This window comes from Xenia sp. Carnegie-2017, unplaced genomic scaffold, assembly GCF_021976095.1.
Source record: "Xenia sp. Carnegie-2017 unplaced genomic scaffold, XeniaSp_v1 HiC_scaffold_22, whole genome shotgun sequence".
Taxonomy (NCBI): domain Eukaryota; kingdom Metazoa; phylum Cnidaria; class Anthozoa; order Malacalcyonacea; family Xeniidae; genus Xenia; species Xenia sp. Carnegie-2017.
Window position 1 is genome coordinate 1,347,380 of NW_025813485.1, and position 274,630 is coordinate 1,622,009.

The 274,630-nt window shown below is 31.9% G+C and overlaps 30 protein-coding genes and 11 long non-coding RNA genes across 52 annotated transcripts; 18 read left to right on the plus strand and 23 right to left on the minus strand.

Moving 5' to 3' along the window:
- Positions 1-30,535: 30,535 nt before the first annotated feature.
- Positions 30,536-62,861, minus strand: LOC124445721 (rho guanine nucleotide exchange factor 11-like). Of its 5 annotated transcripts, none has more exons than XM_046996466.1 (63): positions 62,527-62,861; positions 62,020-62,091; positions 60,522-60,626; positions 60,375-60,424; positions 60,175-60,277; positions 59,587-59,648; positions 54,354-54,422; positions 54,098-54,148; positions 52,211-52,267; positions 51,025-51,207; positions 49,668-49,763; positions 49,218-49,415; positions 49,010-49,061; positions 48,873-48,928; positions 48,541-48,639; positions 48,314-48,362; positions 47,851-47,914; positions 47,374-47,471; positions 47,227-47,299; positions 47,084-47,152; positions 46,898-46,955; positions 46,614-46,730; positions 46,386-46,494; positions 46,189-46,274; positions 45,853-45,889; positions 45,512-45,562; positions 44,880-44,931; positions 44,760-44,783; positions 44,623-44,644; positions 44,342-44,392; positions 43,629-43,699; positions 43,417-43,466; positions 43,160-43,170; positions 43,004-43,063; positions 42,677-42,728; positions 42,527-42,579; positions 42,193-42,286; positions 41,976-42,055; positions 41,826-41,909; positions 41,126-41,167; positions 40,938-41,055; positions 40,652-40,701; positions 39,277-39,327; positions 39,071-39,148; positions 38,926-39,001; positions 38,258-38,361; positions 37,954-38,011; positions 37,233-37,320; positions 37,084-37,130; positions 36,523-36,722; positions 36,174-36,252; positions 35,360-35,461; positions 35,212-35,285; positions 35,001-35,033; positions 34,119-34,150; positions 33,667-33,695; positions 33,505-33,590; positions 32,411-32,464; positions 32,223-32,257; positions 31,706-31,833; positions 31,593-31,642; positions 31,370-31,456; positions 30,536-31,263 (listed from the first exon to the last, which is right to left on the minus strand). In XM_046996466.1, the coding sequence occupies exons 2-63, from the start codon at positions 62,042-62,044 to the stop codon at positions 31,228-31,230; spliced, it is 4,458 nt and encodes a 1,485-aa protein (XP_046852422.1). In that variant the 5' UTR covers positions 62,045-62,091; positions 62,527-62,861; the 3' UTR covers positions 30,536-31,227. The 5 variants fall into 5 exon arrangements, with proteins under 5 accessions (XP_046852422.1, XP_046852423.1, XP_046852424.1 ...); XM_046996467.1 differs by lacking the exon at positions 62,527-62,861 and adding an exon at positions 62,203-62,221; XM_046996468.1 differs by lacking the exon at positions 44,342-44,392.
- Positions 62,862-63,434: 573 nt separating this feature from the next.
- On the minus strand, positions 63,435-72,775 carry LOC124446155 (serine/threonine-protein phosphatase 2A 65 kDa regulatory subunit A alpha isoform-like). The gene is made up of 24 exons (XM_046996978.1): positions 72,757-72,775; positions 72,479-72,580; positions 72,276-72,366; positions 71,414-71,460; positions 71,203-71,256; positions 71,059-71,109; positions 70,880-70,970; positions 70,673-70,763; positions 70,365-70,431; positions 69,718-69,798; positions 68,940-69,047; positions 68,802-68,849; positions 68,232-68,346; positions 67,970-68,040; positions 67,215-67,300; positions 67,067-67,115; positions 66,561-66,612; positions 66,345-66,466; positions 65,965-66,025; positions 65,819-65,892; positions 65,139-65,219; positions 64,282-64,424; positions 64,052-64,143; positions 63,435-63,771 (listed from the first exon to the last, which is right to left on the minus strand). Exons 2-24 carry the CDS (start codon positions 72,554-72,556, stop codon positions 63,764-63,766), a joined length of 1,761 nt encoding a protein of 586 aa, XP_046852934.1. The 5' UTR covers positions 72,557-72,580; positions 72,757-72,775; the 3' UTR covers positions 63,435-63,763.
- On the plus strand, positions 68,764-70,195 carry LOC124446157. Of its 2 annotated transcripts, XR_006948353.1 has the most exons (3): positions 68,764-68,992; positions 69,296-69,385; positions 69,471-70,195. It is a non-coding gene; the product is annotated as an uncharacterized LOC124446157 (long non-coding RNA). The 2 variants fall into 2 exon arrangements; XR_006948352.1 differs by lacking the exon at positions 69,471-70,195 and having other exon boundaries at positions 69,296-69,386.
- LOC124446158 lies at positions 72,666-75,256 on the plus strand. The gene is made up of 3 exons (XR_006948354.1): positions 72,666-73,145; positions 73,368-73,546; positions 75,068-75,256. It is a non-coding gene; the product is annotated as an uncharacterized LOC124446158 (long non-coding RNA).
- Positions 73,589-75,824, minus strand: LOC124446156 (glutathione S-transferase 4-like). The gene is made up of 5 exons (XM_046996979.1): positions 75,571-75,824; positions 75,110-75,211; positions 74,715-74,833; positions 74,253-74,348; positions 73,589-74,002 (listed from the first exon to the last, which is right to left on the minus strand). Exons 1-5 carry the CDS (start codon positions 75,707-75,709, stop codon positions 73,823-73,825), a joined length of 636 nt encoding a protein of 211 aa, XP_046852935.1. The 5' UTR covers positions 75,710-75,824; the 3' UTR covers positions 73,589-73,822.
- Positions 75,825-76,540: 716 nt separating this feature from the next.
- On the minus strand, positions 76,541-87,307 carry LOC124446837 (A disintegrin and metalloproteinase with thrombospondin motifs 12-like). Its single transcript, XM_046997717.1, has 21 exons — positions 87,168-87,307; positions 86,753-86,895; positions 83,282-83,365; positions 82,662-82,972; positions 82,417-82,497; positions 81,870-81,953; positions 81,558-81,682; positions 80,850-80,990; positions 80,621-80,777; positions 80,388-80,483; positions 80,117-80,256; positions 79,922-79,988; positions 79,513-79,594; positions 79,165-79,283; positions 78,442-78,574; positions 78,263-78,340; positions 77,909-78,060; positions 77,534-77,681; positions 77,182-77,218; positions 76,905-77,115; positions 76,541-76,803 (listed from the first exon to the last, which is right to left on the minus strand). The coding sequence occupies exons 1-21, from the start codon at positions 87,305-87,307 to the stop codon at positions 76,645-76,647; spliced, it is 2,688 nt and encodes an 895-aa protein (XP_046853673.1). The 3' UTR covers positions 76,541-76,644.
- Positions 81,560-82,187, minus strand: LOC124446503. The gene is made up of 3 exons (XR_006948458.1): positions 82,052-82,187; positions 81,870-81,953; positions 81,560-81,682 (listed from the first exon to the last, which is right to left on the minus strand). It is a non-coding gene; the product is annotated as an uncharacterized LOC124446503 (long non-coding RNA).
- Positions 86,811-94,119, minus strand: LOC124446776 (calpain-15-like). Of its 3 annotated transcripts, none has more exons than XM_046997653.1 (13): positions 93,348-94,119; positions 91,479-91,714; positions 91,181-91,377; positions 90,821-90,890; positions 90,071-90,184; positions 89,792-89,936; positions 89,077-89,149; positions 88,721-88,846; positions 88,412-88,564; positions 88,008-88,169; positions 87,718-87,883; positions 87,436-87,611; positions 86,811-86,895 (listed from the first exon to the last, which is right to left on the minus strand). In XM_046997653.1, the coding sequence occupies exons 1-11, from the start codon at positions 93,994-93,996 to the stop codon at positions 87,802-87,804; spliced, it is 2,007 nt and encodes a 668-aa protein (XP_046853609.1). In that variant the 5' UTR covers positions 93,997-94,119; the 3' UTR covers positions 86,811-86,895; positions 87,436-87,611; positions 87,718-87,801. The 3 variants fall into 3 exon arrangements, with proteins under 3 accessions (XP_046853609.1, XP_046853608.1, XP_046853610.1); XM_046997652.1 differs by lacking the exon at positions 86,811-86,895 and adding an exon at positions 87,256-87,314; XM_046997654.1 differs by lacking the exons at positions 86,811-86,895; positions 87,436-87,611 and having other exon boundaries at positions 88,401-88,564.
- Positions 94,120-97,454: 3,335 nt separating this feature from the next.
- LOC124445496 lies at positions 97,455-98,457 on the minus strand. Its single transcript, XR_006948177.1, has 2 exons — positions 98,329-98,457; positions 97,455-98,132 (listed from the first exon to the last, which is right to left on the minus strand). It is a non-coding gene; the product is annotated as an uncharacterized LOC124445496 (long non-coding RNA).
- Positions 98,458-98,852: 395 nt separating this feature from the next.
- On the minus strand, positions 98,853-101,862 carry LOC124445494 (post-GPI attachment to proteins factor 2-like). Its single transcript, XM_046996220.1, has 5 exons — positions 101,468-101,862; positions 100,288-100,546; positions 100,107-100,213; positions 99,847-99,954; positions 98,853-99,001 (listed from the first exon to the last, which is right to left on the minus strand). The coding sequence occupies exons 1-4, from the start codon at positions 101,597-101,599 to the stop codon at positions 99,919-99,921; spliced, it is 534 nt and encodes a 177-aa protein (XP_046852176.1). The 5' UTR covers positions 101,600-101,862; the 3' UTR covers positions 98,853-99,001; positions 99,847-99,918.
- Positions 101,863-101,876: 14 nt separating this feature from the next.
- LOC124445493 (WD repeat-containing protein 55-like) lies at positions 101,877-104,882 on the plus strand. Of its 2 annotated transcripts, none has more exons than XM_046996217.1 (9): positions 101,877-101,960; positions 102,229-102,329; positions 102,535-102,629; positions 102,868-102,955; positions 103,444-103,516; positions 103,605-103,711; positions 103,899-103,998; positions 104,071-104,240; positions 104,424-104,882. In XM_046996217.1, exons 1-9 carry the CDS (start codon positions 101,946-101,948, stop codon positions 104,668-104,670), a joined length of 996 nt encoding a protein of 331 aa, XP_046852173.1. In that variant the 5' UTR covers positions 101,877-101,945; the 3' UTR covers positions 104,671-104,882. The 2 variants fall into 2 exon arrangements, with proteins under 2 accessions (XP_046852173.1, XP_046852174.1); XM_046996218.1 differs by lacking the exon at positions 101,877-101,960 and adding an exon at positions 102,136-102,165.
- Positions 104,637-109,226, minus strand: LOC124445492 (serine--tRNA ligase, cytoplasmic-like). The gene is made up of 10 exons (XM_046996216.1): positions 108,842-109,226; positions 108,697-108,767; positions 108,170-108,253; positions 107,564-107,722; positions 107,203-107,343; positions 106,563-106,718; positions 106,174-106,389; positions 105,539-105,668; positions 105,268-105,425; positions 104,637-105,130 (listed from the first exon to the last, which is right to left on the minus strand). The coding sequence occupies exons 1-10, from the start codon at positions 109,062-109,064 to the stop codon at positions 104,870-104,872; spliced, it is 1,599 nt and encodes a 532-aa protein (XP_046852172.1). The 5' UTR covers positions 109,065-109,226; the 3' UTR covers positions 104,637-104,869.
- A 756-nt stretch (positions 109,227-109,982) lies between these two features.
- LOC124445490 (phospholipid-transporting ATPase IA-like) lies at positions 109,983-128,130 on the minus strand. 2 transcript variants are annotated; one of them, XM_046996214.1, is made up of 46 exons: positions 127,933-128,130; positions 124,322-124,421; positions 123,902-124,001; positions 123,552-123,650; positions 123,394-123,439; positions 123,003-123,043; positions 122,793-122,866; positions 122,254-122,323; positions 122,112-122,165; positions 121,585-121,658; positions 121,451-121,521; positions 121,330-121,370; positions 120,821-120,947; positions 120,702-120,740; positions 120,541-120,632; positions 120,401-120,436; positions 120,098-120,175; positions 119,614-119,702; positions 119,430-119,487; positions 119,214-119,328; positions 118,875-118,957; positions 118,264-118,313; positions 118,073-118,142; positions 117,911-117,995; positions 117,564-117,703; positions 117,448-117,495; positions 117,254-117,344; positions 116,945-117,009; positions 116,477-116,557; positions 116,322-116,357; positions 116,159-116,241; positions 115,855-115,963; positions 115,500-115,577; positions 115,240-115,350; positions 115,090-115,164; positions 113,749-113,871; positions 113,456-113,534; positions 113,304-113,365; positions 113,121-113,177; positions 112,814-112,921; positions 112,492-112,580; positions 112,278-112,338; positions 111,597-111,643; positions 111,311-111,345; positions 111,124-111,167; positions 109,983-110,345 (listed from the first exon to the last, which is right to left on the minus strand). In XM_046996214.1, exons 1-46 carry the CDS (start codon positions 127,973-127,975, stop codon positions 110,289-110,291), a joined length of 3,414 nt encoding a protein of 1,137 aa, XP_046852170.1. In that variant the 5' UTR covers positions 127,976-128,130; the 3' UTR covers positions 109,983-110,288. The 2 variants fall into 2 exon arrangements, with proteins under 2 accessions (XP_046852170.1, XP_046852171.1); XM_046996215.1 differs by lacking the exon at positions 127,933-128,130 and adding an exon at positions 125,400-125,479.
- Positions 125,834-126,653, plus strand: LOC124445495. Its single transcript, XR_006948176.1, has 2 exons — positions 125,834-125,961; positions 126,054-126,653. It is a non-coding gene; the product is annotated as an uncharacterized LOC124445495 (long non-coding RNA).
- A 2,374-nt stretch (positions 128,131-130,504) lies between the features above and the next one.
- Positions 130,505-132,043, plus strand: LOC124446203 (mitochondrial fission 1 protein-like). Of its 2 annotated transcripts, XM_046997030.1 has the most exons (6): positions 130,505-130,580; positions 130,778-130,910; positions 131,008-131,078; positions 131,151-131,256; positions 131,464-131,577; positions 131,758-132,043. In XM_046997030.1, exons 1-5 carry the CDS (start codon positions 130,545-130,547, stop codon positions 131,574-131,576), a joined length of 459 nt encoding a protein of 152 aa, XP_046852986.1. In that variant the 5' UTR covers positions 130,505-130,544; the 3' UTR covers position 131,577; positions 131,758-132,043. The 2 variants fall into 2 exon arrangements, with proteins under 2 accessions (XP_046852986.1, XP_046852987.1); XM_046997031.1 differs by lacking the exon at positions 131,464-131,577.
- LOC124446204 (probable methyltransferase TARBP1) lies at positions 131,883-138,683 on the minus strand. The gene is given in 9 exon segments (XM_046997032.1): positions 131,883-133,116; positions 133,119-133,231; positions 133,234-135,029; positions 135,345-135,670; positions 135,673-136,034; positions 136,387-136,453; positions 136,578-136,967; positions 137,049-137,285; positions 137,477-138,683. Coding segments are annotated over 9 exon segments (4,785 nt in total). The 5' UTR covers positions 137,963-138,683; the 3' UTR covers positions 131,883-132,108.
- A 151-nt stretch (positions 138,684-138,834) lies between these two features.
- LOC124446205 (E3 ubiquitin-protein ligase TTC3-like) lies at positions 138,835-151,061 on the minus strand. 2 transcript variants are annotated; one of them, XM_046997034.1, is made up of 29 exons: positions 150,981-151,061; positions 150,602-150,685; positions 150,423-150,511; positions 150,262-150,342; positions 149,954-150,063; positions 149,762-149,882; positions 149,157-149,268; positions 148,985-149,094; positions 148,790-148,879; positions 148,582-148,631; positions 148,378-148,511; positions 148,242-148,273; positions 148,113-148,167; positions 147,899-147,948; positions 145,976-146,020; positions 145,782-145,888; positions 145,410-145,541; positions 143,893-145,057; positions 142,812-142,951; positions 142,594-142,641; positions 142,305-142,380; positions 142,137-142,243; positions 141,944-142,025; positions 141,729-141,842; positions 140,876-140,947; positions 140,114-140,310; positions 139,865-139,985; positions 139,395-139,733; positions 138,835-139,186 (listed from the first exon to the last, which is right to left on the minus strand). In XM_046997034.1, exons 3-29 carry the CDS (start codon positions 150,444-150,446, stop codon positions 139,094-139,096), a joined length of 3,807 nt encoding a protein of 1,268 aa, XP_046852990.1. In that variant the 5' UTR covers positions 150,447-150,511; positions 150,602-150,685; positions 150,981-151,061; the 3' UTR covers positions 138,835-139,093. The 2 variants fall into 2 exon arrangements, with proteins under 2 accessions (XP_046852990.1, XP_046852989.1); XM_046997033.1 differs by having other exon boundaries at positions 141,944-142,028.
- A 1,122-nt stretch (positions 151,062-152,183) lies between these two features.
- On the minus strand, positions 152,184-158,504 carry LOC124446213 (E3 ubiquitin-protein ligase TTC3-like). Its single transcript, XM_046997041.1, has 16 exons — positions 158,183-158,504; positions 158,023-158,084; positions 157,808-157,884; positions 157,701-157,740; positions 157,306-157,430; positions 156,937-156,986; positions 156,775-156,856; positions 156,516-156,569; positions 155,697-155,758; positions 155,312-155,382; positions 154,970-155,058; positions 154,686-154,780; positions 153,547-153,609; positions 152,959-153,013; positions 152,358-152,457; positions 152,184-152,248 (listed from the first exon to the last, which is right to left on the minus strand). Exons 2-16 carry the CDS (start codon positions 158,045-158,047, stop codon positions 152,184-152,186), a joined length of 1,053 nt encoding a protein of 350 aa, XP_046852997.1. The 5' UTR covers positions 158,048-158,084; positions 158,183-158,504.
- Positions 158,505-160,328: 1,824 nt separating this feature from the next.
- LOC124446211 (vang-like protein 2) lies at positions 160,329-162,351 on the minus strand. The gene has a single exon (XM_046997040.1). It carries the CDS (start codon positions 162,064-162,066, stop codon positions 160,570-160,572), a length of 1,497 nt encoding a protein of 498 aa, XP_046852996.1. The 5' UTR covers positions 162,067-162,351; the 3' UTR covers positions 160,329-160,569.
- A 1,954-nt stretch (positions 162,352-164,305) lies between these two features.
- On the minus strand, positions 164,306-166,324 carry LOC124446214 (39S ribosomal protein L37, mitochondrial-like). Its single transcript, XM_046997042.1, has 3 exons — positions 165,851-166,324; positions 165,003-165,337; positions 164,306-164,722 (listed from the first exon to the last, which is right to left on the minus strand). Exons 1-3 carry the CDS (start codon positions 166,222-166,224, stop codon positions 164,406-164,408), a joined length of 1,026 nt encoding a protein of 341 aa, XP_046852998.1. The 5' UTR covers positions 166,225-166,324; the 3' UTR covers positions 164,306-164,405.
- Positions 166,325-166,384: 60 nt separating this feature from the next.
- LOC124446210 lies at positions 166,385-169,092 on the plus strand. Its single transcript, XM_046997039.1, has 3 exons — positions 166,385-167,654; positions 168,479-168,595; positions 168,678-169,092. The coding sequence occupies exons 1-3, from the start codon at positions 166,433-166,435 to the stop codon at positions 168,896-168,898; spliced, it is 1,560 nt and encodes a 519-aa protein (XP_046852995.1). The 5' UTR covers positions 166,385-166,432; the 3' UTR covers positions 168,899-169,092.
- A 601-nt stretch (positions 169,093-169,693) lies between these two features.
- Positions 169,694-174,308, plus strand: LOC124446208 (cilia- and flagella-associated protein 45-like). Its single transcript, XM_046997037.1, has 15 exons — positions 169,694-169,788; positions 169,877-169,972; positions 170,061-170,166; positions 170,461-170,527; positions 170,598-170,664; positions 170,885-171,046; positions 171,122-171,208; positions 171,293-171,556; positions 172,026-172,133; positions 172,346-172,429; positions 172,576-172,689; positions 173,032-173,111; positions 173,302-173,415; positions 173,814-173,990; positions 174,080-174,308. Exons 1-15 carry the CDS (start codon positions 169,786-169,788, stop codon positions 174,195-174,197), a joined length of 1,647 nt encoding a protein of 548 aa, XP_046852993.1. The 5' UTR covers positions 169,694-169,785; the 3' UTR covers positions 174,198-174,308.
- A 961-nt stretch (positions 174,309-175,269) lies between these two features.
- LOC124446215 (palmitoyltransferase ZDHHC7-like) lies at positions 175,270-178,353 on the minus strand. Its single transcript, XM_046997043.1, has 10 exons — positions 178,206-178,353; positions 177,811-177,899; positions 177,607-177,674; positions 177,381-177,448; positions 176,768-176,812; positions 176,607-176,668; positions 176,388-176,481; positions 176,203-176,275; positions 175,905-176,013; positions 175,270-175,737 (listed from the first exon to the last, which is right to left on the minus strand). The coding sequence occupies exons 1-10, from the start codon at positions 178,322-178,324 to the stop codon at positions 175,655-175,657; spliced, it is 810 nt and encodes a 269-aa protein (XP_046852999.1). The 5' UTR covers positions 178,325-178,353; the 3' UTR covers positions 175,270-175,654.
- A 4,209-nt stretch (positions 178,354-182,562) lies between these two features.
- Positions 182,563-199,321, plus strand: LOC124446843 (adhesive plaque matrix protein 2-like). Its single transcript, XM_046997721.1, has 17 exons — positions 182,563-182,572; positions 182,975-183,076; positions 183,493-183,606; positions 183,938-184,051; positions 186,199-186,312; positions 186,390-186,503; positions 186,771-186,884; positions 187,151-187,264; positions 187,991-188,104; positions 188,559-188,672; positions 189,122-189,235; positions 196,633-196,776; positions 197,075-197,446; positions 198,003-198,116; positions 198,194-198,307; positions 198,573-198,686; positions 198,981-199,321. The coding sequence occupies exons 1-17, from the start codon at positions 182,563-182,565 to the stop codon at positions 199,319-199,321; spliced, it is 2,337 nt and encodes a 778-aa protein (XP_046853677.1).
- Positions 199,322-202,775: 3,454 nt separating this feature from the next.
- Positions 202,776-204,330, minus strand: LOC124446218 (trafficking protein particle complex subunit 1-like). Its single transcript, XM_046997047.1, has 4 exons — positions 204,129-204,330; positions 203,257-203,327; positions 203,043-203,181; positions 202,776-202,977 (listed from the first exon to the last, which is right to left on the minus strand). Exons 1-4 carry the CDS (start codon positions 204,225-204,227, stop codon positions 202,864-202,866), a joined length of 423 nt encoding a protein of 140 aa, XP_046853003.1. The 5' UTR covers positions 204,228-204,330; the 3' UTR covers positions 202,776-202,863.
- Positions 204,331-204,546: 216 nt separating this feature from the next.
- LOC124446219 lies at positions 204,547-205,509 on the plus strand. The gene is made up of 3 exons (XR_006948363.1): positions 204,547-204,716; positions 205,207-205,276; positions 205,384-205,509. It is a non-coding gene; the product is annotated as an uncharacterized LOC124446219 (long non-coding RNA).
- A 164-nt stretch (positions 205,510-205,673) lies between these two features.
- LOC124446221 lies at positions 205,674-207,667 on the minus strand. Its single transcript, XR_006948365.1, has 2 exons — positions 207,582-207,667; positions 205,674-206,060 (listed from the first exon to the last, which is right to left on the minus strand). It is a non-coding gene; the product is annotated as an uncharacterized LOC124446221 (long non-coding RNA).
- A 2,060-nt stretch (positions 207,668-209,727) lies between these two features.
- LOC124446206 (rho guanine nucleotide exchange factor 4-like) lies at positions 209,728-214,204 on the plus strand. The gene is made up of 11 exons (XM_046997035.1): positions 209,728-210,458; positions 210,608-210,784; positions 210,876-211,064; positions 211,485-211,673; positions 211,827-212,027; positions 212,818-212,979; positions 213,053-213,178; positions 213,276-213,360; positions 213,458-213,612; positions 213,723-213,800; positions 213,905-214,204. Exons 1-9 carry the CDS (start codon positions 209,730-209,732, stop codon positions 213,550-213,552), a joined length of 1,953 nt encoding a protein of 650 aa, XP_046852991.1. The 5' UTR covers positions 209,728-209,729; the 3' UTR covers positions 213,553-213,612; positions 213,723-213,800; positions 213,905-214,204.
- A 251-nt stretch (positions 214,205-214,455) lies between these two features.
- LOC124446220 lies at positions 214,456-215,334 on the minus strand. Its single transcript, XR_006948364.1, has 2 exons — positions 215,257-215,334; positions 214,456-214,797 (listed from the first exon to the last, which is right to left on the minus strand). It is a non-coding gene; the product is annotated as an uncharacterized LOC124446220 (long non-coding RNA).
- LOC124446217 (S-crystallin 4-like) lies at positions 215,272-216,504 on the plus strand. The gene is made up of 4 exons (XM_046997046.1): positions 215,272-215,346; positions 215,693-215,805; positions 215,874-215,984; positions 216,053-216,504. Exons 1-4 carry the CDS (start codon positions 215,313-215,315, stop codon positions 216,230-216,232), a joined length of 438 nt encoding a protein of 145 aa, XP_046853002.1. The 5' UTR covers positions 215,272-215,312; the 3' UTR covers positions 216,233-216,504.
- A 1,070-nt stretch (positions 216,505-217,574) lies between these two features.
- LOC124446847 (glutathione S-transferase P 1-like) lies at positions 217,575-222,133 on the plus strand. Its single transcript, XM_046997724.1, has 8 exons — positions 217,575-217,758; positions 219,353-219,451; positions 220,208-220,323; positions 220,386-220,496; positions 220,566-220,739; positions 221,630-221,647; positions 221,715-221,825; positions 221,895-222,133. The coding sequence occupies exons 1-8, from the start codon at positions 217,614-217,616 to the stop codon at positions 222,072-222,074; spliced, it is 954 nt and encodes a 317-aa protein (XP_046853680.1). The 5' UTR covers positions 217,575-217,613; the 3' UTR covers positions 222,075-222,133.
- Positions 222,134-223,489: 1,356 nt separating this feature from the next.
- LOC124446848 (gamma-butyrobetaine dioxygenase-like) lies at positions 223,490-228,709 on the minus strand. The gene is made up of 7 exons (XM_046997725.1): positions 228,706-228,709; positions 228,600-228,660; positions 228,430-228,524; positions 224,999-225,584; positions 224,766-224,871; positions 224,253-224,446; positions 223,490-223,856 (listed from the first exon to the last, which is right to left on the minus strand). Exons 1-7 carry the CDS (start codon positions 228,707-228,709, stop codon positions 223,490-223,492), a joined length of 1,413 nt encoding a protein of 470 aa, XP_046853681.1.
- A 26-nt stretch (positions 228,710-228,735) lies between these two features.
- LOC124446222 lies at positions 228,736-229,109 on the plus strand. Its single transcript, XR_006948366.1, has 2 exons — positions 228,736-228,872; positions 229,067-229,109. It is a non-coding gene; the product is annotated as an uncharacterized LOC124446222 (long non-coding RNA).
- Positions 229,110-231,651: 2,542 nt separating this feature from the next.
- Positions 231,652-232,400, minus strand: LOC124446223. Its single transcript, XR_006948367.1, has 2 exons — positions 232,369-232,400; positions 231,652-231,865 (listed from the first exon to the last, which is right to left on the minus strand). It is a non-coding gene; the product is annotated as an uncharacterized LOC124446223 (long non-coding RNA).
- An 800-nt stretch (positions 232,401-233,200) lies between these two features.
- Positions 233,201-234,664, plus strand: LOC124446216 (glutathione S-transferase 1-like). The gene is made up of 5 exons (XM_046997045.1): positions 233,201-233,398; positions 233,595-233,693; positions 234,045-234,157; positions 234,225-234,335; positions 234,405-234,664. Exons 1-5 carry the CDS (start codon positions 233,221-233,223, stop codon positions 234,582-234,584), a joined length of 681 nt encoding a protein of 226 aa, XP_046853001.1. The 5' UTR covers positions 233,201-233,220; the 3' UTR covers positions 234,585-234,664.
- Positions 234,665-235,817: 1,153 nt separating this feature from the next.
- On the minus strand, positions 235,818-239,340 carry LOC124446854 (gamma-butyrobetaine dioxygenase-like). Its single transcript, XM_046997732.1, has 6 exons — positions 239,120-239,340; positions 237,665-238,250; positions 237,432-237,537; positions 236,917-237,109; positions 236,842-236,869; positions 235,818-236,520 (listed from the first exon to the last, which is right to left on the minus strand). The coding sequence occupies exons 1-6, from the start codon at positions 239,262-239,264 to the stop codon at positions 236,151-236,153; spliced, it is 1,428 nt and encodes a 475-aa protein (XP_046853688.1). The 5' UTR covers positions 239,265-239,340; the 3' UTR covers positions 235,818-236,150.
- A 9,149-nt stretch (positions 239,341-248,489) lies between these two features.
- On the plus strand, positions 248,490-253,875 carry LOC124446209 (serine/threonine-protein phosphatase 2A regulatory subunit B'' subunit beta-like). The gene is made up of 12 exons (XM_046997038.1): positions 248,490-249,383; positions 249,863-249,966; positions 250,216-250,318; positions 250,386-250,460; positions 250,997-251,083; positions 251,169-251,207; positions 251,685-251,802; positions 252,159-252,207; positions 252,321-252,404; positions 252,592-252,886; positions 253,012-253,106; positions 253,197-253,875. Exons 1-12 carry the CDS (start codon positions 248,919-248,921, stop codon positions 253,294-253,296), a joined length of 1,614 nt encoding a protein of 537 aa, XP_046852994.1. The 5' UTR covers positions 248,490-248,918; the 3' UTR covers positions 253,297-253,875.
- Positions 253,876-254,318: 443 nt separating this feature from the next.
- On the minus strand, positions 254,319-258,746 carry LOC124446207 (remodeling and spacing factor 1-like). Its single transcript, XM_046997036.1, has 10 exons — positions 258,501-258,746; positions 258,091-258,185; positions 257,923-258,015; positions 257,570-257,701; positions 257,175-257,251; positions 256,859-256,986; positions 256,340-256,458; positions 255,995-256,099; positions 255,785-255,864; positions 254,319-255,064 (listed from the first exon to the last, which is right to left on the minus strand). The coding sequence occupies exons 1-10, from the start codon at positions 258,724-258,726 to the stop codon at positions 254,422-254,424; spliced, it is 1,698 nt and encodes a 565-aa protein (XP_046852992.1). The 5' UTR covers positions 258,727-258,746; the 3' UTR covers positions 254,319-254,421.
- Positions 258,747-259,045: 299 nt separating this feature from the next.
- On the plus strand, positions 259,046-262,604 carry LOC124446869 (eukaryotic translation initiation factor 3 subunit F-like). Its single transcript, XM_046997749.1, has 7 exons — positions 259,046-259,272; positions 260,055-260,245; positions 260,331-260,425; positions 260,502-260,577; positions 260,899-260,959; positions 261,973-262,086; positions 262,460-262,604. The coding sequence occupies exons 1-7, from the start codon at positions 259,069-259,071 to the stop codon at positions 262,541-262,543; spliced, it is 825 nt and encodes a 274-aa protein (XP_046853705.1). The 5' UTR covers positions 259,046-259,068; the 3' UTR covers positions 262,544-262,604.
- A 188-nt stretch (positions 262,605-262,792) lies between these two features.
- Positions 262,793-263,161, plus strand: LOC124445429. Its single transcript, XR_006948149.1, has 2 exons — positions 262,793-262,957; positions 263,120-263,161. It is a non-coding gene; the product is annotated as an uncharacterized LOC124445429 (long non-coding RNA).
- A 1,380-nt stretch (positions 263,162-264,541) lies between these two features.
- Positions 264,542-274,382, plus strand: LOC124445428 (sodium/potassium-transporting ATPase subunit alpha-B-like). Its single transcript, XM_046996150.1, has 24 exons — positions 264,542-264,832; positions 264,919-265,053; positions 265,150-265,209; positions 267,742-267,945; positions 268,135-268,197; positions 268,331-268,381; positions 268,532-268,666; positions 268,747-269,133; positions 269,342-269,483; positions 269,555-269,628; positions 269,759-269,856; positions 269,983-270,367; positions 270,716-270,902; positions 271,075-271,178; positions 271,311-271,488; positions 271,647-271,748; positions 271,948-272,102; positions 272,590-272,684; positions 272,765-272,804; positions 272,930-273,064; positions 273,145-273,275; positions 273,356-273,457; positions 273,600-273,691; positions 273,756-274,382. Exons 1-24 carry the CDS (start codon positions 264,815-264,817, stop codon positions 273,782-273,784), a joined length of 3,102 nt encoding a protein of 1,033 aa, XP_046852106.1. The 5' UTR covers positions 264,542-264,814; the 3' UTR covers positions 273,785-274,382.
- The last annotated feature ends 248 nt before the right edge of the window (positions 274,383-274,630 follow it).

The following is a 274,630-nucleotide window of genomic DNA, read 5'->3' on the forward strand; positions in this document are numbered from 1 at the left end:
GAAAATGCGAATTATAGTCTTTTGTGAAAATTTGTGAAAATCGTGAATGTCTTTTGTGAAAAATTGTGAAATTTGTGAAAATCGTGAATTATAGTCTTTTTGAAAAATTGTGAAAATTTGTGAAAATGCGTGAATTATAGTCTTTGTGAAAAATTGTGAAAATTTGTGAAAATGCATGAAATATAGTCTTTTGTGAAAATTGTGAAAATTTGTGAAAATGCGTGAATTATAGTCTTTTTGTGAAAATTTTGTGTGAAAATCGTGAAAATTATAGTCTTTGTGAAAAATTGTGAAAATTTGTGAAAATCGTGAATTATAGTCTTTTGTGAAAAATTGTGAAAATTTGTGAAAATGCATGAAATATAGTCTTTTGTGAAAAATTGTGAAAATTTGTGAAAATCATGAATTATAGTCTTTTTATGAAAAATTTGAAAATTTGTGAAAATCGTGAATTATAGTCTTTTTGTGAAAAATTGTGAAAATTTGTGAAAATCGTGAATTATAGTCTTTTGTGAAAAATTGTGAAATTTGTGAAAATCGTGAATTATAGTCTTTTGTGAAAATTTTGAAAATTTGTGAAAATGCGTGAATTATAGTCTTTTGTGAAAAATTGTGAAAATTTGTGAAAATGCGTGAATTATAGTCTTTTGTGAAAAATTGTGAAAATTTGTGAAAATGCGTGAATTATAGTCTTTTTGTGAAAAATTTTGAAAATTTGTGAAAATGCGTGAATTATAGTCTTTTTGTGAAAAATTATGAAAATTTGTGAAGATGGGTGAATTATTGTCTTTGTATGAAAAATTGTGAAAATTTGTGAAAATTCATGAATTATATTTTTTGTGAAAAATTTTGAAAATTTGTGAAAATGCGTGAATTATAGTCTTTGTATGCAACATTGTTAAAATTTGTGAAAATGCGTGAAATATAGTCTTTGTATTAAAGATTTTGAAAATGTGTGATATATAGTTTTTTTGAAAAATTTGTGAAAATGCGAGAATTAAAGTCTTTTGTGAAAAATTTGAAAATTTGTGAAAATGCATGAATTATTGTCTTTTTGTGAAAAATTGTGAAAATTTGTGAAAATGCGTGAATTATTGTTTTTTAGTGAAAAATTGTGAAAATTTGTGAAAATGCATGAATAATAGTCTTTTTGTGAAAAATTGTGAAAATTTATGAAAATGCGTGAATTATTGTCTTTTTTTGAAAAAATTGTGAAAATTTGTGAAAATGCGTGAATTATAGTCTTTCTGTGAAAAATTGTAAAATTTGTAAAAATGCGCGAATCATAGTCTTTTTGTGAAAAATTGTGAAAATGTTTGAAAATGCGTGAATTATAGTCTTTTTGTGAAAATTTTGAAAATTTGTGAAAATGCGTGAATTATAGTCTTTTGTGAAAAATTTGAAAATTTGTGAAAATGGAATTATAGTCTTTTGTGAAAAATTTGAAAAAATTGTGAAAATGCGTGAATTATAGTCTTTTGTGAAAATTGTGAAAATTTGTGAAAATGCGTGAATTATAGTCTTTTGTGAAAAATTGTGAAAATTGTGAAAATCATGAATTATAGTCTTTGTGTAAAAATTGTAAAATTTGTGAAAATGCGTGAATTATAGTCTTTGTGAAAAATTGTAAAATTTGTGATGAATTATAGTCTTTTGAAAAATTGTGAAAATTTGTGAAAATGCATGAATTATAGTCTTTGTGAAAAATTGAAAATTTGTGAAAATCGTGAATTATAGTCTTTGTGAAAAATTGTGAAAATTTGTGAAAATCATGTGAATTATAGTCTTTGTGAAAATTGTGAAATTTGTGAAAATCGTGAATTATAGTCTTTTGTGAAAATTTGGAAAATTTGTGATTGAATTATAGTCTTTGTGAAAAATTGTGAAAACTTTTTGAAAATGCATGACTTATAGTCTTTGTGAAAATTGTGAGAATTTTTGAAAATGCGTGAATTATAGTCTTTTTAATAAAAATTCTGAAAAGTTGTGAAAATGCGTGAATTATAGTCTTTTTGTGAAAAATTGTGAAAATTTTTGAAAATGCGTGAATTATAGTCTTTTTGTGAAAAATTGTGAAAATTTGTGAAAATGGTGAATTATAGTCTTTTGTGAAAAATTGTGAAAATTTGTGAAAATGCGTGAATTATAGTCTTTTGTGAAAATTGTGAAAATTTGTGAAAATGCGTGAATTATAGTCTTTGTGTGAAAAATTGTGAAAATTTGTGAAAATCGTGAATTATGTCTTTTGTGAAAATTGTGAAAATTTGTGAAAATCGTGAATTATAGTCTTTTGTGAAAAATTGTGAAAATTTTGAAAATCGTGAATATAGTCTTTTGTGAAAATTGTGAAAATTGTGAAAATGCGTGAATTATAGTCTTTTGTGAAAATTGTGAAAATTTGTGAAAATGTGTGAATTATAGCTTTTTGTGAAAAATTGTGAAAATTTGTGAAAATGCGTGAATTAATCTTTTGTGAAAAATGTGAAAATTTGTGAAATCATGGTTTATCTTTTGTGAAAAATTGTGAAAATTTGTGAAAATGCGTGAATTATAGTCTTTGTGAAAAAGTGAAATTTGTGAAAATGCGTGAATTATAGTCTTTTTGTGAAAAATTGTGAAAATTGTGAAAATCATGAAAATATAGTCTTTTGTGAAAATTTGAAAATTTGTGAAAATCGTGAATTATAGTCTTTTGTGAAAAAGTGAAAATTTGTGAAAATGCGTGAATTATAGTCTTTTGTGAAAAATTGTGAAAATTTGTGAAAATCGTGAATTATAGTCTTTTGTGAAAATTTGAAAATTGTGAAAATGTGAATTATAGTCTTTTGTGAAAAATTGTGAAAATTTGTGAAAATCATGAATTATAGTCTTTTGTGAAAAATTGTGAAATTTGTGAAAATGCGTAATATAGTCTTTGTGAAAAATTTGAAAATTTGTGAAAATGCGTGAATTATAGTCTTTTTGTGAAAATTTTGAAAATTTGTGAAAATGCGTGAATTATAGTCTTTCTGTGAAAAATTTGAAAATTTGTGAAAATGCGTGAATTATACTCTTTTTGTGAAAAATTTTGAAAATTTGTGAAAATGCGTGAATTATAGTCTTTTTGTGAAAAATTGTGAAAATTTGTGAAGATGCGTGAATTATTGTCTTTGTATGAAAAATTGTGAAAATTTGTGAAAATGCATGAATTATAGTTTTTGTGAAAAATTGTGAAAATTTGTGAAAATGCGTGAATTATAGTCTTTGTATGCAAAATTGTGAAAATTTGTGAAAATGCGTGAATTATAGTCTTTGTATGAAAAATTGTGAAAATTTGTGAAAGTGCGTGAAATATAGTCTTTGTATTAAAGATTTTGAAAATGTGTGAATTATAGTTTTTTTCTAAAAAATTGTGAAAATGCGAGAATTAAAGTCTTTTTGTGAAAAATTTGAAAATTTGTGAAAATGCGCGAATTATAGTCTTTTTGTGAAAATTTGTGAAAATATGTGAATTATAGTCTTTATGTGAAAAATTGTGAAAATTTGTGAAAATGCGTGAATTATAGTCTTTTTGTGAAAAATTGTGAAAATTTGTGAAAATCGTGAATTATAGTCTTTTTGTGAAAAATTGTGAAAATTTGTGAAAATGCGTGAATTATAGTCTTTTGTGAAAAATTGTGAAATTTGTGAAATCGTGAATTATAGTCTTTTGTGAAAAATTGTGAAAATTTGTGAAAATGCGTGAATTATAGTCTTTGTGAAAAATTGTGAAAATTTGTGAAAATGCGTGAATTATAGTCTTTTGTGAAAATTTGAAAATTTGTGAAAATGCGTGAATTATAGTCTTTTTGTGAAAAATTGTGAAAATTTGTGAAAATGCGTGAATTATAGTCTTTTTGTGAAAAATTGTGAAAATTTGTGAAAATGTGTGAATTATAGTCTTTGTATGAAAAATTGTGAAAATTTGTGAAAATGCATGAATTATAGTCTTTTTGTGAAAAATTGTGAAAATTTGTGAAAATGCGTGAATTATAGTCTTTGTGTGAAAATTGTGAAAATTTGTGAAAATGCGTGAATTATAGTCTTTTGTGAAAATTGTGAAAATTTGTGAAAATCATGAATTATAGTCTTTGTTAAAATTTTGAAAATGTGTGAATTATAGTCTTTTGTGAAAAATTGTGAAAATGTGAAAATTAAAGAATCTTTGTGAAAAATTTAAAATTGTGAAAATGTTGAATTATAGTCTTTTGTGAAAATTGTGAAAATCATTAATGTGTCTTTTGTGAAAAATTGTGAAAATTTGTGAAAATCGTGAATTATAGTCTTTGTGAAAAAATTGTGAAAATTTGTGAAAATGCGTGAATTATAGTCTTTTGTGAAAAATTGTGAAAATTTGTGAAAATGCGTGAATTATAGTCTTTGTGAAAATTTTGAAATTTGTGAAAATGCGTGAATTATAGTCTTTTTGTGAATAATTGTGAAAATTTGTGAAAATGTGTAAATTATAGTCTTTTTGTGAAAAATTGTGAAAATTTGTGAAAATGCGTGAATTATAGTCTTTTTGTGAATAATTGTGAAAATTTGTGAAAATGAGTGAATTATAGTCTTTTTGTGAAAAATTGTGAAAATTTGTGAAAATCGTGAATTATAGTCTTTGTGAAAAATTGTGAAAATTTGTGAAAATGTAGTTATAGTCTTTTGGTGAAAAATTGAAATTGTGAAAATGCATGAATTATAGTCTTTTGTGAAAAATTGTGAAATTTGGAAATCGTGGTTATAGTCTTTGTGAAAATTTTGAAAATTGTGAAAATCGTGAATTATAGTCTTTTGTGAAAATTTTGAAAATTTGTGAAAATGCGTGAATTATAGTCTTTTGTGAAAATTTGAATTTGTGAAATCGTGAATTATAGTCTTTTGTGAAAATTTTGAAAATTTGTGAAAATGCGTGAATTATAGTCTTTGTGAAAAATTGTGAAATTTGTGAAAATGCGTGAATTATAGTCTTTGTATGAAAAATTGTGAAAATTTGAAAATGCATGAATTATATCTTTTGTGAAAAATTGTGAAAATTTGTGAAAATGCGTGAATTATAGTCTTTGTAAAAATTGTGAAAATTGTGAAAATGCGTGAATTATAGTCTTTTTGTGAAAAAATTTTTGAAAATGTGATATAGTCTTTTGTGAAAAAATTTAATGAAAATGCGTGAATTATAGTCTTTGTGAAAATTTGAAAATTTTGAAAATGCATGAATTATAGTCTTTTGTGAAAAATTGTGAAAATTTGTGAAAATCGTGAATTATAGTTTTTGTGAAAATTGTGAAAATTTGTGAAAATGCATGAATTATAGTCTTTTGTGAAAAATTGTGAATTTTGAAAATGCGTGAATTATAGTCTTTGAAAATTGTGAAAATTTGTGAAAATGCGTGAATTATAGTCTTTTGTGAAAAATTGGAAAATTTGTGAAAATGCATTAATGTGTCTTTTGTGAAAATTTTGAAAATTGTGAAAATGCGTGATTTAGTCTTTTTTGTGAAAAATTGTGAAAATTTGGAAATGCGTGAATTATAGTCTTTTGTGAAAAATTTGAAAATTTGTGAAAATGCGTGAATTATAGTCTTTTTGTGAAAAATTGTGAAAATTTGTGAAAATGCGTGAATTATAGTCTTTTTGTGAAAAATTGTGAAAATTTGTGAAAATGCGTGAATTATGTCTTTTTGAAATGTGAAAATTTGTGAAAATGCATGAATTATATCTTTTGTGAAAATTTTGAAAATTTGTGAAAATCATGAATTATAGTCTTTTTTGTGAAAAATTGTGAAAATTGTGAAAATCGTATGAATTATAGTCTTTTGTGAAAAATTGTGAAAATTTGTGAATGCGTGAATTATAGTCTTTTGTGAAAAATTGTGAAAATTTGTGAAAATCGTGAATTATAGTCTTTGTGAAAATTAAAATTTTGAAAATGTGAATATAGTCTTTTGTGAAAAATTTAAAATTGAAAATGCGTGAATTATAGTCTTTTGTGAAAATTGTGAAAATTTGTGAAAATGCGTGAATTATAGTCTTTTTGTGTGAAAAATTGTGAAAATTTGTCGTGAATTATAGTCTTTGTTGAAAAATTGTGAAAATTTGTGAAAATGCGTGAATTATAGTCTTTGTGAAAAATTGTGAAAATTTGTGAAAATCGTGAATTATAGTCTTTTGAAAAAATTGTGAAAATTTGTGAAAATCTTGTGAATCTCTTTTGTGAAAATTTGAAAATTGTGAAAATCTTGTGAATTATAGTCTTTTGTGAAAAATTGTGAAAATTTGTGAAAATGTGAATTATAGTCTTTTGTGAAAAATTGTGAAAATTTGTGAAAATTGTGAAAATGTAATGAATTATAGTCTTTTGTGAAAAAATTGAAAATTTGTGAAAATCGTGAATTATAGTCTTTTTGTGAAAATTGTGAAAATTTGTGAAAATCATGAATTATAGTCTTTGTGAAAAAATTGTGAAAATGTGTGAATTATAGTTTTTGTAGAAAATTGTGAAAATGCGAAATTATAGTCTTTTGTAAAAATTTGAAAATTTGTGAAATGAAGATTATAGTCTTTTGTGAAAAATTGTGAAAATTGTGAAAATGTGTGAATTTTGTGAAAATTGTGAAAATTTGTGAAAATTTGTGAAAATGCGTGAATTATAGTCTTTTGTGAAAAATTGTGAAAATTTGTGAAAATGCGTGAATTATAGTCTTTTTGTAAAAAATTGTGAAAATTTGTGAAAATGCGTGAATTATAGTCTTTTTGTGAATAATTGTGAAAATTTGTGAAAATGTGTAAATTATAGTCTTTTTGAAAATTTGTTGAAAATCATGAAATTATAGTCTTTTTGTGAAAAATTGTGAAAATTTGTGAAAATGCTGAATTATAGTCTTTTGTGAAAAATTGTGAAAATTTAAAAGCGTGAATTATAGTCTTTTGTGAAAAATTGTGAAAATTTGTGAAAATATGAATTATAGTCTTTTGTAAAAATTGTGAAAATTTGAAAATGCATGTGAATTATAGTCTTTTGTGAAAATTGTGAAAATTTGTGAAAATCGTGAATTATAGTCTTTTTGTGAAAATTTTGAAAATTTGTGAAAATGTTGAATTATAGTCTTTGTGAAAAATTGAAAATTTGTGAAAATCGTGAATTATAGTCTTTGTGAAAAATTGTGAATTGTGAAAATCGTGAATTATAGTCTTTGTGAAAATTGTAAAATTGTGAAAATGCGTGAATTATAGTTTTTGTGAAAATTGTGAAAATTTGTGAAAATGCGTGAATTATAGTCTTTGTATGCAAAATTGTGAAAATTTGTGAAAATGCGTGAAATATAGTCTTTGTATTAAAGATTTTGAAAATGTGTGAATTATAGTTTTTGTGAAAAATTGTGAAAATTTGTGAAAATGCGTGAATTATAGTCTTTGTGTGAAAATTGTGAAAATTTGTGAAAATGCGTGAATTATAGTCTTTGTATGAAAAATTTTGAAAATGAAAATGAATTATAGTCTTTTGAAAAATTGTGAAAATTTGTGAAAATGCGTGAATTATAGTCTTTGTGAAAAATTGTGAAAATTTGTGAAAATGTGAATTATAGTCTTTTGTGAAAAATTGTGAAAATTTGTGAAAATGCGTGAATTATAGTCTTTGTGAAAAATTGTGAAAATTTGTGAAAATGCGTGAATTATAGTCTTTTGTGAAAATTGTGAAAATTTGTGAAAATCGTGAATTATAGTCTTTTGTGAAAAATTGTGAATTTGTGAAAATGCGAATTATAGTCTTTGTGAAAATTTTGAAAATTTGAAAATCGTGAATTATAGTCTTTTGTGGTGAAAATTTGTGAAAATGCGTGAATTATAGTCTTTTGAAAATTGTGAAAATTTGTGAAATGCGTGAATTATAGTCTTTTTGTGAAAAATTGTGAAAATTTGTGAAAATGCGTGAATTATAGTCTTTTTGGAAAATTGTAAAAATTTGTGAAAATCGTGAATTATAGTCTTTTTGTGAAAAATTGTGAAAATTTGTGAAAATGCGTGAATTATAGTCTTTGTGAAAAATTGTGAAAATTTGTGAAAATCATGATTATAGTCTTTGTGAAAAATTGTGAAATTGTGAAAATGCGTGAATTATAGTCTTTGTGAAAAATGTAAATTTGTGAAAATGCGTGAATTATAGTCTTTGTGTGAAAAATTGTGAAAATTTGTGAAAATGCATGAAATAGTCTTTGTGTGAAAAATTTGAAAATGCGTGAATTATAGTCTTTTTGAAAAATTGTGAAAATTTGTGAAAATGCATGAATTATAGTCTTTGTGAAAAATTGTGAAAATTTGTGAAAATCGTGAATTATAGTCTTTTGTGAAAAATTGTGAAAATTGTGAAAATGCGTGAATTATAGTCTTTTGTGAAAATTTATTGAAAAATTGTGAAAATTTGTGAAAATGCGTGAATTATAGTCTTTTGTGAAAAATTGTGAAAATTGTGAAAATGCGTGAATTATAGTCTTTTTGTGAAAATTTTGAAAATTTGTGAAAATGCGTGAATTATAGTCTTTTGTGAAAAATTGTGAAAATTTGTGAAAATGCGTGAATTATAGTCTTTGTGAAAATTTTGAAATTTGTGAAAATGCGTGAATTATAGTCTTTTGTGAAAATTTGAAAATTTGTGAAAATGTGAATTATATAGTCTTTTGTGAAAAATTGTGAAAATTTGTGAAAATGGTGAATTATTCTTTTTGTGAAAATTTGAAAATTTGTGAAAATGCGTGAATTATAGTCTTTTGTGAAAAATTGTGAAAATTTGTAAAATGCGTGAATTATAGTCTTTGTATGAAAATGTGAAAATTTGTGAAAATCATGAATTATAGTCTTTTTGTGAAAAAATTGTGAAAATGCGTGAATTATAGTCTTTTTGTGAAAAATTATGAAAATTTGTAAAAATGCGTGAATTATAGTCTTTTTGCAAAAAATTGTGAAAATTTGTGAAAATGCGTGAATTATAGTGTTTTTGTGAAAAATTTCAAAATTTGTGAAAATGTTTGAATTATAGTCTTTTTGTAAAAAATTGTGAAAATTTGTGAAAATTTTTGAAAATGTGTGATTTATGGTCTTTTAGTGAAAAATTGTCAAAATTTGTGAAAATGCGTGAATTATAGTCTTTTGAAAAATTGTGAAAATTTGTGAAAATGCGTGAATTATAGTCTTTTGTGAAAAATTGTGAAAATTTGTGAAAATCATTGAATTATAGTCTTTTGTGAAAATTTGAAAATTTGTGAAAATGCGAATTATAGTCTTTTGTGAAAAATTGTGAAAATTTGTGAAAATGCGTGAATTATAGTCTTTTGTGAAAATTTGAAAATTTGTGAAAATGATGAATTATAGTCTTTTGTGAAAAATTGTGAAAATTGTGAAAATCGTGAATTATATCTTTTGTGAAAAATTGTGAAAATTGTGAAAATCATTGAATTATAGTCTTTTGTGAAAAAATTGTGAAAATTTGTGAAAATGTGTGAATTATAGTCTTTTTGTGAAAAATTGTGAAAATTTGTGAAAATACGTGAATTATAGTCTTTTTGTGAATAATTGTTAAAATTTGAGAAAATGAGTGAATTATAGTCTTTTTGTGAAAAATTATGAAATTTTGTTAAAAGGAGTGAATTATAGTTTTTATGGGGAAAACTGTGAAAATTTGTGCAAATGCGTGAATTATAGTCTTTTTGTGAAAAATTTTGAAAATTTGTGAAAATGCGTGAATTATAGTCTTTTTGTGAAAAATTGTGAAAATTTGTGAAAATGCGTGAATTATAGTCTTTTGTGAAAATTGTGAAAATTTGTGAAAATGCGTGAATTATAGTCTTTTTGTGAAAAATTGTGAAAATTTGTGAAAATGCGTGAATTATAGTCTTTTGTGAAAAATTGTGAAAATTTGTGAAAATGCGTGAATTATAGTCTTTTGTGAAAATTGTGAAAATTTGTGAAAATGCGTGAATTATAGTCTTTTGTGAAAAATTGTGAAAATTTGTGAAAATGCGTGAATTATAGTCTTTTGTGAAAAATTGTGAAATTGTGAAAATCGTGAATTATAGTCTTTTGTGAAAAATTGTGAAAATTTGTGAAAATGCGTGAATTATAGTCTTTGTATGAAAAATGTGAAAATTTGTGAAAATGTGAATTATAGTCTTTGTATGAAAATTGTGAAAATTTGTGAAAATGCGTGAATTATAGTCTTTTGTGAAAAATTGTGAAAATTTGTGAAAATGTGAATTATAGTCTTTTGTGAAAATTGTGAAAATTGTGAAAATCATGAATTATAGTCTTTTGTGAAAAATTGTGAAAATTTGTGAAAATGCGTGATTATAGTCTTTTTGAAAAATGTGAAAATTTGTGAAAATGCGTGAATTATAGTCTTTTGTGAAAAATTGTGAAAATTGTGAAAATGCGTGAATTATAGTCTTTTGTGAAAATTGTGAAAATTTGTGAAAATGTGAATTATAGTCTTTTGTGAAAAATTGTGAAAATTGTGAAAATCGTGAATTATAGTCTTTGTGAAAAATTGTGAAAATTTGTGAAAATGCGTGAATTATAGTCTTTTGTGAAAAATTGTGAAAATTTGTGAAAATGCGTGAATTATAGTCTTTTTGTGAAAAATTTGAAAATTTTTGAAAATCGTGAATTATAGTCTTTTGTGAAAATTGTGAAAATTTGTGAAAATGCGTGAATTATAGTCTTTTGTGAAAAATTGTGAAAATTTGTGAAAATGCGTGAATTATAGTCTTTTGTGAAAATTGTGAAATTTGTGAAAATCGTGAATTATAGTCTTTTTGAAAAAATTGTGAAAATTTGTGAAAATGCGTGAATTATAGTCTTTGTGTGAAAAATTGTGAAAATTTGTGAAAATGCGTGAATTATAGTCTTTTTTGAAAAATTGTGAAAATTTGTGAAAATGCAAATTATAGTCTTTTGTGAAAATTGTGAAAATTGTGAAAATGCCTGAATTATAGTCTTTGTGTAAAATTGTGAAAATTTGTGAAAATGCGTGAATTATAGTCTTTTGTGAAAAATTTGAAAATTTGTGAAAATGCGTGAATTATAGTCTTTTTGTGAAAAATTTGAAAAAATTTGTGAAAATGCGTGAATTATAGTCTTTTGTGAAAAATTGTGAAAATTTGTGAAAATGCGTGAATTATAGTCTTTGTGAAAAATTGTGAAAATTTGTGAAAATCGTGAATTATAGTCTTTTTGTGAAAAATTGTGAAAATTTGTGAAAATGCATGAATTATAGTCTTTTTGTGAAAATTTTGAAAATTTGTGAAAATGCGTGAATTATAGTCTTTTTGTGAAAAATTGTGAAAATTTGTGAAAATGCGTGAATTATAGTCTTTGTGAAAAATTGTGAAAATTTGTGAAAATGCGTGAATTATAGTCTTTTTGTGAAAAATTGTGAAAATTTGTGAAAATGCGTGAATTATAGTCTTTTGTGAAAATTTTGAAAATGTGTGATATAGTCTTTTAAAGAAAAATTTGTGAAAATCACGTGAATTATAGTCTTTTGTGAAAAATTTGAAAATTTGTGAAAATGCATGAATTATAGTCTTTTTGTGAAAATTGTGTGAAAATGCGTGAATTATAGTCTTTTGTGAAAAATTGAAAATTTGTGAAAATGCATGAATTATAGTCTTTTTGTGAAAAATTGTGAAAATTTTTGAAAATGCGTGAATTATAGTCTTTTTGCGAAAAATTGTGAAAATTTGTGAAAATTCGTGAATTATAGTCTTTTGTGAAAATTGGAAAATTTGTGAAAATCGTGAATTATAGTCTTTTTGTGAAAAATTGTGAAAATTTGTGAAAATGCGTGAATTATAGTCTTTTTGAAAAATTGTGAAAATTTGAAAAATTGTGAAAATAATGTGTGAATTATAGTCTTTTGTGAAAAAATTGAAAATGTGAAAATGCGTGAATTATAGTCTTTGTGAGAAATTGTGAAAATTGTGAAAATGCGTGAATTATAGTCTTTGTGAAAAATTGTGAAAATTTGTGAAAATGTGAATTATAGTCTTTTTGAAAAAATTGTGAAAATGCGAAATTATAGTCTGTGAAAAATTTGAAATTTGTGAAAATGCGAATTATAGTCTTTTGTGAAAAATGTAATTTGTGAAAATTTGTGAATTATAGTCTTTTAGTGAAAATTGTGAAAATTTGTGAAAATTTGTGAAAATGCGTGAATGATAGTCTTTTGTGAAAAATTGGAAAATTTGTGAAAATGCGTGAATATAGTCTTTGTGAGAAATTGTGAAAATTTGTGAAAATGCAGTGTATAGTCTTTTGTGAAATTGTGAAAATTTGTGAAAATGCGTGAATTATAGTCTTTTGTGAAAAAAAAATTGTGAAAATCATGGTAAAGTCTTTTGTGAAAAATTGTGAAAATTTTGAGATTATAGTCTTTGTGAAAATTTGAAAAATTTGTGAAAATGCATGAATTATAGTCTTTTGTGAAAATTTGAAAATTTGTGAAAATGCTGAATTATAGTCTTTTGGTTAAAAATTGTGAAAATTTGTGAAAATGCATGAATTATAGTCTTTTTGTGAAAAATTGTGAAAATTGTGAAAATGCGTGATTATAGTCTTTGTGAAAAATTGTGAAAAATTTGTGAAAATGTAATGAATTATAGTCTTTTGAAAATTGGAAAATTTGTGAAAATCATTATAGTCTTTTGTGAAAAATTGTGAAAATTTGTGAAAATGCATGAATTATGTCTTTGTATGAAATTGTGAAAATTTGTGAAAATGCGTGAGTTATAGTCTTTGTGTGTGAAAATGTGAAAATTTGTGAAAATGCGTGAATTATAGTCTTTGTGTGAAAAATGTGAAAAAATTGTGAAAATCGTGAATTATAGTCTTTGTATTAAAATTTTGAAATGTGTGAATTATAGTCTTTTGTGAAAAATTGTGAAAATTGTGAAAATGCGTGAATTATAGTCTTTGTGTAAAAATTGTGAAAATTTGTGAAAATCATGAATTATAGTCTTTTTGAAAGTAAAATTTGTGAAAATGTGTGAATTATAGTCTTTTGTGAAAAATTGTGAAAATTTGTGAAAATGCGTGAATTATAGTCTTTTTGTGAAAAATTGTGAAAATTTGTGAAAATCGTGAATTATAGTCTTTTGAAAAATTGTGAAAATTTGTGAAAATGCATGAATTATAGTCTTTTGTGAAAAATTGTGAAAATTTGTGAAAATCGTGAATTATAGTCTTTGTGAAAATTGTGAAAATTTAAAATGCGTGAATTATAGTCTTTTGTGAAAATTTGAAAATTTGTGAAAATGCGAATTATAGTCTTTTGTGAAAATTTGAAAATTTGTGAAAATCGTGAATTATAGTCTTTTGTGAAAAATTTGAAAATTTGTGAAAATCTGAATTGATAGTCTTTTTGTGAAAATTGTGAAAATTTGTGAAAATCGTGAATTATAGTCTTTTTGTGAAAATTTTGAAAATTTGTGAAAATCATGAATTATAGTCTTTTTGTGAAAATTGTAAAAATTTGTGAAAATCGTGAATTATAGTCTTTGTGAAAAATTGTGAAAATTGTGAAAATGCGTGAATTATAGTCTTTGTGTGAAAAATTGTGAAAATTTGTGAAAATCGTGAATTATAGTCTTTGTGAAAAATTGTGAAAATTTGAAAATGCATGAATTATAGTCTTTTGTGAAAAAATTGTGAAAATTTGTGAAAATGCGTGAATTATAGTCTTTGTAAAAATTGTGAAAATTTGTGAAAATCGTGAATTATAGTCTTTTGTGAATTAAGAAAATTTGAAAATGCGTGAATTATAGTCTTTGTGAAAAATGTGAAAATTGTGAAAATGCATGAATTATATTTTTGTGAAAAATTGTGAAAATTTGTGAATCGTGAATTATAGTCTTTGTGAAAAAATTGTGAAAATTGTGAAAATGCGTGATGTGTCTTTTGTGAAAATTTGTGAAAAATTGTGAAAATTTGTGAAAATGCGTGAATTATTGTCTTTTTAAGAAAAATTGTGAAAATTTGTGAAAAGGAATGAATTAATGTCTTTTTATGAAAAATTTTGAAAATTCGTGAAAATACGTGAATTATTGTCTTTTGTGAAAAATGTGAAAATTTGTGAAAATCTGTGAATTATAGTCTTTGAAAAATTTGAAAATTTGGAAATCGTGAAATAGTCTTTGTGGAAAATTTTGAAAATTTGTGAAAATGCGTGAATTATAGTCTTTTGTGAAAAATTGTGAAAATTTGTGAAAATGCATGAATTATAGTCTTTTGTGAAAATTTGAAAATTGTGAAAATCGTGAATTATAGTCTTTTGTGATGTGAAAAAATTTGTGAAAATCGTGAATTATTTAGTCTTTGTATGAAAAAAATTGTGAAAATTTGTGAAAATGCATGAATTTTAGTCTTTGTGAAAATTTTTGAAAATGCATGAATTATAGTCTTTGTGAAAAATTGTGAGAATTTTTGAAAATGCGTGAATGATAGTCTTTTTAATAAAAATTCTGAAAAGTTGAGAAAATGCGTGAATTATAGTCTTTTTGTGATAAATGGTGAAAATTTTTGAAAATGCGTGAATTATAGTCTTTTTATGATAAATTGTGAAAATTTTTTAAAATGCGTGAATTATAGTCTTTTTGTGAATAATTGTGAAGATTTGTGAAAATGTGTGAATTATAGTCTTTTTGGAAAAAATTGTGAAAATTTGTGAAAATGCGTGAATTATAGTCTTTTGTGAAAATTTTGAAAATTGTGAAAATGTGAATTATAGTCTTTTGTGAAAAAATTTGAAAATTGTGAAAATGCATGATTATAGTCTTTGTGAAAAATTTTGAAAATTTGTGAAAATCGTGAATTATAGTCTTTGTAAAAATTGTGAAAATTTGTGAAAATCGTGAATTATAGTCTTTGTATGAAAAAATTGTGAAAATTTGTGAAAATGCATGAATTATAGTCTTTTGTGAAAAATTGTGAAATTGTGAAAATGCGTGAAATATAGTCTTTGTATTAAAGATTTTGAAAATGTGTGAATTATAGTCTTTTGTGAAATGTGAAAATGCGAGATTGAGTTTTTTGTGAAAAATTGAAAATTTGTGAAAATCGTGAATTATAGTCTTTGTGAAAATTTGTGAAAATTGTGAAAATTTGTGAAAATCGTGAATTATAGTCTTTTGTGAAAAATTGTGAAAATTTGTGAAAATCGTGATTATATAGTCTTTTGAAAAAATTGTAAAATTGTGAAAATGCGTGAATTATAGTCTTTTGTGAAAAATTGTGAAAATTGTGAAAAGCGTGAATTATAGTCTTTTTGTGAAAAATTTGAAAAAATTGTGAAAATGCGTGAATTATAGTCTTTTTGTGAAAAATTGTGAAAATTTGTGAAAATGCATGAATTATAGTCTTTTTGTGAAAAATTTGAAAATTTGTGAAAATGATGAATTATAGTCTTTTTGTGAAAAATTGTGAAAATTGTTGAAAATGCGTGAATTATAGTCTTTATGTGAAAAATTGTGAAAATTTGTGAAAATGCGTGAATTATTGTCTTTTTGTGAAAAATTGTGAAAATTTTTGAAATTGTGTGAATTATAGTCTTTGTATGAAAAACTGTGAAAATGTGTGAAAATGTGTGAATTATAGTTTTTTTTGAAAAATTTTAAAATTTGTGAAAATGCGTGAATTATAGTCTTTTTGTGAAAAATTGTGAAAATTTGTGAAAATGCGTGAATTATTGTCTTTTTGTGAAAAATTGTGAAAATTTGTGAAAATGCGTGAATTATAGTCTTTTGTGAAAATTGTGAAATTTGTGAAAATGCGTGAATTATAGTCTTTGTGTGAAAAATTGTGAAAATTTGTGAAAATGTGAGATTATAGTCTTTTGTAAAAATTGTGAAAATTTGTAAAATGCGTGAATTATAGTCTTTTGTGAAAAATTGTGAAAATTTGTGAAAATGCGTGATTATAGTCTTTTTGAAAAATTGTGAAAATTTGTGAAAATGTGAATTATAGTCTTTTGTAAAATGTGAAAATTTGTGAAAATGGTGAATTATAGTCTTTGTATGAAAAATTGTGAAATTGTGAAAATGCATAATTAATAGTAGTTTGGAGAAAAATTGTGAAATTTGTGAAAATGCGTGAATTATAGTCTTTTGTGAAAAATGTGAAAATTTGTGAAAATGCATGAATTATAGTCTTTTGAAAAAATGTGAAAATTTGTGAAAATGTGTGAATTATAGTCTTTGTATGAAAAATTGTGAAAATTGTGAAAATGCGTGAATTATAGTCTTTTGTGAAAAATTGTGAAAATTTGTGAAAATGCGTGAATTATAGTCTTTTTTTAAAAAATTGTGAAAATTTGTGAAAATGCGTGAATTATAGTCTTTTTGTGAAAAATTGTGAAAATTTGTGAAAATGCGTGAATTATAGTCTTTTTGTAAAAAACTGTGAAAATTTGTGAAAATGTGTGAATTATAGTCTTTTTGTGAAAAATTGTGAAAATAAGGAAATACGTGAATTATGAATCTTTTGTAAAGTGAAAATTGTGAAAATGAAAATGTGAATTATAGTCTTTTGTGAAAAATTGTGAAAATTTGTGAAAATCTTGTGAATTATAGTCTTTTTGAAAATGAAAAATTGTGAAAATTTGTGAAAATGTGTGAATTATAGTCTTTTGTGAAAATTGTGAAAATTTGTGAAAATGCGTGAATTATAGTCTTTGTGAAAAAATTTGAAAATTTTTGAAAATCGTGAATGTGTCTTTTGTGAAAAATTGTGAAAATGTGAAAATGCGTGAATTATAGTCTTTTGTGAAAAATTGTAAAATTTGTGAAAATGCGTGAATTATAGTCTTTGTTTTAAAATTTGAAAATTTGGAAAATCGTGAATTATAGTCTTTTTGGAAAAATTGTGAAAATTTGTGAAAAGTGAATTATAGTCTTTGTATGAAAATGTGAAAAATTGTGAAAATGGTGAATTATAGTCTTTGAAAAGTGAAAATTTGTGAAAATGCGTGAATTATAGTCTTTTTGTGAAAAATTGTGAAAATTTGTGAAAATGCGTGAATTATAGTCTTTTTGTGTAAAATTGTGAAAATTTGTGAAAATGTGTGAATTATAGTCTTTCTGTGTAAAATTTTGAAAATTTGTGAAAATGCGTGAATTATAGTCTTTGTATGCAAAATTGTGAAATATTGTGAAAATGCGTGAATTATATTCATTTTTCAGACATTTGCATGCAAAAGTCAATAGTCTATGATTTTCAGACATTTCCATGCAAAAGTCTATAGTTCATGATTTTCACAAAATTTCATGCCAAAACACTATAGTTCATGATTTTTAGACATTTCCATGCAAAAGTCTATAGTCCATGATTTTTACAAAATTTCATGCCAAAACACTATAGTCCATGATTTTCATACTTTTTCATGCCAAAGACTATTGTTCATGATTTTCAGCCATTTCCATGCCAAAGACTATAGTCCATGATTTTTACACTTTTTCATGCAAAGTCTTTAATTCATGATTTTCAGACATTTCCATGCCAAAGACTATAATCCATGATTTTCAGACATTTATATGCCAAAGACTATAGTCCATGATTTTACACTTTTTCATGCCAAAGACTATTGTTCATGATTTTCACACTTTTTCATGCCAAAGACTATTGTTCATGATTTTGACATTTATTCATGCCAAAGACTATAGTTCATGATTTTCACACATTTACATGACAAAGACTATAGTTCATGATATTCTCACATTTACATGCCAAAGACTATAGTTCATGATTTTCACATTTTTTCATGCCAAAGACTATTGTTCATGATTTGTAGACATTTCCATGCCAAAGACTATAATTCATGATATTCAGACATTTCCATGCCAAAGACTATAGTCCATGAATTTTACACTTTTTCATGCCAAAGTCTATGGTCCATGATTTTTAAACTTTTTCATGCCAAAGAATATAATTCATGATTTTCATACATTTTCATGCCAAAGACTATAGTACATGATTTTCACACTTTTTCATGCCAAAGACTATTGTTCATTATTTTTAGACATTTCCATGCCAAAGAATATAATTCATGATTTTTACACATTTTCATGCCAAAGACTATAGTTCATGATTTTCAATAAAATTTCATGCCAAAACACTATAGTTCATGATTTTCACATATTTTGATGAGAAAGACTATAGCTCATGATTTTTACATATTTTCATGATTTCATGATTTTCAGACATTTCCATGCCAAAGACAATAATTCATGATTTTCACACATTTTCATGCCAAAGACTATAGTCCATGATTTTTACACTTTTTCATGCCAAAGACTATTGTTCATGATTTTCAGACATTTCTATGCCAAAGACTATAGTCCATGATTTTCACACTTTTTCATGCCAAAGACTATTGTTCATGATTTTCAGACATTTCCATGCCAAAGTCTGTAGTCCATGATTTTTACAATTTTTCATGCCAAAGACTATTGTTCATGATTTTCAGACATTTCCATGCCAAAGACTATAGTCCATGATTTTCACACTTTTTCATGCCAAAGACTATTGTTTATGATTTTCAGACATTTCCATGCCAAAGTCTGTAGTCCATGATTTTTACAATTTTTCATGCCAAAGACTATTTATCATGATTTTCACACATTTTCATGCCGAAGACTATAGTCCATGATTTTCACACTTTTTCATGCCAAAGACTATTGTTCATGATTTTCAGACTTTTGCATGCCAAAGAGCATAGTCCATGATTTTTACACTTTTTCATGCCAAAGACTATAGCTCATGATTTTCATAAAATTTCATGCCAAAACTCTATAGTTCATGATTTTTAGACATTTCCATGCCAAAGATTATAATTCAGGATTTTCACACTTTTTCATGCCAAAGACTATAATCCATGATTTTGAAACTTTTTCATGCCAAAGACTGTTGTTCATGATTTTCGGACATTTCCATGCTAAAGACTATAATTCATGATTTTCACACATTTTCATGCCAAAGACTATAGTCCATGATTTTCACACTTTTTCATGCCAAAGACTATAGTTCATGATTTTCACAAAATTTCATGCCAAAACACTATAGTTCATAATTTTCACATATTTTCATGACAAAGACTATAGTTCATGATTTTTACATGTTTTCATGCCAAAGACTATATTCCATGATTTTTGCACTTTTTCATGCAAAGACTTTAATTCATGATTTTTACACATTTTCATGCCAAAGACTATAGTCCATGATTTTTATACTTTTTCATGCCAAAGACTATTGTTCATGATTTTCAGACATTTCCATGCCAAAGACTATAATTCATGATTTTTACACATTTTCATGCCAAAGACTATAGTTCATGATTTTCACAAAATTTCATGCCAAAACACTATAGTTCATAATTTTCACATATTTTCATGACAAAGACTATAGTTCATGATTTTTACATGTTTTCATGCCAAAGACTATATTCCATGATTTTTGCACTTTTTCATGCAAAGACTTTAATTCATGATTTTTACACATTTTCATGCCAAAGACTATAGTCCATGTTTTTTATACTTTTTCATGCCAAAGACTATTGTTCATGATTTTCAGACATTTCCATGCCAAAGACTATAATTCATGATTTTCACACATTTTCATGCCAAAGACTATTGTTCATGATTTTCACACATTTTCATGCCGAAGACTATAGTCCATGATTTTCACACTTTTTCATGCCAAAGACTATTGTTCATGATTTTCAGACATTTCCATGCCAAAGATTATAGTCCATGATTTTTACACTTTTTCATGCAAAAGAATATAGTTCACGAATTTTCATGCAAAAGACTATAGATCACGATTTATTATGCAAAAGACTATAGATCACGATTTTTCATGCAAAAGACTATAGTTCACGAAGTGTCATGCAATAGACTATAGTTCACGAATTTTCATGCAAAAGATTATAGATTAAGAATTTTTTATGTTAAAGACTATAATTCACGATTTTTCATGAAAAAGACTATAATTCACGATTTTTCACGTAAAAGACTATAATTCACGATTTTTCATGTTAAAGACTATAATTCACGATTTTTCATGCAAAAGACTATAATTTACGATTTTTCATGCAAAAGACTATAAGTCACGATTTTTCATGCAAAAGACTAAATTTCACGATTCTTCATGTAAAAGACTATAATTCACGATTTTTCATGTAAAAGACTATAATTGACGATTTTTCATGCAAAAGACTAAAATTAAGATTTTTCATGTAAAAGACTATAATTTTCGATTTTTCATGCAAAAGACTAATTCACGATTTTTCATGCAAAATAATTATTCTATAGTCTTTTATATGAAAATTTCTTGATCTATAATCTTTTGCATGAAAATTCGTGAACTATAGTCTATTGCATGAAACTTCGTGAACTATAGTCTTTTGCATGAAAAATCACAATCTATAGTCTTTTGCATGAAAAATCGTGATCTATAGTCTTTTGCATGAAAAATCGTGATCTATAGTCTTTTGCATAAAGTTCGTGAACTATAGTCTTTTGCATGAAAAATCGTGATCTACAGTCTTTTGCATGAAAAATCGTGATCTATAGTCTTTTGCATGAAAAATCGTGATCTATAGTCTTTTGCATAAAAGTTCGTGAACTATAGTCTTTTGCATGAAAATGTGTGAAAATATATGAACTATAGTCTTTGGCATGAAAATTTGTTCAAATACATGAACTATAGTCTTTGTTTTAAAAATATGTGCAAAATCATGAACTATAGTCTTTGGCATGAAAATTTGTGCAAAAGCATGAACCATAGTCTTTAACATGAAAATGTGTGAAAATATATGAACTATTGTCTTTGGCATGAGAATGTGTGCAAATACATGGACAATAGTCTTTGGCGTGAAAATGTGTGGAAATACATGAATTATCGTTCATGCATTTTTCACATATTTTTATGCCAAAGATTACAGTCCATGAATTTTCACGTATTTTCTTGCCAAAGACTGTAGTTCTTGCATTAGTTGCAAAATTCCACCCTATTTACAATAAAAACTTTCAACAAACACAAACTTTTTCTTTTGCATTCTTCTCTTCTTTTCTAACAATTTCTACATAAGTTGCAACACACCAAAGTAAACTGGTCAGTTTTATTTACAATTATAACAATATGAATATGAAAGACCTTATGAGAAGCTATTAGCTTTAAACGTACAGATTTGCTAATCAGACGTTATGTAATTTGTCTCATAATATTATATATATTTCAAACTGCTCATGTTGAAACATAAAAATTCGCAGTTCACATTGGAATACTAATGCTACACCAATGAAACGCGAGAAAACTCAATGAAAAAAAGAAATTGATAAAGACTGAAGGAAGTGTATTTGCAGGAGCACTTACATAAAAGTGTGCATTGACATACGTAAGTTTTCCAATTCAATACTTACGTCACGTGAAGTCATTACTTACGTCAAGTGAAGTCAATACTTGGGTCACGTGAAGTCACTATACTTACGTCACATGAAGTACATTGCAATTTATCAGAAGTTAGATGAAGCTATAAACCTGGAATGTATCTATCTTAAAGTGTACTGTAAATGGGTACCTTGCACATAAAAAATTTAAGACAAGTATCAATAGTCAATTCTATAGATTCTTTGAAAACCAAAAGTTTAATGAAGCATTCCTGGATATATTTATGTGATATTTACAAAAAAATATATAGGTTGTAATTCACTTCGTACACTAAAGCCAAGTCCATCAGATACTTTAACATATTTATAGAGAAAGAAAATCACGAGACATTTGCCAAGAATACAAATTTTCGTACTTGTTAAAGACTTCATCTGTGAAAATGAATGTCAAAGATATTAGTGTTCCAAGCAGACCACGCACATTTGTCAAGAAAATCACATCTTTAAAATAAATTTATTTTTTATATATATAGCCCTAAATACGCTTTCCTATATTGCAATAGTGTACATATTGAGATGTTCAACTCTTTAAAAACAAAGAAAAGAATAAAGATGTAACTTATTTCCATGAAAAAGTCAATATCTTGCATTTATAACAATGGGAATTGCTAATTGTCAGATATACTAATAACAGTGTATTGGGAATTGAACCCAAAGACTAAATTGTACCGCTCTTTAAAGATACACCACAGTTGAGCTTTTTTTTTCTTGGAAAGTTAGACGACTTTGGCTATTGAACATATTTTGGATATTTTATAGTTCCAAAATTAGATCTTTGTAGAATTTTTGAAGCTCAAATTTGGTAAGTTATTGCTTGATCGTTATAGAAAAAAACAGGTCAAGAGCTTTGTCGTTCAATTACACTTCACAATTTAAAGTCACAAACAATAAACAATTATCAGCTTTTTTATACTGCCAGTTCAACATTAAAATGCTTAAATATCCAACTTTACGCCCCAAATACATGCAATTTCAACTTTCACATTTACATTACGTGTTAAGTAAATAAATATAAAAAATGATTAAACTGAAATCACCCAAACAAACTGTCCTAAAATGCAGAATTGCTTAAACATGACGCTGGTTTTTTAACGAAAGTGAAGATGGCTGTAAATTTTAGCTGATAGACCCTAGGTTCGCTCAGCTACGCATCCATAGCCTTCAAATTGCATTTCTTTTGGTTCCATGGTTGTATATGACAAGTAGTACAAGTTTAGTCCCACACCAAGGTCACTGTTTTTTTTAAAGACTTAACCGAAACAAAAAATCCCTAATGGAAAAACCTGAACGGTATAAACCAAAACCGAACACAAAGGCAAGAGAATTTGGAGAATACTGAACAGGAAAAAACCACCAGGGATTTTAGCCGAAGTTCCGCGCCCTGGGGGACCCATGTATATAAACAATAAACTTTACATACCTTTTGAAACGATGCAAAAAGCCAAAAAAATAGAAAAAACCGTGGAATTTTTTCAAAACGCACCTTCAAGTCCAAAATTTTTTGTAGTCAAAGATATACTACAGTTTCGGAAGTAATTCGCCATTTTAACGTACATATATGTAAAGCAAAACTAAACCGTTCACTGAACTGGATAATTTTCTTCTTTGCTTGAGAAAATTATATATTTGATGGGAATTTCTTGCAACGTGTGTTTTTCTTATCTAATCCATAACCAAATCAGTCGTCCCTAGCGCCACCTAAGCGTCCCTATTTTGCACTGTTTAATTCAGTGCTTTGCGCGCCCGGTGCCACTAACGCCTAAAATTGGAGCAAGCGCTGACTGTATGACATGGATTAGATCAAAGTACTTCAAGGTATCTTGTACGGTCCGACGAAATTCAATGTTTTTGAAACCACTTGAAGAAGCACACGTTAAGTTTGGTTATCGAAGAGTGACGATAATTTAACCAAACAACCGGCAGCGCTTGATTTAAGTTATGTTTTAGTTTGACAATTATCACATAGTTGACTTTGATAGAAACGCAAATGGTGAACATGGAAACCTTTGTATAACTTTTAAGTAAAATATGTGACAAGGTCTGCGGTTTGTCTTCATATTAACCATTATAAAAAACAAAACAATGTACTTTTATTAAAACTGGGTATTCTTATTGATTATTATGAAGGCATTCCGCATACTTAGACCTGGTGTGTTAATTTATTTTTAGGCCCGCTTTCGCTGTGGCTTGCAGCATTGAAATTCCCAGGAATGAAGTTTTCTTTAAAAGAAAACAAGATGTCCATTTACACATTTACAGTAATCGCCACGCCGCCCCTAAACTGTAAATGTCTTAACAAATAAATACTTTTCTCGAGTATCTATTTGTCGATTTAGGAATGAGTGACAAGATTGAAAGTTTTCTTCCAAGCATTTAAAATTCACTCATTTCTCTTGATAGTGAGGTTTATCCTTTAAAAGGTACTAAACCCCACAATCATTACCTGAGCGTAGCAACTACCCGCCGCAACTACAGCACATGCCTAAGCTATCTAAACTTCCTACCTGCGCATGACACCGGAATTCCGCCCTGAAAAGGAATGCCCCGTGATGGAGGTAACCCATCATGCCCTTAACTTAACCTAACCTAGTGCATGTTGCACCTACGGGCGACCTCCAACCGAGGTGGGTTGAACTACTCATGCATTATAGGGGATCCATGCAGGAGTGCCTTAATAGTCAATGTAGAAAGCCGTTCATGAAATTGGCCAACTACAACGACTGCATGCTCTTACCGTACTAGGGGAGAGATATTTTTCTTTCCCCCAAAACCACGATCTTCCTTTGGTCTTCAATAGGCCTTGCTCGCTTGATCCAGTCTTCAAAGGTCTTCTTACAGATGCAATTTGCATCCTCTACGCTAAGGTACCATTTGTACCCACTAACCCCAAGTTGAAGTTGCCTTCCTTGGGCCAAACTTCACTTGCATTTCCGATTCTGAGCTATGGTCCTGTCTATCCTTCTGCGAGGCAACCAACGCTGCGATCATGCGTAGCTCCTTAAAGCAGTATATTCACACAGAGGTTTTTCGAAGGTAAATTATATAGAACAACACAATTGTTGCATGCCAGTCACAGACTTAAAGTAATTGATACAAATTCACGCTTACTAAGACACAAATTTTAAAAAGAATTAATACAGCACCGATAAAAACTATTGGATTATTTAAACCCAAAGAACACTTTTATTACCTCTTAAGACTATTTTTAAAAATGCAGATGTAAATTTCTTTAAATATATATTATTTGCATTCCTGCATTATAAAAATAGCCTTACAGTGGAATATACTGAACACCAGGATTTGTTGTGGCTACTGCCCGAATTATATTAGAAACCTGTTAACAGGCCTAACTAAATAAAAGGCTTATTATTATTAAACTTACGGTTTTCGACGAATCCTTGGTAGTTCGACGACAGACTACGATTAATGACAAATCCATGCCAATTAAGAAGACGAAACGATCGGATGTTGAGCAAGGACAGCCACAAAAAAAGCCCAAAATAATTTTTTGAAGAATTCAGAACGTTGATGGTGAAACCATCGTATCCAATTCTCAGGCTACCTGACAAACATCACCACTTTTATGTCGACGATGGCAAGCACAGAAACAAGGTTGGCCATTTCTTGCAACTGTGCATGTCGTCTACGGCATTAAATCGGTGATATCTACAGCCAGTCGGAAAATTAGGATTTTTAGGTTTTTTATTTTCATGTTAAAGAAATCCATGTTTTTATTACAAAAATTTTCAATTAAATGATGTTGAAATTTGGGCGTTCGACAGCAGCGTGGTTTTATCCATCATTGCCATTGATTGACCAGTCGTGATCTTAGCAGGAAAATGCCCAAGAAAATGTTTTTGAAAAGGTCATAGTATTGACTTGTCCATGGAAACAGGCGTTAGGTTGATGGATGCATTGCTCCAGAATAGTGTTTAGTGTTTGCATTCTTTGTAGAGATGGTCTTTAGGACATTAGAAGTCACGTATTTTTCAATTTCATCAAAGTATATTGTTCATTCATCATCATTGTTCAGAAGACTTCATTAAAGTATATTGTCCATTCTTGATCATCGTTCAGAGGACTTCATTAAAGTATATTGTCCATTCTTGATCATCGTTCAGAGGTCTTCATTAAAGTATATTGTCCATTCTTGATCATCGTTCAGAGGATTTCATTAAAGTACGTATATTGTCCATTCTTGATCAGAAGGTTTCTATATAGGATAATCGAAGCCAATGTCAGTTCACACTATACTTCCATAAATGAAAAACATTGATAACATACTTACATTGAACATTTTATTCACTCGTAATGTAGTTCAAGGGAAGAAGGAAATGGTCGACAACAGCCACAATTCTCTTCAACCGCTGTGAACAATAACCACTTTCTTTAATTGTAGAGTTCACGATCATGGTGAATACACCAACATTTGTTCGTTGTTTCTCAATCTCATTTTATGACTATTTGTCGTTTAAGAGAAGAATGTCCATGTCTAAAATCAAGCATAGAGGAAACAAAAGTTACTAAGACGAAAACTTTATGGAAAGGCCACACTGCACTTTGCATTAATGAACATCACATGTAGTGTCCCAATTTAATGTTTACTCAAAGCAAAAGAACATGAAACAAGACATTTACCTGAACATTTTTTCAAAGCACTCCAAGAGATATTTCACTATGGAATAATTTCGACTTCGGCTAACTGTTCTTCGTGCAACTACCGACTTTCACGTTCAAACGGCACGTTCTGAGTCTTAGACTATGGCCCAAGTTTTACGAACCTGTTGTATTCTGATTGGTCAGTGACTAGGTATGTTGTAAACGTGTTGTGTTGTTATTGGTCATTAACTAGGTGTGTCCTAAACTGTTGTGTTCTAATTGGTCATTTACTAGGTGTGTCGTCAATTGTACATTGTGAAATCAGCTGAAATTTAGAATTTGCATGATCATCACTTAGAATTAATCCCCATAGAGCGGTAAATGCAATTTAATACAATATGAATAAAAACGTATACTTCAGCTACAGCAAATAGCAAATCCCAAACATTTAAGTCTCCTTGGGGAACAAATACAAGTTAACACTTTGATTTCTTTTAATTAGCATTCTACAAGGTGTACATAAAAACGACGTTTAGCAATTAAACTATTGTAAAATTTCAAAGCCCGATCACTGTGCTAATCTCACTTGTGCATTACATTTCCAATGGAGGAAAATCTTTTGTTCTTGAATCAACGTAGCTAACAATATTTCATGCACCTGTGGGCTTTGCGTAGTGACAGACATTGAAATTATACAAAGGTCTTCAGTGGTAAATGAAGGCTGACCAGCTAGTTTTGCACACAGCAAAGGAATGAATCGGATAGAAAAATATTATTACAATGTATTTTTTATTTTTTTATTCAACTATCAGCCGGTATTATATGTCGCTCCTTTTAAAGAATTTTCAATCTCCATGCGACAATAAATTTTCATGGCAACTTTTGTTCCGAATCTTTCCACATTCCCTTTTTTGTATGATAAAAATGAAAAAAGTTGAGCACCTTCAAACGTTCGATTTCCAGGCCGGCTGCCAAAATTTTATCTACTAGGTCCTAGTCTTCACCACTCCAATATCATTTGGATTTGTCACCACAGTCATAGCCAATCAGACTTCATGTGGAGCAATAAATATCGGCGTATTCGACTCTTTTCCAAAGCATGTTTGATATCGATATCTTTAGTGTGAAAATGGATAATGATAACATTTAGGAATTCATCTTTGGTTTCTTGATATATCTCTTCAAGATTATTAATAAAATGTTGCACCCATTGTCCCTGCCTACCGCCGACTGTCAACACAATATTTACAGTAGCATTTCTGTTCCATTTATAGCCCACTGGTGAACAAATGCCACTTATCTAAATTTTTGTCTACTTGTCTACCTCTTTTGTCTACATTTTTGTATCTAACATAGTGAAGCATCACTAAGTAAACAAATTAACTAGAACACGAAGGATGCTATTTGAAAAATTACAAGCAAATATATGTTATTATTATTTTTGAGCAGTTTAATATGTTTTTCTTGAGGTCAACACGTTAACTAAAAAATAGTATAAAATGACATTTATAAAACAAATTTCGTGAAAAAACTAAATATTATTAATATTACTATGTAGAAATTGATATTTATATTATTATTACAGAATGCATCGAGTCTCACAGTCTCAATCAAAGACATCACGCAAAAGATTCTCTAAGATTTTGGCTTCTTTAACTATCTCTCCTTTATTCACTCCTCCGTCTTTAATTAATCAACGTTATTGTTACGGCAAAACAACATCAACACCACCTTTTCTTGGATCAGATTTTGCGAACAGGTATCCCGATTTATTTCTATAAATTCCTTGAACGACAGAGAATCTCCGTAATCCTTTTATTTTGTGTCCCAGATCCTTCAAGCCAATGAAAACAGACTCTGGAATATTGTCATGAATATAATTTTTCTCATTGTAAACTGTACTTGGAAACAGTTGATGATGCAAGCATTTTTCTTTTAAACTGAATTACAAAATAATAATACGATAAATCACATCTTAAGATTATTACGGGAGACTCGACTGTATGTCGACTTCTTATGTACCATTTTCCCTATGACATACGTATAAGGAGATCAAGTACATTGATTTCTTATGTACCATCCACATTATAACATAAGTATAAAGAGATCAAATATATTGATTTCTATTGCCTTGATTTTCGAATAAGTGTAATTTACAATCTGACGCACACCGTTCTGAGAATCATCTGATTGCCATATAAATATTTGTGCTGTTTTATTTACAACAAACTATAATGGATTGAAGAATGAAATAGACTTAAAGTCAAGCAACAAAGAAAGACTTTTGTTCACATCATTATAAAGCAGTAATAAAAAGATTCAACTCACCCAAAAAATGCAATCTTATAACCTTTAAGTCATAGACTGAAACAGATTGAACATAACAGAGAAGTCGAATAAGACGATACATAGTCAAATAAAATCATACAGTAATGACGATACATGGTCAAATAAAATCATACAGTAATGACGATACATAGTCAAATAAAATCATACAGTAATGACGATACATAGTCAAATAAAATCATACAGTAATGACGATACATAGTCAAATAAAATCATACAGTAATGACGATACATAGTTAAATAAAATCATACAGTAATGACGATACATAGTCAAATAAAATCATACAGTAATGACGATACATAGTCAAATAAAATCATACAGTAATGACAATACATAGTCAAATAAAATCACACAGTAGTGATGATACCGTGATTTACTATGAAACAATTCACCTTTTAGAGATAAGAAAATTTTTCCTTTACAAATTTTTCTAAAGCTGGGATTTTAAAATACTTTCTAATTCAATACGTTAAGTTAAAATAACGAGATGTACATTCTTTACTTTGTACTAATAATTACTTTGATATGATCTACGAAGACACAAAGTTTGAAATGACGATCATTTAAATTGACGACGGGAAAGTCATAAAAAATATCTACGAAAATAGTCTTTTCACGATTCTCTTCATGATTAAGGACATGCGCGTCATGACCCAAATTCACCACATGTCAATGGATGCTATTGGACATACTTTTTTCCTCTTGTTTCTTCATGGTAAAGCTGTAAAGTATTTATTGCTTAGAGTGCGATGAGCAAGCTCTTGCCTTTAGAAATCTACTATTGGTATGATGCCGTCGAAGGCATAATTTCAAAACAAGTAATAAACTAAAGCCTTATGTGATGAAAGGCAAATGCTGTTTAGTCGAAGCACTTGATATGTGTTTATAGTCATCACATCTCTCTTGCTTGGCTGTGGTGCAGATGACGGTTTGGTGATCACTCCTTCTCGGGTTTAAAGCCGCTTCATTCTTATTAGCTTTTTGTAGTTCAATAATACGTACATAACTAAAGGTAGTCATGGCTAATGCAATTGCACCTTCAAGGTTCAAGACCGCCTTGTGTATTTCTACTTCAAAGTTGAGAAAAAGGGCAAAGATGCCAGGAAACTACTAGTATTCGTTGGTGAGGCTTTGTCTGACCTCCAATGCACGAGGTCCTTGGTTCGTCCGGATGTCGTCGTCAGTTCGGGTTGTAGATTGAGGATTGAGTGCAAGGTTGAGGTTAGGAGGGGATGTAAAAGAGCGTTCGGTTTTCCCTCTGTTTCCTGACTAGAAAAATATGACTTCCTCTGGAAAGTCATAAAAAAATTTGATCAAAAGACTTAGACATAGTTTAGACCTCGAACTTTACATGAACTGAATGATTTAAAGAAAAAAGAAAATGAGATGAACTCCCTCATTATCTTTTGTTTTATATGCATTTGGTTCATGTAAAGTTCATGTAGAGTTCGACGTCTAAACTAGGCCTTTGTTTTTTTAGGGCATAATTCTTGCAACGGACTCCCTTTTCTTTTTCTCTTTGCGAATTTTTTCCGAAAATATAGGATAATATAGAATATAAGTGTCGAAAATATAGAATATAAGTGTCGCATTCCATTCTCGTAAAACCAACAATAGAGTTGCCATACAACTTGTGTACACAATTATCTACCCTTACTTTGCCCCTGACATTCACGGTACTCGTTTATTGCAAGTCTTATGCTTAACACACCAAGCCCAACAACAACCGACTGACCCTCGAAGGATTGGAGCCCCACATCACAACCTGAGAAACCTCACTCTACACACTCGACCAGTCAGTGCGTTTAAATCTCGGATATTTTGGTAGGTATTTTGAAAGAATTTTTGTATTTGTGCGAGTGTCAGATGCGGTTCGAACCTTACATCTGTTATGAAAAAACGATTTTTAAATGACTACAATCTCTACATAACACATTGACAACATTTGACGAAATGATTACACGATCACATGACTTTTATGAAATGACGACTTTTTGAAATATCGTCAATATTAATGTTGTCATTTCATAGGACAGAGATAAAATACGTTTAATTCACAAAAAAACACAACAGGCAGCTAGCAAAGAAATAAGCTATTGAAAATTTATTTGTCAACACAAGTCAACATATTCCTGTACATTTTCTAGTATTGAATTACAAAATTGTTCTATACACGCTATAGTGAACTGTACAACGACACACAACAAATTATCATTGTTCTTTCATGTTCCAAGAATAGTAAAATACATTTAGTCAATAAAAATAAAGCAAAAATCAAAGAGATAAAATTTTGCTTGATGATTTACTGACTGGTGCAAATTGATCGTATAATAATGGTCATCACATTTGACCGTTGCTATGGAAATTAACCAAACATAAAATTTCTACATCATCAAACCACAAGCAATTACTTCACTGACATAGAATATGATGACTGAATATTGTGTGGAAATATTAACAGGTTGTCTACAACCTGAACATTTTGGTTTTTGAAAATTGCCAATATTTTTTTCAGTCTGAGTTTTTAGTCCATTTTCTTACAGATGTCAGAATTTATATGTTGGTTTAAATACTTAAATAAATTGTTTACTTACTCAAACTTGTTTTCCAGATAGGAAAATGTAAAACATAGACATACTAATAATTGTGAAATAGTCAAAGCTCACAACAATCAATATGTAAAAATATCTTTAACACAAAATACATGTAGATTGTCGCTACGTAGGGGCCTGAAACCAACGAAAACCACGTAGCATTAGATAGTTAGGAAATATCGTGATGTCATACTTCTAGTTGATCAGTAAAATCTCCAAGAGCCTGAAAAAATATGAACTAACATCAAAATCTTCGTGCCTTAAATATTTATTTATGGTGAGATTGTGTGATAACATCCATCAGATTTCTTAATTTTCCACACACTTACCAAGGAGTTGTTTATACTTCCATGACTACTTCTACTGCTTTCACTACATCCACTGAATGAGGAAGTTCTTAACTGTCTTGGTATATCCTACACAGTTAAGCAAAAAGTAAAATAAAAAATTAAAAACATGGATCATAATCTTAAATGCTTTCTGACAAAAGACCTCACGTCATGTCCTACAATCAACAAAAATAAAATGCAAGCATTATGATTGTCAACTTACATTATGGTTATTGGGCAACGCTAATCTGTCAGTTAAGGATTCCCAGTTTCCTATAAACAAAAAATACGCATTAAAACATGAACAATAATCAAATTCTCTTTGTTTTTCAGTACCATGTCCATCATAGTTTGGATAAAATGTTTCGTCAGAATGTGACAGATGTAAACCTCTTGGAGAATTTGATCGTTGTTGCTCGAGTTTATGTGCCCTTCCCTGATATTGCTGTAAGTCGTATTGGAGCCTGTGTAAAAAGTGACGTTTTGGTTTTACATTTACAAATAAAAACAAAAAAGAGAACATCCTTTGACTCCGAGACAAGTACGAATATATTAACTAAATCTTTTAAACCACAGTCCGATCGATCAATTGTTTGAGTGTGTAGTCATGAAAACGAACAACTGAACTTACTTGCTCTACGTTTGGAATATAAAGCTCGCTCAGTTACCAATTATTAGAGAAATCATCTGAACATATGTAGCCTATTCAGGCAATTGTTGAGTCGAGATAAATTGGATAAACTATCTTTCAGAGTAACTGGCTTACTTGTATTTGAGAAATCATCTGCAGTCGGTTTGACCAACTGTTCGAGTTCAACCAGTTTATTTAAAATACTTTTACAAGTATCCTTACCTTTCGCGGTTGATGTCTCTCTCACTAATGACGTTCTAAATTAAAACAAAACGGAAAAATATTTAAAAACAGTTTCTAACAGTTGACTTTTCTTGTTTTCAAGTATTCATGAAAAGTTAACGTTATTTTTTAGAATTAAAATTGGCATTTATTGGATTCACGTTATAAGTAAAAAAGCTTTTACTCACTAATAATTTCGTGAGACATTCATTCAGTTTGGCAGTCGATGTTGCCAATTGTTGCTATAATAAACATTGATAAACATTAAATAGCGCATTTGTTCTTCAACTAGTTATTAGCTGCAATTCATAAGTTTTCTATTATAAAAATATACACTACATAAACCGCAAAGCAGGGAGAGGGGCGAGGCCAAACTGCCCACTTTTTCATGGACAGTAAATTTATTTGATAAATTCAGCGTCTTACATGTCGAGAATGTCTCATGCTTCATTTCTCACATTTGAACATTACTCATGTGAAAAAGTATCTTAAAAACCTTCCCTCCCTTAAAAAAAATAAGCGATAAGAGACAAAAGTGTAAACAAATAAGTTGTAAAACAAAGATGTTTATAAAAGATCATGACTTGTCGAAGATTTTTATTAACAGCAGACTGTACTGAAGTGTTAAAACGTATTGGTAAGTCAATAAAACATTGCTTCATTCGAGTCGTGTTTTTTGTTCTTGCTATATAATATTTTGTTAGGTCTTTATCGATTGCCATTAACTTATGTTGATATTTGAAGAATGACGGCTAGTATTTAAAGGAACCTCCAGTGTTTTAATGTGTTCATTGTTCATGGCTTTACATGAAACATATGTTTTTAAATTCACTTTCATTTAGAAGTTGTGCTACTAGCCAATAACGTTGGTAGTTCATTTAAAAGTTAGTAGTTCAAAAATCTGTAATTTGTCATAATTTAAACTCTCCAGGCTACGATTAAGTACAAACTTAACAGTTTTCCTAAGTAAATAGGACATTTTAAAAATAAGATGAGTTAATGCTACATCTTGAACACATAAAGATATCAATGATATGGAATGGATTGAATTTCGATTCAATCCTACGGGATCGACAAAATCAAAAATTTCTAAGTATTTTATGTAAATTGCTACTGGTGATGAAATATGGATAAGTTTCAAAATCATCCATGTACTTTCTTTCGTAATTCATTTTGATGGAAAGTACCACAACATCCATGTTTGAAACAGCCGTGGATTAATTAAATCTAGTAATTTAAGAGATACCAATCAAATTTGAAAAAAAATGTGAAAATAGATTACCTGAGGAGGTAAAGGATTTTCTTCGTTATTTTGTGATCTTTCGCTTGGGCTTAAAATGCTAGTAACAGCGGCAGTTATATGGTTGGCTGAAATATAACAACAACTTGGTTACTTGAAAAGAAATTCAAAAACAAAAAGTACATAAAGTGTAAGATAATATACCTTCTAGTATTGATTCAACAACAAGACTTCTGCAAAGTTAAAAAATAACCTCGTAAATCATATGAAAAAAAGTAGTAGACCTGTCTTTGGTTACCGATGTCAGTGGTACTATAAGTTACTTATTCATTTTTTGGCATTTCACAGTTTTTGTAGCCTGATGATAAATGCTTTCATTCAGTTGGTAATGGCAGTATTTTTTTGTGTTTAACGTATCACGACCTCGTTAATCCGTAAGTAGTGACACCGGCAAGGTTTTTTAGGGGGGCACACTGAAAAAATTGCTCTTATATTTACATATATATTTTATTAGTATCTTTATTGTACAAAGAACGAATATAGTTGGAGGGGTAACCCCCCCCTTGCTGGTGTGGAAGCCAGAGCTGGAGTTAAAAACCGGATGTTACAAGCTCTGACAGAACAAGAAACGAAAATTTAAAGCAAAAAAGATTTACCTCGCATCTTCATTCGTATCTGTTACCGATCCCTGGAAGACAGACAAAGTTATTAATTTAACTGTCGTTCTTTTGGGATTAACTTTAAATCTACAAACCATCTAACACTTTCATAAAGTTTTAAGGCTGAAACACACTAGGCAGTCGCTTTAGTCGCGCGTCTAAAACTACCGCTTTGCGTGGTTACTAAGCTAGTAGCGTAGTCGCGTCAGCTAGTCGCTTTGAAAGTTCAACATGTTGAACTTTTGACTTTGGTCGCTTCAGTCGCTTTACACTGATTGGCCAATAGATACATTTTAACTTCCTAAATGCATATCATATTTCCTGTCATAAGCATCATACGAAATTTATAGATTATACCTTGGAAAACGAAGGCAATATATAGTGAATTCACACTGGAATCTTTCAGTTTTTATATGACTTATCAAATAGGGACAATAGGAGCTACAAACTGGAACCCTAATGCACAAAAATAAGAATAAGGTCATCCACGATATACGCGTAATGGGCTATGATCATATTGGCGTGTTTTAACTGACTTGTTCTCTTTTCTCCACATAGTAGTTTGTACTGAGTAAATATTCATATATTAGTAGCTATAATAAAGGCCAAAATAAAAAGTTTAAGTGATATCTCTGTTTGTAACAAACTAAAATTACCGCCATGTTCAATAGACGCCACGGTAAATGTCGCGATGGTCGCTGCATGTGTGTTTCTAGCGTTCAAGCGACTGACGCGTGCGCATCAATTCGCTTTGGACGCGCGACTGAAGCGACTGCCCAGTGTGTTTCAGCCTTTATGGTTTGTGCTCAATTGTAAACATTGAGTTCATAAGAGCAAGTCATTGTTTTGTTGGTCGAGACGTTCGTAGTCAATGTTTACCTTAGATACTAAATTTTCAATAGAATGTGATCCCTAAAGGAAAAAATAAAGATTGATTATGGACATTTTATAACCATATTGTAAACTTATGGGATTGTGTGAAAAGTGTGAACATTATACGTTTACCATACGAGTTGTACATTGTTCATTTCTTGAAGTATGAATGGTGATTCTACAATGCCAACTTCTCTTACAATGTGCAATGTAATACCTGAAACTCTTCAACCAAACGTGATTTTTCCTCCAGTAACTTTCTAATTTCGTCATCTTTTTGCTTCAACAACTCTAGAAAAACAAATATCATGAATTCAAGGAGTTAAAATTGAGCATGTGAAACTGAAACGATTATAGTTGCGTACCCATTACTTCCACAGAGGATCGTGATGATCGCACACTATCTTCAGGTGAATTATTTTTCAGACTTTCAGTAGTGTCTGTATCAGATCCATCTGCAACTATTGCTGTTTATAAAACAATATAAAAAATAATGAAACATTAATTAGGTTGCACTGGTTTAAAATGAATTTTGCTGCAAATATTCTATAACAGTTAAAAAACGTTAGCAGATTATTTTAAATAAAGTATCTTTTTAAGAAAGTTGTAATCTAAATGACGTATATTGATTCGTCAACAATATACTTAACAACATCGACAACATAACTCAATGACTTTATTGTAAAGCCATTATCAGAGAATCATAATATGAATTCAATATTACATTCATATTATGTATGTCTGCTTAGCTGATATAATTATAAATTATAGTAGAGCTTTTGAATGAGCTTTCAAAGTTATTATATAAACAAATATGGATACAGTTGACAAGAGAACATTAATTGTTGGTAAAATATAAGGATTCAATAAGTGGCGTAGCCAGAAAGCAAGTTTGGTCAAGCTATGTCAATATTTTTGTCGTGTTCATTCAATGTAAAAGCAAAAGATTTGTTAAGAAATAAATAATGACAAAGTTATTTACACAACACAACCAAACTTGTAGACTGGCTATGCCACTGGATACGATTCTGAAACAACATGGATACAATAAGGATTCAATTATAAAAATGATACAGATAAAAATAAGGATACAAATATGGATGCAATAAGGATACAACAGATACGACAATCTGAGTACAACGCAGGATACAATTAGAACCTCACACGTAATACAAGTACCTGAATTTGGTGGCTCAATACTCTGTTGATGTTTAAATTCTTCAACTTTTTGAGTGGGGACATTCATAGTCAGGTTATCCTGTAGAATAAAACATGAAATTATTTCAAATATAAGACGCATAAATTTTTGTACATGTAGATCGTCCAGGTTAGTAAAGTCCTGAGAAAAACTGTTAGTGTTGACTGACGTTTGAACAACCCTAGTGATCATTATCTTCAGAGTCAAGTGACAATATAAGACGCATATTCAAAAAAGTCTTTTAATACCCTATTCAATTGTTTTATAATACTATAGGCGCTAACATATTACTTGTTATAACACATTTAAAATGCGCTAAAGATATTTTACCTTTGATGAAACTTCTTTCGATTCTTCTGAATCTTTCTCCTTTTCCTCTGAGTCAATGCTTTCTTTCTCTCCTTCTTTCTTTTCGCTACCCAAGTCATTTTTCTCTTTTGTCTCGAATTCTTCTTTCTCTTGCTCCGGAACATCATCCATATCTTTTAATGAATCTGTAGTTACGACAACTGCATTTCGCCGTCCTCGTTCTAAGAAATCAATACCTCGTTGACAAAAATGAAATTCTTACTTAAGCAAAGATAAAACAAAACAAGACATCAATCGTGTTATTTTTATAAATGGCCATAAAAAGCGTAAATGATGAAGATACCTATGCGTTAAAGTTGTTACATTAATGACGAAGAATCACGTAAGACAACATAGATGGTGAATATAAAGTGTGTTTAAGTGGGGTTACATTGATAACAACAAGTGACGTAAGAGAAAATTGATGGTACATGCAAAGAATAAAGATGTAACCTAAAAAACATCACCAATGTTTTTGAATGTATAGTTACCAAATAAGAATATTATTTGGAATGTTACACAATATTTGAGGTTCCCGTTTACCTTTGCCTTTGCATGTTTCAATTGCTTCAGTAATAACTTTGAACCATCTAAATATCGAGAATACAAAGAAAAGTCAACAACGTACAGACATGAGAAAATCATTGATTGGTAGTTGACAGTCACGTGTAAAATATGACAAGATTTCTTACTGTCTTCTCTTTTCTATGGTTGCTGCAACTAATTCGTAAATCTGTGGACCTTTGTCCGACGTACCAACAATGAAAAACGCTTTCTTATCTATAAACAAAAAGAATTTCCAATCGTAAGGTGGCTTATTTTTAGATCAAATTGCAATGTTCATTTATAAAAATTCAAAAGAGTGCAATTTAACCATCATGCATTGCGTTTGTATATTTTCACGTTTCACGGTATTTTATGCTGACTTGGATAATTTCACAGGGCAGTACGTAACGAGAAAGTTTAGAGCATGGGGGGTCATGTTTAAGGAAAACATATTCGTTAATATTTTGTATGTTACAAGTACCCTTGCGTAAAGCTGGCTTAATTTGGTACATAACAAACACGTGATTGGTAAATGTGCTTCCAATAAGACTAGCGTAAAAACAGACACGTGATTGAATTCATTGAATTTAATAATAAAGCGACAGTTTTATTTTTAATTCAGCCGAACACTTTCAATTATTATTTATTAGTTTTTCTTGACTTTTACGGATCATATGAACGATCGTAATGTATGATGATTGACACTCTGCCTCTGACGTCATATACAGTCCCTATGACGTCACAAACGTCACTATTCAATATTTGATCATGAGCGGGAAGTAATACCGACGACCATAAAGTCTTGATAGTTTACAAAAACACAACAAACATAAGCAAGAAAATAGAAGCAATTTAAATATGTTTTACCTGTTGCAACATTTCTTGTCAACACAGTGGAAAGCTTTAAAACAGGACTATGTGTAGTCTGAAATTATATCGAAGAATCTTAAATTACAAAAATTGTACATTTTGATTGTTGTAATTAAGGCTTGTAGTTTAGTTTCGTGTTTTTTTTTATATGACACAAGTATTTCCAAATTAAAGCAGCTAAAATCAGGGATATGGGATAAAACATAGGTCATATATCACAATATTAAAGTAAGGGATCATTGTCTTGAATCTCTTCCTTTATAATCATGAATCCCTTACTTTATCATCACGAATGGCTTACTTTATTGTCTTGATAACTTTTCATACTCTGACATTTCAAAACATATTTGTCATCCTGTTTTTGCAACAATACGAGAAGATCTTCAAGCAGGATAGCATGTAAATCTACAGAGAAATAACATTTACATAGCGTGTAAATCTACAGAGAAATAGCATTTAAATAGCGTGTAAATCTACAGAGAAATAACATTTACACTAATTGCGTGGCAATAAATTGCATATACGTATGTAAACGTTCATAGGAAATATAATTTATCTATTAAGCGCCAAATACTTAATTTTTGAGTTTTGACATCATTTTCTGTTAACACTCTATTCCACTCCTTTTTATAATTTTTTTAACGAACAATGTAAGATGAAAAAGTTCATGATCACTTGCCATAAAGTTTTCAAAAATTGACAAATAGTTGCCTAAAATTTCACGAGAACTTAAGTTGATAAGTCGGCTACGTCGCCTTAAACAATGTTTAATTTGTCAAATAGATCAAGAAAATTTTATCACATATAGAAAAAGTCGTTGTAAATGCAGTTCTGACAAAGTATGATAATGTTTGTATTGACATTTGAATCTGAAGATGACGTAGCTACTGCTAAGTACGTCAAAACCACAGTCAATACCAAAACCAACAGTCCTTCCTAGGTGCACACTAATATAATCAAGTGTCATACCAATATATTTGCTTTGACTCATTCTCCAAGTTAAAGGTCCATCAAATAATAATTTATGCTTTGTCAGATCTAAATTCTACAAAAAAAATACAAAACTTTTAGATTGTTTTTCAGTCATAATTTTCTTTCCACACTTCTCTCATACCTTGAACTCTTCCGCTGCTTTATGGTTTGATTTTTCCAGAGGTGACTTGTCAATTTTTTTACTTAATTCGGCCAAATGCTGCAAGGAATACATACATTCATACAATGCAAACATTACTTCGGTGTTATAAAATGGCAGATCACCATCACTGTTCATCAGTGTGTACTCATGAACTATTCATTATTAATAGTAACCAAAATCAAAACCTGCTGATCTTCGTAATCTTTTACCGCTTGATTGACATATTCTAGAATTTGCTACAAAAATATGTATTTCGCAAAGTCAATTCTTGTGTATTTAAAACAATGATGTTTAAAAATTTAATGGAATACATTGATTGAGTAATGAAAAAATAATGTATGATTTAAAATAAGATTTCAGTTCGTAAGTAAAGACGTTTTGTGAACAAAGTCCCCTACAGAAGTTAAGTTGCATTGTATGACGTGGATCAATGTGCTCAGAAAAACAACTTTCGTTGCACACATAGAGAAACTGATTTCTTTCATAATGCCATAGCAAATAATGCCAACCCAAGTAATCAACATGATCCAAGCGATAAGTGTGCGATAAGTGTGAATAAGACGTTATCCATAGTTGTCAAAACCAAAAAATTTGCACTTTTATAAATTCTCTTAACCATCAGATATACGTAAGAGTATAAGATTTGTAAATAGTTTACTTCACCATTTAATGTGCAACAAATATGCAGCATATTTTATGTTAAGCATTCAAATTTTACACGGAGTTTCTTATAATGACAAAGAAATCCGTGTTAGGCCTTCCTCTTTCTGTTGCTTTTACATAATTCTTCACCACCAAGATTTTCAGCTTGTTAATGCGTTGGTGTACACAACTCTCAATCAATTCTAAATCTAACCCTCACACAGACTTCGTTTGCTGAAAATCATTTCACTATCAACATGTTATAAAAAATAAATCGGCGAAAGTGATTGCAAATCTGGTACTATTTTTTAAAATTCAGGTGACACTTGATAAATCAAGGGAGTTGACAGGTCTATCTATGGTATAAGACAAGATTTAAAAAAGTGAGTCGCATTCTTGTAAAAAAAATTCATCGTTACTTCAATAACGAGTGCTGTATTATACTTTTCTACTCATTATATACTTGTCTACGTATCTAGTGGTAAAAAGAAGTTTGTATTATACTTTTCTACTCTTTATATGCTTGTCTACGTATCTAGTGGTAAAAAGAAATTTGTATTATACTTTTCTACTCATTATATACTTGTCTACGTATCTAGTGGTAAAAAGAAATTTGTATTATACTTTTCTACTCTTTATATGCTTGTCTACGTATCTAGTGGTAAAAAGAAATTTTTACGTTTGGAAATTTTTTTGTTTTGATAACTATCGATGACTTTCTGCTTATTGTACAAACTTATCGCTTGATGTCACGTTAACTACAGACGTTTGCATTATTTTAATGACAACATGAAAGAAATAATTAGTTTCTAGATGCGAGTAATGAAAGTCAATTTCTAAGCACTTTTTAACTATTTTGTCCACGGTCTAGTAAAGACCTACTGAGATATTCAAAAAAAATATGATAGTCTGTTTTACCTTGCAAATCTTAATGGCTTTTACCAGTCGAGGGTGATCAGAATTGCTGCCTAAATGTTAAATAAAACAAAAGTAATTTGGAATTCGTTTAAAAAACTTTCAATATTTTTATGTTTACGAAGACGTGAAATTACAGTAAACAAAAAACTTTTGTAGAAATACTATAATGAGAAAAAATTTCCTCTCTAGAAAACAAGAATTTCCTGGTTTTGCTCGATCTCACAAATGTTTTGAAGGAAAGAATAATTCTGTGACAATCGCAGGTTTGTCTAAAGCATTTTATTACTTGGAGTTGCCTTGAGAAGACTATCCAAGAACAGTGGATATTTAGTAAGACGTTGATAACTGCTTGAAATAATTCCTTGAAGGGCAAGTTTTCGACACAAAGGATTACTTTCGCATTGCTAGAAATTAATAAAAAATTGCCATTTATTTCCTCAAAAAAAAGCACATTCAGCTTTCCTATGCAAATACCTGAATAAATTCATCCAGTTTTCTTTTTTCCTTTTGTTTGGCCTGAAAATGACAAGATCCATTTTCATTATCTTTTAAATTAAGAGTAAAACATACTGATGAAGACGGCCAATATACATCAATTTATATCAAATCAATAGACAATGTTGTCAGTACACAAGCGTATCCTGGATAGTATAAATTATTGTTTATGACAAACAAGTAAATCAAACTGAAGAGTAGACGATAAAACACAATATAAAAATAAAGTAAACAACAGTTACATTTACAGTAAACAACAGTTACATTTACAGTAAACAAAAGTTACATTTACAGTAAGCAACTGCAACATGAGAGTAAACAACTGCAACATTACAGTAAACAACTGCAACATGAGAGTAAACGACTGCAACATTACAGTAAACAACTGCAACATGAGAGTAAACAACTGCAACATTACAGTAAACAACTGCAACATGAGAGTAAACAACTGCAACATTACAGTAAACAACTGCAACATGAGAGTAAACGACTGCAACATTACAGTAACAACTGCAACATTACAGTAACTACTGCAACATTACAGTAACTACTGCAACATGACAGTAAACAATTGCAATACGACAGTAAGCATTTGCAACATGAGAGTAAACAACTACAAAATGTACAGCCAACAACTGTTACTTGAGCAGCAAACAACAACCATAACAAATAAACCAACCTTTATAAGTTCCAGTGCGTTATTCTGTCCTTGACAAAATTTAGCAAACGCTTCTTTTGCTTCCTCTCCAGGCTGGTCATCAAACTAAAAACGAAAATAACTCGTCAAGACAAATGTCTCTTGTTCTATTTAAATAAAAAACAACATTACCCTATTTAATAAGACATCACCAATCTCATTAACATAGCCATCTTCTCCCCGTTTATCTAACATCGCCTGTACAAGGGACTCTAAAAAAAAGAAGAAAATTATCGTAAACTTGTTCAGTTAAGTTATTTCATTACAACAAACATATCCCATTCATTCACAGTTATCATGAAAACAAAATGCTTAATACTCGATAGAAATACATAAATACAAAACTTACTGTGTATCTTAATTAATTCTTCAAGATTGGGAAAAAGAAGTTTTCCCACAGTTTCATATTCGATCTTAGCTTTTAACCAAGGTTTGTAAAAAACCTACAACATTTTGAATACATTTTTATAATTAGCTTAAAGAGTTACAAAAACAGTGTTTATTGTGTATTTTTTATAGCCTGGGGGCTACAGTACAATTCCAAAAATATGTAACCCTCCGTCTTGTTTACAAGTGCAGGAGTCACCATTGCACTCTTGTAATAACAGGAGGGCACATTGCTGTACAGACTGTTTCTAAGACATGTATAAATATTATTTTGCCGATAAGTAAATTTTTCGTACTTTGTGCAAGACTTTCAGAGTTCTAACGTGGGTTCTCTCCGTGTACACAAGCTCTAAATAGGTTTAACAAATTTACGTAACAAAATATCAACCTAAACATTTCAAACACAACATTTTCATTTACAAAAAAATATTCATACAAATTTATACCATTAATGATTTCAAGTCTTTTTCGGCTTTTGCTATTCAATGTTTTGTAAAGCTGAAATGAAATCCAATTTTGAGTCGTCGTACGTACATAATACACGCACTAGCAATGAGTTACAATAGCAATGAGTTACACTAGCAATGAGTTACACTAGCAACGAGTTACACTAGCAATGAGTTACACTAGCAATGAGTTACACTAGCAATGAGTTACACTAGCAGTGAGTTACACTAGCAGTGAGTTACACTAGCAATGAGTTACACTAGCAGTGAGTTACACTAGCAATGAGTTACACTAGCACATGCAATCGTTACAATCATCACACACACCTTCGCATCAATCACGTCTTTTAAATTCGGTATTTCTGTGGGTATTTCTAAGTCAGAATCCTAAAAGATGAACATTCAACAAGATTTAAATGAAGAAAGTAAAAAATCATCCAAATTTATTGTCTATGAAACATATCAACACAAAATCATGCTCACCTCTTCATCATCTTTCCACGTAACATAAAAAGTAAAATACATTAATTTGAAATACATTTTGGTTACTTCTACACAACTTTGTGATTAAATTTATAGCCTGAACATGTAACAATCAGAAAATTGTTTCTAACAAATACATAAACTTAAAGAACGTCAAAACAATTACTGCCGAAATACTGCCAAAGAGTGAAATCATATTCTTTAAATAATAATGACAAGATTCTTTATTGATCCTTGAAATTTCACATATTACTTACCACTCTCAATTTGAGGAGGTTCTGTTATACGATCTAAAAATTTGTCATTTCTATAAAAAAAAAACATAATCAAAAACAAGCAAAATGCAAACAAAAACAACATAAACAAACGAGATTGAGCCATATGTTTGCAAACAACAAAAACTATAAATAAATGAGATTGAACTAGAACTTAGCAAGCAACAAAACTAAAAACAAAAACATTGACTCACTTTGTTATACCAGGAATGAAAACTTCTGTTGTTTTCGATCGGCCACTAGGTCTTACACGAGCTTCATTTTTCTATAATAAGTCATTTCTCCAAATTGAACATTTCTATTCATTCCTTAGATTATTCGATAATCTATGCCCGATGTTTTAAATAATTTTATTAATAAGCAAAGGGCAACCAGTACTTGAGTGGAAAAAAGATTTTTTGCTGTCAAAGATTGATGAAACGTTGAGCCACGTATGTCAAGTAAATCTAAATACAGACATTTAGTAAATATATATAATTTATCTAAAGAAATGTTACTTCAAATGAATTATGATTTCATACTAAATGGTTATATTTAGAATTTAAAGCTGGTCAAATGTTTTTTTGACACGAATGTTGGGCAAATGTTTTTTTTAACACGAAATGTTTTTAGCATCTGTCATGCATTAACTGATCATTTATGGTATGTACGAAAAATTTTAACTATTTACTCTCAATGTCTATGAAGTTTAGTCATTGTTAAATGTTTGTGTATTAAAAATTAAAAACAAAATTTTTAACTCACTTTAGGTTCGTTAACATTTCAGAAGAAGTGGAGTGACTGGATTCTCAAAAATCAAAACGTCAAAAGAAACTTTTTGTTCTTGCGGGTAATTTTTAACATTTATACAAGTTTCATAAAAACGAACGGAAAACTCAAAATGATGATCACGTGACGTAGTTTGTACCTTACTAGTGGTCATGCTGGTCGTACGAGATACAGGGTTGGAACTTTTTTGCTGTATTGAACAAATATTGAGCAAAAAGATATTTAGACCTTCCGATATGTGCCACGTAAAGTGATGAAGGATTGGAGTACGAAATCACGAGAAATATGTCGTGATTATACTGTCGTGATTGTACATAAATACAATTTACAACAACACACTACTTTAATAATCATGATCATTCAAAGAAAAATAAACATTCCTATTTCGCAATAATTTCATTTCATCTTCAATAAACTTACATCAAATGACGACGAATTTGGCCTAAAATGAAAAAAATGCAGTGAGTTTACGTAAAAATACTTGCAAAGTAGAGTAGCCACCAATGTTATTAATGAAAATTTTATAACAGTGACGTGACCAATGCATTAAAGCTGACCTTTCTTTATCCAACTCCAGACGACTAAAATAAATGTAAATTAATATCATTTGATTGCTGTAGCGAGCAGGAATTACATTTGTATGATTCAAAACAATCAAATCTACATTTTAACTCTACCTAGGACTTGTAGGTATACCATCCACGAATTTCCCCACTTTTAGTGAATCAGCTAAACATTTCAAAGGAATTATTATGTAAATATTTCACGTGACAGAGTCATATTTTGTACTATTCCATGGCGTTTATTCTGTTTCTGTTGACAGATGATATCTTGTTACTCATAAAAATGCTAATTAAGTATTTACCTTCAATACAGTCACGACAAAAAAAAACATGAAAAACTAAAACAGCTAGATTTAGGATGATATGCCACGAGGATATTAAATAACCAGAATTATCAACACTAATTTAATTAAATGACTGAAGAGTATTGAGCAAAAGCATTGTGTCTAAGTTAATTTGACGAATTTTAACCTATAACTTGCATGGCTATAGGACAATATGATCGCACAATCATTGTAGTATAAGACTTCAGTGTTCCCATCACACTGAACTAACACCACTGTGAAAGCAATCCGAGCTCATTTTCAAGAATCAATACATATTTGGACATCTTGCTTACAAACAGGCAATGCTAAAATGATTTCTTCGGTTTGATAAAAACTAGCTGTATAAGCTAGACGCTGAAAATGACTCTTCAAAGACGTATATTCATCGCTAAATGAGAAATGGTTGTTCTGTTTTCATACCTTCTCTAGGATCTGGTGAGTGAAGTGCAGGAGCAGAATCATTTGTTTTCACTGAAAAGAGAAATAACAAACATAGATTGACACAAAACATGTTAAAGGCGCGAGTAGGTCCAACATGCAGGATACGTAGGATTATAAATTATATAAATTAAAATCATTGATAAGGCTTTTCCTTTTAGAACTTTTGCCAATGTTATACCGTTTCCATTCGTTGAATTCATATTTTATTAAAAATGAATATATTAAGCAATATCACAGCCTAATGTTGATGTGGCAATACTTCAAGTTATGTTGAATCTAAAGTCCTAGTATTATACGTCATCTATATTTTTGTAACTTACATGCATTTGCACTGCTCCGCCGTGATAATTCAGGTCTCTGATAAAAAAATTTAAGTTAAACATATGTAAATGTAAAAATATAAAATGGTTAGTCATTAATCATAACTCATACTAGCTATATCCAGTCAATCATAACTCATATGACCTATGCCCACGTCATAACTTATTCGTGTTATACGCAACGAATCGTCACTCATACGAGATATGCACAACCAATCATAACTTATTTGAGCTATGCACAACCAATCATAACTCTTACGAGCTATGCACAACCAATCACAACTCATATGAGCTATGCTAAGCCAATTAACATATGATAGAAAAAAGGCAAATTACCGTAGCAATTCTGTCCTTCTTTCGTCCAGTACAAGCTTCATCAATGGCTTCTATACAGCGTAGCTTGTGAACATTATAATCACACGCTGCAAGAATTTACACCAAGATAAATACACCAATTTTTATACCTTAAGTAGTATATCATTGGAGCAAACTACATCCTGATATTTAGATATTGTTAAAGAAACAAAGTTTACCTTGACACTGATATCCCTGGTGTCCAATCCCCCAGATTAACTGATGACATAGATTACAATAGGTCGTATTTTGATAAATCACTGGATGAAAATTATGACCCATTATCATCTAAACATTATAAATACGGCTCAACGGTCAGTGGTTAATGATAAAGACAAAGAGAAAAGTAAAAAAAAATTTTTCTTTGCAAAAAATTTTCCCTTATCTCGTGTAAACAAATATCGAACCTTTTTTCTTTCTTTGTCTTTTCTTCCACCTCTTACAATACTTGGCACATACGATAAACTATCTTTATTAACGTACGTTTTACATCTTTCTAAAACGTTCGTGTTCGGGCTTGCAGTCTAAACGTATTTACAATACAGAAAATGGATCCATATCGTCATCAGAAAATATTCGTGTGCACAGGAAAGCTACTTAAGAGTCACATAAATTTCAAAAATACAAATTTTTAAATTTCAAATAAATAGAGAATTTTTACTTAATATAATCGCTCAATAAAAACACAAACCTTAGAAGTTATACCAACATTTCTCATGAACGTTGCAATTGACCAGGACAAAGACTCGCTGTTAAAACAAAAAATAATGTATGACCAAAGAAATAATAACCAGCAATGGATATAAATATTTAATTATTACTTTACACAAAGTCATTCTATAAAAGTATATACATTAATAAATATTTCAATTGATACCTTCTAAATATTTGATTGATGATATATGCAGAAGGTTTAAAGTTGTTGGATAGGTTATCTACTTCATTTCTGTGTTTACAAAAGAGAAAATAATCAATCAACTTTAATGGCAGAAATTGATACCACATCCTACAAGTACTTACAGCAAATTATTTAAATGATGCACCAATGTTTGTTCGACAACTGTTATTTCTTTATTTCTATCCATGTGATCATCTACGTAAAAATGTCAATTAAACAATCACGCACCAGAAATCTAATTAACATTTCTGCAAATTCTCAATGAATACCCTCTAGTTGATGATCCCCAAAAAGATTTCCCAAGCCTAGAGCTCGTTTAGCACGAAAATCTGACAGCATTAATGAAATGTCTTTTGCAGCAGCTAACCTAGAAATTAGAAATTCAATTTCCAATGTTAATAAATAACATGCATGAACACAAAGACGCCAACATACAATTTACTAGATGTAAAACAAATACCTACTCTACCCTACCTTACTCTAATCTACTCTACTTTGCTCTGCTGTGCTCTGCTCTACTTTGCTCTGCTGTCCTCTGCTCTACTCTACTCTACTCTACCCTACCTTACTCTAACCTACTCTGCTCTACTGTGCTCTGCTCTGCTGTCGTCTGCTCTCCCAATCCTGCTTTACTCTACTTCATTCTACTAGTTGCAACATTTCTAACTGCATCTTGATAAATGCGATGGAAGATGCAAGTGAGCGCAAGAATAACAATTAAAAATAAAAACACATTATCAGCTGACCTGAGAGGTTTTAATAGACCTCTTAATGTTTCCTCGCTGCATTTCGCGCTCGATAAAGCAGATTCTAAGTAATGTAAAGGATTACGAAAGGTATATGAAAAAATACTGCAGATTTAAATGCCACAGTTTTCCATAAAGATATTTACAATCGAATGAAACTCATTAACCGAAAGTCGAACATGTTTATGCATGCATGTGTAATGTACTACCGTACAAAATGGAAAACAAGCATGAGGTTGTACAAACATACACTGCAAAAACGAGTAATTTTTATTTTTAGCTACTTTGATGAGATATATTCGTGACACATTTGCTTACTGAACACAAAAAATTGCAAGAAATTGAAGCAGAAAAAACACCGTTAGTTAAATCAGTACTTTTAACTTTCGACCATGGCGGTCTAGATGACAAATGAAAAACTTTAGCAAGACTTTTATTAATATTACATGATTTACAATTTTACCAATTTTCTTTATTCCTTCAGATGTCGAGTCGTCATCGAATTTCAATGGCTATAAAACACAAGAACGGATGAGACGAAAAAAGGAAAAAATAGAAATTTAATTGAGAATAAGCGTAGCTAATCTAATCAGACAATCGAAATCGTAAATCTTAAATCCAGCACTTCTACGTAACAACTCATTACACTAAATTACAAAGACAAACGTAAAGTATAAAAATTCTACTCACTGCTCCATCAGCTAAAAATGTAGAATATATTTCATAAATCCACTTTCTCATATCTTTGGAGGACCCCTCATCATATCCTTCCGTAACAAGCCAGAATAACTAAATATCAACAATGATATAAGTGAAAAAGAACATAAATGTGCATAAAAAAATACGTAACTTCCTAAAATGTCTAACCACATAACGTAATGGCTGTACTTTATTCAATCAATATTTCAACTATGTCGTTAATGTCTCAGCTATGCTATTTTAAAACAATTTGCAACTACAATAAATGACTATGAATTCCGCGCTCAAAAGCTGAACTCTGCCTTGCAATGCAAAATCCTTACCAAACTTGTTGGATCACTGTTTGAGATCAGATAATGAAGGAATACAGCCATATGAGCTAAAGCAAAAAAGAATTAATTCCGGACAGGTGATCGTAATACATAAAATTTATACTCTTACTAGCAATATTCATTCCCACCTGGTTTATGATTGAGTAAATTGAGATCATTGAATGGGCCGTGATCTTCACACTATAATAGAATCAAAAATGATGTTGTACCTTCCCATATAAAGTAAACTTTCTTAAATTCAGTAGCTTATTCTCAATATTTACATTAACTTAACGCAAGTCGACAAGGTAATAATGGATACAAAATGAAATAATCTTCTGGAAAAATAACATCTACCTTCTCATCTTCCGAAGGGAAATCATCATCATCAGGGCATATGATTGATTGTTGGTGATAAGGCATGTTTACAGCAGTGATTCCCGAATCACTCATATCAAGACTATGGCTTTCATCTTCGTTGCTTTCTTCTCCATTAATTGTAACAGCTTTAACGATATCCGCTTTGTGAGCACCAGCTCCAGGAAGGGATCTCGACTAAATAAATATATTAACAATAGCATGTCTTTCAGTCTTTGATAAGAGCAATATCTCTAAAGTTTCAAACACCAATTCGCATATAAGGTTAAAAAATACAGCAACAATATCGAGCTTAGTTAATTTTATAAGGTCGACAAATCCCACAGAATTGTTCAGATAATTTATCATGTTTCCTGAATCTGTTGTTTAGAAAAACAACACCACTTGATTATGAAGGAGTTACAAGCAAATCCCATGTTGTATATTTACCCGATGACTACCGGGACCATAGCCAGGTTTTCTAACTAATGGACGGTGACCAGCAAAACTTTCGCTTCGTTCGGCTGGCTTATTAAAATTGAGGTGCTGCAAAAAACAAGTGATTAACTGATTATTATAGTTAAAGTGATGCAAAAAGACAAATGCACCATAAGAAGCAAAGGGGAAAAGATTTTTTTTCTTTGATTGCAGAGCAAAATCATAGAAAGTTGTGTCAAAGTTAATTAATTTTGTTGTGCCACCTTGTCACGAAACAGGACATATCCCCTCTCCTGACAATTCTTCCATAGTATCTTCCTCACATTCTACTTCCAATCTTGAACTATTATTTCGTGAAAGATTACTTATTTCGAATATTAAACCTGATCTCAACAAAAACACTTTTTCCATTCCTTAGTCACTCTTCTATCCTCCCTATGATTGGCTGATCTCTCTATTACTACTTAATTTATTCATACATTGTAAATAGTGTCATTTATATTCTTATTTTGTAAACTTAGATCATCATTCTGAAGATGTCGCACGACCAAAAAAATTATCTTTTTGTTAGTTCTAATTACAATAGCAATTCATATTATTGCAATATGCTGGGCATTAATGTTCGTTATACAATACGTTTCCCGCCTGGAAAAATATATCAGAATACTAAATGTGAAATATAAACTGAAGGAATATAAGATAAAACTACAAAAAACATCATCTTGCAAATTGTTCATTTGAATTATATTAGCAAGAGACGAGATTTAAAAGCAATATTTCAAAGAACTAGGCTTGATGATTTTGAAATAAAGTGGCAATATTGCTTTTTAAATCTTGCCTCTAGCAAATATAACTTGAACCTTGAGTTTACAAGATGACGTTCTTTCGAGTAGTTTTTATCTTATATTTCTTTAAATTGTCGACTGGAAAATGTTTCTGAACTCTAAGAATTTCTTGGTTTTAACTGAAACTTTGCTATAAAAGAATCAGAGTGTATGTTATAGCTATGTACGTATACGTATTGTCAAGGAGTAAGTAAACATAACAGAAGTCAAATTTACTGTGAGCCTTAAATTTGGAGTGGTCCGGTGTACTTATATTCTACACTCGTTATGTAAAGGATAACATTGAGGTAAAGGATAATACCGGTTATTTAATACATAAAAAGTTTAGGTAAAATGTGTGATAAGATTAGTACACATATGTGTGAGTTGAGATGAGGTAAAGAAGATTGTATTTAAAGACGCAAAAATCACGAGGAAAAAGATGTCTTTGATAAATATAGGGACACAGGGAAATTAGAAAAGGGAAAACACAGGAAATTAGAAAAGACAAAAATAGATGATAGAGGTGAATATTCTTTACTTACTGATTTTGGAAAATCCCCGCTCATGCTTATATGACGATTGTTAACTTTTCGACCCTGGACATCTGGAACATTATCATATACACCCTTTGCTTCAGGTTTTAATCGCTTTGGTAGATCAACACCAAAAACTGGATCTGTCGGTGAAGTCTCCCCAGATAATGGCAAAATACTTGATCTGTTCGTCTAAAGATCAATAAATAAACAAAAAATTGACGTTAAACGCAACGAGTTTCATGACTAATCATAACATACAATTTAAAACTTAATGATAATAGGCAATATGTAAACGAACATTTTTAACTACGATCATGAATATTCAAATTATGGCGAAACAATTATGCATAATTACATAAATCATAATGTTTATAGTCTTTTCCCCATGGATTCAGGATTTTAACAATTAAATTTGAGCGAACAGTTTTCTTAAGATATTATATCACACAATGCAAATGTTTAACAAATCGTGATCTTACAATATTACCACCATAAAGGCAAATATTATACATCATATATTGCTCGGTTACAAAATAAGGTAAACAAGACTAAAATTTATGAAATAAACAATACATTATATTTATATATACAGGAAATATTTCTAAAGAAATATTAGTTCATGACAAAAGACAAGTTCTAAAACAATATACTGAAGTAAACAAACTAAAAAACTGATGAGATTTCCGGAGTGCGGTGAAAAAATTTAAATTCGATCGTTAAGTTGAGCACACGTATATCAAAACCTTATTTAAGAAATAAAAGATGTTCATCATGTTTACACAGGCTATAAAGCAAACTGAGGTGATCTTAGGGAGAACTTGACATCAGATCACATTTGCACTTCCTCGAGAGTTTTCACAACCGTCTACGAAAGTGCAATGCAAACACGAAAAACATCTTTTGTGTCTTGCATAAAATAAAAATAATGCGAAACAGTTAAATTTAAAACGATTTTTATTTTTTCCTGTAAAATGTATTTATGATCGTTTTTTAAATTCTCTCTGCTAGACTTAATTGACTGATCTCAAATGGATTTCTCACATTTGCAAAGGCTAATGTAAACTCAGATGTACACCAATCAACGCATGCGTTATACTGCAGCTTTTTCATAATAAATCATAATACATATTACATCAACACTAAAACATCTGTCAAAAACACGCAACGACAAAGATAAAATAAATATTCTTACTAATAACGCGTTAAGTTCTTGCTCTAAAGCTTTCGCTCGTTTCTTTGACTCTGCAAGCTGCAAACAAATAAAATGAAATAATTAAGGATCAATTTGGTATTTTTTCTTAATTACCATATAGTTACAGCTTGTTAAATCCACATACATTCAATTAAAACAATATATTGAACATCGTTCTCATTATAAATAGTTGATTTTAGTCGATTATATATTATCTTAAAAGAAAGAAAATATCAGTTTTTATTGATCATACATTTTAATAACATAATACAATCAAGTGTACGACATGTCGTATTGAAGACATTAAATATTTCCTTTAACTAAAGCATTTCTGGTAAACTTGCTAGTCTTTGTAACAAACAAACTGATTTTTTACTTTATCACATTATCCAGTTTAAACGCTAACTTATACACAGTAGCTAGAAACAACATAGTGACAATCACTCAAAAAATTGCAAAAAATCCGTTTTCTTCATAATTAGTAAGTCAACGTTCAAATTTCTCATACAAATTATTACAAATTGCATGCTACAGTTCAAATGGATCAATGATTAAAATCATATCAGGTTAACATGCAGCTGTCTTCCTTTGCCATTTTTTTGGAATGCAAAAACTAGCTTATAACTTTTCTCGCAACGTACTTTATTTGCTGAGTGAAAAAACAAATATAATGAACTAATATAATGAACTAATATAATGAACAAATATAATGAACTTTTTTTATAACTAAGAAATTAAAAGAACGCCAAAAAAACTTTAAATAACCAACCATTCAAATAAAATGAACGAAAACTACAGCACGCGCATAAAATATAATTTGATATAGTCTTATTTAAGTGTTTGAAAAAAATGGATAGTTATGAGAAGAAAAACCACTGTAAGCTGCATTATTGCAAACACAAACGTGAACGAAGTATATGTCAAACCAATTTTAAAGTAACAAATAATTTTATCGATTAGAAACAATTTCTGTTGCCCTAGTAAATGAAAAATATGTTAAACCAATTTTAAAGTAACAAATAATTTTATCGATTAGAAACAATTTCTGTTGCCCTAGTAAATGAAAAATATGTTAAACCAATTTTAAAGTAACAAATAATTTTATCGATTAGAAACAATTTCTGTTGCGCTAGTAAATGAAAAATATGTCAAACCAATTTTTTAATTGCGAACAAAGACGAACAAGTATATTGTTTAAAAACAATACCTGCTAGGATAGTAACGCTAATAACGATATGCTTATTTGAAAATACAACATACTTTGAATGCCGTACATTTTCAAAACAAAAAACGCATAAATTCATGCTCACGCTTTATAAAACCGTCAATTTTCAACGAAAGAGCAATAATACTCGTCACAAGACAAAATAGTTTACACAAACACATATACATAGGTAAGACGTGCATGATTCAGTAGAAATGCAAACTTCAATGATATAATTATCCATAGAGAGGTATGAAAGGGAAAATTCAGGTGTCAGCTATTGTTCAATTTTTATCCAATCTCAAAGACTGTGAAATGGCAATTAAATAATTAACACTTGATAGCTATGAAATATTCACTAGATATTCATTAATATCATTCATCAAACAAAACCCAATGCAAAATTTAAAGTACTAACATTTTTCTTATCATGGAAATAAGAAATATATAAAAAAACATACCACCAACACTTTGTTGGTTCTTATGTAGCGAAAACTTATACATTAAACTACATGAAAACAGTTTCACGATCTATTGAATCTATTACTTTCATTTTCTTTTATCATATCATCAACAAAACTTTAGCAATAACCATATCAATAGTTGTAAAAAAATTAATTTAGCGGAAACGTACAAGCATAGCGATAGCACTACAATAAACAAAGACATTAATTCATCCTTACCTCTTTTTCGAGTTTTTGACTGGGTTTCTCATCGAATTGAGACTGAATTCTCTAAAATAAATTTCTTAATGTCGTCGTAGAACAATATAATATTAAAGTAGAAGAAAAATAAAAAATGATAACAGAGTTTTCATGTTTAAACAATAAAAGTTGAATAAAGCAAGATATAGCTACAGCGTTATCCAATATTCATTCACACTATACAAAACAAAAAAAGCTTCGCATGAAATGAATTTTGTAAAAGAAATTTTCTTACATTGACGAAAATCTGTTCTTGCTCAAGATAACGACGAATGTTCTTAATTCTCTCTTCGATGTTATCCCACTGTAAAAGAACACAAACAAATAAAGTGAAAAATCTTGCTTAAGCAAAATTTATGCTTGTATAATACCAAAGGTAAATCTTATTACAATAGGTTTCACTATCGAGACGACGACAACTACAAGTATAAGATTTAATGCTAGACATTTCAAATCATGTAATTCTCATTCAGATAATTTATTATTAATAGTCACTCACCTGGTTTAAACATTGAAATATTTACATTATAAGTTTGCGTTAGAATGAATTAAATGGAAATTTATCGTTTTATTTGACGTTTATTGAAACTTTACTTTATCCCCAAATAATCCCATGTTTCTTTAGTGCAAGCAAACACGACAGCTTTAGTAATTACAATAGAAAACACACATATATATAAAAATATTATATTTGACGTCTGAATGAACAGTTTTAAACCATAACATAGAACGGCTATTTATCAGTTGGTATTATTCACAGTCAGACATGTTTTACAGAAAAAGCAAGCGCTATATGTTTACATCTTTATTCTTAAATAAATAGAAATAGTCCTTACGATTATATAATGGTGAAACTAAATTATAAATGTAGTTATAAAGGAAATTCCTATGCATAATGTCAATGATAAAGTTATTACCTGTTAGTGTTACAGTGCTGCAATGTCCTAGTTTCAAAAAAGAATCGTTCTATCTAGCAAAGAGTTATCTACTCCAAAAGGACAACAACTCGATAAATATGTTACTTGTTTCACAATTTTTCTCGTTTCGTCTTACTTGCGTACAGCATTTCACAGGTAAATAGTTGATTTGTTTACACGACAAAATAACTGGTCTTTTCATTTGTTCATAAAACGGATATGGAGCTATTCTAATGGTTTATGGTTCACATCAGGGATCATCCTCCCCGTTAACGTAAATTATATATTCAGATTTCGTTTAAGATCAAAAACTGTTTATCTTAAAGACTTACTAAATGGTTTAAGGAAGTTGAAAGAATTTAATTGAATCAAACTGTAAAACTGTTTGAATACTTTGCAAAACATTTATTTGAATAAGATAAAATAAATATTTAAATTAGATTAATGACATATCGACTGTATCGACATGTTTAGAGCAATTAATAATATTATAATGCCAAATAAACTTCTTATTCATGAAAGCCTCCTCAATTCAAAACAAAAACCTTTTCGCAAGGTGCTCCATTACTCTTTATCTTTCCGCACAAAGATAAAACTTAAATATTTTCATTGAAACAAATATTCAATTCAGTTCAAATGACTATTTTACAGATTCTTACCGAGCAAAGTACATAATATTGCTCATTTTAAATGGATATGAAACACACACAAAACTTCAATCATCAAAATATTTAAAAAATGAAACAGCGAGCGCACTATGAGTATAAGTTCTTCAAAGCGCGCACTATGGTATAAGTTCTTCAAATATGCCCTAAATATCACATCCATAATTCCAGTATATAAAGCTTAAACCTAAAAATTCTGAAAAACTTAAAAAATAGCTTTACATGGGTTCTGTGGGATAACATTTAATTATTATAAAGAAATAACATCATGAACTTATAGATAAACAAATATGTTATCCTCTCAATTACAATAACATTAACAAGAAGCTATCAATAAAGAGTGGAATATAAATATAAGACTCTGTATTAAAATATTGTTGTCGGTAAAACAAAATAAAAATCATTTTATTGTAAATGAATTCGCTAAACCAATACAATGTTACAAATATTATATAAATAGCACTAATACATTCCATTCCTCTGAAATTCCTTAGTTACAAACAACATTAGGACTTTCATCGTGTGCTTGCTAATTAATGGTATATTTTGAGAAAAGGTCAAATGCGAACATAAATTTTTGCTTTTACAATCATATATACATACATAAATTAATTTATAAGCAGCATTTTTAAATGAAAGAGGACGGATTTTTATTATATTTGCTACCAATTATGATGATACATATATGATACATATAGCAAAGCCTTTCAACAGTAAAAACCAAATAATTAATTACCTACAATGCATAAAACTATCCTTTCCACTACACGGTTGTTACAGCAAAACGGAATGCCGCTGCTGACACAATTCAAGCAAAAAATATAACGATTATTGATATTTATTTACTAACCAAGTTTCTTCATGGTTATATCTATTGGATAACTTAAGCCAATGAACAGCAATTAAAATGAAAAATTGACTATTTTAGCATGTAATTTTAGCAAATAATGTAATGGATAGTTCACACACAATGATCATATAAGTTGAATTTAAATCCAAAACAGTATTAGACCTTTATGGTATTTATTCCACAAGTTAAATGTCATTTTTTCTACATATCTTGTACAATCATGCTTTTTTGTATTATACAAATGCAATCAAAAAGACTCTATTCAACTTTGTTGTGAGACTTGTGACTCTATTTATAAATCTGATAGTAAATTTAAAGAATAATAATCTCATATTTATTAGCTAATAGAAAAACATAATATCCTGTACAATGTGAATATAATAATTAAAAAAATTACACCTTTTAACATTTTCTTTAACGTGAAAAATATTCGAAAGATTAAAAGTTTAGTTTCATTTTCAAACCAAACACGTTTTATTTTCCTAAGCAGACTGTTGACTCCTACGAAGTCCAAGAATGTTCAAATAAATTTCCAATGTCTACATATGCTCGAATATATTCAAGACGTTGAACTTTTGCGGTAGAAAATAAAAGCAAACTTGCTAAAAACCAATGTAAAATATTTCAAGTTTAATTATTTATATACTTGTGCACTTTATGTAGTCATCGTTATGTTTTGAAGAGCAACAATTAAACAAATCGACTGTATTACATGGGCAAAAAAAAAAACTGGCGAGCAAGAAAATCTCTAGCTCTCAGCCGGCCTTATTGAGAAAAGGTTGCCCTGTAAAAAGATGAATTGCATTCGAAATTAGAGAGGATTTTGACAAGAGTATAGGTTTACCCTTTCATTTTGCTTAATTGTGTAAACGTTTGAAAATTATATAGTCAAAACTTTATGATCACAGAGCTTCCTGTAAAGAGATAAATGTTCAAAAATGGAACATATAGCAGTGTTTTGTTTTCAAAAATGGAACATATAGCAGTGTTTTGTTTTAGAAAATGATAAAACGCTCTTCCTGCTCCTACAAATTGTCTGAAATTTTATGTACACAAAGAAATCGTGAAATTAAGTGTTATTAAGTTTTAGACACGCATTGGAAAAACGATTTTTCCTTCGGCAAAAGATTTTTAGACCTATGCTAAATCTCACTGTCACTCCTAAACGAGTGACAGTGATGAAATGGCTTGTCAATGACTTAAAGCCTTCTTAATTTTGCTGAATTCTGGTTATTCTCAACCAGTGATTACCAATAGACGCATTTTTAGTCGTTCATAAATGATACATTAGTCTTATGTAAACTCATATGCCGATAATTATACATCCCAGCACAATGAAATATTTGATTGGCGAGTCATAATCTAACTTGAGACATGATAACAATACGTAAATAGTAGGGGATACGATGGAGCACGTGACATCGAGGACGTTAAGTGCACAAACGTTGAGAATTTCATCAATTCCAAAAATATTTAATATGGCATAACTAACATTGTGGAAAAATGAAATCATCGCGTTGCAAAGGTCACACAAAACGCTTAAAGTGATATGGCATGCGTAACTTGGCAAACCGTTCATCTGAAAAATCAGAAATGACAAATTCGACAACACATTAAAATATAAGACACAAGTACATACTCGAATTCCAGCAAAATATACTTTACACAGAAACTCTTCTATTTTTTGCCATAAGTTGATTGACGATAATACAAGCCGAAATATGAATTGTATAAAGGTGTGATCACTATTCAAAGATGATTATCAGCTGACAAACGTTAGGTCATTCATATAGATCTTCACATATAGTCATGAGAAATGATTGTTAAATCGTTTTTACAATAAATCCTCTCAGTAATCAGGAAATCGATAACTTTCAAGGAGTTTTCAAATCAGAAACAAAACTACATTTGTGCATTAACATTTCGTTCATCCGTCGGCTAAGATGAAGCTGGAGAGATAGCACACTGCACACAAAAGTTAATCGTGAGCAGAATGCCGGCAATCAAATAAATAAAAAGATCGATGACTCGGATAAAGAATGAATTTTATCTTATGTTTACATTAGTAGAAATTAATATAGATGACGAAAATTCGATGGCAATATAGAAATAAACTAGTTGCTTTCATTGATGACAGAAACACAAGTCTTACACTTACCCACCTCAGGGTCAGTTTGTCTTTTTGAAAATCTTATACTATTCCGCCGTATAAAATGATCAAATTTACCCATCATCATACAACATATTGAATTGAATGAAACGAAGGCAATTCGCAATAAAACCAATAACAAGGAAAGGTCTCGTGTTACAGGGTGAGACACTGAACTACTAGGTATCAAATGTCAAGATAGTTTATTATCCAATAAGAAAAATTTTCATTCGTTGAATATTGCAAAGTAAAAATAAAAGTACTTTTCGTTTTAATGGAGATGATGAACTTATTTGACTGGTAAACATGGTACATAATGGTTAAAAATGTTTTGTATACAGCAACGCAAAAACGTTATGCTATCATTAAGTTGACACGTTTGATATTAGGATCTTGCTATTTTGGTCTTTCAACTCGCGATTTCACGAAGGTCTCACGCTCGCAAAAGTTTTAACTCAAATCTCACATGCTTTCATACTGTAAAACTTATAAATCATGATAACATGCAAGACTGGAGATTTTAACGCATTTAAGACACGTATTTACTTTGAACACAAACGAGTTTATACGAGTACGCGCGTGGTAATCATTTGACCGAAGGAAAATCATAATCATTGATTAGCTTAATAAATCATGTGTGAAAATCACAGCAGTAAAGATGGGTCAGCTGCATTATTATTAAGAAAAATTATACAAGTAAATATAAATTAATGTAGATATTAAATAGCAAAAACAATTGAAGTAACCAAAACAGACAAGACGTAGGGAGTTTTTAACGATTAGCTTCATGATTCATGAATGATTCGATGACATGTTTAACATAAAAAACTTGACAACGACTTGAAAAACTTTTAACAAATAATCTTATTTTATGGTATATTACTTACAGAAACAGTTGGCGATGTTGGAGATGACACAAGTGGAGTTACAATTTCTGAAAGTGGAAGCACTATGAATGAAGAAAAAAAGTTGCGAGTTCACAATTGTCATGTATAACATTTAACAACATTTACAAGGCAATTATAGAGTAAATGGAAAATCATTCTAAATCAATATAGTAATTATGAAAGCACAAAAATCAACACAAATGATAATCTACTATACATTGATCAGATGTGAAGCACCATGTTGGTTCCATATTGGTTCCATAAGTATTGAATATAAATTAAAGATAATCTACCTATTGATTACGGACACTCAAATGTTGTACTGTACACACATGTCCCCGCATAAACATTAAAACGTCTTGACATTTTTGTTCTTAGTAGGATGTAGTGTGAAATCTTGTGCCCCCTCTACCCCCACACAAATTTTTCAAGTTTCCATCACTGCCATTGATTTGGCATAAAAAGTGCAATATATCTGCTTCTATGATTCTACTTGAAAGATACATCAACTAGAAAAAGCATCTTATTTTTTCTTATTTTACACTCATAGAACAATATTCAAGATATACTAACAATTTTCAGAACTACCTGAAGGAGGTTTTCCAAGTAATGTAAGAGCAACATATGATCCAGATTTTATCAAGTCCACAACTTCTTTATGATTAGAATTTGTCACCAGCGTTCCATTAACCTTTCAAAAACAAAAGTAAATTTTAAATATATAACATCAATTTAATAAGTGCAAATCATATACAATATTTAGTCAAGGCACAGTAAAATATGTGTACTTTCACAATCTTATCTCCAACACGAACACCAGCAACATCTGCAGCACCATCTAAAACGACAAAAACAGGAGTTAGCATATTCTACAATTAACTATTTGACAAAAAAATTTCACAACAATTATAAAATTTTCTGCAATAGCACAATACCTTCTCTCACAGACTGAACATAGACAGGATTGTCACCAGTAACAGTTAATCCATACCCTTTTTGATCCCGCTGAACAATCACACATCTCTGAATCAAATTTTGACCTAAAAGTATGAAATTATTTTTTTGAGATATCAATCTAAATTTCAGAAAATGTTGCCAAACATTGTTGCTTTCAATTATGACTTGATTTCAAATTCTGTCTGAAGTTTGAAAGGTTTCTCAGAATTTGACAACCAATCAGATGTTTGAAGATCAATTGAAAGCAAATCGAATGAAAAGCAAGCGACACCTAAAATGAACTATGCAAAAATTGAATATCTGGTTCAAAATTCAAAGATTTAAGTTATCTGTGCTTCATGTTCAAAAGAAAGAGGAAATCCAAAGTATGATGATTGTCTACATGATAATATCTAATAGACAAAGACATTGACTAAAGAATGTTTTGTTCTTAAATATTTTACTGTAGTTATATACAAACAAATACAAGTCTTTTACTTAGAACATCAGCAGGTAGTATAACCATAAAACAGCTATAATATTTGATGCAGACAAATGCAATTAATGAAGGATGAAAAATACTACATTTAAAAAATACATCACCATTGGCTAAAGTATCTATAATTAGGACAGCTGAACACATAAAAAGCAGACTTCAAAGACAAAAATTGGAAGGTCTAAAATTATTTTCTATGTAAAAAATGTCTTCATATTCAAACATTAAAATATACTTCAATTCATAGACTTTTTAAAATTAAAACAAACATATAACTTCAGACAATATTGTTAATATTGATGATCTTTAAATTTAATTCAAATGAATTACTAAAGAGTTTAAAATTTAAACGGCAGATTGTCACAACATAAAAAAATACGTATAAATGAAAAGCGTACATAGTTACAAATACATACTGGAGAGGAGTATGTTTTAAGTATATGATAGAATAGTGCAAGAATTTACAATGTACCAGTAGTGTAGAAGCTCAAAATCAATAATTATAAATTAGATACAAAAAATCGAGACGGAAATTGAAAAAGCAAATGTTATATTTACGTAAGTATTTGAATAATTCAAGAAAATGCACTACGATAGTTTAAAATGTTTTCGTTATCTTAAGTTCAACGTGTAAAACAACAGACCATACGTATAATCTGCCATTTAAATAACAAATGTCGTTATAAAAACTATGTGTAGTAAACAAAAAACTCAAAACATCGCTTGCTTCTATCTGATCTGACTACGTTTGTCAGGTGTTTGTAATGACAGTTTACTTTAACAACGTTCTTTAAGAATCTCACAACAAGCAAACCAAATATCTCCCAGAGACGTATAATCATTGTAAAAAGCAAAGCGATTTGATTACGATACAATCGAAAATAACTTAAACCCCCAACGCTTTTTTTTTGTCAACATAGATGACTGACTCTACTGTACTCGTAGTTTTCCTCGTAAATCAATACATTATACAAATTACGGTTAAAATCAACAACACTCACCTGGAATTCCACTAGGAGCTTGCATGTTTCCTAACAAACAAATCTTCGACGTGACTGTCAAAACCTAGCAAGCTAAAGTATACAAAACAATGTCTTTGCATTCTGTGTCTTGCAATCTTATTTACACATGCCAAATTCATCGTGCAAGAAAAAAAAACATGAGAATAAAAACGCATTACGTACACACTATTATTTTAAAGATATCTATAAGCTCAACATTTTTTAATGGATAACTTATGGAAAAGGAAATTCTGATGTAACAATTATTAACACAATTTCAATGTTTTGTAGACTTCACTATCTTTCGTAAATATTTCAGTCTTCGAGTGGTAGACGTATGAATGTAAACAAATAACGTCTGAACAGTTGCCATAACTGTCAAAACACTTTGACATCAGGTATCCAAAAAAAAATAGCAAGTCAGGCTAAATACAATGAAAACCTTCCAGAGCGTTCATCGCAGACTTCTCGAAATAATTGAGAAGTGACGAGAATTTATTTTCTCACCTTTTATGTAGATATACAGCATTACATCACACATTTACTGGACCATCTCTTCAATCATTTCACTTTCATGACACCCAATTTATCTGCAATACTGTTCTTTCTTAACGGGTAAATAATATTTACTTTCAAAATAATAATTTACATGCAGAAACAAATCAAGCAGGTAAAAGCCGTTTCCAGTGTAGAAAACAACTTCGACTTGAACTACACTTCACATATCGTGGTAAAACATTTGTCAATAGTCTCTACCAACATACTTGTTGCAATCAAACCTTGACAAAACTATCTTTAATTCGTCAGTAAATCAAGATGGCGGTTGTTGCTCTATTAACTCAATGACTACAAAGTCACGTGACAAAAATAAAAAAGTCACACAGACACAAAGTTGACAAGTGTGCGCTTCGATAATCACGGCAACGTCCCTACGTTTAAATTAACATCACTTTGTTAGCATCTTGCTGCAAATTCCCTACACATCATAGCAGTCCTCTTTCTTGCTATCATTGAGCTGTTTCGTTTAACATTTTTATAAATTATTGTTCGGTTCTATTGTATGTAAATTTTTTCACCAAAAGCCGCTGTACCACATATTGTGTGAAATGAAAATTTTACGATAAACATGATGGAGAAAACGAGCTAACACAAGGGCTAAACAGAAAAGTTTGAAAAGTAATTTAAAGAAATTGAAGTGAAATTATCTTTTACATTTTCACACATATTTGAGTAAAAGCCAATCTAACACAGTCACAGAATACGAATTAAGAACTAACTGTAAACTCTAATCTCGATGCATGAAGTTTAAGTGGCTAACTACTTGAGACTTGCTTCTACGTTTCTCTTGATTTATTTTTACAAAGAACAACTCGTTGCAGTCTGTGTTTTATGACGTCATCAAAAGAATAATAAAATGAAAATCCCAATGCACTTTATTTACAATTGCCTCTTATAAGATAGAAAAGAAAACTGAACGATAAAAGCTTTATTAATGCCTTAAAGCAAACTGTGCAAACAAAAGGAAATTCGAAATGCAAAAAAGACAATCATTAGCACATTGGTACGGCTAGACAATGTTTTATCATAGTATCATCTGAAAATGTTTTGTCATTTTTACGAAGGTTACTCTGTTCAGAGGTCGAATATCTATAGTTATTTTTTATTACATAAGATATTTCTTCATTCTCGACATTTGTGGCAATCGACATTTGTGGCAATCAGTTGCTGCGCGTTTTTCTTCTCTTCAAAAAACTGAAACAGAAAGGTAGAAAACGCAGTAAATAAATAAAATAACATCTTTCTGTTTTCCTCTTTATGTGTGCATCATATTTATCATAAATCGATGTTTTGTGAGCAACAATAACATTTAACAAAATACAGCTCCACTCGGCCAGTTTTATGACACAAAAGAAGAAACTACGTGCTGGTCAGACTATTTCAACAAGCAACTATGTATTTGACAGATAGCTATCACTCATCAGAAATACTGCACTATAAAATTTTAATGAAAACCAAATTTCGTGTGTGTTACCTGTTAGAGCTTCTTGGGCGAAATATTTCACATCAATGTCCGCGTCACAGTTTAACTTATCTAAACAAGGTTTGACTTGGGCTTGAACCATGCTAAAAAAAATAAGAAACTTTGATTTTAATAATGACATGGCATTATCATACGATCCATTCTTTAATGAAGGAGGGCGTACAACGTTATTTGACAAGTTTAATGACTTTATACTGCATGATCTAAACATTCCATAGCACCTGGAATCAATCTTTGGTCCAATTTTTTGAAGAGTTTTGGCCACATTGAACCTAACATTTGCTACAGCATCTTGGGCAAGACTTATAACGGTGGGTAACATCAACTTTGACACATTCTCAGCAACAATGACTTCGGCTAAAACCTTAAAATTCAACGAAACACATAAATATTATACCACGAAAATGCTCAAAAACGCTTTTAGGATTACTTCATGTCGAGAACAAACTTGGCTTCAATAAAAACAAAAAAACTTCAACTAATTTAAAACCATGAAAGAAAACTGGATATTTTATGAAGTTGTCAAGTCTACCAACGATGCACATAACACTCCTTCTTCACCTTCGTTAAGAGCTCTAGAATAGGAGGCTGTCGACCAAAAGTGTATGTACGAAATGCAATTTTGTTTTAATCAGATAGTTCAATATGATCACATGAATGAATACACTATAAACTAAACGTTAGAATATTGTTACAAAGCGATAAATTTTACATATATAATCGATAATAAAAGATCAATAAGATCAAAGGAATCGGATTGGCGAACATTTGTTAACGTTACACAAACATGCAAAAACATTGCTGAAACTAACAGCAAAGTTTAAAGTGCTTCACCAATTATGATAAAAAATTGTTATCATTCAAATAAATAGTCTAATTTCAATGTTTCACGGCCTTTTTCAAAAAGCTTTATTTAACTAAACTACGTCATCAGGCATATTATGATCACATGATGTCGTGTTCATCCAATACGGGAGCTGCATTCAAGTACTTATTGTAAAACATGTTGGTTATAATGTCATTTAAGACATAAACATTAAAATTATGAGGTGAAACTCAATACAAACAAACCACTTACGTTGATTGAAAATAATGTTGTAAGACGGTGGAGATAGTTGGGATCCCTGGCCATTGCAACAATTTTGGGAATAACTTGAGTCTACAAACGGAAAAACTATGTAAAATTCGCAGATCATTTTTAGAAACGTATAGCAATACACCAAACTTATAAACTTATAATATTTGATGCAATACCAAAATTCCTTATCTTAAAACTATCAACATTGTTGGATAATGGATTTCACAACATTTCAAGAGTCAATGGACAAATAGATTACAAAGAGAGTTATATGTTCGTAGATTGAACAGAACTATATTTTGTAGAATGATGAAATGAATTTATAGCTAACGGTTTCATTGGTATGGCCAGCATAAGTTGTGCTGAGTAAATTTCAGAATATAAGCATTATCTCTTTTTTTAGAAATATTTTGTATTTACAGCAAGTGAACAACGAAATACGAAACACGACTAAACCTATGCGGGCTGGCTACGCCACTGTTATTTTTTAAATAATATTTGCCGTTGATTCAATTCTCAAAAATTAAAACACAGACTGATAAATTTCAACAGGGAGAGCAACAACTTAAGTGAACAAAGTGTTTAATGGCTTGGAGTAATAGATGATGCAGAAGATGTGGGGTGAAAAGTGATGAAGTATATCAAATAAGACCTCAAACAAAACTACATACACCACATACCGCTGCCCAATCCTGACCAAATTTTTCTACAAGTTTTTTGAGATTATTCGTTGCAGCTTCTCTAATGGCATAAACTAAGTACAATGAAAAACAATTATATTAAATATCTATTCGTTCTCTAAAAATGTACTTTTGCTATAACAAACCGTTATCAACAAGCCAAGCCATACAAAGTGCATTTAGTTTTTCGTCAAAAAATTCAACTCCCTAAATGAAGATTTCATGAAAACAATCTATTGGAAGCGACGACTTCTACTACTTAATAAAAAAATTTTTAATTAATGTTGAAAAGATGGCGTTGGGCAGAAAGTTCTGTGTCTAGATATTTTATATGTGAAGAAATTTAATTGTTAGTTCGTGGATAAGATACCGTTTTGTATTTCATAACTAAATAGTTGATTTTGCTGACAACGGTAATTTGAATTATGATATAATGTAAACACGTTTCTAGTTAAACAGACCACAAACCCTAGAAAACGACGAGTTTTTCATTATAGTTGGGTAAATACAATTACTTTATACGTACAAGTTGACCAGCGAGTAACGGCATGTATTCTATTATTGCTAGTCGGACTCGCCATTTATTATCTTCAGCTAGTTCAACGATTGCAGGAAGTAACGATTGAGACAACTGGTGAATACCGATCACTAAAAATGACATTGTAAAAGAAAAGAGAAAGAAAAGCTAAAATACCTAAACTAGAGTGCACATTCAAAATTTCTAAAATACGATAAAGTATACCTTGATTTACGCAGTCTAAATTAGAAATTATATTAAGTCGCACTTCGGGATGCTAAAAAAACAGATGTGAAAAAAGTGATAAACGAAAAAAAAACATGCATATTTCTTATCCGTTTTTATATCATTTATTATTGGAAAAACTCTTAAGTCTGATTAGTTATGACGTCATTATATGACATAAAAAAATATTTGACATAGAAGTAATAGTCTCTAATCTATCTCTTCTGTTTGCTTCGTTTGACTGCATAATTGGATTTACTTAAACCCCGTCTTCCTCAACCTTAATGTCATTTCTTCACACAATCTTCTAAATTGAACAATTCCAACTCCCCAAAATTACTGCCGACAAGACTTGTAGCAACAGTAAGACTGTATGACACCCACTAAAAATCATTTTACTCCCCTCCTAAAACATTAAAATCCACTCGAGAAAGTAAAGCTCATGTTTCATAATTTTTCTTTTTGTTACTGAACTTTAATCAAATTAAAATTACATAATGTCTCACCTCATCTTTCAACATCGTCAAGAACAAAGGAAGCAAATGTTCAATCGTGCTGAAAATATTTTCAAAATAAAGCTTCAAAATATTTTTTTAAGAAAAAAAATTTTCACAAATGAATTTAAAATTATTTAAGAGGCAAAACAGCACGTACTTATCTTTGCCAACTACTGGGGAGAGACCCATGATTACGGATGCTAAAGCAGACTTCACGTGCTGGTTAGGATCCACAACTAAATCCTATGAACAAAATAGTACAATAGCTAATCTCAACAAGACAATCCTTCGTAATAAAATCCACGCTTACATATATAAGTACGTATAAAAAAATACATTGCGAAAAAAGATCACTTTTGGACCACGCTCAAGATATCGTAAAAAGCTGCCCAAAACTGCAGCCAATCAGATTGCAGGAAATTAAAAACTATCGCTTCGCATGCATACGTAAGTATAAAATAATTATTGGTTTATTACCAGCTTGAAAGACCGGACAGAAAAATATTTTCGTGAGGTCTAAAAGCCCGAGGAGAAATATTTTTCCAGCCGGACCGACCTAAACGGTAAATAATCAATAATTATGTTTTACTAAAGGCAACAATCTTATTAGATTGCTTAATCAGATTCAATAACGACGGCCAAATAAACAATCAAAACTTTGCTCTTCGTTTAACTTGAAAACTGAAAAGTTTATAAAAATAGGTTAATACAATCAAAAGTCGGCAGATAATTTCATTTTTAAAACAAAACAAAATGTAACAAAACAAAAACTAAACAACTCTTCGCTCAAGTATTTAGCTTTAGGATTCCGGGACCACAGTCAACATATCGCAAAAACCTGAGTATATATATATACATACTTGGTACTTGATAGAAACCAAGAAGAAATATGAAAATTTCAATTTCATTTACCTTTACACACGGTAAGATGTTCGTCATAATGATTTGTTCTTGAATATCTGAGTTCAGGTTATCTGAAAATTCTGAATAAAGAAGGAAAAAGTTGAACAACATTTTCATTAAGATGTACTGCACACACACACAAAAAAAGATTAAACCATGAATGTACTTTCAAGTAACCTGCGACGAATAAAAAAGCATGACAATTCAAAACAATGGGAGTGAATCTATTCAATTAAATAAATGAATTCTTTCAAGAATTTCCACTGCGTACCTTTAACTTTTCCCGAGGCAGCAGCCCGAACCTCAGCTTCATAATCTTTTAGTAAACTTTGAAAAGCAGGCACCAAATCTGTTTTGGTTATCTCACTTCCAACCGCTCTTTGTAACTAAAATTTCAGAAAAAAATAAAAACCTTACGATAAAGGTGTTTGTAAAGAAAGTAATATTAATTTAGGGCCTGTTTATATGGAGCTGAATAACAATGCTAGTCGAGTAACACACTTAGCTAAGTATCTCTGCCATACTTGGCCATTATTAATACCTCTCCGGGTAAACCGTTTGTATGACAGATCCGAGTAACTCACCTTGACGTGAACTTGGTTTGTGTGTAAGTTATTAACCCGGCTAGACGAGAAGTCAGTATTAGTTATATGTACAAAGATGGCTTTTTTAGCTTGCCGAGCGAGTTTCTCGCCTAGCCGGGTGACTCAGCTCATACAAACAGGTCCTTACGTAGTTTAAATATGGACTTTATCTACGACGCTATTATTATTACGCACATGTAACCCTTGACACATGCACAATTTCTCGAGAATGGACAGAGAGAATGCTCAAAGTTTACCTCCGTAAATTTATTTGCGACCATATATCGTACACGCCATGATTTATCCTGGTAAGGATGAAGAGATTATACAATACGATCAGAAATTGTTCATTTAAAAAGTTATCGTTCACGCCGTAGAGACAAATTAAATTATACCTGAGCAGCTGTTCTTAACATTGGCATAACTAAAGCTTCCACATCTTCAGGAGGTAAAATAGATGCAATATTCACACAGGCTTCAACGGCCAACAATCGCACTGAGTCCTAAATATCAACAAAATTACTATTTTCAGATTCGTTTTCTGAAATTCTTTTACCTTTGAAAACTTCATAAAATATTCATTTGAACATTGAAGAGAATATACAATTACTTGTTTAAATTGTTTATCAAATATTTAATATGGACCTTCAACAAATTTATCCTAAAACTCAGTCTTAACAATTGTATTGAAAAAATATACTTCTCAAAGCAACTTTATAAACAAATATCCCAAATTATCTTTTATATTTAGGTTGTTTTTAAAACGTGGAATAAAAGGGAATGAATAGTAAGGGTCGTAATAGAAAATTGCAGAATTGTGAAAAAATTTTTTTAATATCAGGTAAGTGCAATTATTATTTTTGATAACAAAAAGTAACTTTTTCATGCAATAGAGGTTTCTCTGACTATATTTCTTCTTTTCAAAGGAAGAAAATAAAGAAAAGTATGTAGTAATTATCTCTGCGAGGGAAATGTCAAGAATGAACAAAAATATAAAAACGAAAGCAAAATGAATAAAAAAAGATTTAGCTAATTTCTTGAAATCAACACAGCAATTTCACTTTGGTATCATTAATAGACAGAGTTATTAACGTTAATTCGGTCTTTACCTATAATTTACAAACTCCTTCAAATCATGATGAATATTCAATACATATTTCTTCAAGTGCCTACCTGTTCATCTGCAGAAAGGTTTGTAAATGTGGGTATAAGATCAGATTTGACAAATTCCAGTTCCACAACTTTAGCGAATTCCTATGCAATGATAACATAGTCAGCTCAGTAAATTGTTCAACACAAAGATGGATCCACAATAGTTTTGTACAAGAGGGAGGTAATTTAGTTGGGATTAGAATTTAATAGATACTTGTTACCATAGCAACTCAGACTTCTTTGCTAAATTTTTAAACCTTTTTTTAAGATTGAGAAATTTTTGTAAGTGTGCTCCATCATACACTATTCACAATTGTTAGATGTTCCGTATATATTAATATTTTGTGTGCTCTGTTGAAGCCTTCCCTAATCCATCTCTGGTTTAGTAAATGTCCAGGCTTAGAAAGGATTCAAAAGGGAAAAGCATTTTGTTATTTGTTTTAATTTACCTGCTGCAAGATTAATGCATGAAAATATTATTGGCATTATGATAAATATTGTATTACTTTAAAATGAGGACATACATTTTTGAAAAATAACAACTGATTAAACATGAAATTTTTTATTAAAGTATTTTCAAACGAAAGGCAGAAAATAACTTTCTACCACTTTCTGTTGTATGGTTGCTACAAATAATCTTACTTAACAGCAAAATGTTAAAGACAAACCCCAAGTTTTGAAGCAGCAGCCCTTCGAACCATGGGCGTATCATCAGAACATAACGTACGAAAGTGTCTGCAAAAATATTAAGATCTCACATGTTACAAAAATAGTCAACAAGACAATGACGATGGATTTATTTCGTGTGAAAACTAATGTATTCTTGCATTTTTATATATCAGGTTTTAAATTTTTGCTTGAATTAAGTATTTGTATCATGATTCTTTTCACATGACTTGTGGTAAAAAAGCAAAATATTTATACTGTATTATTCTTATAAACTATACCATCGTTAAAGCTGATATTATTTACATACTGTCTTAATTCAGCTTTGATGTTTGCATTTACTCTAGGATAGCAAGCTGGAAATAAACCACAGGCTGATGTCCTAGATGTAAACCAATCACCTAAACAGCAATACACAAGTTTTTATTTATTTCCATCTAAATATGATCGGGGGAAAATTATTAAAATTTTAGAACATCCATTCAATTTACCTAACACTATTTCTATAATTGTTTACCTTGTGATAGACGTTTTACTAAAGGAACAAAATGATTTTCTAAATCTTGAGGTGAATGCTCAGAAGCAATATTACGAAGAGATTCTACTGCCTGTTAAATATATAAGATATAAAATAAAAATTGAATTGTCTGATGAGAGATTGTATAAATACTTCACAATAGACATATTGTGTCTTACCTTATCTCGAACAACAGTTTCTTCTACTGTGGCCAAACTCTCAAGTGGTGGCTTGATATAAGAGAAAACAAATTTTTATCATACAATTCAAATTAATTTTTTCAATTACACACCAATTAATATATGATGATAAAATTGTTATACCAATAAACAATGTACAAATTCTTGTCCCCCAACAAGAGGTGTAAATGTACCAAGCTATAAAATATGATAAAATTTATTGTTTGAGAATTGCCTAAATGCATTCATCGTGATTATTCAATAAAAAATATTCTACAGAAATAGTGCAGCACCATGTATAGAGCAAAAAATATTGCCTATAAATAATCACAACAGCTCATAAACATATTGTTACCTGTTCTGCTAATGCCAACAGAACTTCATCCTCATCATAAATGGTATCTATTTAAGATATTATTCAAGGTTAATCAAAGCCATTCAATCATAACTTGAACTTTCTTTGATCTGACTTTACACTAGAGTATTCCATACAAACCCACAATTTTATTCATAAAAATATCCACAGCAAACTATGATGTATTTGTTTTTAATCAATCAATGATACTCAGCTTATTTTGATAGGAAATGTTGTTAAAAACAAAGAGCCTGTAGCATTATTAACAACACAACCATCATAGTGAACGAATATTGTCTATTTAAATTCATATTGAATAGATAATTTTCAATACTTAAAAAAAATCTGCTTTGTTTTTCATTTCAAATGTGAAAATACAAATGTGAAAAGTATTGCATGTATTGAGTTAACTTTAAAAAACCAAATTGTAAGTCAAATGAACTTATATGAGGAAAAACTATCAACAAATCTACAAAGCAATTTAAAATTAACCTAAGTGATAGAGAGCTAAACTAACTGAGGAGTTCTCTTCAAGATAGTCTGGTTAATCTAAGGAAATGACAGATCTATTTTGAGTGTATAATGCATATAAATGTAGATTTCTAAACAAACAGTCAAACATGATCATATGAAAATATTGAATGTGATAATATTATTTCACTTTTCAAACGTGAAATTTTTGGAAATGAGTTTTTTAAGAATTCTATGATTATATGAACGTCTCAGGAGAAATTTAGACTAACTGGTCGTAAATCGTTGATAAAATCGTCTAAATTTAAAATGGTACAAAATTCAGGTGAAATTTTAAGATGTTTTACCACCAATAATCATGTACGAAACACTATGCGGCACAATGACATACCTGTAAGAAAGGGAATAAGTTCAGCACGCGTTCGCTCGACTCCAAGTGCCAAGGCAATAGTTGATAGTTTTCTGATAGAATTCAAACGCAGCTGTGGATGTTAGGACACAAAATAAAAAAGTTGGTTTAAAACATACTTAAGAAAAACATCTATTTATAAGAGATTGATCATTTTTTACGCCTAAAAAATGACCCAGATCTACCTGAACATCTTCATTGCGTAATTCATCGATAAGAACGGCTATAGGATACAAGGAATCGTCTCCAGCATTAGATGCCATGACAAATTTCTAAACGTTTCTTCTCTGAAATAATCATATGTTGATATGTTGATATTATACCAGCATTCCTTGCGCGCGCACTTTACAGTTTTAAACGCTCGCTAAACGCTCTGGAATAAGTGGAAGATAAGATAAAATTCATAAGATGCTTCAAAACAGTTTACTATGTTGAAGAATATCGACAATAAATTCGACCTTACGTTAAACATATCAATAAAAGTCGTCTAAACAGAAGGAATGAAGTGAAGACACTGACACAGAAACCACACAAACTGTTATTGGCTGTTATGTCATATTAAGAGACACAAAGGGAACCGATTACTCTCTTTTGACTAATATTATTTGGACAGTTAGACTTGTTATTTCGTGTAAATGAGACAACATTTAATTTTACCAAGGGAAATTGTGTTAGATGCTCTTCAAAAAATATCTGCCTCTGGCCTTACACGACATCACTCCAGCTCTGTTTCAGTATTTCTTCAATACTTTTCATCATTGTACACTTTTTATAATACATCCATAGAAATATACTGTTATGACATATAAATTGATTCATCAGATTGCTTCATTATGGATCAGATCTTAACAGGTATACACAAACAATAATTTATAGTATACCAGTCTTTGTGAGGTCAAATACAGCATGTGGGCCATCGACTGCTGCAAGATGTCTGACTTACAGATTGTTTAATTCCACAAGTAAATCATTCATTATCTCTATCCAAACCTCAATACTAAAGTTTTGAGTGTTTTCACTAAAGTGATCATATTCAAATGTAATACTATATGATTCCTCCAAATTTTCTTCAAGAGTCTCGCAGGTTTCTGTATGAATCTGGTTATGGTCAGGTATCGAACACCACTGAGATGAACAACAGAGGAATTAAATCAGTTATGTTTTTGATAATCATGGTGCTTTTTCACGTTTTGATCTCTCCCAATTTGCTTGCAGTTCTCAAAGACGCTGTAGGGATGCAAACGACCCCCAAGGTAAGAGCACGGATAAAGGTCTTGTAAATCATAAACGCTTACTTTTTTTAAGCTATCCTTTTATTTAATTATAAAGAAATGATAAAGTTGTCATAGCAAATGCCAAAGCATAACACATGCAGCTATGTAAAATATCACGTATATAGAGGTCTGAATTGAGATGGATATAACCATTTAAGCAGACAAATAGATACTATAAAAAATCAGATTTGATAGACATGTTTTTAAAGCTCTCGAGTTAAAGCAAAAATTGGAATAGCTGCATTACTATGTCTTTCAAATAGGCAAATCATCTGGTCTTGTTTTCAGATATTCGGCAATTTTAGGTTCCTTTTTGACGCGTTCATACAAAGCTTTAGCCAATGGAAAGTTATCGAGTTCTTTTGGTGTTTCTGACTTTCCAAAAGCCACATAGACGTCAAAAAATCCAAAAAAAGCAATATCTGCATACGTTAACTGAAAAAAATGAATGAATAGTTACCAGCACTTGACGTGATTAATAGCATATAAACGGATTTATAACTTAACAAAAGTTACGAAAAAAAGAAATTATTGAAAACAAGAAGAACATAATATACTATAGGAAAGAGATGTAAGTACAAGCAAAATAAACCAACCATAACTGTGATATAGCTAAAATGGAGCAAATTTTCTGCTAGCTGTTTATTTCACAGCTATGATGTACGATTAATTAGTTATGGTTCACCTTATCGCCAACAAACCATCCCGAGCCATTGCGTTTCAAGATTGTTTCAAAGTTTTTCAAAGTTGGTATTAGCTTCCACTTTTCTTTCATTTTTTCCTGAAAATACAAAATATGTTTTCATGTAGCCATTTTCAAATGGTGCTAGAAGCTTGATTAAAAAAACACTTCATCGCTCACATACGACTTTTTCATATACAAATGATTCATCAATATGTATTTATTACTAACAAGCTGATTCTGCCGACATTGAACTGAAAAAATCAACGTTCACACAATCCTGAGTTTATAATAAACTTTTATCAAAATTTCGGACATTTGCTTTCGAAATTTTCATTCAAATTTAATTGAATAATAAGTCCCAAATTGATCAACGGCGCCCCGTCCATTTCCATTTCCACCCTCAAGAACAAAAGCTTGTTAAAATGGTTGTACCTGATTATTTCAATAATTTCAACAACTGACCTTTCGTTTGGCATCTTTTTCTAAGAAAACTAACCAAATAAAATAATCGGTTAAATCCTGGCACTGATCAACAATACCATCAGCTAAGGCTTGTTGAAGAGAGCTTTTTGGAGCGTATCCTGAAAGATAAAATGAAAGAATGGTGATAATGAACCTTGATTAAAATTGTTAATCAAGCACATTATTGCATTTATTATTAATCAAGCACATTATATTACAATCTAGTTTTAATGAAAATTCATAAAACTAGAGTACAAACGACACTCGCCTTTCTTTTTTATTTTATTTACTTTGTTCTTTTATACATATTAATAAATTGACATGTCGATAATTCTTTCTCTTCTCTTTTATAGCCACGTCAGTGTACGAGTACAATGTAACATAATCATAATTACCATACTCTCTCCCCAAATATCTTAAAATAGTCATTGAATGTGCAATTGGAGTCCCATCCACCTCCAAAACAGGCAATTGATTGAAAGGATACTTTGAATCATCTGCATTAAATAAATACCAGAATTAAAAAGTTAGTATAAGCGTTACACTTAATCTGTGTCCTGTGTCCGTCAAATAAATTTATACCTGATTTTTAAACCATAAGGCAGAGAGTGCAAGACAGTGTTGACAATGTGTCAATGTAATGTATACATATAATTTTTACTGTAAAAAAAACAACGAACTTTGCCACTTTGCTATAATATATAGACAACTTGCCTTGTTTACGTATTGCTGGCCGGCAGACTTGATCGAGTGCTTTTGGAAACACTTACAACAATGGTATCTCTCTTAAGATTATACTGCCTGCAAGCAAAACGTAAATAAGGCAAGTCAAATATAATTTAGTTATATAACGCACCACACTTAGTCTTATTCCATTCGTCGGACCCAAATTCAAAATGTTCCTTCTCATAGCTCACTCCAGAGAGTGCCAACATTAAGCGAACTGGTTCACCTCGAGCACGTAATTTGAAATACATTAACTTGTAATTAGGCATTTTACAGCAGAGAGCTATATCTGGCTATATCTGGCCTGCTAGTAAACTCAATATGAATGCTTAGTCAATTGACCCAAAGGATTATTATGATTGTGTATAGTCTTTGACGCTATGGTTCAAAGAGTTTTTGATAGAAAATTTGCATTTTTAGTGTAATTTATTTTCCGGCCTAACCCACTATCATCAAATGAGTTGCTTGCAATTTTGCAAGAGCGTTTGGTTGTTTCCAAGATGGATTAATTTTTGGAAGCAGTTTACGTTAAGAGAGACAACTCAGTTAAAACCTTTATTCAACGTCTATTACCAAAAAAATTGTTTATTGCAATACCTAACAAGGACAGCATAAGTACCAATAAATAATCATTGCAGGAAGTCACACACTTGATCGTCAATGTTTTATTTTTTAAATATAACCTCTTAAATAAATAAATAAGTCAATAAATAAATTGTTCATGCAATGTATAATTATGTATAAATTAAAATGTAAAATATCCTCTAAAAGATAACGAACGGGAATGTTTATGAACCTGAAACTTCATTCATATTACACAATAATAATTAATTAATAAGTGTTTTTAACATTCTATAACACAACTCTACCGACGATTCATTCTTATCTATGCAGTACAGTGTTATTTAGTTCTAAACAATAAACATATAATGAAGATCTTACATGGATAGAAAGTTTATATTAAATTTTGCAAAGCTCCATTAAATATTGTTGAAATTTAGGAGATAGTCAACGTGGAGAGAAACTATGATTTTTCAAAGCAAATGATACAGGAATCAACGAAAAAAGTCTGTTACAAACTTTTATTTTGTTTATAGCTATACTCACATTTTTTTTCAGCAAAACAAAGAAAAGACAAGTCAGGCTATTAGAAAATAGTGGCCTGAAAACTTTGCTTCATGTAATCAACATTTTGCTAAGACACTTACTTTTTGCTACAGTGTTTATTTTTATTGCATGTTTTCGTTGTAAGTGGTTTCGGTGTACCATATAACAAACACACTTTCGTTGACACTCTACTCTTTATTCCTTTTCTATTAACGATTATACAAGACAGTTTTCTCGTTGACACGCCATTGTAGCACTACAAGTATTGAAAAGTTTTTTAAGTATATATTTTCAGGACAACTGATTTTTTACAAAATTATCACTGAAACGAGAGTTTATAATGTCAGTCAAAGTTACCTTAGACCACGATAATGGGACATATGATGGCGGACACATAATTTCATTACACATCTGTTTTGTTATATTTGTTGGTTTTGGGGTTTTTTTACAAGATGAATCGTTCTCAATAATCCATGCACCCATTATTTTTCGACGGCAAACAACACTCCTTTTTTGAATTCCACCTCCACATTTTTTCGAACAAATATTCCACTTAGTGACAAACCACCTACAAAAGTTACTTTAAAATTCAAACAACGAACATATGCATTTAAAAAACTAATCGAGGTTATACCGCCGGGTAAAACCACTCACTTCAATTGAGACTACAACTTAAAAACAAATTGCAACTCAATTATAAAAAATACAAACGATAGAGACAAATGAATATCGTGGTTTTTAAAATCTTGTTTTTTCAATAAACTATATCCACTTACTTAGCGTCGCATTCATTATATGTTGGACATATTTGTGTGGCATTGGGTTTTGTTTTCGTATCACAAAATTTATCACCAGCACGAGTATTATCATCTTTACGTCGACATTTCACTCTTCTCTTCATGATGCCTGAATGAACAATTTAAAAATTTCCATCTACTGACTCCTTTTATAAAAAATACTTTAAAAAAATATTCTATGCAACAAACCTCCTCCACAAGGTTGAGAGCAACCTGACCATTGAGATACTGTCCATTTGAACGAATCGTTTGATGGTTTGAGAATATTTTCAATATGCTCCATAAAGGTTATGTGTACTCGTAAATTTCTGACTTTGTCCCATATACTAGTAAAGAACTAAAAAAAAATCCATACGAGTTATGTGTCCTCGTAAATCCTTGTCTGCTTTCCATGGTATAAAATTCATGTAATATGCTTTTTCGCAAATCTACTTTGATTTAAAATAATTAAAATTCAAAACCACTGACCAACAAATTGAACTAAAGTTAGCTACGTTATAATCAAACAACTTATTGAGCAGTTGAACTTCCACTTTTCATTTCTCAATTTCTCACGATACTAACCACAAGTTCGATGTCTTCCGTTGTTGGTCCAAGAACTCGTAGTTCATCTTTTTCTCCTCTTCGAAAATAAGTTATGTATGTTCCAGCCGTTTTCACACGAACATTTCTCATTCTTGACGGAATTAACGCAGTACCTTTCATGTTGCGCACTCCTGTATAAAATTTTAAGAACACTTTTTGATTATTAATATTCAGAGAACTATTTTCGATCCCATTTGAAATATTTATGATCAATTAAGATAATTAAGAGCAGGAAAATTTCTGATCATCTACTTATCTCGATTTAAGCATGTTCTAATTTTTTCTTTGAGATTGTGACAACGCGTACAAAAGTATTTAAAAAGTCTCACTAACCAATGCGGCTCCAATAAGTGCCAATAGTTTCGTGTGCAAAAATATGTGTGGCACCCTTTTTGATAACCGTCATTTTCACTATAAAAGGATCTTTGATCACTGAACAAGCAGTTTCTTAGGGTGATTAACTTATCAAGTTGTAGGAATTATAGTGTACTGCATAACTGCACTGATCTTACCCCAGCCTTGTGGTTGACCAACTTTTTTAATGAAGTGGATAGTTTGTTTTCGGCAAGAACTACCACTTCCATCACACATACCACAGCGGTCATTTTCTTTATCAGAATGTACAACCAGATCACATCCAACAGACTTGATTAAAAAAAATTATGTTAACTTCTAGTGAGAAAAATAAATGTCAAGAAACAAGCAAACACACAAAGTTATGTAAAACATGACATGTATGAGATTTATTGTCTAGTTGTGTATACACGTTGGAAGAGTTACTTGCATATATTGGAGATTTGCACAAAACAAAACCTCGTGTTTTACATGATGATCTGTTTATTACATAAAAGGAGCGGCGTGTACAGTAAAACCCCACGTATAAGAAACAAGATTTTTCAATTTAGTCTACTTAGGTTCTTATATAAATGCTGCTCATCACAATATATGTTTTTAATGACTTTTTTTGGTTGGTGTAAGCTACATTTATACAGATCATGCCCAATCAAATGTTTACAAAAATGATCATATGGGCCTTCATACTGATTAAGACTTTACTATACAAGCAGTGAATATGCTTTATATACTTTGTTAAGGATTCGGACTGTTTGAGCTGAATATTTCAGTTTCAAATCTTAGAATGATAAAAGTAAAACCTGTTTGAAGTCTTTGTCTAAATAGTAAATAGGTACTTATATAATAAGAAAGAAGCTCATACATCATGAAACAATATATACCTGACATTTTCCCTTAATACAAACATGATTGTTTGGATCATTTTTTGCACAAGGGGTTCCATCTTCCACATTTCTTATTCCGTAAAATCTCCGGTTTCGCACACAATATAACAAACACGCTTTAAAGAATCAGACACTTCAGTAGTATTTCAATAATCGTAATTAATAATTATAGGGAGTAATCGTGAAAACAAAATCTAAATAGAATTTCGATCAAATGAACCTAGTACAGCCTATAAAATGTGAACAGAAATACAAAAAAATTCAAATTTCGCTTTTTTTTTAGTGTAAGCCCAACGTGATCCATCTATAAAAAAAGTATACAACTTTAACAGCATCAATAGTTACCTCTAGGTTTATAATAAAAAGCTCGAGGATATCCTGCAGATTTACATTGACTATCTCTGTACGAATTGCCTTTAGGACAATCCTAAATATAGTATATGGTGAAAAAATTTAAACTGAAATTACAAATCAGGTTGAAAAAACCACATTGTGCAAATGTGTTTTTATATGTACTTTGTTAGTTCATTACATATATATATCTGATCTTATGGATCACGTAAATATAGCGGCTTGAGTAGCTTTATTTTAATACGACAATGGATATAGCATAGATTTATTTTCTACAAGTGATAACAATATCAATTTTACAAGATATAATTAGCTTGCACTTTTGAGACACTAATTCACCGCTCTGTCTTTCGAGTCAACGCGCTTAGAGCTAATGAAGATAAAAATATTTTTTCACACTTACTTTCAAATTACAGACTTTAGAATATCCAACATTTGATCCGAGACAATTTTTCCCGCCATTTTTTGGACTAGGAAGATGACATAAGTTTGACTTCAACATACAAGACAGAATATAAGCTATATGATTTCCATGAAACACTTCCAGGGAAATTTGAAAGAATTTCTTTCTTATAATTATCAATTTCACCTTCATTACCTAGGACTATTACATTGTCTTTTTCTATATCGAATACCAGGACCACATGATCTTGAACATTCCGTGTATTTTGACCATTCGCTCCAGTGACCATGAATCTTAGAAGAGCCATCGTCAACACATTCACCGCGAATACACCACTTGAATAAAAATAAAAATATTTTTTCCCAAAAGTAAGAAATTAAGTAAATAATAAATAAAACATGTTTTCAGGGATTATGGTGATAGTTTTCATCAACAACTAAAAGAAAATAATTTCGTATTGTCTTACATGTCTTTTACCGCATCTTGTCCCGTCAGCGGAAGGCAAAATCAGGTAAAAGCACTTCGACCCAGTTTTAGTGCAGTACAAAGAGGAGCAGACGTGCTAAACAAGAATTAATCATCCATTCATAGCATATGACAAACTAGAAAAGATTTTATCGAAACCAAAGGTGTAACATCTTACGAATTAAGAACAATACGGCCTTCGAACAAAATCTACTGAAAATAGATTGTACAAACCACTGCAAAAGGACATTGTCTGTATCCAGCTCCAAATATCATTTCGCATTGTTTGTCAGCGTGGTAAACTTGTCCGGGTAGTTTATCACCAAGTGAAAGATGTTTTCTTTGTCCGTTGTTTGTGGGAACATTATTGAGACAACGAGAGTGAAAAGATCTGTAATAAAAATCAGTTATTAATAACACAGTTTTATAAAAAAAACATACTCGAGTACTTCAAATAACCTACTTTAAAAAAGTATTAAAGTATTTTTTTGAACAACTCGACCACAAAAACCCAGCATTTCCACCAGGTACAATTGGAGACATAATTGCAGCGTTAATAGGACAGCGAGTATTAGGAGGTCGTCCATCATGAACATAGCCAAAGCTACAAAACATAAAACCAACATTTCACTGGATTTCCCCTCTGAAATCTAGAAAGAGACAACTAGTTATCCATCAGACAAAAATTCATCTCCAAAAACATTGATGTTTGTATATAAACATCGTTTAACACAATGGTAAAGTAAAAGTAATGTAACAATGTAATAATTTGTTGAAGACTATACATGAATATAAGCCCGGTGTATGTTTTATGTTGCCAACGAGCCATAGCGAGGTGTGTTAATTTTTATACAACCCGCATCTAAAAGTATGAACGTACTTGTGTCCAGTTTCATGAGCAAGAATGAATGAGGTGCTCAAACCAGTAAAAGACACAACAGCACTCGAACTGATAGTTCTGCATAAGGTGCGAAGAGAAGCCACTCCTGTAATTGCATGTGATGTCAAATTACAAAAAGCTTTTTTTCTGTATTATTTTTTTAAAAAATAGAAAATTGTGGCAATTGACAAACCTCCTTTACTGTGTCTAAATAGAAGAAACCACAGAAGATAAGAATACGCATTAGAAAGATATTCATTGACTATCTGCAAATTATCATGAAATTCTTACGTTGTAAAAAGAATAGTTTCATCAGCAAATGTAGGATTATTGGCATTTTTTTTATTATTCACTCGAGCCCAAGCTGTAATATGATCTAGTTTACGATATCTGTTAGCTCTTTTCGCATAAGGTAGCTGAAATAAAAAAGTGAAATCAACAAAAAACCATATTAATCATGATTGAGGAAAATTTATGAAACCTAATTTAATCCAATCTAACGTAAACATCCTTTACAACATATCATTCTACTATGGGCACAGTTTTTGAAAAATGTGGAGACAAGTAAAACTTCAATGATCAAAACTATTTAGTCATATTTACAGACTGTTTATCGTTGAGAAGATAGATTTTTCGAATAACGTAATGAAGACGACCATTAGTAGCATCATACAACAAACGTGAAACCTATTCAATAACAATATAAATAATTAATAACTAAAGATGTGAGAGTGAATGTTAATGTATGAAAATGGACATAAGAAAAATAAAAAATTAGTATTTACAACATTTCCAACAGAAAGCAACAATTCCGACCAATTTATGAGTCGAAATGATTCTATAGCATATCGATCCACCACGTAAAGGACTTCCAAGAATTTGCTTTTTCTTTCATCAGATTCATCACGTTTCTTTAGCAAGTGTCCCATCTTAGCTTAAACAAGAAGAATTATGGCTTAATGTCCACCATTCCGGTCAGATGGGTTGTATTGATTAGATTAATCATATTCAATCTATTGTTTATTCCATTAAGTTTTTTCAAAAGTCAGAAAATATAGAGTAAAGGATTACCATTGATACTATCATCAAAATATGACTGATTATCTGATATTGACTTTTTCATAACTAAATGAGGAATATTGTTTCTTGCAGTCTCGTATTGTTTTGCTAGTCTCTCCGGAAGAGGATGGATCTCGAACATATGATCTTCAGGTAATGATATTATTCCTTTCTAAAAGGGAAAATAATTATCAAATAGTTAGTTGTCCTGTGGTGTTTTAAGGTATGTAGTAGTTATAGGTAAAAGTTTAAAAAGTACATCTCTTTGCGAATTGAGGCACTAGTAAAAACAAAGCAAACAATAAAATCAATGCTCTAAAAAATAAAATTACTTACTAGTCTCCCGTTATCACTTAACGCAACTTTGGATCCTGGATGTGAGATAGAGTGTCCATGGTAAAAATGCGCATGCGCATATCCAGGGAAAGACTTCGTTGTTGTACCATTACCGTGTTTCGTCACTACATGGAAGTTCGGTGCAACCAAATGCTTATTTAATGTCAATTTGAAATGAAAATCGATCCCAAATATGGAAATATTATAAAACAGTTGAGTTTTTGTTTTTAAGTCTCTTTTCATTCGAACACGATGTTTATTTGCGCCATTGTTGTTTATTGATGGGAGAAATGCAACACCGTAATCTAAAACTATACAGAATAAAAGTGAATTACTTTTACTGTCACTTATTTTTTGTTATAAATAAAATAACTATAAAATTTAGTTTACGTATGATAAATTTTCTTTTAAATAATTCTCTTAAAGTTATTTTCTTTTACAAAAAAGGTTATGAATATTTGTTTGGAAAATTTTCACAGTTTTTACAGTTTTCATACAATTTCTTGCTCTACAGTGATATTTAGAGCTTTGTCCTCACATTACAAAGCATCTTGAATAAATAATCTACTTTTGAACAAGCAAGCAAACAGACTGACGGAAAATGCAAGAAAAATTTATACCGTTGTTTTTTGTTGTACCAAAGTATTTTTGGAATTCTACTTCGTTGAAATTCAACTCAGGAACCTTTAGTATCAAAAATGGAACTAATCAATTAAATGTACAAGAAGTAGCTTAAAAAATGAAGCAAGAATTGTTCTTCATTTGCACAACAGCGTTTTTGACACTTAGACAAAGCAAACAGATACGTAGCCAGTATTGTCATGTAGACAAAGCTTATATTGTAACTACACGCCTTAAATCCTTACCGTTTTTCATAAACTTCTCCAATCGCTAAACCAAACGAAAAATGTATTGTAATGAAAGCAATAAAGAGGTAATTTTTTATGATCCAAACAAGAATCATTATCAAAGACTCTTATTTTACTTCTAAATATATCTAAATCATCAACGACAAATTAAAATGCACAATTACCTGAGTGGTATGCAATCAACAATAAGAGAAATGTCAAGATCATTTTGTCTTTGAACCAGATGAAAACGCAACGCAAGCTAAACATGAAAAAAAGTTTTACACCGTAGAATTTTGATTTTTTTGGTTGAAGTAATATCCGTGCAATGCTTTATAATTATAATTTATAATAAACTCGTGCTAAAGTTATATAAACTATTTAATTCTCTTTCGTGTACATTTTACATAACCAACGTACAAAATAATTTCTTGTCTTTGTGTCATTTATGACAGATAGCTACGTTGAATATTGTTGAATAATTTTATCTCTTACCTTCGCTAAAAAACTCCAAACTGAAATTTTTGAATGTTGAACTCAAATCTCTGCACTGCTTTACATTAAATAAGTGGTGAAAGTGCCGCAAGAATGTTGCTTAAATAATGTCTCCCAAAGCACAGAGTAAACATGTTCAGGTTCGCTTTAGAAAAACAACATAGAAACTACGTAAACATACGATGATTTATTACTAAATTTGATCAAAGGTAAAAGCCACAACGATTTTTTCATTGATACATGTTTTGGCATGTTGACATCAGTCTTCAATTTCCGATTTTAAGTGACTTTAGTGATTTTACAAAAACCTTATGTATAAATACTAAAATATTGTTTATTATTTTCTTGTTGGGGTATTCAATTCCTACATTGTATGATGAAATGATTTCATTTCTTGTTGTGACAGAATTTGTGAACTAAAAAGAAATTGTGAAGTAAAATTTTACGATGACGAGTGTTTTTACTAAATTTTTATGAATCAAACAGAAGAAAAAAGTGAGAGTTATTACGTTTAAACTACGTGTCACTTTAGGTGCATCTACGTTTTATTCATACAAGTTTTTGAAATCCTTTCCAGACGTAAATTATCACTTTGTAGACTTTGTACCATTCTTTACATTAATTTGCAACACATAATAAAACATGGATATTTTAATGCCGGAAATTTTTTGTTTCTCTACTTCAGATTAACATCAATGTGCGAACTATATTTAAACTTCCCTTTTGTATCATTTCTTCAGAAAATCAAAACCTATAGCTACAAACACTCCAAAAAGTAAAAGTTTATTTATGTTTAGAAGTACAAATTTAATCATTTGCTACAAATCTCTATTCTGTTTTGCAATCAAAACGTTAAAAATGCACCTCATTAAATAAAGAATAAAGTACTTAATTGGCTAAATTACGCTACTGCTCAGTTAGTGTTTAATGAAGGCTGTAAAGGTTATGCCAAACAAGACAGCTTTGCACAACTTAAGATAATTATACATAATTTTCATGGGCTTTGAAAGCATTTAAAAGTTGTGGGTGTATGATATAACTCACGAAGGTTAAACCAATGAACGAACTTTTTTTATCGGGTTTGTTTGACTTCATCATTGACTTCATCAAAATTTAAGTGAGAAGTCAAATATGTGGTTGACTTTCCTATAAGGTACGCTCGCACTCTAAAATTGTGGCTGTCCAGACACATAAACACCCACGGCTTCACAACCCTTTGATGATTTGGATATTTACACACTTTTATAATACAGAAATCACTGGCTACTGCAAAATAATAAAATACAAATGCAAGCCTGGACTGGTTACTAATGCATGGACAAACTTTCTGAAAAAAAACACATTTGCTCAAAAGACTAATTCTAAACTTGCTGATGTCTGAAAGCCACGCGCGTTATCAACTAAGCTAGTTTGTGGTTTGCTACTGGCATCCATAAATTTATTTTAATACATACGATTTTCTAACACTTTTTTACAAACCGTGGGCACACCATAGCTTTACCACATTATGTACTGAAACCGTTGACAAAGCTAAGATAAACATTTTTTAACGAAGAAAATTGTGCAAAACAAAGATATACAGAAATACACTGATCGTTTTGCTCAAAAATTTAGGTATAGCTACATATTTGAGAGAGAACAGCTGTTTAGGATAGTTACAGTGTACTTCATGATATTATTATACATGGAGTTACCTACGCAATCAAACATCATTTTTAAATAAATAGCTACGGACATTTTAAATTCAATATCCCGCATACGATGTCTGGTTCGAGAATAAGTTCATGAGTCTGATGTCATAGTAACGAAGCTTAGTTGCTTGGTGAGCAAGACTAATGGCTTTCAAGCTTTCAGCGATAACCAAGAGAAGTCAATATTTGATCTACACTATCTCACAACATAAATTGTCCCACAAAATCTCTAGTCATACAATATTCAAACAATGAGTTAGAAAGCAAATAAACACTAATGGACTCAATAAAATATATAGAACATTTAAGGCAATGAATAATTACAATGACTTAAAAATACGACGTCTCCACTCAATTTTGAGTAAAACATGTAAATCAATAACAACATCTTGAGTAAAAAATGTAAATCAATAACCACACATCAATAACATTACAATCATAGATTACAAAACATGCAAGAACAAGCAAAATCCCACACTACATGTTAAAACAAATGTTACGTTAAACCCCCATCAAAAGTGGTGTTTAATTAGAATCACTACAGGGTAACAAGACAGCGTAAAACTTTAACTGAGAAATTTTGTTGATGTAGCTACATGTTGAAAATATTCATTTGATGAAGTCACGAATAAACATTTCTATGGTTATGCATAGAAAATTATAAGACCACTCTCTAAAATTTGAGAATTCATAACAATGTAAAACAACAAAGAACTATTTATTTTATATGACAGTCTTGAATTGGAGAAAATAGTGCTACCAACTACAGATATAAAAACTATTCATGGACTGTAAATGGAGCAAAAATATACATTGACAAAGAATCTAGCAAACTAACAACTATAGCACCTAGCTATAAAATGAAAGAGTAAATTGAACACAAATTTATTTTCTCAATACTATCCAGTAGCTCTCAGACGGTTGTGTATTTGAGGAATATTTAAGAATGTTTGAAAATGAACGAGAAAATGCCGATCCAACAATGCTCACTTATGCTGTGTGATGTTTTAAAATGATATTTATAATGGATAGATGATTGGCCTCGGAGAATGTAAACCAATAAGATTCTGTCCCAGTTCAGGCATGTGTTGAGCACCATATTCTCCATTGCCATTACACGTCATTGTTCGAAAGTTCAGTCGATGGGACACTGAAAATCCATCGTTTCCTTCAAGTTGTGTCAAAACAACAATTACTTGTCTGCAACACGAACATATAAAAAAAATTGTAATAACATTTTACATGTGCAACATGTGAGAGAGTTACATGATGCAACTTGTCACAAACGATAATTGTTTTAAAGAACATATTTGTGTGAGTTTGTATGAAAGACGTTATATGCAAACGTTGATTAACCACTAAATATGGATTTATAGGGGTAAACATGATCACAAAGGAGATGATAAAAAATAAGGTTATTTCACGAGGTTGTTATAGTCATTGAAGTAAGCAATAAAAACTATTGTTTTTACCTGTGACAAGGAGGCAAAACATCTGTAGTACAAAGTAAACTTCTTGTTGAAATAACATTAAAGCTTCCTTCACAATCACAGTTGACCAACAAATGCATATCTTGCCGTTTGTTTTCGGCAACAACAAACAGTCCAGCCATTTCATGACTTAAATAATAAATAGTTATACCAGGAATGCCCTTAAAAATGACAATCTTTGTAAACTGTTTTACGTGGAAAAAAATTATATTTGAAACAATAAAAAAATCGTTTATGATCTTTTTCTTACCGTATGTGTCTTCCCTTTCTTAATGGTCATTAATATTATGGCATCGGCTAAAAAGAATTCTTTTGCAGCCATTTTTTCTATCATAACAGATCTTGAGCTGTGAACAGCTAAGACATATGCTGAGGAAGACATTTGTTCCATTCCATAAGAAAGCCAATAATTAAATGATGTTACAACTAGGGAGAAAATCGCAAACATCAAAAAACTTTAGGAATTAGCCAACTAAAGGGCCTATAAATTGAACCTATCATAAATATAAAAAGAAATTCAATAAAGACACACCGGCAATGTACGTTCCTTCTTCAACTAATACACTGAAAGAAACACTTCCTTTCACGCTGCGTTTACTATGACCAATAATTGAAATCAATTGTGGAGGACTTGTGTTAGGCATTGAACGATACAGAAATATACAAAGATCAAACAACAATGCTTGCATGGAGATCCTCTGTTAAAAAAGACATAATCAAAAAGTATTTCAGCAAGTTTTAAACATTTTTTATATTTTTCTGACGGTTAAATCTATTTTTACATAAATATTCAGAGACATTTATGTAAAATATTGGACTCACCTGGATGTACTTTGGTAAACACAGAGATCTATTTCAGTTGTTGAAAACGCAGCTACAGAAATCACCTCAATTGGACCCAAAGCATAAGACGGGAAAACACCATCGATTCTTGTTTCGGTCCAGTCTTCTCGCATCTTGCACACATCAACACAATCAAAATATCTAGATTATAAAAAGTTTTGCATGTCCTCAGGGGCATTGCCAGCTCGATAAGTGAGGGGAATTTTATTCAAATAATAATGTTTATGCGTATTAAGTTCCTTTGAAATTAATTGTTTCTTAGGGATCAAAACATGCATATATGAATATTGTTCCCTGAGCTGGCGACGCCACTGCATGTCCTAGTTTCGTAAAAGTTTCACTACGATGCATGTGAACAAAGGCAAAACATACAGTCAACATACAGCATCATATCTTCAAATGAAATCCAAAATAATCCTTCGTCACAACCATGTGGAAGCAATTCCTTTCTCAGTTCTGCTGTCCATAATGGCGATGTATCTGACCAATTTCCTCTCCACGAAAATCTTCCCCACGGATTGCGGAGTCGAAGAAGTCTTAAAAAATCACGATGACTTTGTTGGGAATGCAAAGTACAAGATAAACAAAGGTACTTATGTTTAAAATAGGACTAAAACTAATAGGAAATTTAAATGATGTTAAACTAAGATATAATTATAATTAAAATATATAAAAATGATAAACTTGCGTACTTGTTTCCTTGAGCATTTCTTATATCAAGTATTGAATATGCATGGCGTGATTGGAGACCAACACTAGCATAAATACCCTCATCAATATCTTGAGCATTACCTCCACAAGAAGCTCCCATCAAATACCTGAGTAAAAAAAATGATGAACAAATAAAGTTAATAATAAAATTTAATAAGTAATATTTTAAGACGTGGGCAGTTATTATTTGAGTACAGGATAATAGGAAAGGATTATCGAGAAGCAAGTAAGCATGCAAGATTTTTTATGCTATGTAAATATTTCATGGTTCATTCGCTGTAAAAACAATAGAGGAAACTTGCAGGTTGGCTACACCATTACATCAATTTCAACTCACCCCGCATTTCTGCTGCTAAGTAATTTTGCCCAAACCAAATCTTTATCGATGACTTCGTTATTTGAGCCCATACCTGTAGTAATTTAGGAAATAACATTTTAAGAATTATACAGACATTTTATAGTTAACTTCAATGTACCTTGCAATCGTGTGGTGTCACAAAGAACACCAGTAGCTAAAAATGTATCTTGTAGCCGTATGGTGTCACAAGGAGCACCAGTAACTAACAATGTACTTTGCAATCGTATGGTGTCAGAGGTAACACCAGTTAATAAAAATGTACCTTGCAATCGTATGGTGTCACAAGGAGCACCAGTAACTAAAAATGTACCTTGTAGCCGTATGGTATCACAAGGAGCACCAGTAACTAAAAATGTACCTTGTAGTCGTATGGTGTCACAAGGAGCACCAGTAACTAAAAATGTACCTTGTAGTCGTATGGTGTCACAAGGAGCACCAGTAACTAAAAATGTACCTTGTAGTCGTATGGTGTCACAAGGAGCACCAGTAACTAAAAATGTACCTTGTAGTCGTATGGTGTCACAGAGAAAATCAGTTAATAAAAATGTACCTTGCAATCGTATGGTGTCACAGGTAACACCAGTTAATAAAAATGTACCTTGTAGTCGTATGGTGTCACAAGGAGCACCAGTAACTAAAAATGTACCTTGCAGTCGTATGGTGTCACAAGGAACACCAGTAACTAAAAATGTACCTTGTAGTCGTATGGTGTCACAAGGAGCACCAGTTAAAATACATAAACCCTCAATAGATCTTCCCGCAACCAATGCTTCATAACATCCATGAAGTTTTGCCATTGCCTTTTCAATTAAAGGTACCCACAATTGCTGTCTTGCAGCCTAGAGTCAGAGATAATAAAATAAATATAGTAACTTTTAAACTGTAACTACGATTCTTCGCAAAACAAAAATTGGTGATGTGATAACATATATATCATTAGAATTGAGATGGAAAAAAAGCCATATAATTGTACCTGTGAATAAACAGGAATTCCATATTTGTTACAAGGAAGAAGATCATCTACTAATACAACAGTCCATCTTCCATCCTTGCATAACCTGATTTGATAAGCTCCTTCAGCACAGAGCTTTTGTAAACAATAATAATAGAATTTTTACAAAAATTAAAATGTGTTGAAAGTAACTACGGTGAAACGAGTTTATTATACATTTATTATACAACCGCCATAAATATTGAATAATACCTACAAGAAATTTAACAATGTCATAAAATCACAATGTCAAGATGCAACCTTGAAAATTATCTTGATGTAGTAGCAGACCTCTAATGTCGCAATTTTTTTTAATTTGAAAGGCATGCATAAAAAAATTAATCATATTAAATTTTTTAAAGATATCGAGAGTATTCAAATCACAACAGACTTCGTGTGAAATACAAACTTTGGAATACTACACAAACTTTGTAAATACAACACAAACTTTGGAATAAAACACAAACTTTGGAATAGAACATAAACTTTGGAATAGAACACAAAATTTGGAATAGAACACAAACTTTGGAATAGAACACAAACTTTGTAAATACAATACAAACTTTTAAGACACGTAATGCAAAATTCTGAAGATATTCCAACCAATAATGTCGTCAAAAATTGGACACCAAAGATGATTTTTTGTGTACAATAGAAATTGTGACAAGAAAAATACGGACATTTAGCTATCGTATATTATTGTACTAATATTCTTCATTAAGTAAGTAATACCTCTCTTGTTATGATGATTTTTTGTATAAGATTCGGACGTTCAGTAAGAACAGCCAAGGCACTCAAAAGCCTAAAATTTAGAGTAATAGGCTTCAGAAACTACAAACACATCCATGCAAAATTCGAACACAAAAAAGAATGTAGACCAATCCCCGTGCTATGAAAATTTTGCTATGTAATAAGTACATAGTCAAATTGAAGACATCAGGAAAACATGGAACAAATTCCTTGACTCATGCAAGACTGAATATATTTTGCAAAATGCAAACAACTAAAATCAAACATTTCATTATCAATCATTTGTGGCAACTAAGCAACTACAAAAGGATCCATGTTCATTACTGGTGTACATATACATACCAACAATCCCCCAACACCCCTTGTAATATGTCCGATGGACTTGGTTCACGAAAAACTTTCCAAGGTAATGATGACTGAGATGTCAATTGATGGGGTCTTAACCATTGAGATACACGAGGATTGGTTGATTCTCTTGGTTTTATGTACAATGAACTAGGGTCAGGAGGAAATGAATCATCCACAAATGACATGTTATGCTGCAATAACAATGATGTAAATTCGTTACTCTCGGTGGCATAAATTAACTTGGTAAAATTTATTTACAAAAACCAATAAAATGGCATGTTGATTCAATTACCTGTGAGCAAATATCTACAATATTTTTCCACTGTTCTTTGGCTTTGTCTTCATCGTGAATCCTTTTTGTTTCAACATCAATAGTTTCATACTTTATATGACTTTGTGAACTTGAAGGACTAAGTCCGCTGGCATTTGTTGTCAACATAAAACTATCTTTACTGGAATCGCATGCGTTACAAAATTTAACTGCATTACTGTTTCTCAAAGTACATAATGAACATATCCATGAACCATCTAAATGAGGAAACAAGACTTTGATAAAAAAAAAAACTCAATACAAAATACGTATTTACAAAGATCATTTTTAAAATTTTTTCCATCTTCAGTATAATTACATAAATAATACAAGGTTTATATAAAAGTAATATGTATCATATTTATCAAATTACTTTTACATAAACCTTGTATCATTTATGTAATTATTTACTTATACTGAAGATGGCATCATGAGATGTCGAAACATGTCTATTTTTAAAAAAATTGTGGTCTACATTAAATGCTCATTAGCGATAGTACTTCTACGAAAGTATCGTAACAAAATACGTAAATGCTGTAAAATGCATCTCCTATGCCACAGATATTTGGTTTTAAAACATCAGCGTATTATGAGTTTCAAGCAGCAGTTAGGTGTTTAATAGTTCAAAAGTATTTTTTTTTCACTCTACCCAAAATTCTTAGTGCAATGAAAAAATCTGTCATTCAACCTGAATAGTTCGTAAAAATTTTATTTTCGTTCTACTTTTTATTAGGTGGCTATAATGGTAATCATTATCAGCGTGAAATATGTCGTAATATCCATTGAGGAGTCCGTTAGGCAAGAAACTCTGTTTAGATAAAGAACTCTTCAGTTAAGAGTTTTAGAGAGTAGCGTCCTGCCTTCTTGAGGTAATTTACCATCCCATTTCGTAAAACGAGAGAGAGGCAATAGCTTTATAGGTCCATTAGCGTCTAAAAACCGAAGTTGGGGGTGATCGAGGGCATGATCACCGCAGAAAATAAGTGTTCCAGTAAAATGCTCAAAATATAGCAGTCAATCCAGTCTGCTCAAACAGCTGAGGAAAAGTTGTGTGAGAAAGTCAACAAAAAGGATGGGAAAGATGTGTAAGTGTAGCATGAGATCAATAAGAGCTGTACAAACTCCTGGCAAGTATTTCACTTTTGCCTCTGGCTCTGGCTAAAAAATTCCAGATTCAGTTAAAACAATCTTTAGCTTCAGTGAAAATTTTCCATGCCCAAAATTAATGAAACATCAAAACAATAATGAGAATTTTCTCTTAACCCTCAGACGTCAATGATGAATGATGACGAAGCTGGATTTTAGATTAACAACCCCCCCCTAAAAACAAATATTAAAAATTGAAAAGCTTGAGTTAGACTTTAAGTTGTGGGAAAGGAAGCGCTTTGTCTCAGAATCTACGTCAATATAGAACTATTGAGTTGTGAATAATATAAATGGTAATTCTGTCTGTCATATATAAAATACTCCAGTTGTGAGGATGTTTTTAATTTTGCATCTAAAATAACATTGCATTTTTGCTGTATTTTTTTCTAGCATTTGACCATTTATCTTTAGATTTTTACTAAAATTTCATGATAGGAGTTCCTGCTTTGTCTTAAACTTTGGCTTCCTCTGGTGCCATCAAAATAGGACTACTTACGGCCTTTTTACTACAATTTTGAACACCCTCAAGTTCCTACCTACATCATTTGGGTGAGAAAATAATGATGTAAAAAACAAGTATGATGGAAAACTGTGGTTGAAGTGATTGTTGTGAAAGAAGGATAAATCCAGCTAATTTAGGGGGATATACAATCATCAAAAATTGGATTGATTAAGGTAATATTCATTAAATAAAAACCTACTTACCAAACTTGGCAAACATATCCTCAGGTTCGCAGTGTTTGGATTTTTTACAGACATAACATTCATTGTTTTCTGGACCATTTAATGATGTACATCTTTGGCATTGCCATATATCAGACAAACTAGATATAACTTTGTTTTCTCTTGGCAGAGATGACTGAGGAAAAGGTCTTGGTTTAAATCCTTCATAAAAGCAAGGGGTTTTACACACCAGACAATGCAAACCTGGATTGTCAAATAATAATGTTTGACATTTTTGACACTTTAATACATCCTGTTTGTATTCTCTCACAAGATTTGAGTCAACTTCAACATTAACTATGCCCCTAGGTAAGGCAAAAGCTGCATCATTTGAACTTCTGCCATGTTTACAAACTCTACAGCACAAAGAATCTGAAGTGTTGATAAATGTACATTTTGTGCAAGTCCAACTTTTGCTTTTAACAGAAAAAGCGTTTTGTTCCGCACCACAAAAATTACATAATACAATATATTGTGGATTATTTGACCCACACTTCAAACATATCCAAAATTTAGTCTCTCGATCAATTCCACACATCTGGCATTGAGAACTTGTTGTAAGATTGTTCATAAAAGTACAACGAACACATTGCCATGAACTTCGTGTAGGCAATGAATCTGTTGTACCCATTTATGCACACATTTTATTTTTCTTAACATCTCGAATAGCTTCAATCATTATCCACAAAACAATTCGCACACCATAAAATTTTATTAAATCGAGTTTGAAACCTGCCAGCCATCATCACATCACACATACACGTCATTTCTAATTGAACTAAAGTCTCTACAACACAACTGGAACGATTAGTCGGGGTATGAATTGAAGCTAGATTTTCATTTAGTCAGTCCTCATGTTAAAAATTTCAAAAGATAACATTTTTATATTCATAAAATTTTGAAAGTAAACGTTGCGAATTCTGGCAGACCGGTACACCGTGCGTAAATTTGATCGGAATGGAACAAGCCTAAATTGTAACAAGATTATGTAAATTTTATTAAAAAATGACTTCTTAAATGCTAAATTCGCATTGTCTTTTGTCTTTAATTGACATCTCACTTCAAATTCCCATCAACAGAAAAGTCTTATTACAAGCTACAAATTTGAAAGGAAGATTACTTGGTTAATTTTGATAGAATCGTCGGGAACGGGGCATAAACAGAAGCCTAATACTTATTCTTTATCACCATGTAAAAATGATATGCTTCACTAAAGTATGCTGTCGTCAAAAAAAGTTGGATTCACATTTTTCTGATACACACTATTAAACAGTGTCAATCTCACCCATTTTTGGACAAAATACGAGTCAACGATAATCACTATATGAAAATTTGATATAAGACATTAGCAAAATTGTATATTTTTTCTGCTTTCCTTATTTTGATGACTTTGCAAGAAATCAATAATAAAAATAAACTATATTTCTATGGGTTCAAAGATTTCCAAGAACTTTTGCTATCTCCATTGATATACCTAAAGGTCGGTAACACATGTCGAAAAAAACTATACAAATAAACTTTTTCTTTTGTACAATTCTGTTACGCTTTATATTATCTCTCATAAAAATAAGAGCGTTAGAAGTTATCATTTCTTCTCATGAAATAAACCAAGCAATGTTTCGATTAACTTCTTCTGACACTTATAATTTATAACAAATATGTTTTCTACAATTTTTATTGGTTTACATTTTTCTGATTTAACTCTCTCATTTACTGTTTCTCATTGATCACGAGCACACCATCCATGGGCTTCATGGCAAACAGGATTATCTGGTTCCCTTAAAAAACACGAGACACTCTAGTGCTCAACTATCTCGGGGTATCGGGAGACATGGATCGAAAATGGGATTTTTTGTTTTCAAAATTTGTCTTTTTTCTTTCAAGAATTCTTCTCATAAAAGAAACTAGAACGTCCAAGGATACTGCAAAGGTTCAAACAACTTCTGCCGTTTTGACTTATAATTTAAACCAACTCTTAGCCTGTTTATACGTTATTTACTTGTCACCTTTTACAATGTAACTTTCTCATAACTCTCTCGTGAAGAACGAGACGTTCCTTATACAATATGACTCTTTCATCATGAACGAAAGCATCCATGGGCTTCATGGAAAAAAGGGATTATCTACTTTGTTATAATAGTTTCTACAAAGATAACATTTAATAAGCCTAGCAATTTGCATTGTCTAAATTGAACCTTGCTTTGAAACATTATGTTATAAAATTTTGATTCATTTTATATAGTAAATTTCATTTTACCATAAAATATTTTCATGATTCAATCTGGAAAGTAACTTCGCTTCTTGAGTAATTTTGCGATTAAACAGCCTACTTTTCGGATTCAAAAGAATTCTTTTGATCGCATAGAGACAGCCGTCCAATTTATTACATACCTAAGCGTATATAAAGCATTTCCAAATCTCGTAAAAATTTCCTTCACATGACCAAATTATCGTCTATTTAAACAATGTTGTAAATGTTGTAAACGATGTAATAAAAATTTACCTTGACAACTGAAGCAAACACTCCTTTTCCCAAGCATTTGCAGCACCTCAAATTCATTCTGAACTCTTGAATTTCTCGCAGGGTAGCCAAAAGGAATAGGCATCAAATCAGGATACTCATGCCCATCATAACAGCTATTTTGATTTCTCTTGAACTTTTCCATCGTCTAGCTTATCTGAAGTGATGTTATTTGCTTACACCGTGCGCCATGGATTTCGAGAGATAAAAGGATGTCCAAGAAACTGCTGTGCTAAGCATTGGTTAAGGCTCTCCGGATATAGACATCCATATAAAGTACATGATATTGAAAGACAGTAGCTATAAATTCTTCGTCACTTCAGATCTTCATTTTTCAAGTGGAAGCTTTCAGTGGAAGTTTTCAAGCATGGCTATTAAACACATATTATGAGAAGGGTAAATTTCTATGACACTGCAATTCAATGAAAAGGAACTTACATCTCCAAAACGAGCTTTTCAATGTATCCAAAGACAAACTCTTTTTCCTTGACGTTAGTTGACTTTTAAAAAAACACCTAAAATGTAACAATAGAAAACCAAAAATGTCGAAACGCGTTTACTTGAGTCATACCCTATTGGCAAAAATTAGAGAAAAAAAAACAAATAATAAGTCTTTATATATATTTATTAAGTTAAACGAAAATTGTTCACATTATTTTTCTACTTGTGAATGAACGTGAACTGATCTTTCTACAATCTCACGGAGAATCCGCCACATTCTCTGTTGGTCCTTGTATTTTCCTTTGTGAATAGCATTCTTTAGAGTACTCTTCTCACAATTCTCCATCTGTATATACAAAGTTTGTAGAGTACACTTTGAATCTTCTTGCAAATCTCTTGTGGTGATTGCTTTCTCTTTACTTTCGAAATCAGATTCTTCGTCCTAAAGGAAAGACGCAGGTAGTTCTTTTTACATACCTTCAGCAACATCATGAACAGTTCCCACTACTATATACCACGTGAGCCAACGAGCTTCCAAACTGTATATGCGATTCATCGATATTTTTTTTAGCATGTCTTTAGTAGACTCCGCGTTATTAATGAATTGCTTTTGTATTGGAGCATCGTCTTCGCTAGAGCTTTTATCGTCGTCAACATGCTTGGAGTCATTCGTGTTTTTATTGGTCAACGAGTCCTCATTCAAAACTCTCGAGCGTACGCTAGGTACTTGAACTACGTTCAATTTCATCAAGCTATCTTCAACCTGAGCGTGGTTATTTCTCCTCTGGCACGCTAGATTTTGTTTCACTGTTGGAAGTTTCATTTATAAGTAGTTCTTCTACCTCAGTCCACGAATTACAATATCTGTCATAAATATAAGAGCATTGTTTATGCACAAAATATGCAGATACAAAGCTATGGAGAAAATTACAAACATCTCTAACATTGTCACGATATTACGAGTGGTGTAACACAGCGTTGATGAGTTTGATATCCATTTGTCAAAACAAGCTCAAGAGACAAAGAGCATGCCAAAAATATATGAGTCCTCATCTTAACGAACATTATAATTCTATCAATTTATGGACACCGCGCAATGCTTAGTCATTTACTCTAACACAGTAATATAACAATTGTGAATTGGTTTCTTTTTTTCTTGTCTCCTTGTCTTTTAAAATAATTTAGCTATGGTAAATGGCATTCTGACCACAGGTTTTAAAGGCATGTGAATTAAGAGTTGAGATACACGTGCATGTAGATCGATATAAAGAAGAAAAATTCGGCCTACAATGTGAACACTAAAATACAAAAGAAAAGGTGGTGTTTATTTGTTACAAGGGACAGTCCATTCCACATAGCTGTAAATATATCATATTTTGTCGCCAAGAATAGAAGCCTTGGAGGAAATCGTTTTTGCCCCTAAGAACAAACAAACCGGACATATCAGTATGTAAAAACAACCATACAACATTTAAAATGTATTTAGCTTCAGTGGGTGCGTTAGTTTACTAAAAAACCAATGTGGTGACGATAAGCTACGGTCGGTTTCTGTTGCTGACATTAGATGACAGTTGATTATTGAAGATGATGATGGATTGCTCTCGTTGACAGTAGGCTTCCAGGGTGAAGATTGGTTAGTGTTGATGACATTGGATGGTGGTAGGTGATCGTAGGTTATAGAGGGTGATGATGACAATGTAAGTAATACATTTCGTTTCTTCCCTATTGGCGTGTTTAACACATCGTATTATAACCCAAATCGTTATGAATGACAACGATAACTTTTCCATTGCGTAACCATTTAACTGATTGAAACGGAATAAGAAGAAAAATGAATGAAAAATAATGAGTACAAACAGGCCTGGGAATAAGGATACCTAGATACTCGAAACTTGAGGAAGAAAGTGATGCAAAAAATAGTGGAATTTTGCGATATAAAGGAATTAAACTTCACATTTCTGCAAAATACAATCGGCTACACTAACCACAACTACACTTTACCTCAATATACACCATATCAGTTATTCTCTAGTGAAGAATGGATGATATATTTTGACAAAGTTCTTCGCTTCCATATTATTGGATTTTTATCTTTTATAAAAATGACCATCTGTTTATAGGCTTATTTGGTATCACACATGCCACAATGATCTTCTATCTGAATGACGATAATCCTCAATAACTAATGAATACAAATGTCCTAACAAATAGTTAGTTTGATGGTGAAATGCAATATTTGACAATACACCACAATATTCAGAGAATGCAAACAGAGTGTAAACTGAAAACATGTTAAGGAGAAAATCACTATTACTTGAAAATATTTATTGAAATATTAAAGTGACATTATTGTGAGAAAAATACTTTACTACGTCAGAATTATTTAAATGTGTCCTTGAAATATTCCTGGAAAATGAACTAATAGGAGAAAGCGTATAATTATTAAGTGCAGTAAAAATATATTAGCAGAGACTTAAATAAACAGCTATCCTACTTTTATGCACGATAAAAAGTCTCGACATAAATAAGTCAAAATTTTACGATTCATTTCATTAAATAGCACGCAAATGTCCGATTATAAAATAAAGTCCTTTCAAATCATCCACCGCAGTAGAATGAAACCAAATGTTTGTAACGACAGTGACATATTCACAGAGCGAAAAGAAACTATAAACTTTCAAAGATGTTAAGGATTTTGAAACGATACATCAATGTTTGTTAAGCATTTGGTTGTTTTAAGAATTATCAGGAATTGACGTCATAAAGTAGACCAAAAGTTCCGCGCATGTCATTCGATACGTAAGTCGAGAGCTTTAATATTCCGAGAAGAGAGAATGAAAAATGACACAATACAAGCAAACAAGGCTTAATGCCTTAAAAAATAATGAAAAACAATAGACATGTTTCAAAGAAATGTCGAAGTTTCTTATAACCACGCGAAGCCAAAGCGTGAGTTTGATAAAGCGAGTAGGCTTACATTAATTAGCACGCAAATTACGGAGAACGCTAATTAGGGGTGGGGGGAGTATTTTATGCACATAATATACAGTTCTACCGACTGATTTCTTTTGAATGGAAATTGTTTTAAAATAAATGGTTTGAACGCGGGAGTATCATTACATGTTTGTAGATGTAGATCGTCCAGGTTAGTAGAGTCATGAGAAGGACGTTGTTGTTGATGTTGACTGACGTTTCGACAACCTTAGCGGTACTCTTTGACTCTGAAGATGACTACCACTAAGGTTGTCGAAACGTCATTCAACATCAACAACAACGGTCCTTTTCAGGATTCTATTAACCTGGACGATCTACATGTGTACAAACATGGAAATTGTTACCTTCCTTCAGTAAATTGTTGGCCCATCAAATTAACGTTCTCGGTACAGCAATGATTATTAGATTCCCAAGACTAAAATTTAGTCTAAAAAACAAGTTTTAACTCTTTTCAAAATGCTTGATGATCAGAAACAAGTAACATCGATCATTTTCTTAAATATTATTTCTGTCATAAAAGGATACTTCCAGGTTCACAGTACCAATTGTGACGACAATAAAAATAAACAGCAAGAGAAAAGGAACTGTAGTTTGTTATCATAAGATAGATTTTTCTTCTAATGATTGTATTTCCTGTAAATGAAAGAGAAATTTTACTTATCATTTATTAGAGATAGTAGAAATTCATAAATAACACAAAATATCTACTTTAGAAACCACCAAGTAAATTTAGAATTTTCTATTGTCGTAAATAAGTTAGATTTAATTTTAACGTCTGTTCTTACATCGTTTGTCATTGGCGTGCTTGAAGTCCACTTGTACAAGAACGATGTTGAAAGCATGTAACTCATAGATGACAACATAAATGTAATGAATGCATTTCGATGAATTTCTGTTCAAAAAATAAAAACTTTTTTACAGTTAATTGAGATAGGCCCAGTAATTATGATATGATAGTAAACTTACGAAAATTTTCTGATGATGATACATAAGTAAGGATCAATAAAGCAAGATTTTCAATTATTGTCAGAAGAGAATTAAATGCATTTGCTACTTTGAATTTCATTGATGTTCTATCACCAAACTTGATGGTATAGTAGTTGTAATAGAGAATTGACATCATGATACGAGGAAAACAGTGAAGGGCAATACATATCCTCCATATATAAGTCTGTGGTTTAAAATCTCCAATAGATGCACTGATTGAAGGCAAATAATTTGGTACCTGTAAAGTGTTAAAAATTATTGAGCAAATTCTCAGAAAATCAGAATGAAGTCTAAGAATAAATATTTAGCCAGCCTAAATGATTATTGGTGCTCACACATTGCAAAAACAATAAAATTCTAAAGAAATCAATAATGCTAATGATGAAAAATTTACATAGCCTGACAAAATTTGCAGATTGGCTACTTCACTAAGAAAGTTTTGAGCAAGGACAGCTCCATGTGTAAACACTATTGTCATAGATTACACACTGAGCCAATGAAGAGAACAGAGGCAATTGTCTCCCCATGACAACTTGTAAGATTTCTGATAGAATCTGCTTTTGGCTGTTTCCAAAAATAAGTTTGAAAGTATATATGAATGCTTAAACATCATAAGTGAAACAGCATTTTATGCCTGAAAAAACACTAGTCACCTCTAAAGAACAGAATTTTCAAGGCTGACTTATTTTTATAACATATAGAAAGATGCTAAATTTCAATAGTATAGTCATTGTCAAAGTTTGCATAGAAACTACTTGGGCATCTACGTATCAAAAAAGAAAATTGACAAACATTACTAAACTAACAACTAGGAAGACTAGATAGATAATTGATAATTACACATAACAAGTTGATTACCACATTGCAAACAAGATTTAACATTTGTAAAACATTGATTGAATATCAAAAAGGTTATAGATAAATATAAATCAGGAGAACTGAAAATATTTATCATGTTTGTCAATAATATTCAATACAATAAGGTCAAAGTAACATTAAGGCTTGTATAGTTTAGTAGAAAACTATGTCAGCTCATAGATAGGTGATTATTTTTTAATTGAGATGCTCATTTCTACTTCACCTGAAACTTAATGACAGTTTTTATATGTTCAATAGCAAGCAAGGGAAGTTAGTATTAAAATAAATAATTGCTACTTACATTACAATGGGTTTTTGTGGATGCTTCAAAGTTGTTGACTATTGACAAAATTACACAAGAAAAAAATGCTAAGAGAGCAAATAACAATGGTATTCGCAGAATATACTTCAATTTAACTTCTAATAGTTTCATCTTTAAAAATTCTTTCAAATCACTTTAAGCACCACGGTCAGCGGTTATTAAGCATTATTTGTCAAAATCACTGGCCATCACATTGATCACAAGTCCCAACAAGTCCACAATAATAAGAAAACAAAGTCTTTGGACACACAAATGTCTATTAAGCAAACATTAAACGTTCAATGATCCATTTTGAAACTTATGTCCAAAAATCTAATCTTTTGAATCGTAAACAAACGTGTAAAATTAGTTAATAGTTCGCATAGTTTGCCAAGTGGTTGAGACCACGTTCCTGAATGGTTTGGTCATCGGTCATTCTTTTCAGGACATTTACCTTCTAGCGGTGAAAAGTTTGCCAATGGAAGATCAATTAGTAAGTATTATTTGTGGTTGATTTTGCTAATTTTCTTCCACCAAATGAACAAAATAAATGTGATTCAACGATATTAAATAAATAATGGAGAGTTCAGGAACCCGTTGCGCTGAACAAACTTGCTTCAGTGATGTAACTGTTATTGTAATTATTTACAATAAAACACTAATTTTGACTTTCGTGTTTAATCATGCCAGGCCGTGAGGTAGATCCTTTCTTTTCCATTGAATATCATCAACTGATTAAAAATTTGTTATTTTATCCTTAGGATATTAGAGACATTGAACTGCCAAGTCAAGTTTTTGATTTGAGTTTTCATCCAAATCGAAATTTTATTGCATCTGGACAAATAAATGGCGAAGTTAATGTGTTAGTACTATAATAGTTTAGTTTTCCAATATTTGTCGTAATTATGTTTTTTTGGCTATTTTCGTCCTTAGTCGATGGTTATTGTGATAAATTTCATCTTTAAATTCTGTTTTATTATTACAACATTTATAAAATGACTGTGTTGAAGGAAAAGATGTTTCCATACAAGTTTGCATGTTACTAAGATTTTTCTATCTTTTATCAGACATAGCTTTGGCAAAGAAAGAAATACCCTTTTGATGGAACTTAGCCACCACAAAAAGGCCTGTCGTGCTGTTCAATTTTCAGCTGATGGCTCATGTAAGTTGTATAATTATTGAAGGTGCTACATGTTTCCTCATAAAATTGCATTTCTTCTTTGTCAACACCCTCCGTAGTTACCTGCAAAGGGTTTCACAATATCAAATTGAAGTCACTGAATTGTAATATAGTTTGAATCATATCAATAGATCTGTACACCATAGTCTTCATGTTTGTCAACATTTAATTTGTTTGTCATTAAGGTGGTGAAAAATACCTTGAATGTCTTTAATTGCAGATCTTATTACTGCATCGAAAGATAAATCCATTCAAGCTGTTGATATGAACACTGGGAAAGTTTGTCGGACAATAAAAAAGGCTCATGAGTCAGTATATTAATTTTTATTAAAATGAAACACTTTCTTTGTTATTTAAGGCCAAGTTTAAATGGCGAACTTTACAAATAGACTATGAAATGAGGTATAACCTTTGTATCATATGTTGACTGGTTTACACTTGGTTTGTACTTATCTGAGAACAGCTTCATCAGAAATTTTCCAACTTGCTCATTTTCTAAAAGAATTCTCTTATCCGCATTTAATATACACAATGACTTTTTTTAGAATAGACATGTTTCGACATCTCATGCCATCAAAACATGTTGAAATATGTCTATTCATCGAAGCATGTCGAAACATGTCTATTCTAAAAAGTCATCGTGTATATTAAATGCGCATTAGCAATAGTGCTTTTACGAAATTATGGAAATTCTCTTATCATAGTCATATATTACCAAACATGTATCGCATTTTGTGTCCAACGAGCCTGCTTACATTATATTGACGTTATTCATGTATGATTTATCTAAATGCAGGAGTCCCATAAACTGTTTGAAAATCATAAATCAACATTTCATTGCCAGTGGAGATGATGATGGGGGAATTAAGGTACTTGGAAACTACTAGTTACAATGATGGATCCATTGTGAAAGGAAGCTCAAAAATTGATCTGAGTCATAAGTATCTTTCTTAATAGTTCTGGGACGCAAGAACTTCAAGTAGTGTAGTTGAGTTTTCAGAAAATCAAGACTATATTTCCGATATGCAATGTGATAAGAACAACAGAACGTTATTAGCAACAAGGTAGTTTAAATATTTAAGCTTTTTTAATTGAAGCATTGCATAGCGCTTTCTTGCATGAGCACAGAATAAAATGCTTATTTCATTATGGTAAATTTGGATATTATTGTAGCAATAACTATACAACTACGTATTTTACCAAAGGCACATTTTACAGATATCTTGCACGAATTTTTATATATATTTTCAGTGGTGATGGAACTTTATCAATCTTCAATATAAGAAAAAAAGAACTTGTAGCGCGTTCTGAAAATCAAGAAAATGAACTTTTATCCCTTGCAATTATAAAGGTAGCCACGTTATCATTTTGATTTGTTTCGTAATGAGAAAAGATTTCCAATATTCCGCAAATTGTTTTTTAGAATTCAACGAAAGTTGTGTGTGGTACAAATAACGGCGTTCTATATATTTTTTCATGGGATAAATGGGCGGATATGAACGACCGCTTTCCTGGTCATCCAATGTCTGTTGATTCATGCGTTGCATTGACTGAGAATGTCATTTGTACCGGATCAATAGATGGGATAATAAGGTAGAGAAAAATTCACATATACAAGTAATTTACACAAGTTATTCATGTTCAAACTATCGCTCGCATATTAGCGCAATCAGCTGCATGTAAAATTGTTGGAACGTTTTAGCTTTCAGCACATTTGGTAATAAAGTTGTTGCGAAGCTTTCGTGAGACCGAAAATGAATATTTTCTTTAATTTAGGGCAGTCACTGTGCTTCCTAATCGGTTTAATGGCGTCGTAGGAGAACACGGTGCTTATCCCATTGAGAAAATACGATTATCACCGGATAAAAATATATTGGCCAGTTGCTCTCATGATCTGAAAATTAAATTCTGGGACGTCACTGGGTTTAAAGAAAATACATTTGACTGTGAAAAAAAGCGCAAAAGAAAAAGGAAAAGTCATCAACAGTCTGACGAAGTGGAGAATTTTTTTTCAGATTTATGATTAATACGCGAGTATGAACACGCCAACTCGAAGATTATTTAAAAGAAACTGCGTTTTATCTATAATGATCACAAGAGCAGACCATATATGATAAACCTTAAGAAACATGGGCGAACAACTAAGAACACAGTTTGAAAACAACCATTCTATAGCGTCACATATTATAGAATCAGTTCGATTTCATTCATGCAAAATGATTTCATATTTTCAAATCGTCCATTTTTTCTTCCATTGGCTGTTTTACATCTGTCTTACCCTTCTTCTTCTGTTTCTTACTCTGAGCTTGTTCATCAATTGGTGCTGGATTGATAAATTTTAATGATTGCAGACTTGGTGGCATGAAGCGTTTCAATACTTCAGGTAATTCAACTCCTTCTTCCGTTTGATAGTTTTCCAATATAGCACAAATTGTTCTAGAGATTGCACACATTGTGCAATTCAACATGTGACAAAATTCAGCCTAGAAAATGTTTTTCAGAAATGTAAGTACACCAAGCAGCGTACAATGTTTCTAGTGGGGCTACTTAATGCAACGTAAGACCTTCAAAACACTGAATATAAATTAATATACATCGAATCTGAAATGAAGGTACTTGCCTTTTCTTGCATTTTCTTTGTTTGACCAAACCTAACTTGTAGTCGTCTTGCTTGATAGTCTGTACAGTTTGAACAAGATACGAGTTCACGAAATGCTCCACTTCCTGGAAACCACGCTTCCAAATCATACTTCATTGCCGCAGCGTTATTCAGTTCACCTTTGATTAAAGAAAAGTCGACTGGTAAGTAGACACGTGATAACTTAAGTCTGGTATATAGACACGTGATAACTTAAGTCTGGTTAAAACTGTTCATGACGATATGCTCCTACCTGAGACGATACTGACTATTCTGTAAGGAATTCCCAAAGATTTATTAAATTCTTCAGCATTTCCAATCATCTCGTGAAACATTTGCCATGAAATGTCATCTTTGGGAGAACATATCACAAACTGTTCCACCTAATATATAAACAATTTTTTTACACAATTTACTTTAATAGTGATACTTTGGGTTCTGGATAGTATAAGAGGAGAGATGGGTGTTTTTCTTTAAAATTCAACATAATACTGGCTGGGGCTCAGTCTCCTTTCATAACTCTACAAGATTGCATAATTTCAAATTTTATCAACCTTCTGTTTAGTTTGAATGGATTCTGTCTAGACAATATTTAGATAACAATGACTTGAACTGTTTAACGTAAAGTTCACTAAGAGTTTTGTACTTAAGTTTTAAACTCAATGTTCTATATCATAGGAAAACGATGCGCGGTAACATGGCATTCTTACTTACGTAAATAGTTTAAAAAATTTGTTATTATCAAGGGAAAACATTCCTAAAATGCAATAAATATGCTACCAATTTATTTTAACAACTGCCTTGACAGCTTTGCAACCAGCTATAAAAATATTTTATTATTAAAATTTAACATAATTGAGACAACTTTAATCACAACTGCATACATACTTTCTCAAATTGATGAACGCGAAATATTCCTCTCGTATCACGGCCATGTGCTCCTACTTCTTGACGAAAACATGTTGATGAGCCTCCATATTTTTTAGGAAGGTCATTATGATCAAGCCATTCTCCACGATGAAATGCAGCTATTGGCTGCTCACTTGTTGCAATTAAATATTTTTCATCAGCAGTTCCGTCCTCTCCAGTTCCTTTGCCAATCACCTTAATAGAATAGTTTGAACAAATATGTTAATCATAGAGGACATTTAGAATATTGCAGGTACTCTTTCGCGACAGAACGTAGAGTTGTTTTATTTATTGTAAACTATATTTACACAATAAAATTTGATAGATTTTTTAACTTTCATGCTAAGATAGAGGTTCTATTTTTATACCTTGTAAAGTTCTTCATCAAATTGACTTAACTGGGCAACCTCTTGCATAACATCTTTACGCATAAAAAATGGTGTGTAAAGTGGTGTAAATCCTTTTTCATAGAGCATTTGCATCGCATGTTGAAGTAATGCATACTCCAAAAACACCAACGGTCCCTAAATTCAAAAATATATGGAAACAATACACTAAAAGGAAAACCGCATTAACTCAACAACAAACTAGTGTACTTCTGTGTTTAATCAATTGAATTCAACAAAAAATTCAATACTATAGATACATTGAATGATGGATAAAGTTATATCTGAACATGGTATGATGATGGTTAAATTATACAACATAGGGTTTCAACATAAATCAAGTTATACACATCTACATAGATGTGAGGAAAATGATGCATAGTTTAATGAACACATACATTACATATATGCTACAAGTAAAGTCTTGAAGAAATGAAGGTTTTGTGCAAAAATATATATGTGCGGGTTCAATTAATTGCAATGTAGTATTCCAGGTCATAGTTTAAAATAAAGTGATTCTGATTGAAAACATACAAATCTTATGTGTGTGAAAAATCTAGAGACTCAATACATCTACATATGTATACACAATGACAATAACATATATATTGAAGAGACTAACTTTCATAAAATACCCTCGACTTCCAGATACGGATGCACCTCTATCAACATCAATACCATCTACCATAACAGCAAGATCTATGTGAGAATACTTTTTTCTAATTGAGCAATCTCCAACTACTCGGATAATGCCATTATCTTCCTAAATTTATAAAAAAAACATAATAATCAACTTCAATTAATTTCAAACAACATAAAATTATCTTGAGCAGTCTTGTAAAGGCAATTTAAGTGAAAACGTATGATCAACTATCAAAATATTATAAAAAAAACATTTGAAACATAACCTACTTGCATCAATTATTCATTGCATTTTGCCTGAAACATTTTCTGTACCTTGGGTGCTTTATTATAAAATTTACCTCATCATTGCTAACTGGTACATCATCATGAAGAATATTTCCAATTTCAAAGAGAGTTGAATTACGCAATTTTTCCCATTCTTCCACTTGTTGGCGACATTCTGCTATTTTTTCATCAATCAAAACTCTAATTTTCTTGATCTGAGTGACAGTCAAACCCTTAATATTGTAAAAATACTATACTCAATTTAATTAGTACTTATGAATGAAGAATATAAAGCAAAAATGAAGTTGCAATATTACCATTAGATTTGGTGAATCCAACATCCTGTGCATACAAGGATGAACACAGCCCAGACTGGAAAGTTTGCAAATTGCACAAGCTAGAGGAAAATTTTCGACAATTTTGCAGAGTGAATTTTCAACTTGGCACTGTAAATTCAGAAATTTTTCCTTATATATTAATATTTTGCTGAGAGGATTTCAAAATTTGCTCATTATAATGCAAATTTTATTCACAATTGCACAATCTAAATCTAGGTTGTGCACAACATACTTTCCAGTCTGGAACACAGCTTCAATTGGAAAACGAAAAAAAGAAACGAACAAGTCCACATGACAGTGCTATTTAGAGTTTCTGTAGTTAAGACCAACTAACGTAGCAACCTGTAAAGTTTCTGCCTTAAGAACAGACATATCACTACAGATCATTTCAGGGAGTTCATCTGTGTCACCAACAGGTTCTTTTTTCTGTTAAAAGATTCAAATGGTAAATTTAACATTTGTGACAATACATTGGGATAATTGCATTAGATAACTTAATAACATTGAGCTTGCATCACTGATAGCTAGACAACAAAAACTGCACAGTTTAAATTTTTTTGTTCAAAATTATATCAATCTACAAATATAAATGTTAAAGCTATAGTTGGGAGCAATTGCAGAATACTCGTTCACTTATAGACGTATAATATAGACTTGACCTGAACCCTAACCGTGAAGCCGAGTGCTATTCTGCAATCTTGCTGGGATCTATTACTTGGGAAAGTACGTTTTCACTAAGACTTTAGTAAGATTAGCACCAGCATTTTAGGAAAAATATAATTAAAACAAGAAATTACTGTAATTTGGTTAATTTATATGCTATACACGTTGCAATATGCCACGTGTGGTGTGTGAATGCATTCACTTACCTTCATTTTCTCTCCAATTTGTTTACTACACAAATTCTTCAGTTTGTTCCAATTGTCTGCTTGAAAACGACCTTTAAAGAACGCAAAAAAATGAAATACACCATTTATTGGGTCATTTTGTACAAAACTTTAAAATTACACCAACATTTTCGCCATTCGCCATCAGTAGTTATCACTTTATCAACCATAGATGCATCTTTATATCGTTTTCCTTGATTCTCTCGTATTTTGGTCGGATTACCACCGCGTTCCTCGCGGAAAAGATCTAAATCAAGCACCATTCTAAGTGGAGAGGTATATATTGTGCGGTATTTTACGAAAAGTGTTATTACAGACGACTGATGCAATAACACATTCAACAATCGCATTCCAAATCGATATGAAGTCAAAGATCATACGAGATCAGTCTCCGCTTAAGATCCTGGTGTCTTTTTTCGTATATTCCTCACACCACACATGACACAACCCTGGTGTTGTTTTTCGTATATTCCACCCCACCACACAATCCTGGAGTATTTTTCTTGCAGCCTCACCACCGGTCCACCACACAATCCTGGAGTCTTTTTTCGTACATCCTCAGCAGTCACCACTAATCAACCGAGTCCACCACACAATCCTGGAGTCTTTTTTCGTACATCCTCAGCAGTCACCACTAATCAAACGAGTCCACCACACAAATCAGCGTTGCGAAGTTCGGGATTTTATCACGAAATCTCACTCTCAAAAGACATTATTAATTCTTTTACTTTCTAATAAGTTAAAATGTATGGCATTATTATTGTGTTAAGAAGGATTGTTTTCAATTTTGAAAGGGGAATTTAAAAATTGATTATTTGGTAAAACGGAAGAAACCACCAACAAACGATTGTCAGTGATAAAACCTCAATATTCGTTTCTTAATTAAATGTCAAGCATGCAATATTCACAGCATAAGTCAACTTGAGAAGACCAGACTAATAACAAATGATTTTTAAATTCTTATCTATTACTTTGCCGAAAAAGTAACCAAGGAAAAAATGAGAGTACGCAAACTTGGAGCTTGAGGACGAAATTGGAAATATCGAGGTTATTTTAGAACATACTAGAGACTTTAGCAAATAAACGTGGGCAACATCAGCCATCCTATATATAAGTCATGTCATTGTTTTTTTCTTATAACAGTTTTAGGCTTTCGGTGTGTATTTTATTAGTTTCCCTCCTTCTTATCTACAATTTTTTCAATACAAGTTCCATCCAGTCGTAATAAAGAAATGTAAGTTAAGTGTTTGCAGGTTAATTAAATACAATTTATGTTGAAAAAAATTTAATTAATGACTTTAGCAGACCACTCTCTCTCCAACAGTAACATTAATTTACGAATTTACAATTTACTATAGTGTCTAAATTAGTCTAAATTAGTATATTCAAGTTAACTATCAGGATGCAATAAATATTATTTAAAATTTCAAGTCTGCGTCTCTATTCCATTAAGTATTTTAACATGATGGTTTTATTTAATAGAGGAGACTTTAATTTTATAAATTACATCAAAAATATTTTAAAGATATATGGCCAACGATCACACTTCACCTCAACATACGAGCATTCTTTCACTACTCTCCACCTCCCGGCTTTCTAAGATTCGTATCGTATCGCCTGATTAGCTGCGCCTAATTAAAAATTAGTAGAGATTATTTACTCCATAATTATATTTTGTAGTTCAGAGTCGTCGGAAGATTGATAATTGGGGGGGAGGAGAGAGGATGTGGGGGGGGGGAGGTGTGGGCTCATATTCAAATATGAATATCACAATCCGTAGTAAGCAATGTACTTAAACACGATGTTTCTAGCTTAAGACGCTTAAACAATTGTCAAATATCAAAGCTTCTATTTTTTCAATTTGAAACACCAAGGTTTAATTTTTTAAAAGAGGAAATCAAAATAAAATTGACACGATTTTTTTTCGACATTCTCGAACATAAATGCTTTAAAAATAAAACTTCAGAAAGCATGCAGAACAACAAGCGTTCATAACGAATCATGTTCATATGTTCATGTATCATAAAAATCAAAATTTGAAAGGTCAGGTACCAACAAAAAAATAAAACAAAATAAATCATAAATATAAATTATAAATAACTTTTCCCTACAAAGAAATGTAGAAATCTCATATTAAGACAATTATACATTGTACAAGATACATTTTTTATTACAAATGTATCAATAAATATAAATTATACATCATATACAATAAGACATCAATATGGTTAGATCCTTTGTTTGATAAGTCATATTTAAACAAGAGTTAAAGAATAAGATGTAACATGCAAGACAAGAAGCAATAAAATTCATTACAGCAATAGTCATGTATCAAACTATTATTAAGTAAGATCACAAGAACGTATTATAATGTTTAGTGTTTGCTCACACCCATGTAACATTTTTTACCTGACTAATGGAAGCACTTTCTTCTTGAGAGAACGCATAACCATCTAAATGTATGAATATATAAATGTGTTTCCTTCAATATTTCATAACTTATTCTTCTTCACGATGAAGATATTTTACACTGACCAATTATTATGTTGGTAATTACATTGACGTACAAATTAAATAAAATATGATAAACACTTACGTTGAGTCTTGAAACTCTTTGAGCGGAACGTTGACCTGTACAATTCAAAAAGTGCCAAATGATGAATCATAAAAATACAAATATTTTATCAGAAATACGATAAATCGTTCATGACTGAAAACATACAAAAACCACCATGGCTGTTGTAGCTTGTTTTCATTGTGTTGTAAATATATCTTATTAATTCATTCCACAGCTTAAGACAGAAATTTCGAGGTAGCACACACTGAAGCTATGAACAACTGTAAAATACTACAAATGCATTGAAAAAAGACGTTGTATTGACCTGTATATTGTAGGTGTAGACAGACCAAGAGAAGATTGAGGATCGTTCTATACGTAAGAAAGTAGAAAGAATTGACAATAAGTTGTAAAACTGAACAAGCTGGCTGCTCCCCGTATCTTTCAGTAGGCTGTATATTAATTAGAACATACTTCATATCAAATATTAATTGGACAATATTTCATACAAATTGCGACATTTAACTATCGTACAGATTTTTGATCTAAACACGGATGCCGTTTTTCCACTAAATGGCAAATTTTGCACGAAAACAATTGTGAAAAAGCTTAGAATATTGATCAAAAACATGTTCAGAGATCTTTCAAAAGTTTTGAACTTTAGTACTCAAAACATCGTTTACGTAGAGTTTGTCGCACAATTATTGGTTAGCTACAAAGTCACGTGTCGCACACAACCATTTTGGTTTCTATTTAAGTGTTTCATATGATGGACAACAAAAATAAGAGCACGCTCACCAAACAGTGTGAAATGACTCTAGGGTTCAACTCAGCCGTTAATAAACATTAATGAACTCCGCTATTACATAGGAACAATTGAACGTGAATAAACAATAACAGCCTACAAATCTGCTTTGCTCAGCATCCGTCCCCAAATTCCTTGGTGTATTGTAGTAATAAATGGGAATATAATGAAATCTTAATACAGCCTTAGGTTTGTGCCAACCTTTCGTTCTTCGATTTCTTGAATTTCTTGAACTAATGTTTTGAAAAATATTCTGTGGAACCTAAACGGTATGGTCATGTTAAATATACACCTCACCAAATGCACTGTCAAATCTTGGCGCAACTCGCGCGTGTTAAACATACGATTTCAACAAAAATTCATGGCTTAACATTAAATAAAAATATTTAAAGTGTCTATCACTAACAACACTTACAGTTTGTAACAAAAATCAAAAAACAATGTTATAACGGGTATGAGAATAAGCATAAACCAAAATGCTGGACAGGTGTAAACCATTTGTTCCTTAACGTAAGAAAGGTATATGTGTTATAAAACTACTAGGTGTACAAAAACATCATTATAATTTGAAAATATACCTTTACACTTCGTACATATCATTATAAAGTTTTAAATAAGTACGAGCAAAGTACGGAAATATCATTATAAAGTTTCAAATAGTACAATTTCAATAGGGCCACATCATTATAAAGTTTGAAATCTGCAAACTATTAAATTTACAAATCAATGAGAGGTACCTGGCCAATCATATGAGGAGCAAGATACTCTGCCAGAAATGGTTGACAATATATCAGTAAAAATATAAACCAACTAAGAATGCTTCCCCAGATAGCAATATGACAAAGCTAGAGAATAAAAAAAGGCACTGAAAATATATGTATGTACGTATAAGAGGTTCAAGACAAAATTCATAAATTATCCAATTAAAAATCTATGAAAATTATTTGTTTACACAAGTGCAAGAAAACGTTCGATTTTTAAAATGTGAACAAATGATAAACAGATGACTTTATTTCAGTAAGAGCAAAAGCCCAATCAACTGACCCAATTCCATGAATCTAGTTCTAAAGCTGCTTTTAGACAAACAGTTACCACAACAAGCTAAAATAAATAAAAATACAAGAATGAGCCATCAAAAATTTATAATATATAAAAAAAGAATGAGTATAGCTTTCATGAAGTAAATATCTCTATGTTAAATTATAAGAAGGTATACAACGTAATCACCGTGTAAACAATGTTGCCAACAAACCAATTACCAACCACTAAACCTTCTTGAAATGGAACATCTAAAATAAAAACATCATGAAATTTAACGCTAATTCATATGAACAAAATGTGTGTTTCTCTGCATGTCGTGTTTAATGTAAAATACTCACCATTATTCAGAGCTAATGAAGGAAGATAAAATAAAAACAACGAATGAACAATAGCTGCAAAGATCCATAACCAAAACACCTGGAAATGTTTTTCATTAAAAAAAATTAATACTATCACCATTGAAATTAAGCATTTGTTGAAATTAAGCCGAAGAACATTATTCGCTATTCTTTCACTCAACGTATTTAAAAAACTGGCTTTAAGCCAGTAAGCTTTCCTACCATTAAATAATATTACCCATTGAGAGCCATAATAAAAAAATTGAACTGATTAAATGACATGTCGTACGTACCTTTGTATTAAAGTATTCTGCATTCTGAGACGGTTTATATAACTGAGGAAATTTTTGCAAGCTTTCTGATGACACTGTTTTGTCAAATAATCCAATCGCCAACGGTGGAAAAGCAGTAAAAGCCTAAAAAAATTGATAATTTCAATTAAAAATTTGAATCTGTTCTTGACTTGACAGGATGTAGCAACATAAAGTTATGAAGGAGATAAACCATTCCTCACAAGAAGACATAAAGTTAGTTACGTAGGTAAACTATTGCTGACACAATGGCATATAGGTACATGTAAGGTTACGGTGGTAAACCATTCCTGACAGGAGAGCATATACGCAAGGTTACGTAGGTAAACTATTGCTGACACAAGGGCATATAGGTACATGTAAGGTTACGTAGGTAAACTATAGTTGCCATGAAGGCATGTAGCCTACATATAAGGCATTGCTAGCAAAACATTATAACCATGTTTTGTTTTAATGACGAAAGAAATTCTTTCTGTAAGCTTTACACGAAAAATCAACAAAGGCAAATTAAAGATTCAAGGAGAATGCAAAGTTTAATTCGCAATTTGAATCATTCATAAAATGTTTCATTCATCATGAGGTGAGCATCCATTGACTTAGACTAAAACCTATCACAAGCTATAGTCTAAACAACCATTCGTTATCTTATACTTCACGGTTTACAAATAAACGATCCTTTTTTGTACTCATTGTAATGTCTATAGTTAAGTATTGCCTACTTAAAAATAGACATAAGTGCACGCATAGTGCACTGATGTCATTTTTTGAAAAAAGCTAAAGAAGACAGTGCGTAATCAACTCGACCAGTTAAAGGACTTCATACGTATCAACGGGATTTCCTTGCGCTGCTCTGAGAGTAGCTAGCTCGGTCATAATTTATTAAAAAAATCATATGAGCATATACTTTGACCACTTGACTTACTGTACGAGTTGATAGCAACAACCAAATGAATTTATTTGCACCATTTTAAAGTAACTAGTTCGTTCTGTCCCCAATTTAAGAGTAACTAGTTTGGTAAGCCACCAATTTGTCTGAGAATGCACAAATTCGACTAGACCAACTGTCTTAGTTCACAGTTATAGCAACGACCAACTGGATGTACTAGAACCGACTTTGGAGTAAAGAGCTCGCTTAATCCGAAATTGTTGGAGAAATCATCTGAGTATGTTAAAAATGCTTTTCAATTTAAAATATTTGCTTTCTATTGAGCAAAGATTCAGCAAACATTGAAGAAAAAGCCCCGACGTTTCAAGTCTCTTTACAACATTAAATCATCACAAGGATAACGCAGGATGTTTTATAATAATAAGTTCGTCACATACCACATTATATATTCCAATACACCATTTATCAAATAATATTTGACCGGAGAATCCATTTACGATGGCAAACCAAAGCTGGAAAATGCAATAAGCTGGATCATCCTTTGAAGACATGATTGAAACAACCAAAACACTCATAACAACTCTCACCTCAATAACGTATAAACAAACATTCTTATAGAAGGAGTACAAGATTAGTTTGCTAAGACGCTGATAACTCCATGAGCCATGCACCAGCAAGAGTTTGTTCAAAAAACGAAACTATAAAAAATATTTAAGGTATTAATTCATTAATAAACATACACTCTGCAACGTTTGGCAGTTATCATGCAAGAAGTACTGACCTGCGCTCTCGGTAAAGTGACCAATTTTTATTTCAGTGTTTAAATACCTTATAAAACCTAAATTACCTGAGCAATAGCATAATCAGATGCACTAGCTGCCTGTAGTCCCTCCTGACCATTGATACCAACACCAACATGAGCAGCCTGGAAATGGAATATATTGATCACGAACATAAATATTTATAACTTATACGACAAATGTACACAGGTGTATAAACCATTGGAACAACAAATTCTAAATGAATTTTAAATAGAAAACAATTTTAAGAAATATAAAAATAGTATGTAGATGTAATCAAATGGTATTTAACTGATACAAAACGGAAGCGTTACACAAAACTAATTCATCTAAACAACTAAACATAAATGAAAGGGTGTATAGTATAGAATAATTAAAATCTGTGTGATTCTTCATAAATACCTGAATCATACCAACATCATTTGCACCATCACCAATCGCTAATGTTATGGAGTTCTTAACTTGGGCTTTTACAAGACGCACAACTTTAGATTTTTGTAACGGGGATACCCTGTAAGTTTGAGTTTAGTCATGACAACAACCACCTGGTATCATGGATAAAGCATGCATGGCATTCATGGCAAATTATCTGTTTTCATTGTCTCAATAAATGTCGAAATAAATAATTGAGTGCAACACTTTTAAGTTTTTACAATGATGACCTTTAATAGGCCAAGCCATTGTCTTAGTCTAAATTGAAACGTACCTGCAACAAACAACTGCTTTACAGGATAGCGCCAAATCCAAAAAATTGTATTTCAGTTCTTCTTCCAAGGCATAGTTCAGTGTCTGGTATAATATAGAAACTTCATCAAAGTATTTTCAAAAAGTTTGGAAAGTTTGCCACGGAATTGAGGAGGAGAGCTAACCTGACCAGTCACAATGAAAGCTAGACGCTCCTCCTGCTAAAGAATTGCAATGATAGATATTTGAGAAACAACGTAAAAAAATAAAACACAGAAATAATATTGCGAAATCAACTTCATTCAAAATGAAAATCATTAAAAACGATAACAACTCTAACCTCGTCTTTATTTATCGTCTTCTTGCGTTTATTCTTGATCCCATGCTTCTTTATTACATCGTCCAACCAACGTTTTGTCCCCTAAACATCATCACTCGATTGATTACCAAGTTATGGAATTAAAATATTTGAAGCATTCTGAATCAGAAATTTGATGCAAAAAATTTACTATTGAATAGGATAGTAGAGAAGTAAAAGATTTGTAGTATTCTGAATCAAAATTTTTGATATCTGACGATATCTGATTCTGATCATTTAATGATGATATCTGACTTATGATGGATGTGAATTTCTGCTTCTCATCACATAAGAGAAAAGTCGAAATCCAATACATAATGACGATACACAAGACCAGCACATTATGCAAAAGTTTTGCTGAACTTGCAGGGAATAAATTTGGTTGACTAGCAATAAATGATAACAAAACTGTTTAAGATTTTAAAATTATCCAAATCACGATATACTTACACCAAGATCACATTCTTTACATACAAGTAAAGACATGTCTTCAGTAAGAAGTCTACACGAGTAACCTAAAAACATAAAATAACTCAATCAATGAAATGAAATGTAGGGAGCAAAATGATAAGTCCATAAATACACTCCAAATACACTATAATTTCCAAGTAAAAGAAATCGAAGTCCCTATACTAACTATAAAATAGAGTACTATGGAATTATTTTTATGCATACAATGAAGGCCTAATATTGCCATGAGTTGTTATAAGACATGAAAGATGCACACTATACTCCAAAACTTCAAAAATTAGTCAAAACCTATATTGATGGCAGTTTCTTGTTTATCGCCTGTGAGAACCCAAATTTTGATATTTGCGGCAGCTAAGTCTGCAATGCTATCAGGAACACCCTAATAATAAGCAAAGGGAAAATAGAAACAAAAATATTCGATGCAAAACATTAAATCAAAAATAAATACTATTGAAGACGTGTTATTTACAATAAACTTCAACCTCTTGTAATTTATCCTCGATTGCTGTAGCTCCAAGAAGAAACAGATTCTAAAGGTGAATAAATTTAATAAATTTTAAAATCACGAAGAAAATAAACGAAATAAGTAGTTTTACACCTTTTCGATCAATTCAGCAGCTTCATCAACTTTTTCATCTCTATTTTCAAGGCTCGTGCTGGCACTGTAATATATATCACTCCAACGATCATAATCATCTTGAGAGATTTCCGCCATTGATATACACAAGGTTCTTAAACCTTGAAAATAATAGAATTATGACAATCAATTAGGTAAGGCAACTCTTGTTTGGTTTGAAAGAATTTAAGTTTCAAAAGTCTTTACTAAATCATCTTCACAGCGTCAGTAATTTTTTAAGAGAAAAATGTCTTCAGCTTACCCAGTAACCGTTAACATTTTTGTCCGAAAACATTACTCAACAACTCAACCAAAGTAATGATTCTTACCATCTTTAGCAAATTCTTCCAAATGCTTCAAAGTAATGTCTTTATATAATTGATTAACACTAAGTCTTTCATATATTACAGTATCCTATAATATAATAAAGTAAACTATTTGAGCAAATTCGTAGCTACATCAATCTAGCCATGAAAATTTTCAAAACTTACAGCTCCTTTACAATATAACTTTATTTGACCATCGGGTGTTTTCAAAATGACAGACATGCGTTTGCGGGTGCTTAAAATAGGGAAAACAAATCATTTCTAGATTCTCTTACATCGATTAATTTATATCTTGTTTACAAAAGAAGTGAAAATTGCAAATAACACATGGAAGAGTGGATACATGGGAATTATACCTGTTGAATTCGAGGACATTAAGAACTTCATAAACTTCTTCTTGTCCCATCTAAATCAAATAAAGCATATAATAAAAACGTCGATGTACATGAATACACATAAAAGTACATAATAAAAACGTCGATGTACACGAATATACATAAAAGAACATAATAAAAACGTCGATGTACACGAATATACATAAAAGAACATAATAAAAACGTCGATGTACACGAATATACATAAAAGTACATAATAAAAACGTCGATGTACATGAATATACATAAAAGTACATAATAAAAACGTCGATGTACATGAATATACATAAATGGTTTGAACCCGGGAGTATCGTTACATGTTTGTAGATGTAGATCGTCCAGGTTAGTAGAATCCTGAGGAGGACTGTTTTTGTTGTTGTTGACTGACGTTTCTACAACCTTAGCGGTAGTCATCTTCAGAGTTAACATCAACAACAACAGTCCTCTTCAGGACTCTACTAACCTGGACGATCTACATCTACAAACATGTAAATATACATAAAAGTACATAATAAAAACGTCCATGTACATGAATATATAAATATAGATAACATGATAATCAATATAAATTTTTGTCTATGAAAAGAGCTTACAGCATTTATAATGACAGAAGTTGGTGTGCGAACATTGAATGAAAATCCAAATAATTTTGCTCCTTCAACCAAAGCACCTTCATCTACAAACAAATAATGAAAAATATATTTTAGTAAATTTACTACAATATTAGTCATAGAATAATTAAATTTAAAGTGAATACGTAGTTTGAGCCCAGGAGTGTTGTTAACATTTTTGTAGATGTTGATCGTCCAGGTTATTTAAGTACCAACATTTCTGAGGACTCAAAACCGGGACGATCTACATCTACAAACATACAACTAAATTCATTCATGTGTACATTTATAAATATTTTCCCTACAGTTGTGGCTGCAAACCTGGAGAAGCGGCTTGATAAATGATCTTATCTGGATTTTGAGTATCTCTCTCAGGTACGACCGTGTGACAAACAGACAACAGAGTCAAGAATTCACGGATTACGGATGATGTTGGCTATTTTAATGGAAAGTGAACTCCTTAAATTTATACACAAAAAGAGATCTTTACAAAGCCACTTTACTCTATTTTCACGCATTACTCTATTTTCTACTTACATGACGTTCTCGAAGATGGTCCAATAAAGAAGGATCATTAAAAGCATCACCATCTCCACTGAAAATAGTAAATACAATGAGGAATAACTGTACAACCTTTTATAGAAAATAGTGAGAACAACAAGACTTTTTGCAATACAGAACTGCTCCTATGAAAGTTACACTCAAGTGAAATAATTCTTACCCATACATAATGCCAGCTATTGTGCATTTTCTAAACTCCATTATGTTTCTTGTAAGAGTTCCAGTTTTATCCGAAAATATATATTTCACCTATGATGATGTTGACATTGAATTATAGAATGATTGCTCAAAACAACTCAAAACAGACGAAGTTACAAAAAACGCTCTTGAATAGTAGAATGATTTAGAAAATGTACACATATGTACATAATCATGCGACAAGCATGATATCTTATCTTTTCAATTAAATTATATGATTATTTTATTTATGATTATTTTATAAAATTATCACTTTACACAGCAAAAGAAAATAACTGAAATCAAGAAACTTATTAGCATCCTAATTTAAATTTAAATGAGTTATCACTGTAGAATTATGGAAATGCTTTCTTTGTTGCAATTAATAATTTAAGTCAAAGGATGATTCATCATAGCATTTACTAAATACATGAAACATTTTCCAAAACAATGTGTTACGTACATACCTGTCCCAATTCTTCATTAAGATTTGAAGTTCTAGCCATGGCTGGAGTGTCATTCTCATCATAATACATTTCACAATCCTGTCAGAAATGGATGAGAAAATATTTCATATTTGCTACATCTACGTACAAACAGTATGTTTGTTAAGCTATGAATGTATTGAATTCATTGATATTAAATCAAATTAGTCAACAATTACTATTATTTTAACGATGAAACGGTTTTTCAAATGATCATATGTCATTAGAACTTTAAGTGGGTATTTACGACTGTAATTCTCGCAATAGTTTTGAAATCTGACTAACCGAATTGATAAATATAGCTTGAATGAACTTCACAATCTGAAGAGGAAGAAAGGATTAAAATGATGATGTTAGAGCTATAACTAAAATGATGATGTTAAAACTACGTTAGTTATAGATGAACAACAAAAGTTAAAACTAACCTCTAATGTGACGGGTAAACTGATAGGAATAAGATTATTGTAGAGAATGATGAACGTAATTATGGTGAAAAAGAAACTTTGAGGTTTTTTTCCTTCAAGAAACAATAAACATATTTTTTTCATTTTTATTTTAAAAATGATTTCCATTTAGATTTTACTACCTTCATAACCCATGTACCAAGATCCAGTTCTATTGTTTTCTAAAATGATAAATATTTATGTATAAACGATAATAGCTATAAAATTACAGACAAAGATTTCATAAAAGAACGGAACCCACGTGTCCAAATATAGGATCCTAAACTACTGAAAAACGCCATAACCAACAATAGACAGAACAAAAACAAAATTTGAATATTTGTAGCACGATCCATGTTTGATCTTTTGATAGGAGCCGCAGTTGCATTCTGAAAAAAAGTCTTTCTCTGATGAACAACCAATAACGCACACGATATTTCTTATTAGTAAAAGTCTTTAATATTTCATAAAAGAATATTGTGTATACACACAACAACAGTGTATACACACAACAACAGTGTATACACACAACAACAGTGTATACACACAACAACAGTGTATACACACAACAACAGTGTATACACACAACACAGTGTATACACACAACAACAGTGTATACACACAACAACAGTGTATACACACAACACAGTGTATACACATAACAACAGTGTATACACACAACAACAGTGTATACACACAACAAAGACAGGAGATATATAGTTTAAAAAAAAGTACAAATCAGTTCTTCTTGCATTGCTCAGTTTTACATACCTGCATTAGTTTGGAATCATGACCAGTATAAATTACTAATCCTAAAAACATCGTAATCATCATTATTAATCAATATACGTATCATGTTGATAAAATAATTTCCAACAAAAAATTACTGTACCATATATCCATTGTGTATTTCTTAATTGTGCACCACGGAGTAATAGCTGGTCAGGATTCAGTGGCACTGCTCTGTTTTTAAGAAAATGATCTAAAACACCTTTACACTTCAAAAATAATTCTACTAATCCATACTTTCTCCCATTCAAAGTAATGTTTCCAACAAATTCATATAATCTGTTATTTGGGCCTTCACAATCAACTCGCCCCTGTAATTAAATATTGGTTACTCATAATATAAGTGACCAGATAGAAGAATTTTGTGCCAAACCTCGCGTACATTGGTATAAATTAACACTTATTTCTCTCATAGCAAAGAGTGACGGAATTAAAAATTTCACAACTATTTCACAAGAAATCAAAATTTGCTGCACAGTGATTCATGTAATTTGACATGATGTAAATTGCTGGCTGCAAAAGAGCTGGTTTGCAATTAGGACAATCCTTTTTGTGTTTATAATCACTAGTCATTCCTATGGTTGCTCAATAATAAGATCGAAAAACTGCATTAGTCACCATGGCAAAAGATAGCAAGTGTTAACTTGTAACTAATTCAGGAGGAGGGCTGTATCGCATGACAAAAATTGAGTCTTTTTTATTGTTACGAATAGTTAATCTGCTTGCTATGGAAAAAATTATGTTTGTATCAAAACAGTCATTACCTCAAGTGATTTCAGGTCAGCAGGTTGAACCATACTTGCAGTCAGAGGAAGAGCCTTTTCATGATAAAACAAAATTATTGTCGATTACGTGAAATTTGCCAAAACATTTTTCTTTAAAAACCACAACAACGTATTGTCAAACCTGTTTTATCTTGAGATTAGTTTCACCATCAAGATTCGCCGTTTCAACGTAACACATTCCCATTGGCTCACTTAAAACGATAATTCTGTCACTTAGTAACGTATATTTATGAATGATAATTATTCATGACTAACCTTGTAGTAACGTATATTTATGAATGATAATTATTCATGACTAACCTTGTAGTAACGTATATTTATGAATGATAATTATTCATGACGAACCTTGTAGTAACGTATATTTATGAATGATAATTATTCATGACTAACCTTGTAGTAACGTATATTTATGAATGATAATTATTCATGACTAACCTTGTAGTAACGTATATTTATGAATGATAATTATTCATGACTAACCTTGTAGTAACGTATATTTATGAATGATAATTATTCATGACTAACCTTGTAGTAACGTATATTTATGAATGATAATTATTCATGACTAACCTTGTAGTAACGTATATTTATGAATGATAATTATTCATGACTAACCTTGAAGTAACGTATATTTATGAATGACAATTATTCATGACTAACCTTGAAGATAAAAGAATAAGATCTGCTGGAAAAAACTGGCCATTAAGAACTTTGACAATATCGCCAACTTTGAGCTAAAAATGAAACATCAAGGATTCAAATATAAATAAGAATACATTCAGACTTCATAAGAACAGTTCTAATCATCATGATGATATAGAGAGAAGTTGTCTATTGTTCAATATACTTATTGATAAACCAATCACAAACCTCCATCCATTTCACTGCTTGATAAGTATTCTCCCTCCACACTACAGAAAAGTGATAATACTAAAGCGTTTGTGAATGTAAATGCTCTTTTATAGCTGTGCCAAGCGATCTACTCCACATCAATCAAAACATGCAACAATACTTTGACGTGACCATGTCGTCATATAATCTAATATCGTTTGATAAAGCTGGCCAAATAGGAGAAACGATCCGTCCTAACTTACGCATTCTGTATTGATCATTTATTTTTACTAGACAATATACATGATAATCGGAAAGATTAAAGTGAAGAGTAAAGTGCTCATGAACATTGCTTCACACTGTACTCGAATTAAGAGTCGGACATCTCCTTTTTTTACATTAGAAGTAATACTCGGGTAACTTATTATACCTCGAACATCTTTTTTATTCGTTTTATCGTCTGCTCTATGACGTTTCTAGTAAATGAATATGATAGCATAGATTAAAAATATAATAGAAATGAATAGGTTACCATTATCAATATCAGATAGAAGATATTCACAGCAGCAGTCCCAGTTGTGTTCTTACATAATCTTCAATAATTTCTTTGACAGCAGAACAAGATAAAACAAAGAGTAAAGGAACAGCAGTTGTATATCGACCAGTAGGAGAAACACCTTCAATTTGCTAAAAAATAAAAAGATTAATTTATAAGATTATTGTCATAAATGTAAAGACATGACTCTACTATATCACTGGGTTAGGTGACTACTAAATGTTGATCACTGGGACACATGACTACTATATGTTGATCACTGGAACAGGTGACTACAATATGTTGATCACTGGAACAAATGACTACAATATGTTGATCACTGGGACAAACGACTACAATATGTTGATCACTGGGACAAACGACTACAATATAAACCATTTACCTGTAAGAGGGCAATGAAGAGGAAGAAAATATTTGAATACCGACTAAACTGCTCCAATAAAAATTTCGGCAAGAATGTGACGACATTATACTTTGCAGTGCTGAAATTGAATTATGAAATATCGTCAATGATCAGAAAATAAAAAACAGCTTCGTCCAAAAACAAGCAACCCAATTTAAACGTATACTTAAATATACAAATGATGTTAAAATTCACAACGTTGATGGACAGTTGACATCAGTCAACGTTTTAAAACAATGGGAAAACCGCTGACTGGTGACATACCATATTTTATTTAAACAATGGGAAAACCGCTGACTGGTGACATACCATATTTTATTTAAACAATGGGAAAACTGCTGACTGGTGACATACCATATTTTATTTAAACAATGAGAAAACCGCTGACCGGTGACATACCTTATTTTATTTCCACGATAAACCTCAGTTTGAGGGTTATTGATCATAATGATTCTATCAGCGCCATCTTGACTGCCGTCTTCAACAGTTCCGTAGGTACCTAGTTACAAAAAAGAGATGTGAACATTAGTATTATGTAAGGTGAGGCAAGTTGCACCTTCATCACCATTTAGTGACATAGTAGGAAAAAGGTGTTTATGTTTTCTTCATGAGACTTTGTTAACTTAGAAATGTTTCATATTTATGATTATTCACTTCAACTCGTAACTTTTTTCCTTAAAAAGATGTTTAAAACCATCAAAAACAAAATCGTATCCAGTAGATATGCACGAAAGTCAAAGAGCCCATCGAAAGTTTAGCAGCTATACTAACACAACATATACTAATCAGCGATTTCGCATGCGTTGCTTCTTAAGTGATTTAACAACATGGAACCAGAACTGTGCATTACAACAGGAAATGGTGAAGTGTGTATTTAAAGTAAGGCTGGTATTTTTTTCGAGATAAATTGGGTGAGTTTTTGCCGTAGAAGACCGTACATATGTTAGATTACATGAAATCATTATATTGTACATCACATGAAATCAAAAATCTGGACACAAGATTGTACACAGATTGTATATTGAAGTTGCTGTTGATATCAATATGGGAAAAAGTTGCAAAAATTCCAGAAAGCAGTCTTGAATTTATTGTTTTCATGGATAGTTGTTAATCTTGAAACGCAATGAAATATTTCTTCAAAAATAAAGAAATAAAATCGATCATCACTGCAAAGATAAGATGCGAGTTATCAATAAGTTTCTTCTTTCAATAAACCGATTACAGAACAGTTTTGCTAAATTCTATGTTATAATAGTGCCTTAGAACTGAGAAAAAGTACGATTAGAAATGACGCAACTATTATACAATTGTAAAAACTACAGAATACTTTCTATATAAGAGAAACATGGATCTTGCGTCGGAGAGTCACAGCAAAACAACTGACAATAAAACATACAAAAACATTGAAATTTATGATAATGTAAGTCCTGATTATAAATCCAAGCAACTGCAAAGTCAGGGTTGTGAAATATCTTACTTTGTTTATCCAGCCTTTGGTACATTTTCTCTTTTTCGCAAGTAAATGTATATGAACGACGGCTTTCATTTCAAAGATAACATAATGATTTATGCATCTTTAAAGATGCAAATAACTCGCATGGCATTTGCATTGCATTTGCATGTCTAGTAGTAAGGCAAAACACACATGGAGCATTGTTCATTAAAACGACGAAAAAGCCCATTTCTGTGTAGAAAAAATAGTAGATGGTTGTTTAAACTTAGTGGAATTGAAAACCATGAAAATATTTCACATATACAAAATATTGAAATTGTATTACAGCAAATACATCCCACGACAGAAGTAATTAATTTTAGCAAAAGCGAAAACCAGCTGTTCCGTTCTAGGATCAACCGCAAGGCTGCCACAACATACATTGAATAAACCATATCTATCAAATTGCATACACAATCCACAACTTGACGTATCAAAAAAGTTTCCAAAAGAATTGTTATTATATAATATTTAGGAATAACAGTAGAACCTCGCTTAAAATAAACTAACTAAAGGACGTTGTCGTGAATGATGTAACAACAGCTAGGTTGGTTAATCATGCTTAACGTATACTATACCATTAGAGAAAATGAATGTGTATTTCGCTATCAAAGTCCAATTTTTCTGTTTTTTTATTAGACAAACCATTCACGCGCCGTGGCCAAAAATTGTCACTACTGTACGCTGAGAAAATATCGTCAAATTTTTCATGGAATATCATCCCAATATCGTTAAAAGAAAAAGTTTTCCGGCAAAAAGACATGCTTTTACACCCAAGAACGCTTGCAGATTAGGCAAATTAATTTACTTTAGGATTTGGTAATTCTTGGGAAAGTTAAATATAAAATATAATATTTTGAAAAATTCTTAGTAAAATTTCGTATAAAATCAAGTTATTTAGTATATTTCAAAAAAATTTTAAGAAAAAAATGTCCTTCACCTAAGTGACGAAAAACGTTAACAACTATGTGCCAAGGAGTGAACTTATTGTGGTGGTGAAGGTAGTGTAGCCTGCAACACCCAAAAGATCAGGCTTCAATGATAAATATGTTTTAACAGTTTCTATAGACACAACCACTGTTGATAATGAAAATTAATATTTTTCACAATATACTTTAGTTTTATTGTATTATTAAACAGTTCCATTTGGCAATTTCTATTATCTCACCAATAGTGGCATATAGCCTGTTTGGTAGAGCTCAGTAATCTATTTTTAAAAATATATTGTTTTCACAGTGATTGAACACCAAAATATATACACAGCATGACCAAACTTTCAACCTGGCTTGCCACAGCTTATCAACAAACAGTTTTTTTAACCACTTTCTAGTTTAGATTAAAAAATTTTTCTCACAAGTCTACATATATTATCACAGTCCCACATTCGTCTAACAGAGAAAACACTAGTTGTGTTCCAGAACAGCCTCTAATACCAGTGTGCGAATTAGTTCAGAAAAAACGATGTGCAATTTTTTTGACAAAAGTGTTTCTTTAGAGACATAATCAAATTGATATTACGTTAATTATTATATAGCGCTAATTGCTAAATTAATATTTTTAAATGTGAACAAATTCATATGATTTACGACAGTGTTTTTTGTTAAAACCGCTAATTTTTGCACATCGTTTGAAAAAGTGATGTGCAATTGTTTTCATTTTAGGTAAAACGATGTGCAAATTGCACATTGCACACCGTTAATTTGCACATTGCTAATACGATTTAAACAAATCAACAAACAAACTTGAATAGACTTAATTGACATGTAATTTGCATCTACTCCATTGAGATGCAATCATATCAAGATATTATTTTCATGTATGGTAATATATTTAACATAAAGGAACTATTATATAGATAATGAAATTAATCATATCATGGGAAAGTTATTAAATTACAAATACATATGTACAGAAATATTTGCATATAATCAAATCATAAATTGAAATAGTTTATGATGTATTATTAATATGAAAAGCCTTTTGGAGGGAAGGGTTGATGTTTAGCTTTTGCAAAAATAAATTTTTGCAAAAGGAAAAGGTGCAAAGATTTTTGTAAATTTAGGATTTGCCTTAGGAATGATGTGTTATATATAAACACGTACAGCCAAAAGCTCGCTTCATCCATATAGTTAAATACTTATTTTTGCAACAACTCTAAATCACAGGGCAAACGTCTACTTTGGTTTTTCATCGTTGATAATGCAACACAACATACAGTAGTTATTTTAAGCAAATTCAAAATTAATACCTTTAGAAAATTTTTACTTCCTCGAAATTTTTTAGACAGTGTGTAGTGTGTTACTAATATACAACGCATAAAACTTACCATAAAAATGTAATATCTTCAATTGAATTAGGTAGACATTTGAAATATTAGCTAAAAAATATTCACTCTATATGGTCCTGGGTGGTTTGAAAAGTTTCATAAAACAATGTCTAGACTATTGTGACTAAAATCGAAACTAATAAATAATGTCAAAATTATAAATCAATTTTATGAAAAGGCAGAAAAGCATACCTTGACCTTCGCACAAATCTCTCAGTTGAATTTCTTCAGTCATTGATAGTAGAAGACTGTGTTCTTTTAGGAGTCATTCATTATTTTCTCTATTTTCACTATTAACATTCCCTTCGTCAATTATGCAGTTTTGGATACTTATTGTTTTACTAATTAATTTTCACCTCCTTTCGCTACCAATGGCTTTATTTTAATTTGTTTACATTTTTACACTAGACCCTAGTGCGCATGTCTGTTATCACAAAAGCCTCAAAAACAGGTACGAGAGCGTACATATGGATGGCCTGTGACCCAGCACAATGGACTATACTGTGGCAGCTCCAAAATTAATAAACGGCGATAAATTGAAATTAATTATGAATGGACGGATTTTCATATTTTTTACAGGGATGGGACTAAAATTTTACAGGGTGGGTGATAAGGAAATGACTCTAGGCAAAGTTGTAGTGATGTAGCCATCTACCTTCCTTAGTATATACTGACTTACACCAACAAATAGAGATAAGACAGATAACTATACTATCACACTTGTGTTCAACGTCCATTTTAAAATTTTTAAACTACTTCTATTTAAACATGGTATTACATAACGTTATATTTGTTTCTTTACCAAATGTAGTCGATTTTCAGTAATGGAAACAACAAGGAGCTATAAAAAATATTGTCATGATAACACATAAGTATCTCTTGAACACATTCATTTAAGTACTTACCCTTGAGTTTATTATTTACTAATAATCAGAAGAATATGAGAGCATACTCAAACAAAAGTTAAAAGTGTCTAAAATAGTCTGCTAGTGAAACCAAAGGTTGTATAGAAAGTTGAAATTTTTGCTGAGAAAAACTCAGTTAAACAAAACAAACAAACAACATTTATATACCGGCCAGTATTAATCCCCGCCAGGGGGGTTGACCGGTCCATGAATTTTTCCACGCCACACGTCTCTATCTCTCGCCATATCTCTCGTTATACCCATCGCCTTCATATCACTGTTCACAGCATCCATCCATCTCTTTCTCGGTCTACCTCATTTGCGGACTCCATCCAAATTCATATGCAACGTTCTACGAATTTCAGCACTTTCTTCCCTCCTTTCCACATGCCCAAACCACCTCAAACGCTGGCGCCTTACCCAATTCTCGATACACTCAACACCAACTCTTTCTCTAATCTCTTCACTTCGAATCCTATCCATCAACGTTACACCACACATCATCCTAAGCATTCTCCTTTCCGTCGACGCCAATCTTCTCAGGTCCTCTGCTTTCGGCGCCCAACACTCTGCTCCATATCCCAAAACACTTCTAACACATGCCTTATACAATTCTCCCTTCTGCTTCAACGAAGTCGACTTTCCGCACAACATTCCCGACAACTCTAAAACTCCACCACGCTGCTTGAACTCTGTTTCTCACCGCTTGCTCGCACCCTCCACCATCATTTAACACATCGCCCAGATATTTAAACTCCGATACACCTTCCAAACTCACGTCACCCAGTTCAAACCGTTCAATCGCGACTCGCCCACCACTTCGACACGTCCCGCACTCAAAATCAGTTACTCTTGTCAATGCACCACGGACACCTGAACATCTTCCATGAACCCACTTACTGCATTTCCACACATTATCGAATTCACTCCAACTCTTTTCCCACACACACCACATGGCCATTTATCACTGTCCTTCACCTCCACCTGCCTCGAGCATCTCATGCCCTTCGTCTTTGCCTCATTCACTTTCAGTCCCTTGACTTCTATTGCCGTTTTCCATTCTCGGTACCATTCCATGACTTTCTGCTTCGACTCCGCCACCAAGACAATGTCATCTGCATACAACAAACACCAGCATCCTTCTTTTCTTCTCACTTCCTCTGTCAGTACATCCATCACACAAGCAAACAGTAACGGCGACAAGACTGAACCTTAATGAACACCAACTTTTACCTCAAAAACACCAGACCTAACACCTTCCTCCGTAACCACCGCCTCTACACCTTCATAAGTCTCCATAACTGCCCGAACCATATTCTCTGTCACACCTTTCTTACGCAGCGCGTACTCGATCACCTTTCTCGGAACTCTATCAAACGCCTAGAAAAACTCAGTTAAACTGTACTACTAATTTGTTCTGCGTAGTTCGGGGGGGGAGGTTAAATGCTTCTTAGATGGTTCAATAATTTACTTAGGAGGGTGAAATCTGATGTTTGGGGGTGGCACCCCACACACTTCATAGGTTTCCAGACACCCAAAAATTTTCTAATGTATTCTTTTACGGCTTCAAATTAAAATTACCCTTATTATTTTATGCTGTGCATTTTTCTCACTAAAGCACTGCAACCATCAGAGTGAAATAAACAATGTCCCTAAATAACAAGCCTTAAAGAAGGTGAACAAACTGGACTAATTACAAGTACGGTATCTGTACTAGGAGTCCTACCTCGGCTTGCTGCATGGTACTGGGTCTGGTATGAATCTGGACTGTATATGGTGGTAGATGTGGCCTGTTGTGTTCTGTGTTATAAATAGTATTAAATTTATACCTGGTTAGCCTGCGTACAGGCTTCCCCAAGATGAAGTGATGAGGATCGAAAACCAGATCCAGATGTTAACATGGAGACTCCAGATTGTAGTACAGAGGATTTAAAGGTGAATGTTGTTGCATATATAGATTTTGAAAGGTATTTTTGTCGTATATAGTCTTGTAGAATGTCTGAAATAATTACTATTGACGTAAAACATTCACGTTGTGTTACTTATACACAAGAAATTCGAGGAAAAGATGACGTCATTTTAATTTACTTTTATCATTTATGTTTTACACAAATATTATCATTTTCTTTGAGGTTTTCGAGGAGAAATACACCCAAGAGTTTATTAGCGGCAAAGTTTCAAAAGATACACAATTTAACTATGCTTGGTCGTTAACACGAAGGCAAAACCCAGCTGATATCAGGAAAGGTGCTCAATTATTACAAGGTAGTTGTCATTGGTTATTTAAAATAATTCTGGCTTTTTTAGTGATTGTGGAAACATTTTGTATCGTCGTCCTTAAACAATTTATTTTATTTTATAGATTTATGTAAGTATGGTACAGATCAAAGAGATTATTTATACTTTTTGGCCGAGGCCAATTACAAACTTTCAGTAAGTTCAAGATAAATCACGAATCAACTTATTTACCTTTTTTGATTTTTAAATTTGTTAATATGTTCATAGGAGTATCCAGTGGCCCTCAAATACATCAACCGAGTACTGAATATTGAGCCAAATAATACACAAGCTAAAGCTTTAAAGGAGAAAATTGAACAGAAAATGAAAAGAGGTAGTGAAACTGATAATTGCAGATTTTTAGCTCTTTATTTCAAAATTTTGACACATTTACAATGGTTTTTATAAAATAGCTAATGTTTGTTGAATGTCTTGTGCAGTTTCATTTTGATTTCTTTGGTTAATTTTGGATATACTTGCATCAAGAAACATTGATCTGTTGCTTGATGTAGAATTTTATCATCATATTAAATTTGCATAGATGGTATCCTTGGTGCAGCAATTGCAGGGGCAGGCATGGTGTTAGTTGGTGGAACTGTGTTGGTTGTAGCCGGTGCTGCAGCCCTTGTAGGTGTTTTCAGTAGAAAGAAATAAGGTGATACTTCACAAGACATTTAATGCTTCTTTTTTAAAAAACTTTCTCATGTACTTAGTTTCAAAAATGAAGTATGATGTATTTAGCACAATGACCTACATGTTTTCGATGTTACTTCCAATAATGTATGGTAAATATGCAAATATTTTTTTCATTCATTTTTTACTTGGCATTAAACAGATGGTGCAATTGGGGCAATTTTAGTTGGTGGAGCAGCGGCAGTTGCTGCAGCTGGTGCTTTAACAATGATGCTTCTTAAACGGAAATAGATATATCAATATTGCATGGAAATAGATATATTGATATTGCACTGTATGATAAATTGAATTTAATAGATTTTGCGTCTTATTAATAATAATTGATTTTTTCATATTTATCATTAAAAGTTGTGTATATACCAAGCTCAATATTAATGACAAAGTGTAATAAAAATTCACTATCTATACATGCACAGATAGTCAACATATATATTTTTAATGTGTTTTAATTGATAGAACCTTTTAAGTTCTTCAAATTGTGGAATGTACAATTCTATTTTTTTGCATGTATATGTTGTCTACAATACTCCCATATTAACAATGCACCACTTACATGGACATTAAGAGAACGAATTACTCCATACTGAGGAATTTCAACACATTTGTCCAATAACTGTATAATCTCGACTGGAATACCAGCTTTCTCATTACCCAAAACAAGAACTGTGCTCCAAGGAAACTTAAATTCCGTCAATTTCTTACTCTGTGCAGTTTGTTCAACACCTACTATGGCAAAACCTTCTTTTTTCATGTTTGCCAAATATTTCTGTAGATCATGAGTCTTAACCTCCTCCACATTCACCCATTTCTCTGCAGAGACACTAACGGATTTGAAATCTTTCTCCGAAAGAGCGTGTGTAGAACTTAACACCAATGTCGACGCTCCAAATATTTCACATGTGCGGCAAAGACCACCTAGGTTTGGAGCACGATCAATCAATGAAGCTACAACAACCAAATCACCAACTTGACGCTCAAGTGGACGTTGACTAAACTCGATATCATTTTCTGCCAGAGGAACTACATTCCAAGGTGTTATCTTTTTCTGAACATCCGCTCTAGTAGTCTTCTTTTCTTCTTCTACAACACAAACCACTTTATGAAGAATCGCTTTTTCATACAAAGTATGATTATCTTTAACGAAATTGGTGCGATATAATGGTAAACTAGACATGCTTGCACATTCTTCATAACCAGCAGATTTGAATACTTTCGGTTGTATAACTTCATCATCCTGGACACCAGTTAACCGCGGAACTGTGTAAAAAATGACTTCAAGACAAAAATCATGTACAGGATGTAATGAAAACAGTTCGCGATCTTTTTGTAATCGAGTCTTCTCCTTTTCACCTTCAAAAACGTTCTGCGTAAATGAAAGGCAAGATTGAATAATGGGAAATTGAAGACATATCTTCGACCAAACATCTTCCGTGGAGTTGTCTAGAATAAGCTGAAGTGAAGCTAAAATATATGCTCGGATTTGAGAATGATTAAAAATGAACATGGAATTACAGCAGGAATAAATCGTCGGAGGTAATTTAATTGAGCGTCTGCTTCTTCAATTGTCAAAAACACATGTGAAAGAACAGAGATTAAGGACGCAACATAACCAAGACGCGTTCTATAAACATTCTGCATTTTTCCCAAATTATTTCCAAAAGGTTCACATGATTCGAGAATAGTTGAACCAAACTCCATTCCATTAAAAACCTTACAGAAGTCTGATTATCTGCCTCTAGTGACTTCAGAATCATCACGGATAACTCAGACGAAAATTTCGCTAAATCAAGCTTTTCTATTAGAACGAGTATGATTTGCCATAATCTTTGCTTTTTGCGATGATTTTCTGAATTTAGAAAGCGACTTGATTTAATAGTTGTAAGGGTTTGATTCCTGTCTAAAAGGACTCGCAGTAGTTCCACCATAAAAGATGACTGGGGACAAATGTCGAGAGATCGAAATAAAAACATAAGCAAGTCAACTCGTACACGCACTGACTCACATTCGCATTCTTCAAGTTGGGAAAAATTCAAAACAGCATCCATATCACTTAGACATTTCACATAGGATACAGTGTCCAGCAAAAGTCTGAGATCTTTTTTGTGCACTGGACCAAATACACATACATCAGCAATAATATTGATATGATAACGATATTGCGATACATCCAAATCTTGATTGCGGTAAATCTTTATTAAAACTTGACATATATAAGCGACAACAACACTGACCACGCCAGATTTTTCATCAGCAAGACAAAGCAAAGCATCCCAATACTTTATAACATATCCCACCAACACATTGTCATCTTTGAGATTTAACAAGTCCAGCGAGAAGATTGTTTTTACCACAATATTCAGGGCTGGCCAGAAATCACCACTGTAGCGAGCTTGGATTTCACATAGAACTTTCCAAACGATTTCTAGTAATAAAATAGCTGTTGTTTCTTCGCCTGATGCAATGAGTTTTGGTAAAACAATCTTTAAAGTTTCCAAGCAAGGATAAGTAGCTGATCCGGAGGTTAACGACAAAGCTTCAACACAGCTGTCGACAATTTCTTTATTTTGCACATCACACTTCAATGTTGAACTGAAAAAATTTTCCGCCAGTCGGATGTTCATAAAATGCCATTTTGCTGTGATGATGATTTCAACGAGCTTACATGAACTCTCATCATTCAAATACTTGTGACCTGTAGGATACACTTGACTTGGTAGTCGCAAGGTGTTTGTCAGTGATAGCATGTTGGAAAAATTCATGATCTTGCCTCTCATCTCCTCGCTCATGACGATATCTGTTACTTCAATCACATCAATTATCCAGCGACTCAATTTTAAACAAACAAGAAATTGGAACCAATTTTTCATTGATATACATTCACATTCGGCGATAAACAAAGAAGAAGTCATTTGAGCAAGTTTGTTCAATGTAAGCTGGAACATTACATGAACATTTCCTGGGAACTTGAACTTCACCCAAAGGTTTAGCATTTCTTTTAGTATCATGAAATAAACTTTGGAACCTTGGAAAGTTTCATTTTCATTCTCTTGAGTGAAACTACGTAGAAACGTAGTGGCAATTTTTTCCAACACATTTAGACTATGACAAAAGATCAATGTAACCATCTCATCGCTGGTTTTGATTTGTTTGTCGTCATTTAAAGGTAACAGTTGATGACAAAGAGCATGAAGTAGTTGCACTGCTTTCCAACTTTTTGAGATAGGATGATATATATTAGAATGACCTTTTTCAATTGTCAGTGAAATAACTTCTAAAAGTTCCTTAATTTGAATGAACGAAACGGAAGAACTGTCATAACATAAGAAAAGATATTTTGCCAAATTCTGTGGTATCTCGTCACCAACTTCCACGCTCTTCTCTTTCAGAAATGATTCAACATAAACGTAAATAAACCTGAAAAGATACAATAAGTTTGCTTAAAAAATATCAGGACTAGAATTACTACGTGGATATTCTTGCTAAAAAAAATTGTACTTTAGAATTTAAGAGAAAAGTTAAACAGCGAACGCAAACAATCATGGACATACATGTAAAGGAAAGTATACAGAAATAGGTTGTAGGTAAAAACAATTTGTTCCATCAGCTTGTCACTATGAAGTCTTGTATGAACGTTTCTATCAGTTGTTTGTTCATACGGCATTCACATTATCGTGCGAAACATGAAGAATTACTAACAATAATTTTTCTAGGAACAATTTTGCGACTTACGAATAAATATCTTTGTTTTCCTTCTGCATTTGATCATTATTTTGACGTAACCAAGTAGCAACGTCCATCCACAGTCCACTACCACGACATAACGACTCTTCTTTCGAGAAAAAACCATAAAACGCCATTATTTCACTAACTCTTATGCTGGAAGGATCCAAGAAATTAATACTTGTTCTGAGAAGAAACGTCTTAACTGCAGCACGTAATGCAAAAGAATGACTGCAAATATTCCTGATTATATTCTTCATAACTTTCAAAAGTTCTCTATCAAACACCATAAATTGTGGAACAATGGAAAGACTTTGAGTAATGAATGTCAAAGGAACGTGACTGATATTGAATTGAGATATTGAAAACAACAGTTTATAAAAAACTGCTTCCTTTTTGCTTCAACAAGAGCATGAAAACATCGCTTAAAAAACGTCAATAAATGCTTGGTTAACAAACTTGGTTCATCTCTACCTTCCCCATGATTCTTCATGTAAAGTGTAGGTTCTTTCAGCAACATTATAAATGTATCATGAGTGAAATTTCTGCCTTTGTCATCTCCTAAAAGTGGCACCTCGTCAAGATTTAACGTAAGCAACAGCATAATTCCCCACTTTTTTATGAACCGATTTTCGTGTATTGCTGCTCTGTGAATAATAACTGTTATCCATGAAACAGGTAGTAAGGGATGTTGCATGTCTAAAAATGAAGTTGACAATAACTAAATTGTGGATGAATTACCAGTGTGTTTGTCTGGTGGGTAGAGGAATAGGGGGTGTTGGAGGGGTGTGAGAGAGGGTGTAGGAGGAGGACGCCAATTTCACTACAAAATATTAATATACCAAGCAATTACGCAAAATGAAGTATAATTTGTTTAATGTAGCACACTTCAAAAATTTTTTCATTTATTGTTTGAGAGGAACAGAATTTAACAAAAAAATTCGAACACAGCTGTATAGCACGCCCACAAAGTGGCCACCAAAGTCTTATCCAAATCAGCCTGATAAAATCATCTAGATAAAAACTTATTAATCTAGGTAAATCATCATACCATTGATTGTTTTAGTAGCAGCAATGAGATTTTCAGCACGAGGCAAAACTGGTTGAATCACATGAAGCTATATTTAAAAAAAAGTATTCCAAAAAAAAATTGGCACCTATATATTTCAAAAAAAGGCTTTAACATAGTCTTCAGGATTTTTGCAATAAAAGTCCATCACTGAAAACTAAAAGAACATGTACCTGTTTTTCTTCAAGGATTTCCAGTAAAAATACATACTCTTGCCAGGTTTCAGAAATTTCTCTAGCATGATAAGGATTCCACCAGAATGCTAATGACTCCAACGTAAAATAAACTTCATCACTCTCATTTTGCCGTTTGTAAAAATCAACCACATTTTTCAGTAAATACAAACTTCGCTTTCTAACAAGTGAATCTAAGTTGACGAGTCCAGTTTGAAGAAAAGACCAAAATCCAGCATCTTGATGAATTTTGTAGGTAGTATTGTCTTCTTCTTTGAAATATATATCCACCAAAGAGGACATAATTGCATAAGAACAATTAAAACATGATGGTACAAGACATTTATCATGCTCTTCGAGTCTTGATTTTTTGAAAGATTCCCAGATTTTCTACACAATAAAAATAGCTCAAAGAATAGATCAAACATTACATTACACTCATAAAAAAAATGAATTTTCTTTCTTTCCTACCTTTGTTTGCAAATACATGGTACTTTTCTGAAGTGATAGGAATTTTGGTATAATTTGCCTCGTAATTTTGAAAGCTAGTCTTTCTTTTTCAACTGTATCCAAGATGGTGAGCAAATTTTCAAAGACTGTGTCTCTCATTTTCACAAAACAATGTTCGTTTGGCAAATATAAAACATCATCGTTTAACTTTTTGTAGCTCTCAAGAAGGTATGTAGTTAAATCTAATGCTGCTTCAATCTGAACAAAAAAATATAAAATAGACTACATGTAATGGTCATATTATAAAGTGAAAATTGTCAAGTCATGCATTTTTTGTACAACAATAGATTTAATGGTTAATTAGTGAATACATTCAGCACAAAGTTTGATGTACATATCTGCCACTGTACAATTTCAAAAATTGTAAAGTTTGATGCGTTTATACATACTGAAAGATGTCCATATGATTGATCAGTACTTCCATCCGAACCACTTTCATGATCATTAACAAAACATCTGAACGAATTCAACACTATATTCCATACCATAACTCCATTTTCTACTTCTCCCATACATACAATTTTTGATACTAATGCACATGTCAACTGAAATATTTTTAATTTTTCTTTTGCACTCTGTTCAGTCAGGTTAATTGAACATTTATGGAGAGTTGGAATGCAACCGTCACGTAGAATAGTACTCAAAATATCTGCATTGCAATTTATTGATGCGTTCGTCTTGGGTTTATGTGTTTCATCTTCAGGCATTTCATTTAGAAGAAATGATGTGATCGCACTCAGTGATTCAATATAATCACAACTAACATCTTTATGGCAACGTTTTAGTGAGGACAATAAGCTGAGAATCTTTTCTTTGCTATCTTTAACTTCATTTAAGGAAACGAGCAATTGAAAGGCAACCAAATTTGCCGCCATGTTGATTGCGCTTTTCGGCTGGGGGGGGTTGGTTGGGCAGTGCCAGTCATTGGTGCCAGCAGTTGGCTGGATTGACCATGGGTTGACAAATGGGGCTGACTCTGGGTTCTGGGCTGACCAGAGCTGGTGTTTTTTACACATTTTACATCCTTGTAAATCAAAAATGTGTTCTTGTATACAAGAAATTTGTTCATTTAGAAATAAGAATTAAAGTTTATTTATTCTTACCACATAAAATGGACAGGCTATGGATGCTTATGTCATTTCTTGAAAAAAGAAAAATAAGGAAGAAAGACTGTGAATGAGCTGCAAGTTCTTGAATTTCTTATTTTAATGCCTGTTTTAATATGATGTTGATTGTATTGCATCAAGATGTACCAATATTGTCAAAAATATTTAAGGACACAAAAAATACTTTTGTAAAAATTTCTCCAAAGAGCCTCCAAGGTTTCTCCAATTTTTTTCCTGGGTATGATTGCCTTTGGGAGTGTTACCTTCAAGAAATTTTTCTTATACTTTATTTAGTAATATTCTATCAAAGCTAGAAACCATTTTGACACATTCCCTTAGATCAAATGTTTGGTATGCAAAAATGACGAACAACAATGAATTACGGCCCCGTTTACACAATACCGGATTGCTGTCGTAGCAGGTTGAATATTCTTTGTATTAAAAGGCAATGAAATTGTTCAACGTCAGAAACACAATCAAACAGACTAAATCTATCAGCTTAATAAGCTTTTACGCCGAACAGTTAACCTTTAAAGCAAATGAAGATGTCGTGATGAGCGAATCCGGTATAGTGTAAACGCAGCCTAAATGAAACAATCGAAAATCTTCATCGCAAACCAAAAAAAATTAACATGCAAAGCTGGACAAATGAAAGAGCTGAATATGTCTACAACATAGCACACAATATGATTAATATATATAAACAAGAGCCATAACCTAATTGATAGATTGATCATAATTAACGTATAATGTTTAGAAAAACGTGATTGCAGCCAACTTCCTTTTTGATCAGTTTGTAGTATCCGTAACAAATAGAAATTAAAAAAAAATCTTTCCCACATAACAAGCAACAAAAAAAAAACAATTTCACAAAACATTTATAAGATGAAAGTAAAGCATTCACTTTAGCTGAGGAAATTCATCAGGTAAAAGAGCATGAACACGGCAAGTAGGACAGGTACTTTGCTCGCCAGTCAACCACTTTTTAATGCACTGAAATGAAGAAAAAATCCGTGAGTTGTTAACATTTTGTTCACACAAAAACCATCATGCTTAATGGGAATGTTTAAAGCAAAAAAACCTAGGAAAGTTTTTCGTGTCACACGTAAAGCACTAAAATACCATTGATAGGTTTACAAATTCAACATATTACGAAATAATCAAATAGAAGAAGAAAAATCAAAGGTGAAGTTCTGCTCACATCGTGATGAAATTTATGCCCACAATCTAAGGAAACATTTTTTGTAGCGTCACTCATTTCATCATGGCAAATGACACATGGATCTTCGTAACACAATAGCGAAGCGCTAGAAACCGTTTTTGTTGTTGTAAAGGCAGATGTAGCTAAGGATTTTGATGCCTGGATCACTGGTTTGATGGCGGTAGGAGCAAGTTTACTGGCTGAAGTTGAAGGTTTTTGAGGTAATGTTGATTGAGGTCTTGTTAACGGTAATGAAGATGTTCTAGACGCAGAAGTCTGAGCACGAGTTGCTATAGAATTACTAGGTCCAGCTGCTGCAGATGCAATAGCGTTACTCATCTATAAACATAATAACATAAAAACATAATATTTTATAATATAATATAAAAACATAAGAATATATATTATAATACATATAAAATTAAGTAAAACTCGTAAGTATATATTCAAAAAATTCCTTCAATCCTTACCTGTTGTTCTCTTTCTTTGATTAATTTGGCAACACAATCAACAACATCATCAAAAGACAACCCAGTCAATGATCCACTTTTACTTGCTCTCAATTTTTTTATGAAGAAAATTATCTCGTTTCTATAAAACATAAATATATGAATAAATACAGTAAGTATTAAAATAGTCGTATATTATACACAATGAATTAGAAAACTACACATCATAAAAAGCGCTAAATAAAACAAAAAAACAACAAAAAAACAAACCTGGTATAACAAGGAAATTGCGTGGATAATCTAAGGATGATTTTTTCATAATTGTTTGCTGGTTTAGTATCCGTTTCGGACTCTTTGTGGTTGGTAGAAGTGGTTGGATTTACAGGAAACCTTTCAGGACCTAAACTTCGAAAACCCATAGAAGTAGAGGTGCCACCAGGGAAAGCAAATGATCCGTGAGTTGATACCTAAAAATAAAAGCACTTAGACACTCTTTCAAATAAGTCCTCGACCCCGTCCGGGTTAACATTTAGAGTAGCAACCTAAAAGCAAAAATAAGCAAAACAGAGTAAGCAGCAAGCTAGTTAGGTAGGTTGAGTCGTGTAAACTGTTTTGGCAGACAAAACTAGTATTCTAAACAAGATTAAGCACAACCTTGTACCTCTCCATCAAAGCAATGTCATTACGTAGCAAATTCTTCATGAAACATAAGTATGAAGAAAAAAAATGCAGTGACTTCTAAATCATCCAATAGTCATTGCAATTCTGCATATTAAAGACGTATCATAGATAGATAAAGATAAATGTTGTTTTTTATACGTATCATGCATAGAAATAGATGGATGTAGAACACGACAACATAAGAACACGATAATATAAAACACACGATAATATAAGAACATAATAACATAAGAAAACGATAATATAAAACACACGATAATATAAAACACAATAACATAAGAACACGATAATATACAACACACGATAGAACTAAAAACACGCAATATCATAGCAGTATATGACTATGCTTACCGTAGCTTGATTTGATTTGTTTACATGTTTAGGAAATGTTTTATTTCCCGGAGGAGCAGAAATACCAGGAGGCTAGAATTGAATCAGTAAAAGCATATATTAAAATGCCATGAATATATTCATAATAAAATCAGGGTACACCAATAATAATATAAGGATGTAGTAATAACGAAATAAGGGTACACCTGTGATAAAATAAGGATAATGAAATAATGAAATAAGGGTACACTATGTATATCAATGAAATAAGAATACATTGGTGAAGTAAAGAGTTACACTGATTATAAAAACCAATTGAAATTGGTTAATGCTCGTGGAACAGAATGGAATAGCATTCAGCTTTGTTCTTTGACTGTGATTTAAGTTGGGAAATATATAAAGACACTTCAAAACGAATTTGAAGTTCCAGTATTTTGAATTCTAGTAAATTACTTAAAGCTAAAGCGACTCATTATAATAGATGTATAAAGTAATTAGTCTCTTAGCAGTTGCTATTTTGACGACTTTAATTTTATACTATCTATTCTTGATTGCATATAAGTATTTCCCATTTTCTTATTGGTGTATAATAAACTTTCAGACACGAATATAGAAAAATTACAGAAATGTTTGATGGTAATGTGTTTACTATAGAGGAAACATACGTATAAATATAGGACTATTATGCAAGCTCAATAAAGGTAATGTTTGTGCGAAATATGCAGATAAACCAAATCTCTTTTAGGTCGAGTAAATGCAGTCAGTGCACATGTGAAAATATCACAAAAATCGTGTGTTTGTGATAACATTTGTTTCTTTTTGCATGTTATGTGGACTTGAAAATCGTGTATAACTAAATTCTTATTATCATTACCAATTGTAGTATAGGGGGTCCAGGATAAGGACTAGGGTGAACAATACGGAGAGATGTTAAAGATGACAACGGAATTCCTTCTTTCAGTTTCGTTATGCTAGAATCAAACATTGACTAAAAAACAAAATCACATCTTGTGAGAATTATATCCAAGAACAGCAGCAACGGTATATAAATTTTTATTTTACGTCATGTATTTGAAATAGAATACAAACCTTATTTCTATCAAATTTAAACTTGCAATCGACGATATAACGCTGCCATTGTACTTTGAAATCTTGAAGTTGAGGTGTAAAACTGCTAAGTATAGTGATACTAGTCAGAAAATACGTTTAAATGCTGAAATTGGTTAAAATTATTATCTATAGTTAACAGTTTTTCACTTTCTAATGAAAAAAATAAACTTACTTAGCAGAAAGTATTTGATTTATATGATGCAAAGTTAGCTCTGATTCTTGTAAAGCTCGCGTAAAGGCACCAAAATTGACACTTCGCTGTAGCTCCAAAAAATTAATCTATAACAAAATATGAATATAAACGACTTTTCATACCATTATTTAATTGAATTTACCAAACCTCAGCATCACACGCTCTTTTGGCTTGTAATTCTAACAATTTTCTTAGTTTTCCTTCATCGAGCTTCCATTGTTCTCTAAATATTAGTTTTGAAATCTCAATTTAATCAATTGTTCACAACACATTGACAAGAAAACTCAATATTATCATCTTAATCAAACAATTTCCTTAACAAAAACCAGCAAAAAACCTTATATTCATTGTCTAAAGTTGTATTTGTTTCCTTTATATAAATAAAAGTGTTTGTGTAAGTAACGATTATCGCTGGAATTCATTCAAAGCAACATACTTCTCTTTCCTAAGAGCAGTAAGCTCGACCTGTAGCTCTTCTCTTCGTCTGAAAAATAAATATTAGATACGTAATGTCAACTAATTGATATTTCGAGACATTTTAATAAAAAAATTGTTAATGCGCGAAAAAAAATAAGATCTCAATGAAGAAGAATAGATGAACAACAAACGGGCATAGTAATCAAAATCAAAGATTGCAAATTTTATGCCATTTACCTTTCTTCACCCACAACTGTTAAGATAACTTTTTCTTCCAATTGCTTGATGCGTTCATCTCTTTCACGTTTTTCTGTCGTAAAATCTTGTATCTCACGACTATGAAATGCTTTATATTCTTCATGTTCTTCAGCTAAAACCTAAAAATATGCGTTTTACGTTCACAACACATGACAGATTTTATAAACGTTGCTACAAACTTAAAGTGCTTATATCAAGTTTTTGCAGTTAGGCTATGTAAATAGTTTAGAAAATTTTAAACATATTGTCAATATATTTTATAATTCGAAAATTTGACCTTCGTGCATTTTTTAGAGCTCAAAGTAGATCATTATTTGCCTGACAGTGACATTAAAAAAACTAAGGCGAGAGCTTAGATTTGACGTCATATCGGGAACACGTTTTAAGAAAACACTATTTTACACATAATTTCCTCAAAAGCATATATTGTTGCATTACCTACGTGTATGACATCTTGTGTCGTGGATGTTCAAAAACACCCAATTTTACACAAAATACAACAGATGAATTCCCGACGTGACGTCAAAAATAACATTAGTTACCAGCTTTTTTATACTGGCGGTCAAACAATGAAAATGGTCAATTTTTCAACTTGGAGTGCGAAAATATCCTGCAAAATCATATTTTCCAACTATAAAATATAATACAAACTTTTTAAAGTATCTTGAACTATCTAAATGGCAGAAATGCAAAAACACGATACAGGAACTTTGATGTCATCGTAATGTCAATATCAACTTATATCTTCCTAAAATCTAATTGATTTATTTAAAACTATGAGACTGACTATGCGATCTTTTTTGATACAACTATACAAAGTAAAGAATTCAGTGAATTTTTTTTTCATTAAAAGGAACCAGTCATCTGAGTTTACACAATGAATCTCATCATGTCATATGGTCTAAAGGTTTCTTTTATTATATGTTTTTGAAAATTTGTACTTTGGAAATATTTGAATTTAAACGAATTCACAAAAACACTGATTGTTTTATTTCATGATCCTTGCCAGTGATTTAATGATATTCATATAACTTTATGTTTGATTTAGTTATAAACCAACCTGAAGATTCTGTCTGCACTCCTGAAGCCTCTTTTGCAGATTGCCAATCTCCGTTTTATAATTTTTTTCCATTCGAGTATTTTTAACTTGTTCGTCTAAATATTTATTTTCCCATGTTTTAGCTGATCGCAGCAATTTATCAACCTCAACTTTGGTGAGTTCGCTTGTCGGATCCGTCATTGTTATTTTTGTTTTTGTATTTGGTTTGCACAGAATACCCTTTTCTTTAGTGCTTTTACGCTCAACATGTTGATGTGTTATATTTACGGCCAGTTTAGTCTTGGAATCATTATCAACAATAGTTTCATTTTTTGATTCTTTCATAATATCCTCAGTATATTCTTTTGACAAAGACGACGCAGTTGTTTGTGTAGCAACCGTAGTTCTAACATACTTCATAATGCTAGATGAAGTATCACTATCGCCAACTATACTGATTTCTTTCTCCCTCATAAAAACTTGTTTGACGTCATCTGAATGATCAACAGAACTTATTTTATAAATGTTCTCGCCATGATCAGCTGGTAAGGAGTTTAAAGAGTTATATGTTTCAGGGTAAACCGTTGCACTCTCCTCTCTTTTTGAATAAAATGCTTTTGCACTGTTTGCAGTGCTTAATGCATCATTAGTTTTTTCATCCATGCAATTAACACTTGTTTCCAAGAGATTTAGATTATTTGCTCGGTCAATATCATCTGTTAAGACATGTATTTCGTGAAATCCTACTGCATCATTTGAAGTTGGTAAACTTTTTTGCGAAGGCATGAACTCCTTGGCTCTAACCCAACTATCAAAATTGACGCCATTTTCAAAATAAGTCCCAGTTAAACTCAGGTCATCCGTGTTATTTCTTAAATATTCTTTACCAGTAGCATTTGATAAATGCACTATTTTAGCAGTAAAAATATCCCCTTCTGTAGCATTTTTAGTGTTCTCTTCATATGGCTTGGTAAGAGACATTTTCCTGTCTGTTATAAGTTTATCTTCATAGCTTTGAATGATATCTCCTTCGATAATAAAATTCAAATTTTTAAGAAATTTGCGCAATCCTCCTTCGTCTCGTACGATTGAATGTACTTCTTCGGGCATAATATTAAAGAGTCTTTCCATTTGATCAGATTCAATATGCAAAGGACCTTGCACTTTAAGTAAGTTATTAAAAGCTCTAAAATAGTGAAATACTTAAGTTATTGACGTGCCGTCGCTTTTACTTATGCGACGAAGAACTAAAGATCAAAGGATGGTGCGAAATTTCGAAAAAAATTAGCTTTTTTCACTGGTAGTTTGAATCAACTATAAACAAGAGTTATATACTTTGGCCTTACAGCGAGAAATATATTCTTACTTCTATGGATAATGAGAAAACTACTTTTCTCATCATCTATTTTTTCAAAATATTGACTTCTTTATAACGTAATAAAAATTATGAACACCCCGGAATATTTAAACTGCTTTTAAATTAAATTTTCACTCTTCACGATTGTGCAAACTTTCTAAGTAAAATAAAGAATACTCACGAACAGACGTATTCTCGGATGGAATCGTGATTGCTTAGAGAGAGAGAGTTTTCAATCTCTTGAGCTTCGTGTTTTAAATGAGCAGGAATTGAGAATAAATTTCTGTTCCAACCTTCAGGTGGGCGACGAGTACTGCAAGAAAAAAAAGATCTTGTTGGAGAGAAAAGTTGTGGTTGATAATGCTAGATACAACAATTCATCGGCAGTAAAACCTAATCAGTTATTTATATCATTGTAGATCAGAATAATTTGCAATTTTTAAAAGCTTATTTATTAGGAAGAAAGCATAAAAGCAAACGTTAAAGGATCGTTCGGATGCAATAAATCTTACAGTCAAAGCTAATTTCAAGCAAATTTAAAATCTCAACATACAAAGATTCCGATGGAATTTCATCATAGTTTTCTTCATCGTGTTGGTAAGGACGAAGACGTAAATTTTCATTATCAGGACCCAGGAACTCATCTAATGACTGAACATTCTAAAATTCACAATTCAAAGAGTTGAAATTCACGTTAAATCAAACGAAAATTCAAATTTTGTCATTTTCACACGCAAATTTATTCACCTTAGTTTTCTTTTTTCTATGCTTTCCTTTCAAAGGTTTTGTCCCCTGAAATTTGAAACAAAGAAAAAGCTATAATAGAAAGCTCAAACACAATACAGCTAACTTTTACTTCGTAAAAACAGTGACGTGATACAAAGCAATGAATGACAATCTATTGAAAGCAAAGACAAATTTGATTTTCAGTAATTGATGGATTGGACAAAAAAATGTTACAAAAATGTCGATTGGTAACGAGATTTCCCTTGTTTTCCAGCGTTCACAGCATCTCTCTCTTCCAACGTCAAACTCTTCCTCTCTATCAGTGTTCACTGTCCCTCTCACCTTCAGTGTTCACTGTACCTCACTCTTTCAGTGTTCACTCTACCTCTCTCTTTCAGTGTTCACTGTACCTCTCTCCTTCAGTGTTCACTATCTCTCTCCTTCAGTGTTCACTGTCTCTCTCCTTCAGTGTTCACTGTATCTCTCCTTCAGTGTTCACTGTATCTCTCTCCTTCAGTGTTCACTGTATCTCTCTTCTTCAGTGTTCACTCTACCTCTCCTTCCTTCCTGTCCTCTCACTTCACCTTCCTCAGTGTTCCTCCCTCTCCTTCAGTGTTCCTGTCCTCTCTCCTTCAGTGTTCACTGTCCTCTCTCCTTCAGTGTTCACTGTCCTCCACCTTCAGTGTTCACTTCCTCCTTCCACCTCACCTCTCTCCTTCAGTGTTCACTCTCTCTCCTTCAGTGTTCACTGTACCTCCTCTTTGTTCACTACTTCTCATCTTCAGTGTTCACTGTCCCTTCCTCTTCAGTGTTCCCTGTCCTCACTCATTCAGTGTTCACCTTCTCTCTTCTGTTCACTGTTCTCTCCTTCAGTGTTCACTGTCCTCTCTCCTTCAGTGTTCACTGTCCTCTCTCCTCTTCCTTCCACTGTTCTTCTCTCTTTTCAGTGTTCCTGTCCCTCTCCTTCATTCTCTCTTCATCTCTCTCCTTCAGTCCTTCACTTCCCTCTCTCCTTCAGTGTTCATGTTCTCTCTTATTCTCCTTCATCTCTCTTCTTCAGTGTTCCTCCCTTTCTCCTTCAGTGTTCACTGTCCTCTCACCTTCAGTGTTCACCTCACTCTTTCAGTGTTCACTCTCTCCTTCAGTGTTTCTCTCCTTCATGTTCCTTACCTCTCTCCTTCAGTGTTCACTGTCCTCACCTTCAGTGTTCACCCTCACCATTCCAGTGTTCACTTCCCTCTCCTTCAGTGTTCACTGTCCTCTCCTTCCAGGACTCCTTCACTTCTCTCATCTTCAGTGTTCATGTCCCTCTTATCCAGTGTTCACTTACCTCCACTCATTCAGTGTTCACCTATCTCTCTCCTTCATTCACTTCTCTCCTTCAGTTCACTGTCCCTCTCCTTCAGTTCACTGTCCTCTCTCTTCAGTGTTCACTGTACCTCACTCCTTTAGTGTTCACTGTACTTCTCATCTTCAGTGTTCACTGTCCCTCTCATCTTCAGTGTTCACTGTCCCTCTCTCCTTCAGTTTTCACTGTACCTCACTCATTCAGTGTTCACCCTATCTCTCTCCTTCAGTGTTCACTGCACTCTCCTTCAGTGTTCACTGTACCTCTCTCCTTCAGTGTTCACTGTACCTCTCTCCTTCAGTGTTCACTGTACCTCACTCCTTTAGTGTTCACTGTACTTCTCATCTTCAGTGTTCACTGTCCCTCTCATCTTCAGTGCTCACTGTCCCCTCTCCTTCAGTGTTCACTGTACCTCACTCCTTTAGTGTTCACTGTCCCTCTCATCTTCAGTGTTCACTGTACCTCTCTCCTTCAGTGTTCACCCTATCTCTCTCCTTCAGTGTTCACTGCACTTCTCTCCTTCAGTGTTCATGAAGTTTTAGCATGAATAAGGATTGAATTACAGATATTTAGAATACTTATGCAGTAAAGCATACCAGATTTTCTGTCTGATCGTAATCTTTCTTCAGTACAAACATCCCAGATTCTAAAAATCCGAGATTTAGAATACATGTACAGTATTAAAAACAAATACAAGTCAGTGACGTCACTACTTAAGAGAGCGGAATGTAATTAAATTATACTAAAATTTGCTGTGTCAAAATGTTCTTGGTCATGGATGATTGTATGGTAGTCAATAAAGATATAAACCTGGAACCATGGAGAGTTCTTCGTGATCTTTTTCAGTCAGGTGAATTTTTTCTTTCTGTGAATGATAATAAAACAATTCTTCACATGTTCAGAAAATGATAAAACTTTCCTCGAACGTATTTCTCTTACGGATGGATCTTTTTCATCTTTAAGTGGAATATCTTTAAATGTAGAGAAAAGATCTTACAATACATAAATTCATACAATAGAAAATTCATTTCATGCAGCATAAACTTCCTGATGATTCAATTTTATTTCAATTCACCTAAAGATTGCATTTCATCGGATGGTAGACTACAAGGTTTTTCATCTAATACTTCAGAAACACGTTCTTTCATACTGTCTTCGGAAGCCACATGTTTTCCTTTCTTCTTTGATCGTTTCTTTTTCTTAGAATTTCTAAAATATACATCATGATATTTTTTGTGAAAGTTCTGTTTTGGAGAAACCAGTTTGTATGCTTACTTACACGGTCACCTGGACTTTATCTTTTTTTAATTTTAGTTTGTCTGAAAGAAGCTAGAAATGAAATTTTTTTTCAGAATTAGACGCCATGGTGTTCGTACGACATAAAATGTTGATTTGTATAAAATTACCTTCTCAGTATAGCTGATATAACAAGAACTCAAAAGACAACTGTGATAAAGCGTCTAATATCACGGGCAAAAAACACTTACCTCAGTTTTTAGACCCTCTGAATCATAAATCTTTATCAGTTTGATTTCGCCATTACAATTGCTTGTAATACACTTCGTACCAAGGAAATCCTAAAGAAGTAAGAATATTAAATATTCCTATTTCTCATGAATTGGAAACAATAATATTTATACAGAATAAATCTCTTGACAAACATCAACTCATACGTTTTTTACCTTGTCACTTGACAAATCGATAAAACTTGACTTAAACTTTTTCCAACATTGGATATGATATTCAACTAAACAGGCTTCTGTGCATACGATTCCAACGTAACCGTTATAATCTGCAGTCAAATAACATTCATTAGATATTGATAAATGTATCATATACACATTTAAAACATACCTAGATCTGAAATATAAATACTTTTCTTCATTCCTAAGCATTTCTCGTAGCGACATATTGCGTCTGCTTTAGGCGGATATTTACAAGTGGTTAAAGCATTATTTAATGAGCTCTATGAAAAAGAGTTTGAGAAATATTTTTAAAAATACATATACAACGATGATGAATTTGATTTTACGTTAGTTACATATTAAATTCGCTTTATTTGCACCAAATATAGAAATAAATGGTAACAGGTGCTACTAACTTTCATTGCATGAAATCAAAAAATTGATTTTTAACACCTCATTCATGCTTGCACAAGCCCTTCAAAATGCAGTCTTGGCAAACTGCTCTCCCATTTTTTTGAGGTTCAATTTTCTGTTTATTTTTAGTGTTAGATTGAACTATCATAAGTAGCTATAATAGCACAAATATAAGAGATGCTTTTGAAAAATGGTGTACCACCATTGAACAGATCCATTCATATTGGCCATTATTTAAATGTAATTGGAAAATTAATGTCAAAATTACAAGAAAAGTTAAATATTTTTGTCAAAAAGGACGCATGGTAGCTATATAAAGAGTATGCTTTAGGGATATTTAGTAAAAATCCCGTATTGTACCTCAAGCTTCCCTGTTTGAGTCTCATCAATAACAATGTCAGTTCCAGGCCAATTTATTTCGCACGTTAATTGATTCATAAGATTCAATCCTTCGTTCAAAATTTGGATAGCCTCATGAAATCTGTGCATGAGTTCAAAATATGATTACGTTATTTTTCAATTTAAGCAACACATTAAAGCAATTGATCAAACCTATTTTGACGAATGAGACTCCTACTAAGACCGTAATAAGCGAGAGGAAAGTTTATAGTTTTCAAAGATGTTATTATATTCTGAAATATACTTCTTGCGGTTTCTATGTTCTAAAAACAGATTGAACAATATGATCCATCGATGGGAAAGATAAACATTACGAACTACTAATTGCATTTCCAGAAATTGTAGCTTTTCAAAGAGATTTAATCAAGAAATTTCTTATTTGTAAAAGGAAAAAAATAATGTTGACCCAAGTAAAAAAATCACAACATAAATGTTCCAAATAATATTGCGTGCCCACTTACCATATGTAGACCAGTGCCGGCTAATGCAGTTCCATAGGCATATAAAACTACGGCGTACTTCATGTCATCATAGTCCAACGACTGAAAACAAAATTGGAGTAATAATAATGTAAACAAAAATAAATTGGCGGATCGTTGTACATAAGTAAGAGAGATCTAACCTTTCGAGGTCCAGCATCAATCATATCCAAGGCTTTTTATAGCTTTTACAAGCTTCCGTAAAACTTGAGTTAAGTAACGCTTTGGATCCCTTAAGCAACAGAAAAATAAAATCACATTATATGTTAAAAATTGAATTCATTCACGGAACTTCACGATAAAATAATGTTAACATAATTACCTCCCTTAAAATTCCCTCAATTTGTGTTTTCGTTTCTGGTAAAGATACTTGTTCTTTCTTCACTAATTTACCAGAACAATATACCTGCATATAGGGGAATGTTAGGAGAATGAAATGAACGAAAGTTATAAACTCCTTTAAGACAATAATTAACGAAATATTACTTATATAAAGTTGTACCAATGGCAAACTACGTATACATCTACAAATTATTTTTTGTTTACTTTTGTATCATTTTTGAGACAGTAAATCATTTGCTTTTAGTTTAAAAGAAAAAACAAGCATTTTAAAAAAAAGCACATTTTCAGAGACGAGATACGACGAGTTCCTTCGACAGACCACATCTAAAGTTCATCATATTTATAAATAATTCTCCTACCCCTTTCGGTTTCATATATTTATCCACTTTTAATGATTTTTTCTCTGCAGATCTTGTCTGTTCAATTTTCTCAGAATTTTCTTTCAATTCCTTTTGTTGACGTAAGATTCCTAAGTTAACTTTACTCATTTTTGGACGTCTGTAAAGTAGAAATGTTCACATGATAATATATCACTAATAATTTATAAAATGAAAATTTTACAACTGTCACACAAACTTTTTCTCTCGTGATGACGATTTCTCTCGCATTTGAACTAAATTACATAAAAAACAACTTTTTTATGATTTAAGACAACATTTTGGAGTTTCTAAACATAAACTAAATAAATATTCACTATTTCATATTAACCATGTAGACACAAATACTATCACTATTTTATATTATGGATGATATCAATTCATAAACATGATAAGATTCCATTTTTTCATATCGGTTTCACGAAAGCAGATCACACAGAGATCTGTAAAATATCCATCAGCTATATTTTAAAGTGAAAAATTATCAATTACATAGCTATACATCTTTTTCTACTTCACTCTCTGGCAATTTTGAACTGAATAACTCAAAATAAATAAATAACAGACAGTAGAGCAGTAAAAGTTCCAAATGAAATGTAATAATTAATTTTATAGCGAATGAAGATTCATGCAAGTAACATATCTGTCCACTATTTCTTACATTACTATATAAGTTAACATGAGTACAGACGTACCTGTATGAAAATTATAATCCACATTCTACAACAAAAGATGCAAAATTTTACCTACATTTATTAACACAAATGTACAAAAACTTCACAACATGCAAACTTATGTAATAAAACTTTTGCAAAACTGAAAGCACAAAATTCATAATCAAAGTAGGAAATAAAATAAACTGAACTTAAATCCTCTCATTTTCTACGTTCAATCCAATAACGAACTTCAGTTTGAAATCTTTTGTAAAACAATCAGTAATAATTACACACCTGGTCTAGATCGGAGGATTCTTTTGAATCAGTATTATAATCCTCAAGAAGATCTGGCATATCATCTTTATATACCATCATAGTATCGCTGCTACTACAGGATGATGTATCGTCTTCATCAGCAGAAACAAGAGGAGGTATAGTTTCATCGCTTTCATAATTTTCACTTTAAAATAAGCAGATATTAAATAAATAATGTGAAGTGACATAAAAAAACCATACACATGCTTTACACTCACTCATTTGTTGTAACTGAGTTTTGTTTTTTTACATCTTGAGCTCTGCTTTGCTTCGTTTCATCTAAAGTAAAACAATGTAAATAAATTATAAAGCCGCAAAATATCCTACAAAATTAAACAAAATCATAAAAATGAATTTGCAAAATAGTACGCTGGTTAGTGGTTATTACCGTCAATTATATGTTTGTCAACGCAAAAAGAAAGAAATGACGCTTTTCCTCCTTCTCCATCTTGAAGAGCAGCAGCCGCCTCCTTAAATCTGTATAGACCCTATGAAATGAACGAGAAATGATGAGAAAATCTCATTGCCAGAAAACTTAAGCTTTTAGCGATAAAAATTATTGTTCAAGTTTCATGATTTTATAAGTTGTGCGTCTATGTAAATAGCTAAAGACAAATCTATGTTTTATGAAATAATAAATACAACGCTGCAATAGGATGATGGTTGAGAAACAATCTTCTACTAATGCCAATCTAAATCAAAAGCAGCATTTTGAGAAGACCACAAGTAAACGCTATTTCTAACAAACACACCAACTGTAGTTAAATCAATTATATGCATTCTTTTCCTACAAACTAATTATTTACAATGGTATTCATAAGTTACTTAAACGTCTCAAAATTAGGGCTTTGAATTTCATCAAACGTTAGACTTGCAATTACAAAAAAACAAACAAACAAAACTTCTTCTTTGGTTATGCTCGTTCTTACAAGTACGTACAAAGCATTTTTATATATAACTAAAATTAAATATCATGGCTTTCCTCGTACCTTATCCCAGTCTGGTTTTAAAATAATTGTTCTTTTGGCATCCATCAGAGCTTTTCTTTAATAAAGAAAAATAATATGCATAATATATTCACCAGGGTAAAGAACAAGTCGCTAAAGATGATGTATTTTAAATTTCTATTGACATGAATTTTTGCAAAAATTAATAACAAAGCCAAAAATAAGTAATTTGACTGCCTTCTCAAAATTTTTTATACTGAAGAATATTTCAAACATGCACACCAACAAAGGACCAAAAGTGGAGTTTAAAATAAAAAGGCACATGACAATTTGTTTTTTGGTTCAACTTCACTTTCACAGAGTTCAATTAACATTAACATTATTCAATTTGCTAAAGGAGAATTACAAAGGTAAAATAAAACTGTTTTCAACCACTGCAGAATAGAGTTACTGCAATTATTCCAAAATAGCAGCATAATTGCTTAAAAACTATTTTTCAATACTCGACACAATAACAAAATTCTCCCACAATATAAGACCATTTTGCTGTCAAGCTTATGATTAATGATTTAAACTGAGTTTACTTCGGTTGAACAAAATACAAAAAGACAAACACACAAACCCAGTTACCTGTATTCGCCGAGATTTTTGTAACTCTGAGCTCTATTGCCATAAACAATGTGATTAAAAGGACTGAAATAAAAACGAAAAAAATATCAACCAAAGGATCAACAAGTTCAATGTCTATATATAAGACGAATAAGAGAGTAATGATGGATACAAAACCACAAAGCAATCTTTCATGTTTTTTTTAGGTGTTATAGTCTCATAGATTATTCTAATACGAACCCTGGAGAATCAGAACTTTACATTAAAGATTTAATTCTCCTTTTCGTGTTGGCAGTTTGCCTAATTTGGTTTTTTTTTTGAATTTTAACTTCTTCTTATATTGATATGCCAGAAAATACACATACAGTTGAATATATATTGCAATTTTGGTCCCCGAAACACACAATCAAGTGATTAGCTTCTTTTGAAAGTAATTTGGCTTTCTAAAGAAATCAATTGGACACAACTAAATATATGAATATACACCCCTCCCCCTCAATTAGCCTCTACCTACCACCCTGCACTCCTCAACATCATTCGAAACAAAAAAAGTAACGGATGAAGTAATTAAAGGACATAAATAAAAAATATAAGATATTTTTTTTGAAGATCATATTGAAGATCGTAGAAAACACGATTACATTTAATAAAGTTCTATTACACACCACCTCAGAAAAATTAAGACTGCTTAAAAGAAAAAGCTAGTGAAAACGCCAGATAATTTCAATTGATGATTTAAAGAGCATCATGTACAAACTTAAAGAATGTGCGTTAACCAAGATGCATTGCGCACTTTTGTTTATGTTTACATCTTTACTTTTTGAGCTTGTGGCACGCCGAATTCAATTTGGTCACTACGTCGTCTACTTTATATGAAAAGTCAGGAAAAAAATATTGATTTAAAACTCTATATTACATTAATTTCTATCGTTTTTCTAAGTTGCATGGACTACAATGGCAAAATCCGGCATTATCTGCCCACAAAATGGCTGTCACTCTGGGATTAACGCGCAATGCATCATGGTTGACACACATTCTTTAATTTGCGTTCAAATCCTCTAGTTCTGTCATCATTTCAATCCCATGAGGAACAGTCGTCAGAGGCAAAGTTTCTCACTTTATTTATTTATATATATAAATATACAGTGTAATTTTAATACCTCTCATGTATAGCTTTGCTGTAGAAGGTGATAGCTCCTTCATAGTTTTTAGAGCGAAATTCTTCATTTCCGTTTTCTTTTAACTTCAATGTTTTCTAAAATTTAGTGAACCTTTGAAGTGACAATTTTATGGAATAAGACGTTAAATAGTTGTCGTCGTTTGGAACACTTTAATGGAATAAAAAAAAATTGAGACTAATGTTCAACTTTCTACTCGAGAAGTGAGGCAAGCGTAAATACGAAATTGTGGGTAAATTATTAAACTCAATCATCATAAATCATACTTCTTCAACTTCCTTGCAATCTTTACTACTTGAAGAGATCGTGAGTAGGTCAGTTTTTTTGACATACGACAATTGAATATGCACAGCAACTGTAATGTTCAATGAATAAACAATTTGTAAAAATGAAACTAAAAACATTAGTAAAAAATGTCTGATCATGTAAATCTAATGTAAAATCTAATGTTAAATAAAAACAGGTATAAACAGCAAGATTGAAATAGTTGTATTAAGTATAAACATAAAAGTATACTGTGTAATATTTGACAAAATAGACAAAGAAATACAATGCAAAATTTTTGACTTATGATTTTATTCTTATCAGAAACAGTTTACATGACTTACATTGATACGCTGTTAGCAGTAAAGCCATGATAGCTCTCTCTACTTTAACATCTTTAGGAAGACATACATCTCTAAAATACAAGTTGAACTTTCTGAAACATATCATTTTCTATTCAGGACTCTTTAAAAAGTATCTCAAAGAGATTCAATGAAATCAGTCATCACTGGGGCAGCAAACATCAATTACTTTGTGGATATTCAAAAACATTAAAAAAAGACAGCAAACAGACAACTCAACCGGCATTATGAGCAGATGAATAAGAATAGAGCTACAAGTTATGTTGCATGTTGATTTGAACACGTTCAAACATAGATTTATGTAAATCCTGGCAGAATTTCAGGCATGGTTAAGGTGTAAGCTTTGTTTCAAAAATTGTTGTCTTACCTTTCACACAAAAACCAATCTTTCTTCTTGGCACACTTAAATGCTCTCTTGTATGAAGTACACTAAAACATCAAAATTGGAAATGAAGGATCTGATTAATTCCTGTCATTACAATTAAGGCATAATACATTTATTTATAATTTAAAAAATTAAATACTGTTGATAAAGACAAACATCTTCACATAAAGTATGGACTCTTTGACTATTTTTGAAAAGTATAATATTCACAGTCCATAACAGTCCAAAATTTGTAATGAAATTGATAACATGCTTTAAATTACAATAAATAGCAATTTGATGCAGTTTATAGGAATTTGAAGCAATTTAAAGCAATGTTTCTCATATCATGATACACATTTTTATATTAAAATAAAATTTACTGTTCTTCAGTTGATTGTATGAGTTATGAACAAAATTACTCTCAAAATAATCACAAATCTTCTTCTTCAATAAATCATCACTAAACTCAACATAGTGTACATGACATATAATTAATAAATCATGAATTATATGTTTATAGAGGTATATCGTCCATGTTGGTGGAGTCCTGAGAGATAGAGGTTGGTGTTTGACAACCATAGCAATAGTACTTTTCAATGTCAATATTACAAAAGTCTCATATTTACTGCACATTTGACACAATATATGTCCTCCATTAAGGTTATTGAAACATTAATAAACACCACAAACAGCCCTTCTGAGGACTGTACTGACCTGCACAATTCCCATCTACAAATATCTAACGATCTAAGAGTCAAACCATTCACTTAATATATCATGAAGTTGGGGGAAATTACATGCATATGTCTCAAAACTTACATTGACTAGTTGATTTTTCAATTCAAGCATTTGAATAATTATTTGTTTCTTGTTCTAGAATAAAAATATATAAATATATATTTAATACACATACAATAGATATTTCGACAAATGCAAAATACATTTCTGATATGTTGTAGAGAATAGAATAACCTAAATCCAAATGATATCAAGGTTTTTTAAACTACAATAATGATAACATAAGCCTTGAGGAGAATAAAAAGCTATAGTTAAATGAAAATCTCATCAAACAAACTACCATAATTTGTGATAGAGCTTCAAAGCCATTTTCAACAATCTGTATATTTTCAAATGCCTCATTAGTAGGATCAAAGTCTTGCCTGTTAAAGAAATAGTAATGTATGAGTGATTTATCTGTTAATGTAAAAATACAACAAAGTTTCGAAATATGAATACTAACTTTACTTCATTAGTTGGCAGTAAGCCACATTCAAATGACCAACTAATAAACTAAAAAACACAAATTATCATTTTTGCATAAAAAATAATTGCTCACTGATTTTGTTGTAAATAAATTGTGCCACTCAGTTGATGCTGTGTCAAAATTTAATTTTTTCTGCTTGCTCAAATAAATGGCCTAAACTATATCATGCAATACACAAACATTTTGTTTGCTGACTGCTTTTTGCATATCGTTTGAAAAAGTGATGTGCAATTGTTTTCATTTTAGCTAAAACGATGTGCAAATTGCACATTGCACACCGTTAATTTGCACACTGAATGTAACTATAGTGCATCTGTTAAGCTTATATTTAACAGAATTACTCACCTTTTCTTCATATTGAGGTGGTATGATACCAAGTAAAAATGGGGCTAGAACATGAATCTTAACACAGTTTTTTCTTAGGTTTATCTGTTCATCATTTAAACCAAGAAACCAATCAGCAAGTTTATCTAGAGTTAAAATTAACAAAAAAAAATTGAATCGAAATTTGACTCTATTTGTCCAGTTCTACCACACACCAATCCTACATTGATTATTCGTACAGTACTGTGCTTGCAAAGTTTTTTCACATTTTATGATCTTCTATACACATATCTCAAAACTTTACAATCAAGATCAATAAGCAATTTCTTTCATTTTGTTGCCATCTCAAATACATATTGTAAAACAACCTATTTTATTGAGTATATTGGACTATAAACAACATGATGTACATGTACCACGAGTTGAAGCCAAGTCATCATTGTGTTCATGTTGACTCTAAACATACAAGTAAATTACACGTTTATATTTTGCCTATGATAACAATAAGCCATTGTCTATATACCTCATTATCACTTGATTCATCATTTGAAATTTCAGAAGTATTGCTAGCAATGTCCGATTCACTTTCGAGTACTTCTTCTTTTAAAGATATAACAATATATAAATAATATGCTAAAAATATATTCATGTTATCAAACCCGCCATGATTCGCAGACAAATCTGTTAACGCAAAGAAAATGTTCGTAAATTTAACGTATTGATTCACATTTTAAACACCTGCAAAGCCTTCAATTGTAGCCATTTTAATAAACCATCTAATCAGTAATGGCGGCAACTCTCTACAAATAAACATATTATTAAATTTTCTTTAAAAACCATGAACTGTATGAAGAAGAATTAATTAAAACAAAAATAATTAAGTGAATTTAGAACATACCTTACGTAGACAGGTTAAACTGTAAGCAAAAACAATTACTTAGACGTTTAATTTTAAAAGCCAAGTAATTTTGTAGGATACAGTTGAGCGAATACACAATTTTGTGACAATATCGCAGAAGAGATACGTAATAAAAGCGCCACTAAGCGAAAAATCAGTCCCTCACTTGCACCCAGTTCTCAAATGCGCATCCGTTGCGTCCGCCATTACTCCAGTCAGATAAACTGGCCAGAATGCATATATGTTAATATAATGGAGAGTTGTTTTTCGAAAATTTGACGAATGTAAATTCATTTATGGACAAAATTTTTGATGCCATCGGACAGGATACCAAGGATATGAGGTGAGAAACAGTTTTGTTGTAAGATACGTTCGTCAACTATAATTTTACGGGTTTTATAGTTTCTTGCCTTGAATTGTATGCGAAATCCATGTTTAGAACGTCTCATACATTGAACGGCAATTGCCCTAAGAATTTATAATTTAGGACTAATACAAAAGTAATAAGTATATTTAGTGTGATTCCATTTCTATATTTTCTAGTAAAGAGTTTCCTATTTGAATGGTCAATGGATTTGTTATAAGCGATAAAACGACCTACTGTGCGTAAAGAACGTTCTTCAGATGAAGACGTTATTAGTATAGAATTTGGACTAAACTACTTTTATTTTTGATGCTTGAATTGGGACTTTTCATTTGCAATGTAGCTTGTCTGCATAACTGTAATTGAAAGTTTTTATTTGTACTTGTAAATTGAATTCCTATGGCTATCATGTCTGTCAAATTTGTATTAACTTATGAATAAAGATGTTTTTTTTTAATAAACAATATATGAAATTACAATTATTTAAAGAATGAAGTTATTGATAAATTTTTCAATTAAATTAACAACTTTGTCACAATGTCCAACATATTGTCTAACTCCTACAGCTTAGCTCTTTGGTTAAACTTCACTTGGAGTTGTGACCAACAATTGTATGTGAAAATGATAAGAATTGTTTTATCCACCACATTGATCAAGCAGCAGAGAGAAATTATTGCAAAAAAGGGCTCGAACATTTAATTTTTGCTAAAATCCATAAACTTCATTCAAGAAATTAAAATTTTTATTGTAAATAATCATGTCACAAACAGAACTTAATCTGACAAAAACCAGTTATAGTTACTCTAAATGCCATTATTTAAATCTTAATACTTTACAGAGTAAAATGTTTACTAAAAGGTGAAACACAGATACACCAGAAAACTTTTTTAAAACATTTGACAACAGTGGGAAACTGTGCCAAGACAACACCAATCTAATTCACAAAAGCATTCAGGAAGCTTTTCTATGTTCACTTCTCATATCTCCTATTATATACCTACGTCGGGTCAGTGAGAAGTGATGACATGCAGGACAGTGAGGGAGTGATATTATTAACTCTGAGACGAGCAATAAATGGTGGTACAGAAGACTGGTGACGACTTATGCATATGCTTCCAATTTCCATGCCATTGCAGAGCCTGTGCCACTACCACCTTTGGTGCTACGCGATACAGCTCAGTAAAATATCTAGTGGTAAGGATGAAGGTTCTCTCCACATGTACATTTTCGTAAATAAGGCATGCCACGTAAAACATTATTAGGATTTGGGACGTCAAGTAATTTCTTCATTTGGTTATTAATCAATTGAAATACTTTATTGAAAACCAGGGGCCGGTTGCACGAAGCCTGTATAGCAAATTTTTCAGAACGTTCATAAAATCTCTTATAAGAGAAAAATATAAGATTTGAACTTTGCAATCGTTGAAATAAAATATTGTTTCAAAGATTACAAAATTTCTTTGTCGCGAGAAAAAAATATAAACAGCTTTTTTACAAGTTTGAAAATTTTCGCTATCCAATGGATAGCGCTATCCAGGCTTCGTGCAACCGGCCCCAAAGTCAAAATATAAACTGTTTTCAACCAGCATCTTTGCTTTGTAAAATTAATTCCATCACACTCCTTCACACGAACCAAATACGCCTTGTATGACTGAATACCTCCAATGGATACACTTCTCTACCATACAGCTGTGCGTATACTGTATAGATATATACATTGGGAATAAACGTGATAGCTACATCGCACACAGTATTAAAAAGGAAAAAAGTACCACAAGAAGATTGATTAATGCAACCTTAATAACTTAAACACTTCTAGTGAACTAACTTTTATATTAACAATAACATCCAGCTTGTTCAACGACAAAAAAACTTTCCGGGCAGCAGCAGCACGACAGAGAAAAGCGTTTTTATGTACAACCAATTAAAAGAACGCTACCACACATTTAAAAATACATATAGCAAGCCACTACATATATAGACAATTATACAAAGATAGTCCCTACATATAAGAACGATGTCATTAAACAGAAGTCTCCGAGTTGAGACGAAGTACAAACTGATTGTCATCAAAATCGAAGTCCTCCTCGTGAATGTCATATTGTGGTAATTCATTTACGGTAACCACTAATGAATATTCATCTCTAACAAGTTGAAACACTGTCGATTTTGTTATATTTGAAGTTAATTGTTCTTCGCACACTAAACTCCAGCTTTTTATATTCTCTGCCAAAAGCTGAACACAAGGTTGTTCGCTGATATATCGCTCCAGAAAAGCTTTTGAAGACATATCAAATATCAAACAATGTGCCAAGTGTTTTAGAATTGACTCCATGGAGTATCGATATTGTTGCCGTGTTGTGCGCAAATATTTTTGAAGTGGTCTTGCCAGTGATGGAAATATAGCTTGAGCGGCTTCTTCTGCGTCTAATGGAACACAAGGACCTCTTTCCATCTTGAGCTTCTTTACATGTGTAAATGCCTCCTCAGTGGCCGTAATTAGTCGTGCACGTCTTTTCTTTACACGTCGTGTATATTCTTCCTCTTCGTAAAAACGATCGTTGTGTCTTGATTCACGTTTTCTTGCAGTAGCTGCAATCACTGCACGTGCACGAGAATTAGCATTTGATGGTTCGCTACCCACTTTACCATCGATGTCGTAAAATTTGATATTAGTCGTTTCTTTATTTTGGTGTTTGCGCGATGACGGAATAGACATAAGCAGAGGATTATACTCGGGAAAATCTCTGTAATAGTGATTTAATACAAACGCAGCAGCGTGCTGTACAGACATGATACCAACGTTATAAAATCGACTAACACCATCTGTACTTCGAATGACTTTCATAGTAAACGTCAACCTGCTCTGACGAAACCACAGTGCAACAAGTGACAAATAATGTACAAACAGCAAAGTGTCGGCAAGTGAAAGAGCAAATTGCGCCACAGACTTTGATGATTTTGAACCTTCTTCAAGCACTCTGTATGCATATATAACCCAGTAAGACATCACAATTATAGCTGCAAGACCCATTACACCAAATTTTAAACGGTTGACACGAGGGAAGTTAATGCGCGGAGAACGAAAGTATAATGCCCAAATACCAGCAATTAAAATAACTTCACGAAATCCTAAACTCATATACAAACCATCACATTCGTTTAAATTACTGCCCTTAGTTGAACAGTCATCCATGTATTCTTCTCGTTTTCCCAGAAATAATGGTATGATTATAAATACCACGGGTGAAAACACACCAAGGATACCAACGAAAATGGTTATAGCAAAGCTGCAATGTCGGCGAAAACTAAATCGACAAGGCTGAAAATCTTTCCCAATATCACTGAGGTTAGTCTCACTAATCCCACTTAAAACTGAGGTAGCTGTAGTCTCAGTTATTGTAGTCGCTGTCTCACCCCAATTGTCGTCTTGTGGTATTACTTGTACTTCAATGACTCCTTCGTCAAGTTCTTCTCCTCCACTTCTCTCAGTGTCTGTAAAGCGGCTGTGGCCCTTCATCTTCTAACAGCGAAGTAATGGACCAGCTAATTGTCGGTCCAAGAGAAGCAATTTTCTTTTATGAAACTATTTGTTTTCAAAAACTTCGCAATTACTAAACAATTGAAATTTTTGAGAAACTTTCTCGCTCAACCACAGAACGTAGATTGTACACAGAAACCAACGATATAAGTTAAAACGAAAATGGCGTCAAAGTGATTAATGTGTGAGCCGAGACCTCGGTCAAAGCCAGTGCTAAACGAGGTTATGGGCAATGAAAGACACGCAGACTATCGGCATGGTTACTGCGTTCCTATTGGCCATTATTGCCGAGATTTGTTCTTTATGAATACGTAGGCGCCATTGCGTGCCTTGATTTGACTTTTGATTGGTCAAAGTTGTGTAAGCCCGGAAATTTGTTTTAATATATTACTTCTATGAGATCCCCGCGGATTACTTGTTCCTTTTATTATCCTGTATGACAACAATGTTTTTCATAGCACTTATCGTGTTTCGTTTTTCATGTAAACGAGTAATTCGAAACTATTGCCACGCGTCAATTTCAAGCTCTTGCAACTCGTTCGTTTATAAAAACTGTGCAAAACACGTTAGACAAATTCAAATACAGACCCATGCCATTGTAAGCGGTAAAGCACATGCTAAGACAAACAAAGAAACAAAGATAAAAGACTATAAAAATCTCTCATGGAGCTTCCGACGATGAAAAGTGTACGTCACCTATTAATAATTTTCACTCACTTTTTATCGGTTTTTGATGACGAAAGATTAGTTTTTATTGTCTTGAAACAATTTACTTTAGACAAAAGTTACAGATGATGAGAAAAATGCATTTCACCCAATTATCAAAATCGATGTAAGAAGTGATTTTGCAACATTGAGCACAAATTTGTTCAATTTTCAATACATTTGTAACTAATAAATGTAAAAATTTTGCCATTGGTTCAAGTCAATCTTTTGTGAGAAAGCTGGTCATCACCGTCCTTGTGAAAGTTTAAACCTTCTGACCTACACACAATACAGAATTTGTTATGAGGTGTGGCACATTTTAAGTTCGTTTCAACTCCTTTCGACAAAGATTCATTGGTTCAAAAAAGCTACGTACATTTTATGCAACATAACACAGATTATAATGCAACTCTTATGTTCAAAACTCATGTAAAATAAAATATTTTATTTTTTAAATATCATTTCCTGGTAGGCAGTCAACTGTTGTTTCACTTGCTTGCTAAGGATATTTGTAACTTTGCGTTACAATACAACTTACGCTTTAATACACCTGTATTCTAAATCTGTTTTTCATTTTACATTTGCGTCTACAGCTAGACACAACAACAATTCTGGGAAATGATTTTGAAACAAACTTCCTGACAGCGATAATACTGAACATTTCCCACCATTGTGAACGATTTTCAAAATGTGCTTCCCTAAGGACTTTTTCCATGAACGCTATTACGTCAAGCTTCTGTAATGGTAGACTAATAGTATAGGAGCTAGTTAAGTTTGGTAAAAAACGGAAATGAATTTCGGACAACAATGAATTCTAGGATTGATAATGAAGCATGAAATACGAAATGATTACAAAAGAAGACGTGATGGACAGAAGATCAGAAAAGCAAGTTTGAGATAGTATGGACATTTGATAAAAAACAGAAACGACTAACAAACATTCACTGTGAATACAGAGAAACGGGGAGCATGAAAAACCAAAGAGTGTATGGTTAGACAGAATAAAAGATTGAGATGAAAATGAAGAAAAGAGTACCATAAGAGTCTATCAGTTGTGTATAGAGAAAGAAGATACAATGTGAGAAATAATATGTTTTGTTGTTTTCCATGACATGCGACAACATTCAATTGGATAATTCTTCGTGCTTTTTGAAATGTCAGTCAATTATGAAGGAGTGTCATTAGTGTGAACATACCTACACTCATGCTATAAGAGAAGCCAATTGAAACCGATACACCCTTGATAGTCTTTTATAGGAAGAATAATTTAGAAATTTATTGATGCCTATACGATCCTTGGTATGGTCCTCTGAGAAAAACAGTTAAGAAGCGATAAAGTACTGCAGAGTAGGACACACTGGATCTTTAATCTTGGTGTCGAATTTCGCTGTTCAGAGAATGGAAATTAACAAGAACGAAGACTTTTAAAACCGACAGAAAAAGCTTCAGTCTGTAATGTTGAGATCTTTGCCGGTCCTAATGACGAAGATACAAATAACAAATCACTCGATTCTTGTGTAAACCTAAAGCTTTTAACTAGTTGGAGATTCAAAATTTGGAGATTGTGAGCAGTTTTTTATATATTTCTATACCAAAGTTTTTAATTAGCAGTTCTATCCTTGACCGTACAAAAAAAAAGAAATAATATCTTTGTAACTGCTTTCCAAGAGCCCTACGTTGTTATTTTCTGACTTTTCCTTGGAATCTTTATGCATTGTCGCCGAAAATGGTTTAGAAAGCCAGAGTTGATTCTTTATCCCGTCATCGTTGTCAAAATCTAGAGTGTTCAGCTGATAGCACATTAGTGAAAAGGTTTGTTCATTGAGCACTATTGCGCGAATTGACAATGGCTCCCGTAATACGTCACCAATGCTTGCGTCATTCTTACAAACTGACCGTTCAAATAATCGTCCAAATGAAAACATTATAGCTAAAAAGTTGAAAAGATAAATTTTATAAATTCCTTATTTAAAAACGTAACAAATAATTATATACCCACACAATAATGTTTATTTTAAAATGCAATAGTTTGAAATTTCACCATAAAATGTACTTCTAAAGTATGAAACTTTACTAAACTTAAATGAAAGTTAATTTCACATGAAAATTTTCTTTATTTCTTTTGAAACCATAAATGAAGGAATTTAATAAAAAGAATAAGATGTATGTGTAATTCTTGAGTTGTGTGTGCAATTTACTGATACACAAACCTTGAGCAACAAGATGATCCAACTTCCAATTATGTTCAGCAATGACTAGCATTTGTGGGAAAGGATAAAGATCCTGATAAAATCCTGTATCAAATTCCATTCCTGACATCTTCTGTGATAATTCAAACACTGGTGATATAAGCTCATCCTTTCCCATTAACTCTTTGCAAGTGGTTTTTTGTACTTCCTCGGAGAGAGAAAAATTAGGTAATGCACACACAGAAGAAAACAGAAGTCCAGTTCTTCCAGAAATTTGCAAATTATGTCCATATCTACTCCAGGATACTTTCAAGCCAGGACGATAAGATATTGTTTGTTTCAAAAGTCCTGGATAACTGAAAAGGAAAATAATAGAAAATTGATATATGCAAGCATCACTTCTAGTGAAAAAGCATGCTATGACTTACTTATAAAAATTTTTAGCAGTCCATTATTGTGCCATAATGGACCAGCAGTCCAAACAAGCAAATTTTCATCGGCAAGCATAAAAATGCAAATATCTAATTGATGCGATACAACACACTTTTCATGAAACTCACTCTATTACCTGTTCAACAATAAAAGAATATCTCTAATAGAGCATATTACTTTGTGTTTACAAAAATGTCATCTGTCTGTCATCAAATGCAAAAAGGATCTTGTTGAGTATATACATACAACATACAGTGTTACATTGGATTAAAACATCATTTTTTGATGGAAGTAAAAAATAAAACAAATTAAACTTAACAAGTAAAAATAAATTTTTTTTATAAATTTGCAAAACCATGCTAAATTACTAACAAATAAAAGGCTAAATAATTGCTGCTATAAAATATGATACAAAATAGACAGGCCTTTCCACTTACCTATTTCCATATTTCCAAACAGTATTAATGTAGGTCATCAGAAAATCTTCCATATTTAGACTGTTAACTCCAGTGTCTTGAGAGAAAGCAGACTTAACTTGAGGAAATACTTCATTGCACATAAAATCATCCATTGAAGTAACTTTTAATGGCAATTCATATTTTATCAAACTTTTTGTGTTGCGTAAAGCTTGGATTATCGGTTCTAAAGTTCGTACGCGCGGATGAAATAGGTAGGGAATTTCTCCTGATTCTTTATTTCTTTTTTTACGACCACTTCTTTTAAGACGAAGTCGCGAGGGAGCTGTATACCCTTGTCGAATGTTACTATAACACAACTTGAAACTACCATTTCTTAATTTTAAAAAACGCATAATGTGCAATGTCAACGAATTAAAGTCCAAACAATGCAAGACACTATCACTTTCATGCTTTCACCATTGCTCTCACCATGTCCTGTAGGTCCTTCACCAAATTTTCATAACGAGCGAAAACCTGTGACCTGGGAACTAGTAATTGTAATTAGGATATTGATAATGCGGTAAAACGTTGAATAAAACATTTCATTTTATTTCTCAAAAAATGTCTTTTGACCTAATTTTAAGCTCCCTGTTTTATCGTGGAAAAGAATGGTTTGTATTCGACGATATTCTGAGATGTTTACCAAAGGAAAAAGTCTGTCTGGTGACCCAACAGTCGAAGAAGGATATGCTACATTTTACATATCGTTTTGGAGTTGCCTCTGATTGGCTTTTTGATAAAAGTATACTTTTTGAACGTCATTTTTTCAACTCAAACCGCATGGGACGTATCGTATTCACCAATTTGTTAATAAACGCGGACCGTGTACAAGACCTTCTTCAAAAATATTTTGATAGTGCATTCCGTTTAAGCGTTGAACGGTTTCATCTCAAAGAGACGTCCCTGGACTCGGAGTGGTTCGAATGGAATTGGAAGCCCATGCAAAAAGTTCGGTCTCCATTGATCAAGCGAAAGCTAACTACGTTGGAATGTCCCGAGCCATCAACATCTCTTGAGAAAAGAACAAGGAAAACGAAAAGCAAAAATATAGAATCAAATGAAATGGATGACAATAGTCAACTGGAATCAAATTCTAATAAGAAAAGAAGGAACTCTACCGATCTTGATGTAAGTGTAGCTAAAGAAGCCAAACTGTGTGTATCTAGGTGCTCTGAACAAGGTGATGAAAACCTGCAGATTTTAAATGATCAATTGTCAACAGATGGTACATCTAATCAATCAACAGTGGCTATGAACAAGCTATCTGCAAAGAAATCATCGACAGCATCAAGTTATCTCAAAGATGATGATCTCCATTCAACAGCCATTGAAGATAAAAGTGCTGAAACTTTACAGCTCTCTCACAACTTTAATCAACAAGATCATGAGAATGTGAACGGTGGCAATGAAAATGCATACAATATGAATGTAGAACTGGCTGATGATGATGGCGAACTTAGAAATGTTCAAAAAATCAGTAGTATATCAGGTGATAATATGAGTATTGTTGATGTTTTTGAAAAAACTGATGAATGTAATGATTTTGCTGAAAAAAACATGCAAGAAAATGAAGATTTACCAGCATCTCCTAATTTTTCAATGATTGAAAATAAAGAACTTTGTGCTGAAGAATCAAAAACAAAGCAAAAAAGAAGTCTTGATAATTCAATTAAAAATGATTTTGATGCCAATTCTAATCCACAACATCTTACATCATCCACAGTTTGTTTGTGTTCTGTTAAAGAAGATTCCAAAGAAGAAATTTACAATGAAGCAGACACAAGTAGGTTTTACACTATACTTAAATATTTGTATTTAAAAAGCCCAAGGAAACAATCTTTTATAACCTGAATAAGGTGACATATTCTTGGCAAAATCAATCTAAGATAACAATTAACAAACAACCTCTACAACCCTGTTATGTTGTACAGTTGTACTTCCATCATCTCATAATTTCAAAGTCAATAAATTACATAGAACACTAGTTTAGTAAAATGCAGTAGAATGGATGAAGAAATTACTTCATATCAATAGGTTTAAGTTTAGTCTTTAGAAATTTACGACAAATGGAATTTGTTGAAGATATTTTAAAATTATAATTAGTGACTATAATTTTATTTTGCCTAACCTTGAATTCAATATTTGATATTAATATGCATTATTACTTATCTACAATCACAAATTAATACACAGGCCTTGAAAGCGTAATTTTAATTCACTAAATTGGTACATTAGGTAATCAGCAAGTGTTACTATTTTTAAACATAATATTTCAAAATTTGAATAAATATGTTGATATGTCATTAACATGCATCACTACTTATCTACAATCACAAATTAAAGCCTTGAAGGTGTAATTTTAATAAATATTTTGAACAAGAACATTGTTAAAAATTATGTGAATATAAATAATTTTTGTTTGTGTAGTTATATAATTTGTAATATTTAATAACTTTAGAAAATTTTTCGAGATTGTGTGTAGATGCTTATCTCAATAAAGATTATAATTATTATGTAAATATTTTACATGAATTATTTTGCCCATTTTCTTTCATTAGTTGTTTACCATTAGAAAATTTTTCAATATTATTGTACTTTGTTTTTCAGAAACATTTCAATTTTTGGAAGGTCTGAAAGCTACTGGATTTGTGCCTATTGTTAAACAGTTATTGGAAAATTTTGAAGGGGATACAAAACTATCTCAGATAGAAACAAAACTGAACAGTAAGGACTTTTTACATGCAATGTTGTAAAGTGCCTGTTTGAGCATTGCAACTGAAAATAAAATTAACATACTTTATTTCAGATGTTGAAACACAATTAACCAACAAAAAAAGGTCGATCAAATTAACTGAGAAGAGAATCCAAAAGAAAGCAAAAGAATTAGAGAAACTGTTTGAAACTATTGGATGTATAAAAAAAGAATATCAAATGCTTAAGAGCGCACAAAGTTCTTTACAAAAGGAGAAAGAAACTATTGAAATACAGGTTAAAAAGTGCTTAGAAATTTTAAATTCTTCAGAGTAAATGGTAATGTGGAAGCTTAGTTGGTTTATATAAAAGCAAGAGCCATATAATTACTGTTTTAATGTTGGCTACCTGTATTACTATTATATCTATAGATTTTTAGTTTTATATGCGTTTTATATGTGTATGTGGATGGCAAAACGAAACGTCATGTTTGTCTTTAGTAACTTGAAAAAAATCATTTATTTCATTCATGTGTTGTCTCAAAGAATCATTTCTTTAAATAAATATAAAGGAATTATGTAATCTCGTTAAAAATTTATTCTGCCGTGCGAAAAATTGCCTCCTGTTGCTGTGAGGGTTTTCTTATATCTTTTGATTAACTATTACTCAATATAGACAAATATAGTCACCATCCATACACGTATTGTTGAATGAACCTTGTCCCGATATTTTTGCTCACTACGTTCACAGTTTCAATGTTCACGGCTTGATGTGTCACGGTCTAAATGTTTACAGACTAAATGTTCACGGGCTAAATTTTCATGGTTGCCTTGTGACCGAAACTTCACATTCAATGAAAATTACAACCAAAAAATCACACATAAATCACAAATTTGTGCAGAGGTTTAGTTTTGCGCTAAAATAACGTCTTCTGAATGCTATAATAAAGTATGAAGTATGAACGAAAGGATGCAATTAGAAAGACCATAAAAGGGAAATTTAGTCGTTCTAAAATTAAAAATTATACCAAAATGCAGCCAAATTCATTCAGAGACCAAATACATTTTCATAGCATGCCTACATCTGAATCCTGAACCAGGCGGAGAAAAAACAGATCAGTGTAAATGATGTTGCTAAGTAACGCTTGCGATAAAAACAATCAACGACAAAGCTCATAAAATTTTTTCGTGATTTTCAACAATTTTTTATTTCAATGATAAATCATGGTATGTACATTTGGTTTATTAAAGGAAATGTCAATACGACGCAATGTATAAGCTGTTTAATATCAAAATTTTCATTGATTTACCTTAGAGTGCGATAGGATCCGTAGAATCTAGAGGATCCAGTGGTTCCAGTCGACGTTCGCTTAATCGACAATATCGCACTATAAATAAAGTTTCCACTGTGGTTAGTTTACTTACTATTTAGTTGTAGACAGTTAAATTCAAGTGAAATTCAAACGTGACGGAATGAAATTTATATTTCGGATGGACAGGATGAAAGTCTATTTGGATTACCGACTAAAGCTCGTCAAAGACAGAAGTCGGCAAATGATGATGTTTTGCTGTTGACTTCTCGACAAGAATTACCAAACTCAACTGGTATGATACCATAAAGTTTGAATACTTGCTAGTTTGGTAAACCTCTTTTTATTGCATAGATCAGCAGAATCTGGAGCATTGCCTTGAAATATCTTGATCTGTTGTTTTGATATTTTTCATGATGTTGTTAAAATGATTCCAGACTCACGTCGTTTCCCCGAAAATTGCGATCATCTTTAATAAAGCCCTTGCTTAATAATTTATTTCATTGCACTTTGTAAATCAAAACAAATGATCATGTTTTGATTTATTTATTGTTATCTTATAATTTGAATTTATTTGCTTGGTTTTCAGTAAAGCAAAGATCAAATGACCCAGAACTCATTGAAATTATCACAAAGGATATGATAAGAAAATTAAAGTATGTTATCATAAAATTTAGCTGTTTTTATGATCATTGTTGTTGTTAAGATTGATTAAATTATTTCCAGAGTACCTGAGGAAGATCCATCTGGAAAATCTGTAGTTTTGGACAGAAATGACTTTAATCGAATCAAAGTAAATAAATTCATTCATATTCCATGTTTTATTAACTTATTGATAAATTTTATAGAAAAAGTGTTAATTTCATAAAGTAAGCTACATTTTGTGTGGCACAAGAGTGTGCATCAGAATGGAACTATTTGAAAAAAATCGTTCTGCCAGAATGAATAAAAATGGACATTGTTTCAGAACAAATGTCAAAATATTATACATTGTAATCATTTGAACATTTTAGAGTGCATCCTATGTTTTGAGTAAAGAGGAAAAACTTAATGTGGTAGAGGAAGCAAAGAAAAGAAAAAAAGAACTTATGAATGCTTGTGAAGAAAGGAAAAATTTCATGCAGACAATGGAATTAAATCGCAAAGAAAATGAGAAACTATCAGATTTGGAACAGGTAGTACACAACCCATTTCATCATTTATTATTAAAACAATGTGCATTGGTTTGAGTAAAGTAATGTTACTGATAGGAAGCAAAAGAAAAGTCTCAATATCTTCTTGAAAAAGCCACAGAGCAAATGGAGGAACAAGAGGATGAAATAAAGAAATTGAACGAAGTAAGATAGTCAAGTAAAAATATACAGAGCTATTGTTATCAAGCTTAAAAGCAAAATGCTCTGGGTTTTTTTAATTTTTTTTAGTTGATTTTAAACGCTAAATGTCATGCCATACGTGATGCTCAACTTGTTGAAAAAGTTGAAGTAAAAAAAGAAATGTTGGATGAAGAAACTCGACTTGATGAAATGATGGAACTCGAACGTCGTAAAGCTCTACAAGAATATGAAGAACGTGAAAAAATTAGACAAATTGAGAGGATAAAAGGCGCTCAAATCATACAAAAACAAATTGCTGAGAATGAACAGAAACGACTGCTCGATGAACAGAAGAAGGACCAAGAAACACAGGTGAATTTTTACGTTTTTCATTTTTTTTTTCTTTTAATTGTATTTTTGCTATCCATGGCTCTAATTGTTTTATGTGGAAACTCTGAAAAAATTGTAAATCAATTTTTAAGTAATTACGACAGTCTGATAGATAAATACAGCTTTGAGCTTTTGATATAAGTTTAATTATCAGACCGTCTTTTATGCTGCGATTGTATCATTTTTTGCTGTTAGCTAAATCATAAATCTTCCATATACAGTGAATAACTTTTTGATGATTGGCATTTAAAGTTTGACAGCCCAAAATACAACTTTTATTAGAGTCATTCAACTGTAGGGAAAGGTGTTTGATGAAGTATATTTATATAAGGCTTGTTTAAATTAAATTTTAATTCCCACCACAATATGTCACATGTAAATATTACAATGACGATTATTATATTTAATGACGTTTACAATGACGTTTACAATGACGTTTCTGTTCGAATAGGCAATGCTTCAATATTTGGAGAAACTTCAGCAGGAGGACCTTGACGAACTGATGAAAAAAAGAGAAACGCAGAAGCAACTTATGGAAGACGTAAACAAAGCAAATGAGGTGAAATTATCATTCTCAGAATCTCAGCTTTTGATGCGCAACTGAGAAATTTTTTACTATGACAAGTAAAGACATTGAAACATGTTGAAAATATTAATTATAAAAACTTATCAAATAAAAATTTGAATGGAAAACTTTGCTCGTTTACAACCAGCCAAATACATCACCTTTGATCACCATATAAACAGCACATGCAAAATCACCTTTTGCAGGAAATGCAGCGATTGAGGAAACTCAAGAATGAACAAGAAAAACTTGCTGATATCAAAGTTATGGAATATTTGAAGGAAAAATTAGTAAGCATACGCATTGGGAATCAAAATAATAGATTTTTAAAATGAATCGTAACTATGTTTGTCACAGTCAATGCATCACAAAATCAATAAAATCAAAGTCCATGTTTATTGTTTGAACTACATGCAGCTCATGTCTTTTTTCTAAGGCACGAGAAGAGGCGTTCCAAGAAGAACTTGAAGGACAACGCATTGAACGAGAAAAAGAAATTGCTAGGTTAAGAGCTCAGCAAGAACAAGCTAAGGATAAACAAGCTGAACAGGTCTTTGAGATGATTAAACAGTTAAAGCTTTGCTCAAAATAAAGTATACAAATTTTGTAGATTTCAATTACCCTGAAAACATTATTATTGCATGCTTAGGAATTTTTAAAGAATAAGCTTCTACTAGTTCAATTGCTTGTATTGTATTTTGAAGTGGAGATATATCTGTATTATTTTAAAACATTCGTCATCATTATAGAGATAATGATTTGTTTATAGCAAATCACTACAAATATTTTCACTAGTGTATTTTTTAACATATATTTTATAACTAAATTTGTATTTTTAGTTAGCGTTGTCTTACAGTATCTGATGAAGTCATTGTACTGTATTCCTTTTTAGAATGCTTTGCGAGCAAAGAGAAATCATGAAGAAGCTGAAAGGAATTGGCGTAAAAAAGAGAGAGAAGAAGCTTTAAAAAAGTATTTTTTTGAAGATTATTATATGCCCATTTATGAAACTCGTTGAATTCATTAAAATGTTGATTGATTTGCAATTAGTATGTAATCTAGAGAACAACTATGTTGTTGACGTGTGATGCTTATTTTTATTTTAACACTTTTACGAACACGAAACTTGTGTTCTGTTGAAATTATGTTTATGTACGTTTAGGGCAGAAAGTGAAAAAATGTTAAAGGAAGCAAGAGAACGTCAAGTCAAAGATAAGGAACATTTCCTAGCTGTACAGGCTGCTCGAGATAGAGCTGAATTTGAACGTGTGCTAGTGTAAGTAATCTTTGTACCCCTCCTAGCCTTGCCTAGATTGGATACAGGATGCGTGCCGATTACCCTTTGAAATGGTAGTATATACAGGCAACTAAGCAAAAGCAATTGTTCTTAATGTTCATTGAAGAACATTTCAAAAACTTTTCTTATTCATGGTAAAAGTAACAGAATTCAATCAAGTCGGACATAGCACGTCAACACCCCTAAATTAGCCACCAAAAATCTAATCTAAACTAGAACAAACCCTTAAAAATCATGTTGGATACATCCTTGGGTTTATTTTAACCACAACCCCCCCCCCCTAGCCTGGGTTGATTTTTAAGTTCCACGGTCGAAGTTGATATGAACCTTTACGATCACCTTGAAAGTTGTTGATGTCGTTATGATGCATTATGCAGAGCTCAACAAGAACGACTACAACGAGATGAGGAAATCGATAAACAAAGTTCAATAAGAAGACATCGTTTTGCTCAAGATATCCGAGAACAAATCTCCGAGAAAGAAAAAGAAAAAGTACACTTGAGAAAAACTTACTTTGAAGAAGGAGAGAAATTAAACAAAGAAGCTAAAGAGCGGTAGGGAACATTATATTCTATGAAACGCATTTATAAACGCAAATGTTAATGAAGTGAAGTGCATTTGATTTTTCCTTTGTTGTATTTAGGAGACAAAAACTTGACGAAATCAAGCGCCGAAAGTTGAAGGAATTAAGAGATGCTGGAGTACCAGATAAATATTGTAATGAAGTTGCTCGACGTGTTGCTGCTCCACCACTGTATTAAACTAACATGTAGTGACAATGTAAGATTTTAGCTAAAGTAAACTTCAAAACTGAATGATATATTTACCCGGAAAAATTTTATAAATTGTACAATAAAATGTGTTCACTAATATACCTACAAAAATTTAATACTCGTTTCACGAGCGAGAAAATGCAGGAATTTGTCCGAAAATCTCGTTCGGTTCTATACCCGAGACAGATGAGCACTAGAGCGTCGCATGTTAACGTTTCGGAGGGAGATTTTGGCTTGTGTGGTGGGAGATCCAGTTGATTTGTATGAGCTCAGTTAGTTATGCGAAAGTTTACGGTCACGTGTTATCATATTGTCAGTCTTCTTCAGCTCTTTTCAACAAATTCAAACTCGTTACCTCAATGACCGTTATGCGGTCTGGCGTGCTCCCTTGTGTAAAAGCAAATTAGCCAATACACTTCATAGACACTACATCACGAAAAAAAGAAAATTGCTTACAATTAAACCGTGGACAACTAGACTTAAAGTTATTGTGAGAATTGCTAGTGATAAGTTTTATTTAAAAAGTTTTCATTTACCATTGTTTTACTAAAAAAGTGTTTATAAAGCCAATGGACTAGCCTCCAAAATTAATATTTGCAACATCAACTATCCATTTTCATCCAAGGAATCCAGGATAACATCTATTTTTAACAACATCTACTATCAGTGTCTATCAAATGATCACATTTCTATATCTATAAATGACACACATCTATATTGTTTCATCTTGACTAACTAAATGAGAGAAGCAGTTTAAAAATGCTCCATTTTTGTCCCAAGGACAAGAAATATCACTCTCATTGATGTCATGAAGTGCATGAAGACGACATCAATGAATGTTCTTACTCAGTCTTATGTCCAACTCCAAAGGTTTTTCAATAACATATTAATGGTTTTTAAGCTAGTGTGTGTTGATAACTAACCGAAAAACACAGCCAACTACGGAAGAGAGGAGATATGTAGATGGGGATGTAAAGACCTGAGGTAAGTTCATGATGTCAATTTAAGAAACCTGCGTTTCCAATATCTTGTAAATACAGTTAATAAACAAGGCAAGATATTTGCTAATTCCACAATGAAACATCACAAAGTAATAGGAGATTTACAGCTGACATGGTTTGCAGTATGAAGTGCTACATGGATATTATATTTACAACTACCTTAGAAGTGGCATTAGTTATATTCTCAAAATGACTGAAATTTTATCTTCACGTTAAAAAATCGACGTTTTACGCTAAAGTAATTAACGATTCCATAAATATTGTTAAAGACTGCAAGCAAGCTAAAGCAAGCAGTAGTTCGTACTATATACATACGTATGTTAACATTTATTTTTGAAAAGAACACACCGTTACGATCATGGTCACAAGTCAAGAAACCTTGACCAAAAGACATCCTTGTAACAAGAACCGTCGATTTTATGATATAATCCTTTAGAAATATTTTTACATTATAAATGAAGTATCCATATCATATTTTGACGAATATTCGGGAGCAAAGCATGGTAGAAACCACATATATAAAGGACCTTAAAAATTAAGATGAAAAAAGAATGATAATATATAAATGGTAATAACGAAGGAGTCAATAATGATAATTTTTTGAACATTCGCCAGTCTTATAGTGGGAGGTGTTAAGAAAAAACAGTGTAAATGAATTCCTCAATAAGATATGTCATTATGTACATAAGATCACCTTTCCCAAACACTTCCATTAGAAGTTCATTTCTCGATGCTTTGTTACGTTGAGAGCCTTTTTTTTGAACATACTCTACGGCAGTAGTATCATTACAAATCGATGAAAACTAAAACAACAGAAAAAAGTAACTCAAGCAAGAGTAAAGTCAAAAATTTTAATTCGGAATTCATCAACCAAAGAGTAGACATACGGCAGTGGACTTGTAAGATTTATTTATAGATTAACATTTACTTTGGCAATTGGCATTTCCGACTACAGTACTAAACATTTCAATTGAGGTAAACTATGCTCTTACTTGGTCACACAATATTACCATAACAAACAATCCAAATAGCAATCCTTCTAGAATCAACGATATGACAAAAAATCTAAAAATTAATCATACACTAGTCAGAAGAAAAGAAAAAGCATTTAACATGTCAAAAATTGGATTTTTGTGCCTTGTTTTACGCCACATTATGTAATGTTTTTGCTACTTACTGTCGAGTCTTAAATGCATATTTTTCTGAACAATCGATACAAGGTAAGGAAAGAGAAACTGACGACAAGACTATAGCGTGTATCGATGTAAGACCTTGACGAAAAAATTGAAATGAGTGAATTGACATTATAAAGTTTCCTTCAAGAAAATGCATACAGAGTATGTTTCACAAAACAATCATATGTTTTCAGATAATGTTGTGGAAATAACACACATACCAGTATAAATTAGAAATAACACGAAATATTTTTGATTCCTTTCACCAACACAGTTATTTATCCTGGTAAAACGGAATTGTGAAATAACAGAACCTAAAATACTATTTTTGTGACATATTTGATAACTGTTTACGAGAGAAGTCAAAAATAATACTAATTACCAAGGACAATGATGGTCCATTTTTCTAATACATCTACGACATATCCTGTAAATTTGAGGCTGTCAATGTACAGTTGCATTAGAATTCCACATATGTAAAACATTAACTCTAGCTTGATTATATGGAATAATTTCGCTATTTTAAAAACATGTTCCTAGTATAAATACAATCCTCCATAAAGTTCTTTCATAGGATACATTACAGAGTACACACAATAATAAGACTGAGATTGAGCATGCAAATAATAAGAATCCTGTGAAAGGATAGTTATTACATTATGTGTTGGAGGACTATGCCAAATTTTAAAGCAATCAAAATAAATAAAGTACAAATACATTATTACATATGGTGAAATAATAATTTCTTATGTAAAAGGAAAGATAGTACACACATGAGCACAAAACAATATCAAAATTTGAATAAACATGCAAAACCAAATCTTAGAAGTTTGAAAACCATATATATACCTTCACAAGGAAAAGAAATGAATCAATTGCATGTACAGATGACAAAAAGATGAATCGAATATTCAGAAGAGCAGAAGTGGAATTTGAGAAATAGCTTCAAAAAGATGGCTTGTTATTATTTAAAAGAATGAGACAGTACAACATACCTACAATGATGAGCTCTTGGTGGTCTGTATGTTTCACAACGAGAACATACAGTCCACTTATTTTCATCCTAAAGTAACCATAATGTCTTTTTAAAAATCATAGAATGTTTGCCGTCACTGTGAATATATTTTTAACTGACATATTATATGTTTTGAGCTCATAAATGTAATAAGAACATAAATTTTAAATTCAATGAATCAAATCCACCAAATTTAGACTTGTTACCTTAACTTGTGAGGCCGCTTGATGCATATCTGAGAAGTCAAGACTTGTACATGGTAATGGAACTCTTCCTAAAAAAGGCAAAACAAAAAAATGAAAGACAAAATCTGTGGCTCAAGCCGACATGACAGGTATGCATCATACAGCATGATCTTCTCAGGTAAGCATTCAACATTAACAGCATTGAATTGCCGTAAACAAGTTTACCTGGATCAGATGTAGTTGCTTGAAAATGAGAAACAACTAATAGTAGAATTAGAATGTTGAAAATCAGCACATTTGACAAACCCCAAAAACTAAAACAAAAACTTATTTAATATCGTATAAATATTGTATGAATACCGTAATACACAAGTAAAGAATGTTAGTTTAATCTAAATATTCTTTCATTCGCGGCATTTTCTTCATCACCACTGACAGTTGATTTTATAATCACAAATGTATTAAATCAAACGAAAAAAGGGAAAGTCAGAAAAATCGAAATCTTCAATTAATAACGAGTATTGACGTATTCGTGTATAAGTAAGTATAACGGTGTGTTCCTCAGTGGGTGAAATACTTCAAATAAAATAATAAAATAAATGAAATTTTCTTCTTATTACCTGTTTGACAAAGTAGGGATGACCACATGATTAATCATGCAATAATCTGCATATAAAACACAAATGTACGTTAAAAATACGCAAAAAATTCCACAAGGTTCTTTCAGAAACAACACCATTGTAATTCACAACGAGACTAATTGTCATCAACCAAATGGACGCCTACTATGTCGCCCTCCAAAAACTTGGTAGCGCAAGAACTTGGGGGGTTGTAATCACCCAAACGTATATTTTATTGAGCGACTCGAAATTGCTTGATAAAAATGAAATCAAACCATGGCAACATTCAAGGACTCCCGAGAGTTGATTCCACCTTTATTTAGAAACTTCTCTTTCTTGTGCTATCGTTCCCAAGGTGCGACTTAATCATAGCTGGCAAAGACCGTTTAGAAAAGAGAAATTTGTTGTGACACGTGCCACAATTACAGACTTGTAACAGGAAATTTGATTTTTGCATTCTAAAGCTCGCCGCACACTGGTGAACTTGCCGCGCGTACTTGTTATTCGTGACAAGTGCGATCGAAAGAATTTCCTAGTGTGCGCGGAAGTTTTGAACAACATTTGTCATTCGTGACAGATGAGTCAAATATCAAACGCGTTTGATATTTGCCTCCAGTGTGCGGCGGGCTTAATATCAGTCATATCATGCCTATTTTCTATTCTCAAATTCGAACTCTTTTATGTTTACTAGTATGTATGACATGCATGACATCATACGCCGAAAGTCTCCTTACAAAATCTAAGCACGAAGGCCATAAATTTTACTGTTGAACTTTATCAACTAAAAAAAAGATTCTTGTCACTTTGCATTACAAAAAAAAACATGAAGAATAAACGAGTATGGAAATTGTTAAATGTCTTCGAACCTGTTTTTATATATTGAATTTAAGAAGACACTGTAAATAGGCATTAAATTCGTAACAACTGCACTTCTCGTTAATTATATTATTTAGCAGCTAAAATAAAAAATTTCAAAATTTTCTCTACTTGTTTAAATTAATAGTACTTGTTCATGTTGGGAAAATGGATTGGATTTCAAGCAAGATTTAAAGGATACAAAAAAAGCTGGTAACCATTGATTGGGGAACCAAAAATAGAAAATAAAAAGTGGACAGACTTTATTTCATGTTGAAATTTCCGTCTTGCCTGCTGCATGCACTACTTAAAAAGCTTCGATTTTCTTCTTAAATACAAATTTAGTCAGTTTGGTCTTGATACTTTTACATTTTGTACTATTAGTTTAAAATTTTTAAACGTAACGTATTCCTTGTTCTTTTTATTGTTTTATCTCTGTTTGGGGTGCAAGATGAGAAGGACTCAGTTATACATTTTTGTGATTCAATTGATAGACAGGCAAGACACGTTTAATTTACCAATTTGTGGCTAAGACTGAGAAGGCTAAAGTAAATGGATTGAACCCAGGAGTATCGTTACATGTTTGTAAATGTAGATCGTCCAGGTTGGTATAGTCATGAGAAGGACTGTTTTTGTTGTTGTTGACTGACGTTTCCACAACCTTAGCGGTAGTCATCTTCAGAGTCATTTGTCGAAACGTCAGTCAACAACAACAAAACAGTCCTTCTCACCTGGACGATCTATTTACAAACATGTAACTGAGAAGGTTGTTACAAAAAGGCTTGCGTTAACATTTGTCATGTAATTCTCATTGATAATCAATCATATTACCAATTATCTGTCGAGTACAAAAAAGTTGCAGCATTACCATATTCATAATTTGTTGATAATTGTGCTTGATTTTGCCAGACATTGGTTTCCACAACAATAGATATAATAAGTATTTACAAATACGTGCAGATCTTAAAAAGACAAAACCAAAAAATAGTTATTTCTCAAGTTTGAGTTGAAAATGGATACAGGTTTAATTAAAGAAACGAAGAGTCCTTTTCTCTAGTAGAATTAGCATTTGTCTATTTTCTTTACTAGTAAGTGGTTTATTTTGAATGATAGCTTTCTATAAATACGTCAAAGATATAAAGTTTTATATTTATTTAGCAATCTGGTTTCAAGTTTCCAAATTTTACAACTTACAAACGTAATTTCTTATTTTGATAATCATGGGAATCAACAGATTGCCTATTGTTAGAATGTTAGTCTAAATTCAACATGACTTTGCTTCAATGACGTAAGTCGATTGAACTGCAACGGGAAACGAAATGTATATGTTGGTCATTTGTTTTAAAAAAATGATAAGACCACCTGTTGTCGCATTTAGTGAGAAACTTTTTTGTAAACCTGTTTTTTAATCCATCTTTACCCCCAAGCAGATCTGTCTTTTAATCCATCTTTACCCCCAGTTAGAAAAATTTTATGACGTTGATGATTCAAAAATAGGGAATATATATGTATGTTTTGTAACTAGTCACGTGAATCATCCTATAAAAGATTGTGTTGTTTTCAATTTTTTTGTGGCGTTATGTTCATAGGGTTGCTGTAATTGTTAAAAGCTGTAGGATGCTTCTCTGGCTGTTCCTTTAACAGTTATATATGTTCTTTTGTATTTATAAGTACTTTGCTGTAGAAGATAAAATAGATAAATAAAATAAAATAAAATAAAATGAATAAATGTGGTGCGACATAAAGACAGCACAACTTTTTTAAAATACATACAAAATTTTAATAGATATGAAGACACGTATAGAACAGTTGATAGATAATCATGGACATGACTATGGAAAGATAGATAGACATTTATTGTTAGCTCAATTTTACAAACTTGTCATCTCTCTATTTGCAAGCTTGTGTATTTCTTTTATTCACGGTAAAATGCTTTCTGGCGTCAAATTGCCCTTTTTGCGCAAAATGATAAAACAATATCTTTTTCTTATCATTTCACCATACTATAGTAGATGAAAGTTACTAAGTCTTCTTGTTTGTAAAGACATGACACTGACACAAGCAGCCAAATTAAAACTTTGACGTGTTCAATTTAAAGCTGACGAGAAAAAATCCATGTTATTCGCAATGTGACAAACAATGCTTGTTTTAACATACAAATCAAATTACATTAAAGAAGAAATGTCGTTACAAAGACTAGAAAAAAGGAATCTTTCAAAATTAATTTTTCCACGAAATTATTTCAACCAAGAAAACTCTATCAAAGAATAATGTACAACACGGATAAGCCTTATTAATTTTATACTTATGCCATTATAGCCTAGTTGATGAAAATCAATTTGATAACTGCACATTATACACAACAATGTACAATTTTATGATTAAGATCATCTTGAAAAATTGTGATATGACTGTATTTTTTATAACTGTAAGAAGCAGTTATATATTTTATATTTCTTGTGGGAAACAACAGATCTCGAACAAAGCAAAATTAATTCATTTACATTCATTATAGACAATTGTTTCTAACGAGTTCCCTAACATATTTAAGGGTAAAATGCAGCGATGATTATTCAATCTTTCCGATTGTAGGAAAGTTGCAGAAAAACTAAACATGGAAAAATTTCTGGTTATTTTTCTTTTTTTTGCAAGCACAGGTAAGCCTTGAAGATTTTTTCAATGTAATATTTGTAATTTAAAGTGCTGCGCAAAATAATTTTGGTTTTATCGAAAGTAGTAAAAAGAGAGAAATTTTAAGTAATAGTTAAATGATGACTGGTACTCATTTATCAATTCAGTATTCATCATATTCTGTGGAAAAATTTAAAATTATCTACGAGAACGAACATACATAATCATGTTGACGACAATGTTTAGGAAAAGAACTTTAAAATGATAGAATAAACATCCTCTACTATGAAACAACTAAATCATTTTTTGTTAAAAGGTTTTGACAAAGCGTCGAGTCAAATATCAAAATGCGAAGTCAAAATGATAAAGAAAGGATGCTTTGAAGACATCCACGCACTCAATCGCAATCGAGATAGTCGACCGTTCAACAAACTGCTTCATATTAATTACCACATTGCCTGGGGTAGTGGATGGCACAAATATTTGCATGATACGGTGTGCCAGTAAGTAAATCAATGGCGTAAGACTATTGCAGTAATAAGCTCTTGATTCATCAACGTTCGCATGCGCATGCTATAAGAATGACTTGGACTAGGCTAGCAAGCATTCTTGGGATCTTGAGACAGAGATATGATTTATTTTTTCATGCAACAGTTGCGCCAGGCTTACCAAAACGCATGGCTATCGCTACTTTGGTATCCAAAATTATGGTGAATGTTGGTCTGGTGATCCTACATCAGACACCTTTAAATATCGTAGTAAAAAGCAAAAGAAATGTATTGGCTTTGGGCCTAAAATAGACAAATGTAATGATGCAGCAAACACCGAGTGTGTTGGCGCACCAAGATTTAACTACATCTACGAGTTATACATGGGTGAAGGTATGTATTTTTCATGAAAATAATAGCTGGGACATGGCAGCAAATATGTTACTATAAAAGTAAAGCAAAACTAATAAAACAGAAAACACAAAAAGAACTTAGCATTTTGCTTTTTCCGATAAATTAAATTCCATCAATTCTATGAAAAACGACTAAGCGGAAGACGCATCTTTCATCAAAGAGAATGCTTTTTGTTTGTGTTTTAAGAAAGAACAATACTTTGACGTATGAGACACGTAAACGTACTGTCCTTTATGTGTTATCTTTCGAAAGTAGTATGATTAAGTTCAAGATTCACTCTGTAAGTTGCATTAAGTTTATGAAACATTTGAGTTTTGACAGACGGTTTATCTATGATTTCCCATTTTTATTAAAATATCACTTCCAATATTTTTTGCTTAGAATCACCTTGTTCTTCGATGCCATGTTTTAATGGAGGAAAATGTAAAGAAGTTGGTGGAACATATGTTTGTGATTGCAGTTGTGGATACAAAGGAAAACAATGTGAAAAAAAAGTATGAAACATGAAAAATTCTTTGAAAGCTGGAAAAGTAAATGCAAAATAATTATGTCCTTGATTTTCAATAAATAAAGCATCGCATCTTTCTAGTATCACCATGTGCATCAGCTCCTTGTATGAACAAAGGGAATTGTATAAATGTTGGAAATTCGTTTCTTTGCAAATGTCCATGTGGCTTTAAAGGTCGTCGATGTGAAAAGGATGGTATGTCAATTTAATTTGATAACTGATTACTGATATGTATCTTATCAAAGATCAAAGTACATATGAATTTCAAAATAGCGGAATTTCCTGACTTCTTGAGCTAAAATTGTACTGTTTTATGTCAGATATTTTTGTTGAAAAGTTGTTCCTTTTGTACTGCAATGTTAAATGTAGATTTATTTTATCAATTTCACAGTACGACCTTGTGCATCTTCACCATGTGTAAATGGTGGTGAGTGTATGAATCTTAAGAATGCATATAAATGTAAATGCAAGAAAGGTTTTAAAGGAAGGAGATGCCATGTTAAAGGTATTGTATATATAATTCATAAATTTCATCATAATGATCTGGTGTTCAATTTGATATTGTGACTCATTGATATTATATAATGGTACATGTATATTTCATACAATATTTAAAAAATATGTACCATCAATAGTCTAGATTTATAGTATTAACCTAATAAAATTGAGTTATCTAAATTTATGTCTTAATTGCTAAGATATACTTTATGAAGAAAGTGATTTTCTATAAAGAGTGGATGTCTGGATCAAGTTATTTTTATGTATTGGAGTATCCAAGTTTAATGAATTGTTTTAATACAATGAAATGAATGGTAACTTTTTGTTTTAAATTTCAGAGTCACCATGTGCATCAGGTCCGTGTAAAAATGGTGGTCGTTGTCGTCAAAAAGCTGATACTTTTGTGTGTCGTTGTCATTCAAGATTTACTGGGGAACTTTGCGAGATTGAAGGTAAAACTTTGAATGTCTTAAAAACAATAATTTGACATAATAAATTTATAATATGCTGATTAATTACTACTATTTTTTTCAATCATTTTCCATCATATTTGCTCTAACAAACTAATATATCCCAGCATTCATCTCTTGATTTCAATTTATTTTTTGTTAGAGTACATATTATTTTTAATTTCCATTCAGTAAAAATGGTAAGGGGGGAGAAGAAAAGGTGGTAATGTACTCAATGTGAACATTGGCATCCTTAGCCAAACCGTTAAACCCAAATACAAGACGTCCATTTTTTTCTTTTGCGAAAACTCAGGTTCAATTACGTCATACAAATTTAAGAACATTCCTTTCTAGGTCTAACCTAAACCAACTATCGGTCATGACTTCATTCACGTCTTCCATTTTATTGTCCATCTAGAATGACTTACATTTAGTGACTTTCTGGCGATCGGGATGTCATTGCTTTGTAAGACAACTAGCGTGTGCGTTACGTTACTGTTGACGCCATTATCTATGCTGTCACTTGTCTAAGTATAAATCCTGTTTAGCTAAATGATCCAATATCCACTATCAGTTAAAGATATAAAAAAAGTGCAAAATAATGCTTATCAAATTGTTGATATTGACTAAATACTTAAAACTACATATATAATGTCACAAAAGTATTCATAACAGGCCAAGTATAATCATCATTAAAATTTCCATGATAACACATTAATTACTAAAATATTAAAAAACCTATGCCAGCAAGTTGTACATTTTCTGATAAAGGACCTCAAACAAATCAAGTCATGAATCTCATTGTTTATGTCTGTATCAATCAATTTTAAATTTAGTTACATTTTAATAAACTTTAGATTCGCCTTGTGCTTCTAAGCCATGTTTAAACAAAGGAAAATGTTCCAAGAAGGGAAAGACATTTAAATGTAAATGTACCAAAGGTTACAAAGGAAAACGGTGTGAGAAAGGAGGTTAGGGATAGCACTTAAAAAAAATACTTTAACAAGCATTACTTATCTTTATCAGTAAATATTACATAAAAGAGGTTAGGGATAGCAAATGTTGTTTTTGTATATCATATGCCTTTTTTTTAGTAAAGATATTTTTATACATGTTTAAATTTGCAGTTTCGCCTTGTGCTTCTAAACCATGTTTGAATAAAGGAAAATGTTCCAAGAAGGGCAAGACATTTAAATGTAAATGTCCCAAAGGTTACAAAGGAAAACGGTGTGAGAAAGGAGGTTAGGGATAGCAAATGTTATTTCTGTAGATGAAAATGTTTTTTCAATAAAGACAAATTAATTTTAAATTTGTAGGTTCACCTTGTGCTTCTAAACCATGTTTAAACAAAGGAAAATGTTCCAAGAAGGAAAGACATTTAAATGTAAATGTCCCAAAGGTTACAAAGGAAAACGGTGTGAGAAAGGAGGTCAGGAAAGCAAATGTTACTTCTGTAGATGAAAATGTTTTTTCGATAAAGACTAATTAATTTTAAATTTCCAGATTCGCCTTGTGCTTCTAAACCATGTTTAAACAAAGGAAAATGTTCCAAGAAGGGAAAGACATTTAAATGTAAATGTCCCAAAGGTTACAAAGGAAAACGGTGTGAGAAAGAAGGTTAGGGATAGCACTTAAAAAAAATACTTTAACAAGCATTACTTATCTTTATCAGTAAATATTACATAAAAGAGGTTAGGGATAGCAAATGTTGTTTTGTATATCATATGGCTTTTTAGTAAAGATATTTTATGCATGTTTAAATTTGCAGTTTGCCTTGTGCTTCTAAACCATGTTTGAATAAAGGAAAATGTTCCAAGAAGGGCAAGACATTTAAATGTAAATGTCCCAAAGGTTACAAAGGAAAACGGTGTGAGAAAGGAGGTCAGGGAAAGCAAATGTTACTTCTGTAGATGAAAATGTTTTTTTCGATAAAGACTAATTAATTTTTAAATTTCCAGATTCGCCTTGTGCTTCTAAACCATGTTTAAACAAAGGAAAATGTTCCAAGAAGGGAAAGACATTTAAATGTAAATGTCCCAAAGGTTACAAAGGAAAACTGTGTGAGAAAGGAGGTTAGGGAAAGCAAATGTTATTTCTGTAGATGAAAATGCTTTTTTTCGATAAAGACAAACTAATTTTTAAATTTGTAGGTTCGCCTTGTGCTTCTAAACCATGTTTAAACAAAGGAAAATGTTCCAAGAAAGGAAAGACATTTAAATGTAAATGTACCAAAGGTTACAAAGGAAAACGGTGTGAGAAAGGAGGTTAGGGAAAGCAAATGTTATTTCTGTAGATGAAAATGCTTTTTTTCGATAAAGACAAATTAATTTTAAATTTGTAGGTTCGCCTTGTGCTTCTAAACCATGTTTAAACAAAGGAAAATGTTCCAAGAAAGGCAAGACATTTAAATGTAAATGTCCCAAAGGTTACAAAGGAAAACGGTGTGAGAAAGGAGGTTAGGGAAAGCAAATGTTATTTCTGTAGATGAAAATGCTTTTTTTCGATAAAGACAAATTAATTTTTAAATTTGTAGGTTCGCCTTGTGCTTCTAAACCATGTTTAAACAAAGGAAAATGTTCCAAGAAGGGCAAGACATTTAAATGTAAATGTCCCAAAGGTTACAAAGGAAAACGGTGTGAGAAAGGAGGTTAGGGAAAGCAAATGTTATTTCTGTAAATTAAAATGCTTTTTCGATAAAGACAAAATAATTTTAAATTTGTAGGTTCGCCTTGTGCTTCTAAACCATGTTTAAACAAAGGAAAATGTTCCAAGAAAGGCAAGACATTTAAATGTAAATGTCCCAAAGGTTACAAAGGAAAACGGTGTGAGAAAGGAGGTTAGGGATAGCAAATGTTATTTCTGTAGATGAAAATGTTTTTTTCAATAAAGACAAATTAATTTTTAAATTTGTAGGTTCACCTTGTGCTTCTAAACCATGTTTAAACAAAGGAAAATGTTCCAAGAAGGGAAAGACATTTAAATGTAAATGTCCCAAAGGTTACAAAGGAAAACGGTGTGAGAAAGGAGGTCACGGAAAGCAAATGTTACTTCTGTAGATGAAAATGTTTTTTTCGATAAAGACTAATTAATTTTAAATTTCAGATTCGCCTTGTGCTTCTAAACCATGTTTAAACAAAGGAAAATGTTCCAGAGAGGGAAAGACATTTAAATGTAAATGTCCCAAAGGTTACAAAGGAAAACGGTGTGAGAAAGAAGGTTAGGATAGCACTTAAAAAAAATACTTTAACAAGCATTACTTATCTTTATCAGTAAATATTACATAAAAGAGGTTAGGGATAGCAAATGTTGTTTTTGTATATCATATGGCTTTTTTTTAGTAAAGATATTTTTATGCATGTTTAAATTTGCAGTTTCGCCTTGTGCTTCTAAACCATGTTTGAATAAAGGAAAATGTTCCAAGAAGGGCAAGACATTTAAATGTAAATGTCCCAAAGGTTACAAAGGAAAACGGTGTGAGAAAGGAGGTCAGGGAAAGCAAATGTTACTTCTGTAGATGAAAATGTTTTTTTCGATAAAGACTAATTAATTTTTAAATTTCCAGATTCGCCTTGTGCTTCTAAACCATGTTTAAACAAAGGAAAATGTTCCAAGAAGGGAAAGACATTTAAATGTAAATGTCCCAAAGGTTACAAAGGAAAACTGTGTGAGAAAGGAGGTTAGGGAAAGCAAATGTTATTTCTGTAAATTAAAATGCTTTTTCGATAAAGACAAAATAATTTTAAATTTGTAGGTTCGCCTTGTGCTTCTAAACCATGTTTAAACAAAGGAAAATGTTCCAAGAAGGGCAAGACATTTAAATGTAAATGTCCCAAAGGTTACAAAGGAAAACGGTGTGAGAAAGGAGGTTAGGGAAAGCAAATGTTATTTCTGTAGATGAAAATGCTTTTTTTCGATAAAGACAAATTAATTTTAAATTTGTAGGTTCGCCTTGTGCTTCTAAACCATGTTTAAACAAAGGAAAATGTTCCAAGAAAGGCAAGACATTTAAATGTAAATGTCCCAAAGGTTACAAAGGAAAACGGTGTGAGAAAGGAGGTTAGGGAAAGCAAATGTTATTTCTGTAGATGAAAATGTTTTTTTCGATAAAGACAAATTAATTTTTAAATTTGTAGGTTCGCCTTGTGCTTCTAAACCATGTTTAAACAAAGGAAAATGTTCCAAGAAGGGCAAGACATTTAAATGTAAATGTCCCAAAGGTTACAAAGGAAAACGGTGTGAGAAAGGAGGTTAGGAAAGCAAATGTTATTTCTGTAAATTAAAATGCTTTTTCGATAAAGACAAAATAATTTTAAATTTGTAGGTTCGCCTTGTGCTTCTAAACCATGTTTAAACAAAGGAAAATGTTCCAAGAAGGGCAAGACATTTAAATGTAAATGTCCCAAAGGTTACAAAGGAAAACGGTGTGAGAAAGGAGGTTAGGGAAAGCAAATGTTATTTCTGTAGATGAAAATGCTTTTTCGATAAAGACAAATTAATTTTAAATTTGTAGGTTCGCCTTGTGCTTCTAAACCATGTTTAAACAAAGGAAAATGTTCCAAGAAAGGCAAGACATTTAAATGTAAATGTCCCAAAGGTTACAAAGGAAAACGGTGTGAGAAAGGAGGTTAGGAAAGCAAATGTTATTTCTGTAGATGAAAATGCTTTTTTCGATAAAGACAAATTAATTTTAAATTTGTAGGTTCTTGTGCTTCTAAACCATGTTTAAACAAAGGAAAATGTTCCAAGAAGGGCAAGACATTTAAATGTAAATGTCCCAAAGGTTACAAAGGAAAACGGTGTGAGAAAGGAGGTTAGGGAAAGCAAATGTTATTTCTGTAAATTAAAATGCTTTTTCGATAAAGACAAAATAATTTTAAATTTGTAGGTTCTTGTGCTTCTAAACCATGTTTAAACAAAGGAAAATGTTCCAAGAAGGGCAAGACATTTAAATGTAAATGTCCCAAAGGTTACAAAGGAAAACGGTGTGAGAAAGGAGGTTAGGAAAGCAAATGTTATTTCTGTAGATGAAAATGCTTTTTTTCGATAAAGACAAATTAATTTTTAAATTTGTAGGTTCGCCTTGTGCTTCTAAACCATGTTTAAACAAAGGAAAATGTTCCAAGAAAGGCAAGACATTTAAATGTAAATGTCCCAAAGGTTACAAAGGAAAACGGTGTGAGAAAGGAGGTTAGGGAAAGCAAATGTTATTTCTGTAAATTAAAATGCTTTTTTCGATAAAGACAAAATAATTTTTAAATTTGTAGGTTCGCCTTGTGCTTCTAAACCATGTTTAAACAAAGGAAAATGTTCCAAGAAGGGCAAGACATTTAAATGTAAATGTCCCAAAGGTTACAAAGGAAAACGGTGTGAGAAAGGAGGTTAGGAAAGCAAATGTTATTTCTGTAGATGAAAATGCTTTTTCGATAAAGACAAATTAATTTTTAAATTTGTAGGTTCGTTGTGCTTCTAAACCATGTTTAAACAAAGGAAAATGTTCCAAGAAAGGCAAGACATTTAAATGTAAATGTCCCAAAGGTTACAAAGGAAAACGGTGTGAGAAAGGAGGTTAGGGAAAGCAAATGTTATTTCTGTAGATGAAAATGCTTTTTCGATAAAGACAAATTAATTTTAAATTTGTAGGTTCGCCTTGTGCTTCTAAACCATGTTTAAACAAAGGAAAATGTTCCAAGAAGGGCAAGACATTTAAATGTAAATGTCCCAAAGGTTACAAAGGAAAACGGTGTGAGAAAGGAGGTTAGGAAAGCAAATGTTATTTCTGTAGATGAAAATGCTTTTTCGATAAAGACAAATTAATTTTAAATTTGTAGGTTCGCCTTGTGCTTCTAAACCATGTTTAAACAAAGGAAAATGTTCCAAGAAGGGCAAGACATTTAAATGTAAATGTCCCAAAGGTTACAAAGGAAAACGGTGTGAGAAAGGAGGTTAGGGAAAGCAAATGTTATTTCTGTAAATTAAAATTCTTTTTTCGATAAAGACAAAATAATTTTTAAATTTGTAGGTTCGCCTTGTGCTTCTAAACCATGTTTAAACAAAGGAAAATGTTCCAAGAAGGGCAAGACATTTAAATGTAAATGTCCCAAAGGTTACAAAGGAAAACGGTGTGAGAAAGGAGGTTAGGGAAAGCAAATGTTATTTCTGTAGATTAAAATGCTTTTTTCGATAAAGACAAATTAATCTTTAAATTTGTAGGTTCGCCTTGTGCTTCTAAACCATGTTTAAACAAAGGAAAATGTTCCAAGAAGGGAAAGACATTTAAATGTAAATGTCCCAAAGGTTACAAAGGAAAACGGTGTGAGAAAGGAGGTTAGGGAAAGCAAATGTTATTTCTGTAGATGAAAATGCTTTTTTTCGATAAAGACAAGTTAATTTTTAAATTTGTAGGTTCGCCTTGTGCTTCTAAACCATGTTTAAACAAAGGAAAATGTTCCAAGAAGGGCAAGACATTTAAATGTAAATGTCCCAAAGGTTACAAAGGAAAACGGTGTGAGAAAGGAGGTTAGGAAAGCAAATATTATTTCTGTAAATTAAAATGCTTTTTTCGATAAAGACAAAATAATTTTTAAATTTGTAGGTTCGCCTTGTGCTTCTAAACCATGTTTAAACAAAGGAAAATGTTCCAAGAAGGGCAAGACATTTAAATGTAAATGTCCCAAAGGTTACAAAGGAAAACGGTGTGAGAAAGGAGGTTAGGAAAGCAAATGTTATTTCTGTAGATGAAAATGCTTTTTCGATAAAGACAAATTAATTTTAAATTTGTAGGTTCGCCTTGTGCTTCTAAACCATGTTTAAACAAAGGAAAATGTTCCAAGAAAGGCAAGACATTTAAATGTAAATGTCCCAAAGGTTACAAAGGAAAACGGTGTGAGAAAGGAGGTTAGGGAAAGCAAATGTTATTTCTGTAAATTAAAATGCTTTTTTCGATAAAGACAAAATAATTTTTAAATTTGTAGGTTCGCCTTGTGCTTCTAAACCATGTTTAAACAAAGGAAAATGTTCCAAGAAGGGCAAGACATTTAAATGTAAATGTCCCAAAGGTTACAAAGGAAAACGGTGTGAGAAAGGAGGTTAGGGAAAGCAAATGTTATTTCTGTAGATGAAAATGCTTTTTTTCGATAAAGACAAATTAATTTTTAAATTTGTAGGTTCGCCTTGTGCTTCTAAACCATGTTTAAACAAAGGAAAATGTTCCAAGAAAGGCAAGACATTTAAATGTAAATGTCCCAAAGGTTACAAAGGAAAACGTGTGAGAAAGGAGGTTAGGGAAAGCAAATGTTATTTCTGTAGATGAAAATGCTTTTTCGATAAAGACAAATTAATTTTAAATTTGTAGGTTCGCCTTGTGCTTCTAAACCATGTTTAAACAAAGGAAAATGTTCCAAGAAAGGCAAGACATTTAAATGTAAATGTCCCAAAGGTTACAAAGGAAAACGGTGTGAGAAAGGAGGTTAGGAAAGCAAATGTTATTTCTGTAGATGAAAATGTTTTTCAATAAAGACAAATTAATTTTAAATTTGTAGGTTCACCTTGTGCTTCTAAACCATGTTTAAACAAAGGAAAATGTTCCAAGAAGGAAAGACATTTAAATGTAAATGTCCCAAAGGTTACAAAGGAAAACGGTGTGAGAAAGGAGGTCAGGGAAAGCAAATGTTACTTCTGTAGATGAAAATGTTTTTTTCGATAAAGACTAATTAATTTTTAAATTTCCAGATTCGCCTTGTGCTTCTAAACCATGTTTAAACAAAGGAAAATGTTCCAAGAAGGGAAAGACATTTAAATGTAAATGTCCCAAAGGTTACAAAGGAAAACGGTGTGAGAAAGAAGGTTAGGGATAGCACTTAAAAAAAATACTTTAACAAGCATTACTTATCTTTATCAGTAAATATTACATAAAAGAGGTTAGGGATAGCAAATGTTGTTTTTGTATATCATATGGCTTTTTTTTAGTAAAGATATTTTTATGCATGTTTAAATTTGCAGTTTCGCCTTGTGCTTCTAAACCATGTTTGAATAAAGGAAAATGTTCCAAGAAGGGCAAGACATTTAAATGTAAATGTCCCAAAGGTTACAAAGGAAAACGGTGTGAGAAAGGAGGTCAGGGAAAGCAAATGTTACTTCTGTAGATGAAAATTTTTTTTCGATAAAGACTAATTAATTTTAAATTTCAGATTCGCCTTGTGCTTCTAAACCATGTTTAAACAAAGGAAAATGTTCCAAGAAGGAAAGACATTTAAATGTAAATGTCCCAAAGGTTACAAAGGAAAACTGTGTGAGAAAGGAGGTTAGGGAAAGCAAATGTTATTTCTGTAAATTAAAATGCTTTTTTCGATAAAGACAAAATAATTTTTAAATTTGTAGGTTCGCCTTGTGCTTCTAAACCATGTTTAAACAAAGGAAAATGTTCCAAGAAGGGCAAGACATTTAAATGTAAATGTACCAAAGGTTACAAAGGAAAACGGTGTGAGAAAGGAGGTTAGGGAAAGCAAATGTTATTTCTGTAGATGAAAATGCTTTTTTTCGATAAAGACAAATTAATTTTTAAATTTGTAGGTTCGCCTTGTGCTTCTAAACCATGTTTAAACAAAGGAAAATGTTCCAAGAAAGGCAAGACATTTAAATGTAAATGTCCCAAAGGTTACAAAGGAAAACGGTGTGAGAAAGGAGGTTAGGGAAAGCAAATGTTATTTCTGTAGATGAAAATGCTTTTTTTCGATAAAGACAAATTAATTTTTAAATTTGTAGGTTCGCCTTGTGCTTCTAAACCATGTTTAAACAAAGGAAAATGTTCCAAGAAGGGCAAGACATTTAAATGTAAATGTCCCAAAGGTTACAAAGGAAAACGGTGTGAGAAAGGAGGTTAGGAAAGCAAATGTTATTTCTGTAGATGAAAATGCTTTTTTTCGATAAAGACAAATTAATTTTTAAATTTGTAGGTTCGCCTTGTGCTTCTAAACCATGTTTAAACAAAGGAAAATGTTCCAAGAAGGGCAAGACATTTAAATGTAAATGTCCCAAAGGTTACAAAGGAAAACGGTGTGAGAAAGGAGGTTAGGGAAAGCAAATGTTATTTCTGTAAATTAAAATTCTTTTTTCGATAAAGACAAAATAATTTTTAAATTTGTAGGTTCGCCTTGTGCTTCTAAACCATGTTTAAACAAAGGAAAATGTTCCAAGAAGGGCAAGACATTTAAATGTAAATGTCCCAAAGGTTACAAAGGAAAACGGTGTGAGAAAGGAGGTTAGGGAAAGCAAATGTTATTTCTGTAGATTAAAATGCTTTTTTCGATAAAGACAAATTAATCTTTAAATTTGTAGGTTCGCCTTGTGCTTCTAAACCATGTTTAAACAAAGGAAAATGTTCAAGAAGGGAAAGACATTTAAATGTAAATGTCCCAAAGGTTACAAAGGAAAACGGTGTGAGAAAGGAGGTTAGGGAAAGCAAATGTTATTTCTGTAGATGAAAATGCTTTTTTCGATAAAGACAAATTAATTTTTAAATTTGTAGGTTCGCCTTGTGCTTCTAAACCATGTTTAAACAAAGGAAAATGTTCCAAGAAGGGCAAGACATTTAAATGTAAATGTCCAAAAGATTTTAAGGGAAAACGGTGTGAGAAAGGAGGTTAGAGATAACAAATGTTATTTCTATTGATGAAAATGCTTTTTAGATAAAGTCAAATTAATTTTTAAATTTGTAGATTCGCCTGTGCTTCTAAACCATGTTTAAACAAAGGAAAATGTTCCAAGAAGGGCAAGACATTTAAATGTAAATGTCAAAAGGTTACAAAGGAAAACGGTGTGAGAAAGGAGGTTAGGGAAAGCAAATGTTATTTCTGTAGATGAAAATGTTTTTTCGATAAAGACAAATTAATTTTAAATTTGTAGGTTCGCCTTGTGCTTCTAAACCATGTTTAAACAAAGGAAAATGTTCCAAGAAGGGCAAGACATTTAAATGTAAATGTCCCAAAGGTTACAAAGGAAAACGGTGTGAGAAAGGAGGTTAGGGAAAGCAAATGTTATTTCTGTAGATGAAAATGCTTTTTTTCGATAAAGACAAATTAATTTTTAAATTTGTAGGTTCGCCTTGTGCTTCTAAACCATGTTTAAACAAAGGAAAATGTTCCAAGAAGGGCAAGACATTTAAATGTAAATGTCCAAAAGATTTTAAGGAAAACGGTGTGAGAAAGGAGGTTAGAGATAACAAATGTTATTTCTATTGATGAAAATGCTTTTTAGATAAAGTCAAATTAATTTTAAATTTGTAGATTCGCCTTGTGCTTCTAAACCATGTTTAAACAAAGGAAAATGTTCCAAGAAGGACAAGACATTTAAATGTAAATGTCAAAAGGTTACAAAGGAAAACGGTGTGAGAAAGGAGGTTAGGGAAAGCAAATGTTATTTCTGTAGATGAAAATGTTTTTTTCGATAAAGACAAATTAATTTTAAATTTGTAGGTTCTTGTGCTTCTAAACCATGTTTAAACAAAGGAAAATGTTCCAAGAAGGGCAAGACATTTAAATGTAAATGTCCCAAAGGTTACAAAGGAAAACGGTGTGAGAAAGGAGGTTAGGGAAAGCAAATGTTATTTCTGTAGATGAAAATGCTTTTCGATAAAGACAAATTAATTTTTAAATTTGTAGGTTCGCCTTGTGCTTCTAAACCATGTTTAAACAAAGGAAAATGTTCCAAGAAGGGCAAGACATTTAAATGTAAATGTCCCAAAGGTTACAAAGGAAAACGGTGTGAGAAAGGAGGTTAGGGAAAGCAAATGTTATTTCTGTAGATGAAAATGCTTTTTCGATAAAGACAAATTAATTTTTAAATTTGTAGGTTCGCCTTGTGCTTCTAAACCATGTTTAAACAAAGGAAAATGTTCCAAGAAGGGCAAGACATTTAAATGTAAATGTCCCAAAGGTTACAAAGGAAAACGGTGTGAGAAAGGAGGTTAGGGAAAGCAAATGTTATTTCTGTAAATTAAAATTCTTTTTCGATAAAGACAAAATAATTTTAAATTTGTAGGTTCGCCTTGTGCTTCTAAACCATGTTTAAACAAAGGAAAATGTTCCAAGAAGGGCAAGACATTTAAATGTAAATGTCCCAAAGGTTACAAAGGAAAACGGTGTGAGAAAGGAGGTTAGGGAAAGCAAATGTTATTTCTGTAGATTAAAATGCTTTTTTCGATAAAGACAAATTAATCTTTAAATTTGTAGGTTCGCCTTGTGCTTCTAAACCATGTTTAAACAAAGGAAAATGTTCCAAGAAGGGAAAGACATTTAAATGTAAATGTCCCAAAGGTTACAAAGGAAAACGGTGTGAGAAAGGAGGTTAGGGAAAGCAAATGTTATTTCTGTAGATGAAAATGCTTTTTTTCGATAAAGACAAATTAATTTTTAAATTTGTAGGTTCGCTTGTGCTTCTAAACCATGTTTAAACAAAGGAAAATGTTCCAAGAAGGGCAAGACATTTAAATGTAAATGTCAAAAGATTTTAAGGGAAAACGGTGTGAGAAAGGAGGTTAGAGATAACAAATGTTATTTCTATTGATGAAAATGCTTTTTAGATAAAGTCAAATTAATTTTTAAATTTGTAGATTCGCCTTGTGCTTCTAAACCATGTTTAAACAAAGGAAAATGTTCCAAGAAGGGCAAGACATTTAAATGTAAATGTCCAAAAGGTTACAAAGGAAAACGGTGTGAGAAAGGAGGTTAGGGAAAGCAAATGTTATTTCTGTAGATGAAAATGTTTTTTTCGATAAAGACAAATTAATTTTAAATTTGTAGGTTCGCCTTGTGCTTCTAAACCATGTTTAAACAAAGGAAAATGTTCCAAGAAGGGCAAGACATTTAAATGTAAATGTCCCAAAGGTTACAAAGGAAAACGGTGTGAGAAAGGAGGTTAGGGAAAGCAAATGTTATTTCTGTAGATGAAAATGCTTTTTCGATAAAGACAAATTAATTTTTAAATTTGTAGGTTCGCCTTGTGCTTCTAAACCATGTTTAAACAAAGGAAAATGTTCCAAGAAGGGCAAGACATTTAAATGTAAATGTCCCAAAGGTTACAAAGGAAAACGGTGTGAGAAAGGAGGTTAGGGAAAGCAAATGTTATTTCTGTAGATGAAAATGCTTTTTCGATAAAGACAAATTAATTTTAAATTTGTAGGTTCGCCTTGTGCTTCTAAACCATGTTTAAACAAAGGAAAATGTTCCAAGAAGGGAAAGACATTTAAATGTAAATGTCCCAAAGGTTACAAAGGAAAACGGTGTGAGAAAGGAGGTTAGGGAAAGCAAATGTTATTTCTGTAGATTAAAATGCTTTTTTCGATAAAGACAAATTAATTTTTAAATTTGTAGGTTCGCCTTGTGCTTCTAAACCATGTTTAAACAAAGGAAAATGTTCCAAGAAGGGAAAGACATTTAAATGTAAATGTCCCAAAGGTTACAAAGGAAAACGGTGTGAGAAAGGAGGTTAGGGATAGCAAATTTTTTTCCAATTATTATCAAAATTATGTTAAAAAAGCAAAGGAAATATTTTTTGTCGTTTTATGTAGCGATATTATGATTTTTTTTTAGGAACAGGGTTATGCACAGCGACAGGAGATCCTCACTATAGAACATTTGATGGAAAACGTTACAATTTCATGGGAAGGTGTGATTATGTATTGGCTAAAGATGTTGATGATAAATTCCTTATTATTCAAGATAATAAACCATGTGGTAAACGAAGGGCAACATGTACAAATGCAATCACTGTTAAGTTGCAGAATTTGACAATATATTTAAGTCGAGGAGAAAGAGTCATTATTAATGATGAAAATATTACATTGCCGTATAAAAAAGAAGGTAATATTAAGAATGGTAAAACTCATAACACTTTACAGCTAACTGTTGCAATATCTCTTTTTAATATTTAAAGATGTCAAAGTTCAACAGTTTAAGAAGTTTGGTATAAAAATCAGCACCGGAATTGGTTTGACTGTTCACTACGATGGCATATTCAATGTTCATATCAAAGTGAGTAAACTTTATTGGGGAAAATTATCGGGTCTTTGTGGAAACTTCAATGGAAAACGAAAGGACGATTTCATTTCGCGAGAAAAGAAAGTGTTGAAGAAAGCGATCGATTTTGGTAATTCGTGGAAGTTGACAGAAAGTTGCCCTAATGAAACTGCGATTGAAAATAATCCGTGTAAAAATGCAAGTAAACGGGTCCAGAATGCTAAAGAAGAATGTTCTTCTTTATTAAAGCGTCCGTTTTCTACCTGCAACAGGGAACTAGATCCACATAAAGAGGGTTATATAGAAAATTGTAAATATGATGTTTGCGCTTGTGAAGATAATTTTGAAGCATGTCTTTGCTCGTCTTTTGCAACATATGAAGAAGATTGTAAGGAAGTGGGAGTTACGATAAAATGGAAGCATCTCAAAAAATTTGCTAAGTGTGGTAGGGCTATACAGTAATAAAATATTTGAATTATACAATTAAAACATTGATGATGTTAACTTGGTTTTTTTATATACACTCAGTCACGCCGTGTTCATCAGCTCCTTGCAAAAATGGTGGTATTTGTAAAAACAAGAAAAACAGTTTTTCGTGCACCTGTCGTCGTGGCTTTTGGGGAAAGAGATGCCAAAGAAAAAGTAAATATAGTATTTAAACGCGACTTTGACAATTAGAGATACCATGTTTATCATACACTCTGCCCATGAAGTTACACTTGAAATATTTACCATTAAAAGTTAATTTTCTAGTTTCGCCTTGTGCTTCTAAACCATGCTTAAACAAAGGAAAATGTTCCAAGAAGGGAAAGACATTTAAATGTAAATGTTCCAAAGGTTACAAAGGAAAACGGTGTGAGAAAGGAGGTTAGGGATAGCAAATGTTATTTCTGTAAATTAAAATGCTTTTTTCGATAAAGACAAATTAATTTTTAAATTTGTAGGTTCGCCTTGTGCTTCTAAACCATGTTTAAACAAAGGAAAATGCTCCAAGAAGGGAAAGACATTTAAATGTAAATGTCCCAAAGGTTACAAAGGAAAACGGTGTGAGAAAGGAGGTTAGGGAAAGCAAATGTTATTTCTGTAAATTAAAATGCTTTTTTCGATAAAGACAAATTAATCTTTAAATTTGTAGGTTCGCCTTGTGCTTCTAAACCATGTTTAAACAAAGGAAAATGCTCCAAGAAGGGAAAGACATTTAAATGTAAATGTCCCAAAGGTTACAAAGGAAAACGGTGTGAGAAAGGAGGTTAGGGAAAGCAAATGTTATTTCTGTAAATTAAAATGCTTTTTTCGATAAAGACAAAATAATTTTTAAATTTCCAGATTCGCCTTGTGCTTCTAAACCATGTTTAAACAAAGGAAAATGTTCCAAGAAGGGAAAGACATTTAAATGTAAATGTCCCAAAGGTTACAAAGGAAAACGGTGTGAGAAAGGAGGTTAGGGATAGCAAATGTTATTTCTGTAAATTAAAATGCTTTTCGATAAAGACAAATTAATTTTAAATTTGTAGGTTCGCCTTGTGCTTCTAAACCATGTTTAAACAAAGGAAAATGCTCCAAGAAGGGAAAGACATTTAAATGTAAATGTCCCAAAGGTTACAAAGGAAAACGGTGTGAGAAAGGAGGTTAGGGAAAGCAAATGTCATTTCTGTAGATGAAAATGTATTTTTCGATAAAGACAAATTAATTTTTAAATTTGTAGGTTCGCCTTGTGCTTCTAAACCATGTTTAAACAAAGGAAAATGTTCCAAGAAGGGAAAGACATTTAAATGTAAATGTCCCAAAGGTTTTAAAGGAAAACGGTGTGAGAAAGGAGGTTAGGGATAGCAAATTTTTTTCCAATTATTATCAAAATTATGTTAAAAAAGCAAAGGAAATATTTTTGGTTGTTTTATGTAGCGATATTATGATTTTTTTAGGAACAGGTTTATGCACAGCGACAGGAGATCCTCACTATAGAACATTTGATGGAAAACGTTACAATTTCATGGGAAGGTGTGATTATGTATTGGCTAAAGATGTTGATGATACATTCCTTATTATTCAAGATAATAAACCATGTGGTAAACGAAGGGCAACATGTACAAATGCAATCACTGTTAAGTTGCAGAATTTGACAATATATTTAAGTCGAGGAGAAAGAGTCATTATTAATGATGAAAATATTACATTGCCGTATAAAAAAGAAGGTAATATTAAGAATGGTAAAACTCATAACACTTTACAGCTAACTGTTGCAATATCTCTTTTTAATATTTAAAGATGTCAAAGTTCAACAGTTTAAGAAGTTTGGTATACAAATCAGCACCAATTGGTTTGACTGTTCACTACGATGGCATATTCAATGTTCATATCAAAGTGAGTTATTATCGGGTCTTTGTGGAAACTTCAATGGAAAACGAAAGGATGATTTCATTTCGAGAAAGAAAGTGTTGAAGAAAGCGATCGATTTTGGTAATTCGTGGAAGTTGGCAGAAAGTTGCCCTAATGAAACTGCGATTGAAAATAATCCGTGTAAAAATGCAAGTAAACGGGTCCAGAATGCTAAAGAAGAATGTTCTTCTTTATTAAAGCGTCCGTTTTCTACCTGCAACAAGGAACTAGATCCACATAAAGAGGGTTATATAGAAAATTGTAAATATGATGTTTGCGCTTGTGAAGATAATTTTGAAGCATGTCTTTGCTCGTCTTTTGCAACATATGAAGAAGATTGTAAGGAAGTGGGAGTTACGATAAAATGGAAGCATCTCAAAAAATTTGCTAAGTGTGGTAGGGTTATACAGTAATAAAATATTTGAATTATACAATTAAAACATTGATGATGTTAACTTGTTTTTTTTATATACACTCAGTCACGCCATGTTCATCAGCTCCTTGCAAAAATGGTGGTATTTGTAAAAACAAGAAAAACAGTTTTTCGTGCACCTGTCGTCGTGGCTTTTTGGGAAAGAGATGCCAAAGAAAAAGTAAATATAGTATTTAAACGCGACTTTGACAATTAGAGATACCATGTTTATCATACACTCTGCCCATGAAGTTACACTTGGAATATTTACCATTAAAAGTTAATTTTCTAGTTTCGCCTTGTGCTTCTAAACCATGTTTAAACAAAGGAAAATGTTCCAAGAAAGGAAAGACATTTAAATGTAAATGTCCCAAAGGTTACAAAGGAAAACGGTGTGAGAAAGGAGGTTAGGGATAGCAAATGTTATTTCTGTAGATGAAAATGTTTTTTTCGATAAAGACAAATTAATTTATAAATTTGTAGGTTCGCCTTGTGCTTCTAAACCATGTTTAAACAAAGGAAAATGTTCCAAGAAGGGCAAGACATTTAAATGTAAATGTCCCAAAGGTTACAAAGGAAAACGGTGTGAGAAAGGAGGTTAGGGAAAGCAAATGTTATTTCTGTAGATTAAAATGCTTTTTTCGATAAAGACAAATTAATCTTTAAATTTGTAGGTTCCTTGTGCTTCTAAACCATGTTTAAACAAAGGAAAATGTTCCAAGAAGGGAAAGACATTTAAATGTAAATGTCCCAAAGGTTATAAAGGAAAACGGTGTGAGAAAGGAGGTTAGGGAAAGCAAATGTTATTTCTGTAGATTAAAATGCTTTTTTCGATAAAGACAAATTAATCTTTAAATTTGTAGGTTCACCTTGTGCTTCTAAACCATGTTTAAACAAAGGAAAATGTTCCAAGAAGGGAAAAACATTTAAATGTAAATGTCCCAAAGGTTACAAAGGAAAACGGTGTGAGAAAGGAGGTTAGGGAAAGCAAATCTTATTTCTGTAGATGAAAATGCTTTTTTTCGATAAAGACAAACTAATTTTTAAATTTCCAGACTCGCCTTGTGCTTCAAAACCATGTTTAAACAAAGGAAAATGTTCCAAGAAGGGCAAGACATTTAAATGTAAATGTCCCAAAGGTTACAAAGGAAAACGGTGTGAGAAAGGAGGTTAATGAAAGCAAATGTTATTTCTGTAAATTAAAATGCTTTTTTCGATGAAGACAAAATAATTTTTAAATTTCCAGATTCGCCTTGTGCTTCTAAACCATGTTTAAACAAAGGAAAATGTTCCAAGAAGGGCAAGACATTTAAATGTAAATGTCCCAAAGGTTACAAAGGAAAACGGTGTGAGAAAGGAGGTTAGGGAAAGAAAATGTTATTTCTGTAAATTAAAATGCTTTTTTCGATAAAGACAAAATAATTTTTAACTTTGTAGATTCGCCTTGTGCTTCTAAACCATGTTTAAACAAAGGAAAATGTTCCAAGAAGGGAAAGACATTTAAATGTAAATGTCCCAAAGGTTACAAAGGAAAACGGTGTGAGAAAGGAAGTTAGGGATAACACTTAAAAAAAATACTTTAACAAGCATTAATTATTCTTGTAAGTAAATATTTCAAGAAAATTTCCGTTAAATAAATGATCAAGTGCTAAAAAGGATGTTATGTTGTTTACAATAAATGTTATTCGAATGAAAGATTAGATTAGTTAGTAAGAGAGAGTTAAATCATTGCGCGTTGCGAATATTAGCGAGTTGCAACCCATTTGACAACAAACTGATAAACTCAACATTTATATTGTAGCTACGTCGTGATTTCGTGGTAGAATTTTTTTATAATTTATTGAAACTATCCAATTTTTACTCTAAGAGCTAGTTTAGGAAAGTTTAAACAAAACAAAATCAACGTGCCAACTTACACAATTTTGCCATGGACACGATTTACACTTAAGTCTTAAGTTCTTAAAATTTTGCGTCCATTTTACAGGCATATATTTCGTACAGAACATATTAAATAGCTTTTATGGTATAGGATTTTGGTTTGTATGTGAAATGTGACACTGTTCAATCAAACCAATTTTCATAACAACAAAGTTTAGGAAAGTAGAATATCTTCGCCATATCTTTTCTCAGAAATATTTTTAACATTGCCTCAAATAATAAGGTCTGTCGCCTTAATTTAGATATTTAAAGTACGGTTTTAACGGTACAGATAAAGACTATAGTATTGAAATATTCCTTAGAGGAAAAAGCTTTGCAATTGCTTTTGGCCACTGTGTCAGCACCAATGCCCCTAGGGCAAGTACGTGCAATATAAATTTATGATATGAATAATTCGTTGCAGTTACCTTAAATTTCCTGAAATGTAATCATACTGGACATGTCTGATTATATTTCAGGAAATTTGTACCAGAGAGTTGGCAATACTTGACATCTTTAGTCACAAAATATATTTCTTCAATTTTATATTTCTTACTTTCTATAATAAACATGCCACTGTTCACATAATTCTACAATTTTTTAAAGTGATTGTTGCCATTTAGTTTTTCTTCCCATAATATTCTTCAATGACATACAAATACTTTCCATGGTAAGAACAATTTGTGAAAAAGCTTTTATAAAAGTTGAGATTGTTGGAGTTATGTTAAAAAGGCCAGCAAAAAGCTGCAGAAATTGAAAAGTAATTGAGACAAAAACAATCTATAAAAGTAAAAGTTGAGTGACATGTTACTGGAGAGTTACATTTTTTGGAGAGATAAAACATGTTACTGGAGACTTACATTTTTTGGAGAGATAAAACATGTTACTGGAGAGTTACATTTTTTGGAGAGATAAAACATGTTACTGGAGAGTTACAACATAATAATGGAGAGTTAGAAGATGTTTTTGGAGACTCACAACATGTTGCTGGAAAATTACAACAAAATGCTTATTTTCATTTTCTCCAACATTTTCTCTGATATAATTCACCTAATACATAACAAATAAGTTTCATTATTTATAACTGATGTTCTATGAGTCTAGAAAAATGGCAGGGACTTTACAAGCTCATCTAGTTTAGTACTAAATAAAGAACTTTGTATAGGTTCATTTAGCTTTGCTAGAGGATTCTTAATAATGTATTCGACATATACCTAAAATGAAAAAAAATATTGTACTTCATGTATTGAAACTATTTATGTAATTTTTGTTGCATTACCTTATTATAGATATCATGAAGAACAGGCTTAATATTTCCCACAGTGAGATCTGTATTCATCACAAACTTAAGACCAGTTGGGGTTTCATAAAAATGCAATTTGTATTTATTTGTTTGATAACTTAAGAAGGAATTCTTCCTGTGAAGTGAAAATTTTAAAAATTTCTTCAACATAGTTTAAGTGATTTGACTTTTCATCATAAATAATTCATACCCATCTGTTGGTGATAATCTAGTTACAAAAGACTTGATTGAAAACAGCATGCCATGTAATAACTTGAATTCCTATAAATTTACAAAAGATACATCCCCTAGATTTAATTAAACTTTCTTAAAGTGAAAGGGGATTTTTTACTGTCAAAATAAATCTCATCAAACTTTCTTTGTATTTTAAGTCTGGTGATTATATAGTTCAAGAGCTAAATCCTAATGAATAACCACTCAAATAATGGACCACTCATGTCACAGCAGATTTGGACTCCCCCCTCCATAACTGCTTGCAGGTTTGGACATGGTCTACATCCTCTAGCTGTTATGTACACCTCCCTTCACAGCATTGGACCCCAAAAAAGTTAGACCGTGTATCACTACAAAAACCAAATGAAATCAATTGAGCTAAGGGGTCCAATTTCAGGGGGGTTCAAATCAGCTGGGATACTGGCAGCAAAAGCTAATACTTCCCCCAAGAACAGTTCTACCTTGACTGCTATTTATGTGCATCAAGAGTGAAAGAATTGTTTTCTGCACTGCTTTATATAAATATCGTTAGAGATGATCTTATGTTTTTGGTCGTATTCTTTGCTAACATTCATTACTATCAGTCACTAACTGCTGTTAATATCAAACGCCGTAGTTAAGGATCCAATCTTTAGTTTTCACAGTTATATTTGCGCCATCAATATATACTTATCAAAACAAAAATAAAACCCACCCGAACGTCCAAACCCTACCTTATTCTTAGCCACAGATTGTTATATTTCATAGCTTTTGCATTTATAAAAATGAGAAATTAAATCGGCATTGATAAAAAAAATATTTCTAACCGTAACCACTTCCAATATTAAATGAATCAATTTTGTCACGTACCTCAAATTTTGGCATATCAATGTTAGTTCGTCGATTCCATTCATAATAATAAAGAAATGTGCCGTCACGATTGAAAATATAGATATTAAAAACAACCATTTTTAGTACAGCATATCACAAGCAGGTTTAATTAATGAAAAATCGTGTAAAGATGATGAATTATGACCGATTTGAACAGTAAAAGTATTGTGAACAGCTTATACAATGTTTACGGAAAACCATCATTTAGAAAGAGGTTATGTTTATAATTTTAAAATTAATTTGACGTTTTAAATTAATTTCAAAATATGAGATAAAGCAACACTTTTTGCAAAAATCAAATAAGATAGATTTAATTTGGTTTGCTCTTAAATCGAAGATGGCACAATTATAAAAAGCTTGTTTAAAAACACATTTTGAGGGATGGAAAAATAGAAATTTCAAAAAAACTTTGAAGTTTAACATTCTTCGTTAAATTTGCCTGTTCAAAATAAAGAACGTCGGAAAATTGAGTATAACATTCATTATATTATGAAGCCTACGGGTAATCTTGTACAAGATGAAATGTTTCCTGAAGGAGTGGATTCTAGTTTAATGGATATGGATGAGGTGAATATCAGTTTGAGTTGAGTAGTGCGTAGCTGACAGTGTATAACTGGTATAACATTAAAAAATATTTCTTCAGTTTTCACACAGAATGCATTACAAGTCGAATTCGAAACAGCTTAACCAATGTCACTCTGAGGGGAAATTTTATAAATAAAACTTACAGTCTTTAATGTGTCATACTACATTTAGTTTGTGTAATGTATCATTATCAATAGGCATTTGTGTAGCAAATGTGAAGAAGCAATTTTTTAGTTTAACATTATATCAACAAGGCAAGGGTTTATTTACATACAACCAATTTTTGCAATGGATGTTGGCTGAAATGAAGCATTAACTTGTTTCCAATCTCTCATTTCCTTTTCTTCCCATGGTATACATATTCGCTATGTTTGTAAGTTAAATAGGACAACTTTTGGTTCAATAGCTTTTTCTATCCTCAAAGCTCCCCAAGATTTGCTGTACCTAGTTTTCAGGTAATTAATTTTTCTAGGCTTCTTCTTCCAATATGAAAGCAGATATAGCTGCAAGTGAAAGGGCTGTTCATGGGGATTTCTTCAATGGTACGTGAACCTTAGTTTATATTTTTTCAAAGTATCATCATGGTTTGTTTAATTATATAAAAATCATTTCCATGCTTAATTTACTAATATAAATTTATATTTGACAGCATTTGATGACCTTTTTGACGATGATGATTTGTCATAAAGATAAAATAAATATAACATAGAAATTTTGATGAATATGAAAAAACAAAATGTAAACAACAGCAATAAATTTGATGTATTCTAACAAATATGATGTTCAGTTATTGATTTAGCCATAGTAATACTCTATTTTCCTTGTTATCATGTTTTTTTTGCTTTTTTTTATTGGGTGGGCGCTAAATAGATGTATAAATTTTCATGCAAAATGGCATTTCATTTTTGTACCAACTAATTTAGTTCTTCCTGAATCTTGTTACCTCTCCCCTCCTTATACCAGTGACTTGGTTTTTCTTGATCAAATTGTTTGGTTTTGTCTTGGTCTTTACAATCTCATATTTCTTGTCAATTGAACCATCAACTTCTTTCTAAAAATGGTATCTTTCTTCATCTCTTTAATCTTTTCCTTTCACCTTTTTTCTGCTCTTTCCTTTTCTTTTCTTTCTGAATATCTATTATTTTCTCCATATCATCAATATCTATTTTATTCTCGAGCTCTTGAAAACCTTACTCTTACTTCACATACAATCATCACTTTACCTAAACAACATTCATCATTTATATCTGTTAAATTGCCAGTCACCGTTTCTCCGTGTTTTTTTTTGCATTCTCACATCCACTATCATTTTGGCTTCACGATCTCCTGAAAAATACCCGTTTACGTCTTTGTTAATGTCTTTCTCTATACGTCTATACTTTATAACTGGTATGATATTCTTGGTATCTCTAGCACATCTATACCTTTTTTATGTAACCTCTTTTCCCCATGGTGATTTTTTGAAGGTTTTTTCCCCATTTGTTTTGTGTTGAAAAGTAAAGACTTAAGCTACTGGCATTTATAAGTTTCATGGGTGTTAATAAAGCGAATAACTGAACGTCATGTTAAGAGGGAAATAGCGTAACGAGAGCATTAAAGAATTTAATATATAAAAATAAATGATGAAAATCAACCGGAAAGACAATTGTAATATCATTTGCCAATTGCGATGAATACTTAACAACCAAGCAGAAAGAAAATAAGATAAACGACTAAAGCAAAAGTATATAAATATGAGATCATATTAATAGAAGACAAAGCAGTGACAAAATATTATAATTGTACACGGCAAAAGACAATACAGTTTGAAACTAAAAAAACCTCTAAAAGGTATTTATGGAGTATGAATGTCGAGTTACGTGACAAATTCTGAAAGCTAATAAGTAAAGCGTGTGATAGTTAAAGTAAAGAGAATGATAGTTAAAGTTGAAAGCTGAAAAATATCTATGAAACTCGGTAAAGAATATATAATATTAAATGGTCTGAATATGACAATATTCGCTATTGGAGAACAACAAAAAAAACCCTGTCAAAAAGGGAAAAATATGCATAAATATAGAAAAAGAGTAAGAAAAGTGTTTGTTAATGTATATATATAAGCTCTGATATAAGCCAACGCTCAGCTTTCAAGAAAGATAGACTATTATAACATATTAAATACTGTTTGCCTGTATTAAAGTTTCGTTGGTACGCAACAGTGTTCAAACTTAGTTTTGCGTAATACATATTGATCAAATTTTACTGACAAAAATTCATAAATTAACTATATGATGAACACACCATAAGACAGATGTCTTTTTCCCTTAGTAACCTTCACAACTTATCTTTCTTACGCAAGATTATGTAACCAGAAATTGCGAAATTTTTATCTGATGTTGAGTACTATCAACCATCAACGACAATGATATTATATACTTGTTTCTAAATTACGAAATACTGGATTGCAATACCAAATATGACATCGTACACTTATCAGCAATATGGTACCCATGCTTCACCGAGATATAAGTTTCTACAAAAACTTAAGCTTTATTATTCAGTTGACTTTTAAATATAAATATCTAGACTCAAAATTAATTAGGTTGCTTCAAAAGGTAAACACTGTTTTGTTTATACATAGCAGTTATCGCAAGACTAGGTTTGAATCCAATGAACTGAATATTTGTTTCGTCGATTTGGACCTTTCATGCATATATAGAGTATTTTTGATTTACTATGAAGGTCTTTTTACATGCATAAGTGAAATTAACTTGGATTTTTCAGCCAAGCATTAAATTGTCATTTTAATCTCCTTTAGAATCTAATTAAGCAAATGAATTTGTTAGCAAAATAATTCACACAATTTACCATTTTCACAATCGGCCATCAACAAGAGCTTCCTTTAGAAAGATAAGAAATTAAAGTGTACAGAGAAGAATCACAATAAATGGTTGAATGCGTTTTCATGTGTGACAAAAAAAAGAATGGAACTGAAAATGAAATGGATAATCCTATCTAACACAGTGCCATCCACATCATCACGATCATGTAAATATGTCTGAAGTAATACAATATATTTAGTCGAGAAATATTGTACTTCTACTTATATCTGCAATATTTATCAGCAGATGTTTCAGTCAAGTTAACAGCAAACTACGATTTGTTTCATTGCGTTTCGTTAACCTGCATATTTCTGGTTGATAACCATCGACTTCCTATCGAAAATAGAACACCTAAAAACTCATATTAACTGTCTGTGTTTAGCTTGAGTATCAAAACAACATTTGCATATATCGTGGTTAGCAACGTAAAGTAAAGGTAAAATATAACATTTTTGTTTACCAATGATTTCACTAGTCTTGTGTATATGTAATTTGCTTCATTTACTAAGCGAATGTTTAATCTATGTCGAGCAAATATTGTCGAAAAGTTTTACTGATCTTTAGAAACTTGATCATAAGTTATATGAGTTATAAAGTAAACATTAATAGTGTGTAGAATGATACTTTAGTTTGCATAGTAATTGTTAAAAGCATTCCAATGGATTTGTCGATGAACTTTGTTAACGTGTATTTCTCTATGAATTCCATGATATTTTATAACAAACACTTTAACGAGAACGTTTTGAAAAACAGGAAGAAAAAGTAATGTCGCAATCATCAACTGCAATTGAAGAAACCACAAAGTCAACTGGAATTAAATGGAAAAATCGACTGTTCTCTATAGGAAGACGTTTATCCACGAAAAAAGTAACGATTCAAGATGGCAAAGACATTGTCAATGACTCGTTAACATTGCCATGCAACAGATGCAAAAAAAACAAAGCTTTAACATTTTCGGCTTTAAATAGTTACTCTTCCAACAGTTGTATCTCGATTTGTGATAAAAATGAAGCGAATACAAGGCAAGGACAAGATTTTGCTCTACAGGATAACATCAACTGCCATAATGACGCCACTTGTCAGCAAAGTAACGCAATTAGTGAAGACTATTTTAACAACGACTTTGAGTATGAAAATAAAAGACAGAAGAATGGAAAATGCATGCACGATCGCAGAAGTAAGGGTTTATTTTCCACTTGGTTTAAAACTTCAAGACACAAACGAGGCTCGCTCTCGTCAAGCAGCAACTTTAATGAACCTGATAATAATTTCAAGCTACTCAGGGATGTGAAAATCTTGCGTGATCCAGGTATATCAAGTTCAGAAGACTCGTTGGAATTAGAAAAGGAAAAGTATTATTCCCTTAAACGATCGCGGGCTTGTTTAATCGACATTAAATGGGATGCACGAGAAAAAAGTGAGAAGTATCCAACTAGTCATAGGTCAAAAAAACACAGTCTGAATGTTCATTCTACAGAGAAAGAAAATAATTACAAAACAACTGCCCGAAATACGATTAGCAGCATTGGTCAAAAAAACAAAATCAAACATCAAGGTCATAAAAGATTAAATGTTTGTACTGATGAATCAAACCAAAAAGAAACTTCTGTCTCATCTCAAAAGCAGAGTATATGGACAGAAAATTATAGAAATAGATCAGACAATGATGAAGTAGTTTTGACTGCTGAAGAGAGATCTTTTCGCAGCTCATCTAACTTAGATTTGGAATTGAACGATCAACTTCCAACAGAGCTCCATATCAACTTAAACAGTACAAATGAAGATCAAACTTCAGAGGGCATGAAAAATGTATCTGTGAGCATTTGTCAAAGTGAAATTGGAATTTCAAACCACACTGCAGCAAATCAAGTTAAAATGTCTAACTTTGAAGATGGCAATGGTGAAGTAGAAGCCAATGAACCGAATGTGTCTGAGACAGAAGATTATCGCAGATTATCTTTAAGTCAACTTGCAGATGTTGTACATAATAACCCAATAATTTCACAAAGGTGTGTTCAATGTAAATCAGAAAGATTATCTAAGCCCATGAAAGATTGCCATGATGTTCTCATTGCTAGACGACCACAAAACCAGCTCCTAAGCCTCCATTTTAATAAACAAATCCCAAAGCTTGATGGCTCTTGCAGGAAAGCTTCCAGTGCTATCGGATCAACTTGACTTCAGTGGAACGACTTCCCTTCGTAAATTAAATGATTCTTGCAGCGAAAACTTATGTGAATTACTGTCTCAGTCAAAAGATGCGTTATCGTCATCCAGTAAAGGGGTTTTTATGGGTATAGTTGCCAACCAAGGCGTACTTTTAAGAAAACTAGATGCATACACAAGACAAAAGCGTACTTTGTCCATGCCAACCGACATACTTGAAAATGTAATGGAAGCTGAAGTAACAGAACAAATGGCAAACAGAAAAAGTTACGCATCTGAAATAGAAAAAAATCGTTCTGAATCTAAAAGTACTTGTAATTCTCACTCACCTTTCTTTCCATACACTACAACAACAGATATACCTAACAGCAATGAAATGGAAGAAGTTTGTTTCTCATCGGTTTGCGAACCAAGTATGGATAGCCAAGATGCAAATATGAAGAAAAGTGTCCAATGTAATACTTTTACATGCCTTGTATTAAATGATCCCATTGACGATTTTCAAGCTATGGAGTCACGCAAAAACCTATATAACAATGTCAATGATGACACCACAAATGACAATGTATTTCTCAGTCGACAAGGATTTCCTGTTGTTAATGACGCCACCGACAGGCATTCGCCTTCAATTTACAGTGTTTTACCTTCATGTCTTAAGAAATCTAGTCAGGACTTTGATGATGATTCAAATGACAAGGTAATCAACCAGTTGACCAAAATAGTTATAACAACCACTTTCATCATTAAAACATGCAGGTCAAAATATTCAAATTATATTATAAAACAGCTCATGCAATACTGTAGCATTGAGGGAGGCTTTGTAAAATGCATGTCACAACTTTTAAGGTGAGAGGAAAACCTTTAATGTATGCTGAAGCTCTATGGGATCATGTAACGATGAACGAAGAAGAATTATGTTTCACAGCTGGCCAAGCTATTGCAGTATATGATGTTGACGATCCTCAATGGTGGTTTGGAATTGCAAATGATAATATCGGTTGGTTTCCAGCTACTTTTGTTTGGGTAATGCACTTTAATAAATAATTTATTTCTACTGTCAATTTTAACTATGATTATGCACAAAACATCTAAAAAAAACTTCTTCGACATTCAGATTCCAGTCTCGGCGGACTTACTAAGTAAGTATGAAAGCAATTATAAAAGGAACCTTGAAAACGCAAATGAAGAATATGAGATTAGAAGCGATGAGTGTCTATCAAACGAACTAATCCGGGATAGGATTTTGGAAGAAATTGTCAACACAGAACGTGACTACGTTAAAAATCTTCACGATATCATCGAGGTAAATTCATTATAGTATGATGATGACATGGAATAATTCAAAAAATTTTTACAATAAATGTTTCATTTGAGCACATGCAAAGGCTTAACATGATAATTCAAGATGTTTGATAAATTATTTTTTTCAAAATCAATTAACTGAATATATGAATAAAACACCCCCTTCAATTAACGTTCTCGAGATGTCCTTGCACAATATTTCATATTAAAATGATAACCAAATACAAACAAGATAAGTTAATGCTCAAAATTCTCTTCATAAATATGCATGTCCAAATGTTACGATTGCAAACTGAGACTGACAAGAGATGAAAATTTTCGTTCGTATTGTTATGTCATTTTTACAATTGTTCATTTTACATTACATATATTCATTTTGTACATCGCGCAGTACAAATAAGTACAACTTATGTTTATGTAGGGTTTCCTCAAACAAGCAAGGAAGCGACCAGATATGTTTAATGAAACATTGCTGATGGCAATATTTTCCAACATTGAAAAAATCTATATTTTTCATTTGGATTTTTTTCATTCTATCAAACGTGAATTTGATCAATCAATGTTACACAAAGAAGCTGTTGATGAAATTGGTGCAGTATTTTTACAAAATGTAAGGATAATTGAACACTATTCCTGTGAAGTGGATTTAAAGTGTAATAATGTCCAGAGAAACATCACGAGTTATTAAAGAATAAACAAAAAGTATGATAAATTAAAAGTTGCAAGGTGTTACAATGATTTTACTTATTTTTTTTTTACATAGAGAGAAAAATTTGAACTGTACTCAGAATATTGTAAGAACCATGAGAGAGCAACGTCAGAGTTGAAAAATCTTCTACAACAAGACAAATATAAATATTTTTTTGAAGCATGTCGAATGCTGCGAGAAATGATCCAGATTTCTTTAGATGGCTTTCTTCTTACCCCAGTTCAAAAAATATGTAAATACCCTTTACAGTTACAGGTAAAACTTTAATTTGAGAATTTTACGCTTACTTTTTTATGTATATTGGAACTATCTTCCAGGGTCGTCCCAAGAACGGTAGTTGAGTGGTTTCATGCAGTCATCAGCGCTCGACTGATTTCTTTTTAAAGCAATTCACGTTCAAAAGAATTCAGTTGGACACAACTTATTTTGTGAGTGCCCCCAATTAACGTTCTCGGGACGGCTCTGCCATGATTTCATCCGTAATTACGATTGATTTCAAAAGAAACTAAAACATTAAAACATGCATATGTGAATATAGTCCATCGCCTCCGTCATCAATCTTCAACCACCCTTGCTATCTTTATTTGTATTGTAAACACGGGCGTAAATGTGGGGGTGTCACATCGATTCAATGTACTCGGTTTCATCATGGGAACATGTCATTACAAAGACCAAAAAGTGAAAAGTACATAGTTATACATTGTGTCAGTGTCAAAATAAAATTGCCAAATAATCACCACTCTCAACTTTATATGCAATAAGAAAGAAATTTGAATTAAACTCGAGTTAGCTTCACATATTTGACATCGTTTAAGGTTCATGACTGAAGACTATGGTTTGTTTTCGGGTTGGTTGAATTTTTGAAAAGGCGATAAGTATCCAGGGGAAAAAATTTAGAAACTTCTACTGTGTACGTTAATTGGACATACAACCGATTCTTGTCACGCAGTGTGTATAAGTTGACCAGAGAATGCAGAAAAAAGATAAAATCTATGTTCCACAATTTTTTTAATCAAGCTCATTACTTTTTTTCATTTATTTTTAGGAGCTTCTCAAGTATACCAGTCCAGAACATAGGGATTATAACAATGTAAAATATGCGTTGGAAGCGATGCGAGAGGTGGCATCGAGTATAAATGAAAAGAAAAGAAAAGTGGCTAACATAAAAAAAATTGCTGAATGGCAACTTAAAATTGACCAATGGCAGGTATTGTTCTTTCTTATTGAACATATCATTAATAAAAACACAGCAAACCTCATAACTTTCTATATATTTTGAGGGAGAAGACGTCCTTGTAAAGAGCAGCCAACTTGTTCATTCTGGAGAAGTCAGCAAAATTTCCAAGGGAAAAATACAAAATGTGACGTTGTTTCTTTTTGATCATCAGCTTGTTTACTGTAAAAAGGTAAGTAAGTAATATTTCCATGACTTAAAACCATGTCTTATTTGATTAGTTGTTGTACTGGCTGTCAAACTAAGGCAAACATTTTTTTGCATGTAAGGATCTAATAAAGAAACGTTCTATGGAATGGAAAGGAAGAATCATTTTGGAGAATTACAAATTTGAAAAACTGGAAGACGGTGAAGGTACATTTTTAGAAATGAGGAAACTTTATATTTGATCAATTGATTCAACTAATTCAAACGACAACAGTTTTTTCACAGACAAATTTATACATTTTAGTGTGTCAAAATGGTGTATTAGTTAAAATTCATGGCGTTTATCAAACAAACACAGCAGTAACACATGTATATTTCTTGCTAAAACATCAGAACTAAGAGATAAATGGATTGGATATTTTCTTCAAGAAAGAAAGATTGTGTATGAAACAACTTCAGGTAAATGAGTTTTAAAAATACTTACATATTACGAAGTTGACGAAGTCAGGTCTTAATAGTATATATAATTCATTAGAAACTTCATTTTGTACTGATTTTTTATGCATTAGCAAACAGTATTCCATTGAAGGAACGTTTGGCTGCTATGGAAGAAGCAAGAAGTGCTATGAAGAAAAGAAAGCAATTATGTAAGCATCTATATAGCATTTGTGTGATTACCAAAACTAGAGAACGTTTTGATGTGTCATACTAGTGATTTGTATTTTACAGCTTTATTGCTTGCCTTTTTTAGTTAAATGTGAAAAGAAGTACGGGAACTTTACCACAACCAATCAAAGAAGAAGGAAAACCTATTGTAGCAATGAAAATTCTCAATCAAGGATTGAACTTCCTCATCCTGTATCAAGTACAATGTTGTTTTCTCATGGTCGAACTCGCATGTCTTTGAGAAGATCTAAATTATTTAAGAAACGCATGTTGAAGCCACGAGATTGATTGTTTCTGAACAAAAATAACCCACACTTTTATGGATACTTAATTATCTGTCCTTCTCATGCCCAATTAAAAGTATTTTGTTGCATAGGCTACATAATTCTATGGCTATATATTACTCAATGATCGAACAAGCTTAACAACTGATCATGTCACGTGACTGTTTTAACATTTGTTTTTTATAAGCTTGTTTGTTTCCAGTTTTTGTTTCATATCTATATGACAGGAAAAGTGATGAGGGAGTTATTCAACTCTTCTTTCATATGAAACTTCTCCTATTTTTCCTTATGCCTACTAAATAACTCAAGATACCCCTTACGTTTTATTAACGTTGCATTCAATGCACCCAAATTGGTTGAAATCATAAATGCAAGCAAAAATCATTGCTATTTTTATTTTCCACTTTACATTGAACTTAAATATTCTGTTAACGTCCACAAAAGAAACGAATTCAAATATTATAACTATCAGAGTATTGCCAATTGTCTCTAGACAGAGCTCTATATCCAAACGACTGAAATTACTTAATTGAGATGACTTCAAATGACTTGGATGCGTAATGTTTATCAATTGCGTAATGTAATGGCAGCCAATCGTCGCTATAAACTGAGTTATTTTCCTTTTCGAGCAAGAGCTGAACCGATTCGCATTATTTTGTCTTTGGCTGGAGTTGATTGGGAAGATAATCGGAATCTTGGTAAAAAAGATATAACTGCTTTAAATTAAGGTTTGTGATAAACTATTATTGTTATGTATAAGGCTCGTCCATTCTTAGGCCTGTTTTATATGTTGAATTTTACATGCGTCGAATGCATTAGGGACAAAAGATAATGAGATAAAATTCCTCGTTATCTTTTGTTTTGAAATTCGACTCATGAAAAAACCACGTATAAAACAGGCCTAACTCATCTAGGCCTTCCGTCCACACTAGCACGCGGTCGGATCCACTGAACCATATAGGTTTGGCAACGCTGTCGAAAGTGGATAAAAACGAATCCGTATTTGTTCCTACCCCTATGGTGTATTTCAATGTAACTTAGATAAATCAGTTATTTCAACCTATAATTATAACTTTTTAGTATTTGTTATGTTTAATCCTATTCATCTATTCAATATAATTTACGCTGTTTGATTGTAATTTAGAGGGCATACCTCCTTTTGGTCAGTTACCAATCCTTGAGTTCGACGATGTGGCCTTAGCTCAAAGTATGGCTATTCTTCGCTTCTTGCCAAGAGAACATGGTAAACATTTATGAAATATTGGCATGTTGCACAGTTGCAGTTTTTTTGCATGGTTTTGATGCATCAATCAATGCCAGTGTTTTCTATTTTGGAAAAACTGTTTTTATATCAACAATGGCTATGGAAGAATGAAAAGATTACATGAAATGTTTTTTAGTTGTGTAGGATTGAATGAATAAATGTGAGGAGTTTCATGGTTTATATTGTTACGTTTCCCTCCCAATTTGCTATATGGCATTTAACCTGAGCCTATACTTCAAATGATGTTCCACAAGGATATAATATAAACTTATAGTAAATGAAAAAAAAATACTTTAGTGATTTTACAATGTACTTTGATCATAAGGTTTCATGCCTGAAACTAGTCTGGAAATTGCATTGGCTGATGGCATTGTTGATCAAATACAAGATTGTGTCTTAAAAGTTATTAAAATGTGGTTTACTAAAAGTCCTGAAAAGGTAAGGAAAGTTATTGTGTTTACTCTATGACTATAAAGGATCGTACAATCTAAAATTTCAGTATTTAGGAAAAAGTAAAGCAAGACCTGAATGATAATTATTTCCCCAAAAATCTGTCATATTTTGAAAAGATGTTTCAAAAAAATTGCAAAGGGCAAACATATTTCTTTGGAGAGAAGGTATTTACTGAGGCAAACATAAGATAGCCATGTGATAATCATTGATAACTCTGTCATTTATTGTGTAGGTGACATATGCTGACATTAACTTTTTTTGTTTTGTTAATGGTTTTATTCTTTCTGGTCAACTGGAAGTTCCACCAATACTTGCCAATTATCCAGGTCTAACAAAGACTTATACTGCAATGTTGAATGAACCAAAACTTCAAAATTACCTCAAGAATAGGCCCAAGACTGATGGACGTTGATTGATGTCACATATTGTAGATGTAGATCGTTCAGGTTAGTAGAGTGCTGAGAAGGACTGCTTTTGTTGTTGTTGACTGACGTTTCGACAACCTTAGCAGTAGTCATCTTCAGAGTCAAAATGACTCTTTTGAGGACTCTACTAATTTGGACGATCTACATCTACAAATATGTAGCAATACTTCCAGGCTCAAACCATTTACTTTGTTGATTGATGTTTTGCATTGAAATTTTTGACACAGTAATCTAACATATCTAACATAACAGGATATACATAAGACATATAATATTAACACTATATTCGTTTTAACACTATAGTCAGCCTGTAAATACTTTCATCATTAATTCTAACCACTATTTCATTGTAATAAAGTAAATGGTTGTCGAAACGTCAGTCAACAACAACAAAAACAGTCCTTCTCAGGACTATACCAACCTGGATGATCTACATTTACAAACATGTAACTATTTCATTGTAATATAATAATCTATTCATAAGTGTATAAATTGTATCACAGTATCATATTACTCCTATATATATTCATCACATGCATAATATTCCTTACAATACTGAAGATGGCATCATGAGATGTTGAAACATGTTTATTTTAAAAAACTCGTCGTTCATAGTATTCACTGATAATTCGCCTGCCACGGCAGTGAAGCATTTATGAAAATAGTGATGTTGAGGAGTAACTTAATCTCTTTTCCATACAAGCACCCAACCTTCATGCAACTGACTTGTTCCAGGGTAAAGGGGTTCAACTATTCTTCAACAAGTATGAGACATCTTTAAATTTACATCTGGCATTAAATAGATTTCATTCATTTCAAGATGGAGGCATGAGTTGGATAAAAGTAATTGTGCGAATTTTTTTGAAGATTTACCAAACTCCTGAAAAACAGCCTGAGTAACACTTCTCATATACATAATTCATTGTGACATTCTTAACTTTCAGACTGTTTTTGTATGAATCGATTGCATCTCATAATTCTCATTGTACTTGAATATGTATCAATAAGTTATTTCGTATACAAGAAAAATTGAAACAAGTAATCAATTATTCTAAATTGAATAAAATTCAATTTTATTTTCAACTACAATTATATGGCATGCCTGAAAAGCTAAGTGGCCTATTTACATACCGTGTGGATGGTACGAGAAAATACGCCAGTATTTATTCTAAAATGTATTACAAAATCGAAAGTCCACGCTGAATACTTCCACATAAGTGAATGAAAGGCAATCTGAAACCGAACTTTGTGTATTACATAACCATATTAACCCAATCATCATACAGAATTCAGAGAACAATACGTGCCCAAGTTGGGTTGTCATGACTCATATGACTCGGTTGTGTCATCATCATAATCAATATCACAATGGCAGCCAATCGTCGCTATAAACTGAGTTATTTTCCTGTTCGAGCAAGAGCTGAACCGATTCGCATTATTTTGTCTTTGGCTGGAGTTGATTGGGAAGATAATCGGAATCTTGGTGGAAAAGATATAACTGCTTTAAATGAAGGTTTATGATAAACTATTATTGTTATGTATAAGGCTCGTCCATTCTTAGGCCTGTTTTACATGTCGCATTTTACATGCGTCGAATGCATTAGAGACAGAAGATAATGAGATAAAATTCCTCGTTATCTTTTGTTTTGAATGCATTCGACTCATGTAAAAAACCACGTATAAAACAGGCCTAACACGTCTAGGCCTTCCGTCCACACTAAGGCCCCGTTCACACGATACCGGATTCGTCTTGTACCGGATTCGCTGAGCAATCCGATACGAAAAATGCACTCTGTTCACACGATGCCGAATTCGTAAGACGATACATAGGTTTTTACATCGCCCCAGTACTTGTGCGTGCAAGCGATAACGACGATGGTTGCTAATTCAAATATTTCGTAAGAAAATGAGAATTTTTTTTGACAGATAACTAAGCAGAGTTTTTTCTTAGGCGTATTAAGGTTTTTTATGAATGGACGCAAGGACTGGAAGAGTGTAAAGTCCAAATACGACCGAATATATGTTGCCATTACAATAATACTAGAAAGAAGCTTTTCACACTGCGATAATACATTGTTAAATGCTTAAACATGCCATGTTGAAGATATATTATATTTGCCGGCGGATTATTCATTTAAAACATAGTTTGTATCGCTATGTTTGCTTTCATTTTTGAAAAATCGCACGGACTTCTTAGTTGCCAAAGTGGAACGTATCGGATTCGAGCGTTCACACGACAACGGAACGTATCCATTGAGTTCTATAATAACGTATCGGATTGGTTTTTATACCACTTCCACAGCGGAGTCAAATCGCTCCGGAAAACGATACAAAGCGTATCGGATAGCAGCGGAGCCGTGTGAACCATTGAGCTCTATAAGACCTGGAGGGGAAACGTCAACAAAATTACTATAAATTATTAGCGCGCGGCCGCGCGCTAATAACATGGCGGATTTTGGTTGTCAAAGTCAGCGGAAAGACGCGGGCTCATAAAATAAAATTGTCTATATATTCAAGTGTCGAAGCTGCAACGCCTCGTGTGTGGGTCAAACCACACGTCATCTACACACCAGATTCTCGGAGCACTTGGGAATATCCCCCCTTACAGGCAACCAAGTTTCCCACCCTGCGTTGTCAAGCATTCTTGCTCACATTAACGCAACTGGACACACCCCAACAGACGACTTTAAAATAATCACCTCTTCCAACGATTCTTATGAACTCTCCATTCATGAAAGCCTTCTAATCAATCAATACAAGCCTTCACTTAATGTGCAAGGAAACTCCATTCCACTTAACCTCTTTTAATTTCTCTTTATTTTATTTCCTAATTTCCCTATCATATATCCATTGGACACCGCCTCCTTTAGTAGTAATTTAACACCTTTTTGTAAATACAATATCTTGTCTTAACATCCCATTTATTATTTGTCTGAAGATGTCTTGAGTAAAGACGAAACGTTACAATAAATTTGATTTTACAATTTGGTTTTTTTTTGGTCTATTTCTATGGCTCTAATCAGAACTTTATGTTGGGCATTAATTTTTATTACACGAATCCGATTTCCGCTCGGCAAGTCTCTCGCTACTGTTTGATTGTAATTTAGAGGGCATACCTCCTTTTGGTCAGTTACCAATCCTTGAGTTCGACGATGTGATCTTAGCTCAAAGTATGGCTATTCTTCGCTTCTTGTCAAGAGAGCATGGTAAACATTTATGAAATATTTGCATGTTGCAGTTTTTGCTCTGTTTTTATGCATCAACCATGCCAGTGTTTTCTGTTCCGGAAAAACTGTTTTATATTAGCAATAGCATTGGAAGAATGACAAATATATAAAATAATTTTAATTTAAATATCAATATGCGTGGAATCGAATAAATATAATCATAAAAGTAAAGAGTTTCCTGCTAAGTTTAAAATATCACGTTTTCCTCCTATTTTTCTGTTTGATATTCAATTGTTGTGACATAACGATGAAATTCAATGTAGTGAATATCTCCTAAATCATAAGAAATAGCAAATCCTAGAGCTATTTTAGTTCTCCCCGTTTGCATAACTAAAGCATACGCACTTAACCTTATTTGCCTCTTCTCGTACCGTTGATATAAAAGCCTCGCGTAGAGTACTCACAAAGAAATGCAAATAGCTTCTTCTCTCGTAAAAAATCAAACTAAAAAACGTATTGATGAGCGTTCCCAAGAGCGTACTAGTATGGACTCTTGCTTGGAGCTAGAAAATACACAAGGCTAACTGGTTCATATAAACAACGTTAACTTGACTCTAATTTAAATAATGCTCCACAATTAGAAGTAATACTTCTAGCTCCAAGAAAGAGTCCATACTGGTACGCTCTTGAAAACGCTAATCAATACGTTTTTTAGTTTGATGCGTACCGATAAAATAAACTTGCAGTGAATGTACGTAATATTTTAATGCATTCATTATGCCTTCTAATTCTAAGGGTTTGTTCCTGAAAGTAGTTTGGAAATTGCAATTGCTGATAGCATTGTTGATCAAATACAAGATTGTGTGTTAGAAGCTGTTAAACCTTGTTATATTAAGGATCCTAAAGAAGTGGTAAGTTGTTGTGTTTACTTCATGGCTATAAAGGATCTTACATTCTAACATTTCATTTTTAGGAAAAAATGGAGCAGGACCTGAATGATAATTATTACCCCCCAAATCTGTCATATTTTGAAAAGATATTTCAAAAAAATTGCAAAGGGAAGACATATTTCTTTGGAGAGAAGGTAATTACTGAAACAAACATCTGGTGGCCATGTGATAATCACGTGATAACTCTGTCATTTATTGTGTAGGTGACGTATGCTGACATTAACTTTTTTTGTTTTGTTAATGGTTTTATTCTTTCTGGTCAACTGGAAGTTCCACCAATGCTTGCCAATTATCCAGGTCTAACAAAGACTTACACTGCAATGTTGAATGAACCAAAACTTCAAAATTACCTCAAGAATAGGCCCAAATCTAAACGTTGATTGACACTTTGCATTGAAATTTTTGATATAAGAAAGATATAACACTTTCTTACCAAATGAAATTTGTGTTCACCAATAAAACTTTGTTTTAACGACTTTGTATGCAAGTAGAAGATTTCTGAATTTCAGTTTTCATTCCTAGTAATTGAGGTCCAAATATATTTCAGTGTCAGTAGACACCACTATATATTTACCCAAATTTTATAATCCTTAAAAGCCTGAGAACCGAGAATGGCACATAAAAACATTTCAATACTTCAAATGATTTCGCATTCTGTATTAGTATATTTTGGAGACATAAAATCTGTCAAGAAAGGAGATGACTCTACCACTAAAGTTTTGCTTGGTGCAATGGCATACTTTATTTATTTGCCAGTAAAATTACGCGTTTTGGACCGTGGTCGATTACGGGAAAATAATGGACAGGCAAAAATGTTTCTGAGCCAATCAAAGCGCGCCATTTAGCCGGAAGTGACGCTTGCCATATCATAATACTAAGTTATTTACACTAAGAAACACATATTTTTTAGTTTTAACGTTTTTCATTTCTTCTTTCGCCTGGCTACCACTGCCATAATTATGGTTGTTTAGTTGCTAGTTGCTATCAGTTGGTTGCTGTTGCTACCTTTCTTTGTGGCCTGCAGGCACCAATGGCAGTGGTACCTACACCATTGATCTGCACACGGTCTGTGGTCTGGGGGTCTTGGTCTGTTGCCTGTTGCAGTCAGTGCGTAACATTGAACTAAAATACATGGAACGCTACCTGTAATACAAAACCCAAATAATTTTTTGAAGCCGAGATTTTACCCTAGACACGCGTGTGTAGTTAATCAATTATTACTCCGCGAGAGAATTTCGAAACACTAAACACGCGTGTCATAATTCAGAACAAAAGTCCTGAAAAGGTGAGGAAAGTTATTGTGTTTACTCTATGGCTATAAAGGATCTTACAATCTAAAATTTCATATTTAGGAAAAAGTAAAGCAAGACCTGAATGATAATTATTTACCCAAAAATCTGTCATATTTTGAAAAGATATTTCAAAAAAATTGCAAAGGGAAGACATATTTCTTTGGAGAGAAGGTATTTACTGAAACAAACATCTGGTGGCCATGTGATAATCACGTGATAACTCTGTCATTTATTGTGTAGGTGACATATGCTGACATTAACTTTTTTTGTTTTGTTAATGGTTTTATTCTTTCTGGTCAACTGGAAGTTCCACCAATACTTGCCAATTATCCAGGTCTAACAAAGACTTATACTGCAATGTTGAATGAACCAAAACTTCAAAATTACCTCAAGAATAGGCCCAAGACTGATGGACGTTGATTGATGTCACATGTTGTAGATGTAGATCATTCAGGTTAGTAGAGTGCTGAGGACTGCTTTTGTTATTGTTGACTGACGTTTCGACAACCTTAGCAGTAGTCATCTTCAGAGTCAAAATGACTCTTGAGGACTCTACTAACCTGGACGATCTACATCTACAAATATGTAGCGATACTCCCAGGCTCAAGCCATTTACTCTGTTGATTGATGTTTTGCATTGAAATTTTTGACACAGTAATCTAACATATCTAACATAACAGGATATACATAAGACATATGATATTTAAGTTGAAAAGCACTTTGGCATTTGGCAGAATTCTCAGCTGCTAAGCTGCTCTAAAAAATGATGAACATTTAATTATTTTCATGGAATGGTTTGAAAATAGCATCACCTTTGGAAAGGAATAACTTTGAAAACTCTAAATACAGATCTTCTTGTCGACAAAACAACGACTAAAACAGACTAAAATACTAAAATAGACTCAATACTTTCTCCATAATTTCTCATTATGCATGATGACAAAACATTGAGTAGTATACTTTACAATTTTCGCTCGACCGCATTAGCGTTTTATATGCTCTGTCTACAAGTATTTGGATTTTTTAAAAAACAGAGATTTTTCTGTCATCTTTACAAAAGTTTGGGTCTACTCTTACACGTAGCTAACGTATTCGAATCGTTTCATAATTCATATGTACACAGGTAAACGCTAAAAACGTAGAAAATTTATAGCTATGTATCACTGTTAGTGCGTAGAGCATGCATATTGCTTATTTGCTTTGTTACAACATATCTTCAAGCAATCTCAATATAGCGCATAAGGGTATATTAGATTTTCTAGATTCTTAAAGCCTATTTATTAACACGAAATTCCAGCCATGCATCAAGCAAATTTTTTTTTTAATTGTTATGAACAAATCATTTATGATTATAGCGTTAGAAACCTGGGGCCGGTTGCAGAAAGCCTGTATGGTGTTATCCATTGGATAGTAAAATTTTCAAATTTGTAAAAAAATGTGTTTATATATTCCTTAGGACAAAGAAATTTTGTAATATTAGAAGCAATATTTTATTTCTATGATTGCTCAGTTCAAATCGTATATTTTTCCCTTAAAGGAGATTTTTCGAATTTTCTAAAATCTTAGCTATCCAGTGGATAATGCTATTCGGTCTTTGTGCAAGCGGGTCCTGATTGCCCGATCCTTTTACAGTAAATGTCCTACCTCGTCCCCAGGCCTACAATAATAACCCGACGTCTGAATGAGCGATTTGTTTTGCGGGCAGCCCACGTATAAAAAAGAAGTACGCGAAAGCGCCTGGGAACGAGGATAGTAAATGTCAGAAAATCAATAGATGAAACACGTTTCGTTGTTTCCGGAGAGATAGAAAATATATTGATCTCTGCATGATTTCTTCAAAAATTCGTCAACCTGCTCGGTAAATATGGAGTAAGAAGACCAAGTTTTTTCTGCAGACTTCGAAGTCTTAAAAAAATGACATCCCACTCAAAATATACACCTTGCAACCATCTTTCATTTAATTTCTTTTCTGGCGAAACCAGTTTACTTCTTCCGTGTAAAACTCGATCATTGTGAAACATAATGATTTGGCCAGGCTTCAAACGATGATCAATAATGCTCTTGGGATCTTTCAAATGAGATGTAAGAACAAATAGAGCATCGTAATACTCAAGCAGTTCGTCTGGAGTACAATCACCTTTAGATTCTGACTCCACCCATCCGTTGTATTTGAAACTTGAGATCCGGCCATGTTTGTTTGTTCTAAAATATCGCAAAAGATGAAATAGTCGGCATGTATTGCAAATCATCATTTTGGTGGATGAATAAAATCCAAATTTATTTTACACCAACAATCTAAGATCTTCCAACCCTGGAATAAAGGAGAGATGATTTTTCTTCCATTTAAATCGTCGTTCAAGTAAAAACATAAAAGACCTTACATTATACGTTGTTTTTTTTTTGTAACAGTGTACATTGATTGCTTTGCCGTTATTTAGGAGTGTTGTATAAAAAATGAGTGTTGTAGTGTAAATCGTTATTATAAATGTATTCAAATCTGGTTGCCCATTCAAATTTTCAGGTTGATACTTTAAAAAATCAGATCCAAATAACTTTGCCGCAAAACAAAAATATAGTATTAATGTGTAAAAATCATACTTAATTATACTGTGAGAGCATCCAAATTTATAATCCCCGACCGAACCAATATCCACAAATGGCACATAAAAGCTTCTCAATAGTTCAAATGCTCTCGCATCTTGGAGAAAAATATTCTTGGACACATAAAACCCGTCAAGAAATAAGCTATCTCCACCACCAGAGCTTTGCTTGATGCAATGAAGCACTTGAACCTAGAATTTCACAGAATGTTATTTAAATATATAATACAACATAAACCTCGTAGATTTGTAGGAGGGAAATGTATATATTGACTTCTTCAACTTTAAATTTATCCTTAGACAAATAGCGTGATTTTGGTTGGTTTATGCTGTATCATCCGTAACTATTTTTACTCTTTAGTGTTTATAATTATATAAATTTCATCAAATGAATACTGTCACGCGTCTGTGACTAAATCACAAAAGTTACGACCTCCATTGAAAAATGTCTAGCTACGTCATGGGAAATCATGATATTCATGACATTTCGTGGACTAAAGCGTGGACTTACATTAGGAGGATTATTTATCGAAGGAAGATCAATATGTAAAGGTAATTGTTTGTTCGTATTAGCCAAGTTTGATGGGTTTAGTGTTTCTTTTACTTCAAAATTTGTCCTAGAAAAATGAAAATCCTGACATTAACCATTTTGTTTCACTCTTCGACCCAAACATTGAAACAACACAAGAGCAGCTGGTAATAAATGAATAAATATTTGTTCAGATTTGTTAATGTATAACTTGCCCATAATGCGTATTTTTATGGTGTCCAAAGCGTTGAGCGATCTCCATGACGACGTCTGGTCTTAACGGAGCATTTTCCATCAAAATTATTCCTTGTTGGTAAAAGTTGTACAAAAAATCAAACAACATTTGATCTTCATTCATCAATGCATGATAATCATAGCGAAGTATTTGTTCTTGCATCAGTTTTCTGTTCCACAAAAATAGCTCATCTTTAACTATACTGTCCTTATTACGTTCTTTTTTTTGTTCTGGCATTCTCATTTTATAAAGCCATTCTAGAGAATATGTACTGTGATGATCATCTTGCCACGTACAATTCACAAATTTTCCATCATCAGAAATTGTAAGTGCTTTTGCTTTGGTATCCACAGTCAAATCTTTGATTGTATCGAAAAGTAATTGATTTGAGGCTGGATCGTAACATTGAGGACATTTGCAGTTATTACGTAAAAATGCATATGGATATCTTGAGAATGAACCATCACTCCAATTCACCCTTAAACATCTCTCATCGACACTTGAGTCAATACTATCAATCAATACCTTTTTCTTTAAACCAAGGGTCGAAGGATCTAGTTGTGCGTCTCATAAAAAATAAGGTTGTTAATAACTTCTGACTATCAAATTTCAAAAGAGCATTTATTTAACACGCGTTTTCCCAAACCACCAGAAATTGTTTGATTTGATATATCATATAAGCAGTTCAACATCTATTTTTTGGAATAAAAAATAACAAAGCTGTAAGATGATCTAAAAGGATGACAGTTTTGTTTCTGATAGTCTGTGTTTAATGTTTGTACCCAATAATTACAAATGTAGAGGCTCAAATCCATAGATATAATAGAACCAGATTGCTGACGAGTGTGACGTAATATAAGACGGCAGCGTGACATTCATGATAAATCGAAGATGGCGCGGGAACCGGGCAAAAAACTTGGGGCTACTATTAGGCAATTGTTGTTTTTTGCAGTTTACTTCGTTTCAGTGTTTTCGAACTCCTCCAATAAAGTTTTATTGGAAACAAAGCGTTATTAATAATGTTTTGAAGCCATATTGGACAATTATTATTGGAATACGTGCGAAAATATCGCTTGCGAAGTGTTGTGTAAATTGGTCGTTTGGTTGTCTCGAGGCGTTTGTCTACCAAAATAAACGGATTTCGTCTGCTTTACCTCCCATACTGGTTCGTCCACGTTGAAATACATCATATTGAATACATACAAAAAGATGGGAAAATTAATCTTCATATTTTTTACACAAATTTCACTTCAAGATGCTATTCGTTCTTTCAATCTTCAAATATGTGTTGACACTTAACAGACAGAGTCTTAATCGTTTCCAAAAAGGATGAGTTTTGTCAGCTTTTGCCGCTTAGATGGAGCTCCTTTACGAACGATTCTCTCGGACTACACTTTAGGAAACTGGTGTACAAATATTTTACTGTACATGTATGCTATTTTTCTGATGAGGATGGTGATATGGTCATCACAAAACCACTATGGTCATCGCATGAACCAACTGAGCAGTATGATACAATTTTTGTCAGAAGTCATTAGTTGCATGTTAATAATGTGATGCAATTTAGACATTTGTAGTTATAAAATTGTATTGCCATTGGAAACAACTGGTATCATAGATGGTGTTATAGCTATAGCATAATAAAAACATATACTATAACTAAGTATGATAAGCATAAAAGTCACATATATTTTATTCACAGCTATATCTTATAATAATCTCAGCCATAGCCAGCATTTTTATTTGGTCATGCTATCCCAATGTTGCTGTGTTCACTCACTGTAAAAACAATAGATTTCTAATGAAATAAGCAATCATGCAATGAAATTTACATAGCAAGTGTAAAACATTCATTCTGGATATGCCACCGATGACCTCCATATCAAATATTTCATATGATAATATATAAATTTAATGAACACCTTAGCTCTGGTAAAAAAATACTTCATACAGAGCTTTATAACTCTCTCAAAAAATAGTATTGTAACACTATCTTGGGTTATGTGTTAGAATGTTATTATGTCAGATTTTGAAATAACCACTGGTAATACAACAAGCTTCTGAACATAAGCTCCTTCTCTTTCGTTGAACCACTTAGCTGTAAGATCTCATCAGTATAGCCAATGCTCCTGGATACAATTACTTGAGATGAGGTAAGTTTCCTTCAGTTAAGTTTACTAACTTTAATAGCTTCACTAAGATCTTGTCAGTAGATAATAGTGCTGCAGTGTTATGTATCTCCTTGCTCCTCTTTTCATTCACTCAAAGTCGGATGGCCTTTCTAAACCGTGTTTGAATCTCACATATCTCACATATCAGTACGAGTACAGTGGGAGTGCTTTCTCGAATAAGTCGCTTTTTTGTCAGAAATATTCAGATTGATTCCCCAATCTTTCTGTAAATTGTCAATATGACATATTCCGATGCGCAACAAATCAGTATGGGAGTTAAAGCTGAAAAAATCTGTTTCTCTTAGTGGACAAACGACTTGAGACAACCAAACGACCAATTTACACAATATTTCCAAAGCGATATTTTCACCCGTATTTCAATTATAACTGTCCAATATGGTTTTAAAACACTTGACATAAAGATTTGTTTCCAATAAAACTTCATTGGAAGAGTTTGAAAACAATGAGAAGAAGTAAATTGTGAAAAACATCAATTGCCCTATAGTGACTCTATGTTTTTTGCCCTGTTCCCACGCCATCTTGGATTTATCATGGATGTCACGCAATATGGCGGCTCGTCAGTAATCTACACCTACTATATTTATGCTCAAATCTAGTAATGAATAACAAGCAAAAAAAGCCTTCGCCAAATTTGGACCTACAAAAACCTGCCCTCGCCAAAACAGGTTAAACAGCAGTCAGCATGCAATTATCATGTGCTTATGCCATATCGTATTTCCCAATATCCAAAGTTTACCAAGCATCACAAACTGCATGTTTCATTGAATATATATTCTTTGAAACACATCTAAAATGCTACAGGCACATAAAAATGGTTTAATTTAAGTGAAATTTGCCACTCGAACATATGATATTGTTGAAACAACTTGTCAAGATCAAGAAATGTTTTAACGGTTCGAGAAACGTAGTACAACAAGATCAGTTAGCATCGGCTGACTACGTGACTACGTACATATAAATATATATTTTAAATAAGTAATCTTTGTAATATTTCGAAATAATGGAGAAAAATTTTTTAACCTAATATCTTTGTCTTGCCTTAATAGGTCCTTAATAGGTTCTTTAAAACTAAAAAAACCTCTCAAATATTTTATGCATATTTAAGAAAAATATTTGTTTGACTGCATCGCTATAACAGAGTTGGAGAGATTTTTGTGTTGCACATAAATGTATAGCACATAACATCGTTCAATAAAAAATTTAAGTTCAACACATTTACCTAGAAGAGTGGAAAGTTCTCTGATTTTATTTGCCTCGTTGACCTCCTTGAGTGAATAACATCCCAAAAATTTTCGTGACGTAAGAAAAGCCTTTCTAGCAATGTACAAAGAGTTGCACAGAGAAATTTTCGTCCTCAAAAACATATTTTCGTTCGTTCAACGATTTTACCTGATGCAAAGACAAACTTTATAACCTTCTGACCACAGAATAGATATATACAGAAGCGCCACTGAGCGAAAAATCTGTCCCCTACTTGTACCCAGTTCTTAAGTGCGCATCTTTTGCGTCCGCCATTACTCAGCCAGATAAACTGGCCAGAATGTATATAGATTAATATTATGAAGTGATTAATATTATGTTGTTTTTCGAAAATTTGACGAATTTAATTTCACTTATGGACAAAATTTTTAATGCCATCGGATAGAATACCAAGCATATGAGGTGAGAAACAGTTTTGTTGTAAAATACGTTCTTCAAATATATTTTTACGGGTTTTATAGTTTCTTGCCTTGAATTGTATGCGAGATCCATGTTTAGAACGTCTCTTATATTGAACGGCAGTTGCCCTAAGAATTTATAATTTAGGACAAAAGTAATAAATATATTTAGTGTGATTCCATTTCTGTATTTTCTAGTAAAGAGTTTCCTATTAGAATGGTCAACGGATTTGATAGAAGCGATAAAGACCTACTTTGCGTAAAGAACGTTCTTCAGATGAAGACGTTATTAGTATAAAATTTGGACTAAACTAATTTATATTTGATTCTTGAATCAGGGCTTTTATTTGCAATGTAGCTTGTCTGCATAATTGTAATTGAAAGTTTTATTTGTAATTGTATATTGAGTTCCTGTGGCTATCATGTCTGTCAAATTTGTATTAACTTACAAATAAAGATGTTTTTTGTTGTCTTATTTTTAATAAACAATATATGAAATTACAATTCTTTAAAGAATGAAGTTATTGATAAATTGTTACAATTAAATTAACAACTTTACCATTATGTCAAACATATTGTCAAGCTCCTACAGCTTACCTCTTTGGTTAAACTTCACTTGTGAGTTGTGACCAACAATTGTATGTGAAAATTATTAGAATTATGTTTGATTCACGCATTGATCAACCAGCAGAGAAAAATTATTGCAACAAAGGGCTTGAAAATTTAATTTTGCTAAAATCCATAAACTTCATTCAGTAAATTAAAATTTTTATTGTAAGTAATCATGTCACAAACAGAACTTATTCTGACAAAAACCAGTTATAGTTACTCTTAATGCAATCGTAATACTTTACACAGTAAAATGTTTACCAAAGGTGAAACACAGATACACCAGAAAACTTTTTAAAACATTTGACAGGGAAACTGTGCCAAGCCAACACCAATCCAATTCACAAAAGCATTCAGGAAGCTTTTTATGTTCACTTCTCACATCATCAATAAGCATCCATGTCAAATATATAAATAATCTCCTGATTGAATTTAAAAAGGCAGAAATAACAAAGTTAAGTCATGTGGACCATATGACAGTATATGTTTTACAAATTGCTATTTAAGCACTTTATTGGTGGAGGCCAACATGCTGCTGCTTATGTTCCAACTTGCTCAAAAAGTCATTCAAGCTTCACAAGTCACAACTGTGATGAATACAAAATATTTTGGCATCAGATGACTTTCATAGTGACCATGCAGCATCGCTTCTGATAGTTTAAAACACCTGGGTAGACAATTTTGGTGATTCGAATGTCCTGCCAAACGTTGTTTGAAATTTATAAACTAACTGGAGGATAATTTGATTTGTCACTTCTTTCAGCCACGACCGAGATTTCAAATGTTAGAACAAATGTCTTCAAGATTCTCTGCAGAATTCTTATATGATAAAATTAAAACTGACGACAAACCATATACCGAGTACGCATCTCGTCAGATACATATCTACTTTGTAAATATTCCGAATAAACCCTCATTTATCAAAACGGACGTCGAATTAATGATAAATTGTTGAGAGCTTGATGTGTTAACTGTATCCACACAAAAAAATATTAAAAAAATGGCCAATCTATAGAAATATTTGGGTTTATTTGCCAAAACCCATCCGTAGAACTATATATTATATTGCGATCTGGCTGCATCAGTGAACTCCATATATATATATATATGGAATGATAACGACAATACATTTTATAGATATAAAATTGAAGCTAAAGTCCTAGTCTCTTGCGCGGTTTGTACGTCAGTTCCAGTCCTTCAAAGTCGAATATTCACGCGGTTTGTACGTCAGTTTCATTCCCCTGAGTGCCAAACATACACGGCCAATATAAATTTGAATACAAATTGCAAAAGCATAAACATATAAACAACATCACGACAAAAAGCACACGAGGCCAACTCTTCAAAAGGTTATTTTTACAGCTGAAACTTTACTACAGTGATTTCGTTGTAACTTACAACTTGTTACGAGGAAAAGCCAACTGAAAATTACACTGTATGCTAAAAAGACAACACAATAAGAAAATATGACGAGAAAATATTCAAGCAAAAATTTTTCTTACATCGGAAGGTAAATTTTCAAATGGTGTCAAACAGTGTTTGTCTTTTTTGTCTTTTAAGTGGATTTAAAGATCTGTTTTTCCGAAAAAAAAGAAAACTTGAACATCCAGTTTCATAAAAAATATTGAGTCTATAACTCGCATTTTACTTTTACAAAGCGATTGTCATTTTCATCGATTTTGATAGTGTTTCAAGTACTAAATGGTTGTCATCTCGATATCAATAATTGAATATCCTTAAAGACTTTGATATATTTTAAAGGAAAACCGCAGCGTAATAGCAGATCGGCTAAGTTCACCTGACCTTGCTTTTCGATTTATCACTTTGATTCACTTTCCGTGAACCTTTTCATTCCAAAAATTTCTTTTTTTTTACGCTCTGATCATGATCCGAACTCTACCATTACCAAGGGAAAAATGATTAAAAAAAATTAAACTGAACACGCGAGAGACTAGAGCCTGACGTATAATGACGAATGATGACGACAAATGTTTTTTTGGCTTCAATTTTTGGCTTCGGTTATCATTCCAGTTATTCAAATGTCGAGAACATTTGAATAACTGGAATGATAACCGAATAACTGGTTCCGACATCGAGTGGCGCTTCTGTATATATCTATTCTGTGCTTCTGACTGTCACGACAACCAAATAAAAGTTGCTGAAACAGAGCCCGCTTTGTCTGCAATCACGTGATTTATTGCTTCAAAATGTTTTTACGGCTTTCAAGTGAAGGGCCAAAGAACTAAGATGGCGGCCAATGCTACTATAACTAAGACAACAGCAACAATGAAAAATTTAGTACCCGAGTACTTTTTATCTCTTCAACCAAAGGCAAAGTCAAGATACCAAGAGAAGCTTTCCTTATGTGATGGACTGGATCCATATTCTCTAAAAAAGAGTGACTTTTTAACCGATCATAACAATTTCCCTAACTTGCAGTTTCCTGACATTTCAAATTATTTGGTCGTTCAAACTTCATTTTATACGAAGAAACAAATGAAAGCATGTAAAAGTCTTGAAGCTTACAACTTTTTTGTTTGTGGTTGGGTCCATGACGTAAAATCAAGAGGTGTAATGGACAACAACAATTGCCTTGTTTTTGCGAGAGTAAGTACATTTTTGTTCCATTACAATTTGCAAGTAAACGATTGCTTGTTGTTGTTGATTTGAGTTAGTTCCTATTACTTTAATATATCTAGCATTTTTTTTAAGACAAATTTAGGACTCCTATTCTTTTTTACTAAGATCAACCACTTACAAAGATCAACAGCAACTCCTTTAAAAGCTTGTAGTCCGTGATCTGTGCCTCAAAAATATGCTTTAAAAATGAGTTTCGTTGGACACCTCAAGGAAGGGCGCAAAATTCTCAAAATATATAGAAAGTCACTTACTGTTTGATATTCTTTTATTGTCACTTCTAAAAGCTGCAGTTTTTAGTATTTCGCGGTTGAATTTCAAAATTCCTCGCTCCTTCAATTTTGAATGTCGCCATTTTTTTGGTGCGGAACTCTTTGTATCTAACTGCCGTTGTCATGGTGAGGCAAATTTATTTACGGGCGCCATCTTGAAAGGTGGCATTCTGTATTAGTATATTTTGGAGACATAAAATCCGTCAAGAAAGAAGCTGACTCTACCACTAAAGTTTTGCTTGGTGCAATGCATACTTTATTTATTTGCCAGTAAAATTACGCGTTTTGGACCGTGGTCGATTACGGGAAAATAATGGACAGGCAAAAATGTTTCTGAGCCAATCAAAGCGCGCCATTTAGCCGGAAGTGACGCTTGCCATATCATAATACTAAGTTATTTACACTAAGAAACACATATTTTTTAGTTTTAACGTTTTTCATTTCTTCCTTCGCCTGGCTACCACTGCCATAATTATGGTTGTTTGGTTGCTAGTTGCTATTAGTTGGTTGCTGTTGCTACCTTTCTTTGTGGCCTGCAGGCACCAATGGCAGTGGTACTTACACCATTGATCTGCACACGGTCTGTGGTCTGGGGTTCTTGGTCTGTTGCCTGTTGCAGTCAGTGCGTAACATTGAACTAAAATACATGGAACGCTACCTGTAATACAAAACCCAGATAATTTTTTGAAGCCGAGATTTTACCCTAGACACGCGTGTGTAGTCAATCAATTATTACTCCGCGAGAGAATCTCGAAACACTAAACACGCGTGTCCGGGGTAAAATCTCGCGTTTTGGCGTAAGATATGAGGTAGCGTTCCACGTATTTTAGTTCAATGGTGCGTAATGTTTATCAATTGCGTAATGTAATGGCAGCCAATCGTCGCTATAAACTGAGTTATTTTCCTCTTCGAGCAAGAGCTGAACCGATCCGAATTATTTTGTCTTTGGCAGGAGTTGATTGGGAAGATAATCGGAATCTTAATGATGAGGATTTAGTTGCTTTAAATAAAGGTTTGTGACTGACAGACTTTTAATGTTATGCATTGTTATTTTTAAAGAACTTTCCACTTTCAGTAAATACAGTAATCTGTTTTGAGCTGTCGATGTGTAAGTTGTATTTGGATGTAATTTAGATGCAGTATTGTGCTTTGGAACCTCAACTTTTTGCTATTTATGTCTCCAACATAATTTATGTGGTTTAATTTAGATGGCATACCTCCTTTTGGTCAGTTACCAATTCTTGAGTTCGACGATGTGATCTTAGCTCAAAGTATGGCTATTCTTCGCTTCTTGTCAAGAGAACATGGTAAACATTTATGAAATATTTACATGTTGCGCAGTTGCAGTTTTTTTGCTGGGTTTGATGCATCAATCAATGCCAGTGTTTTCTATTTTGGAAAAACTGTTTTTATATCAGCAATGGCTATGGAAGAATGAAAAGATTACATGAAATGTTTTTTAGTTATCATTGTGTAGGATTGAATGAATAAATGTGAGGAGTTTCATGGTTTATATTGTTACGTTTCCCTCCCAATTTGCTATATGGCATTTAACCTGAGCCTATACTTCAAATAATGTTCCACAAGGATATAATATAAACTTATAGTAAATGAAAAAAAAATATTTTAGTGATTTTACACTGTACTTTGATCATAAGGTTTCATGCCAGAAACTAGTCTGGAAACTGCATTGGCTGATGGCATTGTTGATCAAATACAAGATTGTGTCTTAAAAGTTATTAAAATGTGGTTTACTAAAAGTCCTGAAAAGGTAAGGAAAGTTATTGTGTTTACTCTATGGCTATAAAGGATCTTACATTCTAACATTTCATTTTTAGGAAAAAGTAAAGCAAGACCTGAATGATAATTATTTACCCAAAAATCTATCATATTTTGAAAAGATATTTCAAAAAAATTGCAAAGGGCAAACATATTTCTTTGGAGAGAAGGTATTTACTGAAGCAAACATGTGATAGCCATGTGATAATCACGTGATAACTCTGTCATTTATTGTGTAGGTGACATATGCTGACATTAACTTTTTTTGTTTTGTTAATGGTTTTATTCTTTCTGGTCAACTGGAAGTTCCACCAATACTTGCCAATTATCCAGGTCTAACAAAGACTTACACTGCAATGTTGAATGAACCAAAACTTCAAAATTACCTCAAAAATAGGCCCAAGACTGATGGACGTTGATTGATGTCACATGCTGTAGATGTAGATCATTCAGGTTAGTAGAGTCCTGAGAAGGACTGCTTTTGTTGTTGTTGACTGACGTTTCGACAACCTTAGCAGTAGTAATCTTCAGAGTCAAAATGACTCTTTTGAGGACTCTACTAACCTGGACGATCTACATCTAAAAATATGTAGCGATACTCCCAGGCTCAAGCCATTTACTCTGTTGATTGATGTTTTGCATTGAAATTTTTGACACAGTAATCTAACATATCTAACATAACAGGATATACATAAGACATATGATATTTAAGTTGAAAAGCACTTTGGCATTTGGCAGAGTTCTCAGCTGCTAAGCTGCTCTAAGAAAATGATGAACATTTATTTATTTTCATGGAATGGTTTGAAAATAGCATCACCTTTGGAAAGGAATAACTTTGAAAACTCTAAATACAGATCCTCTTGTCGACAAAACAACGACTAAAACAGACTAAAATACCAAAATAGACTCAATCATTTCTCCATAATTTCTCATTATGCATGATGACAAAACATTGAGTAGTATACTTTACAATTTTATGTTTCATTTTCAGTTCTTTATGTGATACTTGTGTTTTGTTCTGAATTTTTATTTATTTACGTTAAATTATTTTAAAACTCATTTTTACACTTCCAAAAAATCATAGTCGTACAAATGTATATTGCGACTGATCAAAAAACCCCTCGATCACATTCGCGTTTTATATGCTCTGTCTATAAGTATTCGGATTTTTAAAAACAGAGATTTTTCTGTCATCTTTACAAAAGTTTGGGTCTACTCTTACACGTAGCTAACGTATTCGAATCGTTTCATAATTCATATGTACACAGGTAAACGCTAAAAACGTAGAAAATTTATAGCTATGTACCACTGTTAGTGCGTAGAGCATGCATATTGCTTATTTGCTTTGTTACAACATATCTTCAAGCAATCTCAATTAATATAACGCATAAGGGTATATTAGATTTTCTAGATTCTTAAAGCCTATTTATTAACACGAAATTCCAGCCATGCATCAAGCAAAATTTTTTTTTTAATTGTTATGAACAAATCATTTATGATTATAGCGTTAGAAACCTGGGGCCGGTTGCACAAAGCCTGTATGGTGTTATCCATTGGATAGTAAAATTTTCAAATTTGTAAAAAAATGTGTTTATATATTCCTTAGGACAAAGAAATTTTGTAATATTAGAAGCAATATTTTATTTCAATGATTGCTCAGTTCAAATCGTATATTTTTCCCTTAAAGGAGATTTTTCGAATTTTCTAAAATATTTGCTATCCAGTGGATAATGCTATTCGGTCTTTGTGCAAGCGGGTCCTGATTGCCCGATCCTTTTACAGTAAATGTCCTACCTCGTCCCCAGGCCTACAATAATAACCCGACGTCTGAATGAGCGATTTGTTTTGCGGGCAGCCCACGTATAAAAAAGAAGTACGCGAAAGCGCCTGGGAACGAGGATAGTAAATGTCAGAAAATCAATAGATGAAACACGTTTCGTTGTTTCCGGAGAGATAGAAAATATATTGATCTCTGCATGATTTCTTCAAAAAAATTCGTCAACCTGCTCGGGTAAATATGGAGTAAGAAGACCAAGTTTTTCCTGCAGACTTCGAAGTTTTGAAAAAATGACATCCCACTCAAAATATACACCTTGCAACCATCTTTCATTTAATTTCTTTTGTGGCGAAACCAGTTTACTTCTTCCGTGTAAAACTCGATCATTGTGAAACATAATGATTTGACCAGGCTTCAAACGATGATCAATAATGCTCTTGGGATCTTTCAAATGAGATGTAAGAACAAATAGAGCATCGTAATACTCAAGCAGTTCGTCTGGAGTACAATCACCTTTAGATTCTGACTCCACAAATCCGTTGTATTTGAAACTTGAGATCCGGCCATGTTTGTTTATTCTAAAATATCGCAAAAGATGAAATAGTCGGCATGTATTACAAATCATCATTTTGGTGGATGAATAAAATCCAAATTTATTTTACACCAACAATCTAAGATCTTCCAACCCTGGAATATAGGAGAGATGACTTTTCTTCCAATTAAATCGTCGTTCAAGAAAAACATAAAAGACCTTACATTGTACATTGTTTTTTTTGTAACAGTGTACATTGATTGCCGTGCCGTTATTTAGGAGTGCTGTATAAAAAATGATTGTCGTGTAAATCGTTATTATAAATGTATTCAAATCTGGTTACCCATTCAAATTTTCAGGTTAATACTTTAGAAAATCAGATCCAAATAACTTTGCTGCAAAACAAAAATATAGTATTAATGTGTAAAAATCATACTTAATTATACTGTGAGAGCATCCAAATTTGAAATCCCCGAAAGCGTCGAACCAATATCCACAAATGGCACATAAAAGCTTCTCAGTAGTTCAAATGCTCTCGCATCTTGGAGAAAAATATTCTTGGACACATAAAACCCGTCAAGAAATAAGCTATCTCCACCACCAGAGCTTTGCTTGATGCAATGCAGCACTTGAACCTAGAATTTCACAGAATGTTATTTAAATATATAATACAACATAAACCTCGTAGATTTGTAGGAGGGAAATGTATATATTGACTTCTTCAACTTTAAATTTATCCTTAGACAAATAGCGTGATTTTTGTTGGTTAATGCTGTATCATTCGTAACTATTTTTACTCTTTAGTGTTTATAATTATATAAATTTCATCAAATGAATACTACTGTCACGTGTCTGTGACTAAATCACAAAAGCTACGACCTCCATTGAAAAATGTCTAGTTACGCCATGGGGAAATCATGATATTCATGACATTTCGTGGATTAAGCGTGGACTTACATTAGGAGGATTATTCATCGAAGGAAGATCAACATGTAAAGGTAATTGTTTGTTCGTATAAGCCAAGTTTGATGGGCTTAGTGTTTCTTTTACTTCAAAATTTATCCTAGAAAAATGAAAATCCTGACATTAACCATTTTGTTTCACTCTTCGACCCAAACATTGAAACAACACAAGAGAAGCTGGTAATAAATGAATGAATATTTGTTCAGATTTGTTAATGTATAACTTGCCCATAATGCGTATTTTTATGGTATCCAAAGCGTTGAGCGATCTCCATGATGACGTCTGGTCTTAACGGAGCATTTTCCATCAAAATTATTCCTTGTTGGTAAAAGTTGTACAAAAAATCAAACAACATTTGATCTTCATTCATCAATGCATGATAATCATAGCGAAGTATTTGTTCTTGCATCAGTTTTCTGTTCCACAAAAATAGCTCATCTTTAACTATACTGTCCTTATTACGTTCTTTTTTTTGTTCTGGCATTCTCATTTTATAAAGCCATTCTAGAGAATATGTACTGTGATGATCATCTTGCCACGTACAATTCACAAATTTTCCATCATCAGAAATTGTAAGTGCTTTTGCTTTGGTATCCAAAGTCAAATCTTTGATTGTATTGAAAAGTACTTGATTTGAGGCTGGATCGTAACATTGAGGACATTTGCAGTTATTACGTAAAAATGCATATGGATATCTTGAGAATGAACCATCACTCCAATTCACCCTTAAACATCTCTCATCGACACTTGAGTCAATACTATCAATCAATACCTTTTTCTTTAAACCAAGGGTCGAAGGATCTAGTTGTGCGTTTCATAAAAAATAGGGTTGTTAAAAAACTTCTAACTATCAAATTTCAAAAGAACATTTATTTAACACGCGTTTTCCCAAACCACCAGAAATTGTTTGATTTGATATATCATATAAGCAGTTCAACATCTATTTTTTGGAATAAAAAATAACAAAGCTGTAAGATGATCTAAAAGGATGACAGTTTTGTTTCTGATAGTCTGTGTTTAATGTTTGTACCCAATAATTACAAATGTAGAGGCTCAAATCTAGTAATGAATAACAAGCAAAAAGCCCAAAACATTTGGACCTACAAAAACCTGCCCTCGCCAAAACAGGTTAAACAGCAGTCAGCATGCAATTATCATGTGCTTGTGCCATATCGTATTTCCCAATATCCAAAGTTTACCAAGCATCACAAACTGCGTGTTTCATTGAATATATATTCTTTGAAACACATCTAAAATGCTACAGGCACATAAAAATGGTTTAATTTAAGTGAAATTTGCCACTCGAACATATGATATTGTTGAAACAACTTGTCAAGATCAAGAAATGTTTTAATGGTTCGAGAAACGTAGTACAACAAGATCAGTTAGCATCGGCTGACTACGTAACTACGTACATATAAATATATATTTTAAATAAGTAATCTTTGTAATATTTCGAAATAATGGAGAAATATTTTTTGACCTAATATCTTTGTCTTGCCTTAATAGGTCCTTAATAGGTTCTTTAAAACTAAAAAAACCTCTCAAATATTTTATGCATATTTAAGAAAAATATTTGTTTGACTGCATCGCTATAACAGAGTTGGAGAGATTTTTGTGTTGCACATAAATGTATAGCACATAACATCGTTCAATAAAAAATTTAAGTTCAACACATTTACCTAGAAGAGTGGAAAGTTCTCTGATTTTATTTGCCTCGTTGACCTCCTTGAGTGAATAAAATGCCATAAATTTTCGTGACGTAAGAAAAGCCTTTCTAGCAATGCAGAAAGAGTTGCGCAGAAAAATTTTCGTCCTCAAAAACATATTTTCGTTCGTTCAACGATTTTGCGTGATGCAAAGACAAACTTTATAACCTTCTCCTGACTGTCGCGACAACCAAATAAAAGTTGCTGAAACACCTACCTTGATAACTTGCAGAAATGAGCTGAACGTGTTTTACCAGTCGCTGAGCAAGTTCGACCTGTTCAATTGTATGATAGGAAAAAAACAGGGCCGCTCCATTAAGAAATTCTTTTGAATGACGTATATTCACAACAGCATACACATCTTATACAAAATGCCGGCATGCAAATTGCGTTTTCATGAAATGGTTATCACCAAATGGTGTTAAAATAACCAAGCGCAGCCAGTAATCTACTTAAAATACCTCCGCGCCGTCTTACGAGCAATTTATGAGCAAAAATTAGTTAAAATTGATTGGTGTGAAAATAGGTGAGGAAGGCTTAGTTGAATTCACCAAGCCGATTGATTTATTATAATGTAGTTAGGCACTTGCCGTAAAACAACAACCTGCTTTCGCCCAAACAATCGTAATTTCTTGCCAAATTTAGTTTGTGTCTTTTAATTTCAACCGCTAGTACGAAGCAGATCACAGTCGTTTTTTCAAAAAACTTATGCGTTTGTATCAGTCCACTTATATAAATCAGTGATATAAAAAATTGGTGGCTTACTCGTTCAGTTCTCTTCTCTTTTCTTCTTGATTTTTCAGTTGAAGAATAACAATTTCTGATTCATGATTTTACTTTTTTGATATATTCATGATTCTACTTTTTTTTCTGATGGCAATGATGTAGGTGGAGAGGAGTATATCCTCTCTTCTTCTGTCCTTCTTCTCTTCTCTCCTTGTCTGTCAATTATTCTATTTCCATGCCCTTTACTCTCCTCTCTTCTACTTTTCTCTTCTATCTTCTTCTCCTAACTTTTTACCTATCCTCTCTTCTTGTCTCCTTTTCATATCTATCCTTCATTCTCCTGCTTACCATGATCTTCACTTCTATCCTCTCTTCTTGTCTCCTCTTCATATCTATCCTTTAATCTCCTGCTTACCATGATCTTCACTTCCATCCTCTCCTCTCTTCTCATCTTCTCACCATTCCTCTTGTCTCCACATGTCGGTATGAAAAACGTTTGTTCTTTATATTCAGGTTATTATGTCAGAATCGTCGTTTTTCTTTATTCTTTAGTATCAAATATAACTATAATATTTTAATTACACAGAAAAGTGACGCTTACTTTGAAAAAGAGCACTATACACCCGAAAAGGTTTCTGTTTCTGTTAAAAGTTTTTCATCAAATCGTAGGTGAATAAGTTTGAATTTCATATTTTCTTGACGGTGGTTAACTACTATACAATGACCTACTGACCTTGCGATGTACGTTCAATTCCTGCTTATGTCAATAAAAGTTGATGTTTGTAGTTTGACTGCAATAATATATTTCTTGTTAATTATTTAAATTTGTCGTCCATTTCTTTTTTCCCTAACCAAGTTAATTTCAATGGCAGTGACTCGTCACTATCTCAGAGAGCCTGTTGACTACATAATTGCATGATTACGAGAATACATTATCGTCTCTTATGAAATGACGAATTTTTCAAATGTCATCTGCTATAAAATGACGAGTTTTGAAATTCGGTGGAAGACATAAAGTTAGACAAAAAAATTGATAAAGGTAGACACAAAAAAGTCGCAGACACCAGCATAAATTTTTACTGACTTCAGCAGTAATTGTCAACTTGAAAAACTACCACTCAAAGCTTCCACTTAAAAAATGAAGATCACGAGGAAAAATAAGCATTAAAGTGACGAAAATTTGTAGCTACTGTCTTTTAATGTCATATACTGTGTATAGATTTCTATATATAGAGAGAGTCTTAACCAATGCTTAGCACACCAGCTTCTAGGACATCCTTTTATCTCTCCAAATCCCATGTCGCACGGTTTAAGGTTTTAAGCAAATAACATTACTTCAGATAAGCTTGATGATGAAAAAGATCAAGGGAGAAATCAAAATGGCTGTGATGATGGAGATGAGTATCCTGATTTTATGCCTATTCCTTTCGGCTACTTTGCGAGATATTGAAGAGTTCGGAATAAATATGAGGTGTTGGAAATGCTTGAAAAAGGGTTTGCTTCAGTTGTCAGGGTAAATTTTATTACATACAACATCGTTTAAATAGAAGGTAATTTGGTCATGTGAAGGAAATTTTGTACGTGATTTGGAAATGCTTTATATACGCTTAGCTACGTAATAAATTGTCTCTATGCGATCATAAGAAACATTGCTTGGTTTATTTTATGAGAAGAGCTCTTGTAAACAAAAAGATAAAATTCAAAAGCAAAAAAAAACCGTTTTCGGTCCATGCTTCCCGATACCTTCTTAACCGTAAGGCACTAGAACGCCGCATGTTAACGTTTCGGTAGGAGATTTCAGCACCTCCACGCTATCCTGCTTAGGGATGCCAATACGTAGCAAGCTTCCGCCCATCAGACCCCGAGATCACCTGCGATAGGCTTTGCTCGGGGTACGCTGGGAGAGTGCGGTCGCAACCGAAGTCTGGGCCCCTGAAAAAAGTCATAAAATATTTTAGGGTAAAAAGAAATTTACTATACAAAATGAATCAAAATTTTATAACATAATGTTTCAAAGCAAGGTTCAATTTAGACAGTGCAAATTGCTTGGCTTATTAAATGTTATCTTTGTAGAAACTGTTATAACAAAGTAGATAATCTCTTTTTTCCATGAAGCCCATGGATGCTTTCGTTCATAATAAGAGAGTCATATTGTATAAGTTATTGTATAAGTAGCCTCTCGTTCATCACGAGTGAGTTATGAGAAAGTTGCATTGTAAAAGGTGACAAGTAAATAACGTATAAACAGGCTAAGAGTTGGTTTAAATTATAAGTCAAAACGGCAGAAGTTGTTTGAACCTTTGCAGTATCCTTGGATATTCTAGTTTCTTTTATGAGAAGAATTCTTGTAAAGAAAAACGACAAATTTTGAAATCAAAAAATACCGTTTTCGATCTGTGCCTCCCGATACCCCGAGATAGTTGAGCACTAGAGCGTCTCATGCTTATTAAGGGAACGAGATAATCATGTCTGCCATGAAGCCCATGGATGATTTGCTCGTGATACATGAGAAACAGTAAATGAGAGAGTTAAATCAGAAAGATATAAACTAATAAAAATTGTATAAAACCTATTTATTATAAATTATAAGTGTCAGAAAAGGGCACAGTGTCAGAAGAAGTTAATCGAAACATTGCTTGGTTTATTTTATGAGAAGAACTGTAAACAAAAAGATAAAATTCGAAAGCAAAAAACCCCGTCTTCGGTCCATTTTTCCCGATACCTTGTTATACGCAAGGCACTAGAACGCCGCATGTTAACGTTTCGGTAGGAGATTTCGGCCCCTCCACGCTATCCTACCTGGGAGATGCCAATAGCAAGCTTCCGCCCATCAGACCCCGACATCGCCTGCGATAGGCTTTACAAGTTAACTATACACCTTGATTAATACACTAACTTCCTTCATCTTGTATATATATTTTAAGCATTTAAGTATTTTATTCATTAAATCCCCTGAAGAGTGGGCAATCACGAAACTGGCTTGTCGGAATGAATCTGTAGTTTTGTGATTTTTTCTCAACACCACTACACACACATACATATATATATATATATATCCTACATCTAGTCTTATTAGCATGCACGTATTACAATTTAAGAATCTGATTAGCATTACTATAATACAATCCAACATGCATATATTACTGTAACTAACTTTCGACAGCCGTCGTAATCACAGTATAGGGAATGATAATCACATGCGCAATAAGATATGCGTGGCACAAAAAAATTCAATGGAGTGGCTCTACTGTATGTGCTGTATTGCACAATATATGAACGTTATGTTGGATGATTTTAAGAAAGGATTTCCTTATTCACAATGCAAATTCCATCAAGCATGACGAGCATTCCATTGTTCTCTTTCTCCCAGGGGAATGGTTGAAAACCACCAATTGTCTTTATGAAAGGTGGCATGCCAACCAGAATAAAAAATTTTAGTCATGACGTCAAATATAGAAATGTTAAGATATTTAAATTCGTGTGTTTTCACTTCAACGGAAAATTAGTCACTTTAACTGTGTAGAACGAAATGTAAATTCTGTATTTTTACTGACAAAGTACTGAAGTATGAGTTACATTGGATAACCAACTCGTCTTAGGGTAGGCTTCGTAATATGAAAGCTTTCACTGTAAAATGCTTTGATCACTATGTTCAGCCTTTGATCGTTTGAAAGTTCTTGTTGCATCGTTCAAACTCGACTGACTAAAGCTATTCGTGCAATGTAGGTGAATGTTCTACCATTTGAGCAGTCAAACAGAAAACATATAACAATTTGCTCGTTCTCAATATATCTGATTAAGAATTTAAAAACGCAAACTAACGTCATATGCAAAGTTATTCATCATGAAATCTCATACATGTGTTTCATATTTTCTTTTATTGTAGATCTCACATGGATGGAGTTGTGAAAGTCCCTTTACCACCTGTGTCATTCACTTCAATTACTCTTACTAGTTTGTCATTACTCATGTGTCATGGTGATTCATGGCTAAGAATGTTCATTTGTAGTTTGGATTTTTTGCTGATGTCAGTTGTTTGTTCATATAATGATGATGGGCCCCATTGTTATATGCACCCACCTGAAGGTGGTCAACTGATACTAACAGAAGATCAACTCTGCAATAAGCATTCTTTGAGTGATGATATAACTGGGGTATTGAAGTGATCCCTTTTCCTTCGCTTGAAGTTACCATAAAAGTGCATAGTAAATTGTAATCTATGGAAATGGCGATTCTCAGTAGCTACTTATTGGTGATGCCGGTAACTTCGTGTATGGAATGGTATAAACTATAAACAGATTGAATGGACATCGTATAACGGCATATGTTCGTAGGAACATTAAAATTGAAATGATTGGAGTATAAAAATCGATTATATTCTACGAACATGGAAAACAGGCGAGTGGAAAAACACGATCCATGTCTTGTGGTTTGTAAGTTGAGTAGATAAGTGTTTTATGAGTAACTGCATGAGATAGTTGAAAAAGATCCTGATGGTCAATTTTTATAATTTGAACTTTAATCACGAAAAACACCCAAATTAAAAAAATGTCAATAAAAGATGTTACTTGCTGAGAGAAAATAGCTGGCTTTCACTCGCTACTTTTTATCTATTTTATTTAACGTTTATAAGGAAAATTGCAATACTGCACGTGAGGCTCGTTGAATTTCATAGATAAAAACGTTATAATAAATTTCTATAATATAAGCGTAAAAACTGCGCGATGAAAAAAAGGGAACCTACTAAGTGGCCTGGATCAGACTGACCAGGACAACGCTTGGAAATCAGGTATTAAAGTTTTGTTCTTTTCAGTATATTTAATTTCAGTTTTTGTTCATTAATTATGTCTGTGGTCTGACGTTTATAACGTGTTTTTTTACAGAGTAGCTATGTCTGCGGGCCTACTAACCGGACAATGAATGAACGACCAACAGAAGCACCAGGAAGCAAGCGTCCTTATTGAAAGATTCACACTTATATAACGCATTTTCAAATTCAACCGTTAAATTTTCTGACAAAACACACTAGTGAAAGCCAGCTATTAATGAAGGTCTTAATGAAGCAACATGGAAATTTTGAATCGAATGAAGTCTAATAGACATCAAAAATGATTTTTATGCATTTTTATGCAAAACATGACATGGTCATGGTCATTTCATTTTTCATTGTTATTGGCAGGTCAATGTTCAGGTCGTTCGTACTGAATAATTTTTTCATATGATTTATGAATGGCTGCTATTAGTTTTCATTTTTCGTCTATTTTTTTTAAATTTTTGTTAACATTTTGCGCTTTTTCATTTTTTGTTCTCTACCAAAGTTTGCGTTTCTTTTTTTCTCGAGCGCAAAATATTTGCTGTATCAATAGGATAGTCAGCCCGCTTTTTTGTCGCTCTGTAAATATAAATGGCGATGTATATAAAGTCGCTGCATGTTAAAGTAGATCATCCGGATCATTGAAAACAACAAAAATATGAAATATCTTAAAACTACAAAAAATTATGAAAATTTTTCTAAATTTTTGATCTTTTCTTTTATTGGAGGGTTTTTTACCGGATCCACAGGTTTTCCCTCCCATTTCGTTTTGTTTTGCGAAAAAAACAGTGTCCATATTTGGGGCCAAGCGATGTTTTTGACATAACATTATTTATTGTAGCTATCATGAATATTCACGTTTCTTTTTCATTCCTTGGCTTTTGGGTACATCTCCCAAAACACTGCGTTTATTAAATACAATGGCATACATTTGAAAAAAATAGGTACGAAATGCGTACATTTTGGTATAGCCTGCAAGTATATAGCTGCTGAATGAAGTAGATTTAATCAACATAGAGTAAAATAAAATTATATATTTAATATTATTTATGTCAAACTTTTTTAAGATTTGAAAATGCTCTTTAGTGTTACATTACCAAGTAATTTCCTCACCCTGGAATCCGATACTACAAAGTAATTGCAACTGCTGGAATCCGATAATATTTGTTGAAGATCAAAGGTAAAGAATTCCAAAATAACTCAAATACTCTCTTGTTTTGTGATGAAAAAAGCCTACACAGAATAAAGTCACTAAATTGCTTGATGCATCTCTGCAAAATGACAACAAGCAAGTAATGTTAGACCACTTGACCGAATTAATTACATCTCTGATCTCTTGGAAGTAATGTCATTGCATTTCTTCAGTTCACTACTGGAGTCAGTGTGGTTCTGCCAGAAATGAAGTTGAAAATCACATTCACCGACTTCAATGGTTTAGCCCGTCGACCTGGTGTGCATACTTGTGGTCCTTTACTTGAAGTTCCAAGCACCTATTAGTGCTACAGTGAAGTAGTTGAAGAGTTTTCATCCATTCTTCTCAAGAAAGCTTATGGACATTCAATTTTGTCTGGTGGGGACGATAAAGTCATATCTTCAGATTTAAATATTATACGACATTCCAATATTGAATTTTTTTCTTTGTGGTGAAATCCATAAATACATACTGTTGAAAAGAATTATTTCACCAGCAGATTGCTTCATTAATTGTATTATGTAGAAACTATAAATACCTGCTTTAGTTTAGCATTCAATCTGTTTTTTTGCATCAACCATGTAGGATTTTTTCATCACTTCCTTGACAGTATTGTAATGTATAACAGTGCTTGTAGTTTTGTTTTGATAATTCCTACTAAATGAGAATGTAAGAAAACGATCTTGAGAATGTAAGCTCGGAATATTAAATCGCTAGCAATTGTGATGTAAACTGTATAATTATTGTTTCGTCATTGTCAAAGTAAACAAACTTCTATTTGTGTTCGTGTACTACTATTTGTTTTTGTGTACTTCTACTTGTGTTCGTGTAATTCTATTTGTGTTCGTGTACTTCTATTTGTGTTCGTGTGCTACTATTCGTGTTCGTGTGCTACTATTCGTGTTCGTGTACTACTACTCGTGTTCGTGTACTTCTATTTGTGTTCGTGTACTTCTATTTGTGTTCGTGTATCGTACTTGTGGGCCACCGTAGGTATTCGATATATTTCAAGCGTTGGCAGATTGCTTTATGGAGGATGATACAGATGATAACGCCACGCTACTTTACGTTAAGGCTTGCCGATATTTACTGTCCGTAGAACATAGATCTTGGGATAAACTCGTTGCAATTTTACCTCTACTTAGGAACGCTCTGTGTTGTAGAGTGTGCCACAGTCTTGTTACTGCGCCTATGAGCTCTGGATATTGTCAGCATTTTGTATGTGGAAAATGTGTGAAAAGAAAACGAACTGTCAATCGCGGTTGTAAGTACTGCCTTGATCTCACTAAGGCAAAACAAAACGACCAACAAATTGAAATCGTGCTCGCCTGTTATAAAATACTTTGTAATATACTAAAGTCATCAGACCATTATATAAATAGCGAGAATAATTCAGCAATTGAAAAGATACTTGAGGAAGCAGAATTTATAGATACGTTTCCACGAGAAACATGCAATGGTCAAAAAAACAAAATACAAACAAGTAAGAGTAATTCTGTTACAAATGGTAGTATTTCTTGGGCTGATAAAGAATTGAAGTTTGCAGTTGAAAGGACATGATGGTATCACTGGAAAACAATATTGCAGATAATGTTATGCAGCAAGAAAACCAATGTGTCTCGTTTATTGTTGGAGAATCAGGAAAAGACACTGATTTGATCAGCACCAGTGAATTGTCTAGCCAACTTGAACAAAATATTATGTCTGACAAAAGCAACAAGGATAATCTTGGGAACTGTTCCAATGATATACCAAATGGTGTTGAATTAGTGAGAAATACTAACCCCAACAGTAAATGCCATCCTATTCTTTCAAGGAAAAAGAAAAATAAGACGACCAAGTCACAACTTCATTGTAAATCAGGTGTTAAGAAAATTACATCTTTTAAAAAAGTAAGGAAAAGGTACACTCCTGCTACTGGAAGATAAGATATATTTATCAAGTTTCTAACTTTGTATCTAAATAAAACTAGAGTTATATTTCTCTTATTTTAGTTTCGACTTTCATTAAACCCAAGTGTGTGTTGTCTATTTAAGATGTCCTTTTCATTATATATAATCATCAATTTGTTCAGAAATCAAAATATATAAATTCAACAATAAAACAATTTACAATAAGTCAGTATTTTCCATATCAGAGCTTATATAGCACTATCAAAATTTCAGCAATATTTGAATAATACATATTGATGAAAAATTGTCAAATGGCCAATAATTATTATGTAGAACCATATAGAACCGGGCCAATGATATTGTAATAAGGCCTTCAATTCATGATTGATGCACCTTTAAGGTATAGCAAAATGTTTTTTTTGTGTACGTCAGATTTTCAATATTCTCATTCTATTCTAATTGTAATTCATTATACATGGATGTTACACGTATATTGAATGCAAAAGATGTAGCAAAACTTCCAATGGTTGATTGGAAAGAATCATGAAATCTTTTGTCATGTAATCATTCTTTTTTTTGATAATTCTCTATAAAGTTCAAATATTGAGACAGCAAGAACACCATACAAACATAGGTAAACAAATACAGAAATGAGCCATAGCTGTTTGGGGGATGGAAAAGAGAAGATTTGACAATTAGCATTTTCTATTTTCAATTTTTCACAGTTCGATAAGTTAATATCTCTTCTTGGCATTACCTTTTGTTGAAATTACTCTATGTAATTTTTATAATTTATTCAACAATCAAAGAACATGTCATGTACTGAATGTCGTTTTGTGAAATGAATCAAATGTCAACAAATGAAATATGTGCACAGAGTGCGACCGCCAGGACAGCTGATTCTGTGATTCACTAAACGTTCACTTTTCTCTGTTGGTAAATAAAAGTATGACTGTTATATCATTCAACTAAAGTACATTATCTGCATAGTGAATGTTTTATATGGCTTTATGGAAATGTGCTTTGTCAAAACTGATATTCTGTTGTGTATTCTTGTTTCGTGTCGTTTAAATTGACCAAATATGTTTTCATCGACATGTACGATGACGAGAGTGTGTTGGGAATAAATTTCACTTAAAAAAAGTTGCGATGCGTATAACTATGACATTGGTTCCTTTACTTAAGTCAAAAGTTGATGAACTTTTTTTGACATGGCTTTCTACCAATGAAACACAAAAATATCTTGAAGATGACCTCAGTCATATTTTACATGGTGTTTCTCCAGCTGCTTACGAGCATCATGTACCTTCTTATCTAAACTCTCGTCCAGCTTCTCCACCTGCACCTCCTAATGCAGTGCTTACTACACGATCACCAAGGAGTCCAAAGACTCAGCGAAAGACAAGTAAAAGTCATTGTAAACATAGTGACCCTCATTTGGCAAGCTTTGATGTAACTGATGGACAAAGAGATGCCATTCCACAATTCTATTTTCCAAAAGGCACTCCCTCACCCAGCACTAAGAAGGAGGATGAAAAGATTTTAAAACTAGTGGAAAATATCTTTAAAATAAACCCTACTATACCAAGGAAAGAGTTCTCTTCTATTACCAAGGTATTTATAGTTAGCTTCATCTGGCTGTTTGATGTTTGAAATTATGACACTTTGATTATTAAATACCAGATATTTTAATTTTCAGAAAATATAGGAATTCATGAGATAATGTGTGTGTTGCCTTCTTGAACTTCTTATTTGTACAAACTGGCTGAAACTGCAAATCTTTAAAATATTTTTGTTAACCTTGTTTGATTTTTCTGTAATATGTGTGAAAAAGAGTAATTTAAGAAAAATACTATAAAGCTGATTTATGTACATGACTTGCAAGCAAAGATTTATGAATTAGATATATTGATCATGACTTGAGTATATATAGATGTTTGTGTGACTGACATAAATACCCAGTACATTTTATTAAAAAAAATATGCCCCAGATCAATGCTTTTTTGAAAATCAAATATGTTTTTTTTGTTTCCTGTCCACATACTTTGTACAATATTAAAACTTTGCATTCTTTGTAATTTTTTTGTTCAAAGGCTTGTAAGTTTCCATTATTTTGGAGAAGTATCTTGTTCAACTGCTGTTGTGGATTTAAAGCTTCTTTTGTTACTTATCAAAACTTTCTATCAGTTTGGAATAAGTAAGTACATGTCTTTGATGCTATACATAAAAATACATAATTTGATTGTCAAAATCATTCCGTTGTTATCTTTCATTTGTTGTGGAATTCTCGAGCAAGTCAAAGAAAGAGTTATTCTACTTAGTTTTAGTGTGGAGTAAAAATTTTGGAATAAAATTGACAACATCAGCATTTATACAATAATTTGAATGTGATTCTTGCATGTTTGTGGATATTTTTATCAATTCTTTTTGATGAATTTCAATTTAGGTTAACTCAGACTTGCCATGATGAAGCTTCTAGATTTGTGTATCTAATGACTTACAACAAAAGAAATTTTCTAATTTCAGAAGATTTCATTCCTCTTATCCAGGTAGATGATGTTGCTTTACAAATACATAGAGCAATGATTGTTTAGTAAACATGTTTTCATTGATTAGGATGTTATTGATAACCATAGTGGCTTGGCATTCTTAGCTGATACTCCTGAGTTTCACTCTCGATACATTAAAACGGTAAAATAAAAGTTTTATTCATATTTTACAACTTTCTTAAATTCAATAAAACCATGTTCTTTAGAAATGAAAATTTTTTTTCCAAAGACGGCTTTTTTTGCAAACAGAGGGAGTTCCTTTTTGTTTTAACCTTCTAAAGAAAAATAGTAACAATTATATCCATTCATAGAAGTAAAATATTCATTTACGAATGAATGTTGATTTATATAACACACTATGGGATTTTTGGAAAAATCTTCCCATGTAAATTCTGTGCTAGAGAAGTTTAACATTTGGAAAAGCTTGGAAGTTCTAGAAACACTTAAGTTTTCAATACTATAGGGTTACTCGTCCCCCCCCCTCCCCTCCCAACAAAATTTATCTTCTGTTAAACTCAGTCTTTTTGTAATAAATCTGAGTTTTGACACCTCTGGGAGTTCAACTTTACAACACAAGGATTGATTTTACAGCTTTCATTTTAATGGTTTGATTTAATAAAGGTATTCTTTTGAGATACCTTTATATATTCATGAAAATAATTGACGGTTTCTCTTTAGGTTATTGCTAGAATCTTTTTCGCAGTCAACAGCTCATGGACTGGAAAAATCTCTTTACCTGAATTACGAAACAGTAATTTTTTGAAGGTGTAGTAATTTAACAGTACTCATTTAGACCATGAATTACTTTTGTGAGAATGAAATGCATTAAATCTTTTTACATTTTTCGCAGGTATTGTCTATCTTAGAAGACGAAGATGACATTAATATGGTGAGTTTCTTTCAATACATTTTAATTCAAATCCTACAGATTAGAGTATTTATTTTCTCAAGTCAGGGACGACAGAACCTGCTTAAAAGTGGAGGGAGGGGTTTGCAGAATAGCGTGAAAACAGACTCAATATGTGGAACGCTTAATTTGACTGTTGCTTTTGCTCCATATCACTTAGTGCTGTTGTTCTTTATCATTACTACAAAACCAAGCAAATCGTTATTCACTTGTCTATCTTTATCATAGCAGTTTGACTTTGAGCAGAATGTTGACAAAAAATATGGTTCTAAATCTTTGAGAGCACGGTTTCTTAAGTTGTCATTTATAGAAAAATATTCGTATCACTAGGGTTGTTTGTGGACGTTATTGAGACTCTATAGAGTAAACGATGTCAACGATGTCTGACTTGTTTGCTGCGATATAAAATATGTTACCTGACCATTTATAAAAGTGAACGCAAACTTTTCCACGTTTAAGGTTGTCGATTATTTTTCCTACGAACATTTCTATGTGATTTATTGCAAATTTTGGGAACTGGATTCAGATCATGATTTATTGATTGATGAAAAAGATCTCTTGAAACATGGAAATCATGGTAATGTTCGTTCTTTGTTTTGTTAATTTGAAGATGTTTTTCCCTCTCATTTCTAAAGAAGGAATTACGGAATTTGTCCCCTTTACAAACATAAACTGTTTTTGTACCTAAGAAGAATAACTAAGTCCAATTTAGCTTTACCAAGCTTGAGCTCGAGGCGTTGATACTTTCTGAATTCTTTAAGAATTCAAAAAAGAACAAATAAGAATTATAGTCTTACATTTATCTTATTTGGATTGAACACTTTCCATTTCTTTTTCAACTTACTTTAGTTCCTTAATATTTTGTCTCACAAAAGATACATACGTTGTCCATTGCTTTCATTGCCATTTTCCAAGTGTGTTTTGTTTTTACAGCTATGTCTTCTAAAGTTATTCATCGCATTTTTTCTGGATGTGTGACCAAGTAAGTCATCCTTTATAATTCATGACAATTCTTCATAATGCAAGACAATATTTGAAAATTCTTTGCGTATTATTGCATTGAGATTTTAGTTGACGACAGTTTTCTTCCTTAAGATGTCCTTCAAACAACGGCAAAATGACCTATGAAGAGTTTGTGTGGTTTTTGATAGCTGAAGAAGACAAACGACAACCAAGAAGGTATTACTGATAACACGAAACTTATGCGCTGACATTTCCTATAATAGAAGAATCATCTTGAGCTTTCGAAAATACAGTTTCGTAAAATATGAAAAATCTTATATATCGTCATCTTGCATGTTTCTTTTGTCGTTGTAAATAATAGGAAAACGTAAGGTCAATTGTAAAATTTCTTTGTTCTTCGTAGCATAGAATATTGGTTTCGATGTATGGATCTAGATGGCGACGGTTTTATATCATTGTATGAACTGGAGCACTTTTACGAAGACCAGGTCGCCAAGATGGAAGCTCTTGGAATTGAAGCAATGTCGTTTGAAGACTGCGTGTGTTCTATTCTCGATTTAGTTAAGCCAAAGTTGGATGGAAAACTTAGTCTTGGAGATTTGAAAAAATGTGGACTTGCTCACATTTTCTTCAACACATTCCTCAACTTAGACAAATATGTTGAATACGAACAGAGGGATCCTTTTGCATCGATGAAGGTAAAAACTAAATGTTATAAATCATGTCTACACTAACAAGGATGTGATCTTTATTCACAAACGTGTGAAATAATAAATGAAACATTAAAGAATGATAGATTTTTTGGTGAACATGAAATTTTTAGTCTGATCCAGATGACCGTGTTCCTTCTGATTGGGAGAAATATTGTTTGGAGGAGTATGGTTTATTAATTGCTGAGGAAGGAGCGAGTGATGATGGGTGAGCTTGCTTTAACCAAATTTTATTTTTATTGCACATTTGTGTTGTACTTACCTATACCTAAATTTTAAACCGATCATTTTGGTTTAGGAATTATGACGATGATTTACTTGATCTGTATGATGATAATGACATTGTTGATCTTGATGAGAAAATGTGCAATGTGGAGGACGACTTTCAGCATTTATGACGAGTGACCGGATATGATTGTTTCAATTTTTTTTGAAATGTTTGTTATTGTGAATATAAAAACATATTATTTAGGTCTAGTCACTATAGTGATCTATCTATAATACAACACGAAAATCCAGGCTTTACTACTGATACTATACCACAGTTGTAAAAAGTCTGAGCTTGCATGTATAAATTACGCACTAAGCTATATGCTGGATTTTTTGCCTCTCTATATATTTAACTATTTGATTTACTTTGTATTCATCTAAAAGCGTACAAATTTGTAGCATTATGGAATTTCTTTGTGATGGTTAATTTTCCTGGATCCTGGATGTATATAGTGTTACGGTAAATTATCGATACAAAATGATTTCGTTTCTACAAAATGCATGGATATTTATAAGTCTTAAATAACATGAAGTAAATATATCAATAACTAAACTACTTTTTCCATTAGAATCTGGGTGTTTTGTAATATCATTTTCTACATTGTAACTGAAAATAAGTTGTATTATACAGTCTAATAATAATAGCTAATCTTTATTGAGGATGCCAACATCACTAAAAAGTGGTTTTACAGAGGGGTCCTCTAAAATCGCGTGTTAAACTTTTAGGTAAAATTTATAGTAGTATGCAGTATACAATGGTGTGTTGCAATATGTGTGCACCGTGGTAGATTTTGTCAAGAACATACCTCGATATCCACATCTCTGTATTTGATGGAATGTACGTTACATATAGCACATTAATTACTAAGTTAAGATGTACTAAAATAAGTCAACTTTTAATGAGGCAACTACTCATGGCCTATCTTTGACTTCTGTCAGAGGGATCCTTTATCAATATAATGTTATTTTAGTTTTTTGGAAGACAATGCATAATCTTCAACTTTTGACCAAGCATAATTAAAAAACTTATTTTGATAAAAGTTATTGAAAATAACCTTGTGTGAAATACTTATTACAAAACAAGTGCATTTTAGTGTCTTTCGTTTTATACTATTTGTGCAGACTCAGAAATATTGTTGAACAGTTTCATGTCGAAAACTCGAAATAACATCAATAAACATATTTATTTTCCTGGTTTACAAGTAAAAATATTTACAATTACATTGGATTACCAAAACTAAAACATCACTTTGTTATTTTATGTATTTACAACTTAATTGATCGTTGTTAATTTTGCAGTCAGTTTCTGTTGTTTTCCCGTTGACACAATTTTCTAGCTCTAATGAGTCAATAATATCTGTCGTGTCTTCATTGAACTTCACATTTTCATTCAATATTTCAGTTTTTGAAGTAATCTTACGATCGATAGCTGTGGATACATATCTGTCTATTTCGGTAATAGAAGTTGCGCATCCAAAATTATCATTTCTTAAAATTTGTAAACCAGCATTACAAGCGTTCTTGTCGATTTTACAACCTTTGTTATCGTTACATTCTATGCCATTGCTACCTTTCTCCAATGAAAATTCATGACGTCTAATATAAACATGTCGCTCAGGATGTTTAGGGATTTGAGAATTGACCATAGGACTACCAGGCTCATAGTTTGAATCGGAATCGCTGTCGCTGCACAGCATTCGACGACGTTTAGACTGTCTTACAGGACGCACTGCCTCGGGAACTGCCTGGATTTGATCATGTCTGCCTTTATTTTTGCCATATCTGTCAACAGCTTCGAAAATTTCCTGGTCAAAATCAGAGAAGGTGTAATCGACTGTTTTCCTAACTCTTCCTGACTGTCGTATGTTGGATAAATTTATACCACAAGCATTTTGCCTAAAAATAAAAAAGATATCAGCATGTTTCTGATAAATTCTGATGAAACTCGTTAAGAATTTATCTTGCCTGAGTATAAGTTTTAAATAGGCAACCATTTATGTGTTAGTATAAGTGAAAAGAACGTGATGCATGAATTTAATTATTGTTGTCCAAAGTGTCAGAAAAATTTCAAAATATCTCCAGTTGTCGGCACAATTTGTCATGATAATGGACTATTGTTTCTTTGACTGGATATAACTTTAGCTCATTCTTTTGGCAACGCAATCCGAACTAACATCAGATAGTGTCGTGGCAGACATGAGCTGTATGTTGAAATTAAGGAGAGTTTCATTGTATTTATTGACATTATTTGCCAAGTTATTAAAAGTTACGGGAATGGAATTCTTATTCTAAAACGATTTAAAAGTGAAAAGAATCCGGCTAGATAAATTGATCTAAATGATGTAGCAAAGATGATTTATGGAAATTAATCGCTTTTTTGTCAAAAAAAAATTTGGAAAAAATGAATGCGCATGCGCACATGAATGAAAGTAGCTTTCATGGCAGTGCCTGAAATTTAAGGACACGGTTAGGTCTTCAACGTCACGATAGCAACGTGATGCAAATTTAATGCTTACTTAACTTTTATAAAATGAATATGTTTTCAATTTAGAGTGACTATGATTGTTACGAGATTAAATGATTGTACTTTCAGCATAACAATGAACATAACCTTACCTATTTGCGGCTCTGCTACGAGCTTTAATACGAGTGGATATCCTGCTGTAAATTCCTTTCAACGTTTCCACAAGCATTAACTAAAATTAATTGAACACTGACCATTAAACAATACTGAACCGTATTAGCTATGTTTTTACATTCAACATTTGTAATGATGTCATTTTCTTTGGTGCTTCACCCAATTTTACACAACCCTTGACATCTCACCGTACAACAGTAAGGACAAAACCAGTCTCCAACAGGTACATTCATAAGTGGGGGACGTAAACACGCTGTATGATATGCAGCATCGCATTGGTCACAGAGAAGAATCTGAAATAGTTACAAATTACAACAAACTTTTAATTTTAGGCTATAAGGAAATAGTGTATGTTTTATTTCTCCATAAATGTTCAATTTTATCCTTAAAACCGTTCAAACAACAGGTTTTTTTTGAATACACTGAATGGTCTATTGCCATATTGAAAGTCGAAGAAAAGATAGTGAATAAATCATTAATTTTTCAGAAAACGATGGACGATAGATGACAATTTAAACTGTACATAAACTTACCAATTCAGGATGAACGCTTGAAAAACATCTTGCGCAAGGGTTATCATCATCAACATCGCTCTCATCATCGCCTGAACCGGAAACACAACTTAATGACTTCCCTTTTTTGCTCAGTTTTCCTATAGCATCAAACATAATACATTCTTTTAAAATAAAACTATTCAAAATTTACATGATGAAAGCCGTTACTAAACCAAAAAAAATCTTAACGGTATACAATATTGACCGGTGTGCATATTTTAATCTTATAAAAAGGCTCAACTATCGATAATAACGACGCATAATATACATAGAAAAGATTTGAGTATCAACTAAAATTGCTTTATTTTTTACATCATTGAAAATTGTACATTATACGAAAAACAATTTTTTTACTGTAGCCATTAGTTATGTCCTGTGAGAGTGAAAAAAACACGACCTTACAGCAGGCAAAGATCGTAAATGCAACGCTGTTTCTGTAACAGTCAGAAATGGCGTGCTTCACAAAAAAAATTGCGTAGTATGTACATGTGTGTGCACCTTTTTTTTTCTTTGTTTTTTTCAGTTTGTTCTTTCTTTCTTCTTTCTTTTCCCGTGCAATATCTTTGGGGTTATTTTTTGATTTCATTTCCAGATATTTTATAACATCCATTATTTCTTCAACTTCACTGCACAAAGTATAAAGAGACAAAAAAAATAATGGTCGTTTCTTTTGCGACCCATTTTTTGTTTCTTCAAAGTATAAAAAGGACTTTGAGCATAGGAAAATTAAAATTTTGAATTACGAAGTTGGTGATGAGAAAAAATAATGAAAATTTGCCTTTATAAAACTATACTATGAGATATCCCATTATACCATGCAAGAACCTGCCAAGCTTCACAATCCACTTCATCTTCTTCTGTTGAGTAAAGTCTGATTTGCAAGAATTCATCCTAAAATTTCAGTTACTAGTCTAAGCATTGCACAGTAAAACGATTGCTTTCAATTTTTATCTTCAACCAGAAAAACATACCTAAGGGGGAGAGCAACTGGTTTGTACTAAGGACCTCAGAAGGACATTGTTTATTCAAAGCTGAGTGATTTTAAACATTTCCTCGCATAGTATGCTCAATTTGAATTGCACATTATTTCTACATTCTTTATACTTACGTAGAACTTAAGCATTTATGTATCATGTAATTTTCTCAATAATATTGTTTTATTGAATCATAAATTTGTGACTTCTTTCCAATTCCCCTTAAGATTTTTACCTCATGAAACCAGTATATAAGACCATCAATATCACTACCCAAAGGGTGAGGTCTTAAATCAACTGGTGAAAGATCGCAGTTGACAGCAGTCTTGAATTTGTCATTGTGGTCAAATTGAGATTCAAGTAAGTGCTATAAAAAACATAATAAATAAAATTTTTTAATTAAAACATGAATGATGTGAACTTACACAAAATCGTCAAAACAATTAATGCATTTTTATTATTCTTTCCCTACATCACTAAATATGTTTGAAAAACGAGAAAACCAGAATTAGTATACCTCTGGCTCTAACTCCTAAAATCAGAACAAACACCTTTTACCGTAGGCACAAATATTATAAATGTCAGTACTTTAAAAATTGCCAATTTTGCTGCACCCAGAAGTTTATGAAATCCAAATTGATGCAAGTCCCAGGCTATCTTCTCATCAAATTCTTTTACAAACTAAAAGATAATGATGAAAAAAAAATTCAGAATAACATCACATGTGAAAGACATATAATAAATGAAAAGAGTTACCTTCAGCAAGCCTTTTTCCCACTTTTCTGGAATTACTCTATAGCCAGCTCTTCGTAACAATTTTATGAAAAGTGCTTGAATATCTTCATGGTTATCTGTGTACAAAGTTTTATGAAAAAAGTAGAATGTATAGTATACTTTAAGAATCAGAGAGGGACTTTAGAACAATTTTTGATGCTATTTGTATATAAGTTTAGAATGGATTAAAGTGAAAAATGATCAGGGCTCAAAATTTACGCTATCCACAGGATTCCTGATTTTAGTTTTGGATACCAAAATTTTGGTGAGTCATAAAGAAAGAACAAATGCACAAGAGAGGAGAGAATTTACTTTAGAGAATTTACTTTAGAACTATACAAAAGCTAGGGCACATTGTTCACCTCGATACAATTCTCCAATGAAAACATTACCTTCAGATGGATTGTCAAAAAAATGCTGGAGAGTTGCAATAGAAAGCTCTTTGAAGTGCAGCATTGGTCCAAATATTTTAATAAAAGAGCAAACAACAGCAAAATTTGGGTCTTTAACTATTCCCTGGGAAGATTTTGACGATGGTACAATGATTTTATTTTCACTAGACTCTTTATTTTCTTTCTCACTTATGACGTTGTTTTTACTGCTAATTTCTAACGCCATTTTGCAATTTTTGAAGTTGGCGGCGGTGTTGGGAAAAAGGACTGGCGCCAGCGAACTGTTGTTATCCATTGTTGTGATAATTCTCTGGTTCTCTGGTTATCATGAACATCCTTGAGACGAATGCTTAAATATATCTTGCTCAAAAATAAAACATTCTTTTAAAATGATTAATCATAATTCAAGAGTGAGAAAACTTTCACACGGAATCACACCTGTGACCATTGATTTACATATATAACTTTCAGTGCTTGTGACGCGTGCCTCTTTCACTGGTGCACTCCCGTAAGTACCGTTTGGTGTATGGAAAATTACCACGTGAATGACTAAAATTCACGACACAAAATGGCTGTGAACGTGAAAACTCTAGATTTATCTCCTAGTAAAGTGGTCATTCATCCTGTTGTTTTGTTTTCAATAGTTGATAGTTATGAAAGGAGAAGTGAAGACGCTCAAAGAGTAATTGGAACTTTACTTGGGACCATTGATAAAAATGTTGTTGAAATAAAGAGTTGCTTTTGTGTTCCACATAACGAATCAAAAGATGAGGTAAGTATGCAGCTAAGGTTTTTTAAAGCCAAAATAATTTTATGAAATTTTATATTTTTTGATATCAGTAAATATTTATGAAAAGACAGGAAATGTTTTAATATTTCCAATGACAACAGGAAATGTTTTAATATTCCAAATATTCAGCTCTTTCCTTTTATAAACTGGCCATGCACCACCCCAAACTCCCCATGCATCCCATCCCCAAACTCCTCATGCCCCTCTCCAAACTCCTTTACCTCTCTCCCCAAACTCCCCATGCATCCCATCCCCAAACTCCCCATGCATCCCTCCCAAACTCCTCATGCACCCTCTCTCCAAACTCCCCGTGCAACCTTCCCCAAACTCCCAATGCATAACCTCCCCAAACTCCCCATGCATCCCCCTCCAAACTCCTCATGCACCCTCTCTCCAAACTCCCCGTGTAACCTTCCCCAAACTCCCAATGCATACCCTACCCAAACTCCCCATGCATCCCCTCCAAACTCCTCATGCACCTCCTCTCCAAACTCCTCATGCATCCCCTCCCCAAACTCCTCTTGCACCCTCTCCCTAAACTCTCCGTGCAACCTTCCCCAAACTCAATAGAGCTTCAAAGTTTACAAAATGTGTAAATGATTAACAGGAATTTGCATGCTTACTCAGCCAATCTTTTCGATCTTAGTAAAAAGTTTACAGTCTGGTTATTTGGTTCAATGGGTTGCAATTATTCAGAGAAGCAAAAATGATGCCCAAGATAGTCAAACAAACTTTTATTAAAGATATTCAAGATTATCAAATAGAGATTCTATTATTTTCTCACTTTAAATAAAACGTTGTGTTATTCATATTATAGGTTTGCTACTGGAGTTGATGTTACGGATCATTCTGTCTTGATTCACGATTTTTATTCACGCGAAACAGCAAATCCTGTTCATCTCATTCTTGATACCACCCTTGAAAAAAGTAGCTTGGGAATAAAAGCTTATGTGAGGTGATTGCAATGGATATTAGAGATTATGTATATCCTGGATTATTCATTTCTTTGGTTTCTTAAAAATCTGTAAATTTTTCCACAGTGCAAGCATTGGTGTTCCTGAAAAAACAACAGAAGGCATATTGTTTTGTCCTATTGACTATACCATATCAAATACAGGAGCAGAAAAAGTTGGGAGTATGTGTACCTAGAGTATAAGTATGAGAATGTTTTTATTTAAAATATCAACATTCTATATATTATCATTCTTTAGTTGAATGGTTGAAAAGAACAAGATTACCAAATTTGAAAAGCATATCTTTACCATCTGACTTACAGAACATACTTCAGTTAGTATTCGCATTGTCATATTATTATATGTTTTGAAATGCACTAAAATGAAGCTTTGCATTGCATATTTATGCAAGTTTATAACTATGCATGTCTATGCACTGAGCTCTCATTGTTATGTTGGTGAATACTATGGGAACTTAAGGATTAAGAATATGCTTTTAAATTTGTATTTTATTTGATGATTTGCTCTCATTGATCATACATTAGTTTGATAATGTCCTTTATTTTATGCATGTTATTATTTTGTTATAAAACATAGAGCTATCAAGTGTGTGAAAATTAATTTTTACATCTCATTTTAATTTGTTTGATTTAAGATCAACAGACAAGATATCAAAAATGCTTGATCTCCTTTTGAAATATGTTGATAGTGTATTGGTAAGTAGAACAAAGATTAAATTGAATTATGCAACCATAGAATTAAGATTGAATTCATTCATTCAAGATGTTTTTGATTTGATAAAGCATTTAGCATCCACCTACATTTATTGTTTTGATTATTACAAAATCTTCCTAAATTTATGGCTGAATAGACTATTTACAATCTTGATATAAATAACAATTATTCAAGTCTTACTAACTCTTTCATTATTTACAAAAGCGAGGGATTGATAAATCCTGAACTGCAGAAACAAAATAAGTGAAATGATGAAAAACACCTTAACAGTTTGACAAAATTGAAAAAAAACGAATTGATATTCGTAATTTTGTTAAATTTTTTATATTTTTTATACAGCTTACTTATATATAAAAGTTATAAAGCTTATATTTTATATTTAGTGGTTGGAGATAACAATGGAATTTAGTCCAACAACTATACGTATCTTTGTAGAATCTGACAAAAATAGAAAATTACATTTGAAGAATGGTTGTAAATGAATATTACAATCCTGTGGTTGTTGTTGGGATTAAATTTGGCACCTTAAATTATGCCTGTGCAATGCCAATGTCAATTTTCTTTCAGAGATTGTGATAGATATAATTCCTTTTTCAAATTCAACTTGAGTTTTTCATCTGCTAGGGCAGTTAGAGTATATCTAAACAATAATCTCTAGTTTGGGATAATGTTAAGATTTACTTAAGTTTTACATAAAAAGTAATCACAGATCTATAGCTGTGAAAAGTAAACATCTGTTGTTGATGTCTACTCCTGGTCCAAACACATATGTACATTTTTCTAAAAGTATATTTGACAAGCGAAAATTTAGGGAAATGAAATGAACTTGGAATTTTTATAATAGTTTTTCTTTATTTTGCCCCTTTTCACTTATTTTGTTTTGGGGTTTTTGCTCGTTTCTTCCGTTTTGCATAACGCCTTCTTTTACGGTGCGAGGGGGGGGGTTGCCTTTCTCTGTAGCTCCTTTATAAACGTTTCATTTTATATGTTGTAGACAGGTGAAATTCCAGCTAATAGCACTGTTGGACGTTTATTAATGAATCTTGTTGACTCCGTCCCACAAATCAAATCTCAGGAGTTTGAAGCAATGATGAATAATAATATGCAGGTGTGTAAGATAATAATGAAAGTAGGAGTGATGTAAATATATATGACAAAAATATCGTATTTCGTTTTTGGTGGATTTATGAAGTTTTAGAAAGTTATAATGCTATTTCTTCATAGTGGTTTTTCTTCGTGTATAATTACGTAAAATAGTCATTATTTGATGAGTAAATCATTCGTGCTCTTTCATCTTTTTTAACCAAATAAAATTTCGGAAGTATATTGTGAATATTTACTGACAAGTATAAGTCATTTTAAGTATCATTCTGGCGATTAAATTATATTACAAGAACGAAAAAAACACATTCGCCATTACATAGCTTTAATGTGAAGTATGTGTGAAATAGATTTTCTGATTGAATTGCTTTCTTTTTCAGGATTTGTTGATGATCTGTTATTTAGCAAGCATAACAAAATCACAACTTTCGTTTGGACAAAAAATTAATCAGGTTGCAACATAAGTTTACCATTGCACCTGATAAAAATATAAAACTCTCTCTTAATAAATTTTATAAAACTAAAGAGTCGTTAAGATGTTTGGTTTGCCTGTGTTAATTGTATATAGAACATCACTTAAAGGCTCGGGCCACCTGTTCCCTCCAGCTCTTATACAACACAATGATCACATTGTCCAAATAGTATCTCACAGGATCATGATTTCAACTTTGCAATGCATGTGACGTCATGGCGTATGCTGTTGGAAAATGCAATTGTGAATGAACAAATTCGGCTGTTAGCTTCTCGGAGGAGAGGAGGGATTTCGGCATGTTTATTGAATAAACTGCTTACTGATAGTGCGTTGGATGTTGTGCAAGGATGCTGTAGGGATTGAAGTACAGTATATGGTTATTGAGGAAGAAAATGCACTTACTAGGGTAAGTAGTTGCTGACAAATGAAAATATTCGTAACTGGTGTAATAAAACATCGATAGTTGACTGTTATCAAATAGAATCATACCTAAAAGTTTTACTAGGAACCAGTCTTCCACAAGTGTGTGTGAGAAACGAAAATGAGCACATCTCCATTCTTATCACAGATACGTATTGTTGAGAAAGAATAAAGAGACAAAAAGTGTGAACAATCCTGTGGAATTTCTTAGGCAAAGATTTCACGAAACTGCTGCCAATGAGAGTAATTGCCAGGCAGAGCCGAAGTTTGAGAATAAATTTTGAAAACAAAATATCTTTTTTTCGGTCCATGCCTCCCGATACCCGGAGATATTTGAGCACTAGAACGTCGCATGTTAACGTTTCGATTGAAGATTCCGCTTTTCTGGTGCTTTTTTACAACGAAAACTAACCTTAATCTTTCAAAATTTTACATATTTAAGACCAACAGCAATCTGAAAAGGGTGATTATAGAAAGGACAAATTACGTCGCAACATGACAAAAGTTGCTTCTGAAGATAGTTAAAGTTATTTCTATGTTTTAATGGTCTTTCATGTATGATCACAAAGAAAGCAGCGGATATATCCAACACAAAAACACCACATTTAACTAAATAATTTGCATACTGCTTAAAGACGCTTTAGCTTGAGTTAAAAAACGCGTATGGTTTTTCTAGAGATGATTAAGCGTAATTTTTATTTCTTGAGACGTAATGACGCATATATTAACGAGAAAATTCCATTGAAATTGCAACGATATGATTGAGTCCTATACTCATGGCATTGGGTTTGTCAAACGTACACTTTTGGACGTCGGCATGTCACCAAGATGATATTTTACGGAACAGATTGGGAAACTTGTTCGAAAAAATTGAAGGCAAATATTATTTGATATCGTTGCTCTTGGATAGTAAAATCTTACGCAATTTTGACAGTAACTTTCACAATAATTACAAAGGAATGTTAGACATACGTGACGTTCTTAATCTTAAGAAATCATATTTATGGTTGCATCTCCTCCTGTGTCACGTGCATTTAATCTTCGCATTTTTATATAATGAGCAATTTCCGATGCTCTTCATCCATGGCATGACCATTGACGATCCTTCAAACTCACACAGTTATTAGGTATTCATGAAAAACGTAGGTCAATATGAGAGTTAAACCAGTACTATTAAGAAAAAAATGTTTTTTGTTTGTTGGTGCTCTTAACAAGTAATTTCAAGAATGTCTAAATGGATTTCGTTTTGCTGTTAAAAAAAATTACGTAATTACGTAGTCAGCTATTTGGAGATGGATTTGCTTAACAATGATCAGCTACTTCAAAAACTTGTTCTAGTTTGTCTTCCCACACATCAAATTACAATTTATTTAATCGTCTTTTCCTACTTGTTATGTAATTCTGTGAGTCTGTATCGTCTTAATTTCAGGTAATTAGGGAGGAATTTCGAACAATTTCCTTAGTTCAAAGTTTCAGTTATGAAATTTGCATTTTATGATATGAATATTGAGGTTTTATTGTGTTTGTAATTAGTGGCATTATAATAGTACTTCAAAGTTCCAATATCATATCAAATAAATAAAATAAACGTAGAAACTACTTCCACTCTTCAAAAGCCAGAAACATATAATTATACAGCACGATTTCAGTTTTTGAAATTATGAGTTTGTTTGGGATAAATGTATTGTACAATGCTACGGTGAACCCGGTTAGGCAGTACACCTAATCACTCACCCATTATATAACTGATATGGGAGACTGGGACTAAAGATTGCAGCCTTCACAACACACAAGATTGTCCAACTCACCAACTGAGTCAAAGTGCCGGTGAAAGTTGTGCAATATGGCGTCGGAACATAATGTAAGTTTGCTGTATTTTTTCATTTATTTTTCGGCTTTTCTGAGAACGGGATGAATCGATTTTCTTTCTTCTATCTTCTGGTATAGTTTGGTCGTAAGGAAAGCTATGAACTTCAAACAACACCTATGCTTGACAAAGAGGATGGGAAGCGTAAGAAATCTAAAGTGTCGAAGAAGAATAAGAAAGCCGAGTTGGCGGATCTGAAAAAAGAAATAGAGATTGTAATGTTTTAAAATATGTTTTAATGAAGGTCATATTATTTGTTATTTCGTCCTCAGTTTTTACTGTCATCTTTCTACTTCCTTTGCACTCGACAGGATTGGCACACAATACCCATGGATGAATGCTATCGTAGACTTGAAACTAACCCAGAAACTGTAAGTAATGTCCAAACTATTATTGATAGGCAACATATGGCTTCGTGTATTTCAACATCGCATTTTTAAAATCTTGAATAGTTGATTATGGTTTTGAAACCTGTCGTTGTTCGGACTTTACTACATATTGAAGAACTAGAAATCTGATATTATGTTTGTGCAAATTATTCACGTATTGCATTCAGCTTTGCCTTGTTCGAGCCGTTAGCCCTAGCAACAATGTTTTTATAACAAAATTTTTGATGCACGCTCATCCATGCAATATTATTAAATAGTTGATTGGGAAAGTATGGATTTTGACTGAAGCGAGCACAGCTGGATGCAATATTACCAAAGATCGTTTTCTGCTTTTTAACTTTGAAAACTCTCAATATTTAACGATTCCTTATTGAATGTTATAAATAATAGATGTCATAGAAAACCTTTTGCTGATAAAAGTTTTCTTTTACCGAGTTTTAAATCCAGTTCTTTGTTTATTTTTTTTAATTGAATATGAAAAGAATTCGCCTGCATAACTCTTATGTACATGGGGGCTGACATTCTTTCATTATATATGCCCATTTTATTAGAGTCAATGTTTGATAATCCTTTTCTTTTACTGTCTGTTTCAACTTTTATGTTTCATTGATGATAGAAGAATTGGAATAAATATTTTTCTTGCCACCAACAATAATATTCAATTGCACTATGCCTTAATATATTTATTATTTATGGACTGCAAATCAGCAAATATGTGTAATAAACTTCATAATGTCTTTGTGTATAAGGTTCAAAGTCCAGTCATCATTTTTGCAACATTCATTGTAAAATTTTCCTTGTCAGTCATCATTTTTGCAACATTCATTGTAAATTTTCCCATATTCAAGTTTGTAATTCATTTGAAGCACAAATCTTAAAACTAGACAAAATTCTTGTGGTAGCCATATTGAGCAGCTATGTATTTCATTAAGTATAAATGGATTTTTTTTCATAGGAATTAACTCTTAGAAATAGCAGGTAGAAGTACAAGGATGATATTATATAACAACATTTTGAACTTAAGAAAGATAAAAATTTTGGCTAGAAACAATAGCACAGCCAGCCCGAAGGTTTGGTTGTGCTATGTACATTTTTGTGTTCACTTGCTATAAAAACAATAGATTTCTAAAGAAATGAATAATGATCATGATATGAAATTTACGTAGCTAAACAAAATTTGCAGGCTGGTTACGCCACTTGCTAGTAATGGAAATCTTGAGCATATTTAATAAATATGTCATGAGTTTAGGATTTAGTAGTAATAATAGAAAAAGCATGAGCAGGACCAAAACTAGAGTGCTATTTTTTGTTGGTTTTTTTTTTGGGGGGGGTGTGGTGTGTGTTAGTATATTCAACTCTGCCAGACTGATTTCTTTTGAAAGAAATTGTTTTTGATTATTTGCACCCTCCCAATTTGCCATCTAGTTAGAGATTTTTAATAGCTAAAAATGTAACTGTCAGTAAAGAATGACTTCTGGCATTTTGCATAATGAATAATTGATAAACTTATGGTTGCTTAGGAAAACTGTGTAAAAGCAGCAACTGTACAGTCCTCAACAATAGAACTTATATTGAAATAGTACATTACATTAAAAGAGAATAGCGGTATTAAAGCATTTATTTACCTCGATTCAACTGCTTGATAGCATCTGAAATTTAATATTTATAAACTAGAATTTGACCATTTTGTCAAAAGTATTTAACTTGAAAATAGCTAATATATAATAATGTCTTATGAAATATTAAACATAATAAAGATATTACTATTTTGCAATCCACTATGATGTCTTGTTAGTACCCAATTCATACAAGCTCTAACTATAAAGATTTCATCATACCCTTTGACCGTGCCTGGTTTTTGGAAAATTTTAACTTTGCTCTTGAAAAGTATCGAGAACTTACAAAATTTGCTGTATTTAAACAGTTCTGCAAATGTGGCATATAGTTTGATTTGTTTATTTTAAAGCTTGTTGTTCATAAAACAATCAAACTCTTTAACCAGGCTATATGACCATTACTCAAGTTTTCTGTGTGTTCATCTCTCTTGTGAGCTAGCTGGTCCAAGTTGTTAAATTACAATGTTCAAAATACAATTATAGAAATATGAATGCAGGAGTTTTTTCATAATTAACTTCATTTCACAATTAAATTCTTGTCATAGAATAAACTAAATCCTTTTTTCGTGTATCGCCTTACTACAACAACCAGTAAGAAATATCCAAATCCATAGCCTAAGTGTCACTATGTTGATTTTTACAGAGATAAATTTTCATTAGACAAGGTCAGAGGGTTGTATGTATGACACATTCATAATTTTATTTACCATTTATTGTTACGTTCATTGAAATGTTTCAGGATTTGCTATATGAAAGGTTTGCTTTCATTAAAAAACATTGATTTGGAACATGTTTGTTATAAAATTCCCTCCTGTAATAATTTTTCTCAGATTTTTCATGATACAATTGCAAGCCATTTATTAGCTTTATAGTATTAAAGTATTATTTTATTTTTTAGGGTTTGACTGAAGAAAAAGCTGCTGAAATACTGGAGAGAGACGGTCTTAATGCTCTTAGTCCTCCAAAAACAACTCCTGAATGGATAAAGTTTTGTAAACTATTATTTGGTGGTTTTTCATTGCTTCTGTGGATAGGAGCATTACTTTGCTTCTTCTCATACACACTAGAAGCAACAACAAAAGAAGAGCCAAATCCAGATAACGTATGTGAGAACTTGTGTTATGTTTAATGAAGTAGCTGTGTATGAATATTTGTGACTTTAAACTTGTTCTTTTACAGTTGAAGATTTTTCTCTGAGTTCCTCATAAATAATTATTTTAGTTTTTTAATTATTAGTTGCAGGATTCATTGCTTTTACATCAGTGTTTTTGACTGATCATTACCATTTCAGCTGTACTTGGGAGTTGTATTGGCTGCTGTTGTTATCATTACTGGTTGTTTCTCCTATTATCAGGTATAAATTGACGAGACAGAAAAAATTGACAAGAACAAAAAATATTTAAACGTTGCCTTTGAACGTTTTGATATAATATACGTATGTCAAAAAGATTGAAGCTCTTCCTAAAGCATAGTTGATAAATTTACAGGAGTCTAAAAGTTCGCGTATTATGGATAGTTTCAAAAAGATGATTCCTCAGGTATATAATGTCACAAGTTGCTATTTCCTTGCACTAAAATTATCATGCACGTGGTAAATATTTATGGCCTTTAAAATGCAAACCTTTGTAGAAACAATGTCTGTACGTAGCGAGAGTTACATTGTACGTCGTTTGCATTTTCATTTATAGGAAGCAATTGCTTTAAGAAATGGACAGAAAAAAACTTTGAATGCTGAACAACTTGTTGTTGGAGATATTGTATATGTTAAGTTTGGTGATCGATTGCCTGCGGATATAAGAATCATCGAAGCAAAAGGTTTTAAAGTAGGTTATCTCAGTATTTGTAAGGTTAATTAGGCTATCATTATGGCTAATGCAATAACAGGAAAGTCTTATATTTGTAGGTTGACAACTCTTCTTTAACTGGGGAATCTGAACCGCAAATTCGCAGCCCTGAATGTAGTAATGAAAACCCTCTCGAAACGAAAAATCTTGCATTTTTCTCTACGAATGCAGTTGAAGGCACATGTGTTGGAGTGGTCGTTTGTACTGGTGATCTTACAGTTATGGGACGTATTGCGAACTTAGCTAGTGGTCTTGGCTCTGGTCAAACGCCAATTGCAAAAGAAATTGAGCATTTTATTCACATTATAACTTCTGTTGCCGTGTTCTTGGGTGTATCATTTTTCATTATTTCGTTCGCATTGGGCTACACCTGGTTAGAAGCTGTCGTCTTTTTGATTGGAATTATTGTTGCTAACGTACCTGAAGGTCTTTTGGCTACTGTAACGGTAAGAGAAATGTGCTTTAGCTTTCAGGATTAGATTTCTTGTTTCTGTTTGTAAAAGCTGTTGTTTATACAATCATACCATGCAGTTTTGATATTTCATTGTCTGCATGTATATAGAAACATTGCATTCGTACATTTAGAATCTCTCAATGTCATACAGGTTTGGAAGTTCGTTCTTTTGCCAATAAGATGATATTGTCTTTTAAAAGGTGTGCTTGACCCTAACTGCAAAACGTATGGCCTCGAAAAACTGTCTTGTAAAAAACTTGGAAGCTGTGGAAACTCTCGGAAGTACCTCGACAATTTGTTCTGATAAGACTGGAACTTTGACTCAGAATCGTATGACTGTGTGTAAGTTTTAATGATTTTATTTTAATTGTGGCATTTCTTTTATCTGTTTGTGAGGTAAAGGCTTTTTTCAGCGCATATGTGGTTTGATAATGTCATTGTCGATGCTGACACAACTGAGGATCAATCTGGAGAAAAACATGATAAGGTCAGAATAATTCTATTATATTCCAGTACACCTTGAATACTTTTGTACAGGATTATAAATTTCCACATTGATAAAAAAAAACAGATTTTAAAAATTGTAGATTTAAGCGATTTCGTTATTTTTTGCTCAGATGAAATCACCAACTTGGAATCATCTTGCAAGAATTGCTGCTTTATGTAACCGTGCAGAGTTTAAACCAGATCAAGATGAAATTCCTATACTGAAAAGGTAAAAATTTGAAGATGTATTTGGTATAAATATAATCTTTTATAAAGCTGACGTTTTTTGCTCTATATCTATGCTGTAATTTCATGCTAACAATAAGAAACCTCAGTTCAACTGTACTTTTCATAGGGAAACCACTGGTGATGCGTCGGAATCAGCGTTGCTTAAGTGCATTGAATTGTCAATAGGTAGTGTTGAAGAAATGCGTAAAGCGAACCCAAAACTTGCTGAAATTCCCTTCAATTCATCAAACAAATATCAAGTATCTGTTCATGAAATTACGGATGATCCAAGATATTTATTGGTGATGAAAGGTGCTCCTGAAAGAATTCTTGATCGCTGTTCAACTATAACCATCGATGACAAAGAGATACCATTATCTGACGATTTGAAGAATTCATTTCAAGAAGCTTACATGGATCTTGGTGGTCGTGGTGAACGCGTTTTGGGTTTCTGTCATTATTTCTTACCTGAAGACAAATTTCCCAAGGGTTTCCAGTTTGTCGCTGAAGATGTACGTTTATTTACACCTTCGTTTTAGATTGTACTTCTAAGAATATAAGCGAGCCACCTTATTATTTTAGTTCTTGAATGTTAAAACTGCTTAATGTGGAAATGAAAGATTGTAAATGTAAACAAAACTGTATTTTTCAAATGACGTGAGCACAGTTTGGACATATCTGTTATGGAATATGGATGTTATTTTTCCAAAATTTTCCCGTTTAACAATGTAAACACAACCATTGTTTTTTTACTTACTGAAACAAATTTTGGAATATGTGCATTACAGATGATTCATGATTGTATCATTGTTTGTCCATAACATTATGTTTGATTATTTTATTTATATGCATCGATATAGGATCCTAATTTCCCATTGACTGATCTTTGTTTTGTTGGATTAATGTCTATGATTGACCCTCCTCGAGCTGCCGTTCCTGATGCCGTGAGCAAATGTCGTAGTGCTGGAATCAACGTTGTCATGGTTACTGGTGATCACCCAATCACAGCTAAAGCTATTGCCAAGCAAGTTGGCATTATCTCTTCCGGTAAGGTTGACACAAGTATAGGAAAGACCTGTAACAGTTTTTTGTCGATTATATAAAGAGATAATTGTTGAATAAAAGTTTATCGGGTACTCCTTAATGAATATGTATAATAGTTGAGTAAATGCATCTTAACTTTAAATATTATTCATTAATGTCCTTGATAATGTTGTAGAATCGGAGACTTCTGAAGATATTGCTGCGCGTATGAATATTCCTGTGGATGATGTTCCTGAAGGTTCAGCTGCTGCTGCTGTGGTTCATGGTTCTCAACTCAAGGTAATACGTCTATGTTTTTCTTAAATAGAAAAAGTTGCTAATATTGGAAAATTTTCAAACTTCCAAAGTCATAAAATTTTAATTGAATAAATTGTGCATTCTCCTTAGCTTTGCTTATTTCATTTTTTATAGGATATGGACTCTGACGATATTGATAAACTGATTACGTCTCATCCCGAAGTTGTGTTTGCAAGAACTTCACCACAGCAAAAACTGGTTATCGTTGAAGCTTTCCAACGTCAGGGTCAAATTGTCGCTGTGACTGGTGATGGTGTAAATGATTCTCCCGCTTTAAAGAAAGCTGATATTGGTATATAACATGCGGCCATCAAATTTAATTAGTATTACTGTAAATAATACTATATTCAGACATGTTTAATACTCTTGTATGGAATTCTTTTAATTTTTCAATAATTTTTTTCAATTTCTATATACTTTACTAGTGCTAATTTCTTGTCTTCTATACAGGTGTTGCAATGGGTATTGCTGGGTCTGATGTCTCAAAGCAAGCAGCAGATATGATTCTTCTTGATGATAACTTTGCATCAATTGTTACTGGCGTTGAAGAAGGTGAAATAATAATCAAATTCTCTTTACTATTACATAAAGCCAACTGAGGCTTCAGAAACACGACCTGACGATATGGTTAGCATCGTTCTCATTTCTCAAATATGCCAAAAGAAGACATCAGTGCATAAAGTAGCTTTATCAGTGTATTAATGGCAACGATTTTTTTATTTTTCAAAACCGAATTTGTTTTACTTTCTAGGTCGATTGATTTTTGATAACTTGAAGAAATCCATTGCGTATACATTGACCAGTAATATTCCGGAGATCTCGCCTTTCTTGTTCTATATACTATTCAATGTTCCATTACCTCTTGGTGTTGTTACTATTCTTTGTATCGATCTGGGAACTGACATGGTAATTTAAATCTTACTCTACAATGAGACAAATATTTTGACCGTTTCAACTTAACAATGCATCAAGTGTAATCCGGATTACGTTTGTTGATCTCATACATGGGAATAATATGATCAGCATCAGCTCTTGGCTCAAAGAATCGCAATATTAAATTTTAAAAATTTTATTGTATAATAATTATAATAAAATTAATTTTCTTATCTCGCCATCAAACTTGATCATTATTACCCATAATGCACTGCTTTGTCAAAAAGGGTTAATATACATTTAAAAAATCATATCTCGTCATTAAAGTTTAGGATTATTATACATTACATCACAGCATTGTGAATTCTAGGATTTTTGAAATGATTGAAGCATCAGCGTAGCGTTTTTTTGTCGTATGTATTGAAACACTAACATATTTATGTTAATTTATGAATTCCTACAATCGATTTTATGTTAATTATAAATAATCACGTCTTCTGACTATTTTTTGTTTATCAAGGTTCCAGCCATCTCTCTTGCTTATGAAAAAGCGGAAAATGACATTATGAAACGATTGCCTCGTAATCCACAATATGACAGACTTGTGAACCAACGGTAGACTATAATATATATTCATACTCCTAGATACACGTCGTCAAGAACTTAATAAATTACCTCACGTATTTACTTTATAGTTTAATTGCCATGGCTTATGGTCAAATTGGAATGATCCAGGTATGGAAACCATTTTTTTCGTACAATCGTATACGTTTGTTATAAAAATACTCCCAATATGTGCGTATTTCACGTATTTGCTGCGAATTAGAAATTGTGATGTTATTATACACATATTTTTATAGGCTTGTGCTGGTTTCTTTTCATATTTCGTTATCATGGCAGAAAATGGCTTTTTACCTCTTCGTTTATTTGGTTTACGAAGTGATTGGGATGATAAAGATAATGTGTTTGTCACAGATAGTTACGGTCAACAATGGGTAAGGACAAACTTTTCAATAAAAACTACACTTCTCATTTCATATTTCAGCATAAATATTTTTTGTTTTGCTCTCCTTAGGGTTATAGGCAACGCAAAGAACTGGAATTCACTTGCCACACTGCATTTTTTGTCAGTATTGTTGTTGTGCAGTGGGCAGATTTGATCATCTGTAAAACGAGACGTTTATCCTTGTTCCAACAAGGCATGAAGTATGTTAGCCTTGCATACTAAAATAATAAACACAATCACAGTATTTTCATAAATTAATCTTTGCGTATTCCATTTTTAGGAACCACATGCTGACATTTGGCCTCTTTTTTGAGACTGCTCTTGCAGCTCTTCTATCATATACCCCTGGTATGGAGAATGGCCTTCGCATGTATCCTTTACGGTACGTAACATTTGTTTCATTGAGTTTGTTCGATTTCGAAATAGTTTTTACCTCATTTGCGCGTCTTTTTTTCCAAATGACATCATAAACCTTCGTTTGAATCTTTAAAAAATGGCTCTGTATATATTTTGTTTTTATTTAGGTTTACATGGTGGCTTCTTGCTATTCCATTTAGTATTCTTATTTTCGTCTACGACGAATGTAGGAAGACCATTCTCCGTAGATATAAAGGCTGTAAGTGAAGTTTCTTTTTAAATTTCAATCTTATTCCTTTCTCATCTCCTGTTTTTTGTTTTAGGTTGGCTAGACCAAGAGACCTATTACTAAAACTTCTCTCTCTCTTTTTTTTTTAATATATCTTTATTGCTTTAAGAACCATTATGATTGTGTTCTATTTTCCACACTGATATTTTGGCAGTGTTTAATAATTTGCACTTCCTGAATGATTATTTAACGATTTCTTTTATCCGAGTCTACAGTGATATGAAAACTGATTGGTGGAATGTATTGGTGATGACAGCAATCATATACAGTGGTCTTTTGAGGATATTGTATTGTTTGTAAACAATAATAACCTTTAGTTAGAGCGCACATTATGGGCAATAAGACCATTCCCAATGTTTCGAATGTTGTTTTACTTGATTCTTTGAGAGAGGAAACTTTGGTCCGTCGAATGAAAAAGAATGAAATATGTTGCAATAAGTTGTCTTCAAAAGAAAACTGTGTTATGCATTCGCTTTGTGTCAATACCAGTCAAACAGTTAGACGTTATTTATTTATGCCCGATCTGATATTGGTTAGAAACTTTAAGTCAATCTCTTATACTATATGTATCACTCCAGCCTTCAGTTTGCACTTTCTTTGGTTTCATAATTGTTAAATAATTATTTTCTTGTTGCCAATAAAAAACAATGTGTGTATTTCAGATTTGACTTTTTTTGTGTGACTGTCCCAATATGTCTGAAACTAAGGTTTAGAATAAGTGATGTGAAATTGTAAAAACTATAAAATATAACAAATACTTTTGAAGATTTTGTGCCTTCAACAGTACACCAGCTCATGGGAAAATTTTTTATTAAAAATCAGCTAAATTTAACTTTGACAGGTACGATTGCCAAGTAGAATCTACGCTAACGAGTCGTAGGCAGATGTAGGTTCGCACAAATATGACAA

What these genes read in the sequence shown, in the direction of transcription:
- LOC124445494 (XM_046996220.1), bottom strand. Translation starts at nt 101,599, where the DNA reads ATGAAACTATTAGAAGTTAAATTGAAGTATATTCTGCGAATACCATTG. An exon ending in ATCATCATCAGAAAATTTTC is followed by an intron (nt 100,214 to 100,287) that starts GTAAGTTTACTA and finishes TTTTTTGAACAG; the next exon opens with AAATTCATCGAAATGCATTC. An exon ending in GCACGCCAATGACAAACGAT is followed by an intron (nt 99,955 to 100,106) that starts GTAAGAACAGAC and finishes TTTCATTTACAG; the next exon opens with GAAATACAATCATTAGAAGA.
- LOC124445490 (XM_046996214.1), bottom strand. Translation starts at nt 127,975, where the DNA reads ATGACTGAAGAAATTCAACTGAGAGATTTGTGCGAAGGTCAAG. An exon ending in AATGTCCTCGAATTCAACAG is followed by an intron (nt 118,143 to 118,263) that starts GTATAATTCCCA and finishes CCCTATTTTAAG; the next exon opens with CACCCGCAAACGCATGTCTG. An exon ending in AGAAACTGCCATCAATATAG is followed by an intron (nt 117,010 to 117,253) that starts GTTTTGACTAAT and finishes TTATGTTTTTAG; the next exon opens with GTTACTCGTGTAGACTTCTT.
- LOC124446848 (XM_046997725.1), bottom strand. An exon ending in CATAAAAATACGCATTATGG is followed by an intron (nt 224,872 to 224,998) that starts GCAAGTTATACA and finishes TCATTTTTCTAG; the next exon opens with GACAAATTTTGAAGTAAAAG. An exon ending in CGATAAATAATCCTCCTAAT is followed by an intron (nt 224,447 to 224,765) that starts GTAAGTCCACGC and finishes GTGAAATTCTAG; the next exon opens with GTTCAAGTGCTTCATTGCAT.
- LOC124446206 (XM_046997035.1), top strand. Translation starts at nt 209,730, where the DNA reads ATGGCTCTTGCAGGAAAGCTTCCAGTGCTATCGGATCAACTTGACTTC. An exon ending in AATACCCTTTACAGTTACAG is followed by an intron (nt 212,028 to 212,817) that starts GTAAAACTTTAA and finishes ATTTATTTTTAG; the next exon opens with GAGCTTCTCAAGTATACCAG. An exon ending in AGCTTGTTTACTGTAAAAAG is followed by an intron (nt 213,179 to 213,275) that starts GTAAGTAAGTAA and finishes TTTGCATGTAAG; the next exon opens with GATCTAATAAAGAAACGTTC.
- LOC124446843 (XM_046997721.1), top strand. An exon ending in TGGATACAAAGGAAAACAAT is followed by an intron (nt 183,077 to 183,492) that starts GTGAAAAAAAAG and finishes TCAATTTCACAG; the next exon opens with TACGACCTTGTGCATCTTCA. An exon ending in GGAACTTTGCGAGATTGAAG is followed by an intron (nt 184,052 to 186,198) that starts GTAAAACTTTGA and finishes TTAAATTTGTAG; the next exon opens with GTTCGCCTTGTGCTTCTAAA.
- LOC124446213 (XM_046997041.1), bottom strand. Translation starts at nt 158,047, where the DNA reads ATGGCTACAATTGAAGGCTTTGCAG. An exon ending in TACAATTGAAGGCTTTGCAG is followed by an intron (nt 157,885 to 158,022) that starts GTGTTTAAAATG and finishes TATCTTTAAAAG; the next exon opens with AAGAAGTACTCGAAAGTGAA. An exon ending in CACCTCAATATGAAGAAAAG is followed by an intron (nt 156,987 to 157,305) that starts GTGAGTAATTCT and finishes TGTGTTTTTTAG; the next exon opens with TTTATTAGTTGGTCATTTGA.
- LOC124446205 (XM_046997033.1), bottom strand. Translation starts at nt 150,446, where the DNA reads ATGATTGATGCTGGACCTCGAAAG. An exon ending in AGAACTCTCCATGGTTCCAG is followed by an intron (nt 147,949 to 148,112) that starts GTTTATATCTTT and finishes TCGGATTTTTAG; the next exon opens with AATCTGGGATGTTTGTACTG. An exon ending in AGTGCAGACAGAATCTTCAG is followed by an intron (nt 142,952 to 143,892) that starts GTTGGTTTATAA and finishes GCATATTTTTAG; the next exon opens with GTTTTAGCTGAAGAACATGA.
- LOC124446209 (XM_046997038.1), top strand. Translation starts at nt 248,919, where the DNA reads ATGCGTATAACTATGACATTGGTTCCTTTACTTAAGTCAAAAGTTGAT. An exon ending in CTTGAAACATGGAAATCATG is followed by an intron (nt 251,803 to 252,158) that starts GTAATGTTCGTT and finishes TTGTTTTTACAG; the next exon opens with CTATGTCTTCTAAAGTTATT. An exon ending in GAAGGAGCGAGTGATGATGG is followed by an intron (nt 253,107 to 253,196) that starts GTGAGCTTGCTT and finishes ATTTTGGTTTAG; the next exon opens with GAATTATGACGATGATTTAC.
- LOC124446214 (XM_046997042.1), bottom strand. Translation starts at nt 166,224, where the DNA reads ATGCGTTTTTTAAAATTAAGAAATGGTAGTTTCAAGTTGTGTTATAGT. An exon ending in GTTTGGAAATATGGAAATAG is followed by an intron (nt 165,338 to 165,850) that starts GTAAGTGGAAAG and finishes TTTCCTTTTCAG; the next exon opens with TTATCCAGGACTTTTGAAAC. An exon ending in GGATCATCTTGTTGCTCAAG is followed by an intron (nt 164,723 to 165,002) that starts GTTTGTGTATCA and finishes TCAACTTTTTAG; the next exon opens with CTATAATGTTTTCATTTGGA.
- LOC124446210 (XM_046997039.1), top strand. Translation starts at nt 166,433, where the DNA reads ATGTCTTTTGACCTAATTTTAAGCTCCCTGTTTTATCGTGGAAAAGAA. An exon ending in TTACAATGAAGCAGACACAA is followed by an intron (nt 167,655 to 168,478) that starts GTAGGTTTTACA and finishes TTTGTTTTTCAG; the next exon opens with AAACATTTCAATTTTTGGAA. An exon ending in GATAGAAACAAAACTGAACA is followed by an intron (nt 168,596 to 168,677) that starts GTAAGGACTTTT and finishes ACTTTATTTCAG; the next exon opens with ATGTTGAAACACAATTAACC.
- LOC124446208 (XM_046997037.1), top strand. An exon ending in AATATTTGAAGGAAAAATTA is followed by an intron (nt 172,430 to 172,575) that starts GTAAGCATACGC and finishes CTTTTTTCTAAG; the next exon opens with GCACGAGAAGAGGCGTTCCA. An exon ending in AGAGAAGAAGCTTTAAAAAA is followed by an intron (nt 173,112 to 173,301) that starts GTATTTTTTTGA and finishes ATGTACGTTTAG; the next exon opens with GGCAGAAAGTGAAAAAATGT.
- LOC124446869 (XM_046997749.1), top strand. Translation starts at nt 259,069, where the DNA reads ATGGCTGTGAACGTGAAAACTCTAGATTTATCTCCTAGTAAAGTGGTC. An exon ending in AATATGTTGATAGTGTATTG is followed by an intron (nt 260,960 to 261,972) that starts GTAAGTAGAACA and finishes TATATGTTGTAG; the next exon opens with ACAGGTGAAATTCCAGCTAA. An exon ending in TGATGAATAATAATATGCAG is followed by an intron (nt 262,087 to 262,459) that starts GTGTGTAAGATA and finishes TTTCTTTTTCAG; the next exon opens with GATTTGTTGATGATCTGTTA.
- LOC124446217 (XM_046997046.1), top strand. Translation starts at nt 215,313, where the DNA reads ATGGCTATTCTTCGCTTCTTGCCAAGAGAACATG. An exon ending in CTTCTTGCCAAGAGAACATG is followed by an intron (nt 215,347 to 215,692) that starts GTAAACATTTAT and finishes TTTGATCATAAG; the next exon opens with GTTTCATGCCTGAAACTAGT. An exon ending in TTACTAAAAGTCCTGAAAAG is followed by an intron (nt 215,806 to 215,873) that starts GTAAGGAAAGTT and finishes TTCAGTATTTAG; the next exon opens with GAAAAAGTAAAGCAAGACCT.
- LOC124446215 (XM_046997043.1), bottom strand. Translation starts at nt 178,324, where the DNA reads ATGGTGTTGTTTCTGAAAGAACCTTGTGGAATTTTTTGCGTATTTTTA. An exon ending in AAGCGGCCTCACAAGTTAAG is followed by an intron (nt 177,449 to 177,606) that starts GTAACAAGTCTA and finishes TGGTTACTTTAG; the next exon opens with GATGAAAATAAGTGGACTGT. An exon ending in GTTATTTCTAATTTATACTG is followed by an intron (nt 176,482 to 176,606) that starts GTATGTGTGTTA and finishes TTTTTCGTCAAG; the next exon opens with GTCTTACATCGATACACGCT.
- LOC124446854 (XM_046997732.1), bottom strand. Translation starts at nt 239,264, where the DNA reads ATGTTTTTGAGGACGAAAATTTTTCTGCGCAACTCTTTCTGCATTGCT. An exon ending in AGAACTTTCCACTCTTCTAG is followed by an intron (nt 238,251 to 239,119) that starts GTAAATGTGTTG and finishes ATTTTTTATGAA; the next exon opens with ACGCACAACTAGATCCTTCG. An exon ending in TTTGGATGCTCTCACAGTAT is followed by an intron (nt 236,870 to 236,916) that starts AATTAAGTATGA and finishes TTTGTTTTGCAG; the next exon opens with CAAAGTTATTTGGATCTGAT.
- LOC124446776 (XM_046997653.1), bottom strand. Translation starts at nt 93,996, where the DNA reads ATGGGTACAACAGATTCATTGCCTACACGAAGTTCATGGCAATGTGTT. An exon ending in AAATCATCATAACAAGAGAG is followed by an intron (nt 90,185 to 90,820) that starts GTATTACTTACT and finishes TGTTTACAAAAG; the next exon opens with CTCTGTGCTGAAGGAGCTTA. An exon ending in GAATTCCTGTTTATTCACAG is followed by an intron (nt 89,937 to 90,070) that starts GTACAATTATAT and finishes CTCTGACTCTAG; the next exon opens with GCTGCAAGACAGCAATTGTG.
- LOC124446207 (XM_046997036.1), bottom strand. Translation starts at nt 258,726, where the DNA reads ATGGCGTTAGAAATTAGCAGTAAAAACAACGTCATAAGTGAGAAAGAA. An exon ending in AAAAACAAAGAAAAAAAAAG is followed by an intron (nt 256,459 to 256,858) that starts GTGCACACACAT and finishes TTGATGCTATAG; the next exon opens with GAAAACTGAGCAAAAAAGGG. An exon ending in CAAGCGTTCATCCTGAATTG is followed by an intron (nt 256,100 to 256,339) that starts GTAAGTTTATGT and finishes TAACTATTTCAG; the next exon opens with ATTCTTCTCTGTGACCAATG.
- LOC124446216 (XM_046997045.1), top strand. Translation starts at nt 233,221, where the DNA reads ATGGTGCGTAATGTTTATCAATTGCGTAATGTAATGGCAGCCAATCGT. An exon ending in TTACTAAAAGTCCTGAAAAG is followed by an intron (nt 234,158 to 234,224) that starts GTAAGGAAAGTT and finishes TTTCATTTTTAG; the next exon opens with GAAAAAGTAAAGCAAGACCT. An exon ending in CATATTTCTTTGGAGAGAAG is followed by an intron (nt 234,336 to 234,404) that starts GTATTTACTGAA and finishes TTTATTGTGTAG; the next exon opens with GTGACATATGCTGACATTAA.
- LOC124445428 (XM_046996150.1), top strand. An exon ending in AAGAGCCAAATCCAGATAAC is followed by an intron (nt 267,946 to 268,134) that starts GTATGTGAGAAC and finishes TTACCATTTCAG; the next exon opens with CTGTACTTGGGAGTTGTATT. An exon ending in GACAGACTTGTGAACCAACG is followed by an intron (nt 272,685 to 272,764) that starts GTAGACTATAAT and finishes TTTACTTTATAG; the next exon opens with TTTAATTGCCATGGCTTATG.
- LOC124446203 (XM_046997030.1), top strand. Translation starts at nt 130,545, where the DNA reads ATGGAGACTCCAGATTGTAGTACAGAGGATTTAAAG. An exon ending in GTAGTACAGAGGATTTAAAG is followed by an intron (nt 130,581 to 130,777) that starts GTGAATGTTGTT and finishes ATTTTCTTTGAG; the next exon opens with GTTTTCGAGGAGAAATACAC. An exon ending in TGAACAGAAAATGAAAAGAG is followed by an intron (nt 131,257 to 131,463) that starts GTAGTGAAACTG and finishes AAATTTGCATAG; the next exon opens with ATGGTATCCTTGGTGCAGCA.
- LOC124446847 (XM_046997724.1), top strand. Translation starts at nt 217,614, where the DNA reads ATGGCAGCCAATCGTCGCTATAAACTGAGTTATTTTCCTGTTCGAGCA. An exon ending in TATAACTGCTTTAAATGAAG is followed by an intron (nt 217,759 to 219,352) that starts GTTTATGATAAA and finishes ATTGTAATTTAG; the next exon opens with AGGGCATACCTCCTTTTGGT. An exon ending in CATATTTCTTTGGAGAGAAG is followed by an intron (nt 221,826 to 221,894) that starts GTATTTACTGAA and finishes TTTATTGTGTAG; the next exon opens with GTGACATATGCTGACATTAA.
- LOC124446156 (XM_046996979.1), bottom strand. Translation starts at nt 75,709, where the DNA reads ATGCCTAATTACAAGTTAATGTATTTCAAATTACGTGCTCGAGGTGAA. An exon ending in ATATTTGGGGAGAGAGTATG is followed by an intron (nt 74,834 to 75,109) that starts GTAATTATGATT and finishes TTTATCTTTCAG; the next exon opens with GATACGCTCCAAAAAGCTCT. An exon ending in GATGGTTTGTTGGCGATAAG is followed by an intron (nt 74,003 to 74,252) that starts GTGAACCATAAC and finishes CATTTTTTTCAG; the next exon opens with TTAACGTATGCAGATATTGC.
- LOC124446837 (XM_046997717.1), bottom strand. Translation starts at nt 87,307, where the DNA reads ATGGCTGGACTGTTTGTTGTTGCCGAAAACAAACGGCAAGATATGCAT. An exon ending in GACAATGTCCTTTTGCAGTG is followed by an intron (nt 80,484 to 80,620) that starts GTTTGTACAATC and finishes ATTCTTGTTTAG; the next exon opens with CACGTCTGCTCCTCTTTGTA. An exon ending in CAAGATGCGGTAAAAGACAT is followed by an intron (nt 80,257 to 80,387) that starts GTAAGACAATAC and finishes TTTTTATTCAAG; the next exon opens with TGGTGTATTCGCGGTGAATG.
- LOC124446211 (XM_046997040.1), bottom strand. Translation starts at nt 162,066, where the DNA reads ATGAAGGGCCACAGCCGCTTTACAGACACTGAGAGAAGTGGAGGAGAA.
- LOC124445493 (XM_046996217.1), top strand. An exon ending in ATAAATGGCGAAGTTAATGT is followed by an intron (nt 102,330 to 102,534) that starts GTTAGTACTATA and finishes ATCTTTTATCAG; the next exon opens with ACATAGCTTTGGCAAAGAAA. An exon ending in ATGATGATGGGGGAATTAAG is followed by an intron (nt 103,517 to 103,604) that starts GTACTTGGAAAC and finishes CTTTCTTAATAG; the next exon opens with TTCTGGGACGCAAGAACTTC.
- LOC124446155 (XM_046996978.1), bottom strand. Translation starts at nt 72,556, where the DNA reads ATGGCATCTAATGCTGGAGACGATTCCTTGTATCCTATAGCCGTTCTT. An exon ending in TACGCAATGAAGATGTTCAG is followed by an intron (nt 72,367 to 72,478) that starts GTAGATCTGGGT and finishes TAACATCCACAG; the next exon opens with CTGCGTTTGAATTCTATCAG. An exon ending in CGTTACTCGCTGGTCAACTT is followed by an intron (nt 66,026 to 66,344) that starts GTACGTATAAAG and finishes ATCTTCATTTAG; the next exon opens with GGAGTTGAATTTTTTGACGA.
- LOC124445721 (XM_046996466.1), bottom strand. Translation starts at nt 62,044, where the DNA reads ATGCAAGCTCCTAGTGGAATTCCAG. An exon ending in TTGGAGATAAGATTGTGAAA is followed by an intron (nt 60,278 to 60,374) that starts GTACACATATTT and finishes TGTTTTTGAAAG; the next exon opens with GTTAATGGAACGCTGGTGAC. An exon ending in ACGCACTGGAACTTATAAAG is followed by an intron (nt 41,168 to 41,825) that starts GTTGGTTTATTT and finishes TGTCATTTTCAG; the next exon opens with GCCAAACAAAAGGAAAAAAG.
- LOC124446218 (XM_046997047.1), bottom strand. Translation starts at nt 204,227, where the DNA reads ATGGTTGTTTTTAATATCTATATTTTCAATCGTGACGGCACATTTCTT. An exon ending in TTGATATGCCAAAATTTGAG is followed by an intron (nt 203,328 to 204,128) that starts GTACGTGACAAA and finishes GTAAATTTATAG; the next exon opens with GAATTCAAGTTATTACATGG. An exon ending in TTCATGATATCTATAATAAG is followed by an intron (nt 202,978 to 203,042) that starts GTAATGCAACAA and finishes TTTTCATTTTAG; the next exon opens with GTATATGTCGAATACATTAT.
- LOC124445492 (XM_046996216.1), bottom strand. Translation starts at nt 109,064, where the DNA reads ATGCGATTGTTGAATGTGTTATTGCATCAGTCGTCTGTAATAACACTT. An exon ending in GCGTTCATCAATTTGAGAAA is followed by an intron (nt 105,669 to 106,173) that starts GTATGTATGCAG and finishes TTTATATATTAG; the next exon opens with GTGGAACAGTTTGTGATATG. An exon ending in CAAAGAAAATGCAAGAAAAG is followed by an intron (nt 105,131 to 105,267) that starts GCAAGTACCTTC and finishes AACATTTTCTAG; the next exon opens with GCTGAATTTTGTCACATGTT.